The sequence below is a fragment of the Lipophrys pholis genome, assembly GCF_963383615.2.
Source record: "Lipophrys pholis genome assembly, chromosome: 4".
In the NCBI taxonomy this organism is placed as follows: Eukaryota; Metazoa; Chordata; class Actinopteri; order Blenniiformes; family Blenniidae; genus Lipophrys; species Lipophrys pholis.
In genome coordinates, this window is record NC_137637.1 from 24,261,594 (window position 1) to 24,549,951 (window position 288,358).

General features: G+C 39.6%; 9 protein-coding genes across 15 annotated transcripts; 7 read left to right on the forward strand and 2 right to left on the reverse strand.

Annotated features, from left to right (window-relative positions):
• Positions 1-64,188: 64,188 nt before the first annotated feature.
• Positions 64,189-100,501, forward strand: cfap20dc (CFAP20 domain containing; the record flags this gene model as incomplete). The annotated part of the gene is made up of 20 exons (XM_080461136.1): positions 64,189-64,209; positions 64,323-64,412; positions 65,234-65,327; positions 65,406-65,478; positions 66,502-66,616; positions 66,757-66,904; positions 67,164-67,289; positions 68,876-69,021; positions 69,476-69,583; positions 69,749-69,836; positions 72,349-72,656; positions 76,084-76,431; positions 77,946-78,185; positions 82,798-82,859; positions 87,232-87,326; positions 88,192-88,303; positions 88,760-88,775; positions 97,131-97,237; positions 97,351-97,462; positions 97,610-100,501. 20 exons carry the CDS (start codon positions 64,189-64,191, stop codon positions 97,622-97,624), a joined length of 2,424 nt encoding a protein of 807 aa, XP_080317262.1. The 3' UTR covers positions 97,625-100,501.
• A 1,046-nt stretch (positions 100,502-101,547) lies between these two features.
• On the forward strand, positions 101,548-104,611 carry LOC308108490 (protein FAM3D-like). The gene is made up of 9 exons (XM_080461469.1): positions 101,548-101,703; positions 101,783-101,878; positions 101,967-101,999; positions 102,093-102,216; positions 102,311-102,369; positions 102,881-102,931; positions 103,054-103,138; positions 103,220-103,346; positions 103,514-104,611. The coding sequence occupies exons 1-9, from the start codon at positions 101,691-101,693 to the stop codon at positions 103,607-103,609; spliced, it is 684 nt and encodes a 227-aa protein (XP_080317595.1). The 5' UTR covers positions 101,548-101,690; the 3' UTR covers positions 103,610-104,611.
• Positions 104,612-105,481: 870 nt separating this feature from the next.
• On the forward strand, positions 105,482-111,196 carry LOC308108159 (protein FAM107B-like). Its single transcript, XM_080460914.1, has 5 exons — positions 105,482-105,591; positions 107,007-107,058; positions 109,156-109,348; positions 109,483-109,639; positions 110,258-111,196. Exons 1-5 carry the CDS (start codon positions 105,568-105,570, stop codon positions 110,360-110,362), a joined length of 531 nt encoding a protein of 176 aa, XP_080317040.1. The 5' UTR covers positions 105,482-105,567; the 3' UTR covers positions 110,363-111,196.
• An 824-nt stretch (positions 111,197-112,020) lies between these two features.
• Positions 112,021-116,258, forward strand: LOC308109021 (protein shisa-4-like). 2 transcript variants are annotated; one of them, XM_080462360.1, is made up of 5 exons: positions 112,021-112,162; positions 112,566-112,725; positions 112,881-113,035; positions 113,349-113,504; positions 115,033-116,258. In XM_080462360.1, exons 1-5 carry the CDS (start codon positions 112,096-112,098, stop codon positions 115,152-115,154), a joined length of 660 nt encoding a protein of 219 aa, XP_080318486.1. In that variant the 5' UTR covers positions 112,021-112,095; the 3' UTR covers positions 115,155-116,258. The 2 variants fall into 2 exon arrangements, with proteins under 2 accessions (XP_080318486.1, XP_080318487.1); XM_080462361.1 differs by having other exon boundaries at positions 112,070-112,162; positions 112,566-112,662; positions 115,033-115,833.
• Positions 116,259-120,871: 4,613 nt separating this feature from the next.
• Positions 120,872-165,578, forward strand: itga7 (integrin, alpha 7). Of its 5 annotated transcripts, none has more exons than XR_013935322.1 (26): positions 120,874-121,399; positions 138,678-138,805; positions 139,453-139,532; positions 141,939-142,194; positions 143,150-143,281; positions 147,207-147,414; positions 148,494-148,690; positions 149,560-149,648; positions 149,762-149,889; positions 150,080-150,175; positions 150,300-150,361; positions 150,603-150,772; positions 151,881-152,027; positions 152,184-152,299; positions 154,723-154,909; positions 155,175-155,249; positions 155,511-155,590; positions 155,740-155,817; positions 156,196-156,298; positions 156,623-156,832; positions 158,605-158,721; positions 158,921-159,034; positions 160,129-160,227; positions 160,317-160,442; positions 161,447-161,618; positions 163,506-165,578. XR_013935322.1 is itself a non-coding variant. In XM_080462617.1 (25 exons), exons 1-25 carry the CDS (start codon positions 121,191-121,193, stop codon positions 163,659-163,661), a joined length of 3,339 nt encoding a protein of 1,112 aa, XP_080318743.1. In that variant the 5' UTR covers positions 120,872-121,190; the 3' UTR covers positions 163,662-165,578. The 5 variants fall into 5 exon arrangements, 3 of the variants coding, with proteins under 3 accessions (XP_080318743.1, XP_080318744.1, XP_080318742.1); XR_013935323.1 differs by lacking the exon at positions 143,150-143,281 and adding an exon at positions 143,993-144,100; XM_080462617.1 differs by lacking the exons at positions 143,150-143,281; positions 161,447-161,618 and adding an exon at positions 143,993-144,100 and having other exon boundaries at positions 120,872-121,399.
• A 3,564-nt stretch (positions 165,579-169,142) lies between these two features.
• On the forward strand, positions 169,143-172,140 carry npffl (neuropeptide FF-amide peptide precursor like; the record flags this gene model as incomplete). Its single annotated transcript, XM_080461878.1, has 3 exons — positions 169,143-169,292; positions 170,100-170,215; positions 172,020-172,140. The coding sequence occupies 3 exons, from the start codon at positions 169,143-169,145 to the stop codon at positions 172,138-172,140; spliced, it is 387 nt and encodes a 128-aa protein (XP_080318004.1).
• A 7,295-nt stretch (positions 172,141-179,435) lies between these two features.
• LOC308108130 (protein phosphatase 1 regulatory subunit 1A-like) lies at positions 179,436-210,744 on the forward strand. Its single transcript, XM_080460869.1, has 7 exons — positions 179,436-179,855; positions 192,463-192,523; positions 201,305-201,342; positions 201,494-201,557; positions 203,830-204,012; positions 208,066-208,194; positions 209,374-210,744. Exons 1-7 carry the CDS (start codon positions 179,775-179,777, stop codon positions 209,451-209,453), a joined length of 636 nt encoding a protein of 211 aa, XP_080316995.1. The 5' UTR covers positions 179,436-179,774; the 3' UTR covers positions 209,454-210,744.
• A 4,711-nt stretch (positions 210,745-215,455) lies between these two features.
• LOC308108879 (dual specificity calcium/calmodulin-dependent 3',5'-cyclic nucleotide phosphodiesterase 1B-like) lies at positions 215,456-236,595 on the reverse strand. 2 transcript variants are annotated; one of them, XM_080462170.1, is made up of 14 exons: positions 232,848-233,066; positions 230,772-230,885; positions 228,245-228,427; positions 227,799-227,865; positions 227,553-227,669; positions 226,263-226,403; positions 224,626-224,726; positions 222,000-222,125; positions 220,339-220,440; positions 219,897-220,017; positions 217,828-217,909; positions 217,391-217,508; positions 216,469-216,605; positions 215,456-216,081 (listed from the first exon to the last, which is right to left on the reverse strand). In XM_080462170.1, exons 1-14 carry the CDS (start codon positions 232,898-232,900, stop codon positions 215,984-215,986), a joined length of 1,560 nt encoding a protein of 519 aa, XP_080318296.1. In that variant the 5' UTR covers positions 232,901-233,066; the 3' UTR covers positions 215,456-215,983. The 2 variants fall into 2 exon arrangements, with proteins under 2 accessions (XP_080318296.1, XP_080318295.1); XM_080462169.1 differs by lacking the exon at positions 232,848-233,066 and adding an exon at positions 236,356-236,595 and having other exon boundaries at positions 215,639-216,081.
• Positions 236,596-237,927: 1,332 nt separating this feature from the next.
• nckap1l (NCK associated protein 1 like) lies at positions 237,928-260,795 on the reverse strand. The gene is made up of 31 exons (XM_080461596.1): positions 260,622-260,795; positions 259,083-259,193; positions 258,398-258,490; positions 257,892-257,948; positions 257,423-257,565; positions 256,982-257,072; positions 255,572-255,709; positions 254,124-254,172; positions 253,615-253,771; positions 252,176-252,232; positions 251,957-252,053; positions 251,619-251,728; positions 250,720-250,852; positions 250,547-250,628; positions 250,380-250,438; positions 250,158-250,303; positions 249,944-250,076; positions 249,220-249,339; positions 248,683-248,822; positions 247,883-248,014; positions 246,622-246,840; positions 246,290-246,420; positions 244,937-245,034; positions 243,831-243,924; positions 243,329-243,411; positions 242,884-242,964; positions 241,630-241,723; positions 241,396-241,512; positions 240,692-240,801; positions 239,281-239,370; positions 237,928-238,873 (listed from the first exon to the last, which is right to left on the reverse strand). Exons 1-31 carry the CDS (start codon positions 260,709-260,711, stop codon positions 238,757-238,759), a joined length of 3,372 nt encoding a protein of 1,123 aa, XP_080317722.1. The 5' UTR covers positions 260,712-260,795; the 3' UTR covers positions 237,928-238,756.
• Positions 260,796-288,358: the final 27,563 nt, after the last annotated feature.

Sequence of the window (288,358 nt, forward strand, 5' to 3'; positions counted from 1 at the left end):
TCCCTCCCAGGTCCTATTATTAAAATGACCCTTTTGTGACCACACAGTAAGGCCCCTTTGCCTCCTGCTGGCAGAGCTGTGAATGGAATACTTTAGCAGTAATCATCACCTGGAACTCATCGTGTGCAAGTGTGTGCTGATCGGAGAATTATGCATCCACTGGTGATACTCCCCTAGGTAAATGTGTAGTCAGTGGTGTTCCTGCAGAACTATCCAGCTGGACATTTAATTTGAGGAATCTGATTAAATTTCTCATTTAATTACCCAGTTCTCTGCAGGGCCATTGAGGACAGTCACAAGGGCCCTTTGCTTTTAATGTGGGCCATCTGCTTCCTCTCCGAAATGCCTACCTTTTCAAAGCCCCCACAGCCTCGTGGGCATCCTCGCGCGGTCCTCCAGGCTGCACTACCTCCATACACGCTTGCAAAACACCATCGTGGTTTTGACAAATACTCCAAACCCGACTGTATTCTCACTGATCGAGTGTAATTAACCCGAACAGAAGTTGGTGCACGCCATTCAGTTATATTTCCACTCCTGCTCAGTGGGACGACACAGCGGCGGGCTGCTTTCGGTTCACCGCGAGGACTCCGCAAGTGCTTGTGCAGCTGACCCTTACGTGAATGGGCAGACCGCTCAGGACATCAGATCACAACGTTGATGGGTATGTCTGCAACCGTGAGTCACTCTTTAGAGATTTATTTATTTCCACCACATATATATATATATATATATATATATATATATATATATATATATATATATATATATATATATATATTTGAAGAAAAGATACAATCTTTAAATACACAATCATCAAAAAAAGCATGCACAGGGGTGTCGTTTTAATGACCTCCAATTTAGTTCAATTTAGTTCTATCTTATCTGTAATTTTGCCCTACAGTTGCTCTTTATTGTTACTTGTGTGTGTTTTTGCAGTTTCTAGTCTGTTTTATGGGCAGGAAAAAAAAAAAAAAAACTATTTCCGGTTCCATTAACTTCTAACACGAAAAAGATTTTCCGTGTTTCTTTTTTCTGATTTGATAGTCAACAGCATATTTTTAGTTTCAGCCCAGATGGCCCAACATTTGTGATATTCTCTGCCATTAGCTAACTAAGCAATTGATTCATAAAGAAAATAAAGAAACGACAGATGAATCTATAATGACAGTAATTCCACGATACAGTCCGGGTGCAACAGTCAGAACATTGAAATTAACAGCAGTTCCACTGTGTCCTTTCCTCCCTGTTCCAGCAAATTACTTTTCATGTACTGGGAATATGCAAGTGCCCAAGTCAGTGGGGTGGGGTGGGGTGGGGGGGGGGGGGGGGGGGGGGGGGTGGGGGGGGGGGGGGTGAAACTGCACACAAGCAGGAATTGATTGAAATTTAATTAATTGTTAGTCTGAAATTAAACGTCCATGATCACACTTGTGGTCATAATTTAATCAATAAGTCCACAGGCTCCTCAAAGTCAAAGCTGTGATGTTTTCCTTTGCAAACATTGCCGAGCTGCTGTTTGGAAATGAACCATGACACAAGCTCAGCTCATGGATTCAATAAAATAGGGATGGAAGAGAGCCAGAGTGTAGTTTATATTTTTAATTCGATTGCATTCAAATAGCAGTGAGACAAAGCAGCCGGGTGACATGCTCTTTGTGAGAATTACCTAACTTAAAAAAAAAAATATTGAGGTGATATGAGGAGTGCTTCATCACATTGGAGGTACTTGCAATTTATTTGACTTTTTTTTTTTCCGCCGTTGCACCTTCAGCTCTTGATTTTCTCCCAAACAGCAATACCTATTGGCCTCCCCGCATGCTGCACACCACTGATTGGAAAACATGTGGACGAAGGGAGCAGGCAACACATTATGATTACACCATTAAGTTGCACTCGTGAAATCCAGCTGGAAATGCACTCAGGTAATACTGCACTGATGTGGACAAAACCAAAACCATGTGCTGTATCATTTTTTATATACACACACACACACACACACACACACACACACACACACACACACACACACACACACACACACACACACACACACTCACACACCCCTGCCATGACACCAGGATTATCCCGCTGCTCTCCTCCCTCATTTGCCCTTAAGTGGTCTGAGAATCACACTTGTATTATTTTTTCAAACACATTTCACATGTTGACAGTTTCTACATAATGTACGACCGTGTGCATCAATTATGTAATGCAATTCAGGCTATGACCATATATAATTTATTTGATTCTCGATCTCTTCCATTATTTAATCCAAAGCTATTTTTACAATTATTACCCTCCCCAAATAGTTTTAATCTTTTGTTGCTCCGTTCTCTAGTTTTCCCCATGTCAACGTGTGACATCACCGCTCTGGATCTGCCCCCATAATAATGCTTCAGGAGGGGGTCAGCCAGAGCCGGACAGCCTTACAAAGAGGGGCACGGACAAACTGCCAAACAATAGTTCAAAGGTAGCCGGTGGCCAGTCAAAGGCAGCTTTGCATTTATCCGATAAAACGCTTCAAAACTAAAAACGTCCCCAAAAGAAAGTGGGATACAAGCCAGGAAGGCAATTAATGTTGCATAATGTGATCTTCCTGTTGAGTGTTGCTCTAATTTGAGTAATGTTGAACAACCGCCAACTTAAATCATACGACAAAAGTAGGTTAAGTTATATTTGCATAAGAACTACACACTGGGAAAAAAATGATTCTTATCTTTTTGAGAGCTTTGAGGCCAATTTCAGAGCCAATGATATGTTATTGATCAAAAAAACGCAGCACGGCTTTGAAAAAAAGTCAAGTTTGTGGCAAAAAAACCCAACTAACTTTCATTTCCAAATACTGAAGGATCGTTCAGTCTGCTATATCATCCGACCTGGGGTCAGGGACAGCTGGTGCCATTCCCAGCTGACTCTGGGTGAACGGCAGGGCACATCCTGGACAGGTCGCAGGCAGACACACGGAATCAAACAATCAAACTTACTGGAAATTTAGATTGAATAGACTCTAATCACCAGGATTCAACTCGAGGACTTCCCATTGTGAGACATAGGGGCTGTTCCTCTAATAAAGAACCAAGCTTCTGTTTTTCATATTAGGACTCCTTTCACAGATTAACGCCGGTCATTTTTGATGAGCTTTGTGGCTTTCTTGCATGCCGCTGGCTTTATTTATAGTCTGTGTGGCATGAATGACAACTTAATCCATAACAAAGAACATCGAGTCTGATTGAATTTTTGTCAAAGTCATATGACTGTATGAAATGCATAGAGAGGCCTGAGAAAAGTCTTGTCTCCGTTCGGATGTATTCTTGTGCTGTGGGAAGTCCTGTTGCCAAACAGGATTGCATTCATGAGTTATGCTGATGGAAAGCCGCACGCACAATCAATAAGCAAACAGGTCCAGATTGCAAAAGAAAACACAAAGTGGTTACTTTTTTTTTTTTTCAGCAGACAGCGAAACCTTGGATACCGACGCCGATTACAATTTCATTACGGGGATTTAAAGTCCGGGCTCTACTTTTGCAACTGTGTGTGAAAACAGAGTTGCCCCTGAGAACAGGGGAGTGTTAATAACAATGACACTTAAACAAACAGGATTCTCTGAGAGCAGATGGGTCTGCTCTGAAGTTCCTGTGGAAACAGGAAGGTATCGCTGAGCCGCTGCTACCCCCCCCCCTCCCCTCTTCAAATTATTATTGATTAAAGTCGGTTTCGTCATCTTCTCTCCCCGAGTGCAAAGACGTCCCTGGAAGCCGGTGTTGAAACAAGCACAACGAAGCCCTGGCACTTTCTTGCACCGTTCGGTGTTAACCGAGCCTGATCGTGTTCACATGTTGAGACTTACTTAAACACAGGGAGCTTTCACACTTTAAAAGACACGGAGGTAAACAGAAACTATGGACATTTGTAAATTTGAAATATGCACGCTCCTCTTTAGTGTCGCCGAGATGAAACAAAGATTAGGATGCTAAAGAACGACTTCAATTCGACTAATACATTCGGGGATGTGTCGGATCACAGTCTCTTCATTTGTTTCTCAGTTTATTATATTAAAGAAATACCGAGTCTCTCAAACCGTGGCAATAAAGCTTTACCATGCAATATTATGTTTGGGTGTGTCTGGCCCAATCTTGAGAATAATTGATTGATAACAAGAGAAAACATGGAAAGTGTGTGTGTGAGGGAGAGAGAGAGAGAGAGAGAGAAAGAGAGTTATGACATTAATGATTTGAAGCTGTAGTAGTTACTATTTGAAGCCAGTAGAGGGTGTCTGCAGAATTCATGCTGCCATTAATCACTGCAGTAGTTCAAACCACCTAGGACCATCAGTGAAGCTGCCGAAGAATATAAAGGCCTCATTTTTCACGGGACGGCAACAAATTTCCAGAAAAAGAACTTGTGGGTGATTCAATGGCAAAAAAAACCGCCGGTTAAAAATCCAGAAAATTGAGTGTGTAACTTGGTACACTGTTGCCACAGTAATTCACCAGCATTTATTATATACTTGTACAAAATGCTTATGCCGTGTTTTCTGCCATATAAGTGTTACCTTTGATTGTGCATGTTCCCAGTACATGTTTTCAGCTGTCTTTTCAACATGGGAATTATAGAAATAAACAAGAAATTTACTCTGCATTGTAAGGTGCAACCATTGTACCGGACTCCCCAAATTATTTTGTACTTCTTTTGTACCATCGTCAAAAATGGTCACTCCATGTGTTCGATGGGGAATTGTGGCGTCAGTACGGAAAAGACTCATATCAGCAAAGGACATGTAAAGGGTTCAATCAGGCCTGCTGTAAAAAAAAGAAAAAAGAAAAAAAAGAAGGCAAAACAACCAAAAACAGCTTTTTACAGGTTACTGCTGTTCCTATTGTGACCACTGGGGGCAGGTGATCATGCAACCAAGTTGGCCAAGTTCACTTATTACCAGTGACTTTGTACTTGTTTCTTGGAAATATAAGCAGTTGTCTTTTGTGGAGGCATGTTAGTCATCTGAATTTGTATGTGGGCTTATTCTCATCCCCTGAATTTGTCAAGCAAATATAATTTTTCTTTTTTCAAATATTTGTGCACTTCTCGGGTTTAACAACTGGCACCCCGCTTCTGATTGGCTCTGATTTTTGATGGAAATGAATAATAGTGAATCGGTGCCAGAGCAAATGTGTCGATTTATTTCTTTGTCGGGAAGCGAGTGAGGCAGATTTAAATGAACACGAAAGGAGAGCGGAGGAGGCCAAAGTGGGAAAAGCAAAGGCAATGCATTTTCGCAACTATAGTTACGACCTTTCTAAACCTCTCATTTGTCTTCGTTGGAAATGGTCACTTTTCTAGTTGTAGATTATCTACAATTTTTCCCGGTCTCTGGGTTGTAATTATTTTTAAATTGGGATCTTTTGCAGTCCCTGCTGCACCAAGTTCAAGTTCTGCCACTAAAAGGAAAAGTAAGAATGTAAAAAAAAAAAAGATAATAAAGGACACTTGTCAGATGTTTATCCGGTTTGTATTGCGCTGGCCACTTTCATGTCCGCAAACGTTCACGTCGTCGCTGCTCGATGCCGCTCGATAAATGTTTAATGTCCGAATGGTTTAACAGCCTCAGTAAGTTTCTGTTGTGGTCGTTGTGATTCTGTTAATCAATTTCTAATTCTGTGGTTTTTTTTTAAATATCTTTATATGTATTTCAGGTCTTTTTTGTTCAATTCAATTTTAATAGAAAGACGCTTGTATAGTTTTTTTTCCCCTCATAATTTGAGTTGCTTGTTTCGCTTGCAAGATCAGGCAACATTGAGATCCACGAATGAACAACAGAGAGCAACAATCATTTGAGCTTCAGAGTCAGTAATCCCTAACTGGCCCTCGGCCGGTTGCTTTATTACTCACAACGTAGCATTTGCATCAAAACCATAAGACGAGGGAGCGTTTTGGAAAAACACGTAAGCTGAGAGTCGCACAAGCTGAGGGGGAACTTTGAAGTCGTCAACATCTATATGGTTATTATGCATCTGTTTTTGTTTGTCTTGTCCAATGAAGGTCAGATTTGAGGCTGTCGCCCCCGAACTGGAATGAGTTCAACATGAACCGGTGACTGGGGCCAAACACGAGTCTTCTGCGGCTGAAGACATTCAAATGCTTTGAGGGATGGACGTGGAACGGCAGCAGGGATAATAAGGACGTCACAGGGTTATGGATAACAAACATTTTGCCGCGACCCACGTTGTAATTTCTCAGCCCGTCACTAAATGATGGCAGTGATGTGTTGTAGATGCTGCGTTTTGGTCATCATTACGGCGTTTCATCAGCCGGCGCTTGTTTATCTGAACCTCAGTTTCTGGAATAGATTAGACGTCAGCTCATTGTTAAATTAGATGATACTTTTATATCCTCTCTCTGATTAAAAAGAGCAATGACAATGCTCAAATTCCCATCATGTCCAGAGTCATTAAAATCGAAATACCTCTGACTTCAGTCAATTATTCAGAAGTTGCTGCCTGCGTCTCCCTCCTGGCCTTATCTGGCATCTTATTTCGGCGCAGAGCGGCGGCTGAAGCCGCCAGATGTTTGTACACATGGCCACACAGCGCTGAACAAAATAAGTTGTCACACTAACGCATTCCTAAAGAAAGTGAGCTCACCTTCATCGCGGTGAAAGAACTGCATTGTCTCGGTTGTACGCCGCATCCATGATTTGTTTCCAGGACGATATCCTGCAGGAATGTTTCCGCCCCGTGGAGCCGTTCACGTTTGTACGGACGTTATCAACTGTACACAGTGAGTGTGAAGCTCTTCAGAGGTTTGCTTCACGTCCGCACACATCATCGTCCCACAGACCATCACGAGGCTGATTCGACCGGCTTATCTAAAGCGGATGCAGAGAGCCGCTCACCCCTCAACCTGTTGCTGTTTTTTTGGGGGGTATTTTCCTTGTTAAACACAAGGTTTTCCTCCCCTTCATTTCATCCAGTGCAAATTTAAAAAAAAATAAATCTTTTAATTTGTAGGTTCACAACCTTAATATGAAAGAGCCTTAAGAGGATTTAACTCTATGCAAGGTACAGACAATTCAATTGAGTTGAATTGTGAACATTTTTTGCACATTCAAATCTAAAGCATGCTCTTATGCATTTAGTGGTTTTCAGGTAGTCTTTTTTTATTCCCCCCCCCTCTCTCTCTTTCTCTCTCTCTCCCTCGTTTGCAGTCACAACGAGCCCACTCAAGCTTGATGCCTAAAGAAAAGATAGTAATACAAAACTATCAAGGTAACACGAGTATCAGAAAATAATAATTCAACGCTGATCCAAAATGTTTTTCAACCCCAATATATAAGAATAACTTCCATCAAGGAAGCAAATGAAGGCCTTCAGATCACAAAGGTGATCTAATTGGTGGAGGAGACGGTCCGAGTTTAGTTTGTTTTGACTGTTGATCTGTTGACTTTACGACATGATGTGAACAATGAGCAGAGGACACGGAGGGAAACATTGAGAGAACTGAGAGAAGAGCTGCTACTGTGCAGAGATAGGCATGATAACAAACGCATTTTCAATCTGTGTTCTGCTGTAATGTGGAAAGCTTATTCTCCAAATGCAATTTTCCGCTCATTCAAAAGTGATATTTTTGAGCTCAAAACGCTCTCCTGCATCCTTACAAGTTAGAGAGAAATACATATGTCGGCTTTGACATTAATTTGCTGCCAATCTTGCGCGAGCAGCCTGAGTGTGGTTATTGGCGACTGTGAATAGAGCGAACGTATAAGATCAGTAAAGCTCATCAAGGACTACTTTAATTGTGATTTTTCACAGGTAAAAGCCTTTCAACCATTTACAATAAAGTTAGAATATGGTGTCGCACTGGCATTTGTCCGTTTCTGATGTCGGAAAGTTCCCTTTTGTTGGATCCAGTGCGAGAAACCTGCCATGTGATAAACTGAGCGTCGGTCAACAGTGCAGTTGTGTTGATATTGTCCTTCAAGACTTTGACAATGCTGCAGGAGTTACAGCCTCGCAGCTCTCTCCTGGGAATGCTCAAAGTGTCTTCACAAAGAATGCAGTAAAGCCGAGAAATCTCCAAGGTCATATTGACTGGGTGAACACCAGACAAGGACATCCATTTTATTTATTTTTTATTTTTTTTACCCAGCATGTACTATCTGAAAAATATATTGTATTGCCTTTTCCTTCAAGAAGGACGCTAACGTGCTGGACTCAAGAATCAAATTTTACTCGTCGCAATAAAAATGACAAAAATCAGACAACGTTTAAGGCTTCTGGACAATTACACAATCACTAATGAAAGTGCTGTAACATTAGTGTCTGTGAAAGTATGCATGACCTATTATGAGATGTAATGTATGCAAAACTGAGGGATGAATATTTTACTACCCTTCTGCTTTATCATTGTAATTCTTTTTTCTTTTTTTTTTTTTTAAATCTTGAACGCAAGTGTGAAAAATCACTAGCCAGAATCTGAAAGCAGCGTCAGGGAGAACGCAGCCAAACAGTGCTGCTGGGCAGGTGCCTGGAGTTCCATTTGAGCAAAGCAATTATGAAAATTGAAGTTATGCAGATGAACAAAGGGATTGCAACTGGGAAATATGGCATTGTCCTCTATTTTTGTTACACGCGTTGGGAAAAAAAAAAAAAAAAACCCGGAGTGGACCCAAATTTAATTGGTAGATACGACAACTCTTTTTGTTTGGGGCAGTTGTAACTTGGAAATCTCTCGAGTTTCCATGGCTTTACCAATGCAATCAATTTAAAGAGAAGAAGAAAAAAACGAATATAGGCAGTATAGGCACGCTGGACCCGCGTGCTCCAAAACAAGCCGGCAGCAAGGTCAACTGCTCACAGCGCTTTATCAGTCTGAATTAGCTTTCACTCTCCGAATGAAACAACCTATCTTTTCTCCTCTTTGTTTAGACGTTCAACAGCGAAATCTAGTTTTAAATAGATCGGGAGTGCTGTATTTTGTTTGAATTTCAACATCCGACCCGAACCTGTGGAAAAAATAAAACAGGATACCAATTCGGGTTAAACAAAATCCAAAAGGAAATGATGTTCTTTAGGTATTACATGTTTCTTTTTTCCGCCACAGCCTCACCGAGTCAACATACTGCAGCAAGTGTAGGTTGATATATGGTTGCTTTAGTCACTGTTCATCCCTGTTCTTTACTGTATAGGCACCATGCTAATTACATATGGAGATAAAGAGTAAAGCTGTCAAAAAAAACAAACAAAAAAAAAACAAGCATACAACGTCATGTACATAAATGGGGTTTGCAGAAAATACAAACTCTCAACAGTTTGAGACGTTTTAGCATCGCGAGACGAACCCAGGTCCAAGTTGGCGCTCTCCAATTCACTCTCTCAGTCCAAAAAGCATGCATTTCAGGTTATTCAGTGACTCCAAATTTCCAGTTGGTGTGAAAGTGAGTGTGCGACTGCCTCGCAGTGTTGGAGCTGTGATGGATCGGCGAACTGTGGTGAAAGAGGGATGCATGGGTGTGTGGAGAAATCTGCACGGGAGCAAGATAATTAATGGCTTCATTCAAAACAACATGATCGGGGATATCTTTGCAGATACTCTGTAAATTTACTTGACCACGCAGACATAACAAATTGGTGCATATGATTACCTGTAAAACAATGTTGCTATGCTCTCATTAAAAAAAAATAAAAAATAAAATCTGAATTCAAGGTAGCCAGCAAGCGTGTGGGAAGGGAAGAAAAAAAACAACATTAAAACAATGTTTTTAACCAGCTGAGAATGAAATTAGCACACACTGCAGTGTTTCCTAATATAGGTGATGTGATATTTGCTCCATGTGGGTTTTAAGCACCACGCACAACCATGAGTCTTTATTGTTTCCCCAATAAGTTTCTCTGTTATATTTCGTAGCAGTGTAATAACAGAATATTTAAACTATACTGTACACATGACCTTCAAAATATGAAGTCTTAGGGCTTGATTATATCTGTGAGCCCTCTAGATATGTGATATTTAAATAGTACGGTACAGCACATGTAATTGTGAAGGTTATTTTTTTTGTTGTTGTTGTTTTTATGCCTCCAAGGCAATGCCTGGCGCATATATCCAGACACCTTAATTTGTTTGTTTTGCAATATGGGCTTTGCGGACGAGCTCCATTCAGGCTCCCCACCTGAATCATGGCGAGATTGATGCATGCTGAAGATCATTTTCTGAGCTACTCGTCTGTGCAGTGGCTCACATCCAGCACATGCTTTGTTTTGGGTCCCAGAGAAAAAGATGGATCCAAATCCAAGAGTAGACAAAAAGAAGCGTTCCCCCCACCTGGATGCCAAGATTCTGCTTCGAATCAGATTAAACTACATTATCGGGAGCGCAAAAATGGACTGAAAATAAATCAAGTTGTATTGTGTGCGGGAGACAGATACATGTCCCATGAGGGAAGAGTCAGTTGAAGACATTCACCGGAATTTCCCGTTTTAAGGAAATGCAATAAATCCTCACGGGTTTAGCGGCGCTCCATGAATCACTTTTTACTAAATTATGTTGTCTCGATACCTTGCATTTGTACACTTAGCACAAAGGAAACATTCTGAGTGGGTCTATATTAAGAAAGATAGGGGCGGCCGACGCGGTCTCATTTAGTTTTTAAATTCCATTTTGCCGCAGAAATCAGTCACTGGATTTCTTCGGCGTACTGCTATGACAACTCTCGCGCCGCACTCTGCAGATATATGATGCAGGCCTGCATCTGGATTCATTATAAACATGCAATGGAAGGCTTGACGGTTGAAAAAAAAAACAATACACTCCAGACACTCCCCGAGCCTTTGTTTTATCGACTGGCTTCTTTCCGCAGTCGTTGTGAAGTCTATAATCAAACTGCATCAGATGCGTCTCCCTGTCCTCAGCAAAACGTCACTCAGGGGACAGCATGTAGACCTTTATGAGAGCTAATGACCCACGGCTTTTAGAGTCTCACAGCCATCAGCATAATTAGGTTCACTGTCTGCACTCAACCTTTCGTTTATTCGCCCTTGAAAAAAAAGAAAAAGGCAAGTGATATGGACAAATGACCGAAAAAAGTCTGACTCGAATTACAAGGACGGTATACTCGAGCTGAGGGTTCCAACACACACAACAAGGAATGAAGAAAATAAATAAATAAAAATCCCCACTGTCACTATGATTTGATTGCAGGTAACTCTTTACTGTGATGCCTCCTATTTAGTGTTCATTGGCAGACTTTAACATTTAATAAAGAGCTCATCATTCTATTCATTCAAGCTTTTGACTGTGTCTCTATTAAGCACATGTAATTGCTGTGAAACGGTTATGTGCAAATCAATGTCAATTGTTGATGTTTATTGGTTCACAAAAGCGAAAGCGCTCCAGTTTCTGTCTCTCTCTCTCAAAACACACACCAGTCAGCCATAACATAAAGACCCGACCACTGACAATAACCCTGTGAATAACACTGATTATCTCTATGAAGAGGTCTGAGAGAAAAATGGTGAACCGACAACGGGATCATGGGCAACCAAGGATCGTGGTTCAAGCCAACAGACAAGCGACTGTAGCTCAAACTGTTGGACAAGATGTTCACTCCATGGAGGCTCCTCCTCAAAAGTCATAAAACGTAAAGAACCTACCGCATAACCACATCTCTCTATTGTCTATTGGAACAAAGCCTTTACGTTTCAGGTCTGTTTTGGCAGTGAAGGCAGGACTTTTCTCGATATTATAATGTTAAGGATGATCAGTATCTTCTGCAATGATCTCAAGAGGATCTAAACATTAATATGAATAAGTTTAAATTAAAGTGTAGTTATAATGCATTGCAATAATGTAGTGATTCAATATGATCGACGAAACAGTCTATAGACTTTACATTTCAATCCAAACAATTCCAACTTTATTTATATAGCACATTTAACACAACAGCCAAGGTTGACCAAAGTGCTTCACAGTTAAAAGTAATAATAAAACAATCGGTGAGAAAAAATAAATAGATAGATAAATGTGTGAATAAATGTATGGTGGCCCAGAAGGATCACCAGAGTAGGCTGTTATATAGTGTGAAGGGTTGCTCAAGTATCAAGAAGTCCTTTAAAATGAAATTAAATCTATAACTTTATGACGTCTCTCAATATTCTGATCACAAATATATACTTTTTTTTTTTTTTTTAAATGTGGTCATGGCAAAGTCCAGTCCTGATACAAGAACAGCCAATCCACTCGCTGCTCTCATATCAGAAATCGATGCTTCATAGGAAGAGTTGTCAAAACTCCAGCAATTGTGGTGTCATATACATTATGCTGAGTTCAATTAAAGACTTTCCGATTTTGGTTATTTTGTGTTAAATTATTCTGATCGCACCAATTCCATTCCGCAGAGTGGAGGTGTAACACTTATGATACAGAGGAGTCGCGGAAAAATGTAGACAAGAGATAATTAAAGCCGTAAAGGGGGCTACAAGTTCATAAAAAAAAGTTGGTGACAGCACTAAACCGGTAACGTTCAGGGTTCTCACGCTTGAGTTAGAAAATAAATGCACATTTTGATGAGTAGTTATGATTGCAAGTGGTAATGATGGTCCTCAAATCTGTTCAATTGTTGATGCGCAGAAGCTATTAACACAGTATTTGCACATTGCCCATATAATGATGCACAAGCTGTTGTTCTAGGTTCATAAAGACACCTCTTCCTGCTCCTGCTTTAAATTCATAGGTAAAATAATGAATTATGGATGGGATCCCTCGTGACTGATTATGCCTCCCCCAACAATGTAACAACAATTAGCACCTCATGCTAATGTGGGAGCATGCTAAGTGTTTCGAAATGGAACAATACGTAATGATTATCGTCTCATTTGTTTCTCCTATTTCCCCTCTTCATTTGACATTTTGCTCAAAGAGAGCGGCGTGATTAAAAGAGTGAAAATCCGTGCCCGTGGGATAATTTCTGTTTTCAGTTTAGTTTAGCTTCATTGATATCACTCAAGTGCAAATCATTCTTAATTTATTGTTTCTGGTAAATAATTAGTTCTCTCCCTGCTTGGTTTTAAGATAGTGACCCTTGTTTGCAGAAGCCCGAACACCGTTAGACTTCTTAATCAACCAGATATCCTCAGTCATTCAAAACCAGAAAACCTGTATGTCTGCAAATGATGCTAAATGAGTTCAACTTTTTGAAGATAGTTTAAATGACATGTAGAAGAAAAAGAAAAAGAAAATCAAGAAATTGGCGTCCCGTCTTAGGAAGACAGATGTTAAGGCTTAATGGACATGATGAGCCCAAGGAGTAAAAACTCATTTTGAAAGTAAATATGCATGATTTCCAAAAAGAATCTCCTTTGAGATGGTATAATATAACTTAATTTGTTTAATGACACCTCAGATTGGACGCTATTTGGATTGGTATTTATTTATTTAAATTTTCTTTTTTTTTTTAAAAGTGAGTGAAGCATCGTGTGTCAGAAATTAAACATCGCTTTCTTCATCTCAAGCACTCCATCAAAACCCATGGAACCTGGTGCGTAGGAGACGAATGAGAGAATAAAAAAGCGCCATCCTCCCCGCAATGGATGGAGATTGCAGATTGTCTGTACAGTCATTTCTGTTCTGTTTTCCAAACATCTTCTCATTAGTTCCGAATTGTGAGGATGAGTGTTTTCATCACTGTTGAGCTCACAATCTCTCCATTCAGCACTGTCAAAATAACTCCGCGAGTTTGTTGCTGGTGACATCATTTCAACACTTTCCAGCGAGTTCAAAGCTGGACTCAGACGCTGACAGAAAGTCACGGTGTGTAATGGAGCCAACACTGAAAGCAAATCACTGTCCAAACCGTAATGAGGCTCTACTGAGTTGTATGGAGAAAAAAAAAGAAAAAGAAAAAGAAAAAAGTTTCTGGACAGGGCTCAAACTACAACTATGTTGTTTGAATCACGGTTCGGTTCCCACTTCCAGATCAGCGTTCGGCCGAGAATCACAATGGCAATCACGCATACATTCAGTTATAATGATATGCATTGTGAAATAACACTGACACTGATTTTAGTCATTAACTTGCCATCGGCGTTGACAAGTATGGAAGAGAGAAGATTGCTATTTCAGTTCAATCTATATCTACAGTCCAGACTGCAAGTATTTGGACAGTTACACTCGGACTGTTTTTCAGGCTCGGCACAATAGGCGTAATATGAAACAGAATTCCTGATTAATGTGTCAGGTCTTGGCTGTAATTTAGTGTGGAAACACATCATTACATGTAAAACAAACACTATCAGGGGAAGTTCACCCTCTTTAGCTATTCGGAAAGGTTAGAGCTTCTAATGTAATTGGAAGCCAAATAAAATGATCACATTGACTATTCGGTGGGAAATCGTTGACAGTCAGTGAATGCCTGAAGTCTTTTAGCCTGCAGACGTTACCAGTTGCTCGTTATTTTTCCCCGGTGACGGTCTGCAGACACTTTAGGTCTCGTTTCATGAGTTTCGTGTGCGTGTGTGTGTGTGTGTGTTTGTGTGTGTTTGTGCCTGTGTGTGTGTGATCTCTGCAGCCTTCAGCATGCACGTTTTCACGAACACGTCCACTAAGTAGAGCTCCGATGCTTCTTCACTCGTAATAAAGTGGTTAGCTGTCATTGTGGCCCGTCTGATCTGTTACGGGCAGCTCCGAGTATTTCTGCCGTCATTGTTCATTTCTGGGAAATCAGCTTTGCATTAAATTCCACCGCCTAATTTGTCCCACTCAGACAAATTATGAACCACAATTAATCCCACTGCACATGTGCAGTTATTGCCGTTGTTACTTACAATTTGATTGAACCCTTTCTGCTTTGCCCCGTTGGTCACTTGTTTGACACCCTGTTCTGAAACAAACATTTTGACAGTGATGTTGAAGATTTATATGAAATATATTTTCGTCTAAAGCTCATGAAATGCAACATAAACCAAACAAATGAAGCCAGCTACTGCATGCAGTAGCCCAGTAAGTCCAATAAGTATAACTTTGTGGCCTTTATCTCGTTCGTTGGCTAAAATTGTGACAAGGCTACTTCACTTCCCACTTCACTCTGACTGACTTCACACCAGCACCTTAGAAACCACTTAATATTCTTACCGTAGTAACACTGAGGCTTAGTGTAAAAAGTACTTGAAGATAGTTGATAAATGAATATGACATTACATATGCGCATATATCCCATCCAGTCTATTGTTTTTACACACTTTAAGTTTTTTTTTTTTTTTTTAAAGAATGTTCATTTACATGAGCTACGCCTTGAATTTTTGAATGAAAAAAATTCAGCTCATAATGTATTCTGCTCATGTAATGTATCTGATATGTTGGTATACAGAGTATTAGCAACATGACTTGAATTATAGCATTTTGTAAAATAAAAAAAGTAGTACCTGAAGCTTATGTAATTAATGTTAAAGCACTGCTTGTCATTCGATATAAACCTCCTGCAGGTCAGTCAGACTCTATGGGCTGATAATATAACACTGCTTCACCTTTAAACGATTGTTGGAAGCTTCAGTTGTGTGTGTTTTTGATTGTTGTTCCACTGATGACGGATGAAACGTGGTCAGATCCATTTTGAGGCTGGCCCTGATCACACAGAATGCTACTGTGCATTCATCCTGTTGCTTCTGACAGCCCAAAAAAAATAAAAAATCATCAATAAACACCATTAATAAATCACCATGTTTGAACATGAGGTAGTACGCTTTAGGTCACCCCCCCCCCCCCCCCTCACTATTTCCTCTTTCCATCATTTTGAAAAAGGTTGATTCCTCTTGCATCAGTCCAGTGAACTTTGTTTCACTTCTCTACTAGTTTTCCTTTAGGGTTTTTGTGCAACCTCCGAGCTGACCGCTCTGTTCTCAAGCCGTAGCAAAGCTCTGGATTTAGTGGCGATGAAGTCAGTCGCCTCTTATTCATCGACAAGGAGATTTGCATACGCGCAGTCTGGACAGCATTCCTGACTTACTGTACAGTCTGAAGGTTTTTCTTTCTTTACTTCATGCTGCAAATGGCGGTACGATTAAACCATGACCATTCTTTTCTATCGTGAACTTGATTTCACTGATGTTACCAAATGTTGATGTTGCCAAAGTCGTCACTCGTTCGTCATGACTTGTCGAGGCTCTTGGGAGCCCTGCAGCACAGTCACCCTCATACGAAACACAACCGCTGCATCTGGGCCCAGAGGAACTCTTCTGTCCAAGAACTTTGGAGGGCATCACTTGTTTAGTGGATGTTATGTGGACAGATAAAACAGAGAACCTTTATGTCGACTGCCTCTTTGTTTGTGGGGGGGGGGGGGGGGGGGGGGTATTTTTATCATCCGGCTTAGTACTTTTCCTCCATGACTCTCACAAGGACAACCTGATCTCCTGTCGGTATGTTGTATAAACCCACTACTACAACAAACACAATGCGTTTGTTGTAGCATAACCATGCGTTTTACATGTCAGTTTGAAAGTACATGCCTCGTTTGTCGCTCTCAGCCTCTGCCCTATCCTGTTCTCCCTTACTATGCCATAACAGAATCTTGACCATGAGTTCACATGGTAAATTCATTTATGACAGCATAAATGTTGTAGATTGATATTCTTGCAAAAATACAAATTTGTCACAAGGGTTGTCACATCCGATCCAGTGGCGAGCGACACAGCGCTGTTTGATTAAGTAGCTGTGTTTTGATCAGTCAGATTGAGTTATTTCCTTGCGTCCATGTAAACACAGCCACAGTTCAGCAAGTAAAAATCTTAGAAGCCGGCTAAAATCACGGTCCAAAGAGAAAGAAGCAAGATGAACACGTGAGTTTAATAATTGTTTTTTACTAATAATTTTGCTGCACCTCAGACAAACAGCGAGCGCCCTTATCTTGCAGTCTGAGATAACAAATGAGACACTCCAATAAAATAATGTTTCAGAAGCATAAATCATATGCCACCTGCCTGACGCCTTTCCATTTAGGTAATTAATATTGAGTTTTTCTGGCAACAGGCATCAGTAAGATAATTATTGATATGTTTAAAATGAAAGAAGTCTCAGAGGTAAAATAAGTTTAGTTAAAAAAAGACAGTTTCATTTTTTTTTTTTTTTAAAGTGCCAATGACGCTGGTTTCCCCAGTACGCTTGATACGTGGAGAGAAAATAGCAAACAACTAATAAAATTGATGTTTGATGATAAAACAACAAAAGCTAAAATGTTATGGAATATCAGTGGTTTATTGAAAAATGCAAAAAAAAAATGAAAGATTTATTTTGGTATATAGAGCCAAACTGTGAAGTAAAATTGTATCATCATCCCTTTGAAAATGAATTAAAGCTCATGACGGAAAAAAAAATGTGTTGATTATTGAGCCACTCTTTAGAAAACCGGGGAGGCTCCAAAACCTGCTGCTCCGCTGTATCCAATCTAACAGCTGGCCTGCTGTCGAGGGACGTTTAACTCATCAGCCTACACTTCTTCCCAGATAACTTCTTCCCAGGATATCTGGCCTTATAGCCGAGAGCAAGAATGACGCAAAGGTTGTTGGACTTTCATCGACGCTCGCGTGACATGGCTGCGCCGAGCCGTTCACTGAGACGACAAGAAGGTCAAATATTACTATCAGCCATGATCTGTAAGAAGCTGAAATCTATTCTCTCGCCATCTTGCACTGCTTGTGAAGGAGTTTAGAAAAAAGGGGGGCTGTACTCTGAAGCCCTGCAGAAGTGACAACTGCGGCTGCCAATGTCTCAGTAATCACATTCCCTCCTCCCAATTTGTCACCCAGCCCTCCACTTTCTTTCCCCGGCACAAATGAGTGCACACACACAGGAAGTGCTGTGATCTGTTCAAGCTCTTCAAGCTCCATTTCTGCACTGTTGGGGAAGGGAAAAAAAAAAAAAAAAAAAAAAAAAAGGGAAAGAAAGAAAGAAAAGAAAAAAGAAACCGTGCATCAGGAAGACAACTTTACATGAGTTCAAGATGTTGTACAAGTTAGGAATGCAAAATAATGAATGTGATGTACAGAAACACAAGTAGTAGCAGGTCCTGCTTAACCATTCATCAGGGGCTGGCTTGTGTTGATCACAGTGAGGCGAGATTCTCCTTAATGAGCAGAGTCCATGCTTGTCACATCATTGTGCCTGTCATTACTAAGTGAGGCTATTACCGTGTCTAATGAAGCTGATTTGGGTTTTCCCGTAGTCCACATTATTCTATTCTAAACCTGTTATTCTTTCTATAGAAAATTAAGAAATTACTCTCATTGTAGAGATTCACCAGCAATGATGGTTGTTACATGGGATCTGGAGAGCTGAAGCCCCCCCCCCCCGTGCTGAAGTGCCTGAAAGCTATTGACTATCCCCCAGTGAGAGCTGGCAGTACTGAAACGCAGAGAATTTGCAATAGAGTCCCATTAGATTGATGGTGCCTTCTTTTCGTTGCATGTTTCATTTCCCTGTTGTTTGCCACTTACAGCAGGACTACATCTTGGTGTAATTTTCCCGCGTATGGGAGAAGTTTTGCAAGTCTAATTCTTGCCCTTGACCTGAATCACAAAAAGCAGCCACAGCCATACAGTGTATTTGCATTTGGATCATTTAATATCGCCACCGTCAAGGGGTTATTAATCTTGTTCTCGTCTCATATACAATTTGTGCATCAATAATGTAGAGGGACGGGGACCTGGAGATATAAATCACCTTTATACTATAACACTTTGAATTAATCACACATTCAACTTTTTAATCAGCACGAGGAGAACAGAAAAATTACACATCTCTCTCCTCTACTTGTGGTGCCGTTTTATTATAAACAGTGTCGTGAAACTCTGTGGCAGGTTGGTTCAAACGCTGACACAAAACACTTTAATTTGTTACCCGGCTTTGGGTAATCGCACACTGTGAAGAGACGACAACAAAAATAACAGCAGCCTTACATTTAGAACCTGTAGCCAGCTCATTTAGCGCCGCACAACACCCACCGCTTAATTAGCTCCGTCAGTATCGTGTGCAATTCTGAATATATTCACGGCGTCGTTTTGATGCTCGCTGAAAGACACATTTTTTTTCTGTAATTTAGCTGGCTATTAATCTAATCATTGCCGTGTCTTTGGAGTGTTTTCTCACTTTAGCGGGCAGTTAGTCGTGATCAGACGGCCTACATTAAAAACCTATGCTGTGGCTGCACAACAGTAACACATTTCAAGCACTAATTCAAATTCTGATTAATGAGCAAAAGCCATACAATTGCTTTTATTTACATTGGACTTGTGGAAGTCGGATCAGTGACCAAGATCTTCACGCCATGTCATAGTAACCGCTCAGACACCGAGAATCCAAAACATGCATAAATAAAAGCAATTAAGTCAAATTAACAACCTTAAGAGGTCAACCAAAGGCCTGTTTGAATAAAAACGTTTTCCAACTGCCTCATAAAAGATTCACAGGAGTCGAGCAATCTCAGCTGTAGGGGGAAGAGCACGATTCCACAGCTTTGGTGTGAAGAGCTTGAAAAGCACAGTCAGCACGGGTTTTGTGAGACCGCCAGTAGTTTTTGTTGGCCAGCGGTGAGAGCTCTATTTGGGGCGTACGGGTGAAGGAGGTCGGTAATATACCGAGGTGTTTGACCACGTGTTAGCACTTTCACCTCATAGTGAGAAAACTGAGTCTGAGTTGAGTTCGAGGTACTAAAGTTTTTTTTTTTTTTCTCTCTTCCACAGCCCAAAAACGTGTTTTTGAGGAAAATGAGTGAGAATAGGTGTAAATGTGTTTGATGACTGAGGGTGTAACCTGCCTTCACCTTTATTCAGCAGGAATCGGGTCCTCAGTTGGTGGTTCTATCCCCCATCATCACTACAAGCGTGCGAGTGTGATTGGTAGTGTGAACGGGTGAATGTGACTGATCATGTAAAGTGCTGAAGCAGTTAAAAAAAACAAAAAAAAACAAACACTAAATGTAACTGAAGTCCATATAATATCATTTAATGGTTGAGAGAATCGGGAGGAATTCTTCCCATGCTTGAGGAATCCTGGGGAACAATGCTGAAGGTCAGTCCTGGATGCTTGTGATCTTTGGGCTCTCAGGCAGCACTCCGGCCAGATTCTCTATTGGAAACCATCGCGTGGCTTCAGGACCACTTCCACAAATAACTATTTGGGAACTCAGTCTGCAAGTTAAAGCAGCTGCGGCACACAAACCGACAACATGCCTCACACATTCTTCTTTATTCTTTACCATTTTCAGGATTTTTAATGCGTGAGGCACTCTGCAAGCCGCATGCCCTCTCTCAATGTTAATAAGTGTGAAATATAGTTCATCAATCCTCTCTGCAAGTTATTTACCCTCTGAATTTTAAAGTATCTGCTGCCACCCATCCACCACGTTTCATAAAAGAATGTGTGACAAACATGCAGATCCCATTACTTCCCTGCTGAAAGTTATGATAGGTCTGATATAACCTGAAAATAAATGAATTTGAAAAAAACAAAAAAAAAAACAAAAAAAAAAAACTGGGAGCTAAAGCTTCAAAGTCACTTTGTGGAATAAAGTTCACGTTGTCTTAGTTCAAGTAGTTTTTTTTTTGTTTTTTTTTTCATTTTTTTATTGCAGTTTTTAATAACAATGCCTTGTATAGCAGAGCATGCAGGAGTTTGGAAATAATTTAATATGAACATTGTGTCTCTGAATCTTTTAACTTGTAATATATGCTGAAACTATATATATATATATATATATATATATATATATCCTGTAAAGTCAGTGACAAACGGTGGTGACTGCTTGAGCTATTTTTCTTTTGAAAAAATTATCATAAATATTGATGAGAAACACACATGTATCTTTAGCATTTACGTGCAGGGGTAATCCCTCTATAATCTTTTCAGTTCTGTCACTGTCTACCAGTTCCTTTGTACCTGCAGTGGCAGATTTGTTTTAGTATTTATTTGTTATATGCTAATAACGTATTGTATTTTCCCCCTGCATTTGATTATGCACACTGGAAACATTCCCAACCTCATTAGCTGGTTGAGATAAATCTTGCCAACCATGCTTTGGTATTAATGCGATTCTCAATAGCTTTATCTCACATCAAAGCTGAAGAATTGGCCTGATGATAAAAGGTTTCGCCGAAGAAACTCTTTCTATTGACTTTTAGAAAAGATAAGTGCCTCGATGGAAAATTAAACATGATTATTAAACATTAATTAGAGCATTGTTCAAGCCAACAACATAGCAGGGGTTAGGGTTTAGTGGTTTGTGTCCACGAAGTGAATATGACAAATATGTAAATTCATTCAAAATGCCTTCAGAAGAATTGCACTCATTATTAAAGTCTAAACTTCTGCAGTGTTTTGTAATAAAGACAAGGGAAACCCAGTAGTGTAACAATGCTCTTACTGTTTAGAAAGCTTCCCTGAGAGCTTGAACTACGTCGTGGACCCGATTAGCTCTGCACAGTGAACAAAGTACCCAAGTTTTACGCCGAATATGTGGCTATTTATTGATGATTTTTGCCGGCCAAAGTCACAGTGAACAAAGCAGAATCATTAAACTCACCCTAACAAGCCAGAACATTAAGAACAATAGCAGTTTCATTCATCCATCCATCCATCCATCCATTTTCTTCCGCTTATCCGGGGCCGGGTCGCGGGGGCAGCAGTCTAAGCAAGGAAGCCCATTCATTTATAATGTGAGTTGTTTTTTTTGTTGTTGAATGAATCAGTTTCATTCATTCATTCAAAAAAGAAAACTCACATTATAAAATCACAAAAATAATGCGAATTTCACAATATTTCAACCGTGCTGATACACAAATTTAGAATATTTAAGTGATGATATGGAACCACAAATTTAGAAAAAGAAAAAAAATCCACTTGATTTGGCTGTTTTGTACTACTTCTGGTACATCTGGATTTGTTTTTTTTTTGCAAATAATAACTTATATAGTCCAGAGAAGTCTGGTCGAAGTTTGCTCCTGGGGTGAACGTATTCAACAAACAAGCAAACAGTTACTGTGTTGTGAAATGGAACTAGCAGGGCAAAGTTAAACAGGAAATAGCCATTTACTAGGTTACTCTCTTCGAAAAAATAGCGAAGACTCACTGAAACCAACAAATAAGTAGCCACACGGGCACTAAGTGGTTCCGGGTCGCTAAAGGACCAACCACAAGTCTGTACCGAATCTGGCGCACAAAGCAAACAAGCACAATCTTACCTCTGTAGAGCCATGGCAAAATGGAAATCCTCCGGGCTTTTATACTCCCACTGCTTATGAACTCACAATACTCTTACCTGGGGGAAGAAAAGAGTGCCACAGGGGAAACTCTTAATGGTCCCACAGCCAGAACAATGAGCAGGCCTTGCATCATATTTCTATCTTCTGTACAAACAGATCCCTGCGTCAACTTTTAACTATTCTATTATCTGATTGAAGAAGCCCCCCCCCCCCCCCAGCCCCACTTCACTAAAACCTGGGACCACATTCACACGAGTCTTTTGAAAGGTAAGAGGTTTGTGTGCTTCTCCCTTCAGGGCCGAGTTCAACGTGATTTCGTGTTCACGGGTCTTTACAGAAGATGACACGATGTGAAACGCACTTATTGCCGCTCTGAAGAGGCGAGTGCACACATACCACTCCGGGTCCTTAATGGGGGTTCGACGCACAGAGCAGTCCATTTGTGCGCCACGTTTTAAATGACTGACAAGAGCACTGCGATGCATCGGCCTGTTCATCTGTTCTGCCGATGATCACACACTGTAGTGTTTCAGTGGAAGCAGGAGCATAGCAGCTGTCTTATATTTAGACTGTTAGCCAGCTCATTTAGCGCCACACTACCCCCACAGCTGAATTAGCTCCTTCGGCGTCATCTGCATTTCTGAATGTTTTCACATCCCGGAGTGGAGACACATTTGCTTTGTCATTTTATTCAGTTACTTATCCAAACATTGGTACAGGCTCATCTTTATCTGCAGTTCAGCACGCCTTCTCAATGTTTACCACAAATCCTAGCCGTAACCAAATGTTTTATATCCTGCGCTGCCGAGCAGGGAGATGTGGGGTGAAAGACTGAAACGCCACCACTTTTCACAAGTTTCCACAAACTTCTTCTTATTATTATTTATTTTTTTTGCTTTTTAACTCTTCCTATTTCTATAAACTCCTGTTTACGGGAGGAGTGCATCATTACTTTTGAATTAACTCACTCCTCCTGACAGCCACATGAAAAATGCAAGTAAGTTTACGATCGTCGTACTTGTGATGTAAGCACAGCGGTAAATTAATGTCAAACTCACCGTCAAAGGAGCTGTTTGTACTTTATCTCAGCTGGGGGTTTTTTTTTGCAGATTTTTCTGGTTATAAATAGTTCAGGTACGGGTGTTATGTTGAGTTTTTGCACACGGAGAAATCTGTATTGAAAGGGACAGCTTAAATTACTGCTGTGCGACTATTGCTTTACATATTTTAGAATAAGGGAGGAAACTGGAATAAAATACCACGCATGCAGGGATGAACACATACAAAACCTCCTTGTAACTCTAATCAAGCACTCGTTTCCAGTAACAGAATTCGATTAACAGAATTTAGGCGACCCCAGCAAGTCAAAACACAATACAGAAATTGTATATGAAAATAAAACATTATATAAACATCTTGCTGCACAGATTTCAGTCTATATTAGACGACTGAACTTACACTGCACAGCTTATTGAACCCATGGTACAGGTGCAATTAAAAACATTTATTTCCCTGAGCAGCAACAGCCACTACAAGAGGCTCAATTAATCCACCTGTGATTTATTAGCTGTGACAGGACTCCAGTCAAAACAAAAAAGGCTTTCTGAATCCGATTCATTTGGCGGAAGTCTTGCGACGCTGGCAAGCTGTTCAGGATTCATGTGAGCAAAAAATTTTTTTTCAGAAAATGAAATGACAAGTAAATCACATAACTGACAGTTTTGTGACAGAAAAGCAAATAAAGAAAGATGATGGTTATCAAGCAAACATGCCAGTTAAATTCCAAAATGTGGACAAGCTCATCTTGCTTCTGGTGTTTTGCTCTCAGTGTAGACGAAAAAACATTGGTTTTTCCCGTGCAACTCAGTGTGGTTCGGCTGGTCTGGTGCCATGTTTACACAAACTATAGCAATAGTGAACAAGATGAGAAAATAAGGGGAAAAAAAAAATGTGTAGGGGCCACAATGACAATGGAATAAGGAAGCCGTTTTGCCACACTTTGCCCGGAGAATACAGAGATTTGCAGATGGACAGCAGGAGCAGTTTATGTTTTCATAAACATTTAATTGCTCCACAATTAAATAACGAGGCGTGTTGAGATAAATTCGAACAATGCAGCCTGATAACAGCCTCCACTTCGTCACTGATCCTACAGAGACTGAGAATCATTTTCGCTGCTGTTTACATTCACACCTTGCAGGAACATGGTTTTCACATAGGATATCCAAATACAGATCACGCGTTGATACAGCAACCAGGTGTAAATAAGGTCTTGGGAGCCGGAATTGAGGGTTTTTATTGCACACGGCTGTATTGTTTGCCAGTATCCAACAGAATGACAGTGAAACCAGTGCGACTACGCATTTAATCCATGCCATCGACGAGGATAGGTGTTTGGGGTCTCATGGGGATTCATTTTTCCAAGCATAAAACTGAACTACAACATGGCATCCGTGTATTTTAATGAAAACGGCTTGAAAGCCATGAAAGTTTTCTCGCTCCTGGGTTTGCCTCCACGTCGTCTCCGTTGCAGCACCGCGGGTGGTCACTGGGGAACCAAATCTCCTAACGACACTAAATCTGGTTTCCATGATGTATCCGTGGGCAGAGCCTGCACACAAAAGAAACTGTGTTTTGAAAATGTTTCCGCAAAACCACTCTGAATCCATTCGGCAGCATCTGACCGACTAAAACAACTCGAGTTATGAGCTTTTGGATGAACATTTGAGAACGCTTCCGTTTTTTGGTGCCAGATGGCTTATTGTCTCCTTCTAGCTTTACCGAGGTTTGATAAATTAATTGCTGACATCATTTAATGTAGTTCATTAGAAACGATAGGAGATGATGCTGTGATCCAGTTGGCAGAAACAAAACAACAACTTGCAAGGCACTTTGTACACAATGGCTGTGTTCTACAGGAAAGTAAAGCTGATAGATGTGTCGATGGAGCATTTTTAATGAGATAATGTTCTGAGCCTCATTCAGAGTAAAAGTGATTTGCGAGTGAAAATGGCTATCATGCATGGTAATTACATCAGAATGTCCACATGTGGTTTTCCAGTTCTCACTGACTTGCTCGCAAGATTTTAATAGTGCAAACCGTGGATTTTTCATGGTGTGGGATGAGCTAGGGGGCGCTAGAGAAGCTTGGGTGGGGCAACTCCGGGAGTCAGAGGGATGCCTAGTTTGAAACGTATCTTTTTTTTTTCTTTTGATATTTAAGAAAAAATATGACGAAATGATTTAAGTGGAGGGTGAAATTCTTAATGATTTTATATAACAAAAAAAAAAACACCATTTGGAAGAGAATTTGTTGGAAGTGCAAAGAGATCTACAATTAAAACCGTGCAGTGTCATTCTATCAGTCCATCTATCACTGATTTTTATTGTCTGTGTATCATGACAACCTGTAACAACAAGTAAGTCCAGCACTAAGCAAAGGGCTACTACTCGCTGTGAGACAAAGCACGGGCATTGTGAGAGTGTTGCGGCTTGTCCCCCCCTTTGAGAACTCCGTTTTACATCATCCGCGGGGAAACACCTGGAGAAAGTATAAAAGTTTGTTGCTGAGAAAATGGAAATGACAAGTTATTCCCTGCAAAGGTCAGCGTTGCTTAAGACCACAGCAGCATGACGCAGCGGAGAAGTTTTCTCCAGTGAGCTTGACATAGCCTATTACACTTTGTAGAGGCAGCAGACTGTAATTTATAATATTGTGCGAGCTGCCAGGAGCCGCCTAAGTCTGTCGAACAGTAACAGGTGTGAGAGTTAGATGTGTTGAGCCGAAAACAGCTTGTGTTCGCTTCCTGCCGCAGCAGATGGAGAGCGGTCTCCTCGAAGTGAGCCGGGTCATATGCAAGCGCGATTATACCAGGAGACGGTGAGGAAGCGGAGGAATCCTGTTCTCCAGCCGTTTTTATATAAACGTTGAACATTAAAATCTGGTCACGAATGCAATGAGTCATCGAGGAGAAGCTGTAAGTGCAGCAAGCCAGATTTAGATCATTACTTTAAGTTATGACATGATGCTGTAGTGGTAATTGCAATATAATGGGCCATCAATGTAAATGTGGATGTTGGTAATTGTAGCTGTCTCGCAGAAAATACACAACAAGAGAGTTAAGTTCATTCTACATTACCGCTAATAAAAAATGCTGCTTCGGTATCGCTCTTTCGCCGTGGCATGACATTGTGTAGCTTTATGTTTATATTCAAATTAATCATTCGGGGTTTATCTCGCTTACGTGCCAACAAGATGAGAAGCTTAGGGTCAGCCAGATAAATCTAATGAGCTCAGAAAAAGCAAGTGGCTGTGTCAATGAAAACATTCAATGTGTTATGTTGGATTGTGCGTTTGGGATTCATTAGCACAGGTCACTCTTTTTAGCCCAGTCTAATCAGCAGAAAGGTAGCAGACAGTATGTGTCTCAATTAAAGAGCCAAACCGTCCATTTATGTGTGAATCAACACGGCCAGCATAAGAAATAATTTAACAGTGCAAGTAATGTTCTGCTTGAGTGAAAGGGCACTGCCGGCTTCACTTCACCGTCTCATTGGCATGCATAAAATAAGATATAGGCCCGCCAGAGTCCTCTTCTTCACCTCGGCATTAATTGTTAGCTGCAGTAATGACTGTGACCTTCACTAGTGAGTTGTTTAAGTACTATTATGTGTACTTCCCATTCACCTTCACCTGTGCTGCAGCAGCATCTGCCTGTTACAAGCACACTGAAGAATGGAAATACAATCTCTTGCATTGAGTTCTCTGAATTCTATGTTGTTGTTGGGTTGTTGTTTTTTTTTTTTTTTTACTGTTTACAAAGCTGGAGTTTTCAACCTTAAATCTTCTCCGGTGCTGACTTGAATGCCCCAGAAGCCAACCCTATTATCAAAGAAGAGTGACAGAAATTGTGGTTGTGGCAAATAAACTGTTGTTAGATGAGGGAATAATGGGCTGCGTTAGTGCTGAATACTAAAAAGTGTGCTGACTGCATGCTCAGACTCTTTGACAAAGTTTGATTTTTGGGATAATTTTTTTGGGTTGACGGACACTATTGTTTATCATGCATGATACTGCAAAAAAAAATAAAAAATCGGATGTAATTAGAACCATATTCTCACCCCGTTAGCCTCAGTGGAAAAACCAAAAAACTAAACATAAAAACTTTGCGGTCTGTGTTTTTGTCCGTGCAAACAATGTTCCTATTTTATCCGAAACCCGAATAGAGCATACACACAACATGCACCAAAAAACACACTATTATTACCTGGAGGAACGCTCATGCTCTAGTGAAGGTTTTTTTTTCTCAGTTTCTTCCAAAAAATTGGAACAAATTCAACATGTCAAAACCAAAAAATGTTCACATCATCGGGAGGAATTTCTCTTTCTGAGGAGAACTTAAGTTGATTGTGTTTGCAGCAATGCTAAAAAGTGTTATATCATGCGAAACTGCAATAAAAGCTAGTTGGTGTATGTCAAGGATAAAAAAACGTTGATTTATGAATAGACAGATTTATGTGTATGTTCAAAATGTTTGGACCAGTGAAAGACCATTTGAAAGTGTCCCTAATATAAATGTGACGCTGTCAAATGGATGGCAACATACATTAGGTGTTTTATTTTCATTTGATAAAATTGTCACATGAGATTAGATGGAAATGTTTCAGAGTTTTTTAGGGAATAACATTTAAAAATGTATTGAATTGAAATGTATTGCCAAGATGTAAAGAGATCAAAAAGCCCTTTAGAAGAAAAAAATGTACTGTATATGCCGAGGAAAGTAGTAAAATATAGTGCAAGATCGCCACAACATGAAAAATTCATCTTTTTTTTTTTTTTCAGGTCTCCCTACCCGAGGAAAGAAAATGAGCTCAAACAGGCGTGTGTATTGCAAAAAAGAAAGGCAGTCTCCAAAAACAAGTAAACACCGTCCCGGAATATGCAAGGAGCTTCTACTTCTGGGCTGAGATTACACGCAAAAATGCAAAGAAGAAGCCTCTGCTGTCCCCCAAACAATTACAACAGTAAATATCAAGATAAATGAGTCAAATGGCAGTTTACCAATGGACGCACACCGTGAGTTGCTGTTGTTGCACCGCCGAGTAGATTTTAATTGACCCTCTTGCTCCATATTGACAGGGACAGAAACAATTTAGCCATTGTGTCCTTGAGTGGGGCGTTTAATCCAAAGACTGTACATCGAGGTGGAAACAAACACCAGTGGTATATGTTTTAGGGTCATATGTGACGTAAAAAGATAAGCATCTTCTATATTATTATTATTATTATTATTATTGTTAATATTATAAAAAAAATGTTTTACCTTGGACATTTAATTGGTAAACATTTACTCAGCGTGTCTGTGTGAAAGAGGCACGTTGCATTCATGCACAACATCACTGTTATTTGGATTGTTAAACAGATGTCGGGTTGGAATAAATATGCGAGGCTCATTTGTAAACATAATTCAATGTGAGACGCAAGAACGGCTTTCAGAGAAGTTATGCAACTCTTGGTTGAATAATCCAACCTGGATCAGCTGGATTTTCCATGACAAATCGTTTATTCACCAAATCATCACATAAACAGCTTTGCCTGACACTCTGTATGGCCATTCAATGAGAGATCAACTTGCCCCCAGTGTTTTTTGTTGTCGTTGTTATTTTGTATTTTTTTTTACTCTTGGCCGCATAATCAATCCTCTTAGCAGGATGTGAGATTGAGCGTCACGGCGCACTCGTAGGTGCTGCAGCACGGTGACGGGCGCGCCGCATCTCCGCTGTGAGCCGATAACAATCGCCGCTCATTCGGGCCCCCCCGCGCCAATGTCAGAAGCAGCCTTTTAAAGATGTTAGCGATTAGCATGGGCTAGACCGCATCCCTAATGACATTTCTTGAGCCTATACTCCAATGACAATACTTGGTACTGCATGCATTAACATTCCAGCCACAGCGGGCTGGGTCAGAGGTGGCAGGCAGACAGGCAAGCGGGCAGAATGTCTGACAGCATGCCAAAAGCAGCACAGCTGTCCACTTTCCTGCAGACCACAAATGCCCCCTCAGTCATCCTTGGCGTCGTGGTGCAGCCTCACCCTCTGGTGCACAGGTTGTTGCTGACTCACCCGCTGCATACAGTGGCCACAAACAGACTGTGATGAATGGGCAAGTAAGCTGGCAGGTTCCTTTATCCATCTGAGTTATTTCCTCTGCAGATCGAGAAACGGAATATGTTTGGGAAGTGAAAAAAAAAAAAAAAAGCAGAGGGTATGGTAGAAATGAGCAGCGGCAGAAAACAAGTACTGGATAGCTCTCAAAAGTACATTTTCTTGACGCAACTTCTGTCTGAAGCAAAAAAGAAGACACTCCTTTGAAGCAAGAATACAATGCGAGTAAAGACCGTCAAGAAATGACACGTTTAAAGAGTACTAGCCAGTCTGTTTCTTTTAATTCCCCTGTCATATCCTGTCATAAAGTTTCCTTTAAAATACTGTTCCTCTTTAGTTTCCCGGATATGATGCCATAATAATAATTGCTAAACAGCCACGGTAACAGATGCTGACAGGTAAGCTGACAGATGGCTTTTTAAAAGTCCACTGCGATCAGGAAAAACATATTTAATAAATAATACGGCATCATGCCAGAGATTAGGTGCTATTGTTTTTTTGAGAATCATCATTGTAAAAAGAACCATTAGCAGTTATTTTCAGCACTAAGACAGAGAACCACGCTGGCTTCATGCCCATCGGCGCAGCATTTAACCCCACACAGGTGCCAGAGATGAAGCCTCTGATGTTGAGTCAAAGAGATGATCTTTGTGATGAAACACAGACACTATGAGACTTTACGCTCTCCTGACTTCAGAATGAACACTGCAAATCTGTCCTTTAAAGCTGACCTTCAATGAGCGCGTATCTGTGTGTGTGTGTGTGTGTGTGTGTGTGTGTGTGTGTGTGTGTGTGTGTGTGTGTGTGTGTGTGTGTGTGTGTGTGTGTGTGCGTTAATGGGTAGTGGGGTTACTCAAAATGGTAATCACATATCTCATTGCATGTATAATGAATCACTGGGAGCGAAATGGGCAATCTAAACACACACACACACACACACACACACACACACACACACACACACACACACACACACACACACACACACACACACACACACACACACGCACTTAATTTGTAGAGCTAATGTGAAAAAAAAAAACCTTGTATTGTCTGTTTACATTTCAGCAACTGTATCATAGAGGCTGAAGACATGTCAGCTGGGATAAATCTTTGAAAAAGAAAGTCATTTTCTGATGTGTTCTGCCGCCAATGTGTGGATTTTTTTTTTTAAATGACTTCTTTTGGGTATTACCTTGTTAATTGAAAATATTTTTATTATCATCCCCCAAAATCTCTGGTGGCATATTCTAATTATAATTTTTTTCACTGCAAACTCCAAAACTCAGCCTAATTTGATACAGATGAGTAAAAACAGTTGGTTTCTTTACACTTGGAAGAGCTGGAATGATTATTCAATTATCAGAAGAGAGAAAAACAATACAGTAACACCAAAAAAACCAAGAATAACCTCAGAAATAATCAGATGTACTTGCGCACTATAATCAATATGCAAGGGTCAAAGTAAAAATATAAAAACATTGAGATCATTATCATAAATCCATCTTCTATACCTCTTTATCCTTCCCAGGGGTTAAATATTTCAGCCGATGATGAGTAAAGGTCTCCAATTATGCTGTTTTTTGAGCTTGACTTTGTGCACATGGTGAATTTAACATTTGTTGGCTCGTTGCAGGACAAAACAATTTTTTTTATCTCCAGGCACCAGGCAGTTCAAAGTGTTTCACAATAACTCAGAAATGCATTCAAATTAAACTTTGGAGGAACATGAAAATGACATTTCAGATCATATATAAAAGTGGAGTAAGACAACAAACGGTTGGAAGGAAAAAAATCGAACCAAATACAATAGCAGACGGATATAAACATCCCTATTTTACTGGTAAACTTCAGCCAACAATTATTTCACACACAGGATATCAGTGCAGTGACTTGATCACTGACGCAATGTGCTCCACTCGCTCTGTAGTTTGGGTGACGATTGTGTATCTAGCTACAAACCCATGTAAATAGTGTCTGGTTTTTATAATCAGAATACGTAAACAAATGTTCAGTGTGTATACTTGGAGGAGTGGCTCCCGGCCACTTGGGTCACTGAAGAGCAGAGGGACTATCTGGTTTCTTACGAGGATCAAAAGCCTGCGTCTGTGATGTGTCGGGTTGCATCAGTGCCTATGGCGTGGGCAGCTTGCAAATCTTGAAAGGCTCCATCAATGCTGAAAATTATATATAGTTTCTAGAGCAACGTACTGTACTGTACTCCCATACAGACATCTTATCGAGGGGAGACCTGTGTATATCAGCATGAGAGTGCTACACAGTAAAAGAGTCCATCCATCCATCCATGTAAAATGTAAAATGTTCACCTCGCCTCGGTTCCATTGTGCACAAAATAAGGATGACAGCAATCGTAAATCATTGAAACTTCATTTTGTTTACGTCGTCCAAGTCGTCCTACCTGTTTTGGAGCTGAGATTCTACTTTTACAGCTTAAAATACCAGTTGCACTGCGAGATAGGAATGCCTTTGGCTGAAAGTGCCAAGAAAACTGGCCCTGCTTTTATTATCAATTTTCTCATCTACCTTTAACTAACAAAAAAGTAAATCTTTGCATTCCACCACATTCAACCTTCACCTGCTCATTCCTTACATCTCACAGCAGCTGCAGGCATCGTGCTGCAGTTTATCAGCAGGGTCGTGAACCCTGAACCCAACACCAAAGACTACGGTTGTACAAAATGCAACTGGCCTGCATGTTTAGTATCTCCATATTCTGCAGCGAGGCTCCGTTTGGAAATGAACAGGGTGAACTGTGAACCTACGAGAAGAGGAACCTATGCGAGTTACAATAGTTGCTTCTGAAGCAGTAATTCACAACGGTCTGTTATCCACGGTGAATAAGAATGCCTCACGAACAACCGCTGACATGGTGTTTGATGAACTGTGTGCCCCGTTGGCCCTTTTAGCGGTCTTGTCTTGCTCCACAACCAATTAGGGCCCGTACACACAAATGCTGCAGAAGCTTCTATAGCTAAACATAGTCCGATAAAATATTAAAGTTTTCCATCCGAACGCGGAAACCCAGGGTTGCAGGAGTTATTCAGGAGTACAAAACAAAGGATTTGTCTTCGACTTCACTTTTTGACATAGATGAGCGTTACTCCAGTCATTACAATGGACTCAGATGAAAATACATGCCTAATGGTCGTCTTTTTTTTTTTTTTTTTTTTTTTATCTCAACATATTACAGTTGACAGGCTTAGACTTTTAAATGCATTTTGCCAGTAGTTGTCTAAAAAAAATCCAAGGCTGGTGCAGAACTTTTTGGGTAATAAAGGTTTGTTTTTCCCAGCAGAAAGATGGCTCTCCGTCAGCTGTCATTGTAGAGAATATTTTAATTACATTTGGCTACTATCTTTTGGTTTTATTCAAGTCAGTGCCAGACAACAGAGTCCTGGCCAGGGAAGGGTCAGTACGCCAGAAAATCAAATTATGTATGATTACACACCTATTGATTTATAAGCATCCAATCTATTTTTTGCCATCAGTGCAGTGAACCCTTTAGAGGGCAAAACTCTTGATGTAAAAGAAAAAAGTTTTGTAAGGTGGCTCTTCCATCTAATGGCGGCAGTAATTTCACTGTTTAAAATGTATTTTTGTTTGAAAATCCCCACATTATTTATGAATCTCATCTTTAGATACATTTCTTTGTTCGACACTTTTTTTTTTTTTCTCCCTCCAGGCTTGCAAATTTGAAAGTCTCACAGGCACTAAGCCAATGGACTCCCCTGCTGTATGCATTAAAGGCTTATGATTATATTCTATTAAACACAGACGACTGATTAACATTTGAAAATTAGTTTCAGAATCAACACCTTGTGTATTTCTGATCTTTAACCGTCAAATACTTTTAACAATTAATTCATTTCTTGGGGGACATAATCTACCCATTTGATGTGCAACACTTTCCTTGTTTTTATAAATGCTCATTAAAACTTCGCCTCAGGTAATATACACAGGTACATGGTCTGCAGAAATGGCTCATCACACGCTGTGCGCGTAAAGACACTTTGCACCACAGAACTGAGACTCTGCATGACAAAACCTAAAAACGCTGCTATTGCTAAACCCCCCAGCAATTTGAGCAAGATAATATGTGGTAATGCAAATGTTATATATATATATATATATATATATATATGTTTAGGAGAAGGCAGTTTTTTGTTACCTGCACCTTTAACAGCTTGCGTTTTAAACAATCACAGCAGGGTCAGAGAAATGGAAACTCCACAGGGGCTCACAAGTGATGTCACATTAGTTCAAACAAATGAAACTGCCATAACTGTAAGTTGTCAAGGAAATGCAGTTTTCAATAGATCATTTTGATCTAATGGTGATTAGTACAAATATTTTTGACTCGAAACACTTAATTATATATGCAGGCGCACACTGAACTCAAGACTGGACAGCGACAACAGTAATCATAATTAAATTCTTCATTTATCACCTTCTGCAACTGTTTTTCAAGAATTTGCATTTACATACAGCTGAATTGCATCCTCTGTTACATCTGAGTGCACTGTTCGCTCTGGCGAAGTTACATTCACCTGAATGACTGAAGCGCCACAGTGATGAACTCCAGTGGCAGTGGTTGAAGTTTGTACCAGTAGTTTCATCTTGCATACCAACAAGCAGGCTTTAGGTTGTGCTGTAATTACAATCTGACAAAAATCACAGTTAAGGTCAAAAAGAGTTTTAATTCAGTTCTGACAGAAATGTTTCTGACGTCTTGATGAATTTTTGTATTTTTTTTGCACGTTTTAAGGCGGACAACGTTTCCCTACCCTTCAGTATTTATGTAACAACCTAACTCCTAAAAAAAAGGCGGACAGCAGTGCACTCAATAGAGATATTTAGACTTTTGCATCAAAATACAGGCAGATGTACTTTTGGTGAACAAGAGCACAGATTTTTGTGTCTGTGTTTGTGATCTCTGTGCACAAAGATGCTGGGATTTTTACATTTCATTTGTTTGTTTACACTTTTGTTATTTTGGTGACTGGGGAGAACCTTTTATCATTAAAAAAAAAATGATTGTGGACAGAAATATTATGATACCTAATGGAATGATATGCATTCTAATTCTGACAACACGACCACTTGCAATTACATCCATCTTCAAAACCGCTGTATCCAATTCATGGCGGCAAAATCCCTGGAGTCGTTCCCAGCTGACTATGGGCACACCCTGGACAGTTCGGCACTTCATCACAGGGAGAGTTAGAAACATTCACATTCACACTAACAATTCGCCGTGTTTTTTTCTGGTTTGTTGTTTTTGTAGTGTGGAAGGAAACCCCCACAAATGGACGCAAACTGCAAACACAGAGGCCCCCAAACCCAAAGCAGTCAAACCGGAGACATTCTTGTCATGAGGGGAGAGCGCTCACCACTACACTATTGTGCAGCCTGTTGCAATTACACTCTTCCCAGGAAAAGGCCAGCTTCATTTAATTGTAAAAGAGAAAAGTAAAAATAAAATCCAACGTCAGTTTCAGTAAAACAGTAAAGCTGGAGCCCATACCATAACCTACTTCAGCAAAAGCAGAGAAGCAATGGTCTAAAATGTTTCTCTTGTTCATTACTGAAGCCAAAGCGTGTCAGGTTAAAAATAAATCACAAAGGTCTGTGTGATTCAAATAGACAGCAGTTCACAACAAAAAACAAACAAACAAACAAACAGACTCTGTTACAATATGTAGGGTAGGCAGGGTTGCTGTTTGAGCAGCATGACTCAGCACACTTTCCATATGAATAAAAGTGCCCCAACTGGACACCTCAGACCACACAGGAAATAGATGATCCAGAGCCTTTTATGTGCTGACAGTGCACGGGCCGATGTGTGGCTGTTCCCAAAATAAGCACTCAACATGGAGAGGCATGCCGACACAGCAAAATGATTAAAAAACAAGACTTAATGGCAGCGTAACTACCCCAGGGGCTGTATACTGTATACAGGTGTTGCTAAGATTAAATGCTAATGCCAATAAAATAGTCACACTGACAAAACACGTGCAAGTTTACAGACATAATGCTGTAGTTTATGTTTGGCTAACAGACCAATGAGTACCAGACACAAAGCTCTGCTTTTAAGGCCATTTTTAAAAATGAAGCGCATGTTGGAGATAGGGATGAAAAGGCATGATAAAGAAATACATTGTGAGGAAATTATTCATGTCTCTAAATGTTTCATCAAAGAAAATCACTCGGCTGCATAAAGACATCTCCTTGAATTAATTCAACAACACATGCATGTTCTTAGCGAGGTTTCCGTCTGTACAGTCTGCCGTGTTGTCATTTTGAATACAAATACATCAAACACATACATCAAATACATCCTCTCATGCATGTTGTAGTGGTTTTTGTGAAAGGCAAGGTGTTGACTGGACAGTATGGTGACTTTGTATGGAATTCAAATATATACTTTCAAAGGTAAGTAGACTTCAAGATGCAGTGTCTTTGAATGTCAGAGGAACTCTTAAAATTGTGGTTTAGTATTCATCCAGCCGGCTCCTCTGCTCGGAATTGTTTGTTTGAAACCAATTTCTTAAACTTGATTACTGTCAATTGTTATGATTATGGATTAAGTCATTTTGAAGGAATAGTGTTTGATGTAGTGAGATTCATGGCTGAAGAGCTAAAAGGACTGACTTGAAGGAACTGAAACTGAAAGGAAGCACGAGGGCATAGAGCTCATTTGTTCAATGCTAATGTGATGGAAAAAAGATGAGGTCAGCACGGCATCGGAGTCACGAAAGTGGAATCGATTCCAGATCAGATCTCACTTACATGAGAAACATGGGTGTAAACGTATTGATTATGGGTGCTCAGAAATCCTCAGTGCCGCTGCTCTGCTTTAATCTGGCGGAGCCAGAAGCAGCAGTGTCCTTGTCCGTCTCTGACAAGTTCATGATTATCTGAGGTCTGATTCTGTAAACTCTCCCCACTATTGGTTTCACAGCCGTATCAACCGGTCAGTATAACATAAATGGAAATCACACTTGCCAAAGGTGTTTAATGAAAAGCAGCAACTTCTATTTGCAGGATGATTTCCTTTGTATCACAACCATAAAGCTGGAAGATAAGTCTCAAAACGAAGCAGCTTCATTTTCTGTTCATAGAATGGAACAGTACATTAAATCTTCTTGACCAACAGCTTGGGAGTCTAGACATCCTTGCCAGAATTTATCATTCGTTGTCTACGTTTTTTTCTGATTCCTGTGTTTCCACCAAATCCAGGAGAAATTTTAAGCTACGGGAGCAAAACAAGCTTCTGTACAAATATCTAATCATTCGCAAGGTGACACTTTTAGACCTCAGAGGCGGTCCTCGTTCACAAGTCTCAATGATAATCTGCACTTACTTACATCATTGATTATGTCTGCGGAAGGGAAAGTCCACCGGGCATTCAATCCTGCTACTGCACTGAGGCAGAGAAACACGAAACAAACAAGATTAATAATAGCCTGTGGTGCTCATCCCTTGGGCCAAGCAGCTAACAACTCTTGACAAAACAGGGTTTAGAACAGCAGATGGATTGTCTGTAGAAATGAAGGGAATGTGCAATGGGAGTGTAATGAAGAAAGAGAGCTGGGTGCAGGCTTTTCCCCGAGTCCCTGCGAACGAGCCCATGGAAATTAAATCAGCCTGTGACAGTTCCCATCGACTGCTTCCACCTGGGGACAGTGACCACAGATATGAAGGCGCACTAATCAGCCTTTGGTTTATCTGAAGAAATGAATGCATCTAATAATCACAAACAATACTCTTGTGATTAACTAAAAAGACAGCCAGCTCTTAGGAGAGTTTCCACCGGGCTGAACTGAGAGATTGCTCGCCAGTATCAAGAAATTGAACATGGGCATCAACATTCTGAGCTGAGACTGAAAATGTGACATGCATCAGAAAATTGCCTGCACGAGTGCAGAATGTTGATTTGTGGGGTATTTTCCAGTCACCAAATTAACTGCTACTGACTCTATTGGTTTTAAAGGAAGCAATGTAATGTTTCTGAAGGATAAATTAAACATGAGCTGTACATTTATAACCCAAAACTGCTGTAAACATAGTGCTGGTGCAAGTTTGACCTTAAGTATTCGGTATATTTGCATCAACACATTCATTTCGTGTACAACGAGGAATCATTGCCAAAATTTCAGGTTTACTCACTTCCTGTTTTTGGACCATCACAGTGGTGGATCGGACATAAAGATCCCACTGGAGTCAAACAAATGAGCCCCCAGGCTCCCGTTACCCCCTCCATTTAGCGGACCCCCTGCCGGCTAATTTGACTGTCTATGCTGCGTTTACGGTTTTTCTCAGTCTAGACAACAACATCACATAGACAAGATCGTTAGCAGTGCCAAATCCTGGACAATTTTCAGTGACAATTTTAGGTCTATTGCCAGATTGCCAGCCCAAACAAACAAAGGAAAAAAACTAAACAAACAAAAAAAAAGTCACTTACAGTGAAAATAGGTGCATGGCGGGTCCAACATGATTTACGTTAGGAGGAGGAGGAGGAGGAGGAGAAAAAAACTAAATCAAGGCAATTGTTCATGGCAAAAGCTCATTTGATGAGGTGCCAACTTTTTGAGTGTTTATGTCTGTCCACCACTCAGAGATTGCCACACTGGGAATTATGAGTGGGGATATAAGGATACATATATGCCAATGATATAAAATACTACAACATAGCAAAACAGTTTTGGAGAGATATACAAGATTCTTTCAAAACGATGTAAACAAAACATCAAAGTGCATGGTGTTTAATCAATCTCCTATTTGGTGTCAAGTTTCCCTTTGCAGCTAAATGAGTTTTTATGGCCACACGCTGGTACTTGATAATATTCAAATGTGCCATTAAGGCTGTCTGACAAAACATCTGGAAGAAAAACTGATTCAGGGAACAATAATATAAACTGCATTTGGTGAAAAATATACACAGTTAAATCATGGAAGACACACAAAAAAAAACCCTCGGCATGGAAAAATTAGCAACATTTGTGTGTGAACCAGTTTAAAATCTATAGTTATATTCTTTATAGACAGCTTACATCAGCACTAACCTCGACCACTCTTCACAATTTCTCAGCTCCTTTTATGTAAACCTTCAAGTGTGGGAGTGCAATAACGACTCATAAGTTGTGATAGTTGTAAGTGTACACCTGCTTTTTTCCACCTTCTCTCTCGTCTTATTTAAATATTTATTACTGGCCATTTCATACCACGGCTCTAGTGTGTGAAACAGTGTATGAAAACCCTCATTCGTGATCCTGCCGTTTGGGTCGAGATCCTTACAAATAATGCAAGGACTGAATTCTCTGAGCTTATTAATACTTTTGAATGAGAAACTAGGCTCTTTTATTTATTTATTTTTTTCACTTGCAGCGATCATATTAGGCTGTAGTCCTGGTGTACTATGTACACCAGAAAATACTTGTCACTTGTGTTTGTCTTGTTGAGATAATGAAAAAAAAGTGACCCTAAGCTGAAACACCAATTCCTCAGATTGACCTTTCCTCCCTTTAAACCTCTTTTCCTCTTCTTTTAGTCAAGTTTCACACAATCATAGGGTGTCTATTGATAGAGTCAGTCCAGTCTGAAATCAGAATCTTCAATCCCTTTCTTGTCTCAATTGAAAATATTTCCCAATGGAGGTCAAGGCCATGACCAGAACAACTGTGCATGAATGTGACCAGCAACTTCAAGCGATAAAAAATAAGAAAAGTCCATTTACAATTTCAGAATATGTCATGTCACATGTCTTTTGACATTTTGTCCTACCCACTACATAAGCGCCACCTAGTTTATCCAGAAGCTTATAATTTTCCAGACAGGAGTAAAGAATAGTCAGAGGTAACATAATGTTTCGATAATAAGAGCAAAATCTTTCCTGTGCTGGGTTATTTTTCCCTGCACAGAAAAGCTACTCTGTCCCAGATTTTCTGAGAGGCGATTCCATTAAATAGATTAATTGGGGACTAAGCTACATATAAAGACGAAACTGTAATAATGCAGGTCTTAAAAGTATATGATACTCAGACAGACTTCCAATTAGGACCTTAAGATGAAGTAATAAAGTAAGATGTATTTTAAAGTGGCTATAATCAATGTTTTATGTTAATAATAAATCACACGGGCTACTTTACAGTACAAGAAAGAGGTTCTTGTATTATGAATACACTGACAATTATCACCTACTTTCAACTTTATTGTTTCAACTTAAACTGCTTTAATCTCACGACCACAAAAGTGTTATATTTGGCAGCAGTAGGCAGTTCATTTCACTAAAAAGCTTGGTGCACGCATGCTGCCCAGCCCCAACCAGTAGACAGAGTCAGACAGAGACAGCAGGTGTAGGAGAACCCCACCCCGAGTCTCCGGCAGGAACACCCAGCCACACAGTGAATAACAAACAGACCGGGGCTGCTGAATAAAACAGTGCTCGGTGGCTTTAATCATGAGGTAAAACTGCTAATGTTGTGCTCATGTCTGTGAAAAACAGAGATCAGAGATCAAATCCAGAGGCTGTCAAGAAACTACACCCTCTGGAAGCCCCCCAGGCAGCTGGCAACACTGCAGTGATGTGAAGGCCAACTACTAGCCGACACATTTAATCAAGTAAGAGGGTCTACATTTAGACAGGCAGGGTCCACAGGGAGCGTGTAGAAGGTTCTCACGGCAAAATGAAGAGAAAGGGAGAAAAAGACCGGCTTGTCTGTGCTGAATTGATTCTCTCTATCCTTGATTGAAATTCACCCACGGCTATTTAAACACATCACTACAGAAAAGGGATTCAGTTTGACTCCTTTACATTTATCAGAGTGACCCTAAAATGCAAAAATAGCAGGCATTTTATGGTTTTTGACAGTAATTTAGAAATATACCCAGAAACCACAACAAAAGGTTATTGTTTGGACTATAAAGTCATGTGATTTGATTTAAATGCTGTATCTTAAGAAGCAGACTGCACAGTAGGGCAGTGGTTACCATACTTTCCTCGCACAGATCTTAAACGGTATGTGTGTGGTTGTCCGTCTCTGTGTGCTTGCCCTGTGACGGACTGGCGACCTGTCCAGGTTGTATCCTGCCCTCGCCCATAGTTAGCCGGTGCAGTGCCTCGAGCCCATGCACAGGATCAAGTGGTGCAGAATCTTACAAAGGGTCTCAATAAAATGGAAAACTGAAATCGTGACAACGTGACAATGTGAGTCTTCTCAGTCTGAGACGAGTGTGGATACATCATGTGCTGGGCCCACGTGATTATTTCACTCAAAGCTGTGCTCCAACTGACTGGCAGTTTTCTAACTCTGATAAAAGTGCCGATTAGTCAGTTGGCGGCTTGCAATGTTTTTTCCACGAAAGAGGTTCAACTTCCAAACATTTCGGAATATTTAAGAGCAACATATAAAAAAAGATCTAAACACTTTCATGTTAACCTTTAATGAATTAGCAGCAGTATATTTCAAGGCCTTACATCACTAGAGTCCTGAAATAGAATCTTCTTCTCTTTGAGTAATTTGATTTAGACATCAAGGACTCCGATTTGTACGTGACTTCAGTCTTCAGAAGTCAATCGTTTGCTGAATGCACCGTCTGTTCAAGTCACAATGTAAAGATGGTAGATCAAGCTTTGAAATCCTGGCTGCAGTATTTTGGTCCTTTTATCCCGCGAGAACATCAGATAGCAGGAAACAACACAAATCACAGTTTTGAAGGTTCTTCACAAGCAACATCTTAAATTACTTTGATGTAATTGGAGTCAAACTGAGGGCTACTCTGAAAGTGCCATTGTGCCCTCTACTGCTGAATCTATATACCCTAGTCTGGATGGAAGAGGCACACATATCACACTGGCAACCCGCTCTATGTGAATGTGCAGGAACAGCAACAACACCTGGACAGCAAACCAACTTCATGGACGATCGTCCTTTTGTATGTGAAAAGATCAAAGTGATTCGGAAAGAAAGTGGAGCCAGTCATACAAAAATGTGATGCCAGTCCGGTTTGGCAAACGTTCCTTTTGTCATCAGGAGACAAAATAACACTTGTTCTGAAATATTCAGTTTGAAATCAGGAGGAGTCATGGTCAAACCAGTTGCCAGAACATAAGAATGAATTAGATGATAAAAACGTGATAAAAAAAGAAGCTGAAATGTAAATCCAGATCTGCCTGAACGAAGAGTTAGAGCTGGAAGATCAGATGATAAAAATAGAGTTCCATCCATCTAACTTTAGTCTGTTCTGCTCAGTGATACTGTCCTATTTCAATAATCTTTCCTGTCAACATACAATGTCTGTGGCCATGTATGTCAATTGGAGGATTACGTGCGGCGAGTCGTCACAATACAGATATGACATCAATTGACTGGTTTCCTTCACTGTTAATGAAGATTCAACCTTGAAGTGGTCCATTCTGGTGGCTTTGTTGCATGCCGAGCATGCCGCGTAGGCTTGCACTGCGTTACCTTAAAGTTGTTGCAATCAATATCTTTATATCAGCATTAAAGGTGCAAGAAAACTAGTGACAATATCAGCAAACCCACAGAAGATCATGACTTTAATCCTACTTTATCTTTGAGTTTACTCCTCTTTCTCCACACTTTAAACTCACATTATTCAGCTTTGTCCACAAGAAAAATGGTGAAAGCTGTGTTTTTTAGATTATTCCTTCGCCGTAACAATTCTTCTCGGAAATAAATCTTAAACATTTGGAAAACTTGTTTACTTCCATCTAAAAAGGTGTCACACTTGTGAGACACGTGTATTTGAGGGATGAGCAGCAGAGCTGCATATGAGCTGCTCTTATGAAAAAAATGACCAGATTCTCTCAGCTAATGCCAAACTATGTGTCTTTTGGAGTCAAGTGTTATTTGGTGAGATGGATGATTGAGGTCTCAAAAAAAACAAACGAAAAAAAAGAAATATTGTCAATCTATCAATTCATCCAGGCTATTGAACAAAGTGAGCCTCAGCAATGAATGGAAGAACCATACACAGTTGCAACATCCTTGCACCTCCTTGTTCTGAGGGTCAAGAGCCTGGCCAACCAGTGTGAGGGTGTTTAGTTGCTCTCTTTAGGTTCTGCTGAAATTACATTAGTTAGTAATCATCTCATTTCAATCGCAATCCTGGCTCTGCACACACTCCAGCAGAGAAGAAGTCGAAAACCCGTTATGGACAGAGCCAGACTTTAAAACTAAAGCAACGCTAAGAAGCAACAGTCCAACAAACACACAGCTTTCATAACAGTGAGCACATTTTTTGTTTTATCCAGGGTCTAGAATACATCACAAAAGACTAAAGATTAAGCCAGAGAGCAAGACAGAGCTCAAAGACACCAAATTATGGACTGATGCTGATGACCGATAATGAGTGTGTGAAAAGCTGCTTCACAAACAAACTCAAAGTGCTCAGACAGTCAGTCACAGTTGGTTCGGAAGAAGGTTTTTAAGCTGCGGTGGCACAAAATAGTGACAGATTTTCCCTCCCGTTCTGCAGAACAATGGAGAGTCGGTCACTGGCTGAATGACTCCCCAGCATGTTGTTTCGCGGAGTTATGTGGCAGGAGGGTGTTGTTGAAAGCATCATGTGTGACTAGAGAGTAATTAGTGACTCCAATGAGTGCATTGCACAGCTTTAAGTTGGTGAATTAAAAGCCGAGTAAATAGTGTTTACTTTTTACTGCATATAAAAATCTGTTATTCAAGCTTTCTCTCTCTCTCACACACACACACACACACACACACACACACACACACACACACACACACACACACACACACACACACACACACACACACACACACACACACACACACACACACACACACACACACACACACACACACACACACACACACACACACACACACACACACACACACACACACACGCACACAAATTATTCACTGTTGTCGTATAATAAGAGTGTTTTCAGTGAATCATATGAGAAATATCATATTCCCTTACCCCAGGGTGAAGCTTCATAAATTAAAGTGAGAATAGCATCTTTTCCAACCATATTAGGTCATGTTCATTATTCAAGCAAACTGCATTGGCACAGTTTCTGTATAAATTCCATAGTCTCGCTGAAATAATTCATAAAACAAGAAAACATTGAAATGAGATCATTTAAAAGTGAAGTGTTCATAGTGTAATGGGGCTACAATACAACTGAAAAAACACACTTTTTCACAGATGAGTCACGGCCCCACTATTTTAGAGATTAAAATGTGATTTGCCTCTCCGTCTATTTTCCATTGATATTTTCTCAGCAGGTTGATAAATAGGCATACGATATGAGGAAGAAAAAAAAAAAAAGGATTAAAAGAGGAATTTTACGTAACATATCTTGACCCCAATTGCATGATCCGTACTTGGCGTTTTTTCCATTTTTTTTTTTTCCTTCAAAATGAGGCTTTAACAGCATTTGCAACTGAAAGATCTTTCAACTCTCAAGTGAATGTATTAATGCCTGACCCCATGTAGATGAACATATGGAGAGCACTACCAAGGTCTCTTTAGTGTTTTCGACTGAGAGGCTTGTTGTCGACACGTCCAGCATGAATGGCGTCGGCAGTGGAAACAGCCTGGATGATCAAAATGGAATGTATTCTCCCGTGAAAAAAAACGACTTGCAAAGAAATCATGGCAAAAGGGCATGTAAACTGCTGTTTTAATGTCTAAATCTACAGTTTAAAAGAATATTTTCTCCTATGCAGAGAAAGAGTTCCAGATAAGTACTTTTGAAAAGCCCTCGATTCGTTCTCGTCTTTGTCACAGCTCGTTCAGAAGTGTCCTGTTTTTCCACAAACAAGTCATTCGCTCGTATTATTTTCCATTAGTAGAGGCCATCACACAGGATCAATAAAACACAATTCACCTCGCTCTGTAATTGATTTTCATTTCTTTTGTTGTATTCTTTTGTTCTTGGTTTGTTTGGCCACAGCTCCATAATTAAAACAACTTCGAAGCATGACTGATGGTTTCACCCTTCACACTGACCTCTGCTGAAGGAGGCGGATTTTTGTTTGTTTTTGCTATTTTCTGCTTTTGCAGAATATCTCAATCTTTTTTTTTTTCTCTCCCAAATGCTCATCTCCATTCAGCTTGCTCGAAATTAAAAAAAAAAGTCCTTTTAATTATTTTGGGTGAAATATTGTGGTAGTTTGAATGAAGCAAAATGTATACACGTCTTCATAATGAGATCTCTTTCCAAGATATTTAGAAATGGTAGATTTGTTTTTTTTCCTTATGACAGTATCGTCATCTCGCCCTGTTGGGAATGTTTACAGTTTAACTGGTTTTTAATAGGTGCTATACAAATAAACTTTGTTCTTGTTCCAGATGTCATCTGTTGACACCAAAGTTAAAAAAAAAACAAAAAAAAAACAACCAAACATAGGTTTTGTAGTTCAGTTTTATGGACTCTGGTCTACATCTCACTTTGGATTTCAGACGGATTTATAAATGATTCCTGTTAATACACATATTACACCTTTTTCTATTCCATTTTTCACATTCGGGCTTGAGTTGGCAATAGCAAATGTCCCGTATTGCACTACTGACTAATATGAATGCCTTTTGAAATCAACAATATTTCGGAGCTCTGACTCTGACTTCAAAATACAACTCCGAAATATCAGTAGCGAGTCGAAAGGCATTGATAGCGATACTTGTGTAGGAGCAAAAGAGAACTATCACATTTTGGCTTGAATTTTTTTTTTTTCTTAAAGGCTGAATTTTCATGTGGCGATTGGCAGATTGAATGAGATGGAAGCCAATTTGTTTGGAGGCACTCAAAGATGCACTGGATGGTGGAATTCCTTCGCAAAGTCAGTAATTAAATCCTGTAGCTATTTACACTAATGATGATCGATTCTCCTCCACCTTAGCAGTTGACCTCATATATGAAAGGAAAGCCTCCCAAGTTATTTCGTTTGTTACTTTTCTTGTGGGTGTACTGGAGAGAACCTGAAGAAAAACTATTTCATTTCATTATACTATTTATCATACTAGTATTCAAATAGTCAATGTGCACTTCCACAATGCTGTGAGTACAAGAATACAATGAACTTGTGCTCTTATTTTGGCTTTTCGCTCTCTATCAAAAAAAAAAAAGCCCCCCCCCCCCCCCCCCAAAAAAAGTCTTATATTTTATGCTCTGCTTTGTTTTTCTCCTTGCATTTGATTGAACTCTGTTTTTTGGTGTATTAGGCCGGCTTTAGTATAGCTCATGGGATCACTTAAAATTGTGTATGAGTAAAAAGTATGCCGTGCATCTACAGCAAGCAAAAGCAGTGACCTTCCCTTTCCCTTGAAGAAAACATCCTTGAAATAAAATAACTGTGATGCTCTGGGGCTCAGGAGAAATCTCCATCCCCAGAAGAGACGTTAGCACAGGCAGACCTGCTTTGGGAAGAAGAGCATCAGAGGGCCTGAGGGCTGATGAGTCACTTTGAGGCAGATCTGAGAATACCGTTATGGCTGCAGGGGCTGGAGGATTGTCAACCATCCGGTCTTAAACCTGAAGAGCTGCGGGAGGGAGTCTCACCCTCACTTCCACACTAATATTAAACAACAGTGAGTGAATCATTTTTATTCACATCTATCCGGGAAACAAGTTATTGAATTACTGCAGTCACACTTTGAAGCTGAGCACAATGCAGAGGTAAAGCTTGTGATTTTTCCTTCATGGCAAACACAAAAATATATTTTCAAGGCCAAAAAAAAAAAAAAAAACGAGGGACATTGACAATAAACCCTTTAAACTCAGAGATAGTGAAATATAGATTCTGTCAGTGCCACATAGCAGAAAATGAAGGTTTTCAACGAGGTCTTATCTCTGTATGCATTAGAAATTACTTTTTTATCTTAAGAAGACTGTAGAAACTGATGAACTAAATGCGGTGCATAAGGTCTCTTATAAGCAGTGCAAAAGATTACCTTACTCTATTATACAGTAATTTGAAAGTGAGGTAAAGGTTAATGATGAAAGAAGGGCTGCCGTCTGCGGGCAAAGGTGCAACACGAGCTGACAGGGGGGATTATTCAGGAACGTTTTACAGATATGTCTCAACGCTGAGGAAGCTGTTTCGGAGATTAGTTAATCTAATGCATGCAATTTTATATGACCTGATTCCATAATGGTCTTGTTTGTGTTTGAAATGCATTTAAAAAGACAATGCAATAACTTGTTACCCTTATAAATATATGTTTTATTCACAACAGAACATACAATATATCAGATGTTGGAAGTGAGATATTTGACTGAAAATGAAAACTAATGGCTCATTGGAATTGATGGAAGCAACACATCACAACAAGTGGAGACTCTCATTGTTCATTTTCTGGAGACGTTGTCCCATATTCGTCTCATTTTTGATTCTCCCGACTCGGCAGTTGTCTCTCAAGCTTGGTCTTGGTCTTCGGAAGCCAAAGAAACCACAAAAAGTGCTGAAGACCAATCAAGTAAAAGTAATATTTCATTTAAAAGTAGCATTTAAAAACCCCTGAGACTATATATTCTTTATTGTATCTATCGTAGAGCATTATTTTCACATTGACTATTAACCTATTTTATGGAAACGTTCATTTTACTAACACGCGATAATGGTTTTTGTCACAGTTCAATGGAAAACAATGACTTGGTCAATTCTGTTGTAAAGTATGTAAAATACTAACCGAGAGCTCCTTTGTGCACGGCCCTGGTAGGAGTGTTGTTCCAGGTACTTCAGTTTCCTCCCACAGTCCATAAACGTCCATTAAGTAGTGACTTTAATATTGCCTGAATACGAGTGCGCTTGATTGTCTCTTTGTGTTAGCCCTGTGATGGACTGCTGTCAAGGGTGCACCCTGCTTTCACCCACCATCAGCTCGTGTTGAGTACACTGCCCCACCACCATAAACTGCTAAGACACATAGACAATAGATAGATTAATGATGGTGTACAACAGAGTCACCTGACTTTCTCCTTCGGTTCAATCAAGATACTTCTCCTCTCCATCCTTTGAATGTTATTTATTACAACTGCTTATACAACTGATTCTTTATGCTTTGTTGGGAGCAATGTCTCCTGGGAGCTGTGGTTTTATTACAAAAGAAAATGCCTGTTTCCAACCGTAATTAGATATGGTATTGATCCAAAAATATGAAATTCATCCATCCCCAGCTTATACACTTATCTGAGGTGAGTTTACAGTAAATAAAGGTTGAAAACTGATGTGACCCTTGTACCCCTTTTCCCCAATCACTACCTCTGCATGAGTATGAATGTAGTGTATTTTAGTAATGTTAATAGAAAACAAAAGGGTGCATTAGTAGATCAAAAATGCTAACACTCAAGACACCATACATGTCTAAATTACTGCGGAAACATACTAAACAGCTGTACATTTACTGTTACATGTTTTAGTGAGTTAAATACCAAACAACCAACGGAAGATAAACAAGCAAACTTCTCATTAAGAAGTCATGCAATCAAAAGTATTCCTGACCACCGCAGCACATCTGAGAAACTACAGTATGCAGAAATCGGTTAATGGCAACCTTTTGTTTTTACTTCTTTGTGTGTAGCTGAAGCAGGAAGCAGAGTGTTTTAATTTTGTGGAGCCAATTTTCTTCGGAAACTTTTGCCCAAACAGAATGCCAACAATGCAATGTATTCAAACAGCTTTCATCACTGTTTGCCGTTTGTCTTGTACGCAAACATGACTCAGATGTACTAAATACATGTGTACACCAACTGTGGACGGTTTTTCTTTTTTTGTTTTGTTGGGGAGATGATAAATCCTGCCAAGTGGGAAATAGATTTAATCTTATACAGCATTTTAACTCAATACACAGAAAACCACAAGCTGCACTGTTGTCGAACTATATGATTAGTTTTCTGTCAATCACACAATGGAGGCGATGCCCAGGTAATAATTTTCTGCCTTTCTTTCTTCCCTCCAACAGTGCATCCAAAATACCTGCAATATCCGTTTCACAATAAACAACAGGCATGGTACGTCCGGGCCAGGTTAACAGAGATTCAGACAAATTTAGACATATCAACCCGTGAGTAATTTAGAAGCACCAGTTAACCAAACATACAACAGAGACACAAAAGGGCCAGTACTGAGCTGAGGTTTTCTAGCCATGAGACAAGAGTGCTGACGACTACGCCACTGTGCAGAACAAGTTGACCATAGGATTACAGACCATACTTAATACCATATATCTAGCTTTTATTCGGCTTTATCCAACTCATGGTCACAGGATCCTGAAGCCATTTCCAGCTGACTGTGAGCAGTGGACAGGCCATCACTCCATCAAAAGCAAATATAGAGACAGACGGTCATACAAAGTTTCACATTCACCCATTAAAAATTCATACGTCTTTTGGATTGTTGAAGAAACTGGAGTACCCAGAGAAAACTCACACATGTACAGGGAGAATGTGCAAACTCGACACTGAAAGAGTCCTTACCCCAAGAGAATAATAAAATACTGAGGCCACTAACAACTAAACTAACTTGACACATGAGCAAACATGAGCAAAAAAGTGTCCTCTCGAGTCACTAAATAATGCTTTGAGCAACATATATTATTGTCCTTATTTATCGAGTTAGCAGGGGTAAAACTCACTCACTCACTCACTCACACACTCACTCACACTAACACTAACATGGGTCATACTTTGTGCCTTTGAAATACAACTGTTTTACCACTAAATTGAATGCATTATACAATCTTACTTTGTGGCAATGGAAGCACATTCGATGAATGATGTGTCCCAGTGGAGTGGACATTATTATGTGCAGGCATGTGTTCAAGACACAGCTTGCTTCAAAGTAAATGCCTCGTGTCCATGAGCAAATTAAATTAAACTGACCAATGGGGATTACAGAACACAATGAGCCAAATTAAACACGTTCTTTGTTCCTTAGCAACATTTAATAAAGCATGTGTCATGTTTTCATTAACTCATTTGTATTCAGTGACACAGTGCTACTAAATACAGACTTTACCAAAGTGTTAAAATGAAGGTATGTATTGTATATTCTGGCTGTTAGTCATTGAGAGTGAGAAAAAGGTGAAACCACACTCTGGACAGCAACTGTTTTCTACAAATATATTAAAGCTAGAAGAGTCCTGGTTTCCCTCCTGTAGTCATTAGTTATTACTTGGTCCTACATTACATCGTTATGGCATATGATATTTCCTATAGTTTGAAGTACAATAAAATGCAGAGCGACTCTCTTGTGATAGAGCTCTAGAAAACAGTAAAAACAAAAACCTGCAGATGAACCGCAGCTTACCGACATTGCTTTGTGCACTAGTCTCAAAATACAAGCACTATTTATAAATCACTTTAGTCAAGGTGTCGTTACCTTACAACCCAGTCTCACATGAGAACACCTTTTGCATAAATTTAGCTGGAAACACAGATGAAGTTATTCCCATGCAATTAAATATGCTGAATACCAGGGTGACCTCACTGTCAATCATCTGAAGTCTTGAGCAACTTTGAAGCTACAGAAGAAGGAACAAAGGTATGTATACCAGCTGCATTTTGTAGAAACAGCTCTGTGACTGTCAGGAATATTCAATAAAGTGGCTAAAAATGGAGCATATCATTGTGCCTTTACAGGTTCAACACTTTGTCACTGAGGCAGAGCCCTTCAGGAATCTGCACTCACATCGGTATTAGGCAGGAGGTTTTTGATTAAAAAATGTGTTAAAGTGAAATCATATCCTCAAAGTTGTACTAGACTTAAATATGGGGGTTTTCAGCTTAGCTGTGTCACAGCTTCAATCATATTCACTCACACTTACACACACCAGTGGTGACAAAGCCGCCATGAAAGGTGCAAGCAACCAGTTGAATTGACTTGATTCAATGTCACACGCACACGTTAACACATAGAGCCCATGGAAGTGTCAGACCACTGACCCTTAGGGAAGCTCACCCTTTGCTCTATCACAAAGAGCCATAGCTGCCCCATTGCCGTTTTTTGTCAATAAAAGCCTACAGGTTAAAAAAACAAAACTAAAAGATTTATAGAAAGAAATAGCAGTCATAACATAAATAATTCATTGTGGGATGATAGTGTATCTTATGCAACTATTTTATTTTTATTTTTTTAGCATTACCTATATAGCACAATCAAAACAAATGTGCCGCAAAATTGCTGCTTTTGTGTGCAAATGTGTGCTTTTATAGTAATAATAATAACGGCTTGGGTTTATATAGTGCTTTTTTCAAGCTGACTCAAAGAACGTACAGAGACCATTATTCATTCGCACCAGTCCCACCAGTGGTGGTAAGCGTCGCTGTAGCCACAGCTGAACTGGAGCCTGCTCACAGAGACGTGGCTGCCATTTCGCCAACGCACTATGACCACCACCAACATTCACGCACCATTCAAACCCATTCATACGAGGCAAATGTGGGTAAAGTGCCTTGCCCAAGGACACAACGATGCCCCACAAAGTAACAAAGTAATGAAGTCTCTCTCTCTCTCTCTCTCTCCTCTCTCTCTCTCTCTCTCTCTCTCATCTCTCTCTCTCTCTCTCTCTCTCTCTCTCTCTCTCTCTCTCTCTCTCTCTCTCTCTCTCTCTCTCTCTCTCTCTCTCTCTCTCTCTCTCTCTCTCTCTCTCTCTCTCTCTCTCTCTCTCTCTCTCTCTCTCTCTCTCTCTCTCTCTCTCTCTCTCTCTCTCTCTCTCTCTCTCTCTCTCTCGCTCTCTCTCTCTAATAGATGGAGATTATTAACATCAGCAAAACAGGCAGTAGACCAGATTGCATGCATGAGTTTTTTTGTTGTGTTGATATAAGCTATATCTCAACCCGGCAGGAAGCGCCAAACAACCACAACACTGTGCCTCTGCCAAGCTCACCTCCTGGGCTAAAAACCCAAAGACATACAAAGAAAATGGCATCGGTGAGGGATCAAGTTCAGGAAAGCAGCTCCACTGAGACACATGACTGAATAAACCTGACATTTACACGCAGAATCCGAAACTATCTCTCGACCAAAAAAGCAGACATGGCAAAGGTAACCCTGTGATCAGTTGGAAATTATAAAATGACAAAACAGTGTTTACTGGCTGGTCGTGTAGGTGTGTCCTGGGCAGCCGGTAATGTGCATCTGTCGGTGCTGCTGAGCCATATCAGGGTTAAACAAAACCACCGCAGAGCTCCCAGTCAAGCTATGCCAAGTACCACAGAAAATAGCCAATTCTATCCTGCCTGTCTTTTATTCTCTCCAGCTCTCATACCCAGGCACCCAATAGACAGATGCAACTGCAACAGTGTGGTTTTAAGAGGAAGGTCAAATGAAGCAGTAGCAGCAGCTCGAATTTATTCACTCCTGTCCAACAACATGAAAAGACTCAAGCTGGTAAGAAGATTTTTTTTTTCTCCTTCTTCTTACCACTATTCACTTGTTTAAGCGTCGAATAGCAGCATACCTTTCGTTAAGGGAAGATATCGTTTCTATAAAAAAATCAGTGCCTTGGTTTTACAATTAATGAAAGCAGATCAACATCGATGAGAAGAGCGATTTCTAATTTTCCCTTCTAAAGTCTAAAGAGTACTGTACATCAATATGGGATTTTGGACACTCTATGGTTTCAAATCTTATCTTATTTCTTTGCAGAATAGTTTTTAAATATCAAAATAAATAGCTCGACTGTTTTTAATGACCCACGTAGGTGTGCAACAGCAAGCTATCCATCATGCTGTGAACCTAATGTGCTATACGAATATGTTATTTAGCTTTGTGATGGATAATTTTAAAAATTACACAATTATTCTAATGGGAACATGCTTCTCGAACTCTTAACATTCATTTTTTCCATTATGATGTTTTACCAAGCATACTATAAAAAAATAAAAAAAAGAGAGAAATGTCAAATCCTTATTAAATAGATTGTATAACTGAACGCAACTGTACTGCTACGAACCTACTTTGCAACATTATCAGCATTTGCAAGCAGATTTTATTCACTGGTCCCTGTGCAGCTTAACTGCTCAATTTGGCTCTTTGTGCAGTTCACTGGACCAGTAAGCATCAATGATTATCGTTCATTATGACATCACATCATTACAACCTCATGGGAATGTAAACAACAAAAAGCATACAAATCACCACAAACCGTATGATCACTTCAAAATGAGTAGTTCAATACTATAAAAAAAAAAGCCCACAAATGATCACAATTAACAATTTTTACAAAAAAAACAAACAAAAACAGGGGCTGGAAATCAAGGTAGGAATTAATGAGGCTTGTAAATCTTCCATTTTTTTTTTTCCCAGCGTGCCATGTGTCTGCTTTGCCAAAACAGTAACCCAACCTGCTGACAGGTATGAGCTCTGCCAGCTAACACGTTTTTGTGCTGTCAGCTCTTGTCATGAAGTGCGAGTTTGCATGTTTGTGCCATAACATTTTTTTTTCAGGTAAAACCTTTTTTCTTTTGGGAAAACCAAACAGCATGAAGCGGGATGCATCATTTTCCATCCAAGCAAGCAGACTTTCTGTTTTCCCTTCCTTGATGGGTTTGTGTGTTGTGAGCAGTATTTACAGAAACTACACACGATGTGCATATTTGTTGGTGCAACATGTTGGAAATGACAAGTCAAAAATAAACCAAACTAAACATCTTTAACTTTGTTTTCTTGGTAAACACCACATCCGCCTACACTCGTCTGGTGCATATCGAATTTCCTTTTTTTAACCATTTAATATGACTGATGCAAGTATTAGATTGACTGGTAGCTGTAAGGCCTTGTCAAAAATAAATGTAACATATTCAAAAAACGTTTTTTTTGCTCACCAACTCAATACTAGATAAATGAACTTTATGGATAATTAAAGAGTGTTTTCGCGTGAACATCAAGAGACATCCGACCGCTGCTCTGCTGCTTCCTAATGCGCAATGTTCCGAGTGTGATGAAGACAATTGCCTTGAGAAAGAGACAAATGGCTCAAACATTAAACAGAGAGGAGACTACATTACAGCACACTGTGACGCTGAGCTTTTAAATTTTTTATCGGGCAAGTGACCAAATTTGATGCTTGTGCTTTTCTTCCTGCAAGTTTAAAACCAACAAGTTCAATTAAGTAATGCTGGACACTGCGTTAAGTACAGTGGAAAAGTCTGCAACACAATTAAATGACACGTTATTATGTTTTGCCCGTTTAACACCAGATTTAATTACACGCACGATACTCACAGGGAGAAATACTGGCAGGGCCTTTCTGTGTGGAGTTTGCATGTTCTCCCCGTGTGTGCCTGGGTTCCCTGCAGGTACTCAGGTTTCTTCCCACAGTCCAAAAGCATGCATGTGAGGTTAACTGCTGTCCCTGTCTTCGGGCCTGTTGTGAACTGGTGGCTTGTCCAGCTGATATATCGTGCCCTCGCTCATATTTAGCTGGGATTGGCCCCAGCGCCCGGTTACCCTGAGCAGGATATAAGGGGTACAGAAGACAGATGGATGGATTATGCATATAAAACTAGTGCGACTTACAGTAAGTTTATTTTCAAAAATACATCCAACACATTTCAACACAAATTGTGTAAGAGACAAGCATTGAGTAGTGTATGAAATGTGAAGTTATTTTTTTTGTGTAAAAAAAAAAAAAAAAAAAATAAGTATCTCATAAATACTGCCCTATAGAGGGTTAAGAAATTAGGCTGTTGTAGATACAGAATAACATAAAGATTTATGCCGCATGTTTTCGTCCTTGTGTTGACAATAATATTTGATTGAGGGTCCTGGTGATTGAGTATCGACAACTTCAGATGGCACACTTCATTTTTCATCATTGCCTTTCAGGAACATAATGAGTCTAACCTGCTGAGGTCTCCCGTTGTCTTCACAATCATTGGTAAGGAAGTGCATTTTCATCACGATGATAAAAAATTTCACAGCTTTACTCAAAAATAAATTAACTTCGAAATTCTACATATAATGCCTCACAGTGACAATATGAAGAAAGTTTTTAGTCTTTTTTCTCCAATGCTTGAAGATGTATAGAAATATTGAGTTATTTGACATGAAGGCCAGGCATCACGTTTGGAGAGAACCAGCCAATTATCACCAGACCAATGCCATCCATTCAGTGACGCATGGTGGTGGCAGCAAATTGCTGTGAAGATATTTTTCAGTCACAGGAGCTGGAAGACTAGTCAGGGTAGAGGTACAGATGATTGCAGTAATGTATAGATACATCCTGAAAACCTGCTCCTAAGTGCTCTTGACCTCAGACTGGGGCGCCTGTTCATCTTTCGGCAGGACTCCTTTGGTCCAGCCTTGAATCGGGAGGGATCGGAACTTTGCAACCAATGATCCCATCCAACCTGACGGAGCTTGAGAAGTGCTTCAAAGAAGAATAGGGGAGATTGCTGAAAGATTCAAAACACTTCAGGCTATGGTTGATGCCAAAGGTGCATCAATAAACTGTTGACCAACAATTGTGAATATATGGGATGTCTTTGTTTTTTTTTGTTTTTTTAATCATTTAAAAAAAAAAAAAAAATTCACAGTAACATTTTGAAGTATTGTGTGGACATTTTGGAATAGGGCAGTAATATTACAAGACGTGGAAGAAGTGAAGTGTTGTGAATACTTTCTGGATATCTCAAGTCAGAGACTTAAATACAAGCCCCAACCTGTCTGCTTGACAGCCTACATGTGAATTATCACCTGTCATGAAGCCTGACCTGCACTTTTCAGAGCAACAGCAAAATACAATTTGAAAAGAACCCACTGACAAATTAATCAACACTCTCCTTTATGACTTTACTGACTTTGGTTTTATGCCTCTGGCTAATCTGACTGAATTGGAGTCCTCTACTGATGTTTGGTTTCCTGCTCACTATTTGGGCGACATGGGACGGCATCGCAGCGAGTTTTAATCCAAGCTGATGATGAAATGGCAGAAGATGAAATAAAAATTCTGACAAGATTCCTTTCTTAAACACATCAATTGGCAACTACTTCAGCACAGCCTGACCCTCATCTGTTTGGACTCAAAAACTGATTATTGAAATGTCAGTGTAACTAAACAAGAAGATTATTTATATCAGTGTGTAGCTGAAGGAAATGTTGAAAGACATTTATATTGGTTACATTTTCCAGGAAAAGTTCTCTTACTTTTCACGTCACTATTTCCACTTTAATCATGTAAATCTGTCTCTTTCAGTTGTGTTTTCACAAGTAAAAATATTTATTACAAAATAGAAATATCTAATGATAAGCTTGTTTGAGGCAGCTGTCAAGACTGTGGGTTCCAACCGATCATGAAACAGCCGACACAAAGTTATCAAGTGACTATGAGGTACATAAAAGGACACAAACCATAAGGGCCTTGCACCCCGTCATCCAACAAAACGCCAGTCTATTTCGTTTTCTCCGAGCTGCTGTCTGTACAGCCTTCACATGGAGTGTGTCTCACTGGCTCAGCCTGCTGCTCCGGAGAGAGAGCATTCAACTGACTTGAAACAGAGGAGCCAATTAAGCTCCATCTCTGCCACTATTCACAAAGCACATCCTATAACCTCCTCACTTAGCCACACACGTCCAGGGTCATCCATCTTTCCCTTTGTGGGCAGAGGTCTGGAGACTATCTCAGCTAAGAAAAAGTAGAAAAGATACACCTCCCATGGAAATGGCAGACAATCAGCCGCACACACTCGACCCTTTGTGTAAATTACAGTCAATAATTGGCCAAACAAGCAAGAAAATCGAAACGGGGACAAGAAGAACTTCTCACAGAAAGGCCGGGGCCTGAAAGTGGAAACGGCTGTTTTAGCCGTGAGGTTGGAGAGCTCACCACTTCCTCACACCAGCCAGGACTAACCATCACTCTGTTTTTTGCTAACCTTCAAGACATCGTGGGACTCACATTCGCAATCTCAATGCTTTAGTCAGTTCAAAGGCTGACTGTATGATACATGGCAAGGGTTTGTTTTAAAGGGTGCATTTTAAAATTGAATGATCGCCTCAATACATTGCAAGATGCATAGAAGAGGAGACATGCCTTTTGTAAACAATTTCTTTTTTCTTGATCAATGCAGAGATCCTTTTGTCTCTTATTGGCTATGAGGTACAGCTTGTTTATATGTCTGTGCTGGTGTATGTTTCAAGTGTTTCAGAATAGTTTGCAGCATTGCAGACAGCCATAAACAGAACACTTAAAACAGAGAAAACCCTTGATGTTGTCTTACAGTCCACTTCGGACGGTGAACAATCTTTCACTGAAGGGGACGAGACCAGCAGTGGGGATCAGACAGGGGGGATGTGAGGAGGGATTCCTGGCAGGCACTGAGGGGTCCTGCAGCTCAGAGGAAGGGAAGGAGGCGGGAGGGGTAATGAATGACTATACCACTCCATGAAGGTCAAAATATTGGTTATTCCTTTGGTTTCCCACACGTAAAGAGGATGTGCCTTTTTTTCCCCCCATGACCTTAAAGATGATAAAGGTCAGTAGATGACTGAAAGGAAATAAGTAAAGAGAACAGAGTCTACCTGGAGCTGCTGATCTTGGCAAGCATGTATGAAACACAGTACAAATAAACCAAGAGCCTGTGGGACAATGAGACAAAATGTCCAAGATGAAAGTTTTATTAATCAATTTCTCAAAGACAGACTGTAACGACCAAAACCACTGCAGGAGAGATAAACTGGCCCAGATGAAGCATCTGTGGATCTGTGGAGTTCCAACGACCCCAAGCTGCGTGACCCAGGAAGAGAGGAGGAGAGATCTGCGATGATGAACAGCTACTCCCTTTCAGGTGCACTAATCGTTCAGACAGTATCTGCCCACGAAAGGAAGGGTTGAGTTAAGGAGTAATGGAAGGTCATCTCAAAGCCTCACCAGCACAACTGCAATTGAGGGCCACATGGTCACCAAGATTTCTTTTCACAACTTTCCTTCTTGTCGAGGAGTTCCAGTAGAGGACGATGGCCCTGGTGGGGACACTTAGGTTGTATAAACCTGAGCCCTCCCCAGGTTCATGTTCAGGAGAGAGAAGAGGCGAGGAGGAAGGAGGAGAAAAAACACGTGGGGGCCCTCTTGAAAATGGAGGCAGTGCGCACTGTTCCCACAGCATAGAGGGTTTATGTTTATATGGTTAATGTGCAGTATTAGTTTGTGGTTAACCTTTGATTTACAGTATGTTAATAGTTGATTACAATTCATGGTTGATCCACGAGCCCATTGCCCATAGCAGATTTTGTGCTTTTGTAATCAATTTCTGTAAAAGTAAAAGACGTTTTTGTTTGTTTGTTTTTTTTCATAAAAATAATTACTTTTTGTGAACATTTAAAATTGTGCATGATGCATGTCATACATGATGATTAATAGTCCCACTGAAGAGAAAAAAAAAATCGCATCACAGTAGGATAAATTCATGACGTGAATGTTGATACATGTTTGATGATTTTACCTGTCTGATGAGGTCCAAACTAAAATAAAGGAACTTAAAATAGGCATCACATCTATTTCTTTATTTCATTGTGTGGAGTTTGCGTCTTCTACCTGTGGAGTGCTTGGGTTTCCTTTAAGTTCAAACAAATTCATTGTTTGTGTGTGTGTGTGTGTGTGTGTGTGTGTGTGTGTGTGTGTGTGTGTGTGTGTGTGTGTGTGTGTGTGTGTGTGTGTGTGTGTGTGTGTGTGTGTGTGTGTGTGACGGGCTGATGGCCTGTCCAGAGATGTTACCAGCCTACGTCCACAGCCAGCTTAGATTGGCTCCAGCCCCTCATGACCATCCGTTGGATCCATCAGTATTTGAGATGATGGATGGATTTCGTTACCACTTTCTCAAACAATGGTACAAAGCATTTTAGAATAAAATTAAAGAACAATACCCAGAATACATAACATGCTATTTAAATAGAAAGTTCAAAAATCTACAGAGCCATTAGAAACGTACATAAAAAGAAATGTCTTCAGATGTGATTGGACTGTTTTGATTTCTGGTGAATTTGTGCTTAAGAGTCAGAGTTCCAAAATGTCAGTGCTTTAATAGCAAATATTCGGCTTCCCTTCTTCACCAAACGTGACTTCACCAGACTTTGACCGATCTAAGTTGACTGCAGTGCACGTAACAGGGTGGTCGTCCAGAGACATAAGGATGAGCCATTTTCTGTCAGCAAAGAAAAGAAAATCACGTGCTACTAATCCTGCGAGCTAAGTATAATTAACAAAGATTGAAAACGTGCTGCATGGTTGCATGTGAAGGGTCTTAATTGTTTTTCGTCTTTGCAGCAACAACTGAATGGTGTTGTCAGAACTTGGAGTAAACAACCTGAAAGCATAGGTCCAACCTGCATTGGATAAACAGCTGAGACAGGAGGTGGGGGAGTTTTTGTGTGAGGGATGCTTTTTGCGACAAACGTCTGACCTCTTTTTCATTGTTGCGACTATGTAAAATCCTTCATAACTGCAGTATACCATCTTCTGATGGCTACTTTCAGCAGAATAACACGCTATGTTACAAAGCTCTAATCATCTCAAACTGGTTTCCTGAACATGTCACTGAGTGAGTTGGACTCAAATGGTCCCTGCTGAAACCAGACATACGTACTTCCAATTCAGCACTCTGGGCATGTGTGGGAAAGCGAGATTAGTATCATTGATGTGCGGGCAACCAATGTGTACTCACTGCGTGACACTATTGAGTAAATACAAATATCAGAGGGATATTTCTGGCGCCGTGTTTTACCCTCATGCAAAGAATGAAGACGGGTCTGAGGACAAAAAGCAGGTCGATTCATGTACTAGCAAGGTGTACTTAATGTTCTGCTCAGTGACGGTCAGTGAATGTATTTACTGTAAACTGTGCTTCTGTACGCGGCGTCAAATCAAATCCTTTGCAAACCCCTGCTGACTTAAATCTCACCCTCTGTTGGGTTCTACTCTCATTTCGATTCTCGCAACGAAGGCGCAAGTTTTCAAAAGAGTCAGTGAGTGTGTTTTTCTAATCGACATGGTCACATTGACCTACCGGAGATCCGAGTAGACTACCTTGAATACAGTCTAATGGAGACAAAAAGAAAGAACAGAGTGACCTAAATATGTCTTCAGTTATAGAAGAAAAATTGGCCTTCAAGGTGATACTGTTTATTAGACCAGAGGCTGAGCTCCTTTGAGTGAACTCCTGGTGTGCTATTAAATTACTCACTATAAAACCTGGCACTGTTTGTAAACAAAGTTTAATTGAATGCTATGCTGTGGATGCAAAAATATCACCCATGACAGTAAGGCGCTTAGTCAGAGCAGGTACGAGCATCAATATAAGACGGAAGCATCTTTCAAGGGTATGGCGTTAGATGTAGGGCGTGCCGTATTCAAAACACTAAGTAGATTAGGAATTGTTGGGGAATGTGAGCAGACATAACGTACAAGGAGGTTTGTGATTTCTGGGACTTTACTTTTACGCCTCAGGTTAGAATAATGGCGTTGTGGAAAGCCACTGAAACCACTAAAGGTTTGAGTGGTTGAAAATGTGTCCCACTTGCCACGAGCAAGGACAGGAGGTGAGGAGATGAAGGATGTTACGACCCTGATTACTGACATCTCGCCTTGATTAGTCTGTGTTTGAACTTAGGCCCGTGGCAAGTAAATTCGGCGCGGCACATTTATTGTGTCCCCCATACTTTTAAGGTGACTTCAGCAGCCCATGCTCTTGTTTTTAATTTTACTAAAGTGGGTCATTCATGTAGAAGTGAAACGAGTCCATAACCCAGGTCTGTTTTAATATTCCTGGCAGATTGGCTCTGTCAAAAAAACAAATTTTTTTTTGAAAAAGACCAAAATTCTAAAATGTTTTGAACCCACTTACAAGTATTGATGGCTTGTATGGTGTTGTTGAATACAAATTCAGCCCTGACAGGTCTGTTCCCGATTCATCAAGGTTATGTTTCATTCCAAGAGAAACATTAGTCCGATACTTTTTCCAATGTGTGATTGTTGTGCAGTTTGGTCTTTTTTTTTTTTTTTTTTTTTTTTTGATAGTAAACGTCACAGAAAACAGCAAAAAAAACATTTTACTCAAACAAGAACAATTGCGTAGAAAACGATTAAATGAATTCTGTCAATCTGCACATTGTGCTACAACTTCCTCAAGGACGCACATATAATCTAAACTGATAAAGACAACTGAAATGGAGAATGAGCCTAATTATGGTGTACACAGTATATACTCCACATGACAAGACAAAGTGTTTGCTTTCCAACATAAACCACCTACACAACAGTTGTGCCAGATGATATGAAGCTGCAAGAACTCCCAAAACCGGGATTGCCAGAGAACAATGCCATTCTGCTTTTGCATCCCCAAGAGAGAGAACACACTTCTCTCTTCTTGCGGAGTGTGGATAAACCTTTACAATGTTCCCAATGATGACGCAACCAGCCATAACATGTTTAAAAATATCAAATCTCCTGCTGAAAACTAGGATTTTACATCAACAAGGAAAACCTTTTCATTTGAATATATAGTAATTTAAAGAAAATCCAAATCCGGCCCCCAAAAAGAGGAAGCATTTTCCACGAGATGTTTACTTGGCTCTTGGGTGCTGTTTTTCCACACTATATTATAATGAACATTTACATTTCTTTTATGCTGGGAAGCCTACATTTGATTTGGTAACAGTTTGGCAGAAACACCCAGATTGGATAAATACAAATAGCTTTAAGGTATATTTCTGCTGCTGCACATGAATTCACATGGATTTTATTCGTCAAGCTCATCTATAAGGGCCCGGTTTGCATTTAATTACTGTTTAAATGCTTTGCCATTGTATTGATAACCGCATTCTGTGAAACTGGAATCTCAGTTCCACCCTAAATCCAATATTTCATGAAATATCTTCCTCACAAATGTGGCCGTTACAGCTATTCACAAAAGAAAACATCTTATGTTACTGTCACACTAGGGCACTCAAAACCAACATTGTCTACTCTAATTGATATGTTTTGACAGATGCAAATGAATAGATTCTTTTCAAAATAATGAGTGAATAATTACTCATAATTAAGTATGCTAACAAGAGCTGATTTATTAACTGATTTCTCCATACCGGCTTCGTCAGTGTTCACCGCATGCCAGGCTTTATTTTAATGACGCTGTCGGTCCCAATCAGCATCACGCCATTTCTGCACAGCAAAAAAGAATAAAAAAAAAATGTAAAGAGTTAATTATGAACCTCTCAAAGTGTTATGTACCGTTGATGCTATTTCTTTCGCATACCCAGTTTTGCATTTATTGTCACAATAAAGTAGTCCAAATAAGTTGTCCCTATCATGATTACACACCCGTGGGTAATGCAGCTTACTAAAGGCACAGCGCTCCACCAGAATCACCTAATGGTTCTTCAGTGATGTTAAGAGGTTTTACTGAGAGAGTAATGAACACCGCACAGATTTCTGAAGGATTTCAGGCGAAGAAGGAGTAGAAAACGTTTCAGCCCGCACAGGAAGGAGTAAGAATTCAACCTGATTTTGTCGTCATTAAAAGTTCAAGTTGAAAGACGCATAGCAACAAGAGTTAAACCTTTTGCTTTAGTGTTGTTCAAGAACAATCAAACACACATCAGATTTATATCTATAGATAGCTGAAACCACTTAGTGCTTGAAGACATGCAACAACTATATAATAAGCACCAAGACATACACTTCTGGCTGTATTCTCCATCAGTAGTTAATTAGAAGACATCTTTTTGATCTTCTAATAGCCCTGTTGCCGGCATAAACAAAGCAAGTGGCAATGTGACAATAGCAGATTTTTGCCTTTCAAAAGAGGATAAAACTTTATCACACGTCTCTCTTCAGCCGATTTCTTTTGCAACATTTTATGGTTTGATATTTAAAATCTTAGTGGAGCTAAAACATCTGATTGAAGGTTCTCTAACTCCGAAAAGAATGATTATTTTCCTCTATTGGGAGTTTCTCAGCTCAACTCTGTTTGATATAAACCTTGTCGTCAAAATTGGAAAAATACAAAATGCAGAAAGACCGAGAGATAAAAGTTAACTCTGGTAAATTTTGAAAATAAAGAATAAAAACAGCTGAAATGAAATAAAGATGTCTGCCAATAACCTTTGTGGTTATGAAAAGGAAATACTTTTTACATATTGGAGTAAGAGTTTAAGAAATATTCAGCCATACTTCTATACCCTTTTATCCTGTTCTGGGTCACAGGGTGCTGGAGCCAATCCCAGCTCATTAAAAGTGAAGGCAGGTTTCTCTTTAAATGTCCTTACCTTAGTAGGCATGAGTAGTATTTACTGTGGATTTATTCAAACAAGTGGGAAATCTTAATGTCAACGTTTGGCGTGGTGGTGGGGCATAAACAAAAACATTTCTCAAAAGCAATTTGATTGAATCCACGATTATGTTTTTATCAAGAAAATCCAGATTCTTATCCCAAAAGAAAAAGTGTATATTATTGAATTGTCAGTTATTTCAACGCATAACATGCGTTTATGAATGGATTATTAATTGTGATTATCATGGTCTCAGGTTAAATTATGTCTTTTTCTTCTGTATTTATGACGTGTTACATTCACAATACAACTATAAATGTTAAAACATTTTATCTTAAAATCGTAAAAGTATTTAAATATATGGAAGTTTCACCATTTCAAATAAAAAAATAAAAAAAACCTAGAAGCCTTCTAATCTTAAATATGCATGTGCACAATTGCTGGAGTGAGATGTCATAACTAATCAATCAATCAAAAAGCACAGGTATGACACCCTTCATGCAGGTTAGTACAGTTCAAGGTGCCTTACTGATGACTGACAAAACAGTAAAAAAAAAATGTTTTAATCAATAAATAATAATGCAGCAAAGACAAACCACATAAAAAGATAAAACATAAACGATAAAAATAAAATCTAAATGAAAATAGAGCAGAAATATAGAAATGATAAAGACACAAAAGGAAGCCAGCTGGGAAATATGAATAAACTAAATGGAACAAATTATAATGACTGAAAAGCTCTTAATTACGGGATGAATTTAAATACGAGTATGGAATTATAAATGACTCTGGCAACCCTTCAAAGCCACGGAGAGAAGGTAAGTTTTCAGCTTTTGTTTGAGGTTGTATTAGTGTTTCCAGCTTGTCAAGAGTGCCTCACAACAATGCCACAAACATAATTAACAGACCATTGTTAATAAAATAATTGTGTTTACACAGGAGAGTTTTAATAGGGGTGAATACAAAAGTAATGCCTCGACCTAATCAAATTGCATGTTAAATGGCAACAACTACTTTCAAAGCAGCGTCATCTGGTAATTTGTGTGGCTGTACTAGTAACAGTCACCCTGGGCACCCTGTCCTCGCAAGCGCTTCATTTTGCGTGTAACTTACCAGTCATTTGCTCTTTCCCGCTTTATCTTCCGTACTGTGAAGCGGCACGCTCGTCGACACAAGGTGGAAATAATTAGAATTAGTCAGAGTGAACACATGCAGAAGGTTGAGCCAGTTCTACCGTGAACGGCTGTGGTTATAAACTACATTACCCACAATTCACCACGGGCGAGCTCATGGAACGTACGGTGTCAGGTAGTGGTGTCTGGTAACCATGGCTACACATCTGACTCGACGCAGACTCTCTCTTTCATAAGTCAACGTATGTTGTTGTTGTTGTTGTTTTTTTTATCCGTGTTTCATGGAGCATTTACTGCAAACACACCGACTGACATCAGCAGGTCACAATTAATCCCGGTGAACGTTTCCTACAGGGGACGTCACGTAAAATGTTCAGAAATAATTTTCAGGTGAGCACATTTTAACACGCCTGCTATCGTTCAGTAGAAGCCCTTCTCAATGCGAATAACTCACTTTCAAGCTACAAATGGTCGTTTTAGTGAAGACTGACTCGTTGTTTCAGGGTGGAGCCGTGGTGGAGATCTTCAGCGGACAGGGAAATAACCCTGTGGCTAAATGGAAACTTTATGGAGGATCCTCAGCCATTTATAAAGTAAGGCATTGCGGAGCGTGCCGTTTCTGTTATAGTAATCATCCAGGCCCAAGTAACCTGAGTTCATTAAGTTAGTGCTTTTCAAAATGGGAGTATAGTCATACTCCAGAGTACCTTTTGAATCATGTGCATAAAACCTGACTTAATCAATTATCTAAAAATCATAATCCCATAAGTCATAAGTCAGAAATGCAGTGAAATTTGATATAATCATTCTTCTTGGTTTTAATGCAATAAGACAGTATATCCATCCTGATAGAAGAGGTCAGCAAATTAAATCTCTAAAATATAACTTCATTAAAGTACTACTACTTAGTTCAGATATCTTAAAGTTACCAAATCGTGACTAAAAGCATGGTTCACCCCAAGGTTTGTGTTGGAAATCAAACACAGTGTATTTATCTGTACAATGTACTTTTTTTTATCACAATGGTTTACACTGCAGAAGATCCTGGCCCAAAAGAATACTGCAAAGGTTAAAAAAAAAAAAAAAAAGAATGAAAGAATTGCCAAAGTACCATTGGACAGCAATAGTTCAAATGTTTACAAAAACAAACAAATTAATGACCAGTGCCCTAAATCATATCATTGTGAGGTAGCTGACACAATATTACATTTTATTATAGTAGTTGCAAGCAATACTTCATTACATTTCCATAATAAGCACATGTCACATGTGCTCAGTAGGTCAAAACTTAATTATATGCTCTCCCCAAAAAAGAATATACTTTACCATCTGTGAGAGCAGCCAATACTGTTTGTAAATATCAGCAAGGACTGAGACGCACCAAGGCCTCTTCTGAATTCTGTTTCTGTCTCAGGAGTATAATAAAGAAGTCAAAGGATTTGTTTACTGTCTGAACGGGAGCAGCCAGACAGTCAAAATGCAAATGCAGGAGAATGGCAAAATGTCTCGTAAGTCTTGTAAGGTTTATTTTTCTCTCTCTCCTTATTTCTGTATGTTGACAGTAATTCACACCTATTTCCTTGCAGTTGGGCTCATTCAAAGATATTTGGTGCTTCAAGTAAATATTCCTCCATGCAAAGATTTTTCCACTGAACTTGTGTAAGTACATCGGCATAGGCTTTTATACTTTCATACAATTTATAAACACTAACTGCCCTTGATGAACATTTATCAGAATGCTCATTGTTCTTGATCTGAATACATTTTTACCTTCCACTTTGTGGTAGATAGAATAGGGGCTGATATTTACTGGCGAATTCTTAGTAATTGAAAAATACTGTAAGAAATGCATGATTGTACAGAACGTGCAGAAAATACTGACTGAATACATATGTATTCACAGAAAAATTAATGCAACACAGGTTGTTTACATCGATGAAAACCCCTTGAGCTGCTTAAAAGATTAAGTGTTTAAGTTAAAAGATTAAAGATTAAACTGCTTGTTAGGACATTGCTAAACAATTTGCTACAAAGTAGACCTTTTTTCATATCTGCCACTGCATATTAGGAATGAATAATTACATGAAAATATATGCTTAGTGTAGTCCAGTGGGTTTACTATGGCAGCCTTAGATTCAGTCACAGTAAGAAAATTGACACTATGGCAGTTTTCCACTGTTGTTTCATCCATAAAACAATCCATATTCAATGTCTCAATAGTCTTTGCTCCGCTGAAAATTCTTTCGATATTGATTTATGCCATGGTATTTTCAATTGACTATCACAAACAGTTCTGTGTTGTATAATGTTGATACTGCTTTCTTTTAAGATACTTGTTATAGTCATGACAACTCGATATAGGGAAGAAGAAAAAAAAAAACCTGATTGTGCCCAAGAGTATACATGGTATATGTATTATTATTGCATTACTTCTCTACTCATTTATTTTCACCTATTAGCATTTGTGAATATGCTGAAACATCCTTGCCAGCGGCATTTTTCCAATTCTAGAGAGTGTCATGACAGCTGATTTCACAGTACGAGATTAAAGTAAAAACACCTTCACAAGCCAACCCCGGGGACGAATAAAGCTTGTTGATTTTTCGAGCCGAGACTTTTTTTGGTGACACTACTGATGATTGTGCATAATTTCTGTTTTATTTTGTTACCTGTTGTTCACAGAATAAGTGATTCAGAGCATCTAAAAAAAAGACTCCATTTGTCAACGTTGTACAAAGAATTGTCCGTCACACCTCTGCATGCAAAGATCCCTTTTGTCGAACTGAAACGCAGTATTGTGAGTATGGCACAACCCTCGCAATGTTCCTTCAGCATGCATGTCTCGCTTGTATTCATAGTATGTCACAGTAGGCATTAAACGTGTATCTTAATGCAGTAGTTTGAGTACCAAAGTCACATTGTGTCTTGTTTTTTCAGTGGTCTACTTTATGCATCGACGTCGAATCATTGACCAGTGAACTGTTCACGGGATTTCGGTCTCTGGACGGCATCACTCTGTGTGCCACCTGTAAAGTCCGGAGAATATTCACTATGAAAGCAGCGCCTACGGGAACATCAGACGATGGTAATATCTTAAAATATTGCCTTTGCAGAGTAAATTTTGTTAATTAGGTCTGCTTCATCAGCGATACGGTGATTAAGATCCGATAAGATCGCAAGCTATACATACTGTCACTACCAGTAATACACATCTGTCAGCAAGCATTTCTTCACTTCATTACTTCTTCATGGAATGCCATGTGATGAAATGCTATTTTCTCTTAATCCACTGGAAAGATAACATTGTCCCCGATTTTCAAATCTTGACGTGTTCCTGTTTGTAGCCGTATATAGTCTCATGGACCTGATTCCTCGCAGTTGCCAGTACCCGCCCGATGTGAACCAAGTCACTCAAGTGCTGACCATAAAGAGTGCCGATGTGAAGTCTGATGTTTGTAGCTCTGACTGTGGTAAGCGAGATAACAGTATGAATTTTGAAAAACAAAAAAAACACATTAACAAAAGAAAGCGTTAGTAGCTTAAAGTTCAATCATACCGTCACGGCAAGTGTGTTTGAAGTGACCTCTTCATACATCTTTGTATGCAGCAAACGTTTGGGGAAGGTGCTTTTTGTGTTGCAGCAGAATTGCGCCCCACGGATTAAGCCTGGTTTAGAAAAGAATACACTTTTTGGCTTTGTTGTGTAGGACCCCAGTTGACCAGTGCAACGCTTTTAAGTGCAACACTGTCCAACTCTATTGGGAGCGCAGAATGAAAGGTCTGCCTCTATCTGTGTGTGACCTCACTGCTGCGGCTGAAATCCCTGCAGCCAGGTTTGAAAATAAATTCTGCAGAAAACCCTTGAGAAGATCAGTTTTAAAGGGGAGTAATACCCATAGTGAAATGCTCAATTATAGCAAAACTATTTATTATTTCTAAGAGGCATTTAACTTTGGCTGGAATAATCCTTTTTTTTAACCATTTAGTCTGTCTTCAGACTCACAGAATCAAATTGTTGTTCTCAGAGTATCTTATGACTGTCAACTGAAACATTTGGAGGTACAAGACAATGCCAAAGACTACCCATTTTAACAACTTGTTTACACAAAAATAGAATAAAGAAAGCTTGAAAAAAAATGATTGTGTGCAGAAAAGCTGTTTTTCACAGACGCACTGAGATGATAATCACTTTCGTTGTGTGGAAATTCCCGTGGCCTTCATTTTCTTGTATTTATGCATAACCACCTGTACTCAAACTGTTCAATTATCTCCTCATACGAAAAGACATGCACCAGCAATCCAATTGTGTTGCCTTTGTGGCCTTTTTTCCTTCTTTTTTTTTATCAACGTTTATTTATTTGTTCTGACAGCTATCTAAGTGACATTGAGTCAACCAGCAATGTCCGTGGAAGGGAGCAGTGACCACACGCTGGAATTATATTTTTGTAATTAGTATCTGCATTATTAGCATAACATTCCTAATCATAATTAAAGCGATTGCTATTAGAGTCGGCATCCAATTTAACTGTGACACAGTTGCTTGGTGTATGCTGTTGCTTCAGTGCCCAGTCTGTCAGAAACTGTTAAAAGTAAGCGACAGGGTTTTTTCATCCAGCAACAAAACAAGCCCCGATTATCTCACACCAATGACGTTCTGCTTTTCTCACAAGGTCAATACATTTTCACAGATCATAATACAAAATTCAATATCTAATCTATCTATCTATCTATCTATCTATCTATCTATCTATCTATCTATCTATCTATCTATCTATCTATCTATCTATCTATCTATCTATCTATCTATCTATCTATCTATCTATCTATCTATCTATCTATCTATCTATCTATCTATCTATCTATCTATCTATCTATCTATCTATCTATCTATCTATCTATCTCAAACATATATCTGGTTTAATTCCCGTTTCTGTTTCAATTCTTCATTAGCATCAAGGGTTTAAAGCGTGGTATTAAATCGGCAGTATCGTCGACCCCGACTCTCTTTTACGTCTGAGTCCATCCAACCCTTGGCGATCGTGTCTGTTTTGTGAAGTAGAGGTGTTTGCTCTCAGCTCTGATGAGGAGCAGGGCGGAGAGCGGCCTGATGCGACCCGGCACGGATACAGCGGGGTCGGGTCAGGCCTCTATCCCAACTTCCACAGCAGCCCATTATTTTCACAAGATAAAGTGGAACAGATTGTTAGATTGCAAAAAAAAAAAAAAAAGAACTTTTATCTGCTCGGCAGAGGAGTCGAATTAATATTCAATCATTCATTTTCTTTTGTGTGTGTTTAATTGCATATCACAACCATTAGGGCCGTGTGCTCCGGCTCACATTATTATGCGTTAAGAATCGGCAGAAAAAAAATGAGGACTGAAACTTTGTCGTAGTTTAAAACACGGGTAAGATTTGCAATGTAGTGCAACACATATCAAAAACATACTTCAGTTTGTAAGCTGTAACAAAAGGCATGTTTTGTATTCTTAAACACAAAAAGAATTTTGGAACATGTCTGTGTCTAGAAAAAAAGTTTTTCCCTGAGCCTAAAAATGCTACTTTCTACCTTCGCGCTAAAATGGCCCCATGTATCAGTGTTAGGTTTGAGGGAGACATCAATAAGCATCATCGTGTAATCTGATTTTCTTCCTGCAGTCTCTGCTGACAAGTCAACCGGCTGGCCGAGGAGAAGGTCCCAGGTTGTTGTCCACACAGCCTCGGGGTCCGGAGCTTCAGGGCCAGCTTCTCAAACGGGAGGAAAGGGCAACGCAACCTCAGACAGAGTCTTTACTCACAATACGGTAATAGAGAGAACAAAGCATACGTCTCCTTTCATTTGGATAACTACGTCTTCTGTATATTACGATAAGTGGAGGAGTAGTACAATCCAGCGCCTTGAAACTTATTTGCTATTGTTGTGTCCCACAGGCGGTAAAATCCAGGAGAATGAACCAAAAGGCTACAGAGAGTCAGAACATCACCAACGTGGGAGAGGACCTATCAAATGTAAATGGAGGTAAGCTTGACAGTGTACAATATTGCATTTCTGTGTAATTTTTTTTAAAATGTCTACTCCCAAACATGTTCTTCCTCTCAGTCTAGTTCACTCGGTATTTTTCGTTTCTTATCACATATTTGCATCTACTGAGACACTGACTTAATCTGAAAATGACAGCATTGTTTCTAATGTCTGCATATAGTTCAATATATACATATTAAATTGTGCAAGAATGCAGTGTAACATTTGAAAGCAGCATGGTGAGAAAAAAAAAAAAGATAAACTCCGGAAATGGAAAAAAACATTTTGTTCAATGTAAATGGAGGAGAAAGTGAAAAGGGGTTATCACACATAGAAAAGAAACACTGAATAAAAATGTGAGCAACATTTCTTTTCAATTAGAGCTGAGAATCTTCATATATGACAAAAAAATCTGGAAGATAATTTTCATAGTGCATCAATAAAAGTATTATACTGTATATGAATCAACAAACAAACAAAATGAGATTTGAAAATATAAAAAAAAAGAATTGTGCATCTGCTCTAAAGCACCTAATAACAGCTCTTACAGTTTGTACTATTTCATCTTTTGAGCATGACTGAATGCAAAAGCGGCGTGATTAAACAAAATCCATAATTCACCTGAATTTAATGTTTTTGGCTATATTTTCTCTGCAATGAATCCATGTAAGAAGCTCTGTTACTGAAAGGCCTTCATTAATAGGGATTTTCACAGTGCATAATCAGTTCACAGATATGCTTCTGGCAAGCTTTAATAACATTGTTCTTCAACTGCGAGGCGTCATAAATCTTTTTGACGGTTATAAGCACGATATGTAGGAACATCTGGCAGCTTACAACCCCATCCACCCCAAAAGAGGGCGTTTCACAAGCAACAATCTAAGAAGCTGCATGCTGGGAGAGACAAGCTGGCATCGGCAGCTAAGTTTCCATTCAGCGTGTGTGGCTATGGTATAAACACTATGTTTAATTATGAAACGACGTTTGATCCTGGTTCGCAATCCCTTCTATGGTTTCCATCATAAAATAGGATTAAGTGCAGGGAAAATGCACCCCTCTGTCCAGTAGGCAAAAGAGCAGGAAGCAGCTTGTGATCCCAGCAGAAAAGCCAGAGATCCAAAACACAGGTTCACATCAGCTGTGAACGGAAAGGATTTAGGACAGCAGGAAGTGACAGCAGGAAGCTATGTTCACACTCGCTGATGGTTGGAAAAGGGTAACAGACAGTCAGGGATGGTAAGAACAGACAAAAGAGCATAGTATTCATGTTCACCACTGTGTGTTTGAATGAACTCTTTGATATTTAAGAAAAACAATTATTCTTTTACTTTAAAAATCCCCATACACTTTAATGAGCTTCCTTCTATTCTACGTACATGCTTCTATTCCCCGTTCAAGTTTTACCTTGCCTATACCAAGGCCACTGACCGAGACCTCCCCTCGTCCAGCCAGCCAGCAAACGCACACATACCCACGCTCACACAGGCCTCAAAGAATGAGTGCATGTGCTCTGAAAGCTCAATTATGGATGTTTCTCCACAGCGGTAAGCTCCTTTGCAGCAGCCCAGCCCACAGATGGGAAATAGTTAGTTCATTAATGGTAATGTGGCACATTAAATAAAAGTCAGAGGGACATCTCCTGAGCCCAGGGTTTGCCACACAGTGGGCAATTACAGAAAGTGATTATACTGTTGAGGGGTTCAAATGTGCTCAGTCATTCAGATTTAGGTGCCTCTTTTTTGATAAAGCCCGTCTCAGAGAGAGAGAATTCCTTGTGTCTCGCATGCACATGTGAATGGACATAAGGCGAGAAAGGTGTTATCCTCTTGGCGGTATATAGCAAAACATCATGTTGAGTGTTTCCCCCATGCTCTCAGACATTTTTACTCGCTGCTCGGACCAAAAGATAGAACCAGGATGAAAATATTCTGTATAGCTCACCTACACTCCCACTCACACCGACATCAATTTGATATATCTTACTGGAATGAAACGAGGATGGAAATGAAGAAGAAAATCATTCACACCGTCAACCCTCAAAAATAGCTTCATGGATATTTTTTTGCTCATCCCGAATTAAAATGGTTATCGCTCCAAAGTTTAACCTCAGCAATAGAAACACATGTTTGACTCTCTTAGCTGGAAATTGTTTTGTGTATTACTGGTTAGATTTAATTGATTCTAATCTCATCAATGTATTATTAGCACCACCACAAATACTGAAATAGAAAAACACATCAATGTCACATGAACTCATTGTCCCACATAGCAGCCGTTAAGAATAAATGTGACCGTACATATTGTTTTGTAATTTTATGTGCATATATGGAAATGACCTCAGAACGACACTGAAATGATTTGTTACTCACTGTAATTAGATCCATGTGTAATTGTAGCCACCAGTCATTCACCAGTGTGAGTACATATTTAACAATACCGTCCTGCAATGTCTTTTTGCCAGTGGTAGAACCAAATGACTTTAATCTTCTTTTATAATCTTCTCTTTTAGATGAGAGGAGCTGCAGTGCTGCTGAGGAAGGTTCAGGTGTCGCTTCCATACCAGCAGAATTTCAGCTCCACTCGATCTGGTCGGGTGTGTCTCCTGACCTGCTGGTCCGGAGCAGCAGGGAGACTAATGAGGGGTCCAAGCCCCTGCTCGGTCTGCACGGGGAGGTGGTCACTTTCTCATCCCCGCCTCACTCACCCAAACGAGGGCAAGGGCAGAGTGACCAGAGGAGGGTGGAAATGAGAGATGTTCAGTTTCACAGTAAAAGTCAGGAGCCCGAAGATGACTTTATTGGGAGTGAAAGTGATGAGGTGAGTTTGTTCTTTAAGGGTGAGCAATACGAGCAGGCTGTGCTTCCACATTCACATTACGTTTTTTTTGTCATTCAGTCAATACACCGCATATGTGCTTCAGTATGAAATTATGAGCACAGACAAGATCACAACTGAAAAGAAAACACAATTACGCACACATTTCAAGCACTCTTATGTTGCTAAGACATTAATAACCATCTGCTTGGCAAAAAAAATAAAATAAATAAAAATCTGCATTGTAACACAAACACTGTTAACTTTGCCAAAGATCAGATTTGGCATTGAATTTAGTGCAGAGCCCTGATGCAAGTGGGCCACTGGGCTGAATGTTTTCAACGTTTTCCTGCTATGGCTCATCTGACTGTAATGAAAGTATTGTTATCGGGCCTTTTTCAGTGCTTCCTGATGACTCATTCATTCAAGCCAATAGCGTTGGAACAGATAGACATTGAAAACATGGAGGATCGTGGCCATTCAGTTCTGGAGTACTCACCTTTATTTTTGCACTTCATAAACGCTTCCAATCCACTGACAGTGTGATTTGATTCAGTAAAGTGTGATTGTGCACACATCATATTGTCTATTCAACGTGAAAGTTTCATATTGCTCATCACTAAGCGTGAACTATAATTTCACTTCGAAGGTCATTGAGGTTATTTGTCATCATGATATTTTATTAATGATCCTGAGATTTGTGATAAAGAACATTAATATATATATTTTTTTAATGCTGAGCTGGGAAATTAAACGGTTGAATTATGATTAGAAAGGACTTGCCTTCAAAGAAATGCTAATTGCTTTTACTTATTTAAAACATTGTAATGAGAATTCAGAGCTCGGATCCCCGTTTTGTTGTCTTGCTGATTAGTTTCATTTAATACCTTCTTAACATATGCCTGACATGCAAGTATCTATCCTTAAAAGCATAAATTGTTCGCGTGGTTAAATCAGGTTGGCTTGCACTTTTCAGTGACTCTGTGCGCACGCTTAGATTGGGGCACAAGTTTGGATTTTAGGAACAAGACTGATCTCTATTGTATGAAACACGCTTGTTTCAGAAAAGTGAATCTTTTCATGGTGACCTTTGTAAGCTGCATAGCTCACCTTTTCTTCCATAGTACAGTTGACATTTTTCTTTAGAAATTATATATTAGCTGAGGTTTGTGCAATATCATCTTTTCTTTGCATTCTGACCCGCTGATGTTGAAACCAGAATCATGACTCACAGAGCTCAACGACAACCTTATGCTTCTAAACTATATTGTTTACTAATTCTCTTTGGGTGCTTGTTTTGTCATTGGTATTTCTCAAATTCTTCATCCGGTTGCTTTTCTCTCCACTTTTACAAATAATTTCACTGGTAGCAAAGGATTAGGTGTGACCGAAAAACAAATGCACTCTGACAAAAAAAATTACAAATTAAAACATTTCATATTAACAATGACACTGCCAGGTGTGTTTAATATTTTCTGAAATGTGTTAAAGCGGCCGTGCTTATTGGAGTTGTAACATGAAGAGACAAATATGTAATTTCTTTCTGTTGAAGCAGAGTAAACAGTTAATCCAGTGCACAATGCTCTGTATCTGAAACCTCAGAAGAAATTACTTTTTTAATGCTTTGGGCATCTTCATCTTTTCTATATTCACTTTCTTTACTGGCCCTTCCAGTTTGAATACTAGAAATCTATATCCGCCAAGCATCCACTTTCAAAACAAAAGCGGTCATTTTATATCTTATAGACAAATTTTGTCATGAATCTTAATTTCCCAATGACCTCTCGGGGGGGGGGGGGGGGGGGGGGGGGGGGGGGGGGGGGGGGGGTCAGGGACATAGGGCCACATGTGGCCTATTTAAAGCCCAGTTCTGCTGTAAACTATTGAAGCCATTAAAAGTCCATTATTAATGGAGCACAATTGGGGGGGGGGGGGGGGGGGGGGGGAGTGTATTGTAATGCTTATTTCTTTAGCTCTCTAATCTACCATATTGTGCAACCCAGGAAATAGTAGCAAACCACTCTATGCTCAGGTGACATCTGAGACAGGTTGCCCTGATTTCCAATTTGATTAATTTATGGCAAATTGCTTATTTCTCAGCTTGGAGCAGTAATATCTTTCAAGAGGTTGCATCAGGTTTATGCAGCTCTTTTGAGCAAGTGTTTGTACAGAGATAAACATGGAGAAACATTAAAAGTAAAACAAAGACATGCACTTTAAGTGCTTGAAATATTTCAAAAAGGATGGAAAAACAACGGATCTAATTAAAATCAGCTTAATTTCAATTCAAAGAGGGAGATTTTATTGCAGCAGTAACTCAAATAACGGACAAAGGAGGAAGTGCATCGGTGGTTACAGCCACACCCGTAGCAAGAGCTTCAATAATACATGATGTCCATTGTTCATTCACTTGCTATCATGAAAATGATAAAGGCATTGAAGGAGATGAGAAAATAAATAACATATGGCGCTGGAGCTGGTGAGCTAAAACCCTCCAAGTGCTTATGATAACCTTTCACCCCCTCACAAAGCTTCGAGATAAAAGAAGACACCTCATCAAATGACAGCTGAACAAGGAGACGCATTGAGACTCCTCTGCAATCGAAAGCTGCAATCAGTTGAATTCAAGTGAAAAGAAGTCTATATTATTAATAGAGACACTTTAAAATGTATTTGTGTTGGCAGTCTGACTGCAAGTACCACTATTGTGATTCTCTGTATAATACAGAGAATTTTCAAACACACCATAATAAATTACTGTACTTCAGAAAAGTGAGGCTTATGAAAACACGTTTAGTATGCATGCTATGTTCTAATAATTAACTGTAAAATATTCTGTTTGCTTTTTATACATTGACCACCTTCGTGTAGCTTATTGTAAAGGTTAAATGCGGGTCAGGTCGTTGCTCAATGTCTGTTGTAAGAGCTTTTTAATTCTTTTTATGATCATTCTGATACCTCTTTTTCTCTTTTGGACTGGCAGATGGCTTGCGAATAACCCTTGTGCACTGCATGTTTGAATTTCAAAAACACAAATTTTCATTGTTGTATTTCTTTGTGTAAAATGGACAGTTCAATATTACCTTCATTTTTTTTGCAAGGTTTAAAAAGAAAAAAAATGTAATGCTCAGAGTTAAACTTGAATCTGTTTGTGGTGCAGCATCACAGACTCAAAGAAACTGTAATTAACCTTCATAAATATGAGGTTAATTTGATCCTGAGCCATGCACCTGGTCAATTTCAGCGATTGGTCTATTCTGCTCACATCAAATCAAAGAGATGAAAACCATATTATGGTTGTTTAACTAAGATCTGAAACATTAAAAGCAATTAAAGAATTTGTGAGATAGTCATCATAAAAAGGGGGCTTTGTCGGCAATGACACGCATTCCCCCCAAAAATCTTCACCGAACATTTTCATTTTCTTTAGGACCACGGCTACGCTGCGTTCAAGCCTCAAGTAAAAACTAGAGTGTCCAACTCTGCTACGCCCAGAACGCCTGAAGCAACCACGGAAGTGCAACAGGATTTCCAATCTTTTACCTTCGACCAAACATCACAGAGGCAGTCATCTCCCACCAGGATGTCGTTTCCACCCAGGAAGAGAGCTAATTTGGCTGAGTTAGTCCCCCCATTCTGCCTCTCACCTACCCAGCGCGACCACATCTGTTTTCCGAGAGGGTCAGAGGAAGCAAACCGGGTTCTGGACCCGAACGTCATCACAATTTGCAGAGGACTCCTGCAAGAAGTGGAACTGAATGACTCCAAGCAGCACCAGGTAACACTTTTTCCAGCCATAATGTCTCCTCTACAGTGCTTTGACTCTTCAGTGTAAGTTCAACACAGCAGCACCATTGTTATTATTTTGGGGAGTTTTCCCTTCAAATGGACTGAACAGCTGTCAATTCATTCCTGATTACCTATGACATTGTGACTGACATTCACATGTTTAATACTACATCATGGAGCTGCATAAAACATTGTTGATTGATATTAGCTCCAAGGCATGCAATCACATTGAAAGGTCACACGCACCATCAAAAAGAAACTTCCTCACCCCAGAAATCCATCTAACATTGAATAGGAGTCAGGTTCCTGATTTTTTCCATCAAAGCTATTTTAAATTTTTTTAAATTTTGTTTAGTCTTCACCATACTTATTTTTTATTAATCAAAAATCAAACATTGTCCCAAATGTAAGGAGTCGCTTACAGACTTAAAATCATTAGACAATTGATAATCACAACACTCTCAAACTCTTTTAACTGGACGGTTTGAAATTTCTGTTATGCAAAATGACTATACACCTGCATCTCAGCCACTTTCAACAATTCCTGTTGGCTACTGTTGGAAACAGTCCTTGCTAAATCAATGGTACATTATTTCTTCCATTCCAAACACCAGACAGAAAGATATCAAGTGGAGAAATGAAAAACACCGACCACCTGGCAGGGTCCAAAGATATGACACAGATATGTTTGTTAGGAGTTCCCGGAGGACTGGCAGAATAATGAAAGGGCTGAATGTTAGACTCTGTCTTCGAAACTAATTAATGCAGCTTTGTTTAATAAACTGCAGGTTTGCCACAATGTGACACCTATTAAAAACTCTGACAGTGGTTTGCCTGTCTGTCTTTGCCATTCGTGACGTGTGTTCACTGCTCATTTTGGACAACTAAAGAGGACTGGTGGAAAGACTTGGAGGATTAGACTAGGGTTTGTTACAAATTGGGGTAGGCCTCTGCCCCAGTTAAAGACATTCAGGATCAGAGGATAGTGAACTGCAGCGATCACAGGGCCTGAAGGGAGATCTGTCACTTGGCTGTTGCTTTCTACATTTATACAGCTCACTGCTGAGTGATATCCCAGCATCCTTCATCAGTGCAGCTCCTGACTGCTGATTTGTGCCAACGCCAGCAGGCAGCATGCAGTGAATGCTTTGACTGAAAGGTTGTCTGAGAAATATGACAAGGAGTTTGTTTCCCTCCCAGTAGCCTTGGTTTATTGACTGCTATTGACTCACCACCAGGGCGACTCCAGACATTCTGGCACTTTGTCAAAAATCACACAAATGAAGTTACTATACCAAACTGACAGATCAACTCTTAAAATACATTTCCTCGGAGAGTTAAAACAACTTCAGGTGTCCAGTGCTGCTTTAAGCTTTGTGTACAAATGATTCACTAGCATTAAGGATTTTATTGTGGATATTGAAATGTGACTAAATGTTAAGTATCATATTTTGAACGGCTTCTAAATAAGAAAGCTCTGTCCTTTGGGTCATATATCTACAGGAAGAAGAAGTTGAAACGATGAAGCTTATTGATTCCAGCCATTACAGCTCAGACCTGCTTGACAGTCCACGGATGCATGGGGATGATGATCAGGAGCTCCGAATGCTGGCGAGCTTGAAGAGAGAGCAGGAAGAAGATGAATGCAGAGCCTCAGGCTTCAGTGCTTCTCAGATCCACCAGTGCAATGTCAGCGTCGGCATGAGCAGCGATGACACCTGTACATGGACTCACATCTCAATGGTCTGTACTCCTCGACTCCGCTCCTTCTAATCTTTTTTTGTTGACTCTCCGCTAACATGTACCACAGCTACAGCTCATCTGCCACTTCCAATGACTAATAAGTTGTCCTCCTTTTCTTTCTCCTTTCTGCAATATAATTCTCTGACCCTAGTTGATCCTTCCTTTTGCTAATTTCCACTTCAAGCCCTGACTTGAACTGCAATGATGGGCTGATGTACCTCCTCCTCCAATGTGTTTTCGGCATTAAAAAAAAAAAAAGCAATGGAGAATGAAGCACATTAATTGGCCTCGTCCAGCTTATAAAAGTACACTGAAATAATATGCATAGTCCCCCCCCCTCCTTCCCAGTGATTCAGTATTATTTAGGTCATTTAAAATGATCCCCAGAAGTCTTTTTAGAATTCAAAGATTGTATAGTTTGCTCCTGGCTACTGAAGGTCATTTAGATGAATGGTCCATTAGCATAAGCATGTTGGAATTACAAAGGGAGAACACTACCTTGGATGACTCCACTGAGTCCACTATGGGATCCCCAATGAATACTATCATTACATATACTTGAGTTGAAGGCCTTTTACCATTTCTGTACATGCAGGTATCTATTAATGTACCAAAAATCCATGCAGCCCATGATGAATAGTGATATTACCACAGGGATTATCATCTCATGCTTCCTTTTGAGGACATACTGATGTAGTCACCATTAAAAACATGAATCATTACACCCAATATTACTTGCAGTTTCTACAAGGGCAGGAGAACATTTAACTTCAGGCCCTGAAGGAGTGTTGTTCGATCAGCTGCAGTGTTTACAATTCCAAATACACACTGTATGGCAACAGCACCACCAGCAGTATATCAAGAAAATGCTTGTCAATAGAAATAAAAGAGGATAAATAAAGACACTTAATATAAAACATTGTTTTTAAATAATGCTTAGCAGACACTGCAACAAAAAACTCTTCAAATTAAAAGGACGTGAAACATTTCTGTCAAAGATAGAAGCGAGGCTATTATGGAAGTTTAAATAAAAAAAAAAAAGAAGTAGTCATTGTCTGTGGATAGAACTCCTTCACTTGAAGTGACAAGTCAGTTCTTCTGCCTGGATGCTGGGATTCTAATGGTTGCCACTGCTGTCATTCATGTCACTGTTGCTACTTTCACTGCGGCGGTGCTGCCGCAGCTCCAGCCCAGGCACAACTTCACCCCCAGGCAATTGTATGCGCTGTTTGCTTTGCTGGGTTGGACACAAAAAGATTCTTCTTATCGACTGAATGATTGTGTGGATTTCGATTTCAGGCACGTTGGTATGTGATCCCTTGATGACTTAAATATTCCCTCCGTGGGGGCCCACGACTGAAGCAAGAATTGTCACGTTAGAATTACGAAAGGACAGCCGCAAACGAGGAAGTGACTCAAGCAAATATCAAAAGAGAGCTATTGATTTGTTTATTTGTTAATATTGTTGACTACATGTGAGACGTTTATTCTTTGAAGACAAACCAAGAAGTGTTCAGTTGAATTTGGGTCCCATGTCACGTCGGCATGAGCAGCACAGCAGGTAGCTTCACATGACGGAAAACCCGTCGAATGCATCTTGAGGTACGACATATGGTTTTAAAAACATGTTGCTCAATCAATAACAAAATGATTTCCCCAAAATAATGACTGAGATCAAACTTCAAAATGTGTTTTGATAAGAGCATCTGCATCATCGCCTCAGTTTTCTGTTGTGTGATGGAATAAAATTCAACATCCATTTATTTCACTCTCGCAACAGATGGTACATTTCCTTATATTAAAAAAGCTAGGGATTTCTTTTTATGATGTATGCTGTTTTCATTCTGAATTTATTGTAGAGGGCCTAAAGACAATAAGATTTTGTAGGTATTTTTAGGATTTACAGGGCTTTAATTTTCATATCCAGTGTAATGTGTATAGAAAACCTTAAAATTGTTAATATATTACTGCCCTGTAAGCAGTTTAATCGTACCAGATAAAACAAGAATAAACAGGAATATATTGGAACCTGTATGTAGAGAATAAATACAAGAAAATGCATCAGGGAGGAGTTCAAACTCTCTTAATATTGGTGAAACTGCCTTGATAAATATGCTTGTAAAATGGAAAATAATTCTTTGGTACAATGCTTGAGTGCAGTGCACTTTCCCAAGCATTCCCTTATCCTGACAGTGACCAGCTTTGAGAGCTTTTTATGTTTACCATTACCACCGCTGACAGATACAGATGGTGGGACAATGCTGGGCAAAGACAAAGATTACTGTTTTTGTGATCTTTTGGTGTCTCATTCAACTGGAGTATAGATGACAGATAAAGAGGGGAAACGCGAGGGATCGCCAGGTCTGCAGACTGAGTGGTTCAAGTGTCAATGGGACAATGGATGAGGAGCGAGACTTGGTTCAGTCTTAATCACACATGTACCACGCAGCTTCATCCAAGAAGCTATGCGGTTGGGACTCGTCTCAGACACTGTAAGCAATCACACATACTGTATATTCACAAGCAAACGTCGCCTGCTTCAGTGTCCCAAGAAGAATAAATGGCCATGTGAAGTGCTGATTTTAATATAACACATGTAGTGCAATGCTCCCAGATTTTCTCCGGCAGGTATCTCATCATCATCAGATCATATTAGCTGCACAATTCCTCAGGGAGCAATTTTTGGACTGGTCTTATTTTAAGAAAAGAATGACCTAATGTAACCAGGGGATCACGCAGATAGCTAAAATTAACTCAAGCAAATGCACAGACTCCAGCTGCAACATGGCTGCTTCTTCATCAAAGCCATGTCATTTTATAGCCTCCAACAGGCACTATGTTTAAAAAGCCTCCTGAGGCCATATTATGGTCCTTAGCTTTGACAAGATGGAGAGCGTAATATACTTGTACTTCTTGCGGCTGAAAATGACTTTGTCACGAAAGGAGAACGATTGCTGTCTTTTACCAAACACTCTTCTACTTGCAACTGCAAAGATCAACTTCTAAAAAGACCAAACTCACTACAGCAGTTACAGGACCTTGATAACCTGAAGAGAATTTATGTTTATGCGTTGGTTTTATCTTTGTTTGTTTGTCTATTATTGACCACACATGTTTTCTGTGTCATGCTGCTGCCTTTGTATGCTTTCATTGATTTTGTAGTTTGCGAGGAAAAAGATTTTTCGTACTTGACTTTCTTTGTTGCCATGGCACACAATAAAGACGTCGACCTTTCGCCCTGACCTGATCAACTTGAATAAACATATAAAAAAACCAACATTGAATTGGCGGATCTGAAGATTGATGCGGGATTGTGTCTAGTCAAAGGTTTACTTTCTCATCGGCTTGACATTATCACTCCATAGAAGAGTGTCTTCTGACGTTCCCTATAACTTACTGAAAAATCTCACGCCTTCCCAAATCTGGAACATAAACGGGGTTCACTGACTCTGCTTTCAATACTGATTAAACATGTTCACACTGACCCTGCACACATGATTTAGGGTTAAAATTAGCAGGGTGGGGAGTCAAAACGGATTAATTCAGCGGCGGCTGGGCTGAAACGTTAATGAAGTTTTTATTCTCAAATTTATACTTTTTAAAACACTTTCATGTGGAATAAACGTGAAATATTGTAACCTGAGCGATAATGCCAAGATGTAAGATAAGATAAGATAAGATAAGATATCCCTTTATTTATCTCGCATGTGGAGAAATTTGCAGTGGTACAGCAGGATAGTACAGAGAAAGAAGCACACATAGCAGGAACTAAAAAAAGCAGATAAAAATACAATATAATAGAAAAATATGCACACGGTGCCTATAAGTGTGGAATGTAAATGTAAATGTACAATTCAAAACTGAAGCATTTAGGAAAGGTTCAAGGGTCAATCTTCATGTTTTGATTGTATTCGTGAGACGCAAAACTGAAAGAATTATATGCCTCAAATGTTTTTCTTAATGTATGTTCAGCTCACTGTACAAGCATTTACTTACTAAAGATACATTTTTTACTGCTGCATTTTTTTTTTCATTGATTCCACACAAAATATAATATGATGGCTTTTCATTTCAGTCTTAAGAATTTGAGCTGAATCGCATAGGAAATGAAATGTCAGAGGGAAGACTGCCTCGCTGTACCTTTGACTTAACAAAACTTTTCAAAAGGACAATGGTGGCAAAAGAAAAAAGGAACTCCGTGACACTTGTGTGTCAGAAAAGCAGCATTTGTATTGAGCAGAATCATAATTTGTCAACCATTCGTCCCTCTGTGGCTGGATGGTAGCAAACAACATGACCTTTATTTCTGGCTGAGAGACAGGTCACTCTGGATTTAAATAATACAATTTTAATTCAATACCTGTGTGCGTGTGTGTGTGTGAGTATGTGTGTGTGTGTGTATGTGTGTGTGTGTGTGTGTGTGTGGGTGTATGTGTATGTGTGCGTGTCTTTCTATTTTCTGCTTTAACTAAGAAGACGTGCCCTTACTGTTGGCTCAAGGAATATAACAAATTCAATAGGATTGTTTCCTTTTTGTTTTGTAAGGATGGTTTTAGTATGTGATGACATTTTTAAACAGCTTTTCACCTTCTCCATCATTTCTGTTCAACAGCCGGCGAATCAGGGACACCACTATCAAAAGGAAATGACCCCCCTCCGTCAGTCGAGCCCCAGGTAAGAAGTGTGTGGCATCACAATAACAGCAGCGTCCGCACATCCTTCTCGAGCACACGAAAGCAGACTCAATCATACAAACAAACATTTCCAGATAAATCTATCAGCAGTAATTTGCATGATCTGGAACGTTCCTCCAAAATTCCATATTTATTCCGGCAAACAGACGCTGAGTGAAATTGACTCTTGGATGCCGCCTGTTTGTAGATCAGCGCACAATGTCACCTTTGTGCCAAGTTTCCAATGTACAGATTTTCAGTCTGTGTCAAGAGAACAGCTGTGCTATTTGTTCTCCTGTCATTTTTATCATATACGTTATATAGATATACGTGTTTTCATATATTTTCTACGAAGCCAATTTCAAGTTTTGCGAACAAAAGAATCCCAATAACACCAATCACTCATGTAAGCTATAGTGGCAGACATGATTTTGGCATGACTATTTCTCTCTGCTTTTCATGTAGATAATTTTAAAGAATTGCTATTTAAATGATTTTTATTTATTTTTTTTTTTTATCTTGATCCTGTTTGAATTGATTTTAATTGCTGAACACTGCTAGTAGAATTTATAAATGAATTAATGACACTTCATTTCAAACTTCCGTTGTCACACGATTGCAGGCGATTTCTCACCTCTTTAAAGTTATTGTGAGATATAATTACTAAGAAAGTTCTTGTTCGCTGTATTGCTATAGGGGACATAATGTTGTCGAGTGCTACAGAAAGCACAGGCTGGGCTTCCTGCTTTGCAAGACCTTTGAGATTCATATTGTAAAACAGCCATGGGGAATATTTCACCCTGCTTTACCTGAAAGTTTAACTAAAATGAAGTTTTGAAAACAAAACAACAAGCCCATTGGTGACTAAGTTTACACTGCTGCAGGGAAAGGAATATTTCAAAGTGCTCCATAAATTGTCAACTTTAGGGACGTGTGTGCACGTCTGCACAGGAAATGAAAGGGAAAGCAATGAAGCAACCTGATTTGGTCAAACAGGTAAGTTGGTAATAAACGTGTTGAACACGACAGATTGTTGTGGTGGAAAAATAATGAGGATTTCTTTTAATTTGAATAAATGGAATGAGGAGTAATCGAGGCAATGTTGGAATAGAATGATCCGTTGTGTAACCCTCCTGAAAGTTTCTATTTTTCATAATGTTCGAGAGAGCGAAAAATAGCTTAGTGAGAGTTTGAGTCAAAAAGCTTTTGGAACAAGTTCAGTGTGTTGATTTCGAGGTCGAAGTGAGAGGAACTCTCAAACAGTGAAAAAATGGAATACCTTCAATAACACCTTAAATAATGCAACCCCTTCTGATGAACCTACTGAACATATTACAGTGCACGGTGCAATCTCACAAATTGAATCCCAGCGATTATCTAATGTCGCTCCACAAACCCGGCGTATACATCTGAAGATCCAACTGCGGCGGCGTCTGGGTGGATCCAGTTCTCCTTGGAGGGTTCTGGAGACATCGCATCGCCCCGCGGCCTGCTAATTCACAGCCGTGTCCCTGCGCGTCTCTTTCTCTTTGTGGGTGTACACAACCATGTGGCGTGTTACAAAAGAAGACAAAGGGATTGCATCACAGTACCGCTCTTCTAATTATGCAACCTCCTCCTCGCTAACACTTTTGATTTATTGATGAAACGGCGAGGCGGCGTGCCGCGAACATGTGTAGAGTCCCATGTTTTTAATTGTTTCTGTTTGTGTTATTGTTCGCAGCACATTTCAATCGTTATGACATACAATAAACATCAGCATCAAGTAGAACATTTTGCAGGTTTTTGGTTTCTTTTTAAAAAAAAAAAAAAATGGGGGGGGGGGGGGGGGGGGGCTTTTTGGACTGGCGAATTTTCCTTCTACTGTTGAAATATTCAGCGACATTGATTGAATGTCCACTGAAATGAATATTGCTATTGATAACCGCCTCAAACAGGCTCCTCTCCTTGTCGTGCACAGCTCTACAGCCTCCACAGCTGTACCACTGAAATTAGACTTTGAAGCAAGCCTCCATTTGCATATTGAATAGCAGCTGCACAGGATTTGTCGTTGTTTTCTTTCTTTTCTTTTAGGCATTGCATCCTGGGATGCCCTTACAGAAAATTCTATCGTGGTGGGGTTCTTTTTTTTTTTTTTTGAGCATCCTGGCACCACTGCAAGGCTTTCTTGCTGTTGAGAGCTACAGCTTCCTTGACAGCTAAAATGCTTCTGTTGCTCTGCATTAATGTTGCCAGGCCTTTTCGAGCATTTTAACATGTTTCTTAGCGCGTGATAATTCTTTCTGCCTGTGGCTGGCATAGCAAATGGAACACCAAAAATAAGGCTGTCAGAGGAATTGCTGGTAGCAATGCAGTTGTTTTACTATAAAGACCTATTGTTAACTTCAGTAGAAGTGCTAAACTATCTTTCAAAGAATAATACCTTCACAACCGTTTTTAAATTGTAGATATTTGCGAAGCTTTTCATTCTAATTAATTGTTGTGTTGTACTTGCTGAAAACAAATCATGTATTTTAAAGAAAATATATTTTAAATCCAGAGTTCTCTATTTGGATTATAACAACTTAAAGATGTAAGAATTTAATCATTCTTGAAAAGTCCCACTTAACAGTTTGAAGTCCAATTTACAGTTGGGTTGCAGGGGTCCTTGTCCTTGAAAATTGCTTCCATTTACTTTTTCTCAGTGTTCCTTCCTATTACGCAGTAAAAGGGTGTGAGAGTGAAAAAATACCTTAGTTGAAAGGATAAAAAAAAATCTGAGCTTTTGTGGAGAAAATGTCCTTTATCACTTTGCAGGCATAAGGTTAGAAATATAGAAAATGGAATGAAGTCATGCTGAAACACAGACGGATGAGATGAAAATGAACTGTTAGAAAATGGAATCCTATCACTTGTTCATGCGCTCTGACTTTACCTTCAGCGAGATCATTTTAAATGGTACCCTTTCCTTATAAATCAAACACAATCATTATGACAAACGCGGTTATAGAAATACTGTATGGAGATTTCCTTATAGTGTTTAAATGATCAAGCTGGTTCAATTTAAGATATTTGGAAATTTGTTTGACCCCCGGGGTTTCACTGAAGGGAGCAAGAAAAACTTGGGCAGTTCACACATATTGTAATTTAATTTGTCAAATCTGTCAAGAGAAATAAATGCAAAAGGTAAAGAGCAACAAGGATACACGACTCATTGAAACTTTTCAATGCTACAAATGGCTTTTTATGATTTTTTTTCTATTCAGCGCACAGCTTTAGGAAAGTAGTAAAGTGATAGATATTTTTTTTAAATTTTTTTTTTTATTTCAGCTAAGTTACATTTCCCAACTTTTATCTCACCAGTTCAAGTTTCACTTGATGTTTTATGTCCGACCAGCATTTTATAGGGAAAATGGGCTACAATATGACTTGAGATAGCTAAAGCCTTATTGCATTTTAGCTTTGTTATAATGCGTGTTTGTTTTTGTTTTTTGTTTGTGGAAAGGAAGTTTAATCAATGATGTCCTTTTGAAAAAAAAAAATAAGCTGTAAACACAGACACTTGAAACTTTATGAACCTGACAGTAAAGTCAGTGAAAATGATTATGCGCTGTGCATCACACTGCTTTAGAAAGTTGCGTTGTTAAATTTGTCCCAGCCACGAATGCTTTGCGTGCTCATTGAATGCTCTTTGTTGTCAGTACAAGTGACATTATCAGTCACTGCACATCTCGATAGTGAGAATCTCCAAGCAGAGGCGACCGCTTGAATCATCTGCTGTCAGCTGAATATGGTACAATAAATATACTCTGATGTGCACTTATGAGCGGTTTTTGTCCAGAGGCAAAAGATGTTAATGGATAATTGCGCTGCTGATATAAAGCCAAAAGAATTAGAAAGGCTGTTTAACAAATTAATCTTACATTGCTTTCAAGTTGTAATTTATGTCATGATTTTGTTGCGTTTCCTCTGGTTGGAATCTGCTCCACCATACACCACACTAAAGGAATGGCACTGTATTTGCATTTACAGGAAAATGATTGATGTACAGTTGTAGCATGGCGATATCACAGTCAGGGATGATAAACTCATTTCGAGAGAAATGAAGTCATTCTCCCACAGAAACAGGCGAGGTTAGGACCCCGGCGCGCTGCTATATGTGGCTACTTGGAAGTCACAGCTTGAGTTTTAATCTAATAAGTGATCCTTCAGGTAAAGCTGTGAGGCTGAGAGGCTAAGTTTGTATGAGATGTGGCTCAAGGACAATGGAAGCCAAGATGGGATTCTGAGAGCGCATGATGATGGGACCTCATTGTAAAAATGTCATATAGTAGAATGGTGACTGTAATGGCATGTGTTGTCATGACTGTCTGCCTTTATGGTCTCTTCCCTAGGGAGTGGATGGACGTGCTTAGCCCTCCTATTATTCTCCCCAGCCAGCAGAGAAGGTCAGGCAAAACACCGAACAACGGGGAAAGTCTAGTCCCAGGTATAGTACCCTTCATTTCAATCCCTTTTGCCCCTCAGACTGCATTTTGTGCCCTTCATTGGTAAGAATACAGCAAACGTTTCAGTGCTTTAACATTAACACTCATTATGCAAATGTATACAACTAATGAGAACATTCACTGGTGGCAGAGCTCACCAAAAAAAAAAAAAACAGCAACCAACGACTGCACATAGCATGGTAGGAGAGCAAATGAAACTGCATCTAATTAAAGGTAAAAGCCCATGAGAGTGGAGCTCTCTGTCCTCCAACTAACACCATAGGTCAGAGGAGACAGGCTCATTACAGGTCTGCCCCCCCTAGACACATCGACAAGGTTAATTGATGAAACCTTTCCAGTTTACAACATAATTTTTTAAAACCCTTACACAATGTGTCTTATAATTAGTTTTCATTATTGTTGCCCAAGTTCTGATAAGATAAAATGTTCAACCCGAAGCCTTCCATAACCTTTTTAGCGTTTAACAGCCTGTCAATTTAACAGCTAAATTCGGGTGCTTTAATGTAGTGGGGATTACAGGGAATCTCTTTACAGCTGCAATAATGTGGTACTGGGTCCGGGTGTCTTAGGTCTTGATTGATGAGGAAAAAAATGGTAGCGGCAGAAAACTTTTAAATCCACCTGAGTCTGAAGGTCACCACACCATCTGAGCTTCTCATTTAATTCCAGTAAGATCTAACAGAGTAGAGCTTTATTCATATCTGGCGTAGCCATGCCAGCATGCATAAAAAATGTGAAATATTACATTAATGTATTTTATATGCAAATTTAATTAGAATAACTTTCACATATGCATGTTGTGAACAATGCAAAGTATTGCAGAATGATTTCCTGGCTTTATTACAGGACGGAACAAGCCGCTGAGTGAGGAAGAGGATGGGGATAACTATTTGAATCTGCTCTACGATCCTTGCCTGAAATGCTATTTTGATCCAAAGACGGAGAAGTACTATGAACTGCCTTGATTAGAATCAAAATTAATAAAATCCATTGATGGCAAATGAATGACTTCTTCTTCTTTGACTCTGAGCTTTTCCTCATTCATAATTAAAAAAAGAGAAAAACCTTTTCTGAGTTACTGCTTTTGTTCGTGGGAGAGTAATGGAAGCTTTGTGTCACCATATGCAGTGTCACGTTGGTGAGTTCAGGACTGGGACTCACATGCAGGATTTTTGCTGTTCTTGCTGTTCATTCATTCGCACATCTGATGCTTAAAAGGGGCTTTTCATGAGTTTTGGCTAGCAAATACATCTGTAAGTCTTTTCAAAGAACATCCTGGAGCTCTTTCTAATCGGAACATTTCTGACATTTCAGTTTTGCAGGGATTTGTATTACAATTTCGGTCAATTTATGCTCTTAAAAAAAAAGTAATTAAAACTAAAAACAGCCTCGAATGGGTGCTTGTTACTTGCAGGACTCTGACCGAGAATGTCAGTTGGCATATGTGTACTGCTCTCTCTATAGTCGTGGTTCCACAGCAGTACGTGCCAGAGTGGGGTGGGGTGGTAGGGTACGGTACGTTACGGCAAAATGCACCCAGGCCCCAACGCAGACAGTATGGTTAAAATGTGGGCGGGGTTGTGAACAACGCAGGTATGTGTCGGGTGAAGGATGCTAAAGCGGCCGACGGTAAAAGCCTTGAGCCTCCTTTCTCCGTGACACAGCTTAAATTTCTCATTGTGAACAGCAGCGTCCAGCTCCTGCTGAATCTCCTCCTCTCCTGTTACTGAGAGGAGCGTCTGCACCTCGTTGAAAGAGCGCCGTGCTGAGGAGCGCCAACATTTCAATACTAACAATATTAACAAAACAACGAGTGTGCGCAAATTGGCGTATGTAAACAATGAAATATTTGAATATTACGGGCAAGTCGAGAGTGACGATCGTCACTACCAATCAGCAGACGGCTGTGTTGTAGCTCCTCCTTAACGGAGGGGTCACAAAAAATGAAACCCGTATTTACTGTTTTTTCCGTACCATCCACAGCTTTTGTCAGTGGGGCCAGACGAAAACTCGTCCCGCCCCGTTCCATCCCGGCACAAGCAGCACAGTGGGACTGCCGCTTATGTGTTGTACTGCTGCAGTGCTAACATAGATTAAACAATCAGCCAAAGTCTTTGGAGAGCCAGGAAAGCGAGCAGTCTTGCTCCTTTAATGACTTCACGTAGCTAATGGTACTTTTCCACGAGCCCCTACTCCTAGCCTTACTCGACTCAGCCTCGGTCATTTCCCATTGCAATATAGAATGACCAAAGCGTGGGCGGAGTCATCTGAGCTTTTCCCTGTAATGTACAAGTAATCACCCCCTATATAGTGGGAGGAAAACATGCACTGGCTATCACCTCAAATAATAAATTAAATACTATACATTTTTATATGTTTATTAATAATATTACAAAATGTGGATTGTTACGATCGTGCTTCACTGTCCGGTGTTTCGGTTTCACTGGTGCCCCTGTTTAACTCGTGACTTCTGCCACAAGCCGTTGGTAGCAGCTGATGTTAAAATGAAACAAACGGTATGATACTTTAAACTTTAATGGAAATGCGGTTAAACGGCATTTGCCAGGACAGCTACGGATTTTGGTCGGGTTTTTAACATCTGCTGTGAAAAGAGGACGCTCGAGGAAGCCGGTCCACCAGTTATCAGGAAAACCAGTTAATCCAAACACTGCGGCTCGTAGACCTCCCAATACTCGTAGCAGGTCGCTCCGTCAAGCTCCCTCTGTATCCTCGGGTCGGCCACCAGACAAAATAATGCCTGCATATCGTTGCTGCTCCACAGGGTTTATTTTTGTGCGTCTATCTCTGTTTTTGAGCGTTTTTGTTGTAATCGGGTTGACAAATGGCGTGGTGAATGAGCCGCCTTTTGGCTAATCTGTGTCGTGATGCTCCGGCCAATCAGCGGCCTGCCGTCTGCCAGCGTAACATTTTCTACTCACCTTTCCTCGCTTGGAATCTCGGCTGCACACTAGGTACCACAAAAGTACCTGGTAGCGAGGACTAACATGTCGTGGAAAACCCTCAAAGTCGATCTGACCCTGTACAGGCTATTTACATTGCACTTCCTGTTTGATGGCATAATTAGACATTGCCACACCCCCAAATAGCATACAGGCAAAAGTAATCATATGGTTGTGATGAAGGCTGCTCTCTGATGCAATTTGCCCTCAAGTGTTATGGTGCCATTTTAATATGCTTTGCTCACCAAACTCAATTCTGTCACCAATCCAATTTTCTGGTCATTTGGAATAAACCCCTCTGACTAGTTCTCTATAATATTTAATCTGGTCCAAAATCCAATATATATTTCAATATTGCAGATTTGCCGTTGAGTTTTTGATATGTACAGTATGTAAAGGACTTTTTTGTACATCTTGGAGCGTTACATATGTGTGCCGACTTTCGTAGCTCTCGGTGAAACAGGATCTGGGGCCTGAATTTTTCTAATTTTCCAGGTGGCGCCGTTGAGCCATTTCTCCAGTCACATGTGTGATTCTTCCAAACTGTAAATTTTTTTGCCAGGCCTGATGACTGTGCAAATTGTCGCAACAACTTTTATATGTTTAGGCCCTCCAAAATGAAGAAAGTATAAGACTCAATACAATAATAATATAATAATGATAATCTTTACAATTTAATGAACCAGAGCTTTACGGGCAATAAGAACGAAGATAATTGTTTTTGGGCAACACGCAAAAATACATTGGAAATTCTAACATTTTATTTTTCATCTTGTTATAACTGTATTCACAAATAAACAGGTAACTGTACCTTGGAGTGACAACAGACAGGCAGCTCATGAGGTTGGCGGATATTTTCAACAGTCCTGCCAAAACACTCATCACATCTGATGAGCGCCTGACAGGAGATTGATTCAAAATGCTATGCCTGAAAAAAACTGTCTATTCACAAAGAAAAGAGGTAAAATGAAAAAACAGGGAGGCAAAACTGTTATTTACCACATTCTAATATATTCAGGGGGATTTTAATTAAGCTATATCACTGCTGGATCAACAATCCAAATTAAAAAGTTGTCATGTACACAGGTTTGTTTTTGTTGTTTTTTTAATACTTGCAGTATCAAAAAAGCTAATTACCAAATGTTCTGTTTCATAATTCCAAAGCCAGACTCAGATTTCATTGTTAACGCAAGAGTAGAGTAGATGTTCCATTTTAAAGATGCTCTGTATGTTAAATAAAGGAATGTTTTAAATTGACCCATGCAAAATTTGTACTCAAGTACCACTACAAGTAAATATACTATTGCAAAAGAAAATACCATTGTGAAAATAAGAATTTGCATAGAAACTAACCTCAGAATACTAGTTTCATTTTTTTTTTTTTATTAATGTGCATTTAAAGTTGCATGCAGGCATCATACTTATAGTTAATATGTGCTAATGTTAACTGTTCCTGCTCTTCTCAGGTAAAGTCTGAAAAAAAAAAAGCAGTTGGCTCGTGAGCAGGACAGGGAGACAACAGCTTTTACAACAGATATTCTAAACAGCTTGTTATTTTTTTTTCCAACCATTTGTCAGAAGCAGGTGCTTGACTAAATGTTTGAAATATCTACATGCAAATCACATTTCTGAAACAAACAGTATTTAACAATTACACAGCAGGTATTTTCTCTGAATAAACACACGCTACATTTATTGGTTTAGATTCTATAGAGTGACTAAATGTCCGGTTTTCACATTGCGCCACTACTGTGTCGTGGTTAAGGTAATCCCCAGGAGGCGGGCCCGTGGACGGCTCGGCTGCGCTCGCAGACGTCCGACGCTCAGAGCAGCGCTGCTTCAGTTCTGCCCTCAAAATGCCAAAGAACAAGTAGTGCGTTTTAAGAGAACTGAAGAAAAACTTTCACATTTAACGCCCCAGTTTGGACAAATGGGTGGCTGGATGCACTGTGTGCAAAGCAGGCACTCATTTGTCAGTGGGTAGTATGAGATCGCTCACATGGACACAGAAGAAATTAAGAAGACAAAATATTAGTGTAGTAGATAGTTGTAGTTTGTTAATTAGTAACTTTCTACAGCTTGTACAGTTTTATTGTTTCCAATATTTTGTTGTAAAGCAAAAGTGACATAGGCTGGTTGTATAAAACAGAAGAGTTATTCCTTGTTTTTTTTTCAGTAATAAAACAATAAATCTGAACTGTGACTCTGTTGTATTTAGAGTTTTGATACACTGAATGTATTATTTCTGTATATTTGTATATATTTGTATATTTCATTCTAGAAATGTTTGTGTTATCTTGGTTTCTTTGATTGTCAAAGACAGATTATTTTAGACCCAATCAAACCTGTGGAGTTACCTTGAAGAAGCCTGACTTTTTGTCTTTGATTATAAAACTAAGATTTTTGTCAAACAGCTGAATTATATTTCAATGCAGAGGATGTATGTAGAATGTATGAAAGAAATACAATTTTTGTATCTTGGGGCTGGGCTGAGAATTTTCTTTCTTGGTTGAAATTGTAATGTAATCACGCTGGAAAAATGACAATTGTGTTCCAGTACCCAAAGTTCCAGTAATTAGAGTATTTGTCAATTGTTCCTACCATTCATCGATCTAACCGAGTATTTCATTTATTGGCTGAGCTTATGCAATGTCTGAAATATTGAAATATTAGCCATTGCACTACACAGACTTCTTCTTTAATCTGATATGTTGGGACATGTAAGTCAGCTGACATATTAAATTTTCATGACAAGGTCACATGTTGGGTCCTGAAGTGAAACACTGGAAGGAGGCAAGGTTGCCATATTGGGCAAAACAAAAGAACAAAACAATACAAAACCCTGGTGGAAAAATTTTGAGGAGTTAAACATTGACCAAATAGTTGCTATGATATGTCAAAATCATGTCAATATCAAAAAGGTACAAACTCCAAGCAATTTGATTGTATGAATCCTGTAACTTTATGATATATTTTAGACTTATATATACATATTAACCTTTCTACAAAAAAAAAAATAAAAATAAACCCTCAAAACTCCATATCTTTTAAACTTTTTAGAACATTTTAGCTTTTTAAAATTATTGTTTAACATTGAAGTGGATGGGAAACCGCTTCAACTTACATTTAAACTGCTTCAACTTTGAACTACTACAGGTTCTTCTGCTCGAGACTTCATTTAACTTTTAAAAGGTTGCCACTATTCAGGTTTAGCTAATGAGTAAGTAAGTACACTTTATCTATATGCCACTTTTCACAGATGGCAATCAGAAAGTGTTTCACATTATGACACTATTGAACACATTACTTCTTAATAGGACATATTTATCTATTTATTTAGTGGAGTTGTGAGGCTTTTTCAAGTTTTGGGACACTTTGTGATCATTTTAACATCGGTTCTTGGTTTTTAATGAGGCGGGGTGGTCTATGTTGTGTTTGGGCTGGAAACTAGGTCGTATCTGGCAACCCCGGAAGCAGGTGCGACAGCTGTAAAGAAGGAGGAAGTAAATACATTGGTGTTTCTCATTTCTTCCTTGTGTTTGTGCTCGTCCAGAGATCGTAAATGTGCTGATCACTGAGCTCCATAATGACAGCAGGCTAACGAGGCTCTGCTGTGAATGAAGATGTCAGCGCAACAGGTATGTTTAATGAAAAAAAAAAGACTTTTAATTCTTGCTGGTTTTGTAAATAGTTTGCGGACGTAATCCGTAATTTACACAACACAACCATTTGAAAGTATAGTACAGATTAGGATTGATGGGTGTGTGTGTGTGTGTGTGTGTGTGTGTCGTGTAACGAAAGTAAACGTGAAACACACTAAAATGCATTGACTTTATTAAATGACAGGTCATAACCCAGCACGTGTACAACACAACAAAGAGAATTGAAACACTTTCAGAATAAAGGAACTGGACTTGAGTTCCATATTGACACATGACCTGGTCTTGAGATTCTTAAATTAGACTTTTGTTTGCTCCTAGTTTGCCCCTCTGTGTGGATAGAAAATGAAGCCCCCGCGGACACGACAGCATTTCAAATGAAAATGCATTGTTTTTGTGTCTTTCGTTGCAGTAACGTTTTGAAATTTTTCAAAACACTCCATTTACACGGAAATGGCAGAAATGCTGACAACGATGTAGTTTTCATGTTGGGCCACTAGTGGGTGCTGTTCATTGTTTTTGTGATGAAACCACACATGCGCACAGAGAACAATACACTATAAAAATGAACAATGGCGAGTACATGGACAATTGTTTTGGACAGACGACAAGTTGGATTGCTATTCTAGGTGATACTCAACTGTGAATCTACCAAGTCCCGGGAGAATCTGGACTGAGAGTCATACCACTCCGGAGTCCTCCATTACTATTGTCCGTCTACTCGCGCTTGTGCGGTACAACTACAATCGTGGTGCAGCGTTTTCAAATAAGTCCCGTTTCCCCCCGTTTCCATGGTGACGGAGTCAAACCATTTTCAAAAATGTTCCATACCAGCGAATTCTTCGTTTGGCCGCCAGACACGAGGCTGGAGGTTGTTGGATCCTATAACCGAAGACGCATATCAAGATAGTTTCTCAGCGGTTACTCTTTATTATGCCTTAAAAGCAAATCTTTTTCCCCCACAATCAATAGTACAAAATAACTATAAAGAGCGCAATGAAATTGAATAGTGATAGAAATGAGGCCTCATCTCTGCCGAAATTCAACATCCAAGGATGGAATGGCAACTCCCTTTTATTGCCTTACAAGAAAAGAAAAATCAATTATTGTTTAGTCAATTCAGCCTCGACTAAATACCTCGCTCAGTTTCAATGTAGTAATGCAAACAGTAAACCAGTAGTCTGACAAATGTATTAGTTTAATAGATAAAAATATCCGCGGATCAGACAGTAAACGGGGAAGCTTTTCCTCACTTCCTCTGAAAGGCAGCACTTGTGTTTTGTCACTTTGTGGGCAGATTAGACACAACGCTGCTCTGATGTCTATTTGTCAGATATTATATCAGCTTCAACTGTTTGTGTGCATAGTAGAGCACACAGCAGCCTCTTGGGGATTATGTGACACACAGCAGAGATCGGAGTGTGCAAAGTGCCACTCAATTCAGATATATATGTCCTTTGGAAAAACAATGAAAAATTGGGCCGTTTTCCGGAATCCATAGCATCACTGGCTACGGGACTCAAAGAGAACTCGTGGTGTTTGCAGACGGTTGCTGGACACTAAAGTGATGTTGAAGAGGGAAACTGCAAGCAAACATAATCTCAGTTACTGAAGATGTGATATATTATTTATTTAGGAAGACCAAAAAAGCGAGACTTGCCACTAATCAATACGATGAACTCGTGCTTCAGTATCGACCCTTTCCCTCTTGAATCCTCTGTAAATAACTATAAATACGTATTTTCCATTTGAAATGGTTCCAGTTTGTTTGTCAGTCGTTCATTTGTTTGATTTATGTCGTAAACACTGTCGGGTGTTTTTATTATTATATTACATCTTCTTTTAAAATATTCACGATACTTTTATTTACTTTAATATTTATTTTCATCTCATCTCATCTCTGGATATATTCTTAAGATAAACCCATTCATTTTTACTAATTGTTTAATATGTGGACTAAAGTTAAACCCAAAGGTAAAAGTGACACCTGGAGAAAACCCCGGGAGTAATGTGGTAATTCAAAAACAAAAAATGAAGTAGTTTTACCGCAACGTGGATAACATGAGTCTGGGCAACTGACGCCAAGTTTTGTTTGAGCCCATGAATATAATAACAATAATATGTAATTGATTAATTTAACAGGCTGTAATGACTGTATAGCTATTTATAGTTTCACTTTTTTTTGAGTTCAGCTCAGTTGGAAGAGCAGGTTATCTTTAAATCTAAAGGTTGGTGGTTCAATCCCCATCTATTAAATGTCCATGTTTGTCTGTTTGAGCCACCAATAGAGCTGCGTGTGTGTGTGTGTGTGTGTGTGTGTGTGTGTGTGTGTGTGTGTGTGTGTGTGTGTGTGTGTGTGTGTGTGTGTGTGTGTGTGTGTGTGTGTGTGTGTGTGTGTGTGTGTGTGTGTGTGTGTGTGTGTGTGTGTGTGTGTGTGTGTGTGTGTGTGTGTGTGTGTGTGTGAGTGAATGGAGTGTGTGTCCAGTCTGCTGAAGCCGTATAAGTGAAGTCGATTTACATGCAGTTAGGTTATTTATTAGATTAGTATCCACAATTCCATAAATCTTTGTGGTGACTGTGCTTGATCACAATTTGGCCTTCTGGTGGAGGGGATAGGTTTTTTTACGAGACTGACAGTGATGGAAGTTGTTCGTCTATATAAAGGATGGAAGGACATGGATGGATGTTTGGAGAGTTGAATGCGAGTGTGTGCTGATGAAACACGCTGCGCCACTCACACTTTGTCGCGTTTTTTTGAAAATATCATTCCCAACAACGCCACACGTCATGAGTCGCTCCTGTTGATTTGCCACGTCATGGTTGTGCCCCGCGTGAATCCTAATTGTGAGCGAAATGACTCGTGTCTTCACACGCTGCTCCTGACATTACAAACGACCTTTGCCCTAACTTTTAAGAGGGAGCTGGTTGTCATTAGTTGTTATGAGTGATTGTCAGAAGTGAGTCGGGGGTTTTGCTGCTGAGCTTCTGGGTCGTGCGGTCCTGTGATTTATAATGAACTACTGTTCGGCTGTCATATCTCCTGCCTGTATTTCTTTTTTTTTTTTTTTTTTTTATCTGTGCCACACATCATGAACTGAGCTGTTAGCTTTATGGGCTCTTTAACTACCCTACTGTTCGGTCTTATTGCATTCATTTGTCTTTTTAGGCCCGGTTAAGGCTTCACCCTGGGATTATTGCATCGGTGATCTTCGTCTCTGCAGTGGCGGTAGCCGCCGCTGTATTGATCATACGGAAATACTGCTTCCCCGTCAAGTAAGCAAACTTGTTTAATGAGCCCCGGTGTGGTTATTTAAAAAAAAAAATAATAATAAATCTCGGTCAGTAAAAACAGATTCATCCGGGTGTCTCACATGGCTTCATTTCAGTGAGGCCACATACAGATACTCCGTGCTGAGGCAGATGGAGGATCAGCATTCGGGGGTGACGGAGGAGGATGGCGACCGAGGACCCGGCGCAGTGGGAGAGGAGTCGGACGAGGTCAGTGTGTCATGGCCTCCCTGATTGTGGCTTTCGCTGTCATCCGTCCCCCACTACAAGTCAGCTCAGCAGCAACCTTCCTCATCACATTAAATGTCATCTTAAACCTCTTTTTTTTTTCTTTCTTTTTTTTTCCCCCCCTGACAGGAGCTTCTGGAATAAATCTGCACTTGGACTTTGGGTGGACTCACTGAGGAAATTGTCTAGTGGTTTTTCTATGTTCATTATTATTTATTTATAAACTGATTACAAGCTTACATGAAACTTTTATAATAATGTTTCGACGCAGAACAAGGAAACGGAAGCGACTGCTACATCTGAGAGGCTGGAACCACCACGTCGCTGTTGTTTTACCTTTTTGTTTGATTTATTTTTCCTGAGACAAACCGCCCCTTAAAGTCGTTGTGGCTGCGGAGTGTTATCCTGAAGATCATTTGATCCACTAGTTTCGGCTTCAGTCTGTATCAAATTATTGGATTCACATTTCTTATCTGGCTAAGTTATTGTAGGCGTGCGGTCTCTTTTCTCTTTGAGTTCACATTTTGTCTGTCATCTAGTCAGAGTAAGTTGATTTTAAGTTGTTTTTAAAATGCAGTCTATATACCCAATCAAAAGTGACCTATAAGGATCTATTTTGGTCCCAGTTCTCACCTCTCGGGACCCCCATGAATCTCCCCGGTCCTGTGCTCGATGGCGGCTGCAGGCTAAAGTCGCAGCAGGAAAATAAACCCAAAGCGACCTCTTGTGTTAATTTAAGCTTCAAACTTATCTTAACTTGTTACAATTCATATTCCTCTTAACCAGGCTATGATGTAATACCCACAGTGCTAAATATAGAGGGGAAGTATAAAGTAGGAATCATTTTGGTCAGCAGTGATACCTGATGTCTCCTCTTTGAAAACGCAGCTATAGTTGTGGTGATTCTTTAGAAAAGAAGCCTGATCGCAGACTTTAATGAGACGCCGCTATTCAAATTTGTCGTGTCTTTACTTGATTTTCGGATGAAAAGCCAGGCTAATTAATTTGGAGCAGGAAAACGTTGGGTCTATTCTTGCACAATACATACCTTAGTTTAACAGGATGCTGGAAAAAAAATAAAAATTACGAATATTCTTGTCGTTATGCAATAAATGTCTCGATTCGGCAGATGGACAAGGCTCCCTCCGATTTTGTCTCGACCTAAGTGTGTTTTAAGTCGGCTGCAGAATGCATCAATATCGAACATCATCCAGGGAATAAACGGTCGTTGCAAAGCCATTACACAGAGATTTGACATTTCAGATATTTTGAGCACCCTAATTGAGCGACAGCTAATAATAGTCATTGCAAGACTCCAGATATTTACCAGTTGGCCAGTTCCCTTTGAAAATATTGCCTATTTTCCACAGTAACGCTAACCCATTTGAGGTGAGCTCATTCTTTGAATGAATTTTCAGGCTGAGTGATGTTACATGATGTTTTCGTGACAGTTGCATTTGCCACAAAAGAGGGTGAAAATATAGCAACTCTGCATGCTTGGTAGGCGCGAGTGAGAATCAGTATGTGAACATCCATGTGGCAGGATGCTCGTGGCAGCTCAAACTGATTAATAGTTAATCGGAAATCAGTATGGTTTCCCTTTAATTGTTATTTGTGTGATCAACAAATTAAGCTGTGAAGCCAGTTTGTTGTCATCCGTCTCTTCTTGTTAACATTTCTTATTCCAGGTTTTCCGAACACATCGTTGGAAGCGGTTGCCAATATCGGTGCAGATGATAATGATGGTGCTTAAACACACATGCATATCCGATTTGAATATGTTTAAACTGCACATTGGCACAAGTGTAATGAATGAATATGAATGAATATGAATGAATATATGCTTTATTGGAAGGTTCAAAGTCACAATTGCTCCTGAATGACAGGTGAAGGAGCCGTGAATAGCTGTATTAAAAATCTTTGTTATGGTTGTTTCATTAACCCATAAACACTTTCTGCAATTGAACCAAATGCAATCAAACGTGAGTACTTGATGCTCACAGTGTTATGTGCTGCTTTCTGAATACTTAAATGTCTCCTATGCTTGGTAAATTATAGACCACAACGACCCTCTGCTGGTTGTCTTCAGTATTGCGCCTTGAATTTAAAGACCTTCATTATTTAACCCGTAATAGTGCACTCACTAGAATATATGTAAATAAATTCAATGTCTGTATAAAGTAACATGTTTTGTCATTATGGACATCAATTCCATTTTAATATTGCCTATACATGATTGAGTGCTACTGTCTTATCGTGTAATGTGTTATGGGGGGGGGGGGGGGGGCTTACTGGACTTATTGTGCATCTGTTTGAACACAGATACAGTCACTTATACTAGTTTTCAGTGTGCTCATGTTCAAACACAGTTTTTCATATGTTTAGGAGTGAAATGAATCATTCAGGTGTACTAGCTGGGATTAGTAAATACTGTCCTAACCCCCCCCCCCCCCCCCCCCCCCCCCCCCCCCGTATGTAGTATTTACTTCATCATGGTTAGTTTAGCAGGAAATATATAAGGATATGTTAACAAATATGGCCCCTTGCTTGATGGAGTGTTCAGATGAGCGATATAAAAACCTTTTCGTTGGTGCATGGTTTGGTGTGTTCAGAATATTTCAACTGGATTGGACAAAATTAGACCCTAATCAGATCAAAATGTCAATCAAAATGCATATTCAGTCCCATCAGGTTGTGTCAGTTCAGTTATAAGACTCACTTAATTGTATGCAAGTTCAAATTGTTGGTTTTGCTTTTTTGGGGGGATTTTTTAACCACACTGACAACGTATTACAACTGTATTTAACATTACAACCCACTCACGTTTCTTGTTCACATCTTTCCTGGTGAGGCTACGCTACTTGTGTGTCACAGAAATCTGGGTTCACGTCCTGCTTTTAAAATTCGATCTTTGTATAATCTGTCCTTCCAATTTGCTGTTTCTACGATGTGATTTTATTCCAAATAAGAAACTGACCACGTATCAGCTGAAACCTGTGATTCATTAAAACATATTTACTAAGTTTGTCCAGCCTATTGAGTTGATTGACGTGATCTTCTGACAAACCTCGGTTCATTAATTCAGCTATTGAATTGAAAGCAGCGCTTTCGGAAGATTAGCAGACGGTCGTCCCTCTCCCTATGGTTGAGCATCATGGTCGTGTATACATGCTTCTTTCACCATGGACTCGGCACACTCTCGAGTTTTGTGTTGTCTATTTCTCACAGAACTAACACTTGTGTTTACCGCCATCCTCCACTTTTTGTGAGTAAATATCTTTTGTTTTTTTGTTGTTTTTCTCTGCACTGTCAATCTGTCAGCGCAAATACGGGGGGAAATTGCATTAAATTACACTATTTAAGCTGTAACAAGTTTGTAGCTCTCACTCACAGTTCAGTTAATTAACCAGTGTAGATTTTCAGACGAAGTTGGGGTGAATATTCTACTCTGTCAACACCTTTCAAGCACTAAACGGAGATCTATTAACACTTGACGGTGCCCGTAAAGTTCAGAGTGTTGTTGAACCTGTCAAGAAGCAGTGAAGGAGATACTTTATTTTTGTAAACCATTATACAATTGTGTTGATGTCAAAGCAGGGCCGAGGAAAAGGCCGTTCTTCTTTGGAAGCCGTGAGAAATGAGAATTCCGAGTCGGCGAGAGCTGAAAGATCAGTGGAAGGATCATTGACTCAGTGTTGCATCGAGTGAAAAACACACGCCACTGTGATGATTTTTCCTTTAAATGCTCTTTTGTCATTTACACATGCAATTTGTAATATGAAACCTTTGACCCTTTGCTCTCCTCTTTCTGCCGTCTCTCTCTACGGGTTTCAGATTTGCAACCAGCGATGCACAATCTGCTATCTGCAAACAAAGTCATTGTCCCCTTCCCATAGTATATCTCTTGTGGCAGACACCTTCCCTTGTCAAACAGTATAATACAGAGAAACCTGACCATCCAGTTCACAGTGTTTGTGTGTGTGTGTGTGTGTGTGTGTAAAACTAGATTAATGCCACATCCCACTTTTTAAAGTAGTGTTTGTATATCCCAGCACATCACCTCCCATAGGGCGTGTTTGGAAGAGCTTCACAGATGAGACAACACGGTGGCACTGCCGTGTTTGTATTACGTGTCGAGTGCTTCGTCTACGTCTAAGACGACTTAACTCTTCCTCCACTGAGAAAACAAGCTGTGTGATTTATTGAAGATATGAGATGTCGAGGTAAGATTTCACTTTACAGCAAACGTGTACTGTGTGTATTACTCCAAAAGTACATCTATCCTCCCCTTCTTGTTGATAGCACTTTGGCAACTTGGGCCTGCGCTTGCTGTCCTGATCACATTAGGAGTCTCCATCCGTTATTACGATGCACAGGAGAAAGTGAAAAGTTTTCTGGGTAAGATCATTTTTCCATCACCTCCTAAACTGCGTGCCACGTTTCGATCGCTGATCACAACGATGCCACCTCCATCCTTCTGCTTCAGGGTTTTATAATGAGGATCAACGGTTCGAGACAGGTGGGTCAAACATTTTCGGTTTCACAACATAAAACGTTGAAATTTTTTTTTTTTTAAGTTTACCCTCACTGTCCCCGTGGTCTGCGTTTTCAGCTACAGCCTCGCCTCCATCACAGTGCGGCCTCTCAACAGTTTGTCCGCCCGACCGCTTCGCCCTAAACATCAGGAGCGGAGCAGCAAATGTTGTCGGGCCAAAGATCTGTTTTGATGGTAAAACGTATGTCCCGATAGATTGTGGAAAAGGCACCTGAATAATTACATTCGACTCTGAGATTAGACAGTGAAACTGGTAGTTTGCTGTGTTTTAACAGCATCATGAGTCACGTGCTGAACAACGTGGGACCAGGGCTGAACGTGGTGGTTGTGGATGGTGAGTTAGAAATATTCTCATCTTCTTCAAACAATGATAAACTGGTCATGCACAGGATGCTTTGTCATTTTTAAAGACAAGTTAGCACTGTCGCGTTCACTTCTATAACTCCCCCCAAAGAAAGTTGGGCTGATGTGTGAATACAATTGAGTGCAGAATGCAATGATTTATAACGTTCATAAATCCCCATTTTATTCAAGAGTGAACATAAACAAACATGGAAAACAAGAGCATTTCATCAAAACGTATTTGTTTGTCGTGGATAAAAGATGTATGGATGGAGCTTAAGGATGGCAATACATCTAATCGCTCAAATCAAGATTAAAATATGTTGCTATAGGAAATGCAAAACATTGCAACTTGTATTTAATTGTATTTTGCACATCGGTACAGCATTTCTGGAATAAGGGAAATGTTGGCTGACTTATCAGTTCTATTATTTGCACAATTTTAATGCTTCATAGTGGATTTGTCAGCTGTAAAACATGTTGTTTTTTTTTTGTCCTTATAGGTGAAAATGGAGTGGTTGTTAAACATGACTGTCTTAATATGCAAGATGGAAGTAAGAGGCCTTTAAAAAAAAAAAAAAAAAAACGCAACCAGGGAAATAACTTCAGAGCTTTATTGGAGCATTTATGTAATGGTAATTTTACTCGCTGTTTATTTGTTTCCTCGTGACAAAAGACCCAGAAGACATCCTGGCCTTCCTAAAGTCAATAAAACCAGGATTGATAGTTTTAGTTTCCTCGTTTGACGACGTGACAAAAAAGTAAGTCCAAATCTCAAGGATTCAACATGTAAGAGTGACTTTAAATAACAAAATCTGACCCACTCAACTGTTTGGTGGCAGGATGACGCCTGAAATGAGGGAGACATTTGTCGGTATGGGAAGCACTTTGATCAGGTCTGTAAAACAACGAGACAGCTGGGTGTTCGCTGGCAGAGCAGGGACGGAAATCAAAAGCCTCTTTGAGAAGGTTAGTGAACTTGTTCAGTGCATCTTTCTTTGTTCCGTTAGTGTCAGAAAAGACCATCTATTTTAAAATACGTTAAAAGGTAAGGGGCAGGGGGGGGGGGGGGGGTAAGGATCCACGTGGGTAAGGATGATGAAAACAAAACGTTCTCTTCTCTGTTCACCTGGCAGCGAGCTGTTAATGATGAGAAAACCAACATTTATGAAGGATGGCCAGAAATAGTGGAGGTGAGCGGCTGTTTCCCGAGAAGCCCAGCGACTGACTGAGTGACGCAAACTTTAAATCTTCCTGGAAGGAATTGCAAACCAACATGGACGTTTCTTTTGAAAATAAATGGTCCTGGTGGTGAGCACTCACACGCACAGTATGGCTTGTTTCCCAACTTCTAAAAGCTGTTAACTTTCATTTTAAGTATCCAAAGCATTTTTTTCTTCATTTGTTGTATGACTGCGTTCTTCATCTTCTGCTCCTTTGCTTGTACACGTTTATTTTGATCTCCTGAGTGGAGGGACTGCTGATGTAACCTGGGACATTTTCCAAAGAGGAACGTTACAATAAATGGATACATTAGTAATCATCGTCACCAATAGTAATAGCACTTGCAAAATAAAAGAATCTCTTGGTGTACTTGCCTGTAATTCTTTTCCTCACTGAAATAGATAAATTAAAAGCCTTTTCAAGCTTTACTTTATGGTTCTTTGTGGGTCGAAGCCAATTCAATTCACTATCAACTAATTAGCCAAGTGGTTTCCAACCTTTAGGTCAGGCTCTATTAAATGGTCACAAGATAAATCTGACCATTGGTGAGATGATGAATGGGTAAAGAAAGAGAAAGCCGTTGTCTTTTCTAAGCACATTTCATATTCTTTTCAATCTCTCTGCATGATGGGTCCAATGTGGTCAAGTTTTATTTTGATTTTTTTTTACTGGCAAGCCGTGAGAAAGGCTATTGTGAACCTTCCAGAGGCAGAGAATCTGGGCAGAATATGTTCAACAATGGCCCAACAATCACACAAATATGTTTAAAATGTATTTTGTGAATACAATTTCAAGTTTTCTGAAGGTTTGTTGGAATTTTCCTCAAATCCTTTGCAAATCCAACCACAAAAATAAGTTTAAAGTCGAGCCTTGAATTTCTGTAACTTCGCCTTTAAAATGTACTTCGTTCAACTTGAAATTTTGAAGATAACTTTTTTTCCCCCCCCAGTTGTTAGAATGGGAAGTACTCTGTGTAATAATTCATAATGTTGGAGTAAAGGGTGTGAAACTTTGCCCGTATTGTTTTTTTTTCTCCGTGACATGATGGATGTCTGCTCACTGCAGTCTGTTAATGCTTCTGCAGTTCAGTTCTTTCCAGCGGCAGAAGACACCACTCCTTAAACGTCCTCTCAAGCCTGTGACTCCTGACATTTGCGTCGCCCTTGCAGGGGCGTGTGCATCGGAGAATGGCAATTGCCAATATCTGAGTTTAGAGTCGGATATTTAACTCAAACGGACCAAACGTGTACTCTTGTGCGCCTCTATGTGACTCACAACCGACGGAGTTATTTCCAGGTGAATGCAATGAGTGAGTCAGTGAGTCGAAGTCGGATCGACTGTTGGCCTGGTGATTTCCTCCACTTCACCTGGAAGGACCCTGCTGGAAGGAGTGCTGTTATAGTAACCTATTACTTTTGTGCTATTACCAATACATGATGAGTTTGTGGTGTTTCTGTGTCTTTATCATTTTTATCATTATCATAATTATCATTTTACTTGGATAACTCTCCCTGACATTAACAGCATATTAAATGTTTTTTTTTAAATAAATCTGAGCTACTCTGTGAGGAAAGATCTCCCTGGTTAAACTCTTCCTCTTCCAGGCTCATAACAAAAACAGGACCAGAAGCCTTTAATTGATGTAAATGCTTGTAAATTTTTTCTTTCATATATTTCTCATTTGAAAGCTAAAGACCAATTAGACCTAAATACACGACATAAATGTTTTGTTTTTTTCCTTTCTACTTTCACTGTACGTTAAATATTTTGAGCCCTTTTGGCCTGCTCTTCAGAGTTAGTCACACCTTCACTGAAAGCGTCGCCATTGGTCTGAGTACAGAGTCCTTTGCCCTCTCTGTGGTATTTTTGGCTCATGGGGCAGAGAGAGAGTGAGTAACCTCAAATTATTGCTGAGACCGTGCACTGTGAGCCAAACAGGCACCGAGTGTGGATTTATGTTGAGGACATGGGAGTCACACATGGGAAGAAGGTAAGCTTAAACTTATCCTCCTCTTTGAACCTTACAGTTTCTCTGCTAAAGTGTCATTTTTTGTGCTGTAAGTCACGTAAAACCAACGTGAAAGCTTTCACAGAGTACATTACCTTTGAAAATCTGACATGCATTTCATTTCACAAGGAGAAGCTGATGGGAATCCTCAATGTTTTCTCATATTTCCAAGTAGCATAGTTTTGCATCCTTTAATAAAACTTAAACAATTTATTTTCTAGTACCTTTCTGCCAGTGTTGCAGACTTTTCTCTTACTCCTTTCTCTAACTTTTCCCCGTTTCCCGAAGGCAGCCGAACGCTTGAACCAAATACAGGCCCTTTTATCCGACTGAAAAAAATGCCCACAGAAGAGTGGGCCTTGGAGACTGTTTATCCTGTCATGTCCTATTAATTCTTCCCCACACAATATCCAGTGTGTGAGATTTAGCAGGACTCCCTTCTACAGCAGCCAAACAACTGTCTACAACCTTGTTGCGATGAAATTGCTCTCAGTTTCACTGGTGTTCTGAGATTCAGCTCTCAGTTTGGGTGTATTTAAAAGTCCCCGCTGGAATTTGCCCTCGTTTACCACCACCGCTACGTGCATGTTGTTTGCAGACGGTGAAGTACAAATGCAAAGAAAGCCGCGACAAACACGGCGGGTCGATCCTGAGTGGTTGTCCATTAAACTGTATTTTGCTGCACATTCGATGAAGGTTACATCCAACGGTGTATAACTGAAAGTAAGAGTGAGCAGTGTTTGTGTTGCCGTCCGCCCCGATCCTCACAGAGGAAGAATTCATTCTGCTCAAACTCCAGCAAAATGAGGAGCTCAGTGGGAATCAGGCTCTGGTTTGTTTGATCCGATCATTAATGAGGTGGCAGCCTTCCACCTCGCCAGCGAGGCCACCGCTTCACTGCACATGTGCAAGTAGAGCTGACACTTTTCAGCATCATAATACCAATTTTGGGAGGCTGCCATATTCATGGGTCTGCAATGCGGACCCAAGAGGGTTTGTTATTTTAGTGTTTTTTTTTATTTTATTATTATCGATTTATTACACGTTTGATGAGGGTAGCACCATTGTGTGGTTAGAACGCTCAGCGTCCCATGTTAAATGTCAGACTTGGGGAACCTTTAGCTGTCTGGAGTTTGCATGTTCACCCCATGTGTGTGTGGGTGTTCTCCAGTTTGTGCTTGTGCTGTGCCAGTTGCTAAATCTGTACAGAAGATGTATGAATTGATGATGGACTTTACACAATGGGCATACATTTTGTACACAATGAGCAATGATTTCCATGGTGCTGAATGAGAAGGTTTGTTTCAATCCTTACAATAATGAGCCAGTGTTTTGTGACTGTCATGCACAGACATTAACAAAACGCTGATTTAAAATGTCTTTCTCTCTGTTGACAGAAGGATCTTCAAAGGTTTCCAGCAAGAAATGAGACCCACTCTAACCATCCAGGTGAGAAACAATATACATTACTGATGTTACTGATGCTGTTATTGTGTGTGTAGTTTTTCTAAACCACACCATCAGTAGAACATTTACATTTTTTCAATAATGTCAAATATCACACATCCTGATATGAGGCTTTGCAGTACTGACCAGTGAGGCAGTGTGTCATTTTCAATGTTCACTGTTATTATCATGGGCAGGCAGGGGGAGTTCTTTGTCTCCTTCGCCCTTTGTGAGACTCCGAGGAAGCAAAAGACGAGGCAGTGGGGGCATGTTTGAATTTGTGCGACTCGGTGCAGCTCAGGTGAACTCTGTGGTATTTGCAGAAGAGACATTTCTATTGATTCGGACTGTCATTAAATAGTAAAAGGGTCAGACATAATTTGTTAAGTCAATGAACTGTTATGTGGCTGTCAATAAACCATTTGCTTAGTGACATTTAGCCGTTCGGATAAATTGTGCTTTGAAGCCAGACTGTGTAATTTATGAATGGAGAAATGAGGGCCTTCCTCTCAAATGAAAGGCTGAATCCATAACTAAAAAAAAAAAAAAAAAAAAAAGACACCACTGCTCATCTCTGGGGATTTTATTGCTGCAGAATTTTGAAATAAGTACCGTACCTTATGGCGCGTAAGGTTGGTGAACTTTACACAGAAATCTCTGTGCAATTGGCATTTAACACTCCATTCACTGACTTGTGACCCATCCCCATTCATGCTTCTGTTATCTTGTATTTTACCATTTACCATGATCCGCCAGCTGTTCATTGTGGCCACAAAGGTTAACTTTAGAAGTCTTTCAATACCGTCCAGACTGATCTGCCGAAAAGAGAATGGCCCGCTACTGATGAGTAAAAGCTGCCAGGTTGAATTGAAGGACAGAAGCAGCCTTTAAATGGGTACATGGTAAAAGTCCAGCTGAAAAGAGACTTCTGGGATGTGAGGAGGAATCTATGTTATGGTCACGTAAACTGTCCGTTATATGTTTTACCTAAAAGACATATTGCTAAAGGTGCAGGATGCAAATCTTTTGCCTCTTTTGTGCTAAAATGTAGCAGTAATCGGTCACTGCATACCCTCAAGTAGAGTTTTGTTTTTTGTTTGTCTCGTTTTTGTTGTTTAATATGCAGGGCGACATTTTTCTGACTGAGCTGACGACAGATTAAATGCTGAATTTGGAGAACCGGAAAGGTCAAGTAGCCTACCCGTGGCCACAATATAATAAACATCACATTATGACGCTTTTAATAGTTTGTTGTTTTATTTTTCTCTAGAAATATAAAATAAAATAAGTTCATGGTCAAAGTTTTTGTGCAAAGTTTGATCTTCCAGGGTTGTGCGGTTTGAGAGGACAACACACTTAACAGGCTGAATGAGGACGAGAGAAAGTGTGACGTGTGTTTATCCCTGTGTACGCGTCGTTTTTGTTTCTAATGTGAGCGTCATAAAAATCGCAAAGCAAAAACAGTCCAATCCAAAAAAACTTTAATTATTTTATTAAAGTCATTATGCAGGCCACATAGTAGTGCAGTTGTTAGCATTCCTAAATCGGAGCAAGAAGAAATTTGCTTTAAAGCTTGAGGGCCTTTCTGCAATGTTTGCATGTTCTCCCTGTCGACACGTAAGTAAGCGTAAATGTCTGAAGTTACGCTGTGATTGAAACAACCACTCCACACAAGTGAGTTACATGTATAAGAAGGTGAAGCCCGAATGACTTTTAATTATGAGTCCAATGTTTTCTTTAAAAAAAAAAAAACAACTAACAAACAATAATCACATGGTTCTTGTCATTTGCCTATTTTCAATGACATATTGATGTCATTTAATATTCCTTTAGATCTGGTCCTCAGTCATTATGATTCTGAACTCAATATCTTATTTACTACTACTAACTAACACCCATCTGGAAGCATTCCATGTCTGATATTTTTCAGGAACAGTTTAAAAGAAGTTTTTTTCAATCATAAATGGTTGTTTGTGATGTCATTACAATGTTTGTTTTTTTCCCCTCCATAACACATCATTTCAACGATCTAAGGTAAATTTCTCAAGCACAAATCTTTGTGTTTTAGGGCATTGGTGTTTTCATTGATTGTCTTTTCAGATCCTGCGGCACAGCAAACACACCATAGTGAACAGGAGGACCCACTGCCCGGCCTTCCTGCTCCCTGGTCCGAGCTGCACTGTGGAGTGGAGGAGAGCAGTGACCTGATCCGGCCCCACAGGCCCACCAATCCCGTAACTGCCTCCAGGAGCCACCAGGAACTTCACAAAGAACTGCGGCTGACCCACAAGAGGTTGAAAAGACAAATACCAATCACAGAATGAGTTCAATCTGAAAAAAAAAAAAAAAAAAAACCCAAAAAACCAACAACTCTCACATCAGTTTCAGAATCACCCAAATCATTGGGATTCACTGTGTTTCTGACAGGAGGCTGTCACAGGAAGGAAAGACTGAACTCCAGAGAGCCCTGGAAAAGAGGAAATGGGAACAAAGGATGAAAGCGAGCCGAGATCAGGAAGAGGCAAAGAAGAGCACGTCACCACTTCATCAGGAGCTGCTGAAACGACACCAGAGGCTGGAAAATGTTTGTTTCTTTTTTTTATATTTGTGAATATTTTCAATGTTTAACATTGGAGACGTGTTGCTATAACAACAAATGTTGTAGAAATATCATAGAATAGAAAAATCGAGGTTGTGCAGTTTTTCTTATCTGGCTGTATTGGGTGTGTGGTTGTTCTTCATTCGGCCAGAGGAGGGCAGTCCTGTCTAGTTTTGCTTTCCATGTTAAATTAGTTTAAATGCCTTTATCAAGGTTTTATCTTAATTATTACTGCTTCCGATTTTTGACACATTAAACAAAGACAATTTTGTGGGAAACAAATGCATTATTACACTGGAGTGTTTCATCACCAAGCTGTTAAATAATATATGCTTTGAAAAGAAACTGTTCTCACTAAAATAGACTTTTTTATTGTACATGTTAGGACTTTATTTGTACCTTACCTCAAGTGTAATAGATTTTTTTTTAGCTGTCAGATACAATATCTTTAAAATAATGTTGGGCAAGTCACAAAGTTTGACTAAAAACTTAAGCTCATTAGTCTTTTCACGGCTGTATGTAGTGAAATTAATCTATCCAGATATTAGTCTCCCGAAACATTCATCTTGCACAAACTTAAATTCTATCTGCAACTATCCACAGATGGAGAGAGAAGAAGAAAAAAAGCAAGAAGAGCCAGAGTTCCTGCAAGTCAAAGAGAGACTGAGGAGAACCGCGTCTCAGGAAACAGCAGAAAACAAAGTGTGACAGATGTGCGTCTTCAATAAAAGCTTGATGTTGGCTGAGATAAGTGACTAAGTGAAGAGGTGTTAGAGCTTAAGTGTCGACCATAATAAATAGATATAAACAACACCTCCACGTTGCTGCGCTTAGTTGACAGGAAGCACAAAAAACAATTTGGGTTGTTTACTAAGCTTTCAATGGAGTAGACCTCTAAAGTAGTGACATTCATCACTTGCATAATCAGATCAAGACACGTCACTCAGTGTTGGTTCATCCTGAGAACAGGTTGCGTTACCTACGTATACCTGTGTACTTTCTGTAATCTGTTTTACTCTTCTTGTCTGCTGTGTGGTTTGTGGCAATAGAATCATCAGATATTGATGATCCCTGATTGGCTAGTTTGTTTTAATGGTTGTATTTAAGTCTATTATTAAGTCTCTCAAATGTACCTTTTTTGCCCATATGTCACCCATTCCAGATTTTCTGTCATTGTGAACAGCACATATCCATTTTGTCAATCAACCTTATAATGAACAATCCTGTTTCGTTTTTCGAACCTTAATCTCATTCAGACATATTGAGCCACGTTATCTACATATCATATATATTTGAATTGTGCTTTTGATCAAGTAACACACATTTAGGTGTATCTGTGTGATCTTTGATAGATCATGCAATTTCTCGGTCACGATTGCCGCAGTGCACATTTTTTTTCGTCTTGTCTGTGCCCTTGACTTCCCGTCCTTATGTCTGATTGCTGCTCCCTGTACTGATGTGTTCCAATAGTGACTGCACTATATATTGTTCCTTGGTCTCCTGAATTCTGTTATTTAATAAAAAGAGCATGTGTTCCGACACAAACTCTGTTTGGGTTTTTGAGTCCCCCCCACGCCCCCACGCCACTTGTGACCAAAATCCACTGAAACTTAAGAACACAGGTGAAGCCCACCCACAATTTTAAAACCTTAATAAAAACAAAATCAATATAGATGAAGATTAAACCAAACATTGGTGTCGAAACATTCTCCTCTGCAGGTGTGATAATACAAGTTCTCAGCTGGGATCATATTGAATTCTAACGTAGTTTGATAATCCAAATCATCGGGATTAAACAAAAGTGAATAGTGGCCCTCTTTCCCCATTCAAACACCTCTTGGCAAGTCATTTCACAAAGTATTTACTTTGACACCAAACTAATGTTTTGGTGGCATTGCCACAGTGTTTGTTTATTCTCTTAGTTTATAGGCCAGTAAGAAATGAATTAACACACTTTCTGAGGTTTAAAGGAAGAAGCAAATTCCTTCAAGTAAACATTACCTGCAGCTTTTGTGACTGTCTACTACATGCCCGGGTTACAATTAATCTTTCAATTATAAAACAAGCTGGGATTAACCATCTATGAATTCAAGAGCTGTGAAATTTCCACTGAATAGAAGCAACCTAAACAAGCAATATTTACATTTGGGATTGTGATTTATAGTGTTTAAATAAGAAAATATCAATAAAACATGATCAAATTATGTTTAAAAAATAATAATCTGGACAACATGTGGATTTGAGGGATTAAAGCGGCTTCACATAATGAAGGTGTGAAGCTTGTAACTTTCATTGGACGATGAAGCAGTGATGAGTCGCTCCCATGCAGTCAGGAATGTTGTCGGGTTACTTGTAACAGGGAGGGACGGACATACAGGTTGCAACAGTTCAGTATCTTCACAGCCGCGCTCATTTCCTCATCGCACGACTTGACAGCAGTTATGGTTTCCAGCGTGGTGTTCACTCTCTCTTTCCTCTTGTGTTTGGCGGCGGTCCCACTCGCCTGGGGTGAGTCTTTCATTCAGCTTGTGGTTCCTCCACATCTTCAGATCCTCCAAAGTGAAACAAAAAGTCAAGTTTGTTTTGTTGCCGTTACGGCAGACGTGTGTGTTGCCACAGTTGACGATTTAAGTCAGGTGAAACAAGACATAGTGCCACAATTTATCCTTTTAAAAAAAACAGGAGCCCCTGCGGTGCCTGTAAAAAGCTTGGCACCACCTCCTCATGGTCGTTCCCGGTCAGCTCACGCACTGCAGTGGGAAGTGCCAAAGAAGCACTGCTACGACAAATAAAATCCACATTTATAGTGAAGTTTATCGTGTGCCGTCACTTCTTCTCAGTTTTGGACCAATTGTACCTCTTCGATTCTCTCGCCACTCGGCTCTTTAACCTTTCGCGGTATGCCTTACAGCTGACTCCTGCATCAGCTTTGTGGACCAATACAGAAATTACCACGATGGAGAAGCATGTAGCATCTTCCAGTTCTGCTGTGGCGACTGCAATAACAGGTACTGCTGCAAGGACAGGGAATATCAGCTGACTCAAGACAAGCAGGATCGCTGCACTTTCAGGTCTGAACCATGTTTGTGACTTTATTTTTTGAGATGTTTACTAGGAAATGTGGTAAAGAAATGGGATCGTGTAAATGCGTCTTCATTACCATTGGGAAGAAATGCGATTATTTTTCACTTTCGTCCATGTTTTTGTTTCCCTTTTGTTTTCCCAGACCATCCTTAGGTAAAGGGGGCCGCATTGCTCTGGTACTGATAATTGTCTTGGGGGTTCTTCTACCAATCATATTCTGCGTGGGTCTTGTCGTCTGCTGTGTGGCTCCTTGCTGCCTTTTCTACAAGAAATGTCGAAAACGCAACCGTCAGCAAAGTAAGAGATTTCAACAACATTTTGATTAATTTGAAATGATTTGTTTCCATGCTAATTTAATAATGTAATAACCAGCCAACAATATGACACCCAGCAAAATGTTGGTAAGATATTGGTTCAAATATGTTGGTATCTCATTACATTATTGGTTTTATTGAGTGTGCCTAATATGCAGGCAGACACACTAACTATAATCTGCAATACTTTCATCATTATTTTTTTCTTCCACTGGATTGGAGTATGTACACAATAAACACATACAGAGATTGAGGTTGAGATTGTTCATGTGGTAAAGTGAGTTTACTTTGTGTAGCTGTGACAACCGTAGTCCATTCGCCTGGGCAACCCATGGGTCCATCTGGTTATCAGCCGGCCTACCCGAGCCAACCGGCCTACCCCGGCTATCAGCCCGTGCCTGGCTTTGGCCCACCCACTGCCTCAGCACCACCATCATCATACATGGAGATCAGTAAGTCGCTCAACAACATGTTCCGATTGAACACATGTAAATGTTGATCCAGAACCTTTGCAAGTACAACCACAGTGTCATTTGTATGCATTGTTGTCATCCATACTTATCTATTCATTTTAATAGTCTGGGTGTTACTATACGTCTTTATGTTGTGAAAATAAATACTTTCATACCTATTATCCAACAAATCTATTTAAAAACGCCACTTTTCATACACAATTCAAGTTATATCTTTTTATTCACGGACAATGGTACGATTCTCAGTCATACAGCATGGAAATGTTCCAATGTTAAAATCCAATTATTACCAAACTGTGCAGAAACATCTGATTCTTTGTGTAAAATTCCAAGGACAGAACAAAGCCAAACAGCAGATGCTGACTGTAGTTTCCACATTGCCGAAACATCTCATCTCTAAGGGTAAAACTGGCCCGAAGATTAAGTTTAATCCTTCAAAAAGCACTTACTGAAATGTGTGTAGGTTGAAGATTTGACCTCTCAGAGGTCTAAGTCACACATTGCTGTTGTTGTAATTTTTTATTTCATTCTAAAATAAACATTTAATAAAAAAAATAAGATTAAATTAAAATAAATTAAATTAAATTAAATTAAATTAAATTAAATTAAATTAAATTAAATTAAATTAAATTAAATAAACAGTCTCAAGTACAAAACTTCCAATTGAACACATTTTGTATGAAAAAAAGTAGCCGAAGAGAAGATATTACTACTCCTTTCACTACCTTTACATCAGTCTGTTGCATAATGTTCAACATTCTAACTATTTACAGATTTGCAGATATTTCTAAGCATTCTATGTGCGGTATTTACAATATACACTAAAAAATAAAGAAAAAAAGAAGAAAAAGAAGGAAAGATAACCATCATTTTCACGTTTGCTCATATCAAACATCTAACATTATTCAAATCTAATTTTCATACTTTTTTTTTTAAAACATTGCAGATCTTATGTGTTTCTTGAATAATAGGAAAGTTCCTGACTCTTTTACTTCTTTCTGAAATGCATTTCAGAAACTGATTCCTGTCACTGTGACAATTTGTTCCATTGCTTTGGAATTAAAGCCGTTTCTTTTTTTAAAGATGTCTGTTCCTTTCAAATAGAACGTAAGAATAACATTTCAGGAAAACACCGAATTGCTCACCTTTTTACAGAAATGTCGCTGTTCTCAATAAATAAAATCATATAACACTTTTTCCTGTAATCTATTTTATCCTTCAATTTAGTTTCAAAGAAAACACAAAGAGATGAACAGGATACCAATTTGGATGAAATAGTCAGTGTCAAACCAAAGTTGGTGTGAAATAAAAATAAGAAAAACAAAAAAAAAACAACCCCAAATACATGGAGAACAAATAGTATGTGAACAGGTTTTTGAACTGCAGGAGAAAACCAGGTGAGCCAGAGAAATCTCTTCTCCGTGTGGAAAATTACTCAACTACAACCCACAGAGCTTTGAGTTTCCTCGACAACAACAAGACGAATATTTGCTCTTTGTCTTTCCAGCCAACCCGAGCCACATCCCAGCTGCTTTCAGTGAGGGGGAGCCCATGTATCCCCTCCAGCCACCACAGCCAGACGACCTCGTACAGCCACCCTACAACCCCTCCTATGGAAACAACCCCTAAACCAACGATGACCTTACCACAAGAGACACTCTGCATTTTTCGAGAAACCTGGGTGAACCATGGGAATGAGCAATCGATGAGGTAGAAGATGTGGCCTTGATACACTGGGTGGAAGGAGCTTTGCAGGGTGTGATACTAGAACTCAGGGTTTTTTGCTTTGTGTGGGCTTAAAGCAGCTTCAGTATTCAATCAGAAAATGTAAGTCGACAATAATATTTTGACAACCTTTAAAATAGTACAGATTCAGAGAAAAAAGTAATTCTACTCATCAACATTTCACATTTGTTCACTTTTCCCAAAGGTGAGTCAGTCTGGATTTGATCTCTTATCTGGTAGTTATATTTTGTCATCAATGGTTTGAAGAATAACACATGCACTATTTGACAAAGAATGTAACTCTACAGTCCTCGAGAAATGGTGTTTATCGTTGTGCATTGTTTAATTCATTATATTATGTATTGTAATTCTTTATTTTATTTTGACCTTACCATGTGGCTTTTTTGAAGGAGTAGACATTTTTTTAAGCATCTGTACTTTGATATTTATATTTCTGTCAACTTTTCACTTTTACTTTCTACATTTGAACAAAACTGTCTTTATTTTTTATTGTTTACATTCTTCAAACTGCCTTTTTAGTTCACTAAATCTCGGTGTCAATAAAAGCAATTGTTAAATTGTGTGTGTCTGTGTGTGCGGGCCTGCTTGCAGACAAATTCTTTTCAGTTTCATTTCTTACCTTTGTTAAATCAGGAAGTTAAAGTGGTACTTCACTTTTTTTGTTTTTTTCCACAAATATTTGTACTACTTTTACAAACTGCTCTTTCCCCACATGCAGAACTATTTATTAAACGTGTGAAACATTTCCTGTAATAACATCAAGTGGCCAGCAGAGTTCGCCGCCGTACTGCTTTGAGATTGTCGCTCTGTTCCGGCACACACACACACACACACACACACACACACACACACACACACACACACACACACACACACACACACATTTAGTTATTAAGTTGTTTTTGTTTTTGTTTTTGTTTTTGTTGTTATTAATATCCTTTGATTCTATAACAACTGTTTGAACCTATTTTGTAATTAGGGGTCATTAAAAAAAATGAATATAACCTCCATGGAGTCCACTTTTACTTTCTACAAAAGCAGATTCAGTTCAATTTAATGACTGCAATGCCATTTTAACCATGCACAAACTACACACCAGAGTGAAAGCACTAAAGTAACCTGCACAGATCCTCCATTTAAAGTAAAAGGCCTTAACAGCTCGGATCGTGACGTTTAGTACAAACAATGTGGTTGCGAACGCCTGTATTATTGAAACAGACTTTTCATTCCACCACTTTTTGTTGTGTGACTTCAGGAAATTGGCGCAATGAGAACAATCTGAGGTTGATAATGCACACTGTACCAAAGGCATAATGAGAATATGCTATCACAAACTTTCTCCTTGGACTATAACCACATTAAGGTGGCCTTTTGAATACTTAAATTTTTTATTGGAAAATTCTGCATTTCTCACTGTTCCTTCCATACCGACCATTGTATTAACTATAGTCTGAAAATATAAGAATGAATAGCACAAACTTATGTACACCTTCCACATTTTCCTGTTGATCTAGATTCTAGAACATCTAAATTTGACCTACATGTTGGGCAGTCGTGTGCAAATAGATGTGACGTGAGGGCAGGATACACCGTGGACAGGTCACCAATCACCGGGCCAACATGGAGACACAGACAACCACACACACTCACCTTCACACCTATGGGGCAATTTTAAGCTCACCAGCTCACCTCATGTTTTTAGACTGTATGAAACCGGAGGAGACATGTTTGGAGAAAGACCGACCTCAAACAGTGACAGAAGTAATAAAGTAACTTATTTTTACAATGTGCAACTAAAATCTCATCATTTCCAATATCAGTATTTCTTGCACACCTGGGAAAGGGTTAAGCCCCTCCCACCAATCAAATTCAATTAAATATACAATAACGCTCTTTCATATTCTTACAAATATGTCAAAAGCGGGCATCTTCTTTGTTCTTGTCATGTAATAGACAAACTTTGGACGCCTACTATATATATATATATAATACATTTGTATTTCTCTGACACGTGCTCTAGTCACGTGGTATTGTGGACCCTCCCACTGCCTCGCTATGGCGCTATTGAACAGGTAATTTGACACTGCTTCAACTCGGTTCGGGATGCACGAAATTCTGAGCAGATCAGCCGCTATGTAACCTTAAAAAACTAGTAGACTGACCACAGTATTCAGTGAGGGGCTGCTCAGGCAGCCCATATCAAAGATTAGTATATTAATGTATTTACCACTTTATTTTGTGATAATGGCTGTAACACCAAGATTAATTAGAAGCAGTGAGCCAGTGACGTATTAATATTATGCTGTATCATATATTGCAAGTTTATCGTTTTTGCAATATGGCTTTGTGTATTATTGCAATACACTGAAGGAAAGTGTGATGAATTGGGTTTTCCTGCATTGTACATCCATGCTGTGCTAATTTGAAATAGCAGAGCTTTATCTAATACCTGGTGCCCAAAGGGCATTGTTCAGAAGCAGAAAAGTAAAGGAAAAATGACCCAAACAAAAACCCTTCTGAAACACTGCTGGTGGGAACTACAAAAGCATGTGACAGGAAAAAAAAAAAAAAAAAAAAAAAAAAGGCCCATTCAATCAAGTTGTTAATCATATCTTAATAATGAAAGTCTTACCAGTTGCATTTGCCTTGTTCTGACCAATACCAGCTTGTTGAGGAAAATATTTAGCTCAGAGCGATGGCTGAAGATAACCGTGTACTTTGTTGAATAAATCTTGATTATGTAAATTAAATCAGAGTTAATTATAAAATCCGTAAAGTTGCCACTACATGTTATCATCACTATGACAAAACCCAGTTTAGCCACTTCCTTTGGGATCATGTGCAGCCAAATAACTTGAGTGGGTGTGCTTGCATTTAATCCCATAATAACCAATGCCACTCCCTCCTGTAGCATCTTGCTCTATCCATGAATCAATACAGTAATAGTGCTGACTGCGGCTATCTCAGTCATCGGAGTGAAGGAGCGGCTGCAATGTTCAAAATGACCCTGGTTGTATGAACTGCTGCTGCTGCTCTGTTTAAACTAAGCTCTCTCCTTGAAGTGTGGCTCCGACTGCTAATGAGCACTTATGAAGGGATGCAGGTGTCGTGAACGATGTGGCAGATAATCTTTATTCTCCTATATTAGTGCTTTCCCTCTCTGCATCCCTTTCTTCTCCTTTTCTGCTCCTGCCTTTATCTCTCACCCTCTGACTGAGCTTTGGTTTGTTTGTAGGCCTTCTTGTCTGGCCTCCTGCCCGAGCTGCCATCAGGGAGTTTTCAGCATTTTCTCCACATCCCACACCCATTCCCTTCTTTCTGTTTTTATTTTCCTCTGCAGCATGGAGTCTGTCTGGTATTTATTACTTAGATCATAAGAGCTCTGCACATAGACAATGGACAGGGGACACACTGTGTCATTGGATATCAGTAGAAAAACCAACCTCTAGATCAGGTTTTAGATGATTAAACGTGGGAGTCTGCAGGGCTCCAGTGAATTGTGTGTGGGAGCAGCTGCTGACAATAACACAACGGTCCCCACTTAGTTTTCTCGCTCCGGCCAAGATTCCCAAAAGAGATACAAACATGCTGATCTTTCCCACACGCATGGAAACACAAGCACACATGGCAGTTTTATTCACATCTCAGTACTCTTAAATTGTTTGTTATCTTTGGTTAAGTTGGGTATCTTTCCATTCTCACCAACTCTTCAAAGGCGTATTTTCATATTTCAAATTAAAGCACAAACACATGAGATTATTATTAGTATTGGCTTTGCCATCATTAAATAGCATTTGATGGTTTGTCAAGCCCAATGAATGGGCTTCATAGGTGGGAGTTGAGCATGTGTCAGCCCCTCAGGGGTCCTAGGTACGATGATGAGATTACTCAGTCCATTTATGGAGTTTTGCTGCATTAATGAAACTAAAACTATTCCATTTGCATTTACTGATTAAATATGGACACTTTAGGTCATATTAAAGGTCATCCATCCATCCATCCATCCATCCATCCATCCATCCATATGAAAAATGGTTGTCATGCAGCAGCATAGACAGAATTGAATCGTTGAGCATACTAACATATATAACATACAATATTTTGGAGTAAAAATTGTTTGTCTGCAAAAATGTGCCTCCTTTGTAAACCATGAAATCAAGGGGTTGATGAGTCAAGACTTGTTAAGTGTACCTCTACAGAGGTGACTGAACATGTGAAACAGGTGAAAGGCCATCAGCTCTGTAAAACAAATACTGTACCTCGTAATGCCAGCAGGGGGCAGACTGTCTGACAACAGGAGCTGGTTCATGGCGCTCACCAGATCACATGAGGGGATTTCAGCCTCACCCCCTTTAGAAGCCAGTGCATGTAGATGTTGATGACACTAATCTTAGATGAGATTTAATCTTTGTTAATGATGAAGCCTGGGTTTTCAGACATTAATGTCACACCAAAGAGCTATTTCTGTTTTTCAGCAGGAGCCTTTGTGATCCGTTTTATAATCCTTAATGTTCATCCAAGTTTCGGCATACATACGAAATCAGATTACATTTTTCACTCACTGGGAAACACAAAATATCTCCTTTTTGTTACCTGGTGGTCCTTGATGTTCACAGATTTGAGTACTGGCCTTTTCTTGCTGCATTGTCTGAAAAAAGTCTGCAACTTATAGCTGCAGGAAAATAATCCGTATTAGTGTTTGTACCCTGCCTCTGCCCACAGTCGTCTGGGATCGCCTTTGTAACTTTGTCATTAGCGGCAAAAAAAACCCCAACAAACTCCAGTAGTTAGACCCCGAAGTCCTCCTCCGAGCATTTCACCTGTTTGTGTGGTTGTGTGAAGGCTTGTGTGAGTTTTGTTGTGGAACAGTTGAGGTGACACATTGACAGCTGCACACAGATTGACCTAACAGAGTCAGAACTCTGCTGGTTTAAAACAGTTGTGGATTCGGAGGCAATGCAGAGAAGGAAGAACTGACAAAATGCACTTTCGTTCTTTTCTTTTCTTTTTTCTTCAGAAAATGAAATTGAGGTCCCACTTGTGGAAGTAAGTTATGTGACTAATATGCTTTGTTGCAATCCTGCAGTTCTTCTGATTGTGTGTCCATTAGTGTTGCTCTGTCACGCCACATATGCTATGGCCTTTCAGAGAAGCTAAAGGTTTGCAATAAAGTTTCCTGGGTCACTGTGCACATTTCTGCCCCCTTTGTCTCCCACATTCTTTCCAGCTCGCTGCCACCTGAAGTGAGATGTCAGGCCTTTCAAGCTCAGAGTGAAAAAGTCATTCGCTTCCTTTCGCCTCCGGTTTATTCCACTTCCAACGTTGTGTCCACCTGCAGCAGCAAGTTAGAGACGGAGTCCGCTCGGACCGTGTGAACTCCAAAGATAAAACAGTCTGCTGTCTTTCTGCCCTCTCTCGCTCCGTTCAATAGCTTCCAAGTATCCCGACAACCTTGCCTGGTATTTTGGCACAAGTCCCTTGAGTGTTGATGTCAGCTGAGAGCGGGGAAGGAGGGCGGAGGGGTGGAGGGCCTGAAAGAGAGAGGGGAGGGGGAGGAGTGAGCGGGCTATTCAAGGCACTTGTCCTCTGTCTCCCTCTGAGCATAGAGGAGGGGGAGGCGCACATGCATTGGGAGAAACACACTTGCGCACACGCACTTAGTAGTAGTGGCTGCATTTCCACAGCCTGCTCTCCAGACTGACAGCAGCAAACGGGAGTTGAGAGGCGGCACGGCAGAGCCAGGAGGGGGGGAAAGAACTGGAAACAAGGGAGGCATCTGCAGAGGAGAGGGGCAGGAGGGGAGACTTGCACAGACGTTTGCCTCTATTTCTCGTTCTTTTCTCTGACAGCCATAAAAGGAATCTCAACCCGTGCTCCTCTTGAACTGAACTTGCCCTGCTGAAGTACCTGCTCCCTGCTATGGCAGCCCTGGTGGGACACGGGAACTCCGTTTCCCTCTCATCTCACCGTTGGACTACCTTAATCTGGGCTCTGCTGACCCTCTCAAGTCCAGCCTGGGGCTTTAACCTGGACACTACTCACACACTGCACAAGTTGGGAGACCGGGGCACCTTCTTTGGTTTCTCTCTCGCACTTCACCAGCAGCTTACCCCAGAGTCTCAGAGCTGGTGAGTGGCTTGAATGCGGCACTGAGCTTGTCCCGCGTGTCCTGCGTCTTTTTCATTCATTTCTAACGTGCCATATCTGCACTTTTGTCTCCACGCTCAGTCTAAAGTCAATGTGAAAAGATTATTTGCGGTGACTGCAGTCAACATTTCTGTGCTGCACCACTTCTTTTTCAATTTTGCCAAATCACTGCCTGCCTCACCCCTGTGTTGAGTTGCAGCATGTTTACATGCAGCTGAGCTTTACAGCAAACCGGAGAGTGAGTGAGAATGCAGCTTTGCTGAATCACCCTGCGAGGTTTTGATGATGTTAAAAAGGGGGAAATTGGTTTTTAAGTGAATTTTCGGCGGTAGTCGTGGTCTGCTGCTGTGAATCTTCTACCGGGAGAGTCAGAGCAGCGCTAATACTGTGAGTGTCCTTCAGCGTGTCGGCCTGTGTGTGTTCATTCATGGGCAAGTGTTGGCTTCAGTGTGTTTGTTCTCTAATCTGCTGTTTGCCAACAGCTGCTTTGCTGCGTCTTTCAGAGTGACTGGGAACTCATGAGCCGCGTGCCCATCCTCCAGAACTCATGAATAAATGATAACAACAGGTCTCCTCCTAAATCTTTGTAAATGTTTGCTGCAGGACTGTAAAGAGGAGGAAGACTCAATCTACCTCTCTTAAAGCTTTGTGATTTATACTGAAGGGAAAGGGCAAAGAGTTTTAAGTAGTTTAGGCGGTAGATCAAACTAATTTTAGCATTTTTTGTAACTGTTTGGTGATTTATTGTTACATTAGCGAAATGTTTGTGATATGTTTAAAGTCTTTTGGAATAATTATTGCCACCAGAGGCATCTCTAAAGATCACATTGTTAGGAAGTTGTGTTTATAAAGTAGGTTTTTCACCCCAAAAAAGATCTTAAACTCTCTAATTAAAGCTACTTAACTTTTCACAAAGATGTAGTTTATTTTGTGTATAATTAAATGTTGCATCTGACATTTATTTAGTGAATTTAGCCTTTTCATTGTTATAGATTTGTTCAGAATCAAAGTTAAAATTTGACAATGCATTGTATCCAGAGGTCTGTATTTTAATAATAATAATTCTTATTATTATTGATGTGAAAACTTCATTGCACAATCATTTATAAGTATCAAAATAGATTGTTTTCTTCTTGAGTTTAGGAGTTTAGAAAGAAACACAAGCAGAAAGTTGAACTACAAGTAAACTTTTCTCATAATGACAAATATCTTGCTGCCGTGTGTCAACAAGAAAAATGAAATTGAAAGTTTTAGAGGGTCTCGCTGAGTGGGTTTTAGTCCGTGCTCCTGTTTTGGAGCTCCATATTTAACTGTTGGCTCCTCAGTTTACCCCGGCGGGAGTCGTCCTGTCGCCTGGTAAGACCGCGGGAATGACATCAGAGTCACGTCAGCCCTCCGAAAACCTGCTCACCGTCCAACAGCATTCCTCTACGTTATTTTAAAAACGGACTCTGAGAATATGGTACTGTATGGCTCGCCGCTATGACCACTGTAAACAGGAGGGAGGAATGTCCATCAGTGTTGGCGCTCGGAGGCTGTCGATAAAGGTCGGACCTGATGTGCTGATGCATCTACCGGAAGAGGTGGTGGGAATAATTCTGCTGCCTGGATGTGGTGACATCAACTTTATGTTGAGATGACTTTATCATGACTTCATCTCTGACCACTGTCTGATCACAGCACCCAGACTTTAGGACCAAACACATTATGAAACCTCAATCTTATTAAGCTGATAAATCTTTCCATAGTTCAGTGTTTGTCCCATGTTCCTATAAGTAGTATTCTTTTAGAAGTACTCAGATTTGTCAGATATTTAAAAAAGAAAATCACAGGCACTTCTATTTTAACAAAAATACAAAAGTTGGTGACGCCATTGCATTTTAAATTGTTTCTGTCATTTCTGTGAAGTTCAGTAATGATTTGCGTTCCTAGGCAAACCCAGGAAATTAAAAAATGTATTTTATTTTTTTTTTTAAATCTTTCTAAGTTTAGAATTCAAAACTATAAAACACTCTTTTCCTACATTTTATCTACATCTATAGCCTTTTAAATATATGTGATTTTGGTTTATCTTTCACTTTAAAACTCTTTTTTTTTATAATATATCATTGTCCTAATATTGTTTTTCATTTATGGGTAAAAGTTTTTATTCAAAGGAAAAAAAACATTCATGAACGCAAGTACAGTATTATTATTTCCCAGCATGGCTTTCACAAGGTTGTTTTTTCAATAAATCTAAGTAAATTTGTTTTAAATACACATGAACCCTAGTATTACTCTATTATGTAAAATCGTCTTTTGAATTTCTTTTATTTTTCAAAATAGTTTCAAGCAAAATTAATATTTGACCATATGACAATGACAAATCCAAAAGCTATAAAACAGGCCGTGATCTCAAGAAATTAATGTGATTTGTTGGACAGTCGTAGGTGATACATACATAATTTTTGGGAGTTTGTGTACGTTAAACTGTGTCCTAAGTCCTAAAAAAAAAACCCTGAGTCTAATAGGTTAGTTGGCAGCCCTTGAAGAGCCTCAAGTCACATAAACTTGAAAATTTGAGTCAACATGTTACTGAGACTCTGCTTCTTTAACTGCAATTCATTAGTAAAAGTAGAAATTAGTAGTGCATTTGCAAATGCTGCAGTTTATTTAGGCTTTGTACTTATTTGTTTCATTGTGAAAATAGTAGTAGAGCTGTTGTGTTTTTTTCTTTTTTTTTTAAATAATGTTTACCATCCAATTTAGCATCTTCCTCCAACTGAATAATCCAGTTTAAGTTGAATGTATTGAGTGACTCAGTTATTTGTGCTGACAGCCTTGCATCATTACAATAATACAACTCTGGCCCAGATTTAGTCAAATCCTGCATGGATCCCACTAAATTGCACACTCATGCTTTAGATTGCACTTTCAGTTTGCACGTCACCTTTGCATTAGGGATTTGTACGCTTTCGACCCTCTTCACATGTGGACTAGCTGATGGAAACTGTATCGCTTGCATGTTCTTTTGCTTGTTGCCACAAGGAGTCACTGAATATAGCACTGGATAAAATAAACCAAAAATCAGAAACAGCATACGTTGGAGACAGAAAGTAAATACATCTGATGCAAACCTGAGTGTGCCCTGTTCCACGTGTTTGTTCAGACAATACCACATTTGAGCCAGATTTTATGTTTATATATGCGAAGTATGACAGGCTCTTTTTGTGTATTACTAGAACAGGTCCAACTGAATGAAATGAAAGAGGAGTTACTTTTCCAACCAACTCGTCACTTTATATTTGCAATAACTACTCTAACAACTAAAATTCCTGAAAGCTTAACTTGTAACTAACTAATCATTGTCACAAATGTTGTGTTCATAGCAGATACATATAATCAGGCCTTTATGAGTCCAAAACATTGTGGCTTAATATTAAGCACTTTCAGAGAAATCTATTATTCAGATAGGAACAGAGTAATGATCTTTGATGTCTGAATAATACATTTCCATTAAGCTTTATGTTTGTGCCGATCGTGTGATTGGAGTTTCCACTGTGTTGTCGTCATTACCTCTCCTCCTCTGACCAACTGTCCTCAAACAGTCTCTCTGAAATATACTGTTATTAGATGCTATTGACTCATTTTCTTTTTGTAATCGAGAAGTTTAAGTTACTGCCGCCTTTGGCCGCACTGTATTCATGTCATTGTGTGTGTTATGTCATCTGATTCGATGGGAAATGTGATATTGCTGCTTTGATGCCCAGTTCTGTGCTTAGTCATCGTTGAATCACACTGTTCGTAATTCATAAGGCTGATCATCCTAGTCATGCCGTTTTCCTTGTTGGGTTTCATCGCTCGAGGGTTTGGACTTTTACAGGAAGCACACAAAAGAAAGACGATTCCCAAAGAGGAGCTGGTTGTTTTCTTGACATTTTGATCAATATGTTGCCATCAAGTTTGGAAAGTGACTGTTTATGATAACTACAAACCCTTTACAGTTCCTTTTTCTATCCGATCCGAATGACACAATAATCTCTTACTGACTGATGTGCTGTAAAGAGATCCTGCTCAGTGACGACATGTGTGGAGGAAGTATAAACATGCCTCAAACGGAGGGATAAGAGCCATCAGCGTGGCATAATGGGCTTCTGTTAGCCTTCAACCTTTTCTTTACTGGCCGACTGGGAACAGAGGCCGGACCAAAGCTCAGAGGCTTTCCTCTTCTGCTGATACCAGACAGTGGATGAGATGAGAGGGGTATTTGAGTCTGAGTTATGTGTGTGTCTGCGCTATTTATAATACCATGAGAAGTGTTTCCTCTAATAGTGTCCTGCGTGATGAAGACAGGAAGCCCCCCTTTGCTTAATAATACCTCCGCTGCCCGTATTCCTGAGTTCAGCTCCTGTGTGTTTTTAAAGTTAAGGAGTCTGTCAAACACCAGATAACAGATAAACAATCCACCCAACACTGCCATGTGGATCCTAATTTAAAAAATAAAGACATCTGTTGTGTTCAGTTGCCATCACATTTCACAATACCAATTGTTTTGGAATTTGAGTAACACAAATTACATCGTCTTTTTTTTTCTTTTTCTTCCTGCTACTTTTTTCCTGATGCATCTTTATTGTTCAGCTTGCAATGCTCTAATGGACTAGAATGCCATAAGCACGTTTTTACAATGAAGTGACGTTATTCTGAATGCGGAGTTGGGAATTCCCAGCCAAATGGAATACTGCATTATGTATTTATTTTAATATTTTCTGTTCCTATGTGCTGGAGGCACTGCAGTAATGGTAGCAGATCTTTAAGTCTGGACTTGGCATAAGAGGAAGAAGTGAAGGATCGGTGGTGGCCTAGAGGGTAGAGGAGCAGGCTTGCGTTTTGAGCTTTGCAGGTTCAAATCCCCCTGCCAACGTGTTATCACTTTTTGCCTCTGAGCAAGGCCACCTCATTGCTCCAAGTATGTGTAGTTAAGGTTTACCATAAATAAGATGGGTTAGATGCAGAAATTGACCTAATTAGCTCAATAAAGTTATGTTTCATTTTACTTTATTTTTACAATTTACATCATGTATCGGGCGGCTCTGGCTCTGCTGGTGTCTTCCAATCACAAGGCTGCAGGTTCAATCCTCCATCTCTCCCGATCCAAAGGTCCTAAAAAATGATTAAACTGTTCAACTAAAACTTTGAACTCCTAATGACAATTGAAAGAGTTATAAAAGGGAATATTCATCCTGAATGGTACACTATACGTATAGGGTTTAACATGTGATCAGCAAATATATGAGATGCTCACTCAATATTTTTGGTGCTTTCATATTACAATAATAATACATTGCAAGCTTTTAGTTGCCATGCATCAATACACTTGGAACAAGCTCATGACAACATGATATAGCGTCTATCTTTCTGTGTTTCGCTCGCTGCCAGCGGCATGTAAATCTTACTGTATTCATCGCTGCTGGGGAGCCTCCAGCCTTACACTGTCGTGTCTTTCCTTTAAGTTAAGCTCTGCATCACTGTAAAGATTTTTCATGTTTGAAACATCTATTCTATTGAGAGCCATTTGATCCTCTTGTGCTATGTTTGGATTTATAGAAGACATTTGATACATATATATATAGATATATATATATATTTTCTCCTGACTGTCAGTCTCCCGTCACTGACAGCATCGTTAGACTGTGATTCACCTGACCGCTGGCTGACTGAGTCGATGGAACTTGAAGTGGCCGTGCTGCACGGCTGTCATGAGGGGAGAAGAAAAGTCTCAGGTTGCAATGAGGTTCATGTTTACATGTGGACCTGCTTTGGTGCATTTGCGAGCAGAAACACTTAGTGTCACTGCCTTGGGGGGGCCTCAGGTCGCCGATATAGTCCCAGACATCTTGTCTGGAGTTTGGTTTCATTGGTTGAGTGAGATTCTGAACCGGAGCTTTCTGAGGCTGAACAAATCCTCTTGTGAAGCTGCAGGATTGATTAACAAAGCTTCAATACCAACACGGGAGGATGGAGGGTGATTTTTGGATGACTTTCAAAAGCTTGTAGAGATAACAAAATGACTTAAAAGAAGCTGAGAAGATTAGAAGATAATAATGATTAGCGCCGAGTCTTGATACGTGACAGATTTTGTGCCAAATTCTCACTTATTTTCAAAATATGAAGCTGCAGCTTGCTGCCAGCTTAGTCTACTTAATTAGAATTAGTGTTGGCAAGAAGCATTTGCCTTTTTATTTAAGTGTGGGTCAGGCCTCCCTTTTGGGACTCCATAGCTTCAGGTGGGGTAGGTGTAGAGTTAGATTCAGGAAAAATCTGGGTGTCTTTTCCACGCAGGATTTTTGTTCTTTTATTTTTGTAAAAAGAAAAACACATTTATGTGTACAGATGATTATATAAATACCTACCATACTTAGAAACTGAATCTTCCAACAAATAGGAGAGGAGTTTGGATTTCCAGTGCCAATGGCTCTCAATGACCACAATTATGTCTTATAATATGAAAAAAGATGAGGAAATCTGGTATCCAACACAAAATTTTTTTTTTTTAAATACATGAACTATTTGAGTTTGAGGGTTTGGAAGTACAGATACAACTACTTCAGCAATATTAAAGAAATACATGTTATGACATGTACAAAAGTAGGAGGCTTCATATGCACAGGTGAACTCACCATATTGATTATTATATATTAGCAATTGTTATTGCAGTTCTTTGCTTGTCAGTGTGGATACACATTAATCATTAGCAATGAAACAGATCATTCAACTTGAATCATAGTTCTCATTAAGAAACTAAATTATTTTCTGAATTTAACTTTTCATTTTTGAAAAGGGAACAGGCAATTGTGGCAGCCGTCATTAGGATTATACCCATGTGAGATAACTACAAAAAAACCAAAAACAAACAAACAAAAAAGGTTTTGGTGCAGTGTGTGGGGATGTTTCATGGACATGTGCCGTGATCCGTTTGAGAGTAGCTGATCACCACATGGATGTTATTACTTTGTGTAAAAGCTAAAAGCCAAACTTGCAATGTCTCTCTTTTTCTAGATTTGCTCAGATTTATTCTGATGACAGGCTCAGACGTCTGTTGCAGGTTGTTGTTTTATATTCTGTTGAAGGAAGAACTTGTTTCATGAAATGTTTTTCTTCTTGTTTTAGTTGGGAAGTTTTCAGGATGAGTTATGCTTCAATGATGTACAGTACACAATACTTTTCCCACTATGAAAAGCACACAATCCTCTCCTTATCTTTCATATACCGGTATGTATAAAAATGTGCGTAAATGAGGCCTAACTGAAGTGCTGTGGACATTCATAACACAAAGAAAAATGTCTGGGCGCTGATTTGCATCACAAAAGCCAGATAAAAGCTGCTTTTTCACCCCCAGCTTAGGAGATGAGAATGAACCTTCCCCCTTTTTTTCGTTCCTAATTCAATTCATGATTTTCTCCTCCTCCTTCTCACCCTTTCTCTCTCGCGCCTTACGAGTTGGTCCCACAGTAACTTTCTTGCTGAACCTCAGGGAGGCCATTCATGTGAAAACCTCATAAAAGTAGAAACTGTTGCAGTGCTTATTTATATGGGAGAAAGAGCAAGAGGTATATAGCATGAGCTTTACAGTGTGGCATGCACGTACACACACACACACACACACACACACACACACACGATTAATGCCCTTTACTACCTCCCACTTACTCTCTGTCTATTTAGCATTCTCCCATTCCTCCACTGGGCTGCAGAGAACTGACAAAAGCTCGGTGGGAAGCAGTGCTGCTTCGTCGAGAGCTTTCAAGAATATTACTTTGCGGACCACGTGCTCAGTGAAAATGGGTGGTGGTGGGGGGGGGGGGCTTTCTGCAGAGTCAGGAGGAAACATACAATGTAGAAACTGATGGAAGTGCAGAGGAAAGGTGCAGTTTGGCAGCGTTGATGGAACAGAAGCTGATTCTGCATCTGCCCTTCCAAGAGAGTTGGAAGATAAAGAGTTTAGCGTCATGGTTAAGGTTTCCTAACGTTATATCAGCACACAGTCGTCATAACTGCGGCATTCGGTTCTGAAAATCGTATGATTTACTTGTGGGGGAGGTGCGGAGGGTCTGATGGGGATGGGAGCTGCAGGGATGAATAAATCATAGCAGGCTTCCCTTTTGATTAATATGTGTGTGTCCATTGTGTGTGTGTGTGTGTGTGTGTGTGTGTGTGTGTGTGTGTGTGTGTGTGTGTGTGTGTGTGTGTGTGTGTGTGTGTGTGTGTGTGTGTGTGTGTGTGTGTTGTGTTGACTCCGATAAACATGCAGTTTAATCAATCAAGTGATGGCCGCCCTGCTGGGAACCGATACAGAGCTGAGTTCAAAAAGAAACCATGAAACGCCAACAGGAAATTGGAGGGGAGGTGGAACCGTTCTATTTATTATATTTATCAAAATAGATCTGATGTTTAATTCCCTCGGCTATCTTGTCACATTATGTGGCTGTTTTAATCATTCTCTGAGTAGTCATTTCAGTTATTGCAATCACTTCCATCTTTTGTAATTTCCTAAGGAGTGATGTGACGACACAACTGATCTTTATCATAGTGAGTCTTCATTTTTAGTTTCAAGGTGCAGGATGCAATATTTTGTTTGCTTTGAATCAACACACAAAGCAACATTTTGATGTCATCAGACCATTTTTGCGAGATCCTGAAAGATTTCCAAATTGGTTCTTAAATCAGATGATTTAAACAATGAAAACAAGAAGCTACTGTTGCTCAAACTTGGACTTATTTTGGTTAAAATTGACTTAAATCAGAGCTTCCTGTTATTACTCTGTGAACTATTACACTCTTGTTGTTTATAATGCAGCCACCGAGGCCAGGTGATTTATAGCTTATATTAATATTCCACCGTTAAAACTATAAGGACAAGAAACCAAAGAGAAATGTTATAATAGTCGAAATTATGCAGTAATAAACTGAATTATCAACTTTTTCAATATTACAGCCCGTGTTATGAAATAATTACCTCTTGACAGTGGGTTTTCATCTTACCGACATTAAAGCTGCACAGATATGATATGACTGGTGATGACAGTTTGTTTTTACGAGGCTGTGTAATTCATCCACACTGATGAAATAGTGCAGGTGATCAGTTCGGGTAGGACTAAAGACAAACATCTCTATCGACTGCTGCTCGTTTAACTGCAGCGAGAAAATGGGTAAGAAAGGGAGGTTAAGGGGCAGGAAGGGGGGAAAACTCTTAAAGTAGAAGCAGAACTTGAAACCCTGAAAGGATCAGGGATAGATCAATATGTGGACAAGTGGCTAAGTGGTGAGAAGGAACTAGAAGATAAGTAGAAACAGACGGGTTGCGTCCTCTTTGCTCTCTGGAAAACGTGGGCCAATCATTACCCCATCTGGGCCCGAAAATGACCGTTCATTTATTGATCAGTGGTGGGCAGGTGGTGGGCACCGCTGTTGTTAAAGATGTATATGCAGTGAGGAGGAATGGGGCTTCCATTGTCCTCAAAGACAGTAGAAGTGACAGCACCGTGTGACTGTCCTTTTCACTGCTGGATCTACATTTGCTCCTGAAGATTTCTTTCCCAGATTTGATACACCGCCCTTAAACACAGCATTCGAGCAAGACATTGAGTCACGTCCGTGTGCAGTGACCCACCATATCCCAGAGGTATTTTGTAGGCGCTGGCAGCTGTTTCTGTCTCTCTTTTGCTTCTTTGTTGTGCCCAACCTTTTCCTGTCTTGCCCAAAGTTGGAGAGAGTTGAGATGTTAAAAAACACGATGATTCAGAGCTCCCTCACCTCATTCTCAGCTGTCGTTTCCTCATCAGCAAAAAACCAAAAGAGTCAGGTGTGAAATCGGCATTTTCTAAAGGCCGGTCCTTCAGTTTTATGAGTGTGATTGTCTCAGTTGACATTGTTGGACAGGCTGCAGCCAGCTTGCTGATCTGCAGTTTACACAGTTGTTTCATAGCCTTCTGTTGTCTGCAGTGTGTCCTTGCGTGTGTGAGCAGGTTTGTGCATAGCTATTCATGCCGTTCGTACAGCCAGTCCTCTATTAAAGTCTGCATTCTTGAACACATTTTCCATTGCCTGTGTGTGTGTGTGTGTGTGTGTGTGTGTGTGTGTGTGTGTGTGTGTGTGTGTGTGTGTGTGTGTGTGTGTGTGTGTGTGTGTGTGTGTGTGTGTGTGTGTGTGTGCAGGTCAAAGGTGACAACAGATAACAACAGAAGGCCTAAAAAGAGCCTGTGGCAGTGCCACTGTCTATAGCCCCATTCTGCTCTGTGATGGACAGATGTTGAAGGGGTGTAAGCGTACAGATTATGGGGTGGCAATGCCCACAAATGTAAGTGTGTGAATTCACTTTTCACAAACTGTATCATCATTTGTAAAGTCCTAGCGGGACCATCCCTGTGTGGGATGGGTAACAACAGCAAGAAACTACATGTGCTGTCGAAGGTTTTAACAGTTTGAAACAGCTTCTTTTTTTTAAGCTTCTGCTCCAGATTTAGTCTCGAAATGAGTCTCTGTCACGAGTCATTTGTTGTTGTGTTAGTCATTTGTTGTGTAGTCTCTGTCGGTTTGCATGTGGGTTGCAAATGAAATCACATGTTTTTGTTTGGGGCATGTACATTTTTTAAAATCTTTGTTTAAATCGATGTGTTACATCATCTCTTTACACGATTAGTGCAGTACATCTGGACCCCGTTCATTGAAGGATTCATTGATAATTTTAAACTGATTATTTTGTTAAAACTCTGAAAAAGCTTTTGTCCCCTGATGTCTTTTCTAAGCTTGTGTCTCTGTTCTATCTTTATTAATGTCATTGAAATTCTCTTTATATTTCCTTTTTTAGTGTAACTGAAAGTACATGTTCTCTGTAAACAAAACTGAATTCTCTCAGGATTAGAAATGTTTCTGTGGACGTTGGTGTGTCTCATTGGACTTTGTGTTTACTGTGCATGGATGTGTTCCTGATGTTTCTCAGGGATGGTTCCAATATTTATTTTAATTTTTTCATTCTATCAAGAATGCATGAAATTGACTTTGGAAAAAGTTTTAAACTTGATAAGACTTAGGGGAATTTTATGTATGAGCATGTGATCCAGCAGCAGAAAAAAAAAAAACCCAACAACACATGGACACTGTCACTAAACAAGTTAACAAGCCGTGATTGTATATTTCTCGTAGGCTGTGAGTCATTGAGACAGAGGATCAAAGCTGAGACAGGCCAAAAAAAAAAGGCCTTTTCTTCTCCTGTTTTGCTAATAGTGGTGATATGTGTGATGTGTGACCACGTTACTGTTCAGGTTTCCTGCAGCTCTCATGTCTTTGTGCTGGGATGTGACTCTGTAGTGAGGGGGGAGGAGTAACGGAGGATGTACATGTGCTTATAGCATGTGCGTGCACGTGAGCTCGTGTGTGTGTGTGTGTGTGTGTGTGTGTGTGTGTGTGTGTGTGTGTGTGTGTGTGTGTGTGTGTGTGTGTGTGTGTGTGTGTGTGTGTGTGTGTGTGTGTGTGTGGGGAGGGGGGGTGCCGAGGAGGTGGATGGGGGAAGGGTGGACAGGACTGTGGAGGGAGTGTTGGGGTCATTGCACATGGTCCCCTCGTGGATGGGAGTGCAGTGTAGAGTGTCCGTGTTGTTTTTGGGATGAACCACTAGAAAAACAGAGGTGACGACTATGGAAATATAGAGATGGACATTTTTACGTTCGTGGCTTTTGGTCATTGCTATCTTTTATCGTTATTATCTAAACTACATTAACAATGAGTGTGTTTTCATCTTTCGCCCTCTTCACATAATGCGTAGTTTGTCTTTGATTGGTGTAATTACTTGATTAAAAAATGAGTGATGGCTCTGTGGTTGGATGGTCACCGGTTCGGTGTAAATCTCAGGGGTAATGGGGGATGTTCCTGTTTGAAATGACTGCATTTCCCCGATATTCTGACCTCATGTTCTTTGTTCTTCTATTAAATGTGATTTTGCTGAGGCCTAATTTTAAAAAGTGAAAAGCTGTATACAATACAGTGAGAACCATAACGTTCAGGAAGGGGCTTTTGGCTACAGTCAGTCTCCATCCAGTCCTCTTGATGCAAACCCTGTGTTTGATCCCACCGTCCTCTATTTGTACCATTTCTTCCTTTCCATGCCACATCATGCTACAGTTTGCACATATCTTAGCGGTCACAGCACACACATTGTTTTAGTTTGATTTTCTAATTCTCTATATAGTCCCGGTCTGAATTAGGATGGAAACTGAAGGACCAATTCAAGGAATTAATCAATTCTCGTCAACGCACAAACACAGTACCAGACCTTGCATACATTTTTCTTATACTTTATTCATATATATTCACATATTGCATACATTTTATTAATATATACTAATATACTCATATCTATGTATGTATAATCTTATATAGTCCCCCACTTAAAAAGTTGCTGAAACGTCTCAAATGTCTTCACTGTGGGACGAATAAAGGAATTTCTCATCAAATTCATAACGAGTCAGACTATCAGTACATGTACATGCATGCCTGAAGCTGAAGTACAGTATCTCAGTAAATATTGCAAACATTTGTTTGAAACTTTGCACAGGTATTTTTCTCACCGACATTTATTGATGGTAAAGTGACTTCACTTGTGTAGTGAATTTTACTGCTTCTGTGATGATCGGTCACGTTCACCCTCTCACATGCACATGGTGACACACACACACACACACACACACACACACACACACACACACACACACACACACACACACACACACACACACACACACACACACACACACACACACACACACACACACACACACAGTGGCAGCTTCCTTGCTTTGAACCCGCGAACTGTGGATTGGAAAATGACCTGATCTACCGACTAAACTACAGCTGCTCCACATGTAAGTCAAATCACTCTCAGCTCAATCAGACCAGTTAGCAAACATTTCCATGCCCACATGGCCAACAGCTACTTTCCTGACTGAGGTGTCAGCAACAGTACAGGTAGGTGGAGCCAATCACCTGAGAAAAGGTAGTGTATACCCCCGTGGTGTATGCTAGTCTATCACAGGAGTAACACACACATGCAGCTATAGAGACTTGAGAGTCACCAGTTACCATGCAGTAGGAGTCATTTGCAGGTATAACATGCAAACTCCACACAAAAACACCCCAAACCTGGAATTGAATCGACAAGTTGAAAAACGGAAAGTATTAGCCGCTAAATATCAGAATGTTATTGTGTTTGTGCCGACGTGTTTGTATAGTTATTCAAATATTTGGGTTTATGAACAGCCACTGCTGTCTTTGTTTAATCAGGCTGTAAGATATGGAGGAGCTCAGAGAGACAGACAGAGACCAGGTGCTTATCTAGTCTGTGTGTATGACCCAGACACACACACACACACACACACACACACACACACACACACACACACACACACACACACACACACACACACACACACACACACACACACACACAGACATGCTGGTACTGATTCTGTAGTGTCTGGATTAGTGTGTGTTTTCCACTACAAACTATCAACATCACACTCAGCACCCTGATATCTCCTCCAGGGTCACTGTGCTGCAATAACATAACCCAAACTACTCACGTTACACACACACACACACACACACACACACACACACACACACACACACACACACACACACACACACACACACACACACACACACACACACACACACACACACACACACACACACACACACACACACACACACACACACACACACAGAGAGGAGCATAGCGACGGAGATGATGATCATTCAGTCTGATTCAGTCCTGAACAATAGACCGAGCTGAGATGAGGGTGAAGGGCAAATTATTGAGTGTTACTCAGCTGTGACGATGAATCAGTGTGACATTTGGGACATATGTGCGTGTCAGTATTCAACGCTGCATTGGAAAGATTAATAGTTTTTTTATGTGTCTTAAAACATTTGCCACTGACACAAACATTGAAGTACATTTACTCCTTTACAAAATGTATTTACATAGTGGTTGGAACCTCAATTTGGCTTAAAAGAAAAGATTTTTGGTACATATCTACTCAGGAACTTGTTTAATTCCCAGAATGTATTGTTTGTTCTAGTAGTGTTTCACAGTTCAAACTATGGTGTGTTCTATGCAAACGTATAGGTAACTTTTGTCTTATTTTCTGTAGTAAAGCATGATGAAAACTCAAATGACCCCAAAACCGATTTTCACTATGTTAAAATATATATTTAAGAACATAATGTAGCGTGAACACAATGAAGACAAATTATATCAATATTAAAGGCTGACAAGAAAATTACAATTTGACAATTACAGGCTTATGACTAAGAAACTCCAGTATTTATATCACGTCCTCAAACTAGCACGCCTCCAATATGTTATTCCTATGAAACCCAACTTCAGTTTGCAATAAATTCTTTAATGTAGAATTTCTTGCAAAGTCTGAATTTAACCAAAAGTTGTTCCTTCACATGTAATTTCAGTTTCAGTTTCAATACATGAGAGTTTCTATTTAAAATACATTTACTCATATAGTTTGATTGAACTGCTGGTGAATCAGTGATTTTGAAGACAGAATAAGTTCACTTCTTTTAAATATGTATTTTTTTCTGTCAAATGTTTCAACGCCAGGCTGTGTTTTTCTTAAATTTGATTGAGATGATACAGTGTCATGCAGGTGATGCTACAGATTTAACATATATGCTTGTCTTGGATTGAAGTTGCATATAATGAAATTCATGAATACAGAACATGCCATTCTTTGTAAAAGGGGGTTGTGCAGTTCATGCAGGCAGACATGTTGGGAGCCGTCTTGGCTCCAAATAGTGGCGATATAACAGATTAACAGACCTCCCAGCCTCACACCCTGACACCTGCCCATGTATGTGCACATTGGGGGGGGGGGGGGGGGGGGACATAAACCAGATCCTCCAGGAATGTAGAGCAATAAGAGCAATCAGATCCTATCAGTCTTTTTAGTGATATGTCATCCCTTAAAACCACATGCCCTTTGTTAAACACAAGTTTTAATTTGCTTTACACTGGTTGGTGGGCTTTATTTTTTGGTCTCCATGTGGACCACCAGTGATGCGCAGCGCCATACTTGTTCCCGTTCAGTGCTTTTCCTGTAGGTGACTGTTTTGTATTCTTGCTTGTTAAGGTGAAGGGAGTAGTTCCGGAGGCATGCACAGCTGTACCCCAGCAGAAATATTTGTCAGAAAAGAGAAGGCAGGAGCAGAAAATAGAACGTAAACCCATCTCACTGGGTGGTATCAGTGCTAGTTCATGTGTCTTCATTAGTGATGGTTGCAGGAAAGTACTTTTAGTTTTTGTAGTAGGTGCATGTTTTCCTTTTGTGTCGTGCATCAAAGAATTCATCGTTATAAAATATACATAATTGCAGAGAAAAGGTTTTATATCACGCATGTAAAAGGTGACAGAAATATTGTAAACGTTTGGTTCATATTGAGCAAACATCTGATTATCATCGACTGCCAGCATTTTAATGAGGCTGACGTCAAATCACAGCCACTTAACTGACTTAACTACTGAAATGAATGCCTCCTAAAGCTTTTAAAATTCAAACAGTTTTTTTTTTTTTTTTTTAATTCATTACCTGCTACACTGTGACTTGGATTTTATCAGCACGGACAAACTTGTTTGAATGTGCACAATGTTTCTCTCAGAATCAGAGATGAGAATATGGCATACCGTTACACACAAGAGCTGTATTTTCTGGTATGCATACATCGTTAGTGCCTCGAGGAGCTAAACTTTCTTGTAGCATTTAGGTATTTACAGGTGAAACGTTTGGAGTGGAGGGGTAAAAAGAAAGTGGACGTTTTTACTCATTTTATTTTCTTAGGAATAAAATGTCTGTTGTCATGACAACTGTCTGTATACACCTGCCACTGTACAACACAAGGCTACAGATGTTGCTGCCCTTCATGGGCCTGAGGTGGTGAGCGTTGCAGTGTATAGCTACTTTTATGGACAGACTGTGATTTGAGGGGCTGTATAAAAGATTAATTGGGGATGAATACCTTTTTTTGTAACTTTAATTTTATTCTTATAAACAGTTGTGGTGATCTCAGGACAAAACAAGAAAAGTCAAACCTGCAAGTTTCTGTTTTTCCTACGAAAACATTGAAAAACGTTACAGTTACATGTGCATGTTTCTAAAATAGATAAAAACCCAGTGGGAATGGATGCCTCTTTGATTCACATGATCGAGACCAGAGTGCAGCGAGTGTTGCGTTTCATAGAATACTCCACTGCGCAATGTACTGTACCTTCGTCACAGCCTCCTCTCTGCGAACACTCAGTGGGTCCACGTCTGCGTGATCTATGTTCCACTTACAGCATGTACCCTGTATTTATAGGTGAAATACCCCTCTGCCACAGAGATAGCTCTAAATTAAGTGTGTACATAACACAGCAGATATGAGAGGAGCTGCTGTTGGGAGTTTACAGCCGGCTTGCCGACGTGCAGCCGAGCCAAGCGTTTTCATTGCTGACATCCTTTTTCATAATTACACTTAAGCTGTGGCGACATCTTTGTTGAAGTCAGTTTAGGGGTCTCTCTCTCTCTCTCTCTCTCTCTCTCTCTCTCTCTCTCTCTCTCTCTCTCTCTCTCTCTCTCTCTCTCTCTCTCTCTCTCTCTCTCTCTCTCTCTCTCTCTCTCTCTCTCTCTCTCTCTCTCTCTCTCTCTCTCTCTCTCTCTCTCTCTCTCTCTCTCTCTCGTTGTCGTTTATGTTCTGCACTCTGTCCTCCTCTTTCCCTTCTCTGCCTCTGTTTCCTCACGTCTCACTTCCATGCCTCGGCCACGGCTGACGGTGTTGGGTGGAATGTGGCTCAACATTCAGTTTTTAAATAGCATGCTAGCCTGAATCAGCCACTCCTAATAAGGTAGAGGGCAGTGACAGTGGACCCAAAATATCAGCAACCACTCACTGAGAATAAAACTTTTCTCTTGATAGGACGGCCGCTGATAGCTACTGTATGTTTCCCCAAACAAGACCCGCCGCACAAAGCTTTCTCAGAAAGTGAAAAGACGAGATGTAGTACATTATGAGACGTCTGCAGGATTCGAGCTTTGTCACTTGAGCTGCTGCATGTGTTTTTTGTTTTTTTGTGGCCTTAAAGTCGGGTGACATTATTGTCAGTGTGGGTTAGTTTCACAACTACAATGAGTCTTTGAGAGCAGGTGTTATAATGAAATATCTCTGGTTTTCCTTCAGGATCCTGGTGGGCGCACCGCAGGCTGCAGGACGGGGCCAACTGAGGGGCACTCGACCGGGAGCCCTGTTCAGGTGTCCAATCACACCAGAGGAGTACGACTGTGAGAGGGTCGATATTGATGGAGACGGTGAGGTTTTTGCACATTTAAAAACAAGGAATAATGGCGGGCGAATCAGCAGAATAAGCAAATTTGCTTAATTGATGTTGAGGTCGGGTCGAGAGCAGGGGTCGTCGATGCATCCCGCCTGGTCACCTGTCGTTTGTGCAAAAATAGTGTGATTTTTTTAACACGTTCCCATAAATCTTTTCATTAATTCACAACTATCGAAATATGATGATGCATATTCTCATTTTTCGAAGTTGAAGGCATTTTTTTTGTTTTGTTTTGAAAATGAACTCTCAGTTTGCAGCAGTCAGAAGCAGCAGAAATGTTTTAATTACTTACTATCAATGTGTTTGTGTATTTCTTTCTTTACTTATAATTAGGCAGCAACAAAAAAAAACAACAACAATATCCTCTTAAAAAAATCCTCTTGTTTTGCCCCTGCTGTATTCAGAATCTTTATAGTCAAAATGTAAAAATATCAAAATATCTAATTCTGCAGTTGGAATGTTCTTTGTGCTTAATTAAGTGGATTGTAATTTTATATTGAATATACTTCCTTGAACCTCAAAGGTTTTTTGGGGGGGGGGGGGGGGTTTCTCCCAAAATGTAAGTAGTTTACAGTATGGGAAGCATCATGATTGGCATTTCCTTCTGTGTCTCCCCCCCAGTGAGCCTGGACAGGGAGAGCAAAGACAACCAGTGGCTGGGAGTCACAGTGAAGAGTCAGGGGATCGGAGGCAAGGTGGTGGTGAGTAACTGAGGCATCGTGTAAACCCATCAGACCTGGAAGATAAACACTACTGAGCTGCAGGTCCGCAGGTGTTTTAACCATGGAAACAATGCTCACTTCATGTTTATTTGTCAGGTTTTCCTTTATTAATCTCTCTGTAAAGCCTTTTTTTTTTTTATATAAGTACAGGACTGTCTCAGAAAATTAGAATATTGTGTTAAAGTCCTTTATTTTCCGTAATGCAACTAAAAACATGAAAATGTCATACATTCTGGATTCATTACACATCAACTGAAATATTGCAAGTCTTTTGTCGTTTTAATATTGCTGATTATGGCATACAGCTTAAGAAAACTCAAATATCCTATCACAAAATATTAGAATATCATGAAAAAGTATACTAGCAGGCTATTTAACTAATCACTTGAATCGTCTAATTAACTCGAAACACCTGCAAGGGTTTCCGTGAGCCTTTAAAAACACTCAGCTTGGTTCAGTAAACTAAATCACAAGTATGGGGAAGACTGCTGACCTGACTGCTGTCCAGAGGACCATCATTGACACCCTCCATCAGGAGGGTAAGACACAAAAAGAAATTTCTAAAAGAGCAGGCTGTTCACAGAGTGCAGTTTCAAAGCACATTCACAAAAAGTCTGTTGGAAGGAGGAAATGTGGCAGGAAACGCTGCACAACCAAGAGAGAGGACCGCAGCCTTAACAGCATTGTGAAGAAGAGCCGCTTCCAGAATTTGGGGGAGCTTCAAAGACAGTGGACTGAAGCTGGAGTCCAGGTATCAAAAGCCACCGTTCACAGACGTGTCCGGGAAATGGGCTACAATAGCCGTATTCCCATGGTCAAGCCACTCCTGAACTCAAGACAACGGAAGAAGCGTCTGACTTGGGCTATGGAAAAGAAGCACTGGACAGTTGCAGAGTGGTCCAGAGTCCTGTTTTCAGACGAAAGCAAGTTTTGTATTTCATTTGGAAGTCAAGGCGCTAGAGTCTGGAGGAAGGCTGGAGAGGAGCACAATCCAAGTTGCTTGAAATCCAGTGGGAAGTTCCCACAGTCAGCAACGGTTTGGGGAGCCATGTCAGCTGCTGGTGTTGGTCCACTGTGTTTCATCAAGTCCAGAGTCAATGCAGCTGTGTACCAAGAGATTTTAGAGCACTACATGCTTCCATCTGTTGAAAAGCTCTATGGAGATGATGATTTCATTTTCCAGCATGATCTGGCACCTGCCCACAGTGCCAAAACCACCAGTAACTGGTGTACTGACCATGGCATTACTGTCCTCGATTGGCCTGCCAACTCCCCTGACCTGAACCCCATAGAGAATTTGTGGGGTATTGTGAAGAAGAAGCTGAAAGACACCAGACCCAATAATGCAAATGAGCTAAAGGCCGCTATTGAAGCATCCTGGGCCTCCATAACACCTCAGCAATGCCACAGGCTGATTGCTTCCATGCCACGCGGCATTGATGCAGTAATCCGTGCAAATGGGTTCCCAACCAAGTACTGAGTGCATTAATTGACGTTTTCAAATGTTTGATTTTGTTTTGCTGTTATAAATCTTTTTTTTTTACTTGGTCTGAGGAAATATTCTATTTTTTTGAGATAGGATATTTGAGTTTTCTTAAGCTGTATGCCATAATCAGCAATATTAAAATAATAAAAGGCTTGCAATATATCAGTTGATGTGTAATGAATCCAGAATGTATGACATTTTAGTTTTTTTAATTGCATTACAGAAAATAAAGACCTTTATCACAATATTCAAATTTTCTGAGACAGTCCTGTATGTCTCACAGTAGGGTGAGGTTATAAAAGCAGGCAGTGTTGTGTAAATTAAAGAGAAGGTGTACACAGTTATACTTTCATAAGCATCTTTAGTAATTTCACTGGTGTAATATTGCTATGAATTTCGTTAAAATGCAATGATGTACAACTTCAAATAAAAAAAAAAAAAAAGAGAATCTGTCTGAAGTTTGTAATGCTGATAAAAAAGGTATAAAGTCAAAAAATTTATTATTCCTACACGATGAGCTAATTATATTTTCCATTTTGGGAATCCAGAATTAAACCAAAATATACAACTTTGATGTTAAAATACATTCAAATGATGTGTTTTGCCCACTTTACCTTTAAAGTAGCTTTAATGATTGTGTGGTTTCGATAAATATTATTCTAATCTGTGGTAAAGTATATGGTCTAGGGTTTGTCTCATGCATTCACCTGAGCAACTCCCACTCTGTTTTTCGTGTTGCTTTGAGTGATGGGAATAGCCAAAGTATAAAACTATTTATATTCTATCAGATCAAACACCTCTATGGACACAACAACAAACATACAGACTGTTGGTATTTCTGATGTGGAATGATTTAGGTTTTTTTCCGTTATAAATGTAACATCGTCGTCATTCACCAGACCTGCGCTCATCTGTACGAGCTGAGGCAGCGAGTCAGCAGACCCTCAGAGACCCGTGACCCCATCGGACGCTGCTACGTCCTGAGTGAGGACCTGACGGAGCGAGATGACTTAGACGGAGGGGAGTGGAAGTTCTGCGAGGGTCGGCCACAGGGTCACGAGCAGTTTGGCTTTTGCCAGCAGGGCCTGTCGGTCAGTTTCACCCCAGACAACAACTTCATCCTGTTTGGGGCTCCAGGGACGTACAACTGGAAAGGTAATGTGTCTGCCATTCAATTCAAGAGGGTGTGTGTTTTTACAGATGCGAGCGCCTAACGCTTTCTCCTTATGGTATTATGAGTGTTTCACCGTTGCACTTTGAAAAACATGTGGGTTAAAAGTCAGGAAAACTGATTCAATAAATGAATTCCTCTTGCAACTGTACATTTCCCAGAGAGAAAAAGACAACTCTTGTAAATACTGCAGTTAATTTATAAGCTAATCAATGAATAGCCTTAATTAAAATTGACTTAATTAAAAACAAAGCTCTGAGGTTTATCTGGTGCATAAATTGCAGTTAACAGATTGAACTGTGTGTCGTATGAGACAGATGTGCTGTGCTGTGCTGTTCATTCAATGTAATTGGTTCACATTCAGACACACTGATATATGCAGGAATTCCACATTTTTGCAGGTAAGTGCAAATGATAGTATTGTTTCAGTAAGGCCAATGTATGACTGTATTCAACTGAACAGGAACTTACTTCTGGGATTTTTGTCTTAAAAAAATGACATCAATTCTGAACACATTTTGCTTCAATGGCTGTTTTCCTAATGCGCCTGTCATGGTTAACAACAGACATGAAGGAACATTTGATTTAATACATTTGCATTAAAGAGGATTGAAAGATTGAGTATGCATCATCTGAACATATCTGATCCTCTGAAAGTAATGAAATTAAGCCCCAGCATAAGTGTAGGGCATTTCTGCAGCCATATTAGCATCACATGTAGAATCAATACTTTTGTCAACCAGAAGAAATGTAGTCTGAAACAGTGCAATTACTTTTAACGTTGCTCGGAAACACATTTACTCGAGAATCAGAGAAAGTCGACTGCCGAGCAGTAATGAATTCTCTTCGACATGACGTGTATATTTATAGTGTTTTATCTCTTGTGTGAGGTTTTCTTGTTGCTTGTGCTGTGCCCGCATCTTTCCCCCCCTTTTTCAGGTGAATTGCGTGTCCAGCTCCTGAATCAGACTCTGCTTGACCTCGGTTTCTATGATGACGGGCCCTACGAGGTGGCAGATCACAAACAACTTAATGCCCAGCTCATTCCTGTGCCCTCCCACAGTTACCTGGGTAGGACCAGCTGCCCTCCCTGCTCACTGCAGCAGAGAATGCGAGCGAGAAAGAGAGGGCCGGGGCGAAGGATGACGCCACGGCTCAGACTGTACGTCCAACATGCCTGACACAGCCATGGGAACCAGCAACAGCAGCAACAGTTAACTGCCAGTTGAAGGAAAACTTGTTTTAGTGTCGCTGTCATGCCCTGGAGATTATTTCTGGCTGAGCCTATCTGTGTATGAGTCACCAAACCCTGAATATGTCCCCACCTCTCATTGTGGGTGGACATGTGGCCTGACAAGAAGTCTTATGATGCCACTATCTGCGAACAAGGAAAATAGTGTAAGTGCCCCCAAATAAATTTAACTGCAGCGATGTTATCCTCATTCCAGCCAGCGGCCCCATTTTGAAGAGAAGAGAAGGAAAAGCATGTCAGTACTTCACGTGGGTGTTGTTCAGCATCCCGACTTACAGTCTGAGCCTCAAAACGTCATCTCTCCGCCACACATGCAGCGGAGAAAGAAAAAAAGAAAAAACCCACTGCGGCACCACAAAGCACCAATCAATCACAACCTGTCTCACCTGCACCTCCCTCTCCCCCCCTTTTTCTATCTTTCTTTTTTTGCCCCTCATCATTTCACCACCCAATCACCACCCCCTCCTCTCCACACACTCCTCCCTCTATCTGCTTCTGCCTTTCTTCTCCTGTTTTTTTGGGGGCCACAGGGCTCTTGTTCATGGCTAGCCCCGTTGAAGATGCACTACTGTACAAAACTCTGGAGCCCTCCACCCGGACCGCACCGTTTCAGGATGTAGCTCATAATAGCTACTTAGGTTTGTAGGCCTGACGTGTCGTTGTTTGGACCGGATTGGGCTTGTAGTGGACCTAGTTTTTTTTAATTTTTTTTTCTTCTTCTTTATTCTACGTTTGTGTCTTAATCCTTCCTCCTAAACCCGCCTCGTCTCTAGTGTTGTAAGTCGTCTATGCACTACGTCAAACCGTGTTCTAAACTGTTATAAAGAGACAGCCATGCCACACTGTCAATTTGACATAAAATTTTGTGATTATTTTATTTAAAAAAAAAAAAAAAGATTTACAGATGGTTGTCTCTTTGAGTGGCAAGAGGGTGTTTCTTTGTCCCGTCTTGATCTCTTTCGTCTTTAGTTTGTCAATCCTGTCTGTCAGTTTGCATGTATCTGTCTGGGTAAAGCTTCCCAGGGTGTGTTGGTGGTGAGTTTCTTGTTGATTGTTGGGGTTATGTTCAAGTGGTTTAACCCTTCACCCATCTACAGCGCCAGCAGGTTATCAGATAGTATTCTTCGTCATAGTTTGGTGTGTGAGCATTTTCTAATTAGTACTAAACGTAAGAGGGTTAGGGTTAGGTTTTTGAAGGTTTAAACTTTGACATGTTGATGGCTCTGCTCCCAGAGTAGTTAACAATCAAATCTGTTGATTTAGAGTGAAACTAATATCTCAATGACATTCATAACCAGTCCATCAAACTGGCTCACCAGTTTTGGACCCATGCACAGTGAAAACATGCAATGTCCAGGCAGAAAGGAAGGCTCCAGATTTAAATCCATTGCCTTCCTGCCATGAAATGAGAGTTCTAACCACTATGCCACTGTTTGGCCTGGATGTGCTGGTAGCTTCTTCCAAAAAAGGGAATTTTCTTCCCAATTATCACAAATAATGAGTTACCTGTGATAAACATTCCTTGGTTAGTTTTAGTAATGTGCTCATAGCGGCACTATTATAGTCCACAGATTAGAGGAGGTGTCAGCACTGCGTGTCTGCTTGACTCGCAACGTTCAGCGGGTGGAAAATGCTCTATGATCCTTTTTTTTTGAGACGCTACAATAAAAAGTTTGTTCAGCCAGATTAGATGGTATGGTCAAAAAAGTTGATCTTGTATCACCAGCACAAAACAAAATAGTGTTTTATATGACTTCAGGACTGTTGTGTCTCATTCTGCAGGTTTAAAAAAAAAAAAAAGTTATTATATTATTGCATCTTTAGGGAGATAAACAATATCTGAAGTTTTGGATTGAAGAAAGTGAAACTTTTTTTTCAGAATATCTTGGTATTTAGCATCTGTTTGTTATTATTCTTGGTTTCCGGTTATTATTTCTCTCTGAGCATCTGGATCAGCTATAAATGTTTTTTTTATTCACATTATTACTCCAAGCCTGCTCACCTCCTCTTTGCCCACCATATTGAGCCGTCGCCGTGACAACACTAATTCCCACATGACCTTTTAGCCTTCATTTATAACTCACATGCCTCCATTGATCCTAACCAAATGATGTGCCACACCTAAGCATGCTTACTGAAACGATAGAGAGTGTGGCACATATTTTCAACTGTCGTTGCATCGCCAGTGTCACCGAGGTCCAGCTGTGTTCTACAAACAGTGAACGCCTTCATTCTAATGTGGGGCAAGCTGAATGAAGGAAAACACCCTTTTGTCTTCGCCAAGGCCAAATCAAATTGACTGTGTCTCTTTGTAGCGAGCGAAGGGGACAAAAGCAGTTTTACAGAGGCTTCAAGCACCAGATGAATGGTTACAGTCCTTATAAAGGTTGTCACAATGAATGTGAGAAAAACCTTGCGTTAAATTTGTTTCACGTTGTTACTGCAATTCTTATCTACATTTCCTCAGATAAAAAGGACATTGTGACACAATCTTCAGCCTTGGCTGAACCTCGCTGACGTGATTGGACTTAACTTGCTGCATTTGTTAAAAAAAATACAAAATAAATAGGAGAAAAGTGCCTTAACTGACAACATATCTAGAAAATGTGTATTCCCACTTGTATTGTATTGTATAGGAACGAAGGAAGGAAATATTAAAATGTGGATAAAACGTCTAATAATGCAACAACTAAATATAATACCATGTAAATGACATAAATGGTAAAAGAGTGACTAATCAGTAAATATTTCAGACTGCATTTATAGGACTTGTTGAGACTTGAAAAAACAACAAGAGAAGTCATTGAATGAAAGAATTTGAAATGTCAATCAATCTTTAGGCATCAATACTTTGTCCCAAGTAATAAATCCCCCCCCCCACACACACACATGCAACCTTTTGCTTCATTAAGCTTGCACTCCCTGTTTAGCTTTACAGTGTGAACCCTGTTGACCGCCTGTGTGTTAAAAGCCACCCTGCGTGGAAAAAGTAGCACCCTGTGTCGGTCTGCCGGGTTTATACGAGCTGCAAAGTTGCATTCCACACCTGCCGTCCTGGAGCTGCTCAGTGTTGGTCTCTGTTTTGTCTCCATCCGCATGTTTGCTCAGGACTAACAAATGTCCTCCGTGTCCTCCCTCCTCACCCCCTCTGTCAGATTTCTTGAATTGCATGTGGTCGATCATCCTGGGGAAACGTTTGCAATGATGTGTGTGATTTTTCACAGCACGATGAGAAAAAAACACAACTTTGTTACAAACTCCTTCCCTCTACTCTCCTCACTCAGTCAGTCATCTGATTTACATGCAAGCACGTCCTCACATTCCTTCACACACACACTCAAAGATAAAAATGTACATTTTTTTTGTAAGTGCACAAAGGAGGAGACCCTCTTGGCAATAAATCTGATTAATGTCCACCCACAGTGTTTACTTACTGGCTCCACCAACGTCGTGAATCTCACGAGACATTAGAGGGAAGCCAATACGTCTCCCTGTTACTGTCACACTGGCCTCGCTGCTTTTACTGCACGGCTCACAAGACATTTACAGTCATCATGAGTTTGGCATAAAATCAATGGTCACTTAAGGCACACATTTCATTAGTTGGAAGACGAGCAGAACATGGCACACTGAGGGGTAGATGAGCCTTTGAACCTTTTGATCAATAGTAACCCCTGACCCTTCCCCCCCTCCCTCCTTCGCCCCGGCTCTTTCTTCTCTCCTTCTTCGTTCCTTTTCTTTTAGGATTTTCCGTGGACTCGGCCATGGGGATAATGAGCCTCGGGGAGCTGACCTTTGTGGCCGGAGCACCTCGAGCCAATCACACGGGGGCAGTGTTGCTGTTGAAGAAGGACAACGTGTACCGGCTGGTGCCGCAGCACATCTTCTGGGGAGAGGAGCTGGCGTCTTCGTTTGGGTACTCGGTGGCCACCACGGATCTCAACAATGACGGGTGGGTTAGGCCCGAATACAAACAAGTGGCTGATCACCATAAAAACAAATGTTGAAGACAATGTCCAGTAAAAGCAGAATTCTTACACTAAATGTGTTTTGTTACCAATATAAGTTCAGTTTTTGTCAACTTTTGCTTAAGGGAAGATACAAAAATGACTATTTAAACAAGAAAATGGTTTGTCTTATCTTCCTGTATCTTGTAAACATTAATATTGAATATAACAACGTTCTGCATCCTCATCGGCGAGTATGTAGACTTATCAGTTAGAGAGGAGATAAAGAAAACACTGTAACACTGACACTGATGCCATGTTGACCACACCAGTCATTGTAGTTACCACTCTTGTCTCACAGTGGGAACATGTGGTTCGAGGCTGGGCGGCGGCCTTTCTGCTCCCTTTCATTCATAACTTGGACAATTTTTGTTTTGTTTTGTTTTGTTCTGTATTGTTTTGTTTTGAATTGTTTTTTGTTTTTCTTTGTCAATGAATGAAATAAACTAAACCAAACTAAAACGTTATGCATATTTCCCTTTTGCCTGTATTAGTTTTCTCTGATTACTCTATGGAACAACCAATAATGACATAATGACTGATGACGTACTACCTGCCATTAATGTTTTGGCCTTTTTCAATATAATGAAGCCCATAATGTAGTAACTTTCCAGTAGTGTAATAACATATTGCATGATTGAAGTCGCTTTAAAAAAAATTGTTACAAATGTAACAACTGAAGCGAGTAACTTAATCATACCTAAACAGGGTTTTGCAGGTTTTGTGAAGTTTGCATATCAAAAATAGTTATTGTTGATAGGAGAGTTGTCATATTCATTCATTGAAGATACATACTCTGCAACAGTGGTTGAAAGTACTATTTTAATAAATTATTTGGGAAGTTATTACATTGTTGGTTTTATTACATTCAGAATGGCCAAGATCATTACTTCACATTATCGTCTGTTACACTCCATTTTCCCACCACAGTTCAAAAACATAAGGTTAATTGTTCACTCTAAAGAAAACTGTACTTTCTTGCAAGTCCATAGATTAAGTCTTGACCTTTGTTTGTGTTTCCTAGCTGGACTGACCTGATTGTTGGAGCTCCAAACTTCTTTGACCGTAAAGCAGAGATTGGTGGAGCGGTCTATGTGTATCTGAACCCCTTTGGTCACTGGGACGATCAGGCTCGGCCCATCCGCCTCAACGGGACATACGACTCCATGTTTGGGATGACGGTCAGCAACATTGGGGATCTGGACCAGGATGGTTATGGAGGTATGAGAAGTGCTTCTTGCTTACGTGCTATAAAAGGGAGTGATTAGCTTACAAATGCTTGCACAAAATAGTAATGTGTTGAAAGTACTAAATACCATCAATGGAGGGATAACAAATACAAGTGTGATTCCAGAAATTGAAATACTTATTACTACATGAGGAACGTATGTAACATTGATCCAGGACTGTGTTTTATCTGCATTTCTATGCTGCAGTGTTATGTTCAGGGAGAGTTAGATGAAAGCAATAGAGAGTGTGCTGTCTTATGGGGACATCACTTACATGAATGCAGGCTCATCAGCTCTGTACACTTTGATGTGTTATCATAAACTCTTCCGTCAGGATCCACCATTGTGAACTTTATCCTCTACTTTCATGGCCGTCACTAAGAATAAGGAGACAACAGCATCGGCTTGCCTTTATTTAGAAGGTCATATTGGGTAAATGTGGGCGGGCTCTTGTCTCCAGCCAGCAGTGGGTGCAGATCTCGCGCATCACATATGATCCTCTGCGGTGTTGCCCGAATTCAGTCAAGACTTATTGTCAAATCAGCAAATATGTTATTGACAGAAAGGAGGACATGCAATCAAAGTGCTCACAAACACAGCATTGGTTACTGACATTGAGCATTTAAGCATCCTCCTTGGATGGAAATGTGCAATCTGAGGTGAGACTCAGCTCATATTTTCCTCACTTCTGATGAAATCATTCAAATGTGTACAAATCATAAAGAAATGATATTTGTAGCACACATACATGGAAAAAATAACCTTTGACTTCTACGTTGTTTTATTTGTTTTTCAAGTCTTGTAGTGCCTCCGCTCACCACACATCTCATTCATATAATTCTTTCCCAAATTTTCATCCAGATATTGCTGTAGGAGCACCGTTTGACGGAGACGGAAAAGTTTTTATCTTCAGAGGTTCAGATGCCGGAATTGAAACAAAGCCTGCTCAGGTGACTTTACATTTTTTCATTGAAATCATGAAGTGAATGTAAAAAAGATCAGAAAGAAAAGACTGAACACAAATAGAAATTTGAATGAAACTAATTATTCTTTGTGCCGTCAGGTTCTGGATGGCCGAGATTTTGACGTGAGAAGATTTGGCTACTCCATCTCAGGTGGTTTGGATATTGACAGCAACCACTATCCAGATGTGGCAGTGGGTTCACTCAATGACTCAGTGGTTCTATTCAGGTGAGGTATTTTAACACACAAGTCAGAGCTTTGGAGGATTGGTAATAAACTTTTTTTTTTTTTTTTTTTTTTGTCATTTGTCTTCAACTCGAAACAAAAACTTAGAAATAGTAATAAGTTCATAAATTTCACAGTTTTTCCCACAAGCAGTAAGGTGATACATCTGTTTGTGTTCCTCTGTGTCGTCCAGGTCTCGTCCAGTCATCCATGTGCTCAGAGAAGTTTCTATTGACCCTCAATACATTGATCTGGATCAGTTTAACTGTAAGGGAAGAGAAGGAGTTTGGTAAGAATCTATGCAACAAACCAGAACAATTTTTTTTAAGCGTATTTCAGTGACAAAGCTTCTGTAAAGCTGCTAAACAGGTGGCTTTTTTTTCATTTTCCTCTCTTCCACTTTCCCTTTTTAGCGTGGAGGTCAAGGCCTGCTTCACCTTCATAGCCCACCCAGAACACTACTCACCACACATCAGTAAGTCGCACCTCAACCGTCGCCCCTCTCAGTGACTGGAGTCATTTCTATTTACAGTTAAAAGTAACCCAAGAGTTTATTATGACTGAATCCCAGCTGTGTAACACTGTACCCCTTCAGATGAGTGTTTCCTTCAAGTTCCTCCCCTGGTGGGCTTTTAAGTGCTCTCTGTGTGCATCCTGACATTTATGCCGATCAACGACATCCCTAAACGTATCCCACCTCTCTTTTCCCCTTAAAGCTCTCGTGGTGCTGTTTGAAGCCGACACCGAGCGCAGGAAGCTGGGCCTCCCGCACCGGGTTAACTTTCTGGGCCGCAGCTCGTTGGATCCAGAATACACGCAGACAGAAGAAGTGGAGCTGCAGCAACAGCGTCACCCTGTGTGCACCACCGCCGTCTTCAAGCTGAAAGTCAGTGACTTGTGCTCGTTTTTCTGTTTTCCTTTTGTCGAAATAGGCAGAAACTGCTTACAAGAGTGATTTCTTTCTTTTTGTTTTTGTACGTACGGATCAATTATGGTGATTGATTGGTTTGCAAGATTGATGTATTTTGATGTCAAGCTCCTTCATAGTACTCTTCCCAGTACGAAACCAAACCTTATCAGAAAAAAAATTTAAGATGGTCATAGCATACAATATGCTATTTTAACTCAAGAAAAAACATCAGGAAAAGGTGAGAATGTGATGGATTTCCAGGGATTGTGGAAGAATGACTTCACCACATCACACAGTCTGAACCACATTGGGACCCCCATCCCTCCTAAAACTGTTATGCTGCCCTTTTTGTCTCACAAGTAGAAATACTTGGTTCATTGATGGAGTTTTCAATGTTTTTATATTACAACACTAAATTGTTCACGACTGTTAGGTTCCATACCTACTGAAAAGTACAACTTTTTTTGTTAAAGGATTGAAATTTGTCTCTGGTAGGTCTCTGTATATTATATTTTGCCACTGTTTTTCCACATATGGTTTGGCAATGAAGCATAATTTTCAAGTTTGATTCATCTCTATTGCACTTCCATTAATGAAAATGAGCCTATTATCAAAAAGAAAATAATAACTTTAACCTACAATTGTTATTTTTTGATCAAGATAATTAAAAGGAGAAAATCCTGCTCTGAAATGACATTACCCTGAAACCCAGAATTTACCCCCTGCTGTGCTCACACTAAAACTTTGCGAAAACTAAAGTTTCCTTGTTAAAATGCCAGCTGAGCATCTCCACATCTGCATTTTCTACTGAATCTTTTGAAACGATTCCTCAGTGTACGATACAACTGCAAAATGAAATAGCAGGATTTTAGTATGTTTAATAAAAAAAACCCGACAGCATGTTGTAATGTAATTAAAACAATTTAAAGGTGTAAGAAAACCTTGAATCTTGAAATGCACGAGTTAAGAACAAAACTAAACCCAATTCAAAAACGGTGAATATTCTTTCACTGACACACCAGAGTTTACCCTGCCTGTTTTTGCTTCGTCTCACTGATCATCGTTTTATTTTCTGTTGGTGCAGGAGAACATCCAGGACAAGCTGCGCCCCATCTCGTTGGCGATAACTCACACAATCAAACCTGTGCCGCCACACAGACACTCAGCCCAGAAGCTGGGGCGGCTGCCGCCCATCCTGAGCATCTCTCCATCCAACACTCTGCACTCTGAGGTCAGTGAAACAAGGGTTTCATAGTGCAGATTCATTTTCAGTGAGAGTTTTAAGGCGGCTGATGAGTTTCTGCTTTTGGAATCCCACCTTACACCTGTTACAGTTACAATTTTTTCAAGTGCAGCTCAACATTTGTGTTCCTTTTCCTCCGTGAAGGTGAACTTCCTCCGAGAAGGATGTGGCCCCGACAAAATCTGCCAGAGCAACCTGAAGCTGAACTACCAGTTTGGCATGCGACCCCCGAACTCTGACCTCTTCATCCCTCTGCCAAAGTTAGTCCCTGCCTGGTCCTTTTCCTGTGTGAACCCACACTGCTTAACATAGCACCACCATATTTCATTAAACATATCACAAATAAAAGGGTATTCCAGAAAGCAGGGGACTCTTAAAGGAGACATATCATGCTTTTAAATCCTTCCTTTTTACATATAAATCATACAGTTGTGGTCTATATAAAGCGGAACTGCAATGCTTGGGTCTGAATTCCTCATTATTATAGCTCCACAGGCCCCTTTTCTACCCCTTTTCTGATGCGCTTCTGAGAGCAACTCGTTTTGGGGCGGTCTCTTCAAATGCAAATGAGACACTTCATACCCCGCCTCCTCTCCAGGTTGCAGAGGTGACACTCGGTTCAACGCCACCCTGTTCGGCCATCTTTGTAGTTTGATAGAACAGATACAATTATCTAGCGGCGCAGAAACTTTATATTCACACATTATTTACAAAATGTCAACAACGGAAGATTTGTCCATCCAGCCATACATGTTGGAGCCAGAGTTGGACCCGGCGGAGCGAGATGAAAATGACGATGATGCACCTGAAGAACAACGTCTTCATATGGATGTAACGCAATGGTGTGTTACTATATTTACACTAACTTCTCCATCCATGCCCACTACTACAATACTGCCTGTATTACAACGACTATTTAACACAGAAGTTACATTATAATCTAAAACGAGCACACAGCGCTAACATATGAAGACGGTGCAACTGCTAATGCTAACAAAACAATGATAGGGACGTCTTATCATCACACTTTTTAGCGTTATATACAGCTTACCGAAGTGCTCTGTTCGTCGTCTCCATAGATAGAAGGAACTGACCGCTCAATCAGACGAAGTCTTTCGGCAAATCCTTCTTTATACTGGCGGAGGTTGCTGAAGCAGTCGTCCTTAAAGTGCTTCGCGCACACAAAAATGACCTTACCCACAGATGTGGGTACATTTCTGTGAAAAATAAAACTCAACCAGGCACTTCGAAAAGGTTCTGATGCTGGGAGACGGTGTAACGAAGCTTGTGGGTTACTACATCCAACAACCGAACATTTCGACTTATCCTCTCGTAACTTCGGCACCCTTGGGTTGGACTACAAAATCGCAGCGAGAAACAAAAATTTCGGATTGCTCGAAGTGTCGATGTCCTAATTTGGCAGTTCCGCCGGGAATACTGTGACGTCATTGTTCAAAAAACGTAATAGAGAATAGAAAAATCGAAACGGATCGCAAAATATGACCAAAACAGAATATAAAGATATCAACGGAGCACCTGAAGAGACTACTTTGAACTTTTCTGTACTTCTAAACACTCTAAATATACAACAACATGCATTTAAGGGCTAAAAAAGTGGATTTAGCATGATATGTCCCCTTTAAGTGTTCATTAATACCACAGTTATTTACAGTTCAGATTTCTACATTTAGATTTTTAATCCATTGAGAATTATTTTATATGAAATAGTACTGGCCAGGTAGATATTGTAAGCCGTGCCCCCAAAAGTTACAAAACAGTACAAAAGGTGCAATGGAATTGAGAGAAATTCAACTTCACGTAAGAGTCTATAAATGTAAAGATGAATTTCATATACAATATTTATATTTTTGTTTTTCAATTTCATGTTTTAATCTTTTGACACTCAGTTGTTTCATGATATTTTTTTGCAAGACGTTTTGGGGCTTGCGATTGGCTAATTAATGATAATTTTAGCAGATTTTTCTGCTTTCAATAAAAACAAATGTATATTTAAAAAAATTATTTTTTGAAGTCGCAGTAGTTCAAACATTGTTCTCCCTTTGTGTGTGTTGTTTTTCCTCCAGGCACTTCGTTTTCCTCCCACAGTCCATAATTAGGTTGATTGGTGACCCTAAATTGATAGATGAGCTACGAGATACAGGAAGTGGTTTAGAAGATGAATGAATGGATAATTTTTATCTGCTTGTTTGTTTTGGCTGTGAAGACCCCATAAGTACATAGAAAGTTCCCCTCCAATGGCAGTCCTTTTGTTCCGCAGAGTATTAGATTTTGAGAAAAACAGAACAAAACAGCCTCCTGTATGTTTTATATCAACTGTTGATATGATATTGAGGAGACTGTAATACATTTATGTGGCCATTTAGAATTTGAAACTTAAGCCTGGTGTCATCCTCATGAAACAAAGTTATCACTAGATTCCATCTTATTCATCATACATGAGGGATTCTTCTTGTCTATACATTTGATTTTTTTTCTCCGTTGTCACACAATTAAATGAAATGACTTAAAATGCATCGGGAGGACCGCTAAGGACCGATGGTTTGGGCATGTCGTGAAAAAAGACAAAAGAACAAAGAGACAATCGGCGTTGAACATAGACATGTGGCTACAGAGCCGCGGGTTTCAGACCCTGACACTGACTACCTTCATTACCCTTCTGCAGGGACGAGGAGGACGTGCAGGTGTTTTCTCTGTCAAACCAGCGGCTGGTGGGGCTGGAGATCACCGTCACCAACATGCCCTCCGACCCCCTTTACCCCGAGGAGGACGGCGATGACGCTCATGCTGCTCAGCTCCTCATCTCCCTACCAAACACGCTGTCGTACGGCGGCTCCAGGGTCCCACCACAGGTAAGAGGTCTACGTAGAAAATTAGTTGGTGATGATGGAAAGGGAAAAAAACATCACTCATATGCAAAAAAGAGCTGTCCTTTGGATGCAGAGTTTGCATGTTGTCCCTGTTCACGCATAGGATTTCTTCAGTTACCCCATTTTCCTCTCACAGCTTTCTGCCGCTTTATGACCGATGGACAGTTTACCTGAATTAAAAAAAAAAAAACAATGTGTCTGACACATTGAAAATGTTTCACCTGATCAGTATTGTCACTTCCTCTAGATGAGATGTCAAGCGAATCCAAACGGCTCACAAGTTGAGTGTGAACTGGGGAATCCCGTCAAAAGAGATACTAAGGTAAAGAGAGGCCTGTGTGTTTTTCATATAATGAGCTGTACCCGGTGTCGCGTCTAACACGGTTTGGGATTATAGAAATAAGTGAAAGATAATCGGTAAATCTTTTTTTTCCATTGACACACATTTATTCTAATGTGTTACGATGGGACAACTTTACATTCTGTTGAAAGAGAAACTTGCTTTATTCAGTGTACAGTTCGAAACATTAATGAAATATGTTTGGCGTTCCGTTCGCTCATGTTCTTTGTGTTTGTCTCCCAGCTGAAATTCACCATCAACTTAAGCACATCAGACATCACCATTGAGACCACAGAGCTGAAAGCAGAACTCTCACTGACAACGTGAGCTCTCTGAACCTTTTCTCTCTGGAAAAACATCAGTGTGACAACATGCATCAGTGTTTCACTTCATCTAAGTTGCACTTTAATGTAGGTTTCTTGTTCACTCAGTCTCTGCGACTATCTGATCCGAGTTTGTTTCCTCCCTTCAGTATCAGTGAACAGCCTGACTTGACCCCAGTCACAGCTCATGCTAAAATTGTGATAGAGCTCCCTCTGTCTGTCAGTGGGTGAGTCGCAATTTAATTCCTCAATAAAGCTTTGGTCATCATGTCATACGCTAAGAAACGTCTGGAACTTTTGCCTTAATTCTGTATTAAATGGCAATACTGTGCAAAAGTCATGAATCAATCTGACGCTCAGGTTTTTTGGGAAAAGGAGAATATTAAGATATCTTATTTAAACGAGATGGCTCCATTCAGATCAAAAATAATTTTTATCTGAAATGTGCCGAAGTAATTGTGTAAATGATTTGAATTAGTTTGAGTTATTTTCCATTTGTTTATCTATGAAAGCATTAGTATCAGCTCAACAAACAGAGAGCAGTATGAATGAGTGTGACTGTGCATGCAGCTCTGGCATACTGACGTGATTGTGTTTCACTGCAGACTTGCTCGCCCTCACCAACTGTTCTTCAGCGGCACCGTGAGGGGAGAGAGCGCTATGACCAGTCTGGAGGACATCGGCAGCGCTGTGGACTTTGAATTTCTGGTAAACATGAATGTGACTGTGACATCTGACCTCTAGCAAAAAACAGATCGAGGACACAGAGAGTCGAAGTAGTAAAACCGACAGGAGTTTCACTACTTGGAGAAGAAAATGAGGCTTGTGTCAGGGGTGGTTTGTGATAGAGGGGTCCGGACTAGATTTGAAGTTTATGTGGAAAAGAGCGATAAAGTTATTTAGGGCTGCCAGACAGGATTAGAGAAGGCATTGGATGTAGAGACAAAGGACGAGAACATTGGAATCTCCTAACCGGTAATATGCAGAAAGATTCAGAAGATAACTCGTTCTCTTTTTCTTTCTGTGTGCCAGGTTTCTTGTCAGGCTCTCCAGACACTCGGCTCTGCCTTCCTCAACATCATGTGGCCGTATGAGCTGGCCAATGAGAAATGGCTCCTATATCCTTCCAGCCTGAAGTTCGAGGGCCACCCAGACACACACTGCACGCCCATGACAGCTTTGAATCCTCTGAAGCTTCCAAGCTCCTCTCCTACAGAGCCTCCACAGACTATCAATCATGCGGTAGGTGTACCGGGAAAGATCTGATTTAAAAAAAAAAAATGACAAGTGGAAATTTGTAAAAAAACATTCAGGGATGCAGCAGCTTCTCTTCTATCCATTCTTGTGCTTTCGATGTCCCATTTATCATTCAGTCAGTGAGTGATTTGTCACCACAAGCTCCCAAATCACTCAAATAGGATTTGAAATATATCAGAGATGTCAGACTCATTTTGGTTAACGTGCCAAATGCAGCCCAGTTTCACATCAGTCTGTTTGAACCTGTAATAATAGAATATTAACCTAATTTCGCAAGATTTTTTTTTTCTTTGTTTTCAGCACCAAAAAGCTTTTTCTTCCTGAACATTTTTATAATTGTGGCACTTTTAACTAAATCAATCATAAACCATTTTCTTGAGACAAAAAAAAAATGCTAATGTCTCTCTACAGTCTCATGTTGGTGAAAGCCTCTACTTAACTTGAAATGTGCGAAATCTAGTGGACAAATTATGAAATGCCTAAAACTATTTGCTATTATCACACCTTCTTGAAGGCCAGTTTTGGACTGAAAATTTTCTTTGCTAATGCTTTTCTGCAGGATGACACTTCGAGCCAGAGACTATTAATGGGACACACAGGAGAGTAAAAGTTAAAACATGGGTCAAAGGCGCCCAAAAAACATAAAAGTGATGGCTTTCACTGATGTCAGATTATAATAGTTAGTCTTAGTGGAGAAAAACTACTTAATTTGGGTATTATCTATCCATGCCGCTTTTGTTGGCCAAGTTATTTCTCTTTGTAAAAAAAGATTTGTATAGCTTTTTAATTTTTCATGGTCAACATTGATTGATTGATTGATTGATTGAAAAGTTTGTTATGGACATGTCGGCACAAATGAGATTATTCCAAACAACAACAATAACAACATTAAGTAAATACACACCAAACACATAAACATAACAGAGCAAAGCTAAGCCAAAAATAAGTAATTAAATAAATAATGCCCAACCTGTAAAGTTGTGTATATCCTCTTAGATACATTTTTCTCCTCTAGATCTGCTTCTTCAGTGCGATCACAGTAGGAAGGGATTCAATAAAATCCCAATATCCTCAACGTGAAATCAAGGGCACATTTGGTCTAATCTACCCTGTGATCAATGGGTTTTCTATCCAGGAAGTACCCTGCTTTTTCTGTTTGTTTTTTTTTCTTTTTTAATTTTTGCCTTATTTTGCAGAATTTCTCACAATACCCTAAATATGATATGTACAGAGCCAGAATCATTTTCAGTTGTATCTGCTACCTTCAGATTATCATTTCGTATTACTGATGCGTAAATCCAACACATATAAAAACATTTTTGTTCCTACTGCCGCTGTTCTTTGGCTTAATGGCTATAGAAAAGTTTGTACTGTATGTATCTATGTATGTATGTACGTATGTTGACTGTGTTACTTGTGTTTCACTGCTGTCTTCACCACAAATGACCCCCTTACGCTTTATTAAATTCCCTCTTGACCTTCACCCCTCTTATGACCTTGAATTGGATAAAAATGGATGGATCAGGTCTAGTCTTACACCTCCTGATCAAATTACTTGCGAATTTAAGATTTTCTTTCAGTTTTGTAATACGATGACGGGTGGCACTTGATGTGGCCAATCCGATTACAGGCACAGCGAGGGGGTACATATGCCCCCACCTAAATCTCCGGCTCTGCTTTGAAGATAACTTCCCTTGTTTCTGCACAAACTTAAGTGCCTTTTTCTTGAATGTTCTGAAATATATCACTGTCAACAGGCCGGAAGGGCTCGACGCTCCCACCCGGAGGAGGAAGGTCAAGTGATGACAAAAGGCAGCGTGGGACGCACCACACCGGCTGTAGCAGCTTCGGAAAGACGCAAGTCACTCAAGCTGGTATGAAGGACAACAACAATGAGAGAGGCAGAATGATTTATTATTTATTTCTACCTGATGCACTCAGTCAGTGAAAAGCTTTGAAATGTAGATACACAAATGATAGAGGTGCTTCGTTACTTCCTCGCCCTTGTACGCTCAGCACTGCTTTAACGGAGAGTTGAATTCCCGAGAGGTCAGTTGTCCTTTTCTTCTTCAGGATTGCCTCTTGGGGTCGGCACGCTGTGTGCTCTTCCAGTGTCCTCTACACAGCTTCTTTGGTCAGGCTGTCCTCAAGATCCAGGCCCGGCTGTGGAACAGCAGCTTTATAGAGGTAAACAAAAAATAAAACCCGTCATCCTCACGCCAGCAGCTCGCCGCACATTACTCTCCATCTCCGCTTCATTCATCTCTGTACATGACTAATGCAAGTGGATGAGTGATAAGTGTAGTAAATGCATTCCAAAGATGATGGATTAAAGGTGTTAGGCTGATTTGATGTGTCGGGAGTCAGCAGGCAGCTGTAATTTCTGGTGACAGACTCAGAGGTATATTTGTATTTCTGTCTAAGTGTAAACAGAGAATATTCACCGCTAACTTTTGTAGAGCACTAATGGCGAAATAGTCATTTTAAACCTTGACGTTTCAAGATGTGTTTTATTTTTTTCTTTTGAGACATTTTAATTAAGATTGTGTGTCACACCATGACATAGTGGCATTACAGTGTTCCTGCCGTGTTATTACTGTTATACCCACAGTTTTGGCAGCTAAGTTTTTTTGGGTGTAAGTCTTGCTTTTATTTATTTATTTATGTATTTTTGTATGCCAGTGAATGACATATAACCTCAAAAACAACCAGGCCAGTGGGAAAGCTCTCTGTGCTCCCGGTGACCAGCCTGCTCTCTTGAGGAGGCTATGTATAGTCACTGTGTCTAATAAAAAGGTTGAACAGTAAACATACAGCAATGTTATTCTGGATTTGTTTAATGTGTCACTCTTTTTGAATTAAAGAAAATATGAAAACGTTATTATAGCTAAATGGGGCGCAGCAAAAAACAAGCTCTCAAATAGACGTTTCCTGTTTCCTGCCTGGTGCGAAAGTCATGCGGCTCTCGTGTTCTGATGCGACGTCTCCAGATGTCAGCAGCCATAATGTCTGATTGATTAATATAGTTAAACGTCTGGTTAAATCTTTTATTTCATTTATTTCAATTGTGTTTTTCTTAGTTTTCTATTTATGACGTATTACTGGAATATACTGCACAATTTCAATGATGACTGTTGGATTCAGAACCCCAAAATTAAAATGCCTCTGAGTGCAGCCTCTCTAAACTCTAATAAAAAAACACACCTTGGAAATCTGTAACGGTAATGTCCAATGATTTTGTAAATAAAGGATTTCGACACTTGTCTCTCTATGTTTCTCAGGAGTTTTCTACCGTGAGTGCTCTGGAGCTCCTGATCCGAGCCAACATCACCGTGAAGTCCAGCATCAAACACCTGGTCCTCAGGGACGCTGCTGCAGAGGTACTCATAGACAAATGTAGCACATGCAACGAGAGATATTTAAAAAAAAAAAATGTTTATAGTAATTTCATCTTGTATTTTTTTACCAGATTCCAGTGATGATTTATCCTGAGCCTGGTCTCGCTGACCAGTACTGGATCCCATGGTGGATCATCCTCATCGCCATCCTTGCAGGCCTCCTGCTGTTGACTCTGCTGGTCTGCATACTCTGGAAGGTACTAAACTCAAATACTTCAATATATACCTCTTCTCATTTCTGCAAAATAGTCATTCGTCAAATTTATCTGCAAAGTGTGGGAGTTTTTAGTTGAAATGATATCTGCATTGGTAACGGCTGGTTCAAGACTCAATGGTGAAAAAAAACAACAATTAACAACTGAGGCAACATTTGTGATAAACTGGGTCTGATCATTGTCCAGTTGCATTTCAGAGAATTTAGGTAAATTTAACCTAATGCAAAGATATATTTTTACATATCAATGCAATCTTGTTATTTTGTCACTGTTATGTCATTGTAATGAAAGAAGGTCACATTGTTAAATATGTACTTTTGTTCCATGTTTTTTTTTCCTTGAATGTTGAATTAAAGGCATTTAAAATATTGCACATGGCAATAGGAACACGACTACAGAAAGATGTAAAAATTTTAAAATGTATTAAAATGGGGAAGTATTTCTAAACATGGAAAGAACTATGTAGTTGGTTAAAGTCAACAAGCATGAGCTAACTTTTTCCAAAGTATCTCAATACTTCAGTGTTGAGATACAAAGTTGATAATGCGTTTTGTCAGAATGTATGATTAATTCAGAAGTAACTGTATAGCTGTAGGATAATTGTAGTGCTTTTAATATACAATGAAAGTACACATTCAATAAATAACACCTCAAGGATAAATGTGTTCAGGTTAAAAGACTTTTCACTTCAGATAAGTAGCTTGTATTTAATAAACTAGATCATAAAGATTCACCAAGCTCCTTCCTTCCACTGCACTCCAGTAGGTTTCCCTCACTCTTCAGATCTTTTTCTCATTTGCTTTTTATCTGTCCTTTTATCATATTATCCCCTCCAACTCACTGTCATCTGCTCCTCTTTTGCCCTCTTTGTCTCTTCCGTTGTTTGTTTTGTCTCCTCTCGATCTCGTCTGGGATTGATTGTCCCTGAATTCTCTCCATGTTTCCTCCTCTCCTCCCCTCCCCCTGGTGATCTGTTGCCCCCCCAGTGTGGGTTCTTCAAACGCAGTGAGCCGCGCAGACACTATGAGACGGAGTTCTACCGGGCCCACTTGGGGGTCCAACCCTCGGAGGCGGAGAAGCAGGCATCAGAACTATAATACAAAAAAAAAGTAGAATTTCCCTCTGGCCTGCTCTCCCCTCCTCCTCTCCTTCCAAGCGGTAAAGATCGTGTCGAATAATGGCTTTGTTTCTCGACCTGCTCTGAGACCGGTGGTGTTCATTAATGCATGAAATCTGAGCACATGTGTGACCACGAAAACCCGAGGTGACGATTTAACAGTAATTAATACCTGAGGTGGAGGCTGGTTTAATTTGAATTCAGTCAAAGGCTTTGGAGAGGTCACATTTAATTTTCAAAAAGGTCTTACAGAGAAAAGCGTCACAGCAAAGACACAAATGAACGTTTCATTAAACCTCCATTACACCGAAATCTCTTAGGGGTCCTTTAAAATATCTGCTCGTCAAAGCGATCACTGGCGGCAATGCTTCAATCACCACTTCAAAATGTTAAAAGGGCACACATTTTTAATTCTTGGCCAATTAAAAAGTAACGCATCAAAACTGAGCCTATTGTTTTTCGGCTTTGCTCTAAAAAATGATAAACAATTGCATCAGTGTCGAGCAAGTGGGACAAAATGCTACAACATTCATTTGTTTGGTGTGCGAGTTGCGTTTAGAGTAAAAGTGGTATATAGACTGTCATAATCGAGGTTCTCCTGTTTGATGTGTAACATCGCTCCATTTTATTAGTGCTGCTTTCATTTGCCTCTCGATTTTGGGGCCTTCATTTTTAAAAGGTTCATTTGAATTGACTTCTTAAACTTAATTTAAAGTGTTCCTCTACATTTTTTCATCGTATGATCCCCTCATTCATACATTCAATCATGATATATCTGGTATCTAGTCTGTGATTTCCAATGGCCCTGGCATATCTTCCATGGGAATTTACTCTTGGTGTGTTCAAGGTTTCTTTTCCTTGTTGGCGTCTTAGATAGTGGCGGTGCTTCAGCCTTGAGTCGAATCCGCTGCACAGTCAAAGCCAATGTGCAGATCCACTCTGACAGGCACTCTCTGCATAAACCATTAATCCACACATCAAGAAATGTTGAAAACACGCACAAAGAAAAGAACAAAGCCTGCTTCCAAACAGAGTGGATTTGATTGTCTCACAAAGATTAATGAGCTTGTTAGACAGTTTTATTCAAGCAATGTTAAATCAGATGTAAAGATTAAGATTCCCACTAACTCTAAATATTAAATGCTTTATTGTTTTATATAGGTCAAACTCTTAACTGTCTGTAACATTTCTAAACACTTTTTAGGACATAAAGTACAATACTCAAAGGTTGAGAATTAATTGAGACTATTGATCCTGGCTAGTTGTACCTAAAGCTTTTGGAGTATAAACCTATATAATGTCAATCTTTAACATCTCTGAATGAAACTAGTTTTTGAAAGGACATCTACCATTTCTCTGCCGCTTTAGGATCTTTGAACCAAAATTAGAATTTTAAGTTTCACTCTTTTGAATTCAATCCGTGCCTTTTGAACACCATCCCGTTTTCTGTCCTTCACGGCTTTGAAATGCCTGCTTTGCTGTGTTTTGTGCCTCTTGCAGTTTTAATTATCTGCACTTGCTCATTCTGGCACCTGTCTGTGAATGTCACTCGTTTTCATCGGGCGTTCTTAAATTTATTAATGAAATGATTTGACTTCCATCTCGTGGCCTGTTCAGGTGCCAGAATGCACTTATCCAGTTTATTTTTGTTTTAATGAGTAGAAATGTTCTTAATGGCACTGCAGTGTGTTGGTGTGTTCATCACAGACTCAAGAATGACTCATAAAATGCTGTACGTGTGGATGTTAGTTTTTCACAAAAAGTCACCATCATTGTAAAAGTTTAGGATTATGGCTCTTATCGATCTGTGGTGAATTACATGAGTCTATATGACCTAATAGTATCTTATGTCAAGTCAAATAATAGTTCTGACAGTGACAATAGCTAATTAAAAATTTTTTTTCCTCTTTCCTTCTGCGCCGTGACAGTGTGGCTTCTTCCGTCGCGCTCAATACAAAGACAAACTGCCTCAGTACCACGCGGTGAAGATCCCTCGCGAGGACCGGCCACAGTTCCAGACTGAGAAGTCCGGAGCCGTCCATAAAAAGGAGTGGGCCACGCACTGGAGCGACGGGACCTCGTAACTCGCTTTCGAAGCACCGATGGACTGAAACAATTCGAATCACCACGTGTGGCGCTCAATCTGTCTTTGTGTTGGAAATAACTGACTAAAAAAAGAGAAAAGGAAAAAAAAAAAAAAAAAAGTGCACAAAGCCTTGGATCCTGACATCACGTGCACACCTTACCGTGACAGTACCCGCATATTGGTGGCCTGGATCTCTATTCTACATACTGGCCTTATATACTCTCTTTATACGGTACATACTGGAGACCCATGGTAATATTAGACACAGTATTGCTGCTCAGTTTGTTTCTCAGCCGACACAGGAAGCGTTTTGATGCTTCACTGACTGTCATCAGTTTTGACTGACAGAACAAAGGAGGACTGAAAATCACAGACATGCATGAACGCACAAGCATACTGAGTAACATTAGAGGCATACAGACTTACTGGACTTTGTTTAAGAAGCCACTGCCCATGACAAGGACTACTTTTTTGCCTTAATTACTGTAAGACTGAGACTGATATGGGCAAAGAGAAAGAAAATGCATTTTTTTTATATTAAAGAAAAAGGCTCGGGGGTTTTCTTTGATCTTGCACTGGTAAACACTAAATATTTTAGAACATAACACAAAATGTACTGTTTTCTGAACTTGCTGATTGGTCTGGGTCAATTTAAAAAGCCATTCAAGGAAGAAAAAAAAAAACCTAAGTGTTTTCAGTTTGCGCAAGTATCTTTGATTATTTTTTTGTTGTATTGTGAGTCAAACCTCCTTTACGTGATTAGCCAGTTGCCTGAGTGAACTTGAATAAGAACAAGAAACCACGTTGCAGCCTATGACATGCCTTGGAGAGAACATTGGTGTCACATGAAAACCAAATCTAAACAATCTATAAAATGCAGCCTGCTCATTTTCGAGACTAAAACGTCCATTTATGAAGCAAACATTATTGGAAATCAGGATTTTGTGTATTATATATGAAACATACAGTGATGAGTGAACATTTGAATTAGATACTGCAGCAACTAAAGTTGTTCCAAACATGGAGCTATCCCGTTATCCCCACCGGCGGGGCCACACAATGATTTCCAGGACTCACCGTTCTTCTCTAGATAGTTCTTGATTTTTGACATTAGTGTATATTTGGGGTTGAAAAATACATTTGAAGTCTATCAGATGCCTTCCTGACTGTTACACGGAGGATAGGGACACATTCACTGAACTCCGACCTAAAAGTTTCACATATGGATGTTTGTATAAAAGGATGATGTGGGAAAATGATAGTTAATTTAGCTCATGTGTCAAAGACAAGCTTTTCAAGTGACAACACAATATCTTTTTTACTTGGGTGCATTGTAAAGATAATTCACCTGAATTTATCATGATCTTTGTCTACTGTAGTAAACTGTTCACACTCAGTTGTATTAACCGGTTTGTCAGTCTGTTCCTTCACTCTTAACCCCGGTCATGGTATCACGGTAATACTTTCTGTTCTGATGTCTCTCATTGCGTACAAGTGCCTTATTGTAAACGTGGCAGGTGACGAGCTACTTTTTACAAACGCAAGGCTACACCACGAATTAGATCTGAGAATCGTCTTTTATACACCAGAGGATGAGAGAACAGCCCTCAAACACTGAAGCAACACATTGAGAGAGGAAATATTTGTGCAGGAACCGGACGAACCTTATCTGGGTCTACTTCAGGTCGATGAACTGCAAAGCATAAAGAGTCCAATTGATTTTTCTTTTTTTTTTGGTATTGCTGGACAATCATATATTAGCTGCATGAAGGTCCTGTTGCTGTTCAGAGGTTCCCACCAACGTTTTAATTTTTTTCCCCCCCCTTTTCTTTTTGTCATGAGTCAGTGTTTAATTTATTGTTTTGTTTGGCTGCACTGTTTTAACCTTGTAAATAAAATGAAACAAGATAAACCCATCAGGCACCTCTGAACTGTGTCACGTTATGTAGCCCGCTCAGTCTTTATGAAGGCTGAGATCATTGATGAAACACAAGGTGGCACTAGACCTGTGAAAACTAAAGTAACCTGATGGCTTCTGTTTCAATTGGGATTTTTTGAAGTGTGTTAAGTAACATACAGTGGGAAGCACTCTTGTTACAGTAAGAACATCCACGATCAACTTTGACTTCTTGAGACCAAAAACATGCATTTGAGGATAATTGGTGACTATATAATTGCCTTTATGAGTGAATGTGCATTGTTTGTCTCTCTGTTGTGCACTGGGATAGTGAAGCAACGTGTTCAGTGTCCAGTTGCCATCCCACCCCCAAAGACCCTATGTTGGGATAAAGACAATGAAGGAGCATTAGTCCAAGCTTTCACTCATTATAGAAAACACAAAGCAAGTATATAGTTTTACATGTGACTCCAGGTAAGACTGACCTGATCAAAGCTTGCTTTCTGTTCTCACCAGTGTATCAGAAGATTTATGATTTGAATGCTCGTCTATGGTATATTCCTTAATACGGTCTTCAAATCACGACTGTTTCATGCAGCTGAAACATTACAGAGGAGCTCCAGTTCACATTTGCAGCAAACCAAAATACAGATCAGTAAAACCAACAGCAGATGTTTCTTTTTTTTTTTTTCTGGGTGCAGTGAGATTAAAAATAATTCTCAGTACAAACTAAGATAAACTAAATGTTATTCTAAAAGTTAAAATAAAACTCTAGCAATAGTTTATAAGCCAAAATAAAGCTTCTTAATAAGCACCGTGTGTCATAATTGTTTAATTCAAAGTAAGAATAGTAGGTTGAGCAATTTTGTATTGTATCCAAGCCGACTGCATTTTCATAGCTAATAGGTTTATTCTACATGTGTTTACCATTGTGTAATCTTGATATACTTTATTGTTTATCTGAGGAATGTAATTTGAACATGGAAATTTCATTCAAGTAAATGGTATGCCTGCTACTAACTGCATACAGTTAAAAGTAAAGGTACATTTTTTCAGCAATGTCTTTTTTTTTTTTTTTTTTTTAAATCAAGTCCACCTGAACCTCGACCAAATAGTTTTATCAGTGTTAAACTGGCAGTGATCTGGACTTTGTTCCCTGCTCATGAGATTCATTTAGCTGCCTTCACTTGTGTCAACCTAAAGAGTGTTTAAACTCAAACAACCTTTTCATAAGGTGTTTATGTGTTCTTACATTATTGGCTGCCGCAGTTATTACATTTTGAATTGAATTCTTTTTAAATGCCCTTTCAATCATGTAATCACTTATGTTATTGGTACAATGTCATTAAGATAATGGGTCAAATCTCTTATAATATAGTAATTACGTTTATGCCTTAACCAGAAAAGGCCAGATTCTAACATTAATGAGTTGTATTGCATCACTGGCTATTCTTACATTGTTGGTTGTTACAAGACTTTTAACTTATGTAGCACAGTTTCATTGCTTTTAGCCTGAATGAGTTAATTATATTTTTCTCTAATCTAAAGCCCTGTGATCCTATTATAGTAATGAAAACTAATTGCCTGCAGTATCCTGTCACCCTGGTTGCCATGGAAGTTGAACGGGGGAGCGCACATCCAGTTTGACTGGATGTGCGCTCTTAAGCCGATTGTCACCCATTAGGGGCTTTGATGAGTCAAATCTGTTGACGTCTGTGGATGCTGCTTTGAGAATTGAGGAGATGAGTAATTATTTTGCACACAAATGCAGGCAGCACACGCACACAAAGTCACACAGACTCACAAAGCAAGCACCGACCGCCAATTCTACTTTACGCAAGGAAAAAAATTAAAGAAAAATATCTGGCCAAAAAGACTGATTTTAAACATTCGTTTATCTTGCCCCCCTTTTCTGCTTTCCTTGCATAGCACGCATTCTTTAATTAATTCTGTGTTGAGTTTATTTAAGTAATGTCACACGAAGGGGATTTAAATGAAAATAACGGGACACAGACCAAACGGTTTTCACTTTCCATAAATGTCCTCACACTATTGGTTGAAAATGTGCCCTGGTCCTCACTTTGTACTGAATATTAGAATGATGACTCAATCCTAAATCTAGCATTATTCAAGCTTTAGAGCTTAAAACAGTTAGTACTATTAAACCGATGTCAGTGTAAGCAAAGAAAAAACGTAACTAATAAAATAATTAATGTTATTGTGCAAGCAAGAAATGGTGTTCATCAACCATTTACATGCATTTTGAAAAGGTGTTTAACATGTTTTAATATCATCCTTATGATATGTTTAGGACTGTCTTAGATCCTACTCGAATAAACACGTTTGACATCATGCAGAAACATATTCAAATGAGAGGGTTTGCATGTTTACGTGAGACTGATCTACTGGAAATGATGTTGGCTCTGTGGTCACCATGGAGTTATTACATGACCGGGCTGATCCTCTACAATCATGGAAACGCAGAGAACGATCAACACATAATCAGACATGTCAGCGCGTTACAGCAAACACAGCAGCATTTGGCGAAATATAAAAAGTCTAGCGCCAGCTGAGGAAAAGCATCTCATCAAAATAAGTACAGCATCTCTCCTGAAGGCTCAGCCACTTGGCAACTACTTCACAAATGCGTTAAAAAACGGCGCAATCATAAACAATGCAAACGTTTTCAGATATAAATCACATGACAGGCTGTGCATTAATCTATTAGCTCCTTATAGTAATTGCACAATCTGGAACGTACCCTTGATATTCCACATCCATGAAGGTAAACGTGTAAAGTGAAGTTATTGTTTGTGTCGGACAATTGCACCCATTTTATATGTGCAAACTTTCAGTAGATCAGGGCCTCTAGATTTTATTAAATCAGATTATTGCACCTTGTCATTGAGTATGCTGTCAAAGAACTCAGGCAATGCTCGCACGATGATTCATGGAACAGAATAAAGACCCCCCACAAGTTAGTCTGAGGCTGCGAATTGATCCAAACTTTCACATGAAAAGCAAATGCACCAATACTTGCTCGTGACTAAGATTCCAAACATTGTGTGGAATTTCTTTACACTTACTGAATGTCTGCGATAATGTGGCTAATGAAAGTTGTGTATTTGTTGATGCACTCAGCATTATTGGACAAAAGGGACTGGTGGAGCAGAGTCCATTTGCAGGGATTTATCTGTTTAATAACCGGGAGAGTTGTGTTGCACTACCCTCGGGGCCGCATAATAATACACTCTGGTGCTCAGTCATCACTAATGCTCTGAACCTGCTAAATGGACCTGGTTAAGTCTCATATGAGGAGCTCCTTCTCCGTCATCCAGTCCCTTGATCCCCTATGTACAGTGGCATGTTTCTTCATCTCTTCTGGGGTTTCCGCTCACTGACCATGAGGTGTATAAAAGAGTCAGCAAGGGCGTTACTGCCAGTGAAGTTTGTTAACACACGGTGCGAAGAGGACACCCAACCGCGACCAGGACGAGTCCCTCTTCAGTTCTCCAGGAGCCAACACACCAAAGTATTCTTCCTCCTTTGTAATTTGTCCGACCTCCTCTCCAGCCCGAGAACATGGAAACAGCCGCAGTGGTTACTCTTCTGGCTCTGGTTTTGGCGATGGCTGGCATCAGCCAGGCTCTTCACATCCAAGGAGGCCTGGACCAAACTGACATAGTGCCTATCAGCTCAGAGGAATCCATGGCTGAACGCCTGCTGGGGCTGGTAAGACAAGAAATCCACTCACACACTTGATTTACAAATGATTCATTTCAGCTCATATTTAGAATTATCAATGTCTGTGGCTTAGAAATTCACTAATAGAATCTAATAGAATAATATAAAATAATGCATGTTTTTACATGCTAGGCTCAAACCAGTTTTGGAAATGTATGTGTGACGTTAAGCGTTGAAATAAAAGTGAAGCATACATGGTTGTCTGTCAAAATGTTTAAAAATGGACTGTCGGTTCTGCTACATTACAATGAATGACAGATCCTGTGCACAACCTCAAACCATGTCAACATTTCTACGGAAGCCTGTCACTCTGTGATGCAGTATGCAAATTTCTATTGGAGCCTTTTATCAAACGAGACAGGATAAATCACACACCCCATTTTGATTTAGGACAGCGTTCCTCTTCATGCAACAGTGTGAAATACACTTTCAGGCTGCGGAGTTAACAGTCAGAGCAGGATGGAGAGCTTGATGAAGGATAACTATTCAGATCACGAGCAAAAATACAAGATTTTCCCTTTGTGGCTTACAAGAAAAGACAGATCCGAGGTTCACTTTGCATAACAATTGAGGGTGAAAGGATATTTGGGAAAGGGTGAGGTACACTGTGCACCGATATCTTTATCTCAAGGTCTCCCGCCTCAGCAGGACACACTGTTTGGAGTTAGCAGCTCCAGGGTTTGTGTTGCATCCACAAAGTGAGCAGAGTTAGGGTTCATGATGTATTTAAAAGCAGGATTGTGTGTGTGTGTGTGTGTGTGTGTGTGTGTGTGTGTGTGTGTGCGCGCTCTCCAGGAGAGTGAAAACAGAGAAAACAGTATCGACGAGCGTCTGCTGGCTTCACTGTTGAGAGCTCTGCTGCTTGGATCTCAAAGAGAAACCAGGAACTCAGTTCTCCATCAGCCACAGAGGTCAGTACCATCTGAAGGTTGCATTTATCACCCAGCGCACACAATCACTGTGCACATGAAAGGTTCACATCTACAAACCTGTCCAATTAATAACTACAGCTCATATTTACCTGAGTGCGATGCAAATTCTTATCATGTTATGATTCCATACAGATTTCAGTCAAAAAACCCAAACATATATTTATAGGTAACCATGTCCATTAACAATCTTTATAACCAAATAACTATTTTTGCCAATTTTCCCACCATAAATGAATATTCCCTGGAATAGAAACACATTCATCCTCCAAAACGATGAGAAAAAATATCAACAACTTTAATAAATAGTTTTGTTGTAGATTCTGTTTATATCTATTACAATTTATTGCTGAAGATTCTGTTCTGCAGCATATATCAGTTATATTTACATGTAATTTTGTCAATGCTCTGAGGGGCCGCTGTGTGTTTCATAGCCACTGGATGAAGACAATTCCTGTAAACTGACATTGATAAGTTAGTACTACTTACAGGGGGTAACCCACTGTTTCAGATTTGTAAAATTAGTGACCTTGATGACAATGAAAGAATCTGCAAAGGGAACCCTCTTTACAGGCAAGACATCATATTTAGTAACGAGTGCATCGCTTTGTGTTTTCTTCTCACCAACAAATTAAAGAGAAAAGTGCAATATGAGAAAACTGGGGATACAAGATGCTTTACTAAAGTAAATAGGAAGAATACAACAGTCACTGACACAGTGACACACATAAAAACTACTTTACGACAGTATTTTATTCCATCACATAGGAAACAGGCAATCAAATCACATTTATTGGATTTCTATTATAAATAACACATTGGATTGAAGGATAGTAGTACTCAGTAATGTCTTGGCAATCTTTTAGGGAGACTATCATCGACCTATTTAATTTAAAAGATTTGTTCAAACTATGATGATAAAATGTGTGATTGTTGTCAGGTATAAATCTCTCTGCAAGTGATTTCATTGTATAATTAGCATATGATGGTATATATTGATACTGACTTTAAAGACTAAGTATATAAATAGTCTTTGATCACACCTGTGGATATAAATTTAATTATAAAATAATTTAGTTAAAATCCTGCAGAGGGTAAAGTTGGAAAAACAACTAAACTACGTTTTGACCGTTTAGATAAGATTTTATATAACCCATACAGAAATGTGTTTCCAATTAGACCTGTATCCTTTTTAGAGATATTTTGACACTATAAATGATCAATTATGAGTAATAAGAGAATAGTTTCATAGTTATGGCTTTTTTTTTTTCCACAGACAAGTTATACAATTCATCTACTATAGAAATTCATATTAGTATAAAAAAGAAACTTCTGAATCCCAAACCATCATGGTTATCAGCTGGTTGTTGTATCCTAAATGTGATGGAGATACAAGGGGAAAAAAATCCATTTATCCATTTGCAACTACTCTCCATATCTGAATTTTTAAGCAGCATGATATGACACATTATTAATCATTAGGTACTTGAATTTTCCATTTGCACAAATGGGTCAGGAGCTGAAAGCTCCTCTTATGACAGACAGATCCTATAATTTGGCCTGATATATAGTCAGAGCCACAAGGGCTTTAACATCATGCTCAAAATATCTGTCAGGTAATTTTGCCTCATCTATAGCAGCTTTCCCAGCTGTAGACATTGAAACAAAGATAGGAAACGAGATGCGGCAGATTTTGTTCAAATCATTGACAGATTTAACATTTAATTCAAATCTTCCATTAGTGCAGCTGCCATCATTTCCCCCCGTTTCTCGTCCTTCTCCACAGATTCGGCCGCGGCTCCAGGGGACACGTAGTGTCAGACGATCAGATCCATACCCCTGACTGGGAGGCAGCCCCTGGTCAGATCTGGAGTATGGCCGTACCCCAGAGATTTGGCAAGAAGTAGTACACGTCGCTATTCTGATCCCAGACCAAGCACTGCGTGTGTGTGTGTGGAGGGATTTTATTTGAACTGCATTACCTCAATTTGTCTTTTCTGTCCCGTTCCAGGCCCGACTTGACAACTCATGTTCAGTTACTAACAACACAAGCTGTAGTTCTCTTTATATTTTTTGTTTGATTCCGAACACAACAAAGCATGTTGAATAGTACCTGTAAAGCTGGACCTTGCACGTGAATAGTTCCCAGAAATATGTGTTGTAAATTAATTGCTGTGGTATTTGCTGTCCTTTGGTTCACAGGTCAAATGATAAAAAATATTCAAAAAAAAGAAAAGCATTGAATGTGGGAAATGCTAGCTCATTATGCGTGCTCATTGTGACTAACGCGAAGGCCTTATAAGGTTCATGATTCTTTGAGGGTTAACTTGGGTTTCTGTGATTAAAGTAAATAAACACACTTTATTGCTTCCATGTTCTAGATACTGTCACACATTTTTATTTCACCAAACTTTGATATTCTTCAATTGAATATCTCATTACATATTCATTTCTATGTTTCTGGGCTGTGAAAGCAAGCAAGCTTAAAAGTCACCTTTTAGACAGTCTTTTAAAATAATTCAATTATTCACTCATTCAGTTGTTAAAATACCTTGAAGAAGGCAAACAAAATAATAAAAAAAAAAGTATTATGACAGTATAAGTGCTCAACATCAAAACAAAATTTAAAACATAAAATAGGATAAATTGTTAATATGATGTTGGAAAGGGAAAAATAACAACCAGGCAAGGCTGAAATACAAATACAAATAAAACATTAAGATGCATATTTACATAAAAAAAAAAAAAGATTTGTTAAAATCAATAAGATAAGCTATACGGCAGACTCCAAATACCACACATTTAGTTTATGGTCAACCGACATCATTGATTGGAAAGGACACCTTGTTTCTGAGTAAAATATGCTAAATTATTATTTCATACATTCACAGTATGATATTGTACAGCAGGAATTTCCCAGGTCAAAGGTGACTCACTGTATTGCAATCAAAAATTACACAAGGCAGAAAAAAGTGCAAAACAAAACACACCAATGCCATTCCCTGCCTTTTCATACACATTTACCGCTGTTGCTCTAGAAATTCAATCACCACTTTCAGATGTAATTCTAACAAGATGTGGAATTGAGCCTTCTTTAAAAAATGTTTTTATTGTCAGTTCTCGAAAGACAGAGCAATGTGGGCCTCTTTTTTTTTTATCTCAGTCGCCCGGCAGTCATAACAGCCATCAGTCCCTCCAATAAAAATGTGACATTGCAAATATGTTCACAAATAATATTAGAAAAGACTTGGCAGGTGGCAGGTCTTCCTCTGTTTGTCCCCATCTCACCTGTGTGGATGTTTGTGACGTGTGTCTGCTGCTGATGTGCGTCTCCCCTCATGTTTCCAATTATCCCTCCTTTGTGTGTCAGTTATGACGTGATTCAGCTGTGCCTCCTCCCTTCCCCTGGGCATAACACCACGTATACACATAGCTGGGTTTTTACAAAAACTGACATTTCCCCCTCTACCTTTAAAAAGAAAATCTTCATTTATTCGGACGCGTCTATACCTGGTTCAGAGCTGCTATGAGCATGATAAACCTGTAGGGGGCAGTGTAGCAAGAAGCATGAAGCCATGACAGCCAATCAGAATACTAAAAAAAAACCGCAACATCACAAATGACGCAGGTTATTTCCTGTTCTTTCTGCGATATTTGTGCACCTTTTGTTTGTTTGGAAACGTAAAGAAGCGGAACTCCTGCTAAATGCGGCGTTAGAAAATAAAACAAAAAAAGAACAAGCATTTTCATCATATCCATTTCAATAACAGCAGTCAAACTGTAAACACGAGTTGCACAAAGATGCTGCTTGTGTTGCATACTGTGACGTAAATGCAAACCAAAAGACTGAGTTTTTCTAAATCTCCACTTTGGCCGAAGTTTTCGGATATCATCGTTTTTGCTGACTCGTAGCTGCGTTTATATGTAAACGCAAGGCCCAACCATAGAGAAATATCATCCTTTTTTAAAAAATACCCAGCTATGTGTAAACAGGGCCTCAGTATCTCTGCCTCGTTCCTTGTGTTCCTTGTTCTTTTGGACTTTATGTCTCTGATCATCCAATTGGATCCTCCCTTTGCCTTCGTGAATTGAAAATAAACTCTGTAAACTCCAGTAATTGTAAGTCTGCTTTCGGCGCCGCCATGTTCATGACAGGAGGTAAAAATCCCTGCATTAATACACTGTAATAGGACAAACCCGAAGACGGTTTGTATACGATGCCACGAGAAAGCTCATCAAATTGTGCCAGCTGGCAATGTAGTATGTACAAACACTTTCAGCTAAATTATGCAAAGAACAGCACACGAGTTCTCTGTAATCTTGCCTGAACATAACAGATATATTATATTGCAAAGATCCGACTCAACACACATTTTTCTCTTCACCAACACTTTTCTTATAGAAAATGGTCAAATTTTTCCAGCTCTCAAGGCAGAAAAGATGCAAAAAACCACCTCATTCGTGTTTTGTTTTGCAGTTTGTATTTTTTGGCAGCTCTAATCTTTAATGGGCCACCACAGCGTCATTAAAACGTACATTTTAGACCTGGCTACTTTTTTAGTGGGGCCTGAAATGAACAATCTCATGTGGAAACATGTGCTCGTATGACAAAGTGTCTTTAAATACTAGTTAATGTGTCCACTGGAGGTCACCATATATCTGTGGCTTCAGTAGGTGCATTTGTGGTACCCACATCCTGATATAAACCCACAGCTTTTGTTTGTATTGGCTTTATACTGCTATGATCAAAGATTACCTTGATAATTCTCTGAATATGATTGTGGGACTAAATATGTTTTATTACTTCCCTGTATTTACTGTGCAGTGCTACGTGAACCGGATATCCATGAAAACAAGAATGTTGCCTCAAGTGATTGCAATGTAAATTAAATGCCAATTAATAACCATTCCTGAAGCAAGAGCACTCAATAACACATTTCCTAAACCACAGACGAGAATGTAATTTAATTTGTCTGTAGTGTCTCTCTCAGATATGACAGGAATTAAAATGTGGTGAGGAGATGAAAGAGATAAATGAAAGATGAAATTTTGTTTGTAAGACTGTCACTGGACATTATTTGATTTTGCCTATTTCAAATAGGAAGAAGATGGATTTAATTTATTTTTTGTCCAGCTATCGTCTGTTTGATGTAACGTGACGCTCGGCACTCCACATGCTTGCAGAGGCTGTTGTCTTTTTAGATTTACGAGCCACCTGGGGAAGCAGCATGCAATAAGCCTGAGCACTAATTAAAACACGGCAACGTGCAATTACTCTGCACATTAACGCTTCCCACAGCCAATTACTGGGAAGGAAAGCCGGTCAATCCCCGCTTGAAAAAGTCATTTATTATGTTGACCTCTCCTATTTCTTCCACAAGACAAAATGAATAATGGCCACTGCAGATGGTAGACTATTGACAGACGACGTCTTGATTTCATCATTTTAACACTTTTTACAATCCAATCAAGGAACATTGTTGCAGGATATGTTTCATAGGTAGCCCTTGTTATCTTTGAACATTGTAACGCAGCTTTTGATTAACATTTCAGTGATTTGTGGTCCATAGGCCTGCTTAACATAAAACATTACTGTAGCTCACATTGCAACAAGGTGAACATATTTTAAATCAAATATACAACCAAAAATGTATCACTGGCCAATAATGCAATCCCCACCAGTATAGTAAAAATAAAAACAACTGAATGGCAAATTTAAGCTTTTTTATTGGCTTCACAAAGATGAAAATTTGACTGTTGAAGAGTCGCCTGCAATGAAACCAAACACTAGACCCTAAATGGTGTTCGAGCACCTCACATGGCAGCCATTATATCTGTGTGTGTGTGTGTGTGTGTGTGTGTGTGTGTGTGTGTGTGTGTGTGTGTGTGTGTGTGTGTGTGTGTGTGTGTGTGTGTGTGTGTGTGTGTGTGTGTGTGTGTGTGTGTGTGTGTGTGTGTGTGTATGACTGCTGGAGTGGTAAAATCGGCCATTATAAATTACGTCCATTTACCATTTGTCCATCACGTCCCTGCAGTTCAATGCTGAAGGAGTAACGAAACCAGCCATGACAGTGAGGACAGGTAAAATCTGAGGTAGCGAGACGCTCACAGAAACAAAGAAACAGAGCAAAGAGTGACTGGGGGCTGCTGTCAACGCAGCTGCATCCTCTGATCAGCGCAGCTGAGTTACAGAGAGACTCCACTCATATGAATTTCATGAGTCTGCAGGGGGGCTCAGGCAAAACATCTGTGTGCTCTAATGAAAACAGACAAAGAAACAAAGGGGAAAGAGAGAGAGGCAGAGCGATACAGTCGCTTTACCGATTGTTATCCGGAGTCGACTGTGCATCTCTGACCTTTTCCCCGACACTCCCACTTGCCTTTTTCCTTCATGGTCATCTTCTTGGAAGGCAGCCATGTTTAATGGCTAACAGGGAGGTCTCAAGCATTAGTGACCGTAGCACAATTTGCCACTTAGAGCACCTTTGTTGGCTACAGGGTGAGAGGATAATAGTGTTTAAAGAAACAGGCAAGGACAGTGTCAAGGGTGTAAATCGCAGAGGGGAATTTTGTTCCACATTCATTTGTTGAATTGAATTTTTCACGGTGGGAGAGCAATCATATTAATTTATATTCCAGCAATTTTTCAAGCCCCTTCAATGTCTGAGGTGGCTTATTAATAGGTTTTATGTCAATTTTATGTTGAATATTGAGGTTTTTGTAAGATGTTTGCAGAGATGCTGAATGGGATTTCTTCAAACAATTTTTTATTCCAAATCTCATCGAAAAAGAACATTATTTCTATCCGATGGGTTAGTATATTATGTTATGAATACTATGCTATAGCCCTTTAAGTGACCATACATGCCAACTTCCTCATTTTATCCAGGTTTCTTGCAAACTAACAATGATGAATGATTAATAATCACAATAGATATGATGACAAAATAGTTTTGCAATGCATTGAAATGGGTGTTGCTCCTGTATGATTTGGGGAATTTGCTTAAATAATGACGGAACACAGCACTTCTGCTTGAATCTTCTCATTGATTTGCAGAAACACTGATATACTTTACCCCGTTACCTGAGATAAGTTGTTCTTATTCCAAGTTAGGGCAATATTGTGGCACTATATTTACATACCCACAAAACAAATGACAATAGACTAACTTAGGGCATGGTTAGCAGCCGTCATTTCTAATAATATGGTAAGACAGTAGACTGAAACGAGACTAAGACAATATTGACTGAGAAATGTCAATAGGATTTTAGAACCTCTTACGGAAATCCAGTGAGTAATACATGCATTTATATATAGATTATTTATAATTATGTATTTGTAATTGTTACTTCCTCCCATTCTAGTAAGAGTAATTATATTATTCCACATTAATTCAAACAATGCTGGTGGGAGTTATTTAACAGCCCAAGCCTGTACATACAATAAATTTCACCTTTTATTTGAAATTACCTACAAATTTCAGTTTCTACACACTTATAGTTGTGACACTAATGTGGATTGTTGTCATCACATAGGTGCCTGTATTTGTTTTTTTTACTTTTTTTCTTGTATTTTACAAAATTATGACATTCCTACTCAACCTTGAAAGTGCGATAGTGTGATTATACAAAATTGATTAGTTTTTCTGGGTTTTTGTGCTGATATTTATGGGAAGTGGTGCCTGCAGCCAGCTGTGAACGCTCCCTCTCCTCCTCTTTCATACTCACAGAGCTCGTGACCTCTTATTAACACAGTTCTCCGCTTTGATGACAAAGACAGAATTCAGGATAAGTCCTACTTACAGTTGCAACATTTTATTATCACTCCTTGCTTTTTGCCACTCCTTTCCAAGCTACATGAAAAAAGAAAATGCTTCATTTGCGTGGAAATATCGGAAAAAAAAACAGCCACTGTAAACTGAAGGAAAAAGTGGATTTTGCCATTGCTTTTTATCCTTGACTGGGATTGTTGAGGGAAAATAATCACTCGCGCCATTCTCTTTGACTTTTGGAAGAAAGGAGAAAAATTTATATTAATTTCTGATTAATGATGAAGGTTATGGTTGCTTCATCACTTCTTTTAATTCACACCAAGAGTTGCATGACTGACTTGTGAAAATTAAAAAGGAACATGTGTGTTTCCACACATTTGATAGTGTTAAAAAGGTAAAGCATGACCGCCATCCTCCTGAAATATCATATAAACTTTTGCTAAAAGTAAGTGGTTTTTGATAAGTTAACAGCAAATACAAGCTAAAGATAGTTGGCAAATATCTCAGCTTTGCCATTCATCCCACAAATGCACATTCCTTGCAAATGTGGTATTTAAAAAGGGACAAAAACAATCTTTCAATAAGATAGGATTTAGTGCTCAAGAGCAAAGAATTGTACACTTGCTTGCCTTATGTGTGTAGTTTATAATAGAAAAGTTCAGTGTCTGAAGTATAATCTCTCAAGATGAGAGTAGTTAAAAAAACTGAACTAATAACACTTCTAATAATGTTGTAGTTGAGCGTCAAAAAGCGTCACAGTTGATGTTAATTCGCTCCAAAAAGATCTGCCACACCGGTAATAAGCCTGTCGGCTGGTGTCAGGTATCAGGTATCAGGGCGCAGCAGATGTGTGATGTCGGGACACTCAGGCTAAGAGGCGATCAATAAAGATTGTGCTGGTGTGGTGGCAGAGAGGACAAGCATGGCCAGTCACAAACAAAGCTTTGACAATCAGCGCACGGCTCCATTTTTCTTGTGTTCTACAATAAAAACTGTCACTTGATGATGAAAGGGAGTGCATGAAGAAGGACTTTGGGGACATAAAAACAAATTGCAATGAATTGTCAGAGGCGTAGCTAAAGTGCATTTATAGATTTAAGACTGAAGTGTAGGATGAAAACTGTGTAGGTAGTTTTTGAGCTTGTGTAGGTAGATAAGTTTAAAAATATTGGAGAAAAATAAACCCCCAGAGGCTGGATTGTGCATCTTTTTTTAATGGTAGGAGAGAGAGTGTGTAAGCATCCCTTTGTCATCCTCACTCTCTCATCAGTGCGGGAGCTGCTGCAGAACGGCCCTCAGAGATCAGGCAGCCAATGCAGGCAGAAAGAAATGTGAAGCGAGGGTGGGACTTGGTGTGGAAGGGAGGCGGGCGCAGCGAATGAGCGTGAAGGAGAGGGGCTCCTTCCCCAGAATGCCCTTGCCTGAGCGCTGGGAGTCTGAAGAGACAGAGAGGGAAGAGAGGGAGGATAGAATAGCGACACGGGCAGGTGCCGAAGACAGAAATAGTGGAAGTAGAAGAGGTTTAGGATACTAATAAAGCAAGTGGAAGATGTGCTAAAAGGGTTAAAGTACAGAGGATAGTCAGACTGAAACTCAAACAATCAGCATCTTTTTTTTTTTCCCACTGAGCTCAAGCCCACTTGTTTAATTTTTCAGCAACCTACACAGAGCTCTTTGCCCTTCTTCTTTGGTGCAGATTCTCGGTCTTCATTTACCTCCTTTTTTCCATCCTCAACATCCTGCCCTCCACTCTGACAGACAGTGACACCATGGAAACTGGGAGCCCCAGGAAGATACAGTTCACCGTCCCTCTGCTGGACACCCACCTGGACCCAGAGGCAGCTGAGCAGGTAACAAGGAGGAAAAGCTGGAGGCTCAATGTCTTTTTTTGACTGTATGAAACTGATACTCTGGTGTAATAAAGACGTAAAAGGAAGCCTCTCTCCTAACTTGGCCTACTTTGTGATGGATTCAAAACATAACTGCTTTAATCCAACAAGCAGTTACAGTCATAGCTGAAAAAACTCTACATGCCGTTTCACAGTCTGATGACAAATTAGAGAAGTCACTTTTCCATTGGGTTTTTTTTTTCCCCTCCCGTGCACTTGTTTAGTCAGGGGGTGTCTTCTGAATGAGGTGCTGATGTGAGCCTGATGAATTTACAATTGATTTCTCCACCTCCGCTCACAGTGTGGCAGCTGTGTGGAGCATCGCAGCAGCTTTTGAAAGGGGTGTTGCAGTATATTGATGCATCTCTAGAGGGTCGGTGTGATTATGTATTGTATGACCAACTCCGGGTGGCACACAGCACGGAGATGTTCGTAAAAGTAAAAAAACAAACAAAAAAAACAAAAGCGCATCATCAATTTGATACAAAACTGGAAACATATAATATGTCAGAAATCTATTTATTTTCCAAATTCAGCATCACTCCGTGACGCGAGGGCAAAGCAGTAGCAGTTAATGTACCTGTAGAGAATATAGTGAAAAGACATGTTCCAGTCCTCATTTTTATAAATATATCATGAACAGGACAGGTCATCCATAATGAATGAGCCTTGAGTGAAGCCGGCGAAGGGTTTAAGAGTCAGACTGCACCTCATTTATGTTTCTCTCCCTCTCTTTTGCCATCTCATTCTTTCTTTTCTTTTTCCCCTCTGCTGTTCACCTCCAGTTTTTCTCTCTGTGGCTGTGAGATGTCAGTTGACTGTTTTATGTGTCCGCTGCAGTGTGTGACGGTTTGCCCCTCTGAGGTTGTTTTATGGGCTTGTTTGAGAGTGCGGTGTAAGTTTTAAGATGCAGCTGCCGATGTGACTCTGCCGTTCACGCGTTTCAAATGTGATAAATGGTGTGGAAAATGTGTTGCAATGTGCAGAGAGTGGGGTTTGATAAGCATTCGCCGACACAAACGTTTAATGAATGAGCTTTAGCTGTGTTCAGTGAGGGAGACAGATGGTGTAACATCTGGATCGTGCTTCCATCTTCTGTTTCATGTCACTGTCATGTCCACATTTGCATAAAAGCTTGAAGAAGCTGGAGAAGATTACTTCATTATTCACCTGAAAGAGCAGTGACATGCACACTTTTTCACAAAAAAAAACAAAAAGTGGTTTGAGGTGAAATTTGAGGCTATTCTTATTTCCTTTTCTGTAGTTTGGCAGATTGTACAATGTTTTCTTACTACTGAAAACAAAAAAATGCAGAAGGAATCCTTCACTCTAATTTACCATGACGCGTTATACTCCTCAGAGAGACATCTTCTAGAAGTTAGAGGAAATGAAATCGCATGGAAGGACTGACGGATGAGGGGAAAAGATATTGCGTTGCTCAAAAACGAAATGCATACATCTTGTTGGTTTTTTCTGTTAACGAGTTAAGAATTCAAGATTTAGTGCATGAAAACATGCTGCACTCTGGTATTTGATCATTTACAAGCACACTTGATGCTCGCAGTAACAAATCAATGTGTTTTGTATATGAACAACATAAGTGCTACTGTTGTAGATTGTAGGGTCTGGAGTCAGAGTTATCTTTTTGAATCAGTGGTTCCCAACCTTTTTTCCATGGAGCCAATCAGATTTTCTTTATAAGACACAAAGACATAGGGTTCCCCTGTAATTGCTGGGGTACACCCAGGGGACCCCAAGTTGGGAACCTCTGATTTCAATAAGTGGAAAAGGAAACCCATGTGAACCTTTAAAATGTTGGAGTTTTCTTCATGACTTGGTCTAAAATGTGAGTTTCAGACACGAAATAGTGTGAACCATGAATAAATTGACTAGTTGATCTCCTATACATCATATCTGCATTTTCACTCTTCTGTTTATCCTTCTGTTCAGCCACGTTGATTCTTCAACATTTGTATTGAACCGAGGTCTTCTTACTACTGAAGCCTTTCTCATAATGCACAACGGGATACCTTTTTATGTTATCACAGATGTTACTCAGTATTACATGATGTGGCCAAAAGAAGAACTCACACTTTTTCCTATTTCTATGAACCGAAGAAAGATAACATAGTTACTCAGTTTCGTGGTTCGAATGACCAGCAAAACGTCTACATGCAAGAATCTCCTTGGAAACTGTGACAGCTTATGCTGCTGTCGTGACTCCAGCAAGCTATTTCTGAAAACTACTGACTGTTAGAGAGCCAGTGGAGGAAGGACATATTTCAAATTCACAGTGTGTGCACTTTTACACGAGTACTTAAATGTGTTATTTAAGGACCTTATGTTCGCAAACTCCAAATGTATGACTGCATTTACTGGTAAGATTGGAAAGAACATTGATCTCCTAAAATGCATTAAACCATGTTTCCATCATGTAGTCATGCTCTGCACTAGATTGTGTTGACAATGGATCATAGATAATAGTTCTGTTATTAATAATATCAAATCATACCTGGTGGCAACAGGCCAGAGATCACAAACACCAAAGCACAAAAGTTGTACCAAATGTCTAAAAACGATCTGCTCTGCTTCTAAAATGCTGCATGTGGGAACTGCAGACATACATGTGATCAAATATACATTTAATAAAAAGAATCAAACACAGTTCAGTAGTATCTGATTGAAATTGGGTTCACATAGAACTGGTGGTGGGCAGGGGTCTTGCTCCAGGACCCCCAGGCCCCAGTGCGTTTGAGACTGTTGGAGGAAACCGGAGGAAACTCGGAGAAAACATGCAAACTCCACACAGAAAGGACCATGGTCGTCTTGCTGGGAGGCGAGAACGCCAACTCCTGAGCCACCGTGCGGCCATATTGCACATCTTCGTATTCAATTGTGCTGATGCATTGTTGCAATGCATGTTTTTCTCCTTTAACTTGATTCTGAAAGATACAAAGGTGATTCAGTTTGCACAGCTCTGTATCTGGATGTCAGGGAGTTGGTGTCCACTGTCTGTACATATTTATTTGCACATCTGATCCCAGGTTTCAGTCATTCAAAATAGGGGATTAAACACCTCCGCCCTGGCCTTTAGCAGCTGATCTCCTGTTGGCTGCACACAAGGGAAGTCCATCTCACTTGTTCTGGAAATACTCCAGAGAGTTCGAAGCTCACAACTTCAATAAGCATGACCATGGTTTGCCTGATTGCCACTGGGGCATTATCCTTTTAAGATAGGATTTTACTTTTCTGCTCAGACTGCTGTGAATGGCCACAGAGCCTGAATGGCCTGCTGGAGTATACGTGTGCACTCAAGTATACTCCGGTTTGTGTCTTTAGGACACAGGAAACCAGGACAGACAGCCCATCTGGGCTGATATGAAAGTGAATAAAAGAAAGTAACCAAAAGGGATCTTGAGATGTGATGAGTAAATAAATGGAAAAAGTAGGTGTTTGTAAGCATGCTTATACATTTTGAGGCGTGGGGCTTCACCCGTGGTTCAGTAATTCGTGTATCCTGATATCTCGCAGCATGGTAAATCCGCCTCCGTGGAGACCTGTACGTCAGTCACAACAACCTCTCCGACTCTTCTTCACAACAAAGACAAGAAAAAAACATCCCCAGACACACTTATTCTCTTATCTCTATTTAACAGCCTGTACCACAGAGTCTTCACCTTGAGTTTAATGTGTACTTATTAGCATAAACAGACTATATACCCAACAGAGGCCCAAGAACAGATGGTGTCACTGGAAGACTATTTCTTGTACTTTTTGTGTTACTCTTTAATATAGCAATAACAATCCATATTGAACACGTTATTTTACAATTAGCGTAATGATTTTGAGGTTTGGGAAATATACCCAGGCAAATCACGCAACCAGTACTCCTGTTATCATTCATGTCTTAGTTCCTGGAGGTATGTTGTGTTAGTTTCTTAAATCAAACACTCTACTTCAATAGTTTTGTGTCCTGCCTACACAGTACTATTATTGTCAGACCTGGTGGAACCACTTTAGTCAAACAAGTTGGGATTAATAAAGTCTTCACTTCTCTTCCTCAGTACACCCCCTGTGTATCCCAGCACTTTATGATCCCGTCAAACCAGGCACAAGGTTGCAAGGCTTGATGTCCTTGAATGAAATGGTCCAGCTTTTCACATCTAGATGTGCGAGTCGGTGACCACAAATGAAAACAAACAGCCTCGAAGGAGGCGGTCTACCTACACGTACAACAACTGATGCACAAACTCCCATAAAATTGCAACGCATTGGGCTCACACCTCCCCCACTGCGTCAATGAACTGACCCCTTTTCAGATGAGTGGCAGGAGTGCTTTCTCATGCAGAGCTGTTGTCCGTCAGAGTGAAGGCGTTGGGTACATTCTGTTACCTTTCCATAAACAAAGGTTGAGCTCGTCTCCTGCCTTCAGCTCCCTAAAAAACTAAATTGCAGAATTTAGCATCCAGAACAAAAATCACATTTTACGTATATAGCATGTTAAACTATGTTTTAGCGATAACCCGTCTAGCTCCCGACTTATGCTTTGGCTGTAAATAGACTTGATACCGTGATGCTTTTGCAGCTCCAACACAGATATCTCAAAATTTCAAGCCACTTACATTTCAATGATTTGTTTTCATTAGACTTCTGCATCAAAAAAGTTGACAATATTTATAACCTACATAACTCACCGTAAAGTTAATTACATTTGTTTTAGCTCTTTTAACTTTGTGAGAAAAATGTGACTGAAATCTTTGTTTGGAGGTGTGATCTTAAGGTCTAATCTCAATGATTTAAGATGACTGCATGCTTCATAAACCACAGTCATAGATGAAAGCAATATGTTCCTCATTAGTAGTAACTTTGTGATATACTGAGGTAATTAATTTTATTACAGACTGTTCACGGCCATCCTGAATACCCTTGTTAATATTCCCCATGCTGACATTGAAGTTTAACTTTGTCCTTGAATGAGAACAAAACAATGAAATGGCCTTCTTGCATGTCTTCATTGAGGGGATTCTTTCAGTCATTTCTGAGCACTGCATATTGTAATTTGCACAATATGCATTTCTTTCAGTCATTTACTGTTTTTAAAAAGCATTTTTTGTTTGGATTCTTATGCATATTACGTTTGTTTGTTTGTCAAGCTTTGTTCATATTTACATGCTTAACCAGAAAGACTGTGATGAGTGTCCCCGAAAAGAAATCTGAATGCATAACTAAAAGATTATGGGAGAAAATAATGTTTTATTGTCAACATTGGGCCTGATCTACTAAAGCTTTGCCAGCTTATAAACAGATGTGAATATGATCTCACACACATGCAGGTGAAAGCTAATCTACTAATTGCATACCGAGTATTGTGTCCGACAGACAAACAAAATAAAGCACACTATTTAGTCAGCGTTTAAAATAGAAATAAGTGAAAACAAACTCAGAGATACTGTTGGCTAAATCAGTAAACGAGCTATGCCTGAAACACTGACAGCAGCAGATGTTTTATGAGACCAATTCATTCCACTTGTATCGGTACCATACAACAACAGCCGGGAAGTGGGCCGTGAACGGTTAGATCTTGGTTTCTTTTCTGTTACATCAGAGCATAATTGAAGACCTCTGTGATCCAGCACAACGCTTAAAAAAGAAAATTATATATATATATATATGTTGTATTTCCTATTAAAAATTTAAAGTGGTCTTGGATGTATGAGTTGACGGAAATCGATACTGCATCTTTCCTGCTGCCTCTGTTCTGTACCAGGTTGTGTGATATGAGTCAATGAGAAAGGAGATAATAAACGCGGGGCTGTCAAGGAGGGAAAAAAAGGCTGATAGAAAGTGAGAGGGAGGCAGAGGACCGAGGAAACTCGGATAAAAGAAAGAGGGAATCAGTGATGTGGAGTTTCTAAGAGTGACTATAATTCCTCCTATTCAGAGCCAATTGAGACCACAGTTGGAGAGTGCCTGTGAGGATTTGTTATAGCTGAGCAGTGATTTTGACTGACACTGATACTGGATCTTTGACGGGAACTTTCAACCACATTTACCAATCAAATAGAAAATCTTTGAAAAATGATTTTAGCCTGTATTTCTTTCATTTCTAATTAGTTTCTGATTCGTGTTGCGGCTCAGTTCTGCTGAAGGTCAAAGAGTGTCTCCGCTATTAAGGAGACTCCAAAAATATAGGATAACTGAGTTTGGGTTAATGGGATAACTTCACCCCTCACGTTTAGCGGGCTTCGTATTACATCGGTCGCCTCTATAAATTATGAGTTTGGTATTTTGTGATAAGAAAAACCACCAAGGTCGATCTTGCTGAAAACCTTCACGTCTCCAGTTCAGGCACATCGGCTCCACTGAGAAGAAATGTCGCAGGTCATAATGAATGCTGGCGAAAGCGTTCAGAATGTTAAACATTCGCACTTTTGGAAAAATGCTCATGCTAACATTTCATGATCAATATCTTTTGTAAGAAGGAGAAAAATGCTCAAAAACCGATCTGCTGTCAGGTGCTCACTACAGAAACCAATTTAGTTTGGTCTGTGCTTAAAAGCAAAACCTATTGCTAATAAATGTATAATCATAATGCAGTTAGGTGTGTCAATACATTTTGTCTAAAGACTTTTCAAACAGTACTGTCATTAGTGCATTAACTATTTGACAGGATTTTGAGAGGGCTAATAATATGTGTTATTAGTTTCTTACATAATAGTCCAAAAACATGCTTGTGTGGTTAATTGACGAGTCTAAATAACTCACAAGTGTGAACTCCTTTAACCCTGAACCGGATAAAGCAGTGTACAGGATGGATGGATGGATCAATAATTTCTCACTGTCTTGAAGCGTACCAATTCACTCAGCAGCAAAGTCACTAATTAAAGTTGCATCAAAATACTTTATGGGAAAGTGTGGGTCACACAGGGAGAGGTGGTTAGCATGATTTGCGTCACTATTAGTCATATGGACGCATATGCAATATATCAATTTCAGAACAACACTCATACCAATAAAAAGGAGATAAAAACACGCAAATTCAACATGGACAAGGATTACTGGGGAAGGAAAACTCACTTCTAACGGGAGGAAACCTCCAGCAGCTTCATTTATGAGAATGAATATTTTCATATTTTGTAAAAATGCAGGGGGAGAGTTTGGGATCAGGGACTTTTCTTGTGGAGCTTGCATGTTCTCCCTGTATCCATGCGAGAGTTTCCCCCAGGTACTACAATGTTGTCGTACTACCTAAAAATATGCGTTTCCCCAACTGTTTTTTCATATTTGCCCTTTGAGTGGTGACGTGTCCAGGGTGGATCTTGGCGTCATCGGTAGTCAGTTGGAAGAGTTCAGCCACCAGGGACAATCAGGGTCTAATGTACTGGAGGTGTGTGCATATCAAAACAAGTACAAACTAATTTCCCACTGACAAGCATGTCTGACAGATGCACACATAGACCATGCATTATTTCAAACTGCTGGGAGGAATTTTTTTCTAATACATTAATATACATAATGTGATTTAAAATGCCTGAAAAGGCTTGCCTCGTTTACCATTGCATCTGATTTTGACTTGCTTGTAAAGTTGGAGCACATCAGCTCAAACCTTTTTATGTTAGATGCAATTCACTTATGTGACACTCTTCCACTGCTTCAGCATTCTCCAAGGTGCTTTACAGTGTTACTCAAGTTCACCCATTCTCACGGACCCGCACCCACCAATGGTGACAGCTGCCACGCAAAGTGCTCAGTCCATCCACTGGGAGCAATTCGGGGATCTGTGTCTCACTTCAGTACACTTCGACATACAAGACTGACCCTGCAACCCTTCGATTAAGCGACGACATGCTCTACCACCTGAGCCACAGACGCCATTACTGCAGTGAGGGTCATTTCCACAGCTGGCTTCCCATGACATTTTGTTTTCAGAGTTTATAGTAAAATATATACTGTGTTGTACTTTGAATTTGGGACGGTCTACACACGGAGGGGATGACATGGTTCTTCCAGTCACTACTTCTCTATTAAGTGAGCAACACACACAGCAACTTGCCCCGGTGGTACTTCCTCAACCTCCATCCAAGTGTCTGGGCGGCTCCTCCCTTTATGGGGGAAGAGAGATGATCAGCCTCCAACCATCTGCAGCTGAGGCCCATCACCTCGCTACATTTCCTCCAGACTCGTTTGCCATCACACTCTGATGCGCTTTGGTAACTTTTTCTACCAGCAAGTCCATATCCATTGTGTCACATTTAATTCTGGTGATCCATACAATCACTCTGCGGTGAACGCAAGCAGAAGAATATGGAAATGATACCATTTCCAGCAGGTCATTCTTGTGCAAACAGGGTCATGAAAACTGAGACGGCAATTTATTGGGCTTAACATGGAGTTTAGTGCGCTTTATGAAGGATCTCAGCAAATCAGTTGAATAAAGCCGATGGGAAGATGAATGGAACGGCAATGCCGTAGTTAATTTTGGAATTATGCCTCGTCTTTTGTGCTTGCACAGTGGGGTCATTAGGAGCATCCAGACAGCAGAGTTAAGCCCATATAACATTGGGCTTCAGCACAAAAAAGTAATGACTCCGCTGCTTCGTGGTCTGACCTACATTTTCCAACTCAGGCTATTTTGTTCTCTGTCTCCCTGACCCACACACTCAATAAGAATGCAAGGCTTTTGCTGCCCACCCATCACTTCTCCAGTTTGTGTCTGTTGTTGTTAGAACAGCACTGCATTTCTGAATGGACCGTGGGTTGAAAGTCAAGCTCGGTGGTTGGAGGGACGAGCCTGTCTAATAAGCAGCAGGGACTTTGCTGTGCTGCCGGGTGGGAAGAATGACAATGACTCTGGGTATAATCAGTTCTACACAGCTACGCCACGTTGTGCTTTAATGTGGGCCGGCGGGGTGGATTTTCTTGCGAGACAAACACACATGCGACTAAAATATTAGTATGCAGTTTACAGTGGATGCAAGAGTACTTATTGAAAGGACTACGTTCAAGACCAAAGCCCGCAGTGCAAACAAAATTGACTTGTAAGTTGTCAAAATACAAGATTAAACGGTAACGTCAATGAGAAAAAATATTGAAATACACTAACATTCTTTCATTTTTTTATACTGCTTTATCCTGTGCAGGGTTGCAAAGCACTTACACAATTGCAAAAAAAAAAAACATCCTTGTGAGACAATTATTGATTGTAATACAACTACTTGAGAAGACCTTGTCTTGGGAATCAATTGTCCAACAACAGTGTTAGAATTCAACATAAACACGTTTTTTTTTATTAATTATCCACTAGGAGATTCAAAGGTGACCTGTATATTTTCAGGACTTCTGGCTTCTTGTTTGAAATTCCTAGGATATAGACTTGACTTTTCTGTCTTCTGTCTTGACTTTTCCTACCCCTTCTCCAATATTTAATAGTTATAAATAATAATTATCTTTTGTATTGAAAATAGTATTATATATGTATATATAACAATAGGAATGTTATCTAATATATATATATATATATATATATATATATATATATATATATATATATATATATATATATATATATATATATATATATATATATATATATATATATATATATATATATATATATATATATATATATATATACAAAATGTCAAGTTTGCATTCATATACATTCATTCACACAGTGCTCCACTTCCCAATATGCCTGTAAACACCCAAACTCTATATATAGAAATATATCTACAATTACTCATGTATAATCCTGTTTACAGTGCAAGAGACACCCTATAGTTTCTTCACCGTTCTTCATCCCTGTATTCGGTTAATATTTTAAGTTTGAGCCTTTTTTTAAACAGTCTCATGCTTGGACATTGTTTCAGGTCTTGATTACTATTAGGTTTGTAAATATATTATCTATTAATGTAGCACTGTGAGACGTTATTCTACTGGGTCTGGTGATTTTAGAAGGAAGACTCAGACTGTACATCGTAACAAAAAACTCTATTGTTGGTTTGTGATTATTTGTGTTTCTTCAACCCAATCCCTGAATATTTCCAAGTTGGAAGCTGCTGTTGTCATTTTCTCGACCAATTTATATTTCAGGTCTATACCCACATATATAGCTACCCCTCCACCAGCCTCCCCCTCTCTGTTCAACATTGCCACATGCAAATGTAGTTTAAGGAAATTGCACCCCGTCCTCCTTTAAATGTGTTTTGGGTGTAATTAAGCAACTGGATTCCTATTTCTATACACTGATTTATTTCCTGTTAATCAAAACTAAATTGCTTTCCACTGACTCAAAGCTCAGGCTTCTGCCAAAATGCCAACCTCAGCTGTATCTGTGCCTCTGTGATGGCATATTTCCAGTTGAGACATGGATACAGAGTGGAGAAGGTTGCAGTGTTACAGGGAACAGTGAATAGCTGACTCGCATCTCCTTATTTGAGCTCAGTAATTTACTCATTGACCGAGTATTCAAAGCAACAGAGCACCATTGCTGCATGTTAAAGAAAAGAATAGAAAAGACCCTGAGTATCTCTTCTTATTCACAAGCTTCCTGTATATCTTGGTCGTGATTTCAAAGGCGATGGAATCTCCTCAACCTGAATACCTCATTAGACTGTCTTACCACTGACTGTGCTCATTTTTCCTTACTGCACATTCTTTCTGGAGCCACATCTGTATTGCATGTCATGACAGTGTGATGCCAATCAATCAAAGCCTGTGCAGAACTCCTGTTACGTTTGTGAGTGTGTGTGTGTGTGCGCGTGTGTGTGTGTGTGCGCTTTGAGAGATAAACTGAAAACAGGGAAACAAATCAAGTGCAAAAAAAATAAAAAATTGCCCAATTGGATTGTAGTCCAAGGACATTGTATTTAGGTCATTTTTAGACTTTTTCATCCTTAAAGAAAAGCATTTATCCACCGACACACTTAAACTGTCAGAACTAATGCTCTTTGATCCAGCAGTGTTGGGACATCAGTTTACGATTGCACCTGCACAGGAGGACAGAAGCTGATATGACATGCAGCATTAGTCAGCAGGTCTGTCAACTCAGAGTTCATGCTATGCGTGTACCTCCCTTATTCACATGTGCACGCATACATGTCTGCAATAGTGTGTATACAATTGCTTGTCTATTCATATTGTCGTCACACCTTTCACAGTCATGGTACAATAAAAAAATATTGAAATGTCGTAAATTGATCCTGGAGGCAACGAAAAATGAATTACTGTGATTTTCCAATGAAATCTTTGTACATAAAAGATGATTTCATTTTACAACATAAACATCATATTGACTCTCAAACTACTAACCCTGAGCTAAAGCCTTGAATATATTGAAATATCATGATAATTCTCTGAAAATGAGAGTGAATTGATGCTACCTGTCACTAAGGCAACAGTCTGGTGTATTAAAGAGATGAACTCAGACTGAAAGATTCTGCAATTAAATTAAATTACGGCAAAAAGCATACACCAATTTGATTAATTTTTTTCAAACATAGCTTTTTGATTAAATTATTGCCATTCAAAAACAAGTCATGTTTCCACATATGTTTATAGACAGTGCCGGGCTTCATGTTATACTTGCATGTTTGGGCTTTTTGTGACAGAACAAATACATAGTGTTTTTTTTAGGACACGTAGATCAACGTCTGTTTTCAGACTAAGGACAGTGTCTTGTGCGAGCTTTCAATAGAAATCCAGATCATTTAATTGTTACAGCAGGGCTGCATATCACTACAGTGGTTAGCAGGCAGCTTGCACGTTCTTGCATGCGTGGGTTTTCTCTGCATATTCCGGTCTACTCCTACAGTCCAAAGAATTGGTGAGTTTTCCCTCTGTTGTGAGTGTGATTGTTTATCCCTCTGTCGTTTGTCCTGTGATGGACTGGTGACCTAGTGCAGGCTATACTCCGCTTTTGCTCATATCCCACCTGGATGTAGAATAAAAGATGGATGGAAAACCCTGCTTGTTTCATCACAAACTTCTACACAGAATTTTCTATTCCCTGGAAGAGATCCCTTAGACTAGAGCTCTCAACGAGCTCGCTACTGAGCAGCTCGGTGAAATGTTCATGTCCCTTCATGCCTAGTCCCACAGTGGTTAATTCAGCCACACTCCACCAGACGTGAGCCAAGAGCTGGTAGGAGGTGGCAGACTGCCCTGCTGATCTCACTGCATCAGCACTGCAGGACCCCAACATTGCTCTTGTCCAGCCCAGGCATCTTCAAAAGTCTGTTACTATTCAGCGTGAAAGATGTACCAGACAGACCTGCTCTGGTCTGACAGCAGGAACTGGCTGGCACTTTAACCCCGCACCTGGTCATGTGGAGAGAGCGCTCAACTCTCTCCGGTGAGTTGAATAACAGGAAAATGCAAATGTCAGTGTGCTGTGAATTAGCATTTTGATAGGCGGAGTCAATACATCCCATTAAGGGTGAAGCCTGTGAGAAATGACAGCCCGGATATTCCTGAAATTGCCAATATAAAAAATAATTTCTGATGGAGAATCTGCTTTCGCACCATGATTCAAGTTTCACTTTAGAATGAGATTGTTTATATCTTTCAGATCAGAAGACGCAGACCCACACCTGCTACCTTAGTGGCATCCAGCGATCAGTCATCACCTGGTAAGGCACCTGAATACAGAACACAAATGCCTGCAGTGTTTTTTTCTTCTTCTTCTTCTTCTTCTTCTTCTTCTTCTTCTTCTTCTTCTTCTTCTTCTTCTTCTTCTTCTTCTTGTGTGTGTGTCTCCATAACTGGCTGTGATTTAAAGTACAGGATGGGAGGAGAACACGAACAGATACAGATGAGTCATGAAAATAGAAGAATCTATGATAGTATTAGTAATGAGTGATGGTCCAACTATTTTTTTCTGTGTGATCATTGTGCTTCCTGCTGTAGCCTGTTCTGACCTTCATTTTACCAGTGAGTTTCAATATTCCATGTAAGGCTGAACTTCATTTACCTGAATTGAAATATGACTATGTAAAACATGTTCTTTCTCATCCCAGCCCTATCCATTTTTTTAATATTATTAATTTACCTTAAAGTCCCATTGAGATGAAGCTCTATTTTGCATAGGAGACCTGACCAAGGTAGCAGCCGGTAAAAAGTTTCAATCAGTATCACAGTATCACAATAAAGAGCAGCCCAGTAAAACACCCTCCCTTCTTCTATACCATTTCATTGAAGTCAGAGTCACGGGGGGCAGAAGGCAGAGTACATTCTGGACCTGTTGCCAGTCCATCTTGGGGCAAACAACCACACACACTCATTCAGACTGAACTGGTGAGGAAACTGGCCCACCTGGAGAAAAAAACACATACACACGGGGTAAAATGCAAACTCCACACAGAAAGACGTACTTGAGATAATCTGGCAGTAATATCAAAGTAGCAACTGCACCATTTTGTCATTGTTTATGGATTAGGAATTTACAACAATAGCTTTTATTTGAAAAATACAGGAAAGTAAGCGTGCAATCAGAATTTACCAAGAAATGCATTGCAACGCAAACAATGTGCGAGTTTAAGGTTATTTATTCAACTTTCAGCTCTACATTGCTTGCATGATAACACACACTGATTTTATATGTTTTGCAAGGAATCAGTCCCTGCATATCAACGATAACACACCCAACAGGGTTCTACTTTTAATTTCTGTGGTGTTACTAACTCTGCTATGCACCAAGTAATGAATCTGTGCCCCTGTGTGTTTGTGTGTGTGCGTGCGTTTGTGCCTTCTCATGAGATCTCAGTGATCAAATACAACAGTGGATGAGGTATGCTGTTGTATGAGTCATACTGTGGTTCCCTACTTTCCCTCGTGTGTGTGTGTGTGTGTGTGTGTGTGTGTGTGTGTGTGTGTGTGTGTGTGTGTGTGTGTGTGTGTGTGTGTGTGTGTGTGTGTGTGTGTGTGTGTGTGTGTGTGTGTGTGTGTGTGTGTGTGTGTGCAACGTGACCCACTGCAGAATGAAATGAAAACATATTAACGTGGGTGTAGATCAGCTGGTATCCTGGATCAGGGGGAGTAGTTTTCTCCAAGCGAGAAAACAGAGGGTGGCATTCTGTTATGTCTGAATAAATAAGAGGTGATGCGTCACTGAGAATACAGTCAGGGGCAGAAGTTGTTTTGTACAAATATTCTTGGATATTGCAGCAAATGAAGGCTGCCAGCAAATAGCATTCATTTCTCAATCTTGAAAACAGTTTTCACAACATTAAACATACCTGAGAACCGTTCACTTAATATATCTCTGTACATGAGTGCGATTATACAATATGTTCACGTGCAGTTGTTTGATTCAGTAATTAGACTGTGAGCATGTGGAGTTTCTCAGTGTCGACCTTGATCTCCAAGTAAAAGGGCTGAGAAAAGCCTCAACACTTCAACACATCTCCTTGCTTAGTAGATCAGGGACGAAGGAACTGAAGAGGGTATGAAGTGGAGAGCGGGAGAAATCAGCTCTGATGAGAAGAAACGGGAATGTGGAAAAAGAAAGAAGCTGAGACAAAGCAAAAAAGGATCAGAGGCAAAGAGATGGTCGGGTTTTTTTTTTCAATGCATTCATTTTGGTTTACCTCTGCAGGGATTCTAATTCTAGACAAACATGTTGTTAGTCATGGATTTTGAATTGGAAGTTTTGTAAAATTTACTTTAAGAATTAAATCTATGAGTAGACAAGCTGATGATGGCTTTGAATTAAAGGACCATATGCAGGTTTTTCTTAGAAATCCACATAGATCAGTGATGTTTATTCACAATTAGGTCAGATGGCCAGACGTCTTTGGGGCATTGGGTGCTGTTTGGGCTTCTTTTGATGCAGTGCAGCTGTGCCACTTGTTTCTTTCTTTGGGCTTACATTTAATGTCACACTGGGCTACACCTCTTTCTATGTGTGCATGAGAAATGAAAGCCTACTGAGACAACGCGAGGACACGTATCAAAACTAAATTAGAGGGTGACACACGAGGGATCGTCTCAAAGTCAGAGAAGCAAAAACAGACCCCAAAGTGTCTGCAGAGAGACAATCACAGACAGTCGCGTTTATGTGTGTGTGCGTTAGAAGAGAGGACCAGGATGTGGCAGAGAGCAGGGGGATGGGGAGGAACAGATATGATGATGAGGGAGACGAGCTGTGATGGTGCAGTAATGGTGTGCCCCACATCACACAGAGCCCTGCATTATTTACTGCGCTGCACATTGCCCTGCCCTGTGCACTGTGAACCCCAAAAGCGCAGGAGATGAACAGTTTCTCACGCACATGCACACGCATACGCACACACAAACACACACAATTACGAGCTAAATAATGAGGAAGCAGACATCATCATGAGGAGTTGGCCGATTTGAATTTCCTCTGAAGAGCAGCTTGACTTCAGGGAGGATTCGTGCCTTTATTGATTCCTGGGGAGATATGGAGTCGACCTGAGTGAGATCAAACAAAATTCACTAGAATAGATAAAACTTGGAATAATGTCTTCCTTGTTAACTTCAAGCTTGGGTGTTTTGGGTTTTCGACTGATGAACCCACAGCTCTTGTTAACGCTTCAACAGCATTGTTGAGGTTTTCAAAGTTATTAAATGTGAGATATACAAAGATCCCAAACAGCTCAGGGCTCATTGAGACTCCAAATCATAACATGTGCCTGCATTTCACTACTGAAACACATGCAACTTACTGACAAGCATCTAAAAGTATATAAAAAAAAAAAAAATGGAGTAGAATATACCTTTTTAAATCAGTTTTTTTGTTTTGTTTTGTTTTTGTTTGGGGGGGCACTATATTAGCAGTAAAAAATGACTGTTGTACACTGGGTAATTAAAAACAAATGACGCCACAAAAGCACCGTTCTTTTTTAATTTAATTAAAAGTGACTCAGTTTTATAATTGTGAATGCAACAAAAGCTTCATACTCGCAACTCGTGGGTCAAATTCTGAACAAGCATGTATATTCTAAGGATTGTTTAGGAACTCGGGCGAGCAAATTTATCTAATCTTGAATCAAGGTTTTAATCTATTAATATATGTAAATGTAGTCCAAATAACTTTTCACTTCCATAAATGATGAAAACCAGTGGTGGATTAATTATTGGGAATTTATATGAGGGACACATAAATGGGAATGGGGACCAAATGTGGCCAGCAGTGTGAAATAGATGGGGAAAAAAGAATGTGAGTTTCATGCTTTATAAAATAGGTTTTGTCTTGCTCAGTGTCGCTCAAAAAGAGAGGAAAGCTTCTTCTTCTTTCTGGGTTCCCTTCAGGGGCTGAGCAATGAATCATTTGCTTTCATCTCACCCTCTCCTCTATCCTCTTCCATTGTTACACCTCCAGGTCCTCCTTCACTCATCCGTCTTTTCCTCCTGTCACACTTTGTACAATTCAGTCACTATCTCTCCTCAACACATGTCCAAACCATCTCAACCGTGTCCTCGATAGCTGAATCTCTAACATGCTCACACCTCACATGTCCCTCATGTTGGTTTTAAAGGTTTGCTTTTCGGTGTTAATACTTCACCCATGATTTTTGAAATGTCCAATTTTCTTATTTTCAAGGTTTTGGAACGCTTTTCACTGGTGAATATTGAGGATTTAATTGAAAATGGAGGATAGATGAACAAAGTACAGACTAGCTAAGGAATAAAGTGGAAAAAACCCTATTGAAATAATAATAATAAGAAAAAAACAAGAACAAATATGGTATATACAGAAACCACTGCTTTTGAAAACTATGTCCTTAGTGGGACTGGTTGTCCATCAGGATTGCTGGTATTATCCTGTTGTTTCTGATTGGCAAATTAATGACACAAAAAAAGTGCAAATACTGCAGCTTCAGGCAGAGTCAAAATCCCTCAACTGTAAAGTTTTGCTCTAAGTTTAGCCGGCAAACTGCTGACAAGAAAATGAATAAGCATGCTTTGCCATAATGTTGATTTACTTTTATTATATTGATGAAACATGGTGCGACTGCGGCATGGGAGGCGTTTAAGATACACAAGGTTTCCTGTGGTATTCATGATAATGACACAACGAATTATCGTCAGTTTTCCCATCTGACATGCTTTTCCCCCGTCTAAAATCCTATTTGCATTAGGATTCAAGGACATTTGTTGTGTAGCTGTTTGCACTTACACCTCACACTGAGATATCCCTGGTTTGAGTCGGGACTCCGGCTCCGACTCTGGATTTTAATGTAGTTTGCATGTTTTTCGCATGTCCAATAATATGCATTCGAGGTTAACTGGAGCGTTTAAGTGACTGTACATGTGAATGTCAATGTGTTGGCTTTCTGCTTAGCATCATGAGTAAGATTACTATATCTTTATATTTCAATTATGTTTTGTTTTTTTCAGTACTTTCTAAATATTGATTCCATTAGAAATGCACACATATCTTTGTTAGAAGCTGATTTGTTTCATAATGCAATAAGTGAGAAATGTTTCCATTAAAATGAAGAAAAAAAGCATCTTACTGTTGTTTGTGCAGAAAGAAAAAAGGCTCTCCTCCACTTTCTTCAATTTTAACAGCAAAACTCTAAAAGAACCGAGATAAGACGCCCTTTGAAATGTATGAGTGTGTGTAGACCTCTGTTTCTTTATTAAATTAATAAACAACACTAGGCTTTTTATTCTGTAGCTCTTTTGTCTTCATCAGATACAGAAGGGCACTATAAACTGACTCCAGCTACAGCAGATATAAATTGAAGTAGCTTGGCTGAGTAAAGTGGAGTCAGAAGACCCCCTCTGTTCTCATCTGGCTTTGTGTCAGATAGTCAGTCACCTGGGAGTTGCTGTGATAGACTCATCACTGCCAGAAAGGCTCTTTTATTGGCCTTTTCTCTCACTCTGCAGCACAGATGGGCTCAGTGCTCAGACAAAGCAATCTGAATATCAGCCGGGTGAAGACCTCTTTTATGTTTCTTGACCCAAATGGTTTTTCTACCATCTCCGCTGCTGATTGAATTGTTTGTTCAATTCCAAGCAAAGCTGCACAAAATGATTGATTTGTTCTGGACACAATTTGAAAAACAGTTTTCATACAGTATAGATCTCTGATGCACAAATGTACAATTATATATATATATATATATATATATATATATATATATATATATATAAATTTTTTTATTTTATTTTTTTCCTAGTTTTACATATTGCATCATGCCTGCATATGCTTTCAGTGTCACACCATCTTCATATTGATTAATTGCAGTATCTAATTAGTTAAAGACAATTAAGATACACAGTGCTGCAGTGGAAATAGGCATTATTATTATGATGTTAGTTTGTAGAGTGGGTCATCATTCCTAATGTTGGTTCAATCGTCATTTCACTGTTATAGGTGAAAGTGCCCTTGAGCAAAAGACACTGAACTGAATTGCTCTCGATTGAGGTTTATCAAGTTGCATGGCAGCCATCGTGAATGGTGCATAAATGTGGATGAATGTGACTAAATATTTATAAAAACTACACTTTAACAATAAAATGGTGTAAAATAGCAGCTTAGATCACCATTTCTTGTCTTTAAAGGCAATTGGAGTTGCTTTAGGTTATGAAACTTCTTATCATAGCGCCTTTTTCAGTATATGGAATGTAATGTTTTTAGTCTCAGTTTTTTGCTTTTTTAATTGTGCAATGATGGAAAAGGCATTCTGACTTTGATTCTCTCATCTGAGACACTTCATCGGGTGAATCTTTGAATTTTAAGCGAGTCCAGTTGCCTTTTATGAAAAGAATCAAGGATACTGTGATGTGGATGACTGGAAATCTCTTTATACAGCAGCTGAGTTCCGTCTGTCAAGTCTCTGTGTGCAATACACATCATATCAAAGATAATAACACCGTGCAGATTAATAAAAAGGAAGTTAAGAACATCTAATGTGTGTATACTTTGCATAAATAGTAAGACACTGTCCTCTAAAGAATGTGTCAGACAGTTGTTAGTAAGGGTCTGTTTCATCGAGCAGCAGCTGTGTTTTTAGCAAAGATGAACTCAGGTGAAATAATGAAGCAGTAACATCCACAAGGCCGCTACTGTATATAACAACATCTGACTTCACCAGATCAAACAATAGTCAACTTTGATTCTCTGAAGATGAATGCACTCAACCATTTTCTTGCAGCAAAGGATAAAGAACAATTAACACTGCATGTGTTCCTTTATTCTGGTCATTTCTTCATCGACTCCATATTAAACAGTGTTCTATAACAATGAATTGCACTCTACATTACAGTTCCTACACCAGACCGGTTAACTGCCTTTATAGAAATAGATTCTTTGATTCATTTTAATTATTTCAAAATCATTTCTATATATTCATAATGTCTCATTCACATTTTATAAGGTGCCTTTTCTCACAAACCTTGACATTGTCGTCGGCAATGTTCTGATTATTGCACATCTTCACCAACACTCCTATTTTCAGACAGTTTGACATTTTGTCTGACAAGCAGCAGTTTGTAAATCTTCACCCTCTGTAGGACAGTCCGTGACAGGCTCATTTCCTGGGATTGATTTGAAAGGCAATCCATGATGGTTGGAGGAACTTTTTGAAACTCCCGGGACATGCTAAAAATAAGAATCAATTTCAAGTGCCGCTGTCACCACATGTCGCATAAAGAATAATCCCACTGACACTGAAATTCTGACTTTTCTGTCAGACTTCTACACACCACTGGGTTTACGTTTGGTGCAGAGAGAAAGAACGAAAAATGGAGAGCGAGAGAGAGAGAGAATGAGGAATAACGAAACAAGTGCAGCGTACTTTTAAGTAGGAGCAATATATGCACATGCTCTCCGGCGTACAGTGCCGGGGGATGCTTCAGTTGCCAGGCAACAACGTGGTGTCCTAGAAAAAAAAAAAAAAAGAAAGTTCTGAGGCTGTAATACGCAGACTTGAGTGTTCAACATGTTCACTATTGATCACAGTTAATGGTTTCACTTTACTAGACAACACATCTTTTTTTTTCTTTCTTTTTCTATTTTGAACCTCTCCTGTAGTGACTGCAGAGTCATATTTCAGATTATTGATTTATTTTTTTTATTGAACTTTTCTTCATCGACTGAACTTCATGAGAGCTTCATACGTCATACTGTCTTAGTCATCACCTCCGCTTTCATGGAGGAAAGTTATGTGGACAGTGGACCTACTTTAAGCTCTGTATTCAAAACTATATTGAAATAAAATTGAATATCAGCAGCAGGATGTTAATATGGGAAAGGAAACCAGTGTCCCTCTGTCCCAGAAATGATGGACACAAGAATAAACCAGATGAAGTAAATAGAAGGGAATATATAGTATCGGACTGAAAATGAGAAAATTAACAGAATAGAAAACCTGTCCAAGTCTTAATAACATGTGATTATCTATTGAATACTACAGCTGCATATTAGTGGGCTGTTGGGAAAACGGGATCCGGATCAGAGATCCATCAGCAGTGAGATTTGAACCATGCAGTCCTACTCCCCGAGCAGGCCACTACTGTACCCATATCTGAGGCACAAAGTCCAAATGAAGATGAAAAGGTGCAGGGAAACAAAAGCAGCAACAAAATTTTTTTTCCATTTACACAGATGCTGTCAAGTCTCAGGCAGCCCGATGGCCAAATAAGTTTCAGGCCAGGCAGGTAGATAAGATCCCGGCTGATTGACTGATGGTCCACAAGATTGGCGTTCCCCCACTGAGCTGTACAGCCACAGTCAGGGATGGGGCTGCAAATAAAATCAGCTTAGTCAAAGTCACAATGCTGGGTGGTTCATATTTTTGGGGTAACATGGTAATTGTGTTTTAACAATGCATCTGTTCACATTGGGGAGATTTTTTTGTCCCTGAAATTCAGTGAAAAGCAGTGCACTGTCTTTCAGGTGCAAATTCTAAAGCTTTTTACACACTGCTGGAAACAATCCAAGTCAGAATTGCACTTACTCCTGGTACTTGAATTATAGTATTTCCTGTCACTGGCTATTTTTGGCATATGAATCCACTTCTACTCCAGAAAATACCAACAAGCGATACACCTGAGGATGCTTCTTCCCTTTAAGAGTGTTTGTGTGTAAACAGCAGTTGGCTGTATGAAGTGGTTCTTGAATGCGTCAACAAGGAGTGTCAAGGGAGCCTGTATTTATCCATGGATGTTGAATAGAAATAACAATCAAATGATAGCGCCCAGATAAACGTGGAGCAGTCCTTCAGGTCTTGTAGTGGGTCAGATAATCATCTGGCTAGAGGTCACCTTATATCCACTCTGATCTACACTCTCTGGAGGCACAGCAGCGCTCCTGCAGAGACACATTAATGAGACCGTGTGTCATGTCCTGTCATTCTATTATTTTTTATCATTTATATGCCTTGTTTTTATACTTCTTTAGTCCCAGACTGAACTTTGTCTTCTCATCTTTGCAGAAATTGATGAAGATCGTCTCCCAAACCAGTTGTACAAGGTAATCTAATTTATTCCAAATGACAGTTTTCTTGAAAGTGAATTATAGAAATGCAGTTATGTGGACTCTGCTTTCTTTCTTTCTTTCTAAATGAGACATATATCTATTAAAGCTGTATCTTCTCTCTTACTGTCATGTTGATATTTTACAGGCAGCTTTGTTGAACTCTCCTCGGCAACGACGGAAAGGGCAAAAAGGAACGCCTACAATGAAAGGTGGAGGCTATTATCATATAATAGGTCTTCTCAACAACTCTTCAAATAGTGTATTGCTGACAGATAATGCTTCAGATCATACATTTGGCCCTAATTAAAAACAGTAGGAGTTATAGTTTTGGATAATATTGCTGATTTATATCCTACATCTTTCATTTATGCAGGACACAATTGTACCAATTACATGCACAGAAAGTGACTTTTATATCCCATTTAAAGGCGTACTGTCCTAGTTAGGGACAATTTTGAAGGTGCAGCTGTCTAATAGAACAAAGTAAAAGTACTGTGTGTTGTATTATGCCCTCGAAATAAAAAGAGAAACATGTTATCTTAAAACTTACTTTTGGAAGAAAGACATCCGAATAAAAGTTCACATGTATTAGTTATTGTTTACTGAAGACTTATAAGTAACCTTAACTGAATATACAGTACCTTTATTTAAATTTTTTGTATAGCATCGATAAGTTTAAAAATGGAAAATAAATAAATAAATAAATAACAAAAGACACTGCAACAACAATCAAACAAGTCAGAAAATAATAAAAATGTAATAACCCTCTAAGTTTTTCTAATGTTGCTAAAATTGAGTAACAGTGACGGCAGAAAGGACATTTAAATATATTTTTGATATTGGTTTTCAAAATTATTGAAACTGATTGTTTTAAGTGAATGAAAACAAATATTCACAACTGATATTAAATTTGAAAAAAAAGGTTTGTATCAGTTCATGGAGAGGCCAGACGGTCCTGACATGGTGATGCATGTTGTAGCTGCAGAGGCCATGTGAGTGTCTCCCACTTCTTTCTTCAGGTGAACAGTCGTTTTCACTGAGTACATCAGAAGTGGGAGTATGACAGCCCGTCCCACATCAAGAACAGCCATGAGGATACACAAATGATACACAAAAAATACACCGTTTGGTTACTGTAGCAGATTCAGTTTGTTCTATTGTGAACTGGAATATGTCCATTCGTACTGTGGCTCTATGCACAATGCAGACATTTGTTAGTGGCATATAAAAGATTGTTAGACATGTCCTGAAATATCGTTTTGCCAGACTGCAAACACTCAGTCTGTGCTCTCGGGGCTCAAAGAGCTTTCTGATTTCATCCATACTACAAAAAGTTGAAGCCATTACAATGTCCCAAGATCTAGCTTTTAAACTCCTTTGAGCAGAGGATTTCAGATGCTCTTGTGTACCATATGTACTATAAAGTTGGTGTTACCGGCTTTGCTGATAATGGAAGTTCTCTCTTCTCTTAATTAAAACTCAATCAGGTGTAGTTGCATCACTGAGGAAGCTTTACTCCCATTTTCTGGGATGGATTTCTTTCCATTTCCCTGTTTGTATTTTAGAAATTGGTGTCTTCTTGAGAATAAGGCCTTTAGGTTCCTGCAGCACCTAAACAAATCCAGAGGAAAAACAATATTCAGAGCTAAGATGTGTGAGAGCACCAAATATTTTTAAATGGTGGTTTTGGGGAGCAGCTATGTAATGCAAATCATGACTTAAGAGCACAATTCTAATTACATAAAAAGGCTGGATGTTCAGCAAATACTTTTTTTAGAAGAAAAAAAAAATGAAACAAGAAAACCAAACTGATGAAAATAAGTGGAAATTAAAGCTCTTGAAAGTTTATTTTTCAATTAGTTTTAATGTTAACATGCACTAAGGCTGATGAGTCACTTCTGAGGGAAAAGAAAAAAAGGAAAAGCCCATGCAATAATCAATGTGCTCATTTGCCTCTACAAGGGGATTAAAACTAATAAAGCCACAGATGAAGGAGGCCAAAGACAGTGATTAAAACAGTCACATCCCAGCACCGATGCATCTTCACTTGCCTCCTCACTCCACACAGGGCAGGTTAATTAAATGTCGCTGCTTTATTAAAAGGCTTAACCTACAACATGTCATGTGTTGGATTTCATGTTGAATTTCTTTCCACCTTGACTCCTCTTCCTTCCACCTGTCTTTCCTGTGTGCTATTCATAACCTTCTTGTCTCTCATTGGCTGCCTTCATCTCACACCACTCTCTCTTTTTTTTTTGTTGTTGTTGCTTGTCCTCTTTCTGCTCCCATCTCCCCGATGATTCGCTGCTTTTTGGTTTTCACTTCAGGTTCGATATTCGCACGCGTTCCTTTCCACTCCAAATTCTTCACCCCATGTTGCCTCTTTCGTCTCATCTAACATTCTTTCTGTGTCACTCTCATCTTCACCTCCCCGACTTTGCTTTTAACTTAGTTTTTCTTTCTCCTCCTCCCTCCTTCCAGAGCTGCAGTTCTTGGTGGAGCACCACCTGTACAGGCAGCAGCAGGGAGCTGGGGATGAGTGCTCCTCCGAGAGCTGCCTGTCGGACCGACCCAGCCCCGACTCCGTTCCCGCCGGAGAGGAGCTCCCGCACGACGACGACACTACGGCCGAGGCCTTTGAGAAACTGCGGTGCCAAATGGAGGGTATGTCTGACCCTTGGAAAAGAGAAAAAAATATATATATATACGTTGATGTTCTTGCTGCGGCCCTGAATATCTGCTACAGCTGACTAAAACTGAAAAAAACACAGCAAAGTGAGACATTAGCTGCACACACTAGTGAAGTGAAGTTCTGAATGTATCGCACTCAAATGAGGAGAAAACATTTATATTTCCGATAAAAATTTGGTAAAATATCCCCATCTCTGGCAAATTTTGTTTAAATTCATCACTTTACAGGATTTCTAAGAATTTATTTTGTGAAAAAATCTGCTTAAGTACTGACCTTGAGATTATGACCGCAAGTGAAACCTTGAATTTTTGGGGATTTAAGACTTACTTTTATGATCCTTCAATAAGAAATAAGACATATATGTTTTGCATCACTGTGAGTTTCATGGCCGCCGTCGGTTCTCTTACATGCCTGAAAGTGCAGAGTGAGGGAAGCAGTTTTCAGTTGGTTACAGTTACGGAAACCTCCTTCTAAATTATTTACACCAGTAGCTTTGCACTATACAGTGGGACCGATAATTTAGCCGATTCCAAACCTAAAGGTCAGACCTAATGCATGCACTTTAAATTGACTTATTAATTTTATTCATATGGCACCAACTGCAATACAGTTATCTCAGAGCGCAAAATATTTCAGTTAAATGGAAAAAAGAAATGATAATCCCAGTTGAACAAGCAAGCCTCGGCATTAATGCTGCAATAAAACTCCAATTTAAGAGGAAAAGAGAAAGATTCAATGGTAGCCCCCGACAACCTCAATCGGTGAGGTTAGAAAAAAGACTGAACGGGTTTTATTTTCTTTTATTCTTTGATTGAAATTCTGTTTTTGTCTTTTGCCTCACCGTGAGAATATTCCTGGTTTGAGTCCAGCATTGGGGGCCTTTTGGTGCAGAGTTAACATGTTGTCCATGTGTGTGGAAATTCCTTCCACGGTCCAAAACAACATACATTTGAGGCTGATTGGTAATCGGGTGAATAGATGACAAATGAACAACAGATAGTATTGTTAATTACATTGTTTATCAATCACTGCAACTGAGTGATTCCAGTTCACAACAGAAACCAAGAACAAACCAATCAAATCTGCAACAGAGACAGAGAAACAATTAAATGTGATTCTTAAACTTAAAAAGTAAAACTCTAAATATCAGTCGCATTATATGGAAAGCAAAGCACCAGGAAATCCAGAGACTTGTGTTTGATTATAGGACTTGATTAAATGTACTTGGGTGGCTTCCATTTTTTGCATCCAGTTAATGTGGCCCATTCTGATGCAGGAAGCATATAAAGACCATAATTAATGCAGCAGAAGCAGGGCCAAAATGGAGTCTGCCAAAACATGTTCAGGGCAAGAAAAGGGGGGCAGAGAAATAATGAATGCGTGGACACAAGAGACTATGCAGGTGATGAAGTGAAGAAAAGATGTGAGACATGCAAGGAGGTCACTGATCATGACAGATTGATGGTGTGCTATAAGGAAGCAGAGGGTTTGCGCAGATCACGTGCATCTTATTAACAAGTAAGAAAAACGAAGAATGGAGGTGAAATGGGGATGAAGATAAAGAGGAGCAGAAAGTAGGAGGCAGAAAAACAGCTGGGAGGTCGAATTTAAATGCTTTTAATGTATATTGGAATAAACTGGGTGCAGGGAAAGGAAGAGCCACGGGTGAATGGTTAAATAAAACGAATCTGTCCTCGCTGATCCCTGCCATTGTCGTTCAGATTGCTTTTCTCATGCCACAGCCATATTTGCATAATGATCAAGTTCGAGATTTTTTTATTTTTTTATTTTTTATTCCTGCAGCTATTTGCCTTTTAATTTGCTTAATTCTAATGTTTGTCATTTTTGTCTAAGTGGTTGCTGTTTTGACTGCTGGCTCCAAAACAAGTAACTGATTGGGAGTAATTAAGATTGCCGGGTCAGAATATCAACACTACATTCATGTCAATGTGGTAAAGATGATCTCTCGCCAGGGTTTAAATGTTGAGGGATTTTTTGTTTTAAAGGGGAAAGCAAAATGCCACGAACATTTACGATACAGTATACCTTTATTGCTACATCAAATAAGAAGTCCGCTACAAAAAGGACGGATATGAGATGGCTGTATACTGTAAATGCTGGAAAAAGCTTAACTTATTTAGTGAGTGTTCACACACTTTACACATTCAGACACATTTATGCACATTTTCATGTGCACATATTTTTTCCTCTTCCCATCTCTGCCTTTCTCCTTCTCTCAGCCTGCTGTGAACACAAGTGCAATCGGTGCTCAGGTAGAGAGGAGGAGGAGGAGGGAAGGAGAGGGTAGACTGTAGAAGTACATGGCACATAAAGGTTACAGCACTGGCGGTGAAGAGAGCGTTTGTTCTCACATTGGTGTATCTCCTTTTCTCCTAATATGTTCATTACTCCTGGTTATCATTCATGTCTTTTTTGTTCATTTGGTTTACAGATTTAGGTGATTTACTTTAAGGAAACACCTTTACTGTGAGAAGCCACAGTCCACTAGATGATAGGTCCAGTGTCTTTCCAGTTTTTTTGGCAACAGTCTCCTGTTTCTTTTGCTTTAATTTATCTCATGTTTATTTTTTTGGAATACTTTAAATGAAGCTTTGGAGTGGCGTCTTTCCTAAGATACTGAAGCCTCCTTCCCTACTAAGCCACATTTTTCTTAATGAGGTGTAAAACAAATAATGTAATCATGGCCTATAATGTGTAATGTGATAATGCTTTTCTTCAGTGTAATAAAGCCTATAATGTAATGACTTGCCAAAAATGTAATAGGATATCTGATCCATTATGGCTATAAAATGTTGCCAATAATGTGATAATAACAAAAAGCCTTTCAAAGTGTAATAGTTAGAGTCGGTAATGTAATAATACATAAATAGGGAAAATCTAAAATTTATACAGTTGATGGAATAGTCATCATATTTATTCAGTGAGTATACATACTCTGCAATACATTATTGGCAAGTCATTAAGTTAGCAGTTGTTACAGGAGGCCATAGAACACCCACACTAACGGTTGTCTTTTAAGGTGCTCGCACACCAAGGGTGTGTTGCCCAAGGACATTTGAACATGAGGAGTTGTGGTTCAAGACACCAATTATGGGATTGGAAGACAATCAGCAGCACCTGAGCTACAATTGGCTCAGCTGGTATGCGGATTATGCAAGTCTTCTTTGTGAAAAATAAGCATCTACTCACTTAACCAAAAGTGGCATTGATCTGTCCATCAATATTTTTTTGCCCAATACCAAAGAGAGAGAGAGAGACAGTATTTCCTAAAAGGTCAACCCACTCCTTTAATGAAAAAACACTTACATGGTCAAAGTGCCACCCTGGCATATACCGTGTGTTGTTTGTGCCAAGTACTTTCACTGAGAACCCCCCCCCCCCCCCCCGAAAAACTGAGGTCAGCTTTTCAGCGCAGGCTGAGTAATTCACTGTAATGGCAGATGGAGAGAGGGTCACAGAGTATAGCACATACTGTGCACACTTCAGTAATTGGACAGGGCTAATGCATCATGAGTGGGGCTTTTTTTTTTTTTTTTTCTTAAACTATATCACAGTGACAAGATCAAATTCTAATCCAACGGCTGTCAGATGCTTTTGTTGTGTATTCCTTAGGTAAAGCCTACAGGGTGATCATGCTCGTGTTGACTTGTACAACCATTAGAAGAGGTGCAATTTAAGTTTTAATCAAAATAAAAATGATCCAAGTGGAAGCTTGGGAAAACAAATCAATGACCATTAACAGCGGTCTGTTTGAGTATAGCTTCACTCAAGCATCAGTCCCTTAAAACTCAGCATGAATAAAGAGCAGGCAATTGTAAATGTCAGGTGGCATTGATAGATGAGGCGGTCAGGGCTGGTTCTGTGCACTAGCAGCCTTTAAAGGAACATATTGGCGCTTTGTCAGCACCGCTGTATGGTGAAGTGCACTGCTGTGTTTTTGTCTGGTCAGTTTTCACTGTGGCTGCCTTCTCCTGTGTCTCATCCCTTCGTCGTAAACCCCGCAGAGTTCTCCAGAGAGAGTCTATTAGATGCCGGAGGTGGACTGGCGTGCCCCCTCTCCAAGGAGAAAGAGGCTTGTTCCAGCGTTGCCAGTGTAGCAGATCCCTCATCGCAACAAAACAACGCACAACCTGGTAAGTAACACACAGAGGAGCCATTGCTCTGGAACCCACTCTCTCACATCCCCTTCATGGCCTTTTTTCGCCCCCCCTGTGGGACTCTTCATCTCCCGTTCACCAGGCAGGGTTTATTTAGGCATGTTAAACAGTTCAACAGACTTGGCTTGTTGTCATGTAATCATGGCTTGTCACCAATCATCTGCGGGGTGGCTTTGATCTTTACTTCAGAAAGCAGCTACGCCAACGTGGGAAAATGAGTTTGCTGGCTGGTGAGGCTGTGGTGTTGTTGCTGTATTTTTCTCTCAACAGCTGATACACATGGAACTTCATGGCTTGCTATCAATCTCCATTAAGGACTGTGGTGTTCTACAAAAATCGGAAAACACTGAGAGAATGACTGAGAAGTACAAGCTGTCGCGGACAAATACTTTAAGCATATCCTCACGCGTAGTTTTTCTCTCCCATGTCATTTAAAGAAATGCTTTTATCAGACAATCAGATAAGATTTGCTCCATTTATCATTTCATTGAAAGCTGCATGATGGAGAAATGATCCAAGCTTACATAGCTCCAAGTCTGAGTGTCTTCATGTTCTCCTTGCATGGGTTTTCACTGTGTTCTCTAAAAACGTGCTGAAACATGCGTCAAGGGCGATGGTGCCTCTCACATTGCTTGTTGCTATGAGTGTCAGTTTCAACTACTGCAGAAGAATCAAAGGTAGAAATGTCCATTTGGGGGTGTGATCCCCAAACTCACCAAATGTTGCTCATGTTAGTGTCTCTTAAAACTCACGCAAAGCTTAATTTTTTCTAGCTGATTTTAAGGCCCCTTGTATTAATTGTAGATTGTTAAATAGCCACTTACACACGTAATGCTTGTCTCCATGTGCCATCTATTCATTTTGCTTGCCAGTGGCTGTGAGCTTTAGTTGGGCTCATACGTTTTGCACCCCTTCCATCTTCTTGCTCTGTTTTATGCTGTTGACAGTGATAATTGTGCTCAATAATCATACGCAAGAGATCTGGCATATACTATAAATTTGTGGGCATAATTTGTCAGGCTACTACAGTGTTTTGTTAAGTTTCAGTTGTCAAAATGACCCAAAGAATAAACACTATGAAATAAATGTTCTTGCTGTGCATTAAAATCCTCCCACTGTCTCTCAGTCTTTTCTGTCGCCTTCTGTATTTTACAGACACAAAAGCGGCAGCATGCAGCGCGAGTCAGCTGGCAGAAGAGAAGACAAAGAAGTGCAGCCTTGAGAAGGAGAAGTAGAGGCGTCCTCTGCACAACACAATGCTGCTCAGTTGGCCCGACACAGTGACAGAAGATTGTGTCTGCAGATCCACTTTTCAGAAACATCAGGGCATCTATACTCTGCAGCCAGGCCTTAGTTACCACCTCCACAACAGAAAATCAAAGTTTCCACTTTTATTTTGTGTCATATACTCTCAAGAATTATTTATTTAATAATCTTTTTTTTTTTTTTCCCCTGCACTGAACTCTATCTTGCCTTCTGTATTCATGAAACACACTGAAACTTTAGACTAAGTGAAGAAATACACTTTTTCATCACACGATCATGAACATTCACCACCACAACTGACATGCTCAATGTTCCTTTTTAATGTCGAATGTCAACAAACTGGCAATGCTTTTAAACTCTTTTTTTTTATCACGTGTGCCGTTACTTCAGTGATCATTGTTCCATCTCGAAGCAATAAAATTGTCGGTACCTCATAAAAAAAATTGGAGCCAAATCCATCATTTTAAAAACCCTTGCACAAAGCTCCAGGAGGAAGATGCAGAATTTTCAATTGATTAACAGATTTCATCAAAGGATTTAAAAAAATAAAATCGTAACATCATTGGTTTGGGTATCTACGAATACATTGCTGTTATATTATTTGCTGCAGCAATTACTTTATCATTATGGCTAATCTAAAAACAAAAAAGTTAAACATTGTTTTCTGATTCCATAAAAAATGGTGATGTTTTCAAACTGTGTCCACACAGAGATGATTTTAGCCAAGTTTCCTGTTTCGGCCGTAATTTAGGGAAACCAGAAATTGGCCCAGGGGGTGTAATGGCTCATATGTTTACAGTGAAGTGTAGTTTTGTGCAATCAAGTCTATTTTTCCTGCATTTTACATTTGTAACTATGCTGAAAGAATGGATGGATGCTCAAAAAGAAAAGCACTCCACACTGTGCCTAAAAGCCTCCTGTGTGACAGATGGAGTACAGCTCGCGTGCTGCTCAGGACGTCTGTGCGGACATAGTGTGATCTTCTGAAATCCATGAGGAATACTATGAGGGACATCTATTTTCATTACCGTTTACACATGAAATAATATATGAGGTATCAAGAAAACTCTCAGATTGAAATGATAATTGCAGCCATAACAGCATATTCATCGACTCTAGAAGTATCATTGGTATGTTAAAGACAAAATTTAACAACAAATCACAGCTCTCAAAAAACATTTTGTCTGCACTCTTGTGTTTTTCATCATATCTATGCAGATTAATTAAGCAACTTACAAGATTAAAATATTTTTTGTCATTAAAAAAAAAGAAAGAAACATTACAAAATAACAACCTGAAGACAAATTGTCTCAATTTGCCAAAGAAAGTAACTTGCATCATGGACATTTGGCTGATTTTGACAACAGATGCACTTTTCTTAAATCATGATTCTCAACCCAATGCACCACTGTGGAACACAGAACCTGGATGCAGGAAAATGTGGATGATCATATATTCTACTTTACATTGTGCATCCCTTCTTTTATATATTAAAATAGCCTTAAAAAGTGTGACAGGGATCAGCCTGGAAATAGGTCGTCATTGAATTTGAATACTTTTATTATTATCATTATTATTATTATTATTATTATTAGTGGTGAGGAAGAGAAGGGCATGGTGGGACTAACTTTACCTGGTTTCTACAAAACTACCCGTCCCAACCACAACGTAACCAATCACATCAGCAGATCTTCCCATCTGGATGCATTATCACCAGTCAGCTGTGTTGCTAATAATACTCTTGTGGCCACATGGGGTATTGCAAGGTAAAACGAAAGCCAGCAACATTTGCCGCCAATATTAAAAAATATATCCATAGAAACCTCTCACAGCATAATGTTTAATCCATTCAGCTTTTCTATAATCAATACAACACATTTCCCCCCAGGCGAGCTGCGATGAGGCTTACTTTCTCACAGTTAGTTAGAAACCAGCCAAATGCGCCACAGCACAGGAGCTTCACGCCTGCGATACTTTTCCTGCAGAAGTTGTAATCTATTTTCACAAGGAGTTTACATCCTGTCCTTGCTGACAGAAGAAATCAAGAGAAGCGTGCACCTGGAGCAACCGTTTACAAGCAGATTAACTGAGGATTCAGCCGTGAGACAATAAACAGCATGTGAACATACCTGAAAATACCTTGAGCCTGTTCAAATGCTCTTTTGGTTGCTTTTCAAAGACACTGCTGACAGCTGTCTGTCTGCAGGTTGCCAAAGAGAGGGCAAAATTGCATTTAGGAAGGGTTTGTATCTTTCAAACACAGATGTGACATGAGCACAGCTAAAAAGGAGCATTTCGTAATGTAACATCAAAATACACTTTCCTCCCCTTTGTTCTTAAGGCTTAAAAAAAAACCCCTGAGGACAAAGAACTTCAAAAAGAATGCCTGCACAGAAAATAACATTGACTTAAGTTATATCCTAGTTTCACTTTTAAATAAAAGATGTTTATGATCTGAACAGGGTAAGTGGTGAATAATGCTTCTCTAATTCACGGAAGAGATGTGTGTTGTGTATTGGTGTACTGATAACAGACTTGTGCCACTCAAATTGTGGTTTTAAACAGTTGACAAGCAGGGTACATTACATCAGATTGTGTCCACAAATAATTTGCATATTTTGGATTATCGCTGAAAAACTCAACTCCAGTGAATAAATAGCACTCTCATTTTTGACACATGAATGCTTCTTGAAGATTTTAATTCTGGACATGAAACACTTTTTTAAATTATTTTTTTAGCATGGCACTGAATGTACAGTGACTGTCTGTGAGGCCTGAGGTATTTTACTGTGCTGTACTGTTCTTTGTACAGGATTCGAAGTTAAAAAGCAATTTTAAATACTGGACACAAATTGTAATTGCTGCATTCTATTTTCATTCTAATTTTAAAGATGGCAAGCAAACAAACATTGCAAAGTCATTAACATACTGTCATCAAATCACTGAAGTGGCGTTATCATGTAGATTTTGTGAGAATAGTTCTCGTTACTTCACACTCGACATCAGGAAATGACTGAACAAAACAAAAACTAAATCCACCCGAGTGTTTGATCTCTCTGAATCAGATTATTCAGCCGCAGTATGAGCAGCTCTTTCCCGACAAACAACACTTTATCCCCAGCAAACAAGAACGACAGTGAGACATTCCTGTGTAGTCTTTTGTTTATTTTCTCCTGGATTGTATTTATGAACCATGTAATGTTCTGTTTTTGATGGTAATGGTGTACTTTACATGTTTTAAAATCTGCAGAGTTCCCGTTCTAGTTTTGTTTGACTTGATCGACGATTACATCTGTAATTTAAATTTGTTTGATACAATAAAATGTTTAAATTGGTGATTGCTTTCCATGCCTGTTTTCACTCTCATACTCGTATACGTTTTTGAAACTCGCTCTGTAACTGGCCGTCAAAGGGCCTTGATAAGACCAGAATCTGCCTTTGCTTAGAATGAGTGGGGTTAAAAAAAAAAAAAAAGCATTGAGGTCTGCTCAGGGAAAGTCTCCGTAAACTTCAAGTTAAATTGCGCCACATACAGTTGATTTTGACTATACCCTAAAAATAGACCACTATTAAATAATTCAATGCACTCTGAGGCAAGGGCAGAAAAATTCATAAATCTTTCATAAACAAGATGGGATCTCACAAATACATTTTGTAACACTGCAGCAATTTAAGCTGCACGTCATATCTTTACAGACACTTGGAGTCTGTGTGAGATTGATGACCTGTTTCACAAATATTGCTTGTCAATCACAACCTTGATGTCAGTCTGCATGATCCCCTATTGATAAATGTGCCACCGTTTGATGCTTACTGAACCTGACAGAGAAACAATAGCACAAAACAGAAGAAAAAAAAACACATATCATGCAAAAATAGGTTATTGTTGCCAAAATCTGGTGGCATATTACAGAGTTTTTAAACTGGTGGTGTCACAAATCATCTATACTTTCACCGAGGCAACAGAGCTGTCTTTAGTTGAGGTGTATTTATCATTTTCCAGCCTTCAGCCTGACACAAAATAAGAGGAACAGCTTTTTCACCTTCTATCAGGTGATTCATAAAGCTGAAATGCAATGTCGAGTCATTTAACTGACAAGTGACATAACAACAAACTGGAGCTTGCGGCTGAGTCCTCATGGGAAACCCTCAGGGAAGTTTTGTCTTTGCTGTGTAGCCCCTCCTGCTGGGAACGCTGAGAATTCTAACCACATCACTAAAAAAAAAAAAGAAACACCTTTTAAAATAACTTTCTTTTTCTGTTGAAGTATATGGTATGTTGAAGCTGGTGCAGGTTCACAATCTGAGACTTTAAATTGTGTCAAAGGAAAGATTTAATATAATGTTGGCTCTTCCAATTCTAAAATTTACAAACCCATTTCCACTTGGTTCACCTGTCTTGTAAAGCATTCTCATTGGTGCATTATGCTCCAGGTTCGCCTCAAGCTGCCCGCGGACACAGTGAAAGGGATCACCTTCCAACTTGTAGGTTTGTATAAGTCACTTGTGTCATTGGAGTACTGCAAAGATTATGGTGGATATTCATCAGATTTTAATATATATGATTTTTGATCTACGTCAGATCCACTTTCTTTTTCGTTCAGGTCAATCGCTTCGTTCTCTGAGTGCTGCAGTGGTTCTAACTCTCACTACATCTGGCATTAGGTTTAGTGTTGATACCGACGTTTCAGGCTGCCTTTCAGGCGGAGTTTAACTTTGCAAGTTGCAACCTTGTGGTTTATGACAGTTCCTGTGGATGAAGTTGTTGGTTCAGCAAACTTTGTCAGGGTTTTCTGCCTTTGGTGTTGTATACCTTTTCTTGTTGCTCACTTTCATCGTTGTTTTGTTCTTGTTTCGTCCTTTCGAAGCTTGAAGTTTGTTTTTCCCTCGATTGGGGCATTTCTGTTGAGCTAACAAGTTCCTCCTCTGTGTGTGTGTGTGTGTGTGTGTGTGTGTGTGTGTGTGTGTGTGTGTGTGTGTGTGTGTGTGTGTGTGTGTGTGTGTGTGTGTGTGTGTGTGTGTGTGTGTGTGTGTGTGTGTGTGTGTGTGTGTGTGTGTGTTTTATCTGTTTCTATACAGAAATATTTCCAAAAGGATATAGAACCTGCCAACAAAGCCACAAGGTTCGCAATCTTCACTTCGGTTCACTAATCAATTTGAACTATTTAAGTATGAGGTGATGCAGCTTCGTGAGCTGAATAGAACAAGACGAAGACGGGAAACAATCAGCAGGCAGTCATTATCTAATGTAAGTGAAAATAAAACAAAATGTGCATCTGCTCATTTTGCTCATATTCTGGCCCTGGAAGTATTTTTCTGTTGGTATTGTGTTGGTTAAAAATACAACTTACAATGAATGTTGACTGAATATCTGTCTCTGCTGCTATTAATTTAATAATATATATGTCCTGAATTGAAACCACCGGCAATAATGAGACACACATAATGAGGCATATGGGGGGTGTACTTGAACGCACCATGGAGCTCCCGTAGGCTTCTGACAGCTTTACCGTAATACGCAATGTAAACAGGCCTTCTAGTTTAAACCGCAGATGGCGTTACTCCAGTTACCTGCTTGGTGCTGCTGGATCTTTTTTCTGAGGAGCCAGAAGACAAGGTTTCCTAGTTATGTGGCGTTGCATCCTACTATTATTCAAGTTATATAATTTCATGTTAAATGCCACAAAACCACAGAATTCATTGACTTGATAATTAAATAGAACAGTGGTTTGGATGCAAAGTTAAACATCTTACCCGTTCCATCGTAATTTATTGTTTCTAACCGTGAGCTGGTTTTAATGAAAAGGTTGCCAATCCTAGCACATTTGGTTGCAGAGCTTTCCTCCTTAATAATTCTAGCCTTCTCTGCTCCACGTTGCACTTTCCATCCATCTTTCAAACACCACTGACCGAGTGAATGAACGTGTTACGTCGTCAGGGTGCGTCTGCAAAAATAAAAGAAGCTGCCAGTGGCAAACTTTAAATAAAGTTTATTTAAAAAAAAAAAGAAGCTGCCAGTGGGTTAGGGTTAGGCTTTAACCTATTTCTGAGGTTTGAGATCAAATGATGTACTACAAGAAACTGCAGCTCACTCATCTTGTAAAAGAACAAGACAGTTTGGAAAAAAGGCCGACTTCACACTGAACCACAAAGTGACTTCTTTAGCATTTTAATGCAAGGTTAAAAGAATGGTGTACAGTTCAAACTACAAAAAGTGTTTAGGTGTCAAATTAAATAATGACATGTACTAAACCACCTGACATGACCAGCATGTGCACTTTACATTTAAATTATGGCAGTATAGTACACTTGGAATAAGACATCAGGACATTTCTGTGATTATGCTACATCTTACCTTGGGAAGATGATCTCAATTCTAAACCACCCCTCCTCGCTACCTCTCCTCCAAACATTACATAAGCAGGAATTGTTACAAAAACCTCAGTTAACCTTTGCCGATATCCTATAAAACTAGCGAGTATTGCAAATGAACCTCCATCTACTGTTTTGCGTTGGCTGTGGGGTCTTGCAGGGATTTTTCTGACGGCACGTCTTGCCCGGATGTCTGTTCTCTTGTCACGCTGGGCTCTGAAAATCCTGGAGGATATAAAAAAGATTGGATTGAAAAGGATCACGGGGAATAATGTTAAGTTGAAATGAAAACAATATCTGGGGCCTGTTAATCTCAACATGACATCACTGTAAAATGAAATTAGATAGCAAATCAAATAAAGATGACTGAGCGCAGTCATGGTGCAAAATGTCTGCCAAATGAGCCACAGATGGTGAAACAGGATCTTTCACTCTGTTTTAGTCAATGTTATCAACCTCTTCATGGGTCATTTCATGGCCAAATGGAAAGAATGATGTAGAAAGTTCAATCAAACATGTTTGTTATATTTGTTAAAAATTTGTTAAAATGGGGGGGTGGGGGCGGGAAATACTCCTAAATAAAATCTTAAATTGAGTTGAAAGTCAACATACCATTGGAGCCACTTTCCTTCCATTTCAGCTTGTTGTCTTCGGTGTGTCTCGTCCATGTGGAGCGGAAACTCACCAGCTCTGCTGTGATGTGAGCGAGACTCCACTGCAGACCTCTGGAGCTCTCCTTCCAAAGATTACTGTGGAGAAAGACCAGCGCCGTCACCCAAACGCTCCTCATGACTTTTGGGCTCACTCCGGATAAAAAGGATGTTTTAGTGCACTCACCCAAAATACTTTAGATGCTTTTAAAAATATCAATCCTGATTGTTAATAACAAATGTTACAAGCATTTTTGACAATAAAGTCGGTATATTAAACACCCTTTTTCTTCCATTTTTATATCATGACATTTGTTAGAAATTAGCGAACAAGTTTTTTATTCTTTTCAGCATAAAATAAATCAAGAAAGTTGAATACTTTTTGCAAAAACATTGATCATTCTATGATTTTTATTCATTTAAAATCATTAATTTGTAGGGTATTTGAAGAAATGCTGCAGCTATCAAATACACTCACTTTACTGAATTAGTGTGAATGCAAATGATGTCATAGTCATTCTTCACAAACTTCACTGGATCACTGTTACTGTTTCTGGAATAACGACGGGCCATGAATTTTGACTTTCAGAGACTCTAAGCAGAAACTGTAAATACTTGAATCAAGCACGGTTATTAGTTTAGAACTACTGCTTTCTTACTAATGAGCTCTCCTGACGTGCGTCATGTTCAGCGCTAATCAACAAATGTCAGAGTGCCTAAACCAGGGTGCAATAATATGTGATGAAAGAGGGGTAATCATGATAAAAACTAAACAAGTAAAAAGTAAAAATGATATGTTATTTCATTAAAATCCAAGCACGAAGGTGTGATAACGAATATTAATGAAATAGCAGATCAGTTAAAGGATGTGTGAGTGCCTATACCTGTGTCTGTTGCAGGGATCCGGTGGACCTGGGTTCTCCTCCACCAAAGGAATAACAATCTTTTCGGCCATGTCCGTCAGCAGAGAAAAGGTAGGATACACAATGAAGTCTATAAAACCTGAAAAAAGAAAGAACAAACGTCACTCCATCAGCATGTGAAAAGATTTTGTTACTGAATGTCAAGACGGTTGGTCATAAATAGACCTAATCAAGGCAATGCACTGTTAAAAATGTGTCCTAAAAGATTTACTTTGACAAACAAGAAATAAAAAAATAGATAAAATGAGTAAGAACGATGCAAATGTGAAATGCCATCTACAATACCATCTAGATATGTATAATATGTCAAATAAAAAAAATTGTGACTGGAAAGCTATCAAATCAAAATAACATAACAGGATGTGAAGTGCCTGAAAATGTAATTTTTTGTATCGTACCAATCTGGGACTCAGCTACCAGGGTGCTCTTCCGATCACACAGTGGAGAAAAGGGCAGGCCAAGCTCCGCCTCTCTATCACCCTCACAAAGATAGAACAAGAAAGGCACATTATTTAAGGGCATCAACTGGGAAGAAAAAAACAACAACCTTTTCAATGTTATTCAACTTCAGAACCAGCCACTGAGTTATTTACATTAGTCTAAGAATATTGCTGAGTGTTGCTTTTTAAAAAAAAAATTTTTTAGTTTTAACAAAATAAACTGGACATTTTTTTCACCCTTCTTCTATTTCTTCTTCAAGTCCAATTAGTGGGGAACAAAAAGAAATATGAAAAAAATCCTCAAACATCGCCTACTGAAGATCGTTACTTATTTACAACGTGACTGGGTCTCCTTCTAAATACATTCATACCATAAAGAAGTTGTAGGATTGTAGAATTGTGATTCCTAATAGACATACCGTGTTTATATATAATCAGACAGATTCTCACTGTTGTATTTTGTTTTCTTTTTGAAAATAAGTGTCTGTTGACATTTCAACTTAAACTTAATTGCACGAAAGAAGACAGAAGATTAAGTAATTTCTTATCTTATGACAGCGGAATAATTAAATCAGTAGGTCTCGTCGAAGTAATTAGCTGAAAAAATAGATTGTACATTCATTTTCTCAAAACGAACCGTCAGCCACTACAGATATTTCAGCCATATTGATTAGTACGAAGGTTAAAAAAAAAGAAAATAAAATGTTGTGCAGTGCTGTTCATGTGACGCTTAGTCTAGCTTACATCATAGCTTACTCAGTCGGTAGGTTTTTTTGTGACGGTGAAGTAGAAGCAACACGAGTGCAACAGCATGAAATTGTTTCCTTCATATCTGCCTCAACTCTGGACGTTTCTTAGATTGAATGCTTTGTCTAAATCTGAACTTATAAGGCCCGGTTGGCCTTTGACTGCCAAAGTAACGTTCAACTCTTCAAAGAAACCTTCCTTTTCTAACTGTCTCCGCTTCATACCTCGGGGATTATTTATGTGGTTTTGACATAACGGCCCTCTTTGAAGGTTTCTGACTCTCACTTTCCAACTCCAATAAGCAATTTACAAAAAACGTGGAGTAGATCGTTGGCGTCCATCCTCCTGACACATCAATCACACTGAGATAACACCAGATCAAACCAGTCAGATACGACTTGGAGTTGTTACTACAGGACCAGCAGAGTCTGCGAGGCACACTTCAGTTTGTTTTTTTCCTGCAAAGTTTAAGTACAGATGCTTTTTTCCATGCAAGAAAAACTTGAAAAATATACCTGCTGAAATGTAGAAGTATGAAGTTAGACCTTTACATTGATGCTGTCTTTTTACATTTGGTTGTCCATTAATCCCAGATATGACACATAAAAGGACTGCTTAATGACAACTGTCTATTTTGTACTTCTGTCCAATAATCATATACCTCTGAAACCACAGTTTTTTACTCCTGCTCTGTAATCTTGTGCTTCTGCACCAATGTCTAATGTTTCCACCCCACAATTTTTTGCTTTTGAGTCATTACCCTCTATGCCTCTGCCCCATTATCTTCTGATTCTGCCCCATTGTTTTGTGTTTTTGCTCCACTATAACCCCCACCTCTATCTAATATGCTCCAGTCCAAAAGTCTATCTCATGATTTGACCATACTGCCTCACAGTTCTGCTTAACTATAATGTTCTTCTGCCCCACAGAGTTTTATGCTTCTGCATCACTACCCTACGCTTCTACCCCGTTGTCTGGTGTTTCTGCCCCACTATCACATGCTTCAGTCGCCCCACTGTTTTACAATTCTGTCCACTATAATGTGCTTCTGCTCCAATGTCATATTTTTCAGCTCCACTTTTCTATAGTCCTGAACTACTGTCTGTTGGTTCTGTCACACTATAATGTGCTTCTAATACACCGTCTTACGCTTTCAACCCACTGACTGGTGCTTTTGCTGTACAAGTCTCAGCCTCTCAATATTACCCATGCATCTGACTCACTCAAACTTGTTACTAAACAGAGATGAGATTTGCCTTCAGGTGGATCAGGGTTCTTACCTGCCTGAAAAACTCCTCCATCAGAGCTTTGGTCCAGCGAGAGTGTAGCGCCCAGGGCTTGGATGGATGGCTTATGTCAGCTGTGTGCAGTAAGAGAGACAGGGCTTTGGGCTTGTCAACCCTGTCAGAGAGAGCACAGTGCATTTGATTTTTTTTTTTTTTTTTTTTTATTGTTGTGAAGTATCTAAAACAAAGATTTCACACCAGCCTGTCCAACACTAATATATCCCTGCGTGTGTGTGTGTGTGTGTGTGTGTGTGTGTGTGTGTGTGTGTGTGTGTGTGTGTGTGTGTGTGTGTGTGTGTGTGTGTGTGTGTGTGTGTGTGTGTGTGTGTGTGTGTGTGTGTGTGTGTGTGTGTGTGTTCAATCAGTCAAATGCATGTGAACATTCATCATGTGACCTCTTGATTTTGCAAACAGCAGCACAGTCCATTAGCGTTACCTTTCTTGTTGTTGTAGGCAGGATTTCATCGCTTTGACTTGGAGTAAATGGGAGGACATGTCAGTGGACAGAACCATCTCTATGACAAGTGATCGGAGCTCCCTATAAACACACACATACACACGCATATGAAGAGTTTATTGCTTGACCTTGTATGATAAGAAGGAAGTCAGCGGAATAAAAATGTCAGGCAGGAAGACTCAGTGGGGTTGTAACTTTTTCAGATTTGCCGATAGATTTTCTTGTTCCCATGGTAACACTGACTGCGAGAAAAGCCCCATTACAGTGATACTGCATGTGTTTATCTTTGGTGAAATCCGTAGAGCTCTTCCATGAAAATAATATAAATCGCACAGCGTCTATGACATGTTACGCAACAGCCTACATGAACGCAGAAACTGTATATATTTATAGAAAATGTAAATATTTTGTCATCCTGAGCAGCACTAAAGTTCAGACATGAAGGGTTTACACTGTCAAATACATATCTCCTGCCAAATTAGTTTAACACCACAGTCAATATCCATCAAACCTCGTTGGATGTAACTGTTTATGTAACCTCAGCAGCACCAAATTTTTCTAAAGAAAAAAATAAAAACGTTTCCTGAAGTTTAGTTGTTGTCATCACATGTGACTCATTCATTGTTCCATTGCTGGTTTGAGAATGACTCACTAAATAATAAGAGTAACATGACCTTTCTTTGATTCTCCAGAGAAATCGTATCCGCGTGGGTTGGAGGCCGGGGTGAGTAAGGGGTCTGTAACGTCCCTTTGGTAGGCAATTTATGGCAGGCAGACAATTACCCACAATACACCAACCGGGTTGGTATGGCAACACATCCGCTCCTGTTACACTCAAATAAAATTGTTGTTGTTGTTGTTTTTTGTGTGGCTTGGCGTGGTTCTACGGTTGAACCAGATGGTCACTTTGAACCACGTGGAGTTTGCATGTTTTCTTCTGAGATTTGGCAGCCAGTCAAGGGTGTAACCTTGCTTTTAACCCAGCATCAGCAGGGATAAGCTCCAGCTTCACATGACCTTGCATACAAGAATTAAATCTCGGTCTGCTTGATAGCAGCATTTCGTACCATTCATGGGACTGCAAGAAGTAAAATCTCTTTCATAAAAGACTAAGTAACCAATCTGTCAAACTGCACTTATACACCTCTTATACGCATTAGCAGCAGGATTTATACCGATTTAGTCCAACAGTGGGTAAATTACTTTCTCACGTGGACTACATGAAATGCAATGCTGCTCAATATGAAAATACAGTAATTACAGATAAGTGCATTGGACCTGCTCTGTTTGTTTTTGTGTGTTTTGTTTCATAATGACGAGTCACTGTAAGCCTCCACAAAGGTATGATGCCCACAAACATGGCTTGTAGCCCACAACCTGTAGAAATCACAGATCTGACTTAGTCTGAAAGAATATCGGAGGAACTGCGCAGATAAATATGTTTTTTGTCTTTTTACTCAAGTAAAAAAAAAATAATAAAATTTAATTGGTAGTTTTACTTTTACTAAAACCTTTTGGCCTCAAGTTAAGCATATGAGTACAGCTTATAAAGAATACCCAAACATTTCATTGGTATCAAACATACATACAGTACATAAGATAATAATACACATCCATTGTAGATGTTTTGTTTGTCTTACAGCCACTCCTCTCGTGTCAGATTGATGAAGATGTTCATTTGTTCGTCCTGCAGCAGACGAAATGCGGCACTCAGGTGATGGCTCTCCTGCACAGAACGGTCATTGTAGATCAATGCAAACTCTGACCTGGAAGACAGTGAGCAAGACCGTGAACAGATTGGGACAGACAGAGGACGGAGTCACGAGGTAGCTGTAAAGTAACCACGTGCATCGAAGTGACCTTCAACACAGTGGTTATTCGAAGTGGGACCAGAATAAAAGTCCTCTGGTGTCAATCTGTGATCATGAATTTAAATGTGCTTAAGAGAAAAACTGGCTCCATGTGGATTGTAACGACTCACCACAGCAAGATAATGAACTAACTCATCAATCAGAGGTCTTTTATCAATTCATTTGCATGATCGACTTTATTAGACACATCACACTGGTTAAACGTGCACTGTGAAAACTTTTCCAATTAGTATTCATTTTGAGGCTGCTGCCACCTACACAGCGAAACCAAACATTCAATGAAACACTTGAGAAAATAGCCTCAAACATGAGATGTATTTTTACGTGGCCTTTTGGGAAATGGAAAGTGTTTTTACTCCAAGCAGCCACAGCTTGAATTCATGTTAGACATAATGGTTTCTTTAGTTTCTTACTGCGAAATTATTTCAAGATGTGGATAGAAGTATAACTTGCACTCTTATGGGGTTTTCCCAATTTTCATAAATTCATTGGCCCTGATGAAATACCTGTTTTAGTACTCATTAGAAAAGAATTGAGGGTCCTTTCAGAAAACTGCACTTAGTGTGATGAGATTGTGAGATGTTGAATAAATGAATTATATATTTTTTAATTTCAAAATTTTTAAACAAAAACAATATAAATAAAAGCTTAACACAAACTCCCGCTTCTCTAGTTCTTCTTATCTTATTATAAATTGCATTCTCATTTAGATAAACTTAAGAAAAACAATGAAAGAGTAAATAAACAAGATAAAAGTATCTCATAGATGTTGCACCCTTCATCCATCAGTTGTACCACTTTTGACCCTTCGAGCTTGGACACTGTCTCAGCTCTCCTGTCTGTCGTCCACAGATCCACTCCACAGCTGGAAATACTTAATGTTTTCAAGGTTGTGCAGGCACATGGCTATTTAAAATGTAGTTCCATCCTTAATTTATACTACCACTCCCAACCCCCATTGGAAAAAAAACCAAAAAATAGCTTTTGAATATTCCCTGGCTGTAGGCTATTTGAGGGTATTGTTAGCATTTGTGCTGTTTGAAAATAGTGGTAGTGAATTCAAATATTTTCACTTTAGAAAAATGGTGGATTTGTGTGTTTACTGTATATTTCTATCTATCTATCTATCTATCTATCTATCTATCTATCTATCTATCTATCTATCTATCTATCTATCTATCTATCTCCTCAAATCTCTACACCATCATTTCAATATGGTAGTAATAATAATAAATAATGTGCCTACTTGTATTTTGCACATTTGCATTCATTTAATTAGATTTGTTGGTGGATTCTCTGACATACCTGTCAACACATATACTGCACATACTATAGAGTGTGTTACTCTATAGTACACGTATGTGTGTTGACAGATGAGTCCACAGCATGGCCGTCCAGGGAGAGAAAGCTTTCAGCTGATATTAGCTACACAGTTAATTGAATTATGACTGCTGCTGCAGATGAAGACACAGTTTATGTCACCACATTAGTTCCAAGTACTCTGAGCCTCATCACGACTGATCCAGTGGAGTTATTTGTGTTGAGTGTAGGCAGCTGTCAGTGTGTGCAGTGCTTCATTTGAAGCTGAGAAACAAAACAGAAATCATTCCCAAATTCTCTGTTGTTACCAAACTGAATGTACGTCTGTGGAGATATTACAGAACCCTTGCAAATTGGGTAAAGATGTATACACATGATTACAAGTAAGCAATCCTTCTGAAATCGCTCAAAAGTCATATTTTTGGTTAAATGTTTGGATGTGAAGAATTTCCACAAATGAAAACTTCAGGGTAGTCTGAGATGTTTGTTATGTGTTATTGTTATTATTATTATTGTTATTATTATTGTTGTTATTATTGTTATTATTATTAATATTATTATTGTTGTTGTTGTTGTTAATGATATTTTTGTTGTTGTTGTTATTTGCCACTTGAAAGGACGAAACTGTAAAATGTTAACTTTCTCAAACCAGTTTATTTATCGTAAAAGCTACTTTTCCAGCAGAATCGAAAGTGGAGGATGTAAAGAACAAATCTTCTTTGGGTCAAATATAACTTGCTGACGCTGAACCGAAGATGTGTTATTTTTACTGTGGACAGGAATATTTGTGCTTCCGTCCCAAAATAAAGCATGATGATGATGATGATGATGATGATGAGTGCCAGGAGACCGCGTTTCTTCAGCTATCCTATGTGGAAAGTCTAAAAATATTGTGTTCCCTCCATAAAGACATGTTTGCTTTAGAGCGGCTCTTGCTTTCTCTTTCTAAAACTGCCTTCAGAATACACTAACTCACTATTTCTACCTTTTAACAGGAGGATGTGGCTTGATATAGCCGGTGCTTTGCACATGGAGGACAATGTAATTGTAAAATATGTTGAGAAATCAAGCTTACTTTGTGTGGATGTGAAAGTTGTTTGTGGTTCCCGTGTGTTCATAATCGTGGATTGCCGCAGCGAACAGAGATGCCATCACCTCCAGCTCAGTCAGCCAGTGCTTAAATAGGAAAAAAACAATTAAATTTAATGCAGATTTAGCAGGACAGAAATAAAGCATTATGACAAGTACAATAGCAAATAATATGTTTTTGCAATGAAAAGATTGACTGATTATAAAGGTATGTTAACCACAGCTCTGGTGTCACATGTGGGTCTTCAGCCCCTTTGTAGTGGCGCCCTACATATTTAAGGGAGCAACGATTTCTATGTACATATTTTTGTTTTCTTCTGTTGGCCAACAAATGCGGTTTTATAGATGCTTTTCTTGCAATCAGAAGTGATTAATTTGTACACTTGAATAAAATAATGTTTTAATAAGATTAATAAGAAGCCAACAAAAAAAACACTTCTTTTTGTTGGCTCTAGTTTACTTAGTTCTTTTGATTATGCAAAACTGTGAAAGCAAAAACTTTTCAATATTGTAGAAGATACACTATATAGAGAAAGATCCATATAGATATGATATCATATTTGTACTTACTTGACTTTACTTATTTTCTTGTTGAAATTGTCAGTAATTTAATTTCCTTTGTAGAGAAATTAGTTTATTCACTTAAAGGTTAAATAGGTTCTAAGGGCTTAATTAGATTTGAATTTGTCAAAAGTGCCTCTCTTGGTTGAAAACGTTGTCGACCCCTGGCAAAATGCTCTGACTCATTCACCCAGCCGGATTTCCCCTTTCTGAGAAATCTATCTGGGGAATCTTGGGTGTTTGTGAAAGATTTCTTGGTAATGACCTAAATAGTTTGACAGTGTCAAGTAACAAAACAAAGTGGTGGGAATAAATGATGGTTTGACTCAGAATCAGAAAGATTTTTTTTTGCCGGGTGGTATGAAAACTCCCAGAGTACAAGGAATCTCTTTGCAAAACACTAAACAAGAACTATTAAATATGTGTACTCAAAAAGAAAAGTGACTGACAATATTATGTGTTGGTGGGTGGAGGGGTGTCAACTGGGGGGAGTTGGGCCAATGTTCATAGGTCTGACTGCAGTGGGGAAGAAGCTGTTCTGATGGCGTGAGGTCCTGGTCAGAGGCAAGGGGCTGAAGCAGTTTGTGTCCGGGGTCAGACGTGGTCGGCTGCAATCCGGGCTGCTCGTTTCCTCATGCCAGTATCATAATTAAAACACATGAATGAGACATTATGCTCCGTAAAGTTTTATGAACGTTGTAGAAAGACTGTAAAATTGTCCATATCCGTAAATGTCCCGGAAAGAAAGAAAAGAAAAAAAAAACTTTAGACCTTGTTTTTATATTTGTGACGTCAGTGAAACCACATTGTTGGAGTTTTTCGTTTGCTAATAATTGTAAACTGGAGGCATTAATTGTCATATCCTCCCATCTTTGAATGGGGAAGACACATGATCTCACACACGGACAGAAAGTAATTGAATTTGATGGTGATTTGATTTGACCAACTTGACCGAACTTTAGTGACTGAGAATCTGGAATCAATGCCGTTTCTTACATTCCTATTGCATTACGTGAATCTAGGTAGGGATAAATAAACAGTAAGAAAGCTTTTGCACCGTACCACGAGTCCAGAGCGCAGCAGCAGGCAGTGCAGAGTCTGAGTCACATCAGCAGCATGGATGTGGCTGTGGTACGGGTTGTTGTATTTACAGTATCCCCTCTCCAGCACGGAGAGGAATTCAGCCAGACATGAGATGGGGATCTGCAAAAAACATAATCAGTGAAAGTAGTTAGAAAGTTTGTTTCACAAGCTGGCACAACCTGAGTATCGTAACAAAGTTAAGGAAAAAAAATTAATGATGGTGATTTGTACACCCAAAGGTGGCAATTAAATCTAAAAGCTGGATTATATATGCAAATGAACACATTTCCGCTCCAGGTCAGTAATGATCACAAAATACAATTCTGACATGCTCCATCTAAAGCTCTGACATTTAACAATGCTATTATAACCTCCTTTACGGAAAATGTACCATCGTTTATTCAACCTTTAGCTTTCACCAAACAGCAACGGTCTTCTTTTAACTTCTTTCTCATGAGATGACTCAGAGGTTCACAGTAACTGAAGTGCTGTCCCGTCATCTTGTCGAGTTACAAGAAATCAGAAATCTGAGCTTCATCTTTCCACACTGACGTCACAAACCTGTTTTTAACTATGTCGATAAGAAAATGTGTGAATATTTTTAAAAAAAATTCTACAAATGTTTCAATGTTATGGAAAACCCTTTCAACAGGTTAAAAATGTGTATAAATAAACACATTTACTGGGTACATTATTGATAGCTGAATAACAAATCTTTCTATAGATGCAGAAAAAATGACCTAAATCTCATTCTTCGTACATCACAGGGTATTTATCTGAAATGTATGAAAATGTTAAATGTGTGCAGTTGATTGTTGTATGAAGTATATGTTACCATAATAGAAATAAACACCAATGTTGCATCTAATAAATGTTGTTTTTGTAATTAAATCTTTTTTTAAATTTTTATTTTACATTCAAATGTGTTATTTGTTTGAAAGATGAGGTTATTTTGAAAATGCACATACCGTTATTGTGCATCCGTGTTGCAAGAGAAATGTCACTCAAGCATCAGAAATTCTGATGTTTGATGCACCTATTTATCATTGCCAGTGTTTTATTCATTATCAATTTACAGCGAACAAGACAAACTGTATTGATAAGTCACAAAATTTGGCTTATAAGGGGTTAATACATCTACTGTATGAAAGTTGTGCGTTTTGTATGACGTGTAGCATTATTTCCCAATCGAATGGGGGACAAACACAACTCGATGGAATTTTGTAAATCAGGTCTTGACATTTATTATGAAATCTGAAGTCAAGAGACCTTGAAACGACTGTTGAGCTCATATCTGGTGACCAGTTCAAAGAACAAAGTCTGCAGCACGTGATCGGAGCTGGCCGAGTTCAGGGCGAACACGTCAAAGCTCCAGCGGTCGACATCCTGGGGAGAGCAAGAGGAGGGCGACTGCGTTACTAATGCACACTCTGTGTATACCATTCACTATCTGATGTTTGATCTATTGCACAAACACAAAACGAATTCTGAAATTTATGATAGGCAGAGGCTCACCCTGAGGCAGTTTACGACCACTGCAGGTTGGTCCGGCATGGCTGCCGTGTAAGCCCTCTTGAACATCCTGGAATAATGCAATGTTTATGTTAAGTTCAGTTAAAGTTCAGATGTTGACATTGTACAGCGAAACCGACTCGTGAGCTGTTTATATAAATCCTCTAAAGTCTCTGTCCGCTTTGGAAGGATGTTTTAAAGAGAAAAGGAGGCTAATGATTCACAGTCCAGTGGAGCTGTCTGTGTTTTCTGAGGCTGTACTGGGATCGACATTGAGCTTATATGATAGTACAAACAGTAAAATCACAAGTCATTCACAAAGGGAGTTTTATTATACGACAGAATTATTTCTATATGTTACTGTGATTGAATGTGATAAATAAACCCCAGTCATGAATGAAACGGCTCTTCAAAGTAAAGAGAAATGTAATAACTATGAGCTCATATACCTCTCCACAAATATCCCAGCTTGCACTGCATGGACAATGCTGCGAAACTTGGGTTTCTCATCAGAACGTCTGACGGGGCGGCGGATCCTGTGAGTGAACGTGGACGCCAGCCAATCGGTGACTTCTGAAGGCACGCCGTCCGACTGGAGCTGCTGGAGGTCATCTTCAGACTCGAGACACTGCCTGTGAGAAACGGTTGTTAGTCGTTGGAGGATGCAGATGGCAAAATGGAAACTTTAAGAGCAGCGGTGGCTCATGTGGCAGCGCGGGTTATCTTACAGTCCCACAGTTTGCTGATATCTTCTGCATCTGTATTTATCCACGTGCTAAAGAGTTGTCAGACAAGACACCAAACTATGTGTCTCTCCTCGTGCTTGGAAAGCATCTTGCAAGGCGAACGGTGAATTGAATCTATTATATGAAGAGCTTCAAGGCAACTGAGGATGTAAAATCTAAAGTGATATTTACTTACAAAACAGTTCCTGAAAACATCAACTCATCAATATGTACTGACTTCTTGAAGAAAATTCCTTTATGCCTTTTAATGCCTTGAAGATAGGGCATATTATTGAACCAGTCACCGCTATCACTGCGTCATCGTCACCATAAAGGCTACAAACAGAAGCAGCATAATAGTTTCTTCACGATCAATTCATCTTTGTTAGTCACCCCTATGAGGCAGCTGTGCTTCAGTTGGAAGAGCGGATCTCTTTCAATGGTAAGATAGCAGGTCCAATCCCCCATCTCCCTCTGGCTCAATGACTGTCTCCTTGAGTGTTGCTCCCAATGGATGCCGAAGCATCTTCCATCGCAGCCATCACCACGAATGTGTGCGAATGAGTGAGTGTGACAATGTAAAGTGCTTTGGGACTAAAACAAAAATAGATATTCAAGTAAAATCCATTTTTTAATTTCCATTCACAGTCAGTGCAGGTCTTGCTGACTGTCATGTCTATTCGGATGCTTACATCCGTGGCTTATTACAGTCATCTGCAGCAAATCCAAAGTGCTGCAGTCCACATGGTTTTTGACAATCTTACAGTCTTTTTGTACTCATTTAATTGGCCTATATCTCCACAATGCTCATTCGCCATGAAAACATCAACTATCAATTGTATTGAAATTGTTTGTCAATAATCATCTGTTTTTCCTGCATCCCTTGATTGCACTTAATGTAACTCACTTTGAACTTAAGCAGTTACCAAATATACGAAGTGGCTTGTACTGATAAGGAAAACACATGAAGGGTGCAATTGAGTGAATTTTAGTAGTGGACAAAGCTGTGCCCGTTTTAGGCAAACAGTCTAAGTGACAATTATATCAGTCTTCTGATCTTTACCACCATGAGTCTCAGTAAACTTTCCGAGAAGTGGCAAGATCATCTGTGGTCAAGTCGCCTACAGATTCTGAACACTTGTTAGTCAAACAGGTAAAAAACAAACATTCATGCAGACTGTTTCTGTTAAAGAAAGAAAATGACAAAGTGTTTGTACTGCAAATGATGTCTCAGGACTGTTTTACATAGAATCTGTCACCATCGGAGGTTTACAATGCTTAGTGTCACATGCTGCCCAGTGGTTACTGTTGCAAAAGTGCTGATATTTTTTTTTTCCGATTTTGAAGAAATACTTTTACTCAATATATTTAAACGCACATAGTGAACTGAGATGAAAGCCAGTGCTTTCATCTCAGTTCATTCTTCAAACTGGCTGGTTGATTTTTACAAATTTTTCCAGGAAAAATTCAAAATGTTTTATATAGTCTTAAGCCAAGTACTTACCAGTTATTTTATATTTTAGAAATCAATTTGATTTGTGATATAAAACTAGGACACAATTTGAATCATTATTTGTTCAATCATGATTAAACACGAGCTTAATCATAACTAAGCTTGTGTTAAATCTGGTTGATCCATGCTGACAAATGTATTTGGAATGTTTGTGCACATGTGCATGCATGCACATACTGTTGCCACTGTATGTAATGGTAGTTCAAGCATAAAGAAAGACGATAAAGTTTTGTAAACACCATGAAGTAGGAGTAGGACATCTTGTCACTGTGGTGGTGTCTTCTTAAAACTGTTGTTTCCTCAGCATAGGCTCCCATTCCATTTTCAAAAATGAGTATGTCTTTGTTGACTTGTTTCATCGTAATTAGGCTAGACTCCTAATGTACTCCTATTACTGCACTGGCATGTATCTACTAAAATACAAGTGATTAACATATCAACTTCCATCCATCTTCACCACTTTATCTGACTGTGGGTGCAGGCATGTACCTTGACAGCTCGATTAACCTCAAATGCATATATAGTTTTGACTATCAGAAAAAAGTAATATATTCACATAAAACAAATGTATGCAGAGGGTCAACATGTAAACTCCACATAGAAGGGCAACCAAACCTAGACTGAGCTCCCACCAAGAACCTTCATAATAACAAGCAAGATGCTAATCTACACATCAATGTGCAGCAAGCATCCTGTCTTCTGTTTTCAAACTCTTCTGCACGAATCAATATTTTTTACCTTGTTCCGTCGAGATATACAGCCTCCAGCAAAGACGCAGTGAAATCCAGATTCTTTTTGATTTCTTCAAAGTCCACATCTTTCTCCTCCAGCTGTTTCAGCATGCACCGCAGCCTGAAAGCAAACAACAGCATGTTTTGGGATGTGATGTAGAGCAAAATAAAAAATGGTAGATGTCCCTTTTGGGAGCAGATGGGAGAGGAATTTCACCTCTCAGCAGCCAACAGCAATCACTGGGTCACAAAATGGTTGAAGATTACAGCAGTTTGCCATCAAAGCGTTCACATTAAATCACCGCTGATGCAGCCATAAAAGTTGGCTACAGGAGACAGGCCGTTAGGAACAAAATGTGAACTTTCTGTGATCTGTCTCTCTCTCTCTTTGAATTGCTTTTGTGTCAAACTATGTCAAATACACCTGAACTTGAACTTGAGGAACGTCCCGGCACAAGGATGTATAAAGCAACACTCCTGGCTGTTCCAGGTGATTGAAATGAAGTCTTAGAGGCGCTTTAACATCATGATAAGAAATCATCAGAAAGAGAAACAGTTCAGCTGAGGGTGATTGAAATGCCAAGCTGTCCAAAGAAAACCAGTGCCAAAGGGGCATCTTTAGTGCCAAAGTTTCCACAAGAGGAAAACTTCCCATGGCGAGTCTTATGTAACTTGTATTTTGACAGAATACACTCCCCTGAAATTTGACGCTTATGAGTTTGCTGGCCACGTTGTGATATCTGATAACATGTTGCTCAGGCCCGGTTTTGAAACCTTTAATCAAATTATAGCAGAGAAGTGCTGGGAATCTTTTCATCTCCTGCAGTTTAATAAGAAGCAAATGCACAGGGCGCAAGTCACCTTCTACACCTGCTGCGTTTTAATGGAATCTCTCCTCAGGAATGAATCCAAACACTTCCACATTCTAATACAGCTATGATAAAATACCTCACGCTAACACCATCCACATGATTGAATTCCCCCCCCCCCCCACCTCCTTCTTGTCACTTTCAAGGGAAGATTTATTAGATATGATATTTGTGCCACAGACAATCTCACTAAAACATTTGGGTGTGCTGCCTGTATGTTGACCAGAACCACTGTGTTCAAACTGCATGAGGCTACGCCAGGGAGCCAACTCCTGGGGATGAGACGCTCACAGCTTTTCAAGTGTTTATCACGCTGGCACGGGCTTTCAAAAGCTGTCGAGTCATAAAAATAGCATGCAAGTGAATGCCACAGCTCACTCTCAATCGCAATATGATAACACAGTCTTTTTCTTTCAACAGCAAGAAGAGCCTCGGACAAAAAAAAGCTTTACAGGAAACTGTTCACTTATGAAACTCTGTTTATGGAGAAGGATGACAAATCATCCTTTGGTTTAGACTTGTTGAATCAGCTCTATACAGTGGCGTGCCTGTTAGGGCTGTATAGGCAAACAATATAGAAAAAGCTTATTAAAAAATAAATAAAAAATGAAATGTGTATTCAGATCAGAGGAAAATGCTCAAATGTGATGATCACAGCATCAGAAATACGTGAAACTGGCCCCCAGGGATTTATCAACGTCTGAAGCCTGCAGACACTAATACATCAGTGTGTTAACCACAACAAATACCACATGACACAGCACCCTTGCAACACATTTTCTTTCTACAGCTAAACCATGGGTAAAATAAGGGTTCACACAAACACTTTAAGTGACAAGTGTTTGCTCACTTGTCACTGTGAATAATCGTTTAGATGCGTAAAGGAAAGTACAGCAGTTCAAAGTGGGAGGGCAGACATTTGTTAAGACAAGAATACTTTATCTTTTTCATGCAGAGATCAAGATCTGCAGGTTTGATCTGATAAAAAAAAAAATTTTAAAAAAGGAAACCACCTAGCCCAGGGTGTATTTTAATGTGACATATTTTCACTTCTGCAATACAGGAAAACATCTTTGAAGCACAAATGCACCAAACATATAGCATACTTAAGGTCCAACCAGCTTATTAACGCAGTCACAGGAGAGGTTCAGTTGGTAGTTAGCTCAATATATATAACCTGTAATAATCTGTCAAACCCCCCCAACATGTCTTACCTCGAGATGGGTATCTGAAGCCTTTTTTTACGGATTCGCACCAGTTCAGCCATTCCACTCTCAGGCTGTGCTCTAATGGACCCCAGAGTTTAATAAAACAAAAACAATTTTTTAAAAAAGCTGAAAAAGTGCAAATATTGCAGGGGAAAGTAGAAAGCAAGAAAAGTTCTTCTGACCACCAATGCAAACTTTGTCTATCCTGAGACAGACTTCTGTTTCAACAGCTCTCCCACCCACTTCTGGGGGGACCGACACTACTTGTCTCTGATTGGTTGGCTCGGCAGGCCCAAATTGTGTGTGTGTGTGTGTGTGTGTGTGTGTGTGTGTGTGTGTGTGTGTGTGTGTGTGTGTGTGTGTGTGTGTGTTGCACATAAATATGTGATTGTGCTGATTGAGAGAGAGAGAGAGAGAGAGAGAGAGAGAGAGAGCGAGCTGCTGTGTCTTTGTCAGTCAGTGAGTGTTTGTATACACCTGTTGTGAGAAGTGTGAGAGAGTTGACCTCACTCACTGATGGAGTGTTGACTGCACGGCTTTCAAGCCGTGCGTACTCAAATCCCAAATGAGAATTTTCCACCGCAGCCACAAATCAGGGAGCCACACAGAGAGTCTTTCACTGAACCCACCAGAGGCACCCAAACCAAAACACAAAAACAAAACTTACTCGAAAACGGTCCGCAACAGGGCGATAGGGTGACTGCTGTTACTGGGGCTGCTACAGACAAAATACTGAGCGGACACACGTCCAGAAAACTGCATGATTTGCATGAAATATCACATTAACTTGTTACAGTGAGAAGTGAAGCGCCAGCCAAGGAAAAGACAGGGCTCTGTCCTCCGGGGACCCATAAGATATGGCATGCAACCCAAGAAGATCAGAGGAGACAGTGGAAATCATCACTAACCACTTTTACAGCTCTAAGTTCTAAATCCACAACTACTCTTTATTTATAGAGTATTGTGAGAGCTGTACAACAACGTGGCTTGGGAAAACCCCTGCCTGCTGTCCGTCTTCCTCCTCGCTTGTCCCTCTCTGGCTGCTGGGTCAGACTGACTCTCATGCTCCCATGCTCTTTGACATGCCACGGCATATTGTAAAAATGCAGAGAAGTAGCATCATCACATTCGATTCTTCCTCTACAGTGTCAGATTTAGTGGTTTTCATCCCCCTCGTCAATGGCACATTTCGAAACACTGACATGCAGAAACACAAAGGACTGTCTTTGATTCGTTTGTACTCAGATGTCCATGACGATGTAAATTACAGCCAGCAACAGGAGAGATTAATCAAGTGTCATTTATAGTTCCTTAAAAACTCTCAACTAATTTCCATTTGTGCGGTTGCCAGTGTCTAAGCGTTACACTCTACACTCGTGCCTTGTTTTTTTTATCTTCCACTCATCTGTCATCATCCCGGACTCCCTGATGACGAACGTACACCCTCTGATCACGCGCTGTCCACCGACTGGCCTGAGGCAATTATTACTCACCGACACCACACTTCAGAGGGAAGAAATCTGACTTTCTGGCAACATAAATCACATCTAAATGTTATGTGTCTCCGCATGGGAACTGAATGTTTTGAGAAACCAAGGATGAAGAGGAGTTTGGGGAGTCACATTGCTGTGTTTATGAGAGTGAAATTGAGTATGAAAGTGGCTTTCTATTGGACAGGTCAAAGGATGAAAGGATGAACATTACCAGCGCAGGTATAACTGAGCTCCTGAGTGATCCTCAGACTGTGAGCTTAATTAAAGAAACAGTTAATCAAAATAGCAAATGTTGTATATTTATTTATTCTTACTGGGATTTTTCAAGTTGGATTAGCTCCATATGTTATTTTCAACCTCCATTATTTTTCTACTTCCATCCCACAACAATAAAAGCAAAGGAAAATCAATTTGCATTGCTATTAAAAACAATAACACCATACTGTGTGTCACCCAACAAATAAGCACTTAGGGCCTGATCTACAAGATTTTGGCATGTATAAAAACGGGTGCGTGGACACACACACACACACGCACGCACGCACGCACGCACGCACGCACACACACACACACACACACTCACACTCATGCAATGTGCTTTGAATTTTGTCTCAACGAATTGCAAACCAATTCAACGTGCAGGAGAGATGTTACTGCTACTGTGGTGAGAGGCATTTCCTCAACTGGCTGCCCACAATTTTTTTGCGGACCTTTTTGTGATATCTTCCTTGTTGCACTCTTTCTGAGGTATTGCCTTATTTCCTAATCGTGTTCCCACCGTTGCTATGCTTAGACTTTGCTTTTTGTCTTTTTTCAAGCCTTCCATGGCAAATGCAAGCAAATAAACATGGAAATGATACAGTTTCCACTCGATCAATTTCATGTAAACAAGGCCTGATGCACAGAAAACCCTCATTTGAATACTCCTTTTTGTACATGATGCTACTGACGGTACTCATTTCACTTGATCAGCCACAAAATGCAGGCAAACTGAATGCATTATCCATTGCAACTCAGAGGATGGAAGTTAGCACACGATCGACAGAATCTTATTAAATCGGGCTCTTAATGTTGCTTTTTTAGGGGGTTTCGAAGTGTGTGGGAATTTATGGGCCTTCTTTTAACCACTCATGCCCCACAGGGGCGGTCCCCATGTGTTTTTTGTTGTTGTTTGTTTTCCACTGTGCTCATATCTTGCTGACTTCTTCAGCTGATATGTTATTATACCTTAATGTTCCTCGCACTATCATAATCGTACAACATTGTATTTAAGCTATGGGAGTTTGGGGTTCTTTGTTATTTATACTTTACCTTTAGACTTAACTGCAAAAATTAAAAAAGATTTTTTTTTTTAAAAAGCATTTTATATTTGAGGTCTGACCAGGTCCAATTTAAGTCTAATCCCCTTCATATCCACTTTGAGCAGCTTTATTGTAAAAAATTTGCAAATTGATTATCTAATCCGAGATGGAAAATTTGGAAAAAAAAAATTGTAAAATGATAACATATCTGAATGTATCCTCTGAGAGTCTGTCCACCTCTGCTGAAGTGTGGTTGAAGACAGATGTATATGGCAGAATTGCCCTTGGGCTAAATGAGACAATGCTAGAATTTGTTTTGACCCATCAAAACACTGTGCTAAAAAATATATTTTGTTCAAATTGACATTACCTATAAAAATACATTATCACAATAAAGGCCAGTGATGTATTCAAAGGTCGGTGACACAATTAAAACTGGGGCAGCTCAGGACAATGAGAAAGAAAACAACAAATACAAAAACTTTTCTATCAGTATTAAAACAAAACATTTTGAGAAAATCACACACACACACACACACACACATCCTGAACTGAATCAACAAACCTCAGCATAGTGAAGGCTGACCTTACCCACACAGTGTAACTGCTAAACAAATGTCTAAACAACAGGAAAAGACTGTATTCAGTAATATTTTACAAACAAGCTGATGTAAGAAATGTAGAACAAGAAGATCAAACAATTAAAAAAAGAAATCTTACCATTCCAGTGTGGCCGAGCCTGTCAGGAGACTGAGATTTTTGTCAGCTGCTCTGTGCATCTTACACCTCAGTGTCATGACCCCTGGCTTGAAACACTGCTTCCTGCTGTGTGTGTGAGGGTGTGTGTGTGTGTGTGCGTGAGTCACTGTCAGCTTATGCCTCCGTATGTTGCTGTAAATCTAGCTTGTGTGATTGCCTGGATGTGTGTATATAGCTGTGGCTCTTTGTGTTTACACTCGCAGATACCTGCAGCCCTCTCCTCTGTGTATGCATGCTGTGTGTTGTGGTCTGTGTGATGATGTGTGGTAGGTGTGCAAGCAGTCCTTAGTGTTTCCCAAGTCAGCAGCAGCAGCAGAGGCTTTGCGTCACCGGCACAATCAGCAGAGAGTCTTTATATCGGGACCAGAGTTTCCACCATTAACTGTCCTCTGGGTCTCAGGACACGATCCACTGTGGACCTAAAAGGGAAGGGTTCAAATGCAAACCTCCCACATGGATTGACATTTATAATAAAAAACATCATACTTCAGTGCATAAATATTCAGAATCCATAATATAGAGATTTATAAAGCAAGAGGGTGTTTATTGTTCCAACTAAAGTGTGCATGTAGATTACTATTTCATATATTAAAATAAAGCAATTTTTTTTTGAACAGGACACAATAGAATTTCCTTGATTGTTTTATTTTTCTGCTGTCTTCCTATCCTTATTCATGTATTATGGATACATTTCCATTTATTAATCTTCTATAACACTATGTCCAGTTCAGGGTGACGCTGTGCTGAAGTCGCCGGTCAATCACACCAATTTAGTCTCACCACTTCACCTCAGACACATATTTTTGGACCGTGGGGAGTAAACCACACAAGGAGAAAACCCAGCCAGGCACGCTCGGGCAAACTGTTGAGAAACTTGCAAACTCTGCTACGTGCCGACCTTTTCTCCGATTCAGGTTTGAAAAATTAATAGATTAGGTGGCACCACATCATGTCTTCCTTCCTTCATCTTGCTACATGTAACAAGCAAGTGAATTCATACCATTCAAGCGGTGATCTCTCCCTAATTTCTACTGTTTAATTATGTTAGTGATTTTGCGTTAGACTGGGCTATTTTCAGAATCTATTGTTTGTTTATTCATGAGGTCACATTCAGGTGAATGCTACCTGCAGTGGGAATTGAACCTTTAATGCTCCTGTGAGATGGTTTGGCCTTAGTTGCTAAGTTACATAGACAAGCACACGCACACGCGCGCGCACGCGCACACACACACACACACACACACACACACACACACACACACACACACACACACACACACACACACACACACACACACACACACACACACACACACACACACGCAAAAGTGCCTCATTCAAAATATATTCACTAAGCATCACCTTGAATTAGCAACTGGGACTTTCAAATCTGTAAACCTGGTGTCTTTATATTAATGAATATTGTACAAGGAAGTTAAAGAAGTTAAAGAGGGCATTTCATTTAGGGAGGAAGGAAATGAGAGGAACCAAGGCAGAAATCACAATCAAAATGCAAAACAAAAAGAAAATAAGCAAGTTGTAACCATCTTTATTCATGGAGAAGAAATAATAAATCATGTTAAACACAAACTGCAAAGATAATAATACTGCAGGCATTGCACCTAACCCTAACCCTAACCCCGAAACCTAACCCTGTTTAAAAGGTCCCACAAATATCCAAAATAGCAGTTACTGACTCATATTCCAACTAACGTTGACAACAGCAATCCAGTTTTAAACATGCCGGGTTAAATAACACTGACATTTGTGGTCAAAAGTAGGATGTTGAAGTAAAAACTTGTAAGAAAATCATATACTCAAGTAAAGGAACCCTGAAACTTCTCCCCTCTACATGATAATATCCTGACTCAAATACCACAGTTTGTGCATTTCATGAGGCCGCAATTGAAGTGACATACTCTATATTCTGTAAGTGGTGACACTGAACCAGTGGCGGGTGTCTTTGTCATGACACACAGGTTTTGATCTTGGCCTTGTTCTGCTTGTATGCATGGTTTGATCTTGTCTGGGCAAAATGTTTCCACTAATGTGGTTCAGAGAGCGGCGTCGCTGCAGCGTTCAGAGTCTCTCTCACGAAGGCATGGACAAGAAATAATAAATCATGTTAAACACAAACTGCAAAGATAATAATACTGCAGGCATTGTAAACAGGCTGTAACTGATTGAAAACGAACAGGGGATGTGTGTGATTATCAACGTTAAGTGTGATGTAAATATGCAAGGCCACGACATCCGCGTGTGACTCAGAGGCTGAGTGGAAATGAAAACACAACATGCAGGCACATTAAAATCTTGCTGGAGATAAATAAAGTCACAAAATTAGGAGTATGTAACAAGGCCTTCAGCCGAGGGTGATGACGAAGGATTTGAACACCTCCCTGTAGGCATTGCGGAGCAGGACGTACGGGAAGCAGCTCTCCAGCATGTCTTGACTTAAGAACGGAGACTCCTCCACAATCTGAGGAAATCAATATCATGCTGTGCATTCAAATGTTTTCTTCAAATTCATTTAGACAACATTATTGAAAAGAAATGGTTTAGTTATTTTTCCATGGCCTGTTGTTATGAAGGAGGAAGCGTGTGTCCACTTCAATACATTTGATATGCTTCTACACACAATTGAATAAAATTAGAGTGTCTATCAAAACCACTTTAATGGTGCAGTCATTAAAATACTTGGATAAAAAAAGAAAAAGCTATACCCTAGAGAGAAATTTTGAGACCTATCCGCTGTAGTTTTGCGACTTTCTGCTGTCAGTAAAGAATAAGTAACTCTTTATTAGGTTTACTAACTATTTATATAATTATTATAAAACTGACTCATAAATCCCCTTATGGCAGTTTGAAAGTGGAGGATGTGCCTACCATGTGCAGGAGCAGGTACACGGACTCTCGGTTTTTGCTCTCCACTCGTTCTACGTTTTGCCCCAGTTGGAGGAGACTGGAGGAGGCCAACTGTGAAGCAACAGACGGTCAAAGGAGACAGATCAAATTTAGTTTCTTAACTGGTGAGCCTTTTAACTGAAGGAAAAAAACAACAACTTGTCAGTGTCTCAGCAAAAGCTTTAAGAACAGACAAGTGGTCACAGTGGGAACTGTTTGTTTTCTTTGACACTGTTTGCTGACTAAATGTTCTCCAATTGTTTGTGCTTGATATGAAGCAATTCCTTCAACTGACCACTCAGAAAAAAGTCTCAAATGTCAGAAGGCGAACACGCCTGAAAAGAGTGATTTTTCCCACTAACACACTGTTTCAGTCGTTTTTTCTTTTTTTTTGTTTGTTTTTTTTTTTTTTCAAAAAGCCCGAGGGCCAAAAACACTCTCCAGTATTTCACATTTTTGACTTTGGATGGCTTTGTGTGTGTGTGTGTGTGTGTGTGTGTGTGTGTGTGTGTGTGTGTGTGTGTGTGTGTGTGTGTGTGTTTGCGCGCACATAAATATGTGATTGTGCTGCTTCAATAAATGAAACGACCTGTTTATTAAAGTTCATAACAAGCCCACATAAAAAGTAAATAAGCATGATGACTCCATTTTTTTCCATGAAATTATTTCAGTTAATATTGTTTGGAAAAATCCTCAATTTATATGATGTTGCAATTGATATGTGTAATTTTTTGTAAATTCATGGCATTGGAGCCACATGTGGCTCTTTAGCCCCTCTGAAGTGGTATTTGAAGCTTTAACAAAAATGTAAAAACAATGTCATCTTGCTTTTACTTTATTTACATGCCCAACTATTTTTCAAAAAGCTAAAAGAAGTTCAAGATTAAAGATTCCTTAATTGCTAGAAATGGCTTTGAATGGTGCCAACAAGTACAATGGTGACAAAAAAAAAACCTATAACAAGAAAAAAAAAAAACTGAAATAGTTGTTTGTTTGTTTTGTTTTATTAAAAACACCACTGAAAAGGAAAATACCAGGCAAAAAGTTAAGATAGCTAAAATGGCTAAAATGGTTAAATTATCACAAAGAAGAAGAGAAAATAGTAAAATAATATTTAAATAGTATTTGATAAATGTGATAAAGCAAATTAAATACAGTATTTGAATGTGAAGTAAAACTACAACTTTATGAGCTGTATCATCTTCATTTTTAAAGTTAAACGTGTTTTCTCCAGACACATTGTCTTTGGTGGAAAATCTCTGGGTCATGAAGGTTGCAGACAATTGGCCTATCGCTTATTCTGTTTAGTTTTTTTTCATCAACATTTATGTGTACCAACTTACCTGATCCCATTTCGCCTTCTCTTTTAACAAAAATGTTTGTTTTCACTCACCAGAAGAAACTCTTTAAGCTGCTGCTCGATGTTCTTGTTCTGGATGGTGAACATGGCAGCAGCCAACTGGTTGATGGCGGTAGCCAAACAGTGGATGTTGTTGTTGTGCCCTAAAAAATCAAATATATATATATATATATAAAAAATAAAAAAAAAAGATTTTGTGAAAGACAAAACAGTTCGCCCTCTACATTCGGATGTAATTATGGTTTAATGATTCTAGAAATTCACTTGATACATCCCAATTTTCTCAAGGGGTATACAGTTTCTCTTGAGACAAATATGTTAACGTGTCAGTGGAAAAAACAGGCAAGGGGAATGATCGGTGACAAACACCACTTTGGGCCTTGATAGAAATCTCCACTATCTGCTGCTCTTTAAAGTTTCTCTCCAGGCACGAAGCCAGGCAGTCAGGGTCAGCACGGCCGCGTGCCAAAAGTAACCGTATCGATGCACGTCAGCCGGAGTTTTCTGTAAACAAAACTCTCTCAATGGGAACGTGTTCCTCATTAACCAGCATGCTTTGCTTCAGACCATGTCAGACTGGAAAGTATGATACACAGACCTGCTAATAAGCGTCTTGTTTCAGGGTGGAGTAACTTTTTTTATACGCTATCGGCAGCTGGTAAACGTCGGCTGGGAAAACAAATCATTTAGGTGAAGGGCTGCAGTGTTTTCGTCGAGCAGAACAAATAAATATGCACCTCCGTGTTGCCGGTTGTACAGTGAGTTGGGGTCCAGGGCCAAGGTGGGCAGGGACACGGCGATGTAGACAAGCAGCAAGCAGGAGAGCTTGTACTCCTCGTCCATGGATGTATTATCTGCAAGTTTACGGGAATATATCAACAAATTGAAAGACTACTCCCTTTCTGATGAACGGGACAGGAGAGGGGACAGTTTGTTGTGTAGTGAAGAGACACTAATTGTTTAAGTGTTACCTGTCTGCATGCTGCCAAGAGCTGCAACAAGACCAGGGTCGATGTTGCACCTCAGTCCTGCAGCAGACGCCAGCTCGAATACCTTCAGGGTCACCTGAAGGATCACAAAGCATGAAGGATAGCGCAGCTTGAATCGACATGTTTAAGCCTTTTAAATACATCTTATCCATGGTAGAATCTTTGTTTCTACAATCTCTGCTTTATCTGCTTTATCTTTTAGGTCACTATCAACCCTTTATGTCTGATATTGTCTGATTAACTTGTTTATGTACATGTTTAAAAGGCCCACAAATATCCAAAATAGCAGTTACTGACTCATATTCCAACTAACGTTGACAACAGCAATCCAGTTTTAAACATGCCAGGTTAGAAAACACTGACATTTGTGGTCAAAAGTAGGATGTTGAAGTATAAACTTGTAAGAAAATCCTATACTCAAGTAAAGGAACCCTGAAACTTCTCCCCTCTATATGATAATATCCTGACTCAAATACCACAGTTTGTGCATTTCATGAGGCCGCAATTGAAGTGACATACTCTATATTCTGTAAGTGGTGACACTAAACCAGTGGCGGGTGTCTTTGTCACGACACAGAGCTTTTGATCTTGGCCCTTTTCTGCTTGTATGCATGGTTTGACCCTGTCTGGGCAAAATGTTTCCACTAATGTGGTTCAGAGAGCAGCGTCGCTGCAGCGTTCAGAGTCTCTCTCACGCAGGCATGGGGGGAGCTGCTGACGTCTTTGGGGTTATCCTGGCCCAGGCTGTGGCACGGCTGTCATGCCTCACTCAGAAGGGAGAGTTCATAAGTCACATTCACTCAGATTGCACCGAAGGGAGATAAGGAATTTAATTTTGTTGGTACTGAAGAGCAACAAGTTTCTCTGAAGCTCTGCAGCTCAGATCTACTGTTGCAAAGTCAAATACTTCACTGCATTAAACTCTGCCCAAACCCTGTGTGATGCGTTCTGCAATTTTAACCTCTTATGGGAATGAGCTCATTCCCCAAAGGAGAAATCTCAAAGGTAAATATACATTCGGATGAAAGTCAACACAATAACATGCCCTCAACCTAAATGTTCCCACAATAAGGTGAGCCAGTGAGAACAAGTCGCTAATATGCTGTCGACAAACTCTAGTGTGATGATTTGTGCATAGTTGTGATTACTGCACTTTGATTCCTCACTGAGATGTCGACAAGTGGATAGTTCATTAGAATGGAGCTCTCTTGAAGCGAGATCACAGCTGTGTGTTACCTGGATGTCGGCTTCAGGGGAAACGAAGTCCCTCAGGTTCTCGATGGGCAGCATCATGTACGGACAATGCTTGAGTAGGATCTGGTTCAGGAATATATGGCACATCATTACTGATGTATAAGAACAGAGGGAAACCTTTATTATATACCACTAGGTCAAGGACTTCTTCCTTTTCTTCTGCTTTATGAGGTAGGATATTAGATTGTCAATGATCTATTATTCGCCGGTTTCATTTTCACCTTGAATTACTTTAGTTCAAAAGGTGAGGACACATAAAGGGTATTTCAGTATATATTTACATGACTAAACATAACACCAATACAATGATTTTTAGTGAGCAGAGACAACAAAATGTAGCTGATGTCTTTCAACGTTTGCACCCATGTTATAAACGGTTTTGGACGGGTCAGTTGTACATTATCATAAAAGACTTGTTGGACATTACATCTCTCAGACAGTCTTGTGTCATTGCTCTGAATGACAGGATCACTCCAATGATGGTCATCCTCTTCAGTATGTTCTCTCCACCTAATGGTGGAAATAAAGTGTATTAAGGTTGTATAGGCACAGTTCAGTAAAATAAAAACCATCGTCTATTGTGTACAATGTATTAACAGCGACAGATTTTCTTGAAGGTAATTTCTTTTTGCGTATTATTTATCAAGCTGAAGTTGCTTATGACATTTAGTCTTCATGTGGGATGCTCGTTGAAATATATATGTCTTGAAGAAATAGTCAAGACTCACTTCGATCATTTTCTATCAACTAAGTTACAATATTTTGTTTGTCATTTTGTAGTGCGTATATCAAAGCAAGTAATTATGGCTTGCCCGTTTCACTTCTTGTTCACTTCAATCAGTTTCATGTTCTTTCCTCTAACATTGTGCTTGGTGTGCCCCCCCCCCCCCCCCCCCCCCCCCCCCCCCATCCATCATCTCTGTACTCACCTGTCAGCTTCTTTTTCAGATTGGCCATTTCCTCAGGCTTATCAAAGTTGTTCTTCATCTGTACCAGGGTGTCCATGTTCTCGATAACCATTTTCTAACATAGAAGGAGGAAAGTGAAATAAGTGATAAAGGCTCGGGGTTGATAATGGAGAGAGGTCATATCAGTGACGCAGCTGTCTGGCAGTACGCTGCAAAGCTCTTCGCTTCAATCATAGGTGTGAGAGTGAAGAATCTGACAGAAAATACTCTTGGACATGACAACTGATGCACATGCTCACATTTTTGCAACTAAAACAGATTGTTGTTTAATTAATTTGATCAATATTCAATTATTCACCCAAAAAACTTGTTGTATTGTATATTTTTATATTTTTTATTTAACTGTCGTTTACAGTTTGCCGTCTACCTTCAAATTAAATATTATCTGTTCAATAAAGACACCTCTGTGAAACTGTACCACTGAATATATTAGAATGTTTCAATCTTTGTTCAAAACAAAGCCCACCAGCAGAAGATAGAGGGGGCAGGGGAGGGTATTTGTTTTATATAGCTCAGTAATCTTTGTGTGTTGCTTCAGTTGCGCTTGAAAACAAATGGACACAACATGGAACAAAGGTACAGAAACCCTGAAAAGACACAGTAGTTTAAATCACAACATTTTTTGAATTGAAGAACCATTGGTGGAAAGCAGCAAAATAAAATTTCTTTGTTATTATATTTGAGTAGTTTTTTGTTTTTTTTCTACATCATTCACCGATACTTCATTTCGGTATTTATTATTCTGATGAATTTTTATATTTACTTTTACATTTCGAGTTAAAATTCTGGACTTTTCACAAAGTGTATTCTGAGGATAGGCTTGTTATTTGCCCTGTTGTAAAAGACTAATAAATATTCCAAAAGCCTAAACCAGATATGGTGAGTTCTGTCGTCACCACTTTCTACTTCAGAGGCCAAACCGTCACACTTTCACACACTGTCACATGAAAGTGATCTGTGAAACAGCGAACCACAGACATATCACTGACGTGATTGTTAGGTCTCCCTCTGTGTCTCCGTAAAGTCCTCGTGCCTTACCTGATATGAAGGAGTACGTCATATCCTACCTTCATCTCACTGATTTGAGAGGTGATGTGCCAAATCAGGTTCTCGCTCAGAAACTTCAGGCCATATGGACCAATGAGCACAGCCAGGGCCCGCAGCTCTGTTCACAGATGAATATCAATAATTTAGGGGGAGTGATTATCAAAGGCAGATCAACACAAGCGTTGTTGAATTCATGTAGTAACAGTATATATATATATATATATATATGTGTGTTCAAATGAATAGACAACGAATGCCTCCAGTGCCGATGTTTCCTCTTCTTTATAAATGTGGTGTTTTTACAGGAGTTGAATGGAAAGGTTGACCCTGTTATAGTGGAAAAGACAAGATTATATTTGATTTGAGCGTGTGGCTGGATCAGTGAAACAGAGACAACTGCTGCTATCAGGCCTTTCACTCAGCTTGACATCTGAATGAATATGGATGTTGAGGGCGTGTGTGGTTAAAATTGGAAGTGGGTAATGGACAGGCGAGTGAGTCACTCTGAAGCGGGCAGATACTTTGCGGGGGAAGTAAATATAGACCACAAGGACGAGGATGGCGTGGGGGCGTCTATTGAAGTGCAGCGGACTCTGTTATGAATGCATGTTAAATGTTTAAGTTTGTCTCTGTGTGCATGAGCCAAGGCCTGTTATGTGTATACAGCCTCAATACAGTCATCTGGAGGTCCACTGACTATTACAAGCCGGCATGGAGGCGGTGGAACGGAAGGCAGTGTGGAGGAGAGACGAGTTGTGGGACGGAGATGAGTGAGAAACTGAAGTTTAGATGAGCCTAATAGCCATACTGTGTGATGTGGTGGGGAAAATAAATGCTGCGCTTCACCGCGATGTCAGAATCCACACCCTCTTGAGCAAAAATGTTCCGTTGGCATTCTGCGTAACGTGAAAGATTAGTCTTTCCTTTTAGAAAGACTCACAGAAAGAGTCGTGTCGTAAGCTTGTGATGAGTGAATTTGCAAATACTTTTGAAACTTGTGTTGTACAAATTTGTGAAAGGACGATCTGTGCGCTCCCTCACGAGATCAGTGCTCTGAATATTTTCAATCGCTTTTGTACTTTAAATGCATGAACAGGGACAGACAGGGACAAACGCATACTAAAACTTTCAAAAGTGGAAATGTTGCTATGGATACTACAGACTGCTTGTCATTGTAAAATGTTATCTGAATCGATTTATCCCACAAAGCAATGTGCAATAAGAGTCAAAGAATTACATTTCTGAGCATGACGTTAACGGCTTGTGTAATTGTGTCATCATTCACAACTCCAAAAGTGCAAAAACTAGGATTTTTAACATCTAATACATCAATCACTGTGTTCAACAGCTTAAATAACAGTCGTGAAGCTGACCTGATATATCTGAGAACTCTTCGGCTCTGAATGTCGACTCAGTGTCAGTCGTCTGGCTGACAAAGCAGTTCATTGTGGGACAGTGAACAATGAGGGAGTTGCTAGCCTGACGCAAAAGACCCTCCAGGAACCTGAGGTGCAGAAGGAGAAAATCGTGATCTGTCACAGCAATGCGGTTTAGATGAAGATAATGGAGTGAAGGACTAAGGAAGGATAAACAGAGGGCCAGATGAGGCATCAGATCTGGCAAAGGAAAAAAAAAAAAAAAAAGCATGTGTCTTAAAGGGAGAACTACATGCAGTGAGAAGTAGATACACTCTAACATCACACACCAGTTTGTGTAGATAGTTGTTATGGTCTGCCCCCCATATGCGTCCAGCGGCAGAGTTTGCTGCAGGAGGACACTCTTCACCAGCCGGGCGACGTCCACATTGATGTAACTGGAGAGGCAGTGCAGATTGGCTGTGTAGGCTCTGATGCCTGCCAGGAGGTCAGAGGGACGTGTGATCTCCTGGGTGGTCTGGTTGTAATTGGCCATTCTCACGATGATCCTGGAGAAACATAGTTTAACCAACGTCACTTGTCACTGAGGACTCGGGGGGGGGGGGGGGGGGGGGGGGGGGGGGGGGGATCTTAAAACGAGTTAAACGAGCCGTGGGGACTTGGCACTGCTCTCATTAGTTCAGTGCAGTCACCGCCCCGGGGCTTCAGTGCCATTGTGTTTATTTTTTCTAAGTGCCCTCCATTCACTCACTTTCTCTGCCTGTGTTTATGATTCCGGCCACAGAAGGACCGACCACTGCGAGCACGGTGCTACTTGTGGGCACTAACTTCAAGGTGACAGGAGAGATAGTCATCAGCAGAGACAGGGAGACTAAACACGGCGTATATACAGAAACGCGAAGGTTTCCCTGGTACCAAACCCTAATCCAAACAGCAGTTAGCACTGAAATGACACAGAGCAAGAGAGTGACATGATAGATCTCTGCTCAGACTTTTATGTGGGTGCAACACCGTCTAGACACGAAGGAGTCAGATTCTATGCAGGGCTCATTACGATGATGGAGAGGACGTTACACAAGAGCCAAGTTCCTAATGATTCCCTGGTTGGAAGCACAGGTTAAAAAAATAAATAAATAAACAATTTGAAGAAAAATGCAGCTGCAGGTGATTTTTAGCTTTGACAGTGCTTCTGATGGATCCCCCCCGTCAGGGAGATTTGATTTTGTGTGATTCGTATTTTTTTAGCCTCTGTTCAGCATGGAGGTCAGAAAACTAAACAGGAGTTTTCAGTCCAAAAGTTGTACCATTGACTCTGCAAAATAAAAATACACAAAGATAGCACTATGTTAACACATGAAGGTATATTTCCACTGCTTATTTATATACTGGCAGATTTTAAAACAATCTTTCCCGGACAGTGTGCTCCATTCCAAATGGAAGCAATCGCTCGTGTCAGTAATTTGCATATTTCTGACAGTGGTTGTGGACACGGCTGCAGAAGTCAGACATGCACTTCACCCCCAAGACTCATTAAATCATCCAGATTTATTTAGACAAATGTAAAAATTCCCCCATCCCCTCTTAGCATACTCAGAAAGGCGCATCTCCAGATGAGAGAGGAGGAACTCTGCGGGGATGACGGTGTGGTCGAAGACAGTTAAATCAGAGCAAAGACTGAAGGAGGAGCAGAGCTCTGTCAGCATCTGATGCATCTTGTCCACACTGGAAAAGAAAATGAGAAAAAAAAAGAGAGAGGTAGATGAGGATGCTTATCTTCAGGAAGTTAGGATAAATGTTGTGACACTGACTCAGACAAATAAGGTAATAAACATGTTGGAGGATTATCTCTGTGAAGAGATACGTGAGAAAGACAAGGCTGCAACTCCTCAGATTCAAGGAGCCTTTTAAGTGTTGCCTTAAACAGAATTTGATGAGACAACAGCAACACCAAGAAAGAAAAAAAGAAGTGCTGCCAGTGAACCTGTACCATGGCTCCATCTAACCTTGTGTTTACCGGCTTCCTTCAGTTCCTGTCAGCCTTTAGCGGTTCAACTTGAAGGGGCAATAAAGTTGAAAATTAATTATCCCCTGTGTTCAAGGGCATTTTTATTCCATCTTCCAAATCGTAGGAGGCAAGAAATGCGTCATAGGGTGAAGGAAATGATTTTAAAATGTTTCTACCAACTTGAACTGCCTTAACCTAACGCCAGTCTACGGAGCCCCAATTTATCACAGCCGAGTGTTTGTACAGCTGCTCTTTGACATGATGAGGATTTTTTCTTGATGGTTCCTTTCCACAAATCAAGGATCTGTCAATTACAATAACTCAGGCGATACACAGACAATACCGTTTACAGTAATATTCATGAGAGACTAAGAGAAAGGCTGACTTGGTGATGATGGTTCGGTCTTTCCTCAGGCTCTCAGCGCCTGGCTTCTCCTTTTGGACTTCTCCTTTCTTTGGCACCGTCTTCTTTTGCTTTCTATAACGAGCAGCACTGATGCTCTCGGCACAGTGCTTAGGCAGCAACTAAAGGGTTATGAAGTGGGAAAATGGACACGGGGACATGGAGAAAAAGAAGGGCAGAAGGAGAGAGACAAGTATTAAACTCAGGCAAGCAAATACAAGAGAAGAAGCTTCTGCAAACATTAAAACCTATATTGAACCTGTCTAGGCTTGGGAGTCTTTGTGTGTTCTCCCTGTGTATGACTCTGTTTTCCTCATTACATTGTTCAAGCAGAGTTCTAACCTGCATTTTGCATATAGCCAACTGGCATCCGCTTCAGCTTACTGCCTCTCGATAAATACCCTGATGCCAAGCTGGGTAATTGTGATTATATTTGGAAAATGTGCTCAGGCTGGCTCACTGTCTGCTGGCTAATTAAAAAAAAAAAAAAAAAAAAAGGGAAATGGACTCAGATTTCACCTGGTCATTTAGGTTATGCTGCTCTGCGCAGATCTCTAAAACAACACCAGTGGTCTGCTTGGCGATCTGCTCCAGGAAGGTCACACACAGGCGCAGACACTTCTTCTCCAGTGCCTCTGTCTACACAGACCAGACACAACAAGAGTCACCACGAGGGCAGAGAGGGGTCGTGTACACGTTGACACACAGTACACAAATGAGCATGTACGATAAGAAGTACAGATACTATTTACCAATCTGAAGAATGGGAAGCATTTTGATTCAAACAGAATATGCAAACCAATTCATTCAATATTATGTCGTCCAAAGGTGGCAAGTAAAGAATTATTGTTCTTCATCACAGTACTTAGATACATTTTCTGTTTACTGACAACATTTTTATTTTTAGTGGCAACATTTGAGCACACATATCTGTACTTTTTTTCTTATATATAAATATGGGAAATCGGTAGTATACTTTTTTTTTTTTTTTGCAAGTATATTTACTTATGCATACGAATATATTGTCTTAAATGCTCCTTAGCAGATGGTTCCCAGCAGGGAGTGGAAACTCTGATCATTGAAAAGGCCAGAAAAGATAGACTAGAAGGGGACCACTCATACCTCAAACACATAGTTTGAAGTAAAAATGTGGTATAACTGTGTGTTTCTCCTGTGAAACCATTGTTTTCCATTCCAGTTGCACCTGATTCACAAGCTGGTCATCGAGCAACTGAATACTGACCTCTTCTGGACAGAGCGGGTGTCCACACTGACTGAAGTGAGCGCAAACAGATGGGAAGGACATGAGGTAACGCTTCATGGTCATCTCCTCGCCGCTCTGGCTGAACATTTTCTCAAAGACTCGAGGGTAGAAACTGGTAGACAGAGAACAATCAGTTATTAAAGACATGACAATATTCAAAAGAGGACGTTAGGAGAGAGGACCTGACGCTGACCAGAGGATGGACACGTCAGATGTCTCATGCAGCACTTCTTCAATGCTGTCCACCATCCTCGTGTGGAACTGCGTCATGTTCATCACCTTCGCCAAGTCGGGGTAGTCTTTCAGCGGAAGAGGAGCCTTATTCACGCTGGTGTAGGCCTTAAACAGAGGATGAAAAAAGTTTAGGTTCATAGCCCACTTGGAATGTCATTCACTAACCTACCACTCTGATTACCTGTAATCTTAGCCAGTCCAGTCTGAGTGCCCTGAAGTCAAATTCCTCTTTGTTTTCCACTAAAACAAAATTATAATCAGATCATTATTTTTATTTATTTATTTATCTATTTATTTGTTTTACATAAAAGTGAAGCGTATTGTTGTTGTTTTAAAGAATATCATTACCTTGTTTGATGGACAGTGCAGTCAGAATTGAGACAAATGAGCTCAGCAGGATCGATTCTTCCTCTGGGCATACATGCATGTTCTGTGGTGAAAGAAATCCATCGAAACCAATGTAGAAAGATGGTGAATAACCTCTCCTGCGAACTGCCGGAGTGTTTTTTATGCACACGTACCTGTATGGTGTCATTGAGGACCAACGCATCAAACTGTGCCAGGTACTGAACATGATAACGCTGAACAACATGGCTGTATTTTCTCATCAAGCCACTCAGCTTCTCCATGTAGAACAGCAACTCAGCCATCTGACTGGAGAAGAGGGAAATACAGATACACAAAATGAACATCAGATGCAGAATCAGGCAATATTCAGACGCTGAGGCAACTTCTAAGATGAACAGTGCACAGTTTGATAAAACGTCACTGCTAAAGGAGTTGATTTACCTTCACTTATACATTTCACCAGTGTAGAAACCAACAATGTAATAATTGCCAATAAAGTAATGATTTGGGCCATTTTAAAGGCAATAAAGTCAATGACAATCATTTGCCAATAGTGTGAGAAAAATATTTTAACCAATATATTGTAATAGCATTTTGGCAATAAGCTATTTTAAGTTATCACATTATTAGTCCAGTATACATTCACTTTTGTCATATTTTTGAAAATCCAGATACATGGCCAGTTACTAAAAAATAAAAAAGGTGAAGAATTTGAATGTCATGCATAGAAGTAAAACATCAACCGAATACGCAAGTGAAGTATAGATACCTGAAAAGTCTACTGAAGTACAGTTACAAACTACTTCATTGCAAAGTATATGTACATGCATTGGCAAGTGACATTGAAGGAGACCTTCATAAGTCATAGTGGTCTGATCTTTATGGTTCACACTGAGGATGAATTTCGAAGGAAGAGGTGCATCGAATGTTATCCCTCATCTAATTCACTCTGGATGTTCTGTGTGTGATTGAAATTCATCTGATAGCTGCCAGACAGACCGCTGCACGACACCACGGTGACACCAGCAGCTTCTGCCGTCAATGATTCGCTTCCTATGCATCTCTGACCTACTTGTCAATGTAGTCCTCGGGTGTCTTTATCTTCGGCATATTCTCAGAGTGTCTGACGAGCCACAGGACTTCGTCACGGGAAAATGACAGAGCCATAAAGACAAACAGCGCCTGTGGGATTCGATTGGCCAACAGAATAGAGAAGACAGATTAATGACAGGAGAGAGTATCTAAGATTGAGATAAACTAAATGCCTGTGCTGAAGGCAAGTCTGGATCAAACACATGAAGTTTCATGACTCGTGTGAGCAGAATGTCATTTTTGGAGCAATAAGTTGTGGTAATGAAGTGATTTAAATTCCTCAACCAGCACCTGTCATGCTCCTTACCACACTCCTACCTTTGGTCCCAGGAGTCCAGGTTCATCCTCCAAAACTTTAAATAGTTCCTTCATGGTGCCTCTGAGAAACTGCCTCCTCTCTCGGTGCATCGCTCCACTGGTAATGACACAGAAAATGGACATCTGGGTCTCAAAGCTCATTTCAAGGTAAATGCGTATCGTTGAATATTTATGGCACAAGAGAGATAAGACCATGTCTCAGTTTCCCGCCAGGCTCACCTGTTGGCTAAAACGTGCTCACGACATTCCTTGATGTCTGCAACTCGCTTGCTATATCTGATAAAAATAAAAAAAAAGATTCAGCAGATATAATGAAAATATGATCTCATTGATGGATTAATGTCAGTGGTGATCGGGTCAATATCTTTGTAACATTTCATTCTGTTTTTGATGTAGATATTTGCGGCTATGAGGCTTGAAACTCAATTCTTAGTAGGCCAAGAGGTCCTTTGGAAAAACGCTGCACTGTAATCAATACCATAATCCATAAATCATATTGCACTCATCCCACAGAAGTGACTCAGCATGAATTCGTTTTCTTGTCCTCTGAATTTGATCTTTTTCATTTCCTGCTCTCGTCCCCTTACAGAAAAATGGCAAATGTTTTCAGTTGTTGCTGATTTATTTGTCTCTTTATTGCCGAACTGGGATTTTTAGTTCAGGGAGAATTAATAGATAGCACAGTAATCACAAAATAACACTAATGCCAAATGTTTCCCTTCTTTTGTGCAAAGAGGCACAAGTGCATCATGAAAAGGTTCGTATTTTAACAGATGTGTTTTTAGAAAACCTGAACAAGCTGAAATTTCTCATGAAAAATAAGCACATTTAACCATTATGCCTTTTTCCCATCGACACATCTTGGTGTCAAATACAGTGAAATGGCACAAAGTGAAGTTGGGGCTTATGTTTTCTCATTGTATTTCGTTGTGTTAAAAATTGCAATATTGCAGTGACTTGATTCCGGCTGATGTTGGTTAAAGCTTACAACTTATCAGAGCACCATTTTTCTGTGGCATTTAGTTTGCCTGTTTCCAAAAATGTATCTTCATAAAAGGCTTTAGCTTTACATGAACACTGATATACTGGTGATGAGGGAGTTTGTCTGCTACTCACACTAAAACAGTGTGATCCCGAATGAATATCATAAAGCAGAATTTAGCGTTGTGTTGTCATGTTTACACTGTGAGGTTGTCCTGTGGGCCAGAGCAGACCTTTCAGCCAGCCAGTTTTGGTCCACATGCCAAAGCTGGCCCACACAGGCCCAGCTTCAGTTTTATACCCATTAATAGAAGGGAGAGATACTCTCTGTAAAATAAAATTCCTTTGCTCCGTGGATATGGAACAATGGAGTACATAGCTGTACATTATGTTACTTACTACCACTCATAAGTAAACTGTCCCACAGTAGTTTCTTCTCAAGTACATTAAGATAATATGAACGTCTGATGCTTCAGATTACTGATGGATGTTTAGCACATGTGTAATTACACCCACTAATAAATAAGAGCACTCTATAGAGCCGGATGTGCTGAGATGGTGTGTAATGCTGCAGCCACTGTCTATTCTCTCAGCTTTTCACTTGTTTTTCCAACAGCCGTGGGCTGTTCTTCACAGTCCACATTATGGAGAGCAGTGCAGCAGTGCAGGTTGCAAACCCTTTGATGTTGTCGAACAGGTCCTCGGAGACTTTGTGTATGTTCAGGACTTCATCTCGGGTGAGGGTAAGGTAGAGGCCGCTCCGCAGAGCCATCTTCCACAGCTCCAGGGAGGCTTGGTTTGTATTCAGGCTGCTGTGGCACAACAGGAAGCCGACTACAAAGAGAAAACGCCAGCAGACGTCACAATGCAGTCAAGAGGAATGAAGGCAGCCTGCTGCTGTTAGTATTTACATGCAGTAATTAGATTTTTTTTTGATTTTTGATTTTTTTTTATATGACGACCAAGCACAAATGATTTCTAGTAACAGTGTCAACACAGTTTGGACATTTTAGCTTAACATTATTAGATTTTCAAATGAAAATGTCATATTTCAATTGACTTTGAGCCAACAATAAAAAGATACAACTCCAAGTGGTAATGTTTATTTCAACAACACAGATGCGCCTGTGTGTGCTAATGATGGTAGTGATGATATTAGTCAAAATGAGGCTTTGATAACACTTACTAATGATCCAACGCTCCATCACATCCATAGACAGGTACTCGCAGGCCATCTGTGCAAGACAAAAAAATCAAATTAACCCCTAATCCAGATGCCCGGATACAGATGAGTCTAAACTTTTTATCTTTATGCCAATATACCAGAGGTTTTCAAAGATTGTGTGGATAAGCATCAGTGTTTGATGCACATGTTTTTTTTATCATATTAAGTTCTAATTTTCTGTCAAATGTTAACCCTATCAGTTATATCACTGTTAACAGCTGCTACTCCATAATCAATAAAAAAGTATAAATGTCTCCTTGGTCTTTACTTATGATTTGAAACTATTATGATTGCTTTTTAAAGTTTAAAAAAAAGACAGAAAAATAATTCCAGGGAAAGGTATTTATTGTAAATCTGCCTTCTAATACTGTCGAAATGATGTCGCTTATTGTTGACTCATATCTATGCCTTTTCTCAAAGTTTCACTCTACTACCTGCTCCTTATATATATAACTGCAAAACTGTCTGAACGCGTGGCATGAAATGTCCCCACAGCTTTGTCACGACTTCATCCTTCGCCCAGTCTAACAAGTCTCTTCAACATTTAAATCAGTTATTAATTTCACACTGCCACACCAGCAGCGTCTAGACCAGAGGGGCCTCATCCTGGACAATACTGCCTTCCAAGGCATATTTCCTGCATATTTTAACATCATTCAGCTCCAGCACATCCCGTTCTGTTGAAAGTGTCATCAGCAAGCTCTGCAAAAGACCTGATAATGAGCAACTCATTATAGTCAGGCATGTTGAAGAAGGGAAATGTCTGAAATAAGCTAGACAATGGTTCCAGTGACAGATTTGCCTGACAGCATCCTGACAGCACCTGGGTTTATCACCCTTATACTGCTTCATTATAACATAACATTAGAACACTAGAACGTTATTGGTCATTATTACTCAATACAAGTCAATACTTCTTGCGGCAGTTTTTCTCTTTGATAAACTTTTTTTTTTTTAGATACCTTGGAGAAATAAGCACATATCTTCTGTCTGCTCAGTCTGGTTCAGATGCTTTTGTCTCTTTATGTAAACCCAGACAGAGTTGATTATGTTATCATCAGAGGTCTGTTGGGGTCACATCCTCACTTGTAGAAAATAACTTCACACTGAAGGTATTTTCTGAGAAGAACCAGCTGTATAGTTGGTTGGGTTTTTTTCTCTTTTCTATGTTTTTTTTTTAGAGCCAATTGGATTCCTTAATGCTGGTTAAGCAGCATATTAAACATGTCTAAAACTTTTGCAGTGTATTATTCAAATGCAAATTGTTTTTTAATTCTTTCTCCTCTATGAGCTTGTCTTGTTGAAATATATTCACTGCAACTTGTTATAGTGGGTACTCTTGTCTCATTTCCCTGCGCCCATCTTCCACGGACAGACAAACACGGAGGCAGACAAGAGGTTGAACTCACAGTGTCACAGCAGGCCGGGTCCAGCATTGTAGCGGGTGCACTGAGCAGACTGAGGAGCTGGGCGTTCCGCCATTGTTCTGCTGGCAGGTTTCTGCGTGGGTAGACCATCCTCAGGGAGAGTAATGCTGCTGTCACAGCCTGGGAGAGAAAGGCAGAGGGAAAAATGACGGTGAGTGAGAAATAAGGGCAAAAGAAAAGGTTCCAAATACAATAGATACTGGAAAATGATGACACCTCAAATGAAAAAGATTGAAGGCTCAAAAGGTTGTTCAACTCGCACACATGCACATTTAGCAGTGAAATACTACTGAAATGTAGAAAACTACATGTTGCAATTTGATATAAACAAAAGTTGAATTGATATGTATAAAACATTTCCTTTTGAGAGATTGGAGGTGTAGTCATTAAGATCCATAGTCATGCTCAGGAGTTGTGATTTCAGTCACCTCTGCTAAACGAAAAGAAGCACTTAGTCAGCAGTTGGAGCTAGAATCCCAAATGTCAGCTTTGGAGAGGCAGTTTTAAAACTCCCTCTGCCAATCTACATTACTGAAATTGGATGTGGCACTGCTCGGCTCTTGACAATTTTCTCACAAATAAAGCAGGGACTGTTGTTTTTTTCATGCCAGACATCACTTATTTGAGACAGCTGACAACCCAGGGAGACTCCTGGCTCACCTGGCTCAGGGGAGGGTTGATCCTAATGTGATCCCCTTTGTGAAGGATGAAAGGGGAGTAAAACATTCTGAAACATATGGTCAACATTATAAAACTATTTCACCAAAATCTATGCTCTTCAGAATGCCATAACAGAGCCAGTGACAGAAGGAAGTTTTTGAATAGGCCTGAACACACAGACGATGTTATTCTTTTCCTGTGTCAGCCTGAGACCTGCATTCCTGCTCTACTCTCTGCCATAGATTCCTTTGGAGATTTCTCTGTAAAAATCTGACAAATCTGAGCCTTTTACACTAATAGATAAAATGTTATAACAGGTAGTGAAAATATGCTGATCATTTGTCCATTTAAATGGTCAGACTCACTTACCTTGGGTTTAAGATTTCTTCCAATATAGAAAAAACAAAAAAACAATTTAAATTCAACCCTCCTACCCATTATAGCAACGGTTAAGAAGGATATACTAAGGTGGCTTGGTGTCCCCCTCTACTGGATTGGAAGAATTCATTTGAATAAAATGAATATCCTTCCAAGGACTCTCAAACCAAATGCTTCCGCTTTGGCTGACCAACTCAGCACTTTTCTGATATTTTAGTTGAACACAAAGATCTAACCCGTGTTAGTGAGCACTTCTCTTTTGCAGAGATAATCCATCCACCTCAGAGGTGTGGCATAGTAAGATTCTGATGAGACAGCAGGATTATTGCACAGTTTGCTTTAAATTAAATTTACCTTTGTGTGTGGTCCAAACTCCTCGGTGAGCTTTTTCCATGGATGTTCATATTCCAAAAACATCTGGCCAAGCCGTGGGTAGGAAGGGTCACTACAGAGATGAAGATGACCCATGAAGTCAAACAAGATATTAAGTAACTAACGTCCCTCTTTTGCCTCTGAAACAGACACTGGAACTTGATAAAATGAAAGATTTTATGCCTGTTTTCAAGTTTTTCCTCCTCGCCAAGCTTCCCTGTCCCAGTCCTCTGTAATCAGCCTGCATTATCTTGATCCATTGATTATCCATCCATCCATCCATCCATCCGTCCGTCCATCCATCCATCCATCCATCCATCCATCCATCCAACCATCCGTCCATCCATCCATCCGTCCATCCATCCGTCCATCCATCCATCCATCCATCCATCCATCCATCCATCCATCCATCCGTTATTTCACCTGCTGCCATTCGTCATCTCGTGGGCACAGTTGAACATGCCCACCAGAACCTTCTTGTCTTCAATCCGTGAAAGTGCAATGATCACAGACGTGTAGGTGACGATCAGATCCAAGTAACTTTTGGTGAAATCAAAGTTGACTGCCTGAAATCAAAATTAAATGAAACAGACAGCGCCTCCCCCAATATCAGCAGGTCAAACAAAGTAATTACTTGAGTGATTACTTGCTTGATTGATTGTTATTTGGCAGATTTGTGAGAAATATAACTTGGAAATCCTGCCAGTTTAATTATGATTAAATAAAACCGTTTGAAAAACACCATCATGACGATGCCAGAGACGACAGAACAATACAATGTGCAAAGGAATGACAGCTTTTCAGGTCATCAGCAGATATTGTGCATGACTTCAGGGTTCTACTTGACAAAAAAACAAAAAAAAGTATTGTGAGCCAGGCAGTGAATACTTACAAGATTAAAAAAGCACTGAGACGCATCAATGGAGTTCAGTAATTCATAGACATGGTCCTGAAAGAAAAAGGAATACAGATTAGATTGCAAACTGTAACACCCAAAATAGAGAAAAGCACAGTCTAAAGCTTGTTTTCTAAAACACATAATCATTTTAACAGAAACATTGAGGTTAATCCATTATTTGCAGCTTTCTATAGCATGACTGAGTAATTTGTTGTCCCAGAAGAAACACCTACAGGGCCTTGGCCCGCACGCAACCTCCGTCACAGAACAAAAACAGGAAGCCTGCAGACAGGCACACTGGGTTAACTCGCTTTGATGTTTACAGTATCATCATAAATTACTTTCTTATATCTTCCACTCTATATGTTAATGTGAGATTAAGAAAGTGGTGGTGATTCTCTTTATATGGAATAAAAAGGTGATAAAACCTTGACAATGTCTCGGAGAGAAATAGAACATGAAAGAAGAGAGAGGGGAGGAAAAGAAAAGAAAACAATCACCCTGAACTCTATAACATCCAGGAAGGAGTCGTAGTAGCTCGTTGTGGCTGCCAACACTTCAGACTTTGTTTTCTGGATGCTCACCAGATTTTGCTGGAATAAACAAAAACATACATATTTAATTATGATTTGAGATGCACTGGACAAAAGAAAAAAAAAAGACTTTAAATTGTTTCTTCTCGATGGTTCAATCTATTGCTGAGTCCACATAAGTATCTCATGGCACTGCACATTCAAATAGAGCATAGAGAATCCACCCAACGAGCATTTTAGTGAATTAAAAAGAGTCTCCCAGCAGACCAATCAATCCATTCAAAACCAAAATACTTGAAAAAACATAGTACAGAATAGGAGATATTACAATAATATGTTGTAACAGCGTGCCTGCAACTGGCCAGGCATACAAAGTCAGGCCTGAGATAGTAGTTTAAAGTGTAACGTGGATGAGAGTCTTACATGTCAATTATTTTTGCAATCTGAAGACACCCACCTTCTGTTTTTACTAGAAAACAAGTCTGCTTGAAATAACAGCAGAACTAAGTCATATTGTTGAATTGGCTCACACGGCCAGATGGAAGGATAAAAAGAAGCTTTTTGATCAAAAAGGAAGAAAACACAACCGTTATGTGAAAATCATGGTGCAGACCACAGAGAAACATTTCCTCAGAGGCTTTTTAACACTTACAATGTTTCCTCTGAAGTCGATGTTGGGGAATTTCTTGTTGATGTACTTGATTGCAGATTCTTTGGTTTTATCCATCAAGATGGGAGGCCGCAGCTTAGGGTCTGCACATAACTGGTGGAGAAATAAAGCATAGGTTACCATTTTTCAAAACTTTTGTTTTTGTTCTTTTTCACATCCTTAAACCTCATCAAACAAGTCAGAAAGATGAAGCTTTTTAACCATTTATCCGGAAAGCAACTATATTTGATAACTTCCAAACCAACAATCGTAAGTTAATATCACAAAATGCATTATTAAAATGCACCTTCCTTTTGACAAAGCATCATCAGGGAAAAATGTCATATCAAAAGTGATCACATGTAGTGTGTGTAAGACAAAGGGAAAATATGACTGATGTATAAACTCGCACAGGATGCAGCAACATGAGAATGTCACCCCCTCTGAGAAATCCACTGGTAAACAATCTATTTTACTTTCAAGCTGAAAAGGCTGTGAATTTAATCGCTTTTAAAACATTTCATTATACCTGAATTACATAAAGTAGTGTTAATATTTACTGGCTTCGAAGGGGCAAAAGACCTAAATACCCTTCACACCCAGCCTATGGTTTTGTGTTTTTATGTCTTTCACAGGTTGAAAAAGCCACAGTGGACTTGAGCAAGATCATTCGAACAAGTATTCCAAAAGGGGGCTTCAAAGGTCGACAGTAAAAGATTGTGCTGCAGCTTCCAAGTGCGAAGCCTGAATGAAGAGACAAAACAAAACAAAAGCATTTACATGCTTACTATTTGAAATGTCTCAAAAGGTGCATCTTCTTCTCTCATTCATGCACATATACAAAATGTGCACAGCTCCCAATGTTGTGGCTGTCTTCATCGTCGTAATGTTTCTGAGGTCATTTCATCACACCAACACCATAACATTCAGTACATTTTAAGAGTTTCCATACATGTGTGCATGTGTGCAGCTTTCAGTTCCGACTAACTGACATTTGCCATAACTGGCATTGCAAACTGACTTCCTGTTTGCGCTTCCTTTTTAGAGAAACAGTCTCAGCTGTCAAATGGTGCTTCAGTTATACACACAAACCAGGGACACAAACACAAAACTGCTTATTGTATTTTATAGTTTGGAAATTAGTGTTACAAATACCAAATTTTGGGAAATCATGCATTATCTAATCAATGCTCCCGTTCTGCAACCATAGAGAAGAACTATGTTGTGGAATCGTACAGAACCGTGTGTTAAGCTTTCTGAATTATTCTGTGCATCGCAGATCTAAAGATAGTAATTTGCACAAACTTCCCATTTTTTATGACACGGGACAAAAAAATTACACAACAATAAATTGTCCAAGACAGATTCTGAATGAGAGCATATTCGTAGTAAGAACATCTCTTCGGTTTGTGTCTTAACTGTATGCAGACAAACATTTATTGAGAAAGCAACTGAAACGAATGACTTGAAAGAAGAAGTCCCCTGTTCCTTGTCTCCATTATTCGCACCATTTCCCTTTTGACTATACTTCATCTCCCTCACCTTCTTTATGTAGTTCATACGTATCAGAACCCCATTCCCTCTCTCATTGAGGATGGTGAGTCTTTCAGCCAGCTTCTGTTGGTAGTCCATGGCTCCGGGTGGGCTTGAGCCTTGGCCTCCTGGTAGTTCGTGGCAGATGAAGAAGTGCACCCGCAGCCTCACCCTGTCACAAAGTCACATGGGGCTCATGACTGTAGGCGGAGCCAATCAGTGGAGGGGAGAGTGACTCACTTCCATATTACTGTAACTGTATGTCAAAAAGGCAGATACAAAAAATGGCAATATAAATAAAAAAGGCAATGTTAATGATCAATGGTTGGAAAGTTCTTTACCTAAGGTTGACTAATATCTGTGTTTCAGGAAATATTCCTCTATGTATGTCGAACATAAAAAATAAAGCATGGATAACAAGTTATGTATCCCCACTAGGTTACATCCTTATGGACTACTTTTAAAAAAGCCTCCTGTGAAAAGTAACGACAGAATGAAAAAACAGTACTTAATAATAATATTTTGACACATTATTGTACTGACAACAAAATTATTAATATATTTTTTTAAATATAGAAATAAATTAAGCCAGCATAGCAAGATCAAGCAGTTTAATATAAAAAAGCATTGCACTGCTATTTATCATCTGACCACCAGATGGAGACATTTACCAACTAAAGGTTTCTGGTTTAACCAAAGAAATGGGGGATAAATTAAATTGGGTGCTCAACATGAGGGCCTGGGAGCACATAAAGAAAGGGGCCCGTGGTCAGGGGCCAAAAAAAGGTTTCAGAATTATAAATAGGGTTCAAATTGTCAATCAGAGAGATAGTAGAAGGACCTCAAATTTAAGACAGACAGAAACATCGCCACGGTGTGACTGACTTGAATTTTGGTTTGAAGTGTTTATAACACTGCCGAGTGTATCAAGTTTTTTTTTGTTGTCTTGCTGAATTGAATGTCAGGGATGCCCAGTTCAACAGACCTCAACAAAAATCTTTCTTTACAACTGGAGCCAATGACAGATAACTAATGTTGATGCAACACGATACTGAGACCCGAGCTGAAATATTAGTGACGCTACCATGAAAACGAGCTCCGTCGTTGCTATCAAACTAGCCTCAAACTCATAATGTCAGAGTGTGTTTGTATAAACATACATAATGCAACAGCTATAGGAGAAGTTTTTTTTATACATTTTACTAAGTTTAAACCAGAATTTTTCATTAAAATTGGCTATATGTTGACAATGTAGTACTTTTTGGGAGTAACTGTTTGGTTATAGTACCATGTGTATTCTGCACAACAACAGAGAAATACTTAAAGTTTAAACTGAAAGATGAAATTGTGCTGCATGTGACCCTGGAACTAAACTGTGTTTGACACTCCTGATCTAGACTAATTTGTCAGAGGTTATTCACCACTTTTCCTTTGTGAAATCCAAGGTTAATTTGTTTTATCATGTGAGCTTCATAATTATTCAATCAAGCTTTTTGGTTCATAACCAAAATAAAACATAATAACAATACGATAACAATCACACAGTGGTAAATTACTACCATGTTAAAATGGAACCTTGTTATCAAACAACTGGTTTCAGGCTCTGAAACCAATCCTCACTTGAAATTTTCAGTTCTTTGTGTTTTCACCACAACAACATGATTAAAAATGAATGGAAAAGACCATAACTTAAACGTCAGTACCGATGATGATTTCAAAGGGTTGCGGTGTTAAAATCTATTTTCCTAGAAGACTTGATTAGGACATTTTATTATGTCTGCCATGCGCTAGATATTGCCCAGATTTCTCAGAACCTGTTCGAGGTCCGAGTTACAAATGTGTCTCATAAATCCACTGATAAATTTTGTATTTGCAATGAGGGTGCAGCCTTTATAACCGACAAAGGACTTTTAAACACTAAACGTCAAGAATGTCTCAGGCCCAATCACTCAGACTGAAAACTTTGTCATGTAAACTCAAAAACCTCAAAGTTATTCAACATCCAAGTGTTGTTTTTTGTTGTGTTTTTCCCCCCTCAAGACTCCCAATAACTCCTGGAATTTTGCAACAGGTTCAGTAAAGTGTAAACTCTGGAGTGCCCAATAGAGCTTTGTGAGAGTAATTTTCTTAATGAGACTCACTAAAGTCAACTACAGAGAGGGCAACACTGAGCAAAACACTGACTGATGTTAAGTGGAGTCGAAAAAATAATCTGTTTATCATTTCCGTGCTGGCAGAGGCTCAGAGAGCGGTAGACACGTTAACAAGGCTGTCTGGGAGAGCAGACAGGAGGCCGTGAATGTTGGAGGGGGAGCAGAGGATGGGGCTTTGTAGAAGAAGGTTATTGTGTGTTTAACTCTCCATACCATCTGTGAGCAAAGTTTAAATAATGGCTGGAAAAAAACAAAAACACAAAACATTTGATTGGATTATATGCTTCCCTGTATATACATTGCTCATACACAAATATGCAAGAACACGTACAGGCAAAACTCACAGTCTGCTGGAATGACCCTAAACTGACATAGTTAGGATCCTGCTAAAATAACATATAGTTGTATCTATTTCCTTTAACTGATGCGCGTCAAAAGCATCATATTAAGTATGTTGCTCGTTGCCCAGTAAAGAACAAACTATTATATCATTGCGTCGGGGCAACATCTGCATGATGTTAGACTGAGGCAACGTATGAAAAAACTAAAATATTGTATCAAAAAAAGAAAAAAAAACTTTAACCCATCACATTGTTCATAACCCTAACTCTAACTCTAACCCTAACCCTAACCCTAACCCTATCTTGCAATGTTTTAAAAAGACATAAAGGATATAAAAAAAAAAGTTTAATTTCCCAACCTTGGTGTTCAGTCTGTCGCCTGAACCCAGCACTAATTTAGATTGTCATAGTTTGTGAGATGGACACAATGTCCTCATGAAGAAATACTTAATTGTGGTAATGATTTTATATTTGTGCACTAGCAGAAGGCCGCCAGCGAATGATCATAAAAGAGAAAACAAAGACAGTAGTTGCTGTTGCTGTGTGTGGATCCGGATCAGGGATCAACCATCAGTATGTTGTTGCGGCCTCATCGTGAGCCCCAGTGCAGGAGGCAACAGTACATTTTTGGCCTTAAAGATCAGTTTGATTTTAATTTGTTTTGCTTTGCACTAGTCTTTAGGCAGGGGAGAAACATTTTGCCAATAAAAGATGTAGATGCACAAATGCTACTATGATGAGAGGTGCCACATTTGCCTTTTGCTTATAAATGTTACCCCCTAACAGTAATGGGGTTCAGAAGTACTTCCTACTCTATAGTTACTCATAATGCTCCATATCTGCTGCCTCATGATGAAGCGATGCAGACCTATACAGAAAAAGGTACAGCAGTTTTCTAAGGATACCATTTCTATTGTTTGACAGACGAACATGTTTTACCAGGCCTGTAATTACATCTATTTCTACCCGTCTTTAGGCCAGGAACATTTCTCCTTCTCTAAAAACTAAGGTAAGTTTCGCTCCTGGCTATGAAACCCAGCACAGCATGTAATTACACATTTAAATTGTTAACCGTATAGACAAGCTAAAAGAGATAGTGCATTCTTCTTTGGCACGCTGAGGCATGGAGAGGTGAAAAAAAAAGAGAAAACAAGACAGAGGATCATATACAGCACCAATGAAAAAGGGCTGAACGTCACTGACAGGCTGCAACGACCCAGACATTAAATCTTCACACTTTTACTGCTGTATGGATGAGTAGAATGTATCTGATGAGTGAAGATACCTGCTCAAATACCTCGAACTAACAATTATCTCCGCAGAATAAGACTTGCTTCACTTAGCAGCCGGAAGAAAATGAAAGGAAACTGATCTTAAGAACTTTTTGGCAAGTGGTTAAGATCAAACACAGCACTGGTAATTGATTTATTACATTTTTTAAAAAGGTGTGATTTGGGATTTTCAGCCTCAAACAGGTGTATGTTTTGAAGCTGATGGTCAATATGATTTAGCTCGGACTGAAGCATTACGTTGTGCATGCAACCCTTTGTTTGTCCATCAGTTATAAGTTTTGAATTACATCTGAAAAGGGAAAAAGAACTGTTTCTTCTATGTTTTCCGTGTTCATCAGGAGGTATTTCCTTTTATTAAAAAAAAAAAAAAGTGACAAGTTCAAAGTGAATAAGCAAGAAGTTGCATATCACAGAAGTGGTAAAGAAGGTAAATTATAAGAACTGTTGTTTATCAGACAATGAGCATAATCTCTGTTGAATCCACAGCTGAAAAAAAAAAAATGAAAAAAAAAAAAGATGCACTAAGTGAGTGACTGAGAGTGACTAACTAACTGACTAACTGACCTGAATGACCTGCAGCTGGTTTTTCTCAAACTCAGGAGGAGCTGATTGCTGGAAACAAGAGCGCCCCTCCTACCTGTTTGATAATCACTGTGGAGTTAGTCAGGTGGAGAGATTCAATAACTATAACGAGAAACTTGGCACAGAGCGCGAGAGAAACACACACCGCAGGGTGTGTGAGTCAGCAGCACTGACAAATTTCACACCTCATTAAATGCGGGAACCCAAAAGGTCTTCAAACACACTGAAAGGGAGATATGGAGACAGACAGACTTACAGAGGAGGTGGAAGCATTACAACGGAAGGTGGTGGTGTCTCTTGAATGATGGACTTAGACACTAATCCTCCACCCTGACCAGGAGTTCCTCAACCAACTGTTTGTGTCACGTTTCTGTCGGGGAGAAAATGACCCGTAATGTCTGGTCAGATCTCTGAGAGAACCGAGGTTATTGGAGATGATTGTGAAAAAGGGATTCCTTTTATTCTGCAACAGGCTGATGAAAAAGGACGTAGAATAAATGTCTGGAGCAATTTTATGTTCCCAGTGTTTGATGACGTGCAAATGGTAAAGATCGCCTGTCAACTCTCTGCGTGCATGTACAGTCAGTAGCATGGAATGGCATTTTATTAGCTCCTTATTACATCAAAACAAGGACCAGAAGATACTCTACAGATTGAAAAAAATGCAAAGTCAAGGACGGCACACAATCTATGTTTTGTGAAAACACTTTTAAAGCTTTGTTTCCCCATTTCCCCTCATTTTCTTTTTTTTTCTCTGGCGACTCTGAGAGCCTGTCAGGGCTCATTTAGCTGGGGTGTGTCCCTTCACTTCACATTGCACTATATTAATGGACCAGTTTCTCCCACTCACAACAGTCCCACCTCTTCTTATTTTCCATCCACTCTGTTACAGTTTGGTGACCAAGAAAATTGTGCCACTGCCCAAACACTAAAAAACACACTTTATAATACTGTCAGAAACAGTTCTCTCTTTAAAAGAAGAAGAAGGAAAAAAAAAAAAGGGATTTAAAACACTCGAACAATAAATGCAAATTTTTAGTCACGTGTAAAGCCACAATTTTATTAGAAGTGTCTCAGGCTGATGTATTTTCTTTTATCATATTAACGAGATGCCAGAAGATTGTCGAAGGCTCAGTGAAAAGAATGTAAATTGCTCACAGACGACTTGCCCCCACATGGGAGGCAGGTCAGCTGCCTGCCAGCCGCTCAGCTGGTAGTACGGATTAAATAACAGGTGGTTTCATTTGCACATTTTTCCTTATGCATTCGCCTCGACGGCGACCACTGCACTCCCTCATTGGTGGCTCGAGCAAAGAAAGAAGGGCTTTGTGGTAGATGCTTGGACACTCAAAGGTATAATATGAGTGTCGTAATTTATGACTTGTGTGTTTATGTCTGAGCGAGAGGGAACAGTATGTGTGGGTTATGGTTTCACCAGGAGTCCTTCCACAAGTGTTATTATCAGTAAACTTCTTGAGTCCTCTGACTGGATGGGTGACACTACGAGGAACTTTATGAATATATCTAATGTCTTTTTTTTTTTTTATGATGAGGTATTTTATATGCAGACTTTTCATAACCGAGACTGTCAGACTCATTTACTGTGTGAATAACAGTGTAACATACGGGGAGACTGTTGAAACTGTGAAAATTACTACATATATGAAGTTCCTTTGCCATAAAAATAGCACATGTGTTCAGAAAGGCACTAAAGGATTCATTCAACATCAGCTGATGTCTGACATCAGGCATGAAGGTCATGATCAGAGTGAGAGGACCAGATTGGACAAAGAGATGCAGGGTTGGTCTAGAGGAGTCGAGAGTGAAAGATGGGGAGGGGAAAGACAGATGAGAGGGAGGAAGCAGACGTGCTGAAAAAGACATGTAGAAAAATGGTAAGAAATTCCTTTGCTGCCGGCGGGTTTCCTTTTTAACAAAGTCCTCCCAACATGGTATGTAACAATTGGATGAGGAAGCACAAGGTATCGGGGGATGAAAGTCCCTTCTATATTTTATGTGACATCTTACATCTGCTGATTTAGGGGTAAAAAAGTGGGGGTTATTTCATCCCCGTCCCACTTATTATTGTTCCTGAGTCGAGAGTAAAGTTACGCCAAAAGGAAATGGTTTTAGCAGTCGTGCATCCAAACCTACTAAGAGTCACCTCAGCGAGCCTCCCTCCTTTCAGCCAAAAAAAAATGAATCTATAAACAATGGTGGCCAGTTCTCCACTCGGTAGTTCTACAACTTTGTATATCACTTACAGAAATGTCTTTGCATTCATCTACGTATGAGTTGTAACACATTATACATTTATTCCAGAGAATCTTTAAGAAATTAACTCAACCAACAATCACCATAACCCTACATATGGGTGGAGAAAATTATTTGGACTAAACCCTATCCTGCCACTGCAAAATGCTATCATCAGTGTGTCTTAATGAGGAGCTGAAAACATGTTTTTGGTTTCATTCAGCATATTTCCAAACATTTTGTATTTACAAAGGGGAAGGAACTCACCATCTCTAGAGCTTATTATTAATAGGAGCCTAAATATAAACAGATTTTGCAACATATCTTTGAAAATAGCCCAAAAGTATTTGGTTGAAGTTTGTGGAAGTAAAAAGTTTTTGTCTTGTAATCATTGTGGGCTCTTGAAAGCAACAATCTATATAAATGACTAGTAAAGTTAAGAAAGTCGATTAAGAACATGTTTGTATACGGGTGATTTTATTATTTAAGATATATATAGCAAGTCAAAGATTGGGTTAGGCTAACAGAGGTAACATAATTACAGAAACAGTTAATCAGCCTATTGTTAAAAACTCCATATGACATCAGCTGTAGTACTGAAACCAATAGATGCTCTCTTCATCTCTACACTCTCTGTCAGTTCCTGTAGGTGGCGCACTCTTCCCGACAGAAGCCGTGGATCAGTGGTGTGGTCCTGTGTGGAGACCTGTGGCTCTGGCCCACTGTCCGCTGTGTATGAGGCCATTGTATCAGTGAGGTAAAGATAGCATCTCTCAGCAGACATCACCTTTATAGACACAGAGTCCGCAGTGTTCACCTCCAGCCGCCCATGAATAAGAGCCGAGCTGAAAACTCTCTCTTCTCTTTCTGCTTTTTCATCTCCCTCTGGAAGCCCCCAGCACCCCTTTCTCCCCCACTTTTACTATTTTGGGCCTAATTATGCCAACCCACTGACCTTGACACATTTATAGCCCCATATTTAAACTTCCCCGTAATTTATGGCCACTTTCTTTCGCCCATAAAGTCTGCACATACGCTATTGTTGAAAGTTGCAACGCATTCAGATGCTGAAAATCATGTAAAGTACACAAAAAGCAACATTTGGATGAGTATTTAAGATTTGTCTCACAGGTAGAGTACAGTCATCTGTTGATGACACAACATTGTCACCACAATCACCTGTTTTTGATGTTCTGCCAAAGCTATTGAAGTCCTGATATGGGACTAATATTTTTTTTTTCTTGTAACTCATCACTGCAGTGAGTTGGAGGTCAGGCCAGTTTTCTAATAAGCTGTCATTGCTCGAGGATGGCAGCTGATGAGGCTGCTACAGGAAGGAGGTGACGACCGAAAAGGTAATTGTGTCTGTCAGACTGGGAGCCGATTCTGCCTTCTCATGCCCTTGTGGCAACACACACGCACATTATGCAGACGTTTACTCAAGTAAGCAAAGTAGAGCAGGCTCTGAGTGGGAATCTGAACAGAAGCCATTAGCAGAGGTGAAGGTAGGTCATGAAATAATCTGGATAAGGTTGATTGAGCGTATTTGTTTACACAATACAATCTGGAGCAACTACAGAGCAACTATTGTTGTTGTGGTTATGATTACAGATTATAAGAAATTGCCTGAGGTAGAATGAAGTGGAATCCTGAAAAAATAACATGAACGCAACCAAACTGTTGGATGGCATAACACAGTTTTTCGTGTTTTCACTCAACTGACATCCCCCACATATAAGATTCAAGATATTTGGAGAAATCCACAGAGAAGAAAAAGATTACCCATTATGTCAGATAGCGCAGAGAAAACCTATTTTAGTGAAAATATGTTGAAGGAGACAATTTGTCTTTCTTTTTTTTTTTTTGCAACACCTCCATCTGTCCATCTCCAGTACTGTTTATTCCAAATAGTGACTGTGGTTGAAGACACAGGCTTAAATTTACATCTCGGAGTAATTTAGAATCATATATTTACTTTTATGCATGCGCTTTGCATGCACAGGGAGAACATGCAAACTTCATACAGACATGCTCACAAGACTCATCAACGATGAAAACTGGCACCGCAAAGTGCAATTTTCATGATCTAATTGTAACAATTTCTAAATGAAAGCGAGAGTTTATGTTTTTGACTTCTTCTGAACAATAAGAAGCTGGACCACTGTATTACTGAAGCCGTCTCTATAATGGACTCTGTCAACACACCTCTGTGAATAAAGTAATTCTATTCTATACTATTCTATTCTATTCTATGTGTTGTCATTCCTCAGGTAATTCCTGTGACCCAGCCCAGCTCCACTCCCCTCTATCTGTCCTCTGCAACACCCACTCAAATTACCACATTCCTTTCCCCCAACCTGCTCTTTAGGCTTTAAAAGCAAAAGGAAAGGATGCCTGAGGAGACACATTTTAAAGGGGTGAACGTATGCAGCTCAAAAAACACCCAGGCAGAGAGAAGAGGTGAGTGTTTCAGGCGAGGTTAGGTGTTTAAAAAAGTGGAAGCAGACTGTGAAGCATTGGTGTTCCAGCGGTTCAGGAGGCGACTCCATTTTGCATGATGTTCCCTGCCTTTGCTCAGGTACAGCTGGGCTCAGTCCTGGCCTCCCACAGCTCTTTAATTAGCCACAAGGTTTTGTTCAGAAAAGTCAACTGATTAAAAAAAAAAAAAAAAAAAAAACACATCTCAGTTCAAAAATTTTATCTGACAAGAAAGTCCATCATCTCATGTCTGACAAAATTTCATATTGTATTGACTCATTAAAGCCTTAAAGCAGAATGGATGGATGATGATTGTGAAGGCCATTTCTCAGGGTATGAAAGACCTCACTGCATCTACTGGTGTATAACTGAGAGATTTATGGTGGCCTCGAGAGGCCAAAGTAATTATATTAGAAGCAATGTAGGGGGCAATAAACAAAGTAGGAGAAGGTCCTTGTGAAAGAGCACATTTCAGGCTTGACAATGGCCAAGACACATGGTAGCATGTGAAACCAAATGGACACTTAAAGTTTATTTTACAAGATCGTTACCAAACCAACTACATTTAATCATAATTTATTTTAATGATTTAGAATATTTTCAGTTTTAAAATGACTATGGCCAACAAAACTAAACATAATAAAGAAAAAAAGGAAAATGCTCTTTTATTTATAACTCAAATATTTTTCTTTCTGTGTTTAAAACAGTGAAGATTTAAGTACAAAACGTTCATATTCATGCCTCCTTTTATCAAGGATTTAAGAATATAGTCCATATAAATAATATTCATTGCATGTATGTGATAATTGTGCAATAATCATAAATGTCATATATTTTACATGAAATATTACACACCTTATAAACACTTGTATACCTTACACATATTGGTCAACCTTTATTTTACCACTACAATATGCAGTATGTGCATATAATCTATTTACATATATGAGAAGCAGACAAAATATCAAACAGTTTATGATGTTGTTCTTCTTGATTTTTTGAAACTTTGCTGATATTTTGACATCTTTTCAGATTTGAACTAATGTTATAAGGAAGATTAAGTTATTTAATGATGTCGATAACTGTCTTCTTGACCAACAAGGAGGTGGACAGCGTTTCCCTTAGACCTGTTGCAATGATACCAACCAAAATTCTCCTTTAATTTGGTGGAGTACATGTATCTATGTCAGGCTCATGCTTGAACAATTCGTTCCTACTTCTCAAATCTTATCTTATCTTTATTAGCCTGGGATCTCCCTCACCTACCACAGCTTCGAGATGTCTTGACCTAATTACTGCAACTAGCGTGTGCTGGCTGCTTTGATCTCGTATCCAATCACAACACACACACTTTCTTTTAAAACATCAACACTTGCAGCCTTCAAGTTTCTCCCAGCACTGTAGGCATCGCCCCAGGACGGAGAACGGGTGAGACAAACATCTTCCCCACAGGAAACAGGATGTCCCGACTCAGACGAGTGCCCTCAAAAAACTCAGACCCTTCAAACAAAACAAAGTGTTTCCAAAACACCACACAGAATAATCGGAAGCTCAGAGGCCACCCAAAGCCGTCTGAACATTTTGATCATCCCAGCATCTGCCAATGTGTATCATTACTGAAACAAAACTACTTCCAAGTTAAACAAGGCTTCTGGAAGCTCATTTGGAGGATGTAGAGAGCTTCTGCTCAGATGTCTTCTTAACAAAATGTTAAACTTCCTGTCATCGGTCTCGTGATCAAATTTGGTAATAGCTTTGTTCACTCGTGGGCACAGGATGGGAGTTTCATTGCTAGTTATTTTGTTTTACATTAAATGGTTTGCTAAACTTAATAACAAATATTTGCATAAGACATTGCACAACTATTTATTACAAGCCCCCTAATAACCTTACTACGACCACTACAACATGAAACTTAAGTCAGTGGTAAATGGATTTCCCTTATATTGCACTCTTCCACTGCTTGAGCAGTCCCCAAAGTGCTTTATACAGTTGATCACACTCTGCCATACAATGTGCTCAATCCATCCATGGGGAGCAATTTGATGTTCAGAGTCTTGCTCAACGACACTTTAACGTGTGGACAAGAGAAGATTGGGAATCAAACCTGCAACCTTCTGATTGAGAGAAGGCCACAGAAGTCGAACTCATTTGGAGTCCACATGTGGTCGAGAGCAGCAGGCGAGCTGCCAGTCAATGGAAAGATATCACACATCAACCTCTTCTATGAGCATGCCATGAGAGGTGAGTAGTTAAGAAGTACAAATTGTCCATGGTCACAGTTATTACACAGCTGAATTAACCGACAGTATTAAAAATGACATTGAAAAAATGTTTACCACTATTTCTTGATAGAGGTCTGCTGTGGATCAGTTTACATAGTGAAGTTCAAACATTTGATAAGCAGTCAGATTATTTCTTTATAACTTTTTTTTTTGTGCCACTTCAAATAAAGACTTTAAATCATTTATGGGCCATATCTAAAGGCAGATGAAGTACATTGGACACACAGTTGTACTCAAGAGCATCAGACGGTTCAGTCTGAGCAGGTCAAAGATCCACATCAGGCCCCCCAGGCCTCCAAGGCCATTTGATCCCTCTGCCCATGGAGGAATCAGACCAGGGCTTTCATTTCCTCCCTCCTCTGCCCTCTGTGGTGCAGATGCCTGGATACTTTTGCTTATGTGAATATATGAATGTGGCTCACAGCAAGCAGATCCTAATCCGGAGCGGCGCGGCCCTCACCCTGTCTGTTGTCTTTGCAGATTTGCCCCTTGCTCTGCTTTCAGCATCGGGGGGGGAGACGTTTTCCGTTACTGGGGTAGAAGCATGAATGGTAGCTTTGTTGGTCATTGGTCTCCATGTTGAGTTGGTGAGGTTTTTGAGTCCTTCCAATTATCAAAAACGACTGCAAATCACCAAAACTCACAAGCAGTGTTACTGTAGCCTCATACCATTTCTCACGTTTTAAGTTTTCTGTAACAAAAATATGTAAACTTTGGTATTTGTCAACGAATCTGTGTCTCTTCTGGGATCATAAGGTGTAAGATGAGCAGGGCAGGACTGGTGAAGCTTTGATCCAGATGGGGCCGTCTGAGAGCATGAGTAAGACCCAAGAGCTGGGGCTCAACAAAGGATTCTCAGTCCTGCAGACCCCACCAAGTTTATCTGAGAAAGTGAAGGAAAGACTCCCTGTTTTCATCTCTCACATGTCCACTTCAGCACATTCCTTTCTGAGAAACCCACCTTTGGTTTAGGACCATGTGGCCACAAATTCTCAATAATTTCTACATGCCACAGTGATTAATAACAATTTTCTTAAGAATTATAATATATTTGTAAAATATTTTCTTTGACTAAAGTAATTACAATCAATTATACACTACATTTTCACAACAAAGGTACCCAACCACCTTTTCTGATCCTTCGCAATATAAGTGTATATTTAGGTTTTCACTTTTATAAAGTTGCAGAATGGAACATTTCTAAAATGCTGTCAATTTAGTATATTTGAATCACTCCAATTATTTAGTTTCCATTATCATATCACTGCTAAGTCTCTGAAACCTGGTATTAACGAAATGATTTAGGTTAAGTCACCAGAGATGGAACTAGTACTGAACATTTTACTGAAATAAAATTACTGTTGCAATTATTAAAACATCACAACAATTACAATTACAATTCCTTTGCCATTAGCATTTGATTAAAATATCTTTGTTCAGAGCACTTTTTTCAAAAATACCCAATTATATACAAAAATGAAATCATGGACATTTGTTTTGTGGCGATGACGCAGAGAATTTCCCTGTTAAAAGACAAATGTATTTGGCCACAAAAATGCAGATTAAAAGTTGTTGACTTTCAGTTATCAAATGTAGCGATGAAGGTACGACAGTGATGATTGCACTTGATGCACATGTGAAAATCCATTATCACTTGTAAAGGATACTAACAAATTCACAAGTACTAGAAAACTCTCAAAGTCTTCTGGGTTAGCTGGTAGAGTGTTTTGTCTTTCAATTACAAGTCAGCGGGTTTGATCTCCCATTCTTCCATGTCCATAGGTCACATTGTCCTTGACCATCGAAGTGAAATCCATTTACCATTTTCTATAGCGCTTTGTGCCATCCACCCTGGACAAACAGAGAGACACTGACACACATTCACTTCTACAGACAAATTAGGGTTATAATAAAAGCTACTTTCCCACAGTGCTAGTTTCACACTTACTGTCAGACTTGACATCAAATCTGTTGACATCAATGATGAAACCACCTCCTCAAGTACATATGATGGAGGAGCCATTTCTCTTGGGCCACAGGACAAAAATAAAACTAAAACAGATTGGTCACTGTATACACCTAAGCAGCTTTGTCACAACACCAATGGTCAGAGAGGTTACTGACACCGACCCCCCCCCGTTTGAAGGAGGCCGGTGGTTTCCAGGGATATTGCTTGGAGAAGCATGACGGATGCTGAGAGAGGTTAGAGGGAGACAAACAGAGCCGAGGGTCAGTTTGTTTGGGATTCTTGAGAAGAGATAGCAGTTCACAAAGCCTCTCTAATGGGAACCAGCTGACCACTAATAAAGCTATAGCCGGGCTGCGGTTGTTTGCACTTGCTGTAGACCTTTAGAGGCGGGAACTTCTGTTTATTGTACTTTATTCTCACCACAAGCACCCCCCCAACACCAACAGGATGCAAGAGAAATTTATACAGGGCTAAAGTTGACTTAGTTCACCAAAGTCTTTTGTGCTGCTCTAGGAGTTTTTCTCAAGGTGAGAAATTTGCTGATATGGCTTATGAGGAGAAAACTGCGTTTGGTGACCTGGTTTCACTCTTTGAGTTTTGATTTATTCTCACTTCTGAGCAATGATGAAGTTGGTCATGTTGAACTTGAAGTATTTGGACAAAGTTGCTCATCTCTGGTATAATTAGCAGTGTTACACTGAGATGAGGCTGTTCCTAGTTAACCCAGGCAAACACAAATATTCAGACTGGAAATTGACATTTATTTCAACTAAGACTTGTATTATTCCTTGCAACAACAGATGGTCTAAAAGACATACTATTGGTTGTACATCTATGATACTGAGCAGCTGTTGATCACTTGGTAAGGTTTTTGTCAGTTGAATCCCTCATCTCATCCAGTCCATGTGTGCATGTGTCTTTGGCAAGACATTGAATTACAAGTTGCTCTATTTATCTTTATCTTTCAAGGGCGGCTGTGGCTCAGATGGTAGAGCAGTCGTCTCCCAATCGGAAGGTTGCAGATTCAAATCCCCATCTCCTCGTGTTGAAGTGTCCTTGTGCAAAACACTGAACCCCAGATCGCTCCCAATGCATGGATTAGATGCTTTGCATGGCAGCTCCCTCCATTGCTTTGTGAATGTTATTAACAATGTAAAGCACTTTGGGAGTGCTCAAGCAGTTGAAAAGTGCTACTTAAGTGAAATCAATTTATCATCCTTATCTGCTTACTGTGGCAGTAACAGATAACTAGTAACACTCACTATATTAAATAGATTTTTGCTAATCTGATTCAAATTAATCACGGTACAAGATATTTGTCAGTTAATTCAGTTGTGGGTAAATGTTTCAGCCTGGACTAAAGTCTGCTGACCGAGGCCTGCCACACATAACAAGGCAGCAAGAAAGTCTAATATAAATATACCACAACAAGTTACTTTCAACAGAAGAAATTTGAACAGGGGGATTGTAGAATAACTGGTATTGTTACAACAGTGGTCAGGAGTTATTAAATTTACTCTCCATAGGCTGTGGGCCTATCCTTAATTATGAGCAATGTTTTCATTCCTGGATAGTACAGCCTCAATCCAGAATATACAGAGAGATCATGCAGTATATGTGGCGAGGCAACAGATAAAGTAGAATTTTTTTCTTCTCTCAAGTTTCATGTCTTGCATTTTCTTCTCCAAAGAAAAACAAGGGAGTTTTGCTTTGTCTGAATTGCTGCTGTGGCAAAGAGCATGTCGGTATTCGTTTCAGAAGACACTTGATTAGTGTTTGGCAATAATCCAATATGCTCCAGGTGTTGGATTGGAGTGTCACATTTTCTAAGCATATTATCTGAAACAATTATCAGAGTCAATAATGAAATGCATACTTTTAATGTCTGATTTTTGAAAGTTGGCACCATTGTCCGCTGTACCAATGTAAAATTCAGTGGCAAACATGATCTAGCTTCAAGTGTGTGAAAGTAAATATAAGATTGTAAATATAACCTGTGGTTGTCATATTAATATAGATTTTAATTTTTTTTATTTTACTAAGGACCAAGCTCTAAAGACAAAAACTGTTTGACAGATTCTTTTTTTTTTTTTTTTTAATTATGTCATCAACATAATGTTCCTCCTTAAAATAGTTGGACCATCTTTTACCACAGGAACCACAGAACTGAACTATAATACATATCATGCCAAGTGTCATCACTTTTCACTTGCTTTGAAGTACAGAGGAGTTGTTTTTTTCCTCCCCATTTACTTGCTTGCATATGTTTCCTTTCACTGATTACAGCTGGTTAACAGCTACAACTGGTCTGATCACTGTTTGGCTCAAATTAAAAGTCTTCATATATTTTTTTGATGATTTGAATAAAGTCACACTCATTGAAGGGTGGGCATCACCTGAGTTTTAATTTGTAGCTTTTATCTCAATATTTTGACAACATTTTAACTGAAAAAAGAATGCAATAAATAGAAAATATTTTCATAATTGTAGAATTAGGAGGATTCTTTTCGTTCACTCCGATATTTACTGAGGATTGAAATGTAATGGAATAAAATTTATTAAAAGAAAAAAAGATGTTATTTACATTAAAAACGATGTAAAAGCTTCACATAATAAAAGAGTTTTGCAATGTGAGAGCTCTGAGTGCAAAACCTCAGACCCTTTCTGGAAAAGATCTGTGAAACTGTCCATTGCTTCCTGGTTTTGTGTGATGATGAAAGTGGGTGTGTCCACCAGTGTTTGTTCTTCACTGAAATGTTGTGGCATATCAGAGATCTGAAGACTCTGTTTAAAGCAATCTGTGGAGCTCCAGGGTAAAAAAAACAAACAAGACAAAACTGGGATCCACATTACTAATGCATGCACAATATGTGCAGTGTATGGAAGGAAAGGTTTTGTTGCTACTGTGCTGGGTGTGCACTGTGAGAGTTTGCACATGGATTGAGCGCTCTGGCTGTCAGGAAACGGGGGAACGTACGCCAACAATCTGCAGATGTCACATGAAACACCGGCAGACAATCGTTTGGAGCAACACATGGAGGAATTAATGAGGGATTAACTGGTTGAATTCTCGGTTTCAATTTTAATCAAATTTCTTATCAATCTGATTGTTCTCCAAAATGTGGTCAATCTGGGGTTAAATCTTTGGCAAGCAGATAGTTAAAGTGATGATCCAACAACTCTCGGATTAGAATAAGGAAGAAAGAAAACAAAGCTTGGAATTAAACAACCAAATGTATTTGTGGAGAGATTTGTGGATGAATGTTGTTTTGTTATCCTTTGCTGGCAGCACAAAGCATCACTCACTTAAGCATACAGCAGGCAGGAATCACTGCATCCTAAATCCTTTGGGCGTCTTCCAAAGCTCCCCTTCTCAGTGCAGGAAAATAATAAAAACACAGGCACTGCTTCAAGTACTTTGGGCTGATTAATGGAGCAGTTTTTATAAAGAGAGTCCCATGAGAAGCACAGTCTTACTATTTATTAGCTGAGTCTGAGCTGCATCCAGCCTGTGTCGCTGCTCTTCGTATGGAGCACCTTAAGGAAATCTTGTGTACTGAGGTCTCTCTGTCATTTCAATGTAAGTCATTCTTGGAAAAATACGCATTTCTGATCGGCCAGGTAATACTGCTAATTCTGGTGCGTCCCCCCCACCCCACCCCCCGGATAAATCAGGACCTTGTCCTGCTCAGTATTGACACAGGCCTGTTCTCCGTTCCTTGAAAAGCGTCCCCTGTGTATCCCAAGTGAACACTTCACAATCCAGACTTTTACCTACCTGAGCACCGCGTCATTCCACCTCCATGACCAAAAGGAATCCACAAGCAGGACGTATAGAGGGCACTCTGTATAGAGCTGCAGAAAAATGTGCAAGAATCCGAAAAGCTGTTTTTAACCCAAAGAGCCATATGAAACATTGGCCAGCACATAAGAAAGCGTAACACTGTGCATCCTAAAAAAAAAATAATAATTTTTTTTAAAGTTATTAAAAAGCACATGTCAGGGTTTCACTGTGAATACTCCGTTGTTCACAGTTCAGCAGCCTACCAGACATTGTATTCACTGCTTCTATTCTCAACTCTTTTACCGTCAGAGGCTCCATTTAAATATATCATTATAAATCCCACAAACCAGAGCGAGCAGAAACTGTCCAGACGTGAGCAGCTCAGCTGGACGCAGACACACAAATGGTTTCACGAACCAGGAGCGTTTCTGTAATGCACAATGTGAACCTGTGATCTGTGTGAAATCCCTGTGCAGACAAAACCCATATGACATACTGTGAAAAGAAAAAGAAAACAAAAAATTAAAATGAGGACTGTTTGACACCTGTTTTATTAAAGCAAATAACAAACTGAAAGTCTTTTAAAAGCCTCTTTGGTTCATGATTATAATCACAATTTTCTGTACACTTTTACACAACCATTGCCGCGCCTCGACCTTGAACATGCACTGTGGTCTTCAAACTGCATCGCACCTGTAATCTTTGAAATGACTTCTAAAATCTACAAGTCAAAAAGTAAAAAATTAATCACATCAGCCTCCCTCGGTTATCCAATAAGCCCCAAAAAATTAAATGTTGTTATTACAATAGCAGCAGTAAAACTCTGATGAATTTTCCAAATTCCAAAAGATATTGATTTATGTGCTATAGCTTGTTAAAGATTGCTCTTATTATATGCGGGTGTCTCTGTCTTTCTGTAGCTCATAGACAGTGTTGCTTTTATTGTTTCCTGTGTTATTTCAGCGGTCAGGTGCAATAAACAGGGCGTAACGGTCCTGCTTATTGGAGCAAACAACATAATTTGGCACAGTTTGGCTCAAGACAGCCGTATTATGACTGCAGCCAAGGAGGGTTTATTTATCCGGCTGGATTCAAGATTGTCGTCAAACATTTGCTGAACTGAAGTCATTTGGTCAGCAGAGTCAACTCAGCGTCTCGGGAAAGCCACATTTCATCCCAGCCATCGGACAGTGTCAGAAAATACCACTGCTCACATCAGAGTTTACCTGTGGAAACATCATACACAGTGGAGCTTTTTCTGAAACGGCCTGGCTCACTTCATCAAACTAGAGCTCCTGAAAGAGGAATTTGACTCTGTACTCCCAAAACAAACCCACAGTTGGATGACGTGTCTACAGTGGGGGGGGGGGGGTAAAATCATCTCGACTGGCACCTCATTTACTCTCTCCCAACCCTTTGGAACCAAAGTTTAGGAAGGATATGCACATTATCCCTCTGCCCGTTATGTGCATGATGTTTCTTCTTTCCACTCAGCTCACACAAAAAGACCAAAATGAAGAAGATTGTTGCTGAGAATTAAGACGTTATTAATATCAAACTTAGAGCTACAGTTCAGCCAAACCGAGCTAACCCTGAGTTATTTTCTTTATCAATCATTTCTTAGTGTAAATCTAAATAGAATAGAATAGAATAGAATAGAATAGAATAGAATAAATTCATTGAAATGCCAAGCAATTATAACGTTTAAATCTATCAAATGACTCACTATAATCACTATCAGACCTAGAAAATAGCAAGTAGAAAGTAGTTTTACCAACAATCAGTCAGCATCACATGAGCCTGGTCTCATTTCTACTAAATACCTGACTGCTTCTGAAAACATTTCTAAATGTGTCTAAACTTTCATTATGCATTTATCTGTTGTCCAACACTTTGAAAAGGACATATGAAGGAGTTTCACATATTACTATATTGTAGCATGTAATATAGTAATATATAGGCGTTGGTATTTTTAGAACGGCTCTGTTTGTGTATATAAAATGTCCAAATGCCTTTTAAAGAATTAAAAACTCTCAGTTCAAATCTCAACAACACTGTTATAATCATTGCATCCTCCTCTTTCTGATTTTGTCTGGGGTTTTTTTTATGTAAGTAACCGGAGACGGCTTCATCTGACACACCACAGGTGAACAGAGCAGCCATTCAGCTCATGTCTGAAGTTATTTACTGGACCTATGCCACATGCCGATTAAAGCATACCAATCTACAAACCCAATCTACTGAAGCACACTTACACGCACTGTACCTGCACACTGGAGAGATGTGGTCAGATTACTACAAGTGTAATACTTTTAAATGAGTGGTTGTTTTAAATGTATCTGACAAGAAAACAAATGTTGTATTGTGCAACATCGTGTGAAAAGTATTATTTAGGATACGCTGACAGCAAAAAAAAAAAGGCTCACAGCTGGGCTTCATGGTTTACGTCATAGTGCTTCATGGGAGACCTGTTTAGTATTTGTTAAAGGTTTACTTTGTTTTGTTTATTACAAATAAAAAGAGCCAGTGTCATGAAGCTGATCTCCCCATCAAGACTCAACTCCCACCCTCTGATTTTATGTGAAAGTCTATTATTTTAGAACAAGCTCATTGAAAACTGATGATCGTACCAGCTTTCGCTGTTCTAGATACCTCTGAGTTATTTTGCATGAACGTCTAATTATTCTCGATTCATTTTGTTTGACGGTGCACTATAATCAGCTTAAGTTGACCACTGGGCTTTCACTGGCGAGGTGGTATGCATTTTTTCCACAAGGGGGCCTTTTAAACTGAGTTTGCCATGTTACATGTTACATTAAATATATGAATATATAATGTTGTGCTTTCAACCAAAAAAAAACTAAATGTGCATTCATGTCTTCCTTATTTTCTTTTTTAAGCTATTACATGTGCAGCATATTAACTCCAGGCCATCCAGCACACTGTCCCTTTGTCCATCCATTGCAGGTAGACCTGTCAGTTGGCCCAGTGACCCGCTTCCTCCCACTTTGCAGCCCCGATCATAGTCTCAAATGTTTCTCTCCTCAGCTGGAGTAGGACTGGATTACAGAAACCCACAGAGCTCTATTAGGTGTGCTCTTAGTTTCTCTTTTGGAAGCAATACACACAGCTTAATAGAAATCTTTAACTCAATCAGTGTGTGTAGAAAAACCTGGGAAAAACTCCTCGCCATAGGGGAGAGGAGCAGATGTCTGTTTTTACAGACGGAACCCTGGAAAGACTTTAGAGCCATGTGTTTGCGAGCATGTCTGAGAGACCATATGTTGTTATCTGTCACCAGCATACAAACAATTGGCACATGAAAGGAAAACTGGTATTAGAAAAAATATAAATTTAAACTCTTCAGACTGTAAAATTGAGACAGTGTGTGCTACATGTGTATTCAGATGCGGAAAAGGAAAGAAAATCTGCATAGGATGGATCGCCACAGACTGAAATCAAGTCTGCTTACTGTTGGGCTTCCTCCTCTTAATTTCTTTATATTTAATAAGTAAATGAAACCGACTGGCAAGTTGCATACTTTACAGTATGTTTCACACGCATCGGTCACATTGTGTCACTCAGAAAGCGTTGCACTGGTTTGGTCTGGTGAACCTGTGGTGAAATCTCTGTAATCTCAACAGTTTTCATTCGTCAGCTGGTCTATAAATTCAGTCAAATCTTGAACATGCAGCAGTGGACTTAAAATGTACTGTACATGTACATAGGTTCACCTTCATATCTGAAATCTACAGTGATTAAAAGTCTCTTTTATTAGAAAGTTTCTGAATCATCTCAATGAAATAAAAGAGAGTAAATATAATCTTGACACTAGACACAATACCTATGAAAAACTATGAAACCGTAAAGTCCGAAGGCTTTATATAGAATCAAGTAAAAGCAAATTTGAAAAATATCAGGTATATTTACTGTTGTTTTGGCAGCTCATGTTTAGATTTCAGTGGTATTTCATGAACTAATCTCAACACATCAGCTTCAAACTGTTCCAAACTGGACTCAGTGGGTCAGCCAGCAGCAATGTCCCAGTCTCCTTTAAGACCTCTGGAGCCTGCTCAATGTGGGGGAGTCTCTAAACAAATTTACCATCAGCACCTCTCTCTCTCTCTCTCTCTCTCTCTCTCTCTCTCTCTCCTTCATTACTTACCTGACCTTCTTTACCCCATTCCCTCATCCCGTGTGTGTGTGTGTGTGTGTGTGTGTGTGTGTGTGTGTGTGTGTGTGTGTGTGTGTGTGTGTGTGTGTGTGTGTGTGTGTGTGTGTGTGTGTGTGTGTGTATATACACAAAACTTGCTTTTCTTCATTGTTTTAATCACCTCCACACATGCCTTAAATAATTTAGCTTTTCCGACCCAAAAATTACCAAATAACACATTTTCAAATTGTATTATTTTAAAGATTTTACTTCTTCTTCCCTTTCATTCACATTTGACACACATAGTAGTGCTTCTAGTTCATTATTGTTCCTCAGATCATTTCATATCTTGACATTTATGCACTTTATTCCTTGCATCCCATCACTTTTAAACCTGTCATTGTCTTACCTTCAGTCATTACACTGTTGGTGCCCTCTTTTGAATGACACCATCCATAAATGTTTATTTCTCCTTTTCATTACCTTCCTCTCAGTTGCCTTTAATCTTTGTCTTCTTGTCCGTCCAAGATCTCTTGCTCCACTTGGCGATTCAGTCTTCATCTATCATGTGTTTTTGCCTTTGTGTCTGCGAAATCCAATACATAATTGTTCTTTATATTTTGTCCTCACTCAATTTTATGTACCTTTAAATGTAAAAGAACATGAGTCAACAAAGAACAGATTATGGGCTTTTATCTACAATAAGCACAGAATCATATTCATAGTCAATAACCTTCGAAACATGGTGCACATGTAGATAATCCGTATAATTTGTAGGTGGTGTTTACAGAATTACAACAGGAGTTTAAAGAGTGTTGAGGCAAATGTTGAAAGTGTGATGTAATTCATCATTTTAATTACATGCATATGATCTGAGTTTGACTTGTGACAAAACTATACCCTGGTATGACGTTTCCAAACTTCAGGATTGAAGAAGGGAACATATTTTAATATTTATCATTTTTTAACAAGATGTCATGAGAAAAGGGTCACGCATGGAGTTTAAAACTGATCGTCGTTGTATTAAAGCACATGTTGTATAACTGAATGTTGAGTAAATGTAATGAGGACAAGCGAATGCTAAACGCTTACCATCATGTGACCCGACCAGATGTCCACATATTAACACTGCATCTGGCCTCGCAGCAAGGATATTCTCAGTACTGCCCTGTGTTATGGAATCGATCTTTGTTCCATCTGTGGTTTCGTTGGCAGAGCAGGATATTTCTCAATCCCAAAGTTGAGGGATCTTTGGAAAGACACTGGTCCCCGAGTTGTATAAAAGCCATTGGCGTTAGTATGTGAAGGTGTGTGTACATGAGTGTGTGGTGAGGTTACTGACTGATCAGACAAAGCTTGTTTAGTGTGCAAAACGAGCTGCAGGTGAATTTGTGCGTTTGGTGTTGAGATTTTTGCACAAAAGCCTCAAAGTCATTTTAATGACCAAGGGTTGAAGACAGATTTTATTTCACTTTCCCACCCACTAATTTTGTGTTTTATTAGGAAATCGTGTCACTTTCTTCATCCCATGAGGGAACAAATGCAAAAGTAATCTTTTGAAAGAAATTAAGTATGGAGGGTAATGAAAAACTTAAAAAAAAACATATTTAAACGCAGAAAGTTAATAGTGAATGACTATCCCAACCTCTGTTCACTACAAAGGCACTGTATGCCAAAAGGTTCCTCTTCATTGTCATGTTTCTCTCTTTATGCCCTATCCATTACCAGCACTCAGCTTTTCCCTCAATATCTAAAGCCCCCCTCTTCCCTTCTCGTCTCCTCAGTCCTGCCATCTCCCAGCATTCCTGAAGATCACCACACAGAGCCTCATTGTGTCAGTGCACTGGGGAGGGCGCTCACAGTCCAACCTCCCTCCATGCGCTGCTGCTGGACTCACCTTAGGAGACCAAAAGCTACTGTACGGCCCTTTTAAAGACACACACATATGATGGTCTTACCTCTCCCTGTCTCCTTTCCCTCGCCGGTTCCACTCCTCTCTCACATCAGTCTTGCTCTCATTCCTCCCTCTGTTCCCCTTTTCTTCCGCTCACACTTCCACTGCTTTTGGAAGTCAGCCACCATCAACAGCCTTCACCCTCTTTTTTTTTTTTCTTTAAAACCAGTGTTTATAACCAAACAAACCTGCTCAAAAGGGCTATTGATGAGACTCTGAGGTTTCAAAGCTCCCAGACCCCAAGGAGGAGGGAGGGATGGAAGGAAGGAGGGATGAGGGGAGGTATGATTTCAGGGGCCATGCTGTCCTGTATAAAATACCTGGGGGTGCCTGAGTAAATACCTCCGCCTCATCTGTTTAATCAAGGTTGGTCAGTTTCAAACTGCGGTTTTAAAGAGCAAAGAGAAAATGTACATATTAGCATCATATACAGCTGATAAGTCAAACATGTTGGCAAGCACTTACCTTATTTTCAAGTCCCACTGACACTGAAGAAGAAAAGTCTTCATTCGAAGCCATGGTTCTCGGAGGAGGATCAATATTGACTTTCCTTCAGCAGCATTTCGATTTCCACCAGCTTTTCAGAGGAACAGTTGGGTCTTTATTTGTTCTTTCTTTGATCCTCAAGTTGGATGTTTTTCAAGCTGAAAATTAAAAAGAAAAAAAAACAAAAAACAATAAGCTGCTGAACAAACTTAATGACCACACAGACTATCAAGGGAATCCTGCAGTCCACAAAGAAGTAGCTGTAAGAGTGGTACTGGTACATATGCCAACTCAAGTTTAACCAAAACACATCATTGAAGCCATTTTTGGTGACTCTATTACATCCAACTGACAAGAAACTGAACTGTACGGTTGTTTTGTGATTAGCACTTTCACCTCACCGCAAGAATGTCCCCAGTTCAAGTTCGTACAGGAACCTTTTTGGTTGACTTCCCAAGTTCTTCCCATGTGTGCATGGGTTTTCTTTTGGTACCCTGGTTTTGCTTGTAGTTAGCAGTCTTGGCTCCGGTGCCAAATGACTCTGAGCAGGATGGATCTTTGCACATTTCCTTTAGTCAGTTAAATCTAAAATTACAAAATGAGCAAAAAGTACAATAACCTCTCTTGACAGGAGAACTGGTATTTGTTTAGTATAAATAAAAAGTACAGTGTCCATAGTGTAAATCAGTCATAAAAATAATGTCAATGTTTTTTCTTTCTTTTCTCTGGTACTTTTAAGTTCTAACATTTCCCTTATTAAGACTATGAATGAAGATTGCATCTTCCGCGACTCAGTTCAATTCATGTGACTACTATTTCAGAAATACCCACACTTATAATGAATCAGGTTGAAATGATCAAAAACAACAACAAAAGACTATTTGTACTTTGCTACACAACTGCAAAAAAATTTAAAGAATAGCTCATCTAATAATCCAATGGGGTTATATGCTCTGTTTAAGTACACATCTTACTCTGTTATAATTTCATTCATGGAAAACATGGCATGGCCCCACTCTCTTTACTATCATAACCAGTACAAGGGAAAGTCTGTGCAAATGTGTTGTGGTGAGAGAATTGACCCATTTCACCAGCGTCAAGGTTAATGAGTTCAATTGGACCCATTTGGGAGATTATCACGTGTGAGTCAGAAACATAATTCGGTAAGACTCTGAGGGTCCAGCAGGGCCTAAACAGTCTGAACAACAATACTGTTTTCTGGCTGAGAAACAAAAAAAGCTCTATGCGTCATTTTCCCAGCGCCACTTGTTTCTGTCCAAATTATTGTTAGAGTGCAGATTCACGCTTGTGTTCCTGTGCCGTTTGAGGGAGAGAGAAAAAAAGATTTCAGTCTCAGTACACTGTATATTGTCATAATGAGTGGCTCATGGACAACATGCAGACATAAAAGAAAAGCCTTGGCACCGGTTCACAAGCCGAGCCACAATGTTTACCTCTGCACACATTTCGCACACTCAGTCCGAGTCTGAGAGTTCAGCATTCCTGAAAGGCTTAGATGCCGGCTGAAAAGAATGAGCAGCCACACAGAGGGATCTCCTCACGAGATACAGAGCCATGTGGCCTGCTTTCAGCCAGATTACAGAGTCAGCCTGGGCACTCACCATGACTGGAGGGCTGGAAGGAAAACGCTGGAGGAGAATTATACATGTATCACTTTTCAAAACAGGCAGATTAGTGTGCGTTGTTACTGTATGTTGTTGGGATCATTTACGTCTGTTATTTAACACTCACTGTATTTTCACCTGAGGATTTGAGAATAGAAGAGATGTATTCAAGATGAGATTTACATGCGGGGGATGGATTATCTACGCCTTTGTGGTCAATGTATCCCACTTTCTACTGAATTATTCTTTATTGCAGCAGGGGATAAAATCATAAAATCAATCTCAATATTAATGAAGCTACTCCACCAGCAGACCAAACAAAACACATAACTTTATGTATAATTGTGAGGGTAAAATTAGGCTTCCATTTTTCACACTATTGACTCTAAGCTCACAACATACCATTCACAGTGGAGACAGTGGGACTTCCTAACAATGTCAGAATCAAATGTTTTGTGTTAATAACTATTTGGATCCACAATTGATTTTTTTTTTTAATTAACAAGAAATAATTAACATGGGTTTTCTTTAGAAACATCTCCTGGTTTTGCCTTGGATTAGAGGTTTAATGATTTTATCCACAGTTGACTGTCTTGCTTGTTTTCAGTTGAACTGGCCCAGTGTCTTAATGTGATGAACACGAAAAGTATAAAATTTGGATGGTCTCATTTAAATTTCAAAATTACTTTTATACTTTATTTTCTTTTTCTTGTTGTAATGTGGTGCTTACATGCCAATTTTCCTGTTACATAAAGCATTGGAGCTATGTTATGTGTATGAAGGATTCTATAGATATATAATATAATTTTCTATTGTTATTATACCCAACATCTCTGTCCTCCTTAAAAACTGATAAATGATCTGAGGATTATTTTGTTATCTGTTTATTACATGTTCTTGTGGGATTTCTTTGGGTTTTCCATTTTCTCCTCCTGTGTATTACGCTCATTTGTCTCCAGATTGATGATCAATGTGAATGAAAGTTTGCGGGTGTCTTTTTCATTGTAATTGCAAATGTGAAGGATTTTGGACTATACCAGGGTTTGCCATACTTTTAACCTATGGCAAATTGGAACTGGCTTCAACCATTGCAGCCCTTATTTGAACATAATAGTACAAAATATAGTTCGGTTAGTAAGCTATCTTTGTTGCTATTCATCGATTTAAAAGGTGTTTCAGAATTATATTAAATAGAAACTGAAGTTAAGGATTGGTAATCACAATTCATGGCTAAAATGGGCTATCAATACATTTTTGAAAATATGCTGCAGAATATTTCTCAAATTTTTCGTAAAGGGAAAACACCAAGTTTTGATAAATGGTCAACTTAGTACATGAAGTATGGTGGGTTAAAACATTTGTGCATTGGCCATACAAAGTAATCATTACAATATCGTCAATAATATGACCATTAGGAGAGTTGCAGATTTATAAACTTCACCAGTGGCTTCACCACTGCAGTTGCTGTTGTTTTTTTTGGGAAACTCACATACACATAAGTAAAGCTGTTGGGAGTTTCTGCCTCTTGTGCCACTCTGTCCAACCCTCCATATGAATGACATTTTTTACAAGGAGAACAGGAAAGAAAAAATTATGTTGTTTTTACTGTAAAGCTTTTGAGCTCCTGGTGTGAAAAGTAACAAGTCTAACTGGGATCCTGGAGTTTCGGGTTTTCTCAGGTCAGTGGGTCTGCTTGACTCAACACATAATAAAAAGTATAAATGCTCCAGCAGTTGCAAAACCCTCTGCGTGGGTATATATTAGGCCCTCGGTGTGTTTGTCTTTGTTTATGTTCGTTGATGTATTTACTTTGGTGTCGATGTGAGTGCTGGATTTTAACATTTGACCCTGTGCTGACCGTTTTAGCAAGCCTTCTCATCTGTTAGGGTCTTGTCGAGGACCCTGGTCACCTGTCACTTAGACAACATGGAGTAATGACAGTTTAATATTATTAATCTGATTCAGTTTAGTTTTATTTATAGAGCATCAATTACAACATAGTCACCTCTTGCACTTTATATGCAAAAAAAACCTTCCATTAGATCCAGACAATTTTCTTCTGGGAAAAATCAGAAAGAAAAGGATATTAACGAGAATAACAAGCAAGTTGATATCAGACAGTATGCCAATGCACATGCTGCAGACCTGATGAGATTAGGAAGCGTAGATCATGAACTACAGCCAGAGGTACAGAGAAGACAGAGAGGAAAGAGTAAATGAGATTATGGGAGAGAGATAGACATAAAATTAACGACGTATTTATAACATTTGGCTTAATGGGAAGTGTAGAGAAGGAAACTCAGTAAAATGGAGCCCTTGGAACAGTTTAAACTAGAGCCAAGGCTTACTATTTCTGTTGTTTAACTTATCTTGCACCTTTATTAAGAAGCG

Excerpts from the sequence above, each read along its gene's own strand:
- nckap1l (XM_080461596.1), bottom strand. The coding sequence starts at position 260,711 with ATGGACTACCAACAGAAGCTGGCTGAAAGACTCACCATCCTCAATGAG. Across the intron at positions 243,412-243,830 it reads TCTGAAAAAGAAGCTGACAG|GTGGAGAGAACATACTGAAG; the intron begins GTGAGTACAGAG and ends TTCCACCATTAG. Across the intron at positions 239,371-240,691 it reads AGCTTAAAGAGTTTCTTCTG|TTGGCCTCCTCCAGTCTCCT; the intron begins GTGAGTGAAAAC and ends GTTGCTTCACAG.
- LOC308108159 (XM_080460914.1), top strand. The coding sequence starts at position 105,568 with ATGGGAGTCACACATGGGAAGAAG. Across the intron at positions 105,592-107,006 it reads GAGTCACACATGGGAAGAAG|AAGGATCTTCAAAGGTTTCC; the intron begins GTAAGCTTAAAC and ends CTCTGTTGACAG. Across the intron at positions 109,640-110,257 it reads GACACCAGAGGCTGGAAAAT|ATGGAGAGAGAAGAAGAAAA; the intron begins GTTTGTTTCTTT and ends AACTATCCACAG.
- LOC308108490 (XM_080461469.1), top strand. Across the intron at positions 102,217-102,310 it reads ATCTGTTTTGATGGTAAAAC|CATCATGAGTCACGTGCTGA; the intron begins GTATGTCCCGAT and ends GTGTTTTAACAG. Across the intron at positions 103,347-103,513 it reads TCAAAAGCCTCTTTGAGAAG|CGAGCTGTTAATGATGAGAA; the intron begins GTTAGTGAACTT and ends TTCACCTGGCAG.
- itga7 (XM_080462616.1), top strand. The coding sequence starts at position 121,191 with ATGGCAGCCCTGGTGGGACACGGGAACTCCGTTTCCCTCTCATCTCAC. Across the intron at positions 138,806-139,452 it reads GGTCGATATTGATGGAGACG|TGAGCCTGGACAGGGAGAGC; the intron begins GTGAGGTTTTTG and ends TCTCCCCCCCAG. Across the intron at positions 149,649-149,761 it reads TTGAAACAAAGCCTGCTCAG|GTTCTGGATGGCCGAGATTT; the intron begins GTGACTTTACAT and ends TTGTGCCGTCAG.
- LOC308108879 (XM_080462169.1), bottom strand. The coding sequence starts at position 236,432 with ATGACACTGAGGTGTAAGATGCACAGAGCAGCTGACAAAAATCTCAGT. Across the intron at positions 227,866-228,244 it reads GCTGGGATATTTGTGGAGAG|GATGTTCAAGAGGGCTTACA; the intron begins GTATATGAGCTC and ends GCATTATTCCAG. Across the intron at positions 222,126-224,625 it reads AACTTTCACATCCACACAAA|GTCAGAGTTTGCATTGATCT; the intron begins GTAAGCTTGATT and ends ACTGTCTTCCAG.
- LOC308109021 (XM_080462360.1), top strand. The coding sequence starts at position 112,096 with ATGGTTTCCAGCGTGGTGTTCACTCTCTCTTTCCTCTTGTGTTTGGCG. Across the intron at positions 112,726-112,880 it reads CAGGATCGCTGCACTTTCAG|ACCATCCTTAGGTAAAGGGG; the intron begins GTCTGAACCATG and ends TTGTTTTCCCAG. Across the intron at positions 113,505-115,032 it reads ATCATCATACATGGAGATCA|CCAACCCGAGCCACATCCCA; the intron begins GTAAGTCGCTCA and ends TTGTCTTTCCAG.
- LOC308108130 (XM_080460869.1), top strand. The coding sequence starts at position 179,775 with ATGGAAACTGGGAGCCCCAGGAAGATACAGTTCACCGTCCCTCTGCTG. Across the intron at positions 179,856-192,462 it reads ACCCAGAGGCAGCTGAGCAG|ATCAGAAGACGCAGACCCAC; the intron begins GTAACAAGGAGG and ends TATATCTTTCAG. Across the intron at positions 208,195-209,373 it reads ACAAAACAACGCACAACCTG|ACACAAAAGCGGCAGCATGC; the intron begins GTAAGTAACACA and ends TGTATTTTACAG.